The sequence below is a fragment of the Arabidopsis thaliana genome, chromosome 3 (assembly GCF_000001735.4).
Source record: "Arabidopsis thaliana chromosome 3, partial sequence".
In the NCBI taxonomy this organism is placed as follows: domain Eukaryota; kingdom Viridiplantae; phylum Streptophyta; class Magnoliopsida; order Brassicales; family Brassicaceae; genus Arabidopsis; species Arabidopsis thaliana.
Genome location: NC_003074.8, coordinates 11,025,498 through 11,302,374, shown reverse-complemented (window position 1 = coordinate 11,302,374; position 276,877 = coordinate 11,025,498). Strand labels below are relative to the sequence as shown.

The window sequence follows — 276,877 nt, the reverse complement described above, 5'->3', positions numbered from 1 at the left end:
AAATTGAAAATCAATATAATGGAATACTTTTCGATTATATTAATTTACAATTCAATTATATACTCTTAAACATGAATACTTAGGGGGATGTATTGGACTAAACATTTTGTATGATTTAGTGGAATTTAGATTTGGAGGGATTTTAGTAGGCTTTAAGGTAATTCTAGATGATTTAATCCAAAATCCAAAATCTTTGGTTGTTGTAAGTATAGACTTTTATGTAACTACAAAAACAAAGCTCTAGTGATTTGGTGAGATTTATCATTAAACTTTGTCACATTGGTGTTGTGTGTGATTATTTTTCTCTCGTCACCTCCAAAAACTCAAGTCTCGTTCCAGCTTGATCACATGGTTGTCATTATCCCATGACATTAATCTCACATCAATCTCAAGATTCTCCGATACACAATTAAACAACTCTTGAATATTGAGATAAATTATTAGTTCTTTTGTCAAGACTAGTAAAAAGTTTTTGATCAAAGTTTTTGCTTATCACACGAGTACTAACTATTGTAGAAGTATGTAAAAAGCTTCATGCATTAGTGGGATGAAGCATTATGGATTATTGATTCAGAGCAGCACTTATTCTTGAATACAAGTTTGTATAGGTCACGTTGTGCTCTTAATTTCCATCTAATTCATGGCTGAAGCTTTATCTACTTGACCACTATATTGGTAAAATGAATTAAAGATATGTACCCCCATGACATCGTAGTCTCTGCGAAAATTTCACCATGGTTAATATATTCTTCGAAAAATGCCCTAGAGAATTTACAAACTATTGATTTTAGACACACAAAAAAAAGAGAGAACTAATTGTTGAAAACAAAGAAGTACGTAGTCAAAGCCATGGAGAGGAGGAGAAGAAGATACAGGTAGGCTTTTTGTTTAATGCAATTTTTAATATAAACATTATTTTAAAATTTATGTGAAAACTGAAAACTCTCAAATCCCACCTATTTTTTTTTTGGCCTCTATTTTCAACTACAAATGTATCTGAAGTCTCCTAAAATCCTCTTTTAAACCTCTTCTTAAAAAAAACTGGTAATTTTTGAATAACAGTGGATTTGATATGAGTTTTATGAATCACTGATTGAATAACAAGGGATTACAAATGATTTTGAATGATTTTACACAAATTTCATTTTCAATAACATAGGATTTTAAAAGGAATTTAGAAATCATTAGTTGAATAACATGTGATTTGTAGAAAAAACAAAAGTCTTGTAAAATTCCTATTCCAATACACCCCCTTAGTTTGGATGTGTTTAAAGTTCTTAACAGCATAAGATAGATACCTGGGTGACATTAGTTATGCCGTAGAGCAACAGTAAAGAAACAGAGAACCCCCCCAAAAAGGCTACACAACATCCCCAAATAGACCCTAGATAGGAAAAACAGAGTCATAAATTTTCTTTTTAGAATTGGTGTGTTCCACGTCATTATGAAAGGGGTATTGATCGGAAGTACAAAGAGGTCATAAAGTGTTCAGTTGTGTTCATTTGTTTTGTGCACTTTGTTTAGAAACCGAGTGTGTTTAGCAAAGTAATTATTTTTTTTAATATTTTTTTGACGGCATGTAATTAAATATTTAATAATTAATTGTTTGTGGATAATAAACAATAAACATAATACAGCGTCAATATTTCTTCAGTTGAGTCTTCTTCGTCTGTTATTGACAATTTGACATTGTGGTCTTATAGAGAGAAAAGAAACAACACAAAACAAAAATCATATCAAATCCAAAAACTAAAAAAAAAAAAAATCATTTTGAAGAGAGAAAGAGATATTTTCCGGGGAAGTCTGCATTTTTCAATCTTTAAAAGAATTTATTTTTCAATCCATACGTTTCTTCATCTTCTTCACCAATCTCACTCTGAAAAATATCCTCTTGAGTATTTCAATAATAATGCACGATTACATAATTCACCACTAATGTTGCATTACCACTCCCAAAGTCAAATCCTTTCTTTTTATTATTATATTTTAAATTCTTTTCTCGCATATTAAAATCATTTGAGACTATAGATATGGGAAAATTAACTAAACTGAATATACCAAATCAAAATCGAAGAAAAAAAAATTTAATCGAACCAAACAGAAAATTAAAAAATAATTGAATGAATACTAAACTCTAGAATCGAAAGAACCGAAATCGAATCGGTATCAAACCGCAATATTGCGGATAACAATAACTAACCAAAATACAATTATAAATCCAAATATTAGTTATTTTGTATAGACTAAATAATAAAAAAGAAAATATTTGAAAATATATAAAAATAGTTGAAATGCAAAAAACAAATCGAAAATTTATGAAAATACCCAAAATAATCGAAATATCCAAAAATTCAAAGCAAAATAACTGAAATATCTGAAAATCCAAAGCAAAATAATCGAAATATCCAAAAATTTAAAGCAAAATAACCGAATAGATGCTAAATTTTAGAACGAAAACCGAAATTTCAAAATATCAGAATTGATACATCCAAGACTATTAAACTGTCTCATTTTATTTTATCTAACTAATCTTGATAAAAAAAAACACCATTTGTGTTAATTTTTTTGTGCACATGTTTAGAATTCGAGTATGTTTAGCAAAGTAATTAAATTTTTAATAATCCAATACTTAAATAATCAACTGTTTTTGGATAATAAACAATACATATAATACAGCGTCAACAATTTTCTTCCGTTGAATCTTCTTCCTCTGTTCTTGTGGTCTTATAGAGAGAAACAAAACAAACAAAAATCAAACCAAATCCAAAAAAAATCATTTTGAAGAGAGAAAGAGAGATTTGCATTTTTCAATCTTTAAAGAAATTGATTCTTCAATCCATACGTTTCTTCTTCTTCACCAATCTCACTTTCAAAAAGATCTTCTTTTGCTAAGTTCTGAATCCAAAGTCTCAAACTTTCATGTAAAGTTGAAGTCTTTTGTGATTCTTTCTTCTGGGTTTTTGAATGGGTTCAAAGTTTTGAGAATTAGGGTTTAGAGATTTAAGTTTGTTTTGGGGTTTTAAGTTTTTGGATAAGCTTGTTTAGTGATTTGTGTGGAGATGGGAGAGTTTGAGGTAGATGGAGAAGAGAAACTGATTGTTGCTGCTAAGTATCTTGTTAAGGAACTTAGATCTGGTAAGAGTCTTACTAAAAATGCTAAGAATGTTTTAGGCAATCTCTTATTAGAGCTTTCTCGTGTGGTGATAGCTGAGGATACTCAGGATAGAGATGAGGAAGATGAAATAGGTGAGATTGAGGAAAGGCTTAATGTTGTTAGTGAGAAGATTATGACTAGAGAAGTCGATGAATCAATGATTTGGGATTTAGGTTCAGATGAAGGTAATCTGTATTTGGATGCTGTGAATGAGTTGAGAAGTTTGATTGATCGGTTAGACGGAAGTGAGGAGCTTTCTTTAAGAAAAGCTCATGATGTTCTTCAAATAGCTATGGCACGGCTTGAGGATGAGTTTAAGCATCTTCTTGTGGAGAATAGATTGCCTTTTGAGCTTGAACATTCGTCGTTTCGGTCTATTGAAGCGGATCATGGTGTGGAGGAAGAGTCCATGGCTTCTTTTGGTGCTGCTTCTACTGAGGATTTGATTCTTGGAAGTAATAATGATAGTAGGAGAAACTCAGGGGACGTTGTGGTTGATTTGGTGAATCCTGATGTTATATTAGATCTCAAGAACATTGCGAATACTATGATTGCTTCAGGGTATGACCGTGAGTGTATTCAGGTGTGTACAATGGTTAGAAAAGATGCTTTGGATGAGTTTTTGTATAACCATGAGGTTGAGAAGTTGAGTATTGAAGATGTTTTGAGGATGGATTGGGCGACGTTGAATACGAATATCAAGAAATGGGTTCGGGTTATGAGAGATATCGTCCAGGTATATCTCTTGAGTGAGAAGTCTCTGGATAATCAGATCTTTGGAGACTTGAATGAGATCGGTCTAACATGTTTCGTCGATACTGTGAAGGCTCCGATGATGCAGTTGCTTAATTTTGGTGAAGCTGTGTCTCTTGGTCCACGACAACCTGAGAAATTGCTTAGGATTCTTGAAATGTATGAGCTAGCATCTGAGCTTTTACCAGAGATCGATGCTTTGTTCTTGGATCATCCCGGTTCGTCCGTAAGAACCGAATACAGGGAAGTGATGAGGAGACTTGGGGATTGTGCAAGAACAACGTTTCTTGAATTCAAAAGTGCGATTGCAGCGGATGTCTCATCGCATCCTTTCCCTGGAGGCGCGGTTCACCCGCTTACAAACTACGTGATGAATTACCTCATGGCTCTAACAGATTTCAAACACACGCTCGACTCTCTTCTAATGGAACATGATGATGCAGAAGATCTCACAATACCACCATCGCCGGATATTATCAATCCCGTGATGGTCGAAGAAGAGTCTACCTACGAAAACTCCTCTTCACCGGAGAAATTTCTGGCAATGACCCGACATTTCTACTCCATAACCTCTGTCCTCGAAGCCAACCTTCAAGAGAAATCAAAACTATACAAAGATGTCTCTCTACAACACATTTTTCTCCTCAACAACATACACTACATGACCCGGAAAGTGCTAAAGTCCGAGCTGAGACACATCTTCGGCGACAAATGGAACCGAAAACATACATGGAAGTTTCAGCAGCAAGCAACAGAGTACGAACGCGCAACCTGGCTCCCTGTCCTATCGTTCCTCAAGGACGATGGTTCAGGTTCTGGTCCCGGTTCTGGCTCAGGTTCTGGTTCAAAGAATCTACGCCCGAGGGAGCGGTTCCAAGGATTCAACACTGCGTTCGAGGAAGTGTACAAAGCGCAAACCGGATGGCTAATTTCGGACGAGGGGCTAAGAGAAGATGTAAGGACAAAGGCGTCCATGTGGGTGATTCAAGCGTATTGGACATTTTACAGTAGACACAAGAACAGTGTCAGTGAAAGGTATATAAAGTACACTACTGATGATATTGAGAGACTCTTGTTGGATCTCTTTGCTGGTTCTTCTAAATCCTTGAACAATTCTTATAGAAGATGATGATAAATTGTGTTATGATGATAATTTTTTACTGTTACAAGTATAGAAATATATGTAATTTGTTTTGTTTGTATTGAATTTATTTGACCTTGTGTAATCTTTATATTCATCATTTCATGAATATCTATAGTGAAATAAAAGTTTGAGAAGTCTTTGTTGATTTGGTTGGTCTAAAGAATTATCAATTATGGTTGGAAAAGAATTGTAATCAAAATGAAATGAATGAATTTAGGAGTAAGAGACAAGTCAAAAGAAATAGACTTTGACCAAATCACAAGTTTGCAAAGGTCTTTTGTCAACTCCACGACGTTTCATGGAGTCACACCATAACACAACTTGATAATAATTTAACCAATTTGGAATTTTTAGTTGACAAATAGTATTTGTGAAAACTCAACTTGGGATTTTCTTTCTTACTTAAATTAATGGTCAATAATATTTTTATTCATCTGCAAACTGTAATACCATTTTTAAATTAAAATTATGAATTTAATCGCATATGGAATATATGATCTTGACTTGACCAATTGATGTATAAAGATAATGGGAATTGGCAAATATAACCAACAAAAATACTTTAATTGGTAAACTAACACTTCAAACAATAGAAAGAGATATTATGTATAATATATGTAATATTGACAATACTATCCTCTGTTTGTATATCACGCTCTCGTTCTTCTTTTTTCTTCAAAAGACATCCTATTGAATAAATTTTCTTGTCTTTTATCAAGTGTGCTCCTTTCATCTCTCTCTCCCTTTTCTTACTGTGTTTGTACATCTCGCTCTCGTTCTTCTTTCTTCTTCAAAAGACATCCTAGTGAATAAATCTTCTTCTCTTTTATGAAGTGTGCTCCTTTCATCTCTCTCTCCCTTTTCTTACGAATCTTTAGATACAGTGGCGGATCTAGAAAAACATTTAGTTTAGGGCACTATTAATCTACTTATTATATATTATTGTTCTATCAAAATTATTACATATACTGTTCGTTACTAAACTATAAATTTGTGATAAAATATGTAGTTCAACAAATCTGTAATTTGTTTCTCACAATATATATAGGTACCCAAGGAAAAACTATGAAATTGTGTACATATAATTTTGTTATTCATTTTCACATAAAAGTAAATGAATATATATATCAAACATTTTAGAAATATATCAGCAGACATACTATTTAATCAATTAATAAAGAAATTTTCAAAGAAAGTTAAAAGTGAATGTTCATAAATCAAAAGAAGAAATACAAGTAATTAAATTGATAATAGTGGGGGAAGAAAAAAGAAAAGTCAAAAGAAGAAAAAAGTTACTTCAACTAGTTTTGAACTTGTGTAAGGAAGGACAAATATTGAAAACATTTAACCATTTGTGCTGAATCATTTAAACTACTTAAATTTACAAGCTAATATTTATAATTTAGTGTAGGGCACGTGCCCCACCTCCCATACACATAGATCCGCCCCTGTTTAGATACATCACCATCAACTGAACAAAAGTCAAAATTATATATGGATCAATCTTAAATGTCGATAGGATCACTCAAATCTGATTTACTCTATTTTATAACAACACCATTAGCGCAATAATACTCTGACTATATTTATTCTTCGTCAGCCAGAGAATACTAGAAAAATCCGGGGAAATCCTTTCGCCAATTATGTCAAATTAATCTTCACTTTCCCATCGAAGTTCATATGAGAATTTTAATTTGTAAATCCATGGAAAATAAAATTGAGAATTATGAACAGCAAATTGACGATCATGTTATGGATTTCTTAGATCTAGAAGCGATAAAGGGTTTACGATGTTGGAAATTCTAAAGGGAAATAGCCAATAAATCGATTTTGATTTTGGAAGATTTTTGAGAGATACTATTCTATTTTGTGAATATACTATTTACGTATACATTGTACTATATACGTTTTAAAATGAATTGTTTGTTTTGATTAAGGATGTTAAGTGATTTAATCATTGTTTTAGATTAAAACTCTTGGATTCCCTATATATTATCTTAGGGTTTAGTATCCTTCCATCAAAAAATATTTAATTGATTATTATCTTAGGGTTTAGTATCTTTCCAGGAATTGGTTATTTAGCTAATTCACCCTAAAGATAATCTACAAAAAAACAAAAAAAATATATTCACAAGACGTTATTGTTTAGGAAAAAGTACTCAAAGATATTTAGAATTTGTAAGTGATTATTATAGAATCCAAATATAATTGGGAAAAATCCAAAAAAAACTTTCATCTAATTTTTATTTATCCGTTTAATATCATAGAAAATCAATTGTATATAAATAGTAAATATCATACGGTTATATTTAAAACTATAGAAAAGCAATTGTATATAAATCGTAAATACCATACGATTAAGTTTTAACTGCAGTTAAGGATTCTGTTACCACTGTTAATGGCCGTTAACTTGGATATCTGATTTTAGCAAAAAAAAAATTAAAAACAAATGTTTTTAATAGACATAAAAATTAACTTATATATTTTTCGAGCAAATTTAATAATAGAGATATCAAACGGGCAAATTAAAATTAGATCGAGATTTTTTCGGGTTTTTTCCCAAATATAATTATAGGAATGTATAACTAGGAATTGGTTAACCATTATGTATTAATGATAAGAAATACAACAAAACGAGCAGTGCCTTGCAAAACAAGTAGCTAATGTCTTAAATATTTAACTAATAGCCTTAGGCAATGAAGTTCCAAATCAGTAAGAGACCAACATTTCTTTCTATTGTTACAAACACAAATTGACATTTTGTTGCCAGATAAGAAGGTTCTGTAATCTAATACACTGTCACGATCTAGTTGTCAATGGCTCATCAGGATCGTCATCATCGTCTTCATCGTCTCCATATTCCATCAGCTTTATTAACGTATCTGCAAGATTAGGGAGGCACTGATCATTATAAGTCTGGTGCTAGGTTATGCCAAGTTAACGTTATTTGTTGTTGGTGAGTTTTCCAAGGATTGATTATGATTCTAACAAACCTGGAACTGGATTTGGTTTCTTTACACTGATGTGGTTGTCCTGTAATCTTGAACGTTGAGTTGTCAGTGTAAATCGCGGTGGTGGAGGAAGCATGCTTTTTGATGATAGAGGAGACATGGTCTTAGAACGTGGTGGTGGAGGAAGCATGCTTTTTGATGATGGAGGAGACATGGTCTTAGAAGGCGGTGGTGCGATGGTCTTTGGTGGAGGAGGAGGCATTACAGATCTTGGTGAAGGCGGCGACCGCACTCTATTTGCTGATGGAGTAACATCACCTGTCATTGCTAACTCCGATTGCTGCAACATATGATAGAATTAAAACATTCATCGGCATATACACTACAACAGTTAGACGTTTTGGCGGATAAAAGTGACTGCATATATATAAACTATGAACAGATGGTATTCCTAAAAGCCTAGAGAGTAATGTGAACACTTTCAAATCCAAGAAAAATGTACCCGAATGCTAAATCATGGAGACGAGTTTGGTAAATGTAAACATTTACAAGAACATTCATGCCCAAAATTAATTCAAACAAACATTTTCATTCAAACAGTCACAAGCTCACTAATATCCTACAAGATCAGAAGATACATAGCTGCTCGGTACTAACGACAGCCTAAGATATGTTTATACTGGTCAATCAAATGTTAATTATTCTCTCTAACTACATGCATTAAGAGACATGTGACTGCTATATCAAGCACAGAATTCCATCTACGGAAAAGAATGAGGCTATTACACAATGGATAAGGGTAATAGTAGATGTCAGTAATGCCAACTTAAATGCAAGGTACTAAAGTGCAGATACACTAGATTATGCAATGCACACAAGGGACACGACAAGTCGTTAAAAGTCTGAATAAAATTTGATTCTGATCGCCAAGTTGAAGCGAAAATGACTCCAAACCACATGGTGCCTCCAATATCAAAAATACCCTGTGAAAAATGCAAACCAATGGCCCACGGGTCCAGAATCAGCTAGTTAGCTTCTTAGAAGTTCAGAAAAATACCTGGAATAGTAAGGGGAAAAAATCAGCACAAGATAAAATACATGACACGGAAACTGAAAGAAAGTATTAGAAACCATGAATTTTCATGATCCTCATTACAATCTCATGATATATTTTGAATCCCCAGTAAAAATATTTCATAAACAGGTTTAATACTGTTAGACGCAGATGTGCACATATGACATGCTTAAGAAGATGCATGCTAAGCCTAGTGAGGGTAGCAAAAAACTTTACCTTTTCTCATTCTACCCAAAGTATTTAATCATTTGTCTATGAAAAACACTTACCTGACAATACTGGCAAAATTTTATTTCAAACAACCCTAAGCACAAGTTTTCTCATTGTTACTTACTTATGGAAGACCCCAGTTATTTACAAACAACCCTAAGCACAAATTTTTATCATGGTTACTTAGTTAAGGAAGACCCCAGGGTTCAATCCATGTATTTCTTCGTCAAAATCACCGCGGATACAGAATGTTTTTTACCTGTTTGTCTTTTTCTGGAACCTTACAATCAGCTGGAAGTTCCTGAAACTTTCGCTTCCGGGGTGGACGCCTTTCCATTTCATTACTTGCATTATCACTTGGGATCGATAAGGACGTAGCTGTCAACATAGTAGGGGGCACAGTAGAGATAACAGGAGAAATTGATTGCTTAAGGACTTGAGCAACTTGTTGCAATGGTGTGGCTTGAGGGTATATTCCAGCATACCCACTATAGCTAGTTCCTCCAGCCACGGGCTGCGAGGGGCCACCATTTGATATTCCTAGAGATTGCATTACTGGAAACTGAGGATAAAGACTTGTTGCTGGAGTAACTGGAAACGAACTAACAGCGTATGGTGGTGCTGTGATGGGTATCGATGTCATCAAACCATACGTTGAAATCAAATTTTGGTTCTCCTGGTCAGAACCCGGAGCTCCAGAAATCAGTTGCTGTGGTGGTGGTACTGCACCATACACCTTGCTTGAGGAAACCCTGAAACATTTTGTAGCAAAACCAAATACAATTACAGATCAGCAAATGAAATGACAAAGATGTAGGAACATGCTTCTGAATATAATATAGAAGACATAGAAGGAAAAATTAACCTTGAAGCCCCAAATTCTACACTGATTGTATCCATAAGATTCTCAGCTAAACGTTTTGCATCGTCGATGCTCTTTGGGTTGCTGCCGGATAATAATAGATGCAGCGGTAGCTGTGCTTCTACCATAATGCGTTAAAGGGATTTACATTAACAATATCATTCAGATACATCCACCTTGAGGTAAATAACACCTTCATAAGTAGGCAAATAAAAACACAAACGAAGGAAATATTACCATCTCCATGTTGATTCTCAAGGCTTCCTGAACCACGCCCTCTTAATACAACAGTTGCTCCTGTTTCATTCATAATGTGATTTATATACTGATCCTGCATGTACGAAAGCCAACCACCACCAACACAAAAAAAGTTCTCTCCCGATTGCACGGAGATGTCAGAGAGAGCTTCAACATTAGAATCTCTCGAATTCATGGATTGAGACAAATAAAAAAAAGTGCAACTATTAATCAAAGATGAAAACCTAACACCAAATGGCTAACCCTTCTCTTGATTGATATTAGACTGTAGATTCAATTCTTTTGGTGTAAATTAGAAAGAAGCAAGGGGGGAGATATTGAAGGAAGACTCACATTAGGCCCACGAATACGAGCAGCAACATTAGATGATGGGTCAGCTTCGAAACCCAAATATACGCATGTGCTCAGCATCTGGAAATATGGTTTAATTTCTTACTGTTCCAATTTCATAACTACAAAAAAGAAGTGTCACGCAGTATATACCTTGACCGTCTGTAAACCAACTGATCCGATCTGTGAAATTGATTTCTGTTTCATCATCTCCTCAATCATAGCTGCTGCACGATCAACTGCTAAGATACGTTCTGTAGTCTCTTTTAACTGCAACTGCAATAACATACGTAAAAACCAGGCCAACATCTCAAAGCTAGGCGGTCAAATAAAGCTTCTCAAATATGAATATGGGAATTTCTTTAAGCCACAAACGTTTTACTTTCTGCCATATTATAGAGTCTATCCTTTAGGCCAAAAAGGATAACAAACCTGGGCAGCGGCAGATATGTGAAGATATAATGGCTTTTCACCATCAGGAGGTGCATTTGGAGGACGATACTTGCCCCTACAAAAGAAGTTAAACAATTGAATCTAGAAAGATTATTGTAAGACTTTCTTCTCCATGAGTTGGATGTTGTACAAACCTAGTAATCACCACAGCACCGGTAGACCTCTGAATCTGCACGACGAATAGAAGTTAAACTAGAGATAGGAAAAGTGTAACTAATACGCATAGCAAAGTTACACATACATCTTCTTGAGTTGAGCGTTTGGTAAGCCTGTGCCTAAGAGAAGCCTCAGCATCGTTGATAACAATTTCTCGCGCTATGATCACCTCATCCTGGATTTTAGGCTAGATACCACATGCAAGAAAAATTACAACGAATCACCATGTTTGAATTACAGGATAAAAGGAGACAAAAGACGTATCCACGAAAAACAGCTCGTTCAGTATAAAGGCAATAATGTTAAAGTCACAAACACAGTATATTTCGGGTGCTTGTGGAGTCTCATACATGACCAGAGGGAACTGGACCAATACATGGTAAAACTACTAATCATGGGACAACATGATTCAAGTGATGCAACAATTTTAAGAAGGTATTACAATTCACTAAGAACATACATCAAGACACCAAACTAGATGAAAACATGACATATCATCTATACCATAGTACATAATGCAATAGCTAAGTGAGAAAAAGGTTAGACCCGAAAATAAGTATAACAAACACCGCAAGAGCGTAAGAGTCATTTACTTGATTAACTTTTGGAACTGCTAGAGGCACCGAAAGCGTTTGGAGCAATGGTGACATAGAAGGAACATTCATAGTGTTGCCTAAAGGAAGTAACTGAGGAAACGCAACTCCAGCCGCAACAAGTTGCTCCGCTGGCTTATCCCACTTTCTCTTTCTCCTGCCACCCAAATTATAAAATTCTCTATCAGTTAACAACTACAGATGCAAACAGGTTAGGAATTAGAGATGAACATAGCCTAAACATAAGGGACAGAGCCAAAACCAAACAAAGCCACAATCTTTATTCATAATTCATAGAATTTTCTCAGTTAAAAACTAAAGAAGCAAAATTGATTAAGAGACTAGAAAGATGAGCATAGAGCCTTAACATGAGGTTTCAGAGCCAAAAGCAAACAAGCCACAATCTTTATTCACAATTCATAAGATTCTCTATCAGTTCAAAATTGATTAAGAGACTAGAGATTACCATACCATAGCCTAAACATGAGGATTCAGAGACAAAAATCAAAAAAGCCAAAAGCTTTATTCACAAAAGAGATTCCAAAACCAAAATCGAAGTAGTTGAAGTAACAATCCAAAGAAGGGCACGAATCGAATGGTTAAAACTCAATGTCAATTTCACGAAAAAATGTATCAGATTGAAGCTGATAATTGGCTTGGTTAAACAATGAAAGTTGATACCTTTGTCTCGTTCGAGAAGCATCGTTCGTTGTAGACGAGTCGCTGAGAGGAACCCTAGCCTCATCGTTGTCCTCTGTCATCTTACAGACGTGCTCTGAAACGAAAGATTGTTACTTTAGGATTCAAAGACTACGAAGAGAAGAATTCAGAATTCTTGGAAGAGATTAAAGGATTCAAAATCGGACGGTCTAAAAACTTTTCTTTTTTGCCCTTACGAAAATTGAGAAACTTTGGGTCTCATTAGAAATTTTGGGCTCTCTAAACTAAAATTGGGTTAATTTGATAGATAGGAAAGAGTTGGGATTTATTTATAAATAAAAATAATTTTGGAGTTTTATTGAGAAAGTGAAAAATGAGAGGTGCATGTAAAAAAATGTTGAGCATATGGATTATTATTTTAGGAGATAATTAGCTTAAAAATATTTTTAATGTTTTTGGTAATTGGATTTATTTTTAATTATTAAAATAATTTCAGATAATACTTTCTTAATCACTTATCCGGTAGAATGGTCGATAGTAGTTTCCGTGATATCGATCATATTATAAATTTTGTCCGTAAAAAACTATTAAAACTTTCTAGTGGTTCAGTAGTAAATTACTAAAACTAACTCATAACACTTCTAACAAGTTGAACATTTTGTGCACTCGTCAATTAATTTAAGATTTTAGTTAATATGAAATAATACAAGTTTAAAACTATAAGCATGCAAACACATATATAACTATTTGTGCAGCTTTAATAGTGTTTCCTTCCAACACACGAGGCTGAAGTATACTGACACTAGTAGCACCATTGTAGCATATCAACTCCATCATAGTAAAACAACCAGTTGTCATTTGCCCATATATCAGCAATGTGAATCTCATGGAAATGAGCTCATTCAGCTGCAACCTCATTTTTGTTTTCAGCAACTCCTCCTTGAACTCCTTCAACTACAACTTCGTTTTGGTCCTGCCGTCAATATTTATTTTTTTTAATTTTAAAAAGGCTTTTCTTGTTTTTGGACTTAAAATAGAACAAAAATTCGAAATCTAAGATAAAGTTGAAAAATCAAAGAACTAAATGATTTCATTGAAACATAAGTTACGAACAAAGTTATACTTTTGTGATTTGAGTTCTAAAACAGTTGCTAATAATCCTATCTAATTGGTAAATCTACTGTTTATCTATTTCTTGAGAACTTTCCTAAATATGACGTTTTAATCATCTGAATTTACAATCAATTTAATCTATTTTTTTTGTTTTTAATTTACTCATTTGGTTTTGCTTAATTATGAGATAAATAATTTTATGTTTGAATAAAAAACTTTGTAGAAATCGATCCTTAAGTGTTATATTAAGAGAGATTTGAGAGAGTGGTCTTAGATTTAATTTGACATATATCACTGAACCACCAAGAACAGAAATCTGATATGTTTGCTTGATCTCTTATGATTTGGGTATCAGTAAGCGCATATGAAATTTTTTTTTCAACAATAAGGTTAGGTTCTTACTACAAAGTTATGAAGAACAAATGTTTTGAAGATGTATACTCGTTTAAGAAATCGTAGAAGTAAATCATAAAGACGTAATATATTTTCGACCAAAAAAAACAAAGGACAAAATGTATTGAATATTGATATAGAATGGATAAAGAAAAATCAAACACAGTGAACACCGCAATCAAAATTCAGTACACACAATATACAATTATATCATATTCAAATTACAATATCATAATACATAATCAAATCGAATATGAATCCAATCATTATAACTATAAAATACCAAAATCGAATCTAAATTCCACGGAATTTTATTTATGCATCACATATCATAGTCTAAATAATAATAAATATCATAAATAACGTTACATACAATGAACATCGAAAGTGAACATGAATCTTACCAAGATTGTAGAAAACATTATTTTGGAATAAAATTTAAAACAGTGTAATCAAAATCAAATATGAATTATATAAGAATTGTAGAAAACGAAATTATGGAGATTCATACTGGTTTCAAAAAATCGTAGCTTCAAGTCTCAATGTAATATAGTTGGTTGAAATTAGGCTCGTTATTTATTCCTACCAATATTTTCTATAATCATGATAATATCTTTTAAATTAACCTTAAATATTTCTATATCATATCTAATTTATGTTTATCATTTATAAGAACGTAACATATATTATTTTTATTTTCTGAAACATACTCTCTTTTAAAGACAACACAATTTTGTCTTTAATTAAATTTAAGAGTTTACATCATGACTAGACAATTCAAAAACTGTAATTAAATCTACATATACATTTTTGCAGCCATTTTGTAAAATAAATCGTATAGTTGGAACTTATTTACAATGGCATGCCATTGGCATTAAATTCTTAATTATTTGATTTGATTTTTAATTCTTGATTTAAAATATCAATCACGTTATCATTCAAATTTAATCCAAACAAAAAACTTCAAATCAAATTTCTTAAAATTAGCTACACATAATCATTCACAATATTATTAATATTATACTTTATTAAAAGGTAAATATTGTAGTTATTTAATTAAACGTTTATAATATTTATAGGAAAAAATGTTTAGAATATTTATAAAATGAGAAATCTATAAAAATTAAATAACCATTTGAAAGACACCTTTTAAATTGATTTGAATTATAAATCTTTTAATAAAAATATTATTTAAACGAAAAATAAAAAATAATATTTAATTTCACCGAACGGGATTAGATGGCAGGACGGGTTTAGAATATTATAATATATGAACTTTATAACAATTAAATAAGCATTTAAATAAAAAATTTAAATTGATATGAATTATATATTTTTAAAATTAAAGTATTATTAAAACAAAAATAATAAAATAATGTTTAATTTTACTGAACGGGGTTAGATGGTAGGACGGGTTTGGATCGATAGTAATATGAGACAGTATACCACTGGTAAAATCCATTAAATATATTTAATTTCACTGAGGTAAGACGGATTTGGGTTTATAGTAATACGAGACGGTATACAATGGGTGAAATCCTATAACTAACAATTAAAATACAGTTATATAATTTAAAATATATAACAAAACAAACAATTTTAACAAAAACATATATAATTTAAAAATCGACTTATGGTGTATCCCATGATAAAATCAAGGGATTGTACAATATATCAAAATTAAAATTATATATTTATAAAATATAAAACAATATGTTACATATAAATAATTTATAAAAAAATTATATTTTCAATTTTTTTTAATAAAACAAGTAGTCCCGCGGTGTACCGCCGGTTAAAATCTAATTATAATTATTATTCAAGCAATCTTTTTTTGTTTTTTTTATGTCAAAAGAAAGAAGTAAAATAGTTTCGTTGATTGAAATATTCTTTAAATTGCATTTCGTTTTTCGAAACGTGTTGGCCTATAGTTGGGTTTAGAGCCCAAAATATAGTTGGGACTTGGGCATTACTCGACCGATCATAGTGCTCCTCTACCTCTCTTAATTGTCTCTTCTTGGTAATTTTACTCCAAATCTTTTTCTTTCTCCAAATTTTGTTACTCTGATATCTGTTTTCAGATGTTAAAATTTTTTTGCATGTTCATACAAAAGATAATTTCGTTTTTCATAGTTACTGCATGCATTCTCAAATGCTGAATTTTCTTGCAGATCGTAACAAGAGACTTTCTACTTCAGTTTCCCAGAAAACTTATGACTGAAAGAAACTGAAATTTCCCCAAATTTTATAATCATGCTCTTCATAGGTAAATGCCACTGCCTTTTTCTGGATATTGTTATTAGCTATTGTTTGCTTGTTTCTTTAATTTCTCTCAATTTTTTAAAAATTTCTGGAAATGTGTCATTTTTAGACTCTGATATATTTCAGATGTTCATAAGAACTTTATATTTTGTCTTCACAGTATTTGCATGCATTCACTATTTGAGTAACAAAGCATTTTTTTGTATAATGTTTGTTTTTGTTCTGTTTGGAACCATCGAAAGCTACATATATGTATATAAGTAAATCTTCTTTAGCTTGTTTAAAGTTTGGTGACATAAATATATATATATATATATATATATATATATATATATATTTACTTGTAGACTTTCAATTATGTGACAAAATATAGTGTAGAAGATACTGTATCGTTGGAATGATAACAATAAGGATTATGAAATGTTCTTTAGAAGATATTTTCTTTATCTTCCAACTATGTCCGCCAAAATTCTGAAATTGTTGGCCATTTATTGTGTAATGCAGGGTATTCGAAGGCGGAAAATAATCCGAAAATGCAAGGGATATACAATTATACTTGTAAGTCTAACTCTGGACTGACCAAATCAAACACTCTGAACCAAAACATGGTTTTATCAACACGGAAGAAGCGTAAGAGTTCAACCTTTTTACAATCACCATGGCACAAAGTATATCTACAAGGTTCAGAGTTATGTCACAACATCAGGTCATTTCGTCAGACCAATTTAATACCACATTCAAGATGATGATTATGTTATATTGTTTTCGCCATATTTGACGTTTAAACATTTGCTCTCTATAGAATTGCTGAACAAGAATGGAACCTTGCGACAAATACACTAAGTGAGAAGGTTTCAATACTCTTATATTTATCATTAAGTAATTTTCCATGTCGATCTTCACATGGATATTTGATTTTGTTGTTGTTACCGCCTTATGATAACTAAGGTCGATACAAATGAGGCGATATCTCCATCAAAGAGAAGGCTTCTTTCATCTACACATCTTATGCAACAGCTTCTCCAACCAGCACCAACGTTTGTTTTCTTGGGCGACAACGCAGCTCTTAACTACGAAATCGTGCTTTACTATGTGTCGAGAATCAACCTCGCTAATTCATGTTCTCTAAAATGTCGCTCGGATTTGGATAAGAGCATAAAGTGAGTTCCATTATGGTTTTAGTTTGATTTCACTTTCTTAAGCTTTTCTCACTTACCTAAAAAGAGTTTTCGTGCAGTCGTCAAACTTCGAAGACAGCTAGTAATCAAGATCAGCAACATTCTTTACTTGTCAATGCTTTCAATGAGAAAATACAGAAGCTTGAAAGCAACTTCCAAAGGTATGGATGGATCAGTCATAAATTGTTTTTGAGAGATAATGTTTCTTAAGAATACATTTCTCTTTCAAATTGTCTATGCAGTTTAGAGAGGACTACATCAATATTAGACATCATCTTTGAAATCCAAGACCTCGAAAGATTCTCTATGATAAACCATCTCGGCAAGTTTCATAACCGCGCAAAGACCTTTAAAAGACTTATTCCGCATAAATACGCTGTTGCGATACAAATGCCAATGAACCTACCAGAGCCACTACATTGTCTTCCTCTGTGATCATATCAGATTATTTGGGTAAGAAAAGATAGTTTTGATGTGTATATCCATCGGAGAATCTTAAGGGAATCAGAAAAATAAGCTTTAGGATATAGTTTTCACTGTATCTCTGTCACATATCTCCACTATATATTATATGTAAATAACAATAATCTTATGTAACATACTAGATTTTAAATTGTGGTACATCGCGGGACTATAATTTTTTTTTTTTAATGAAATTTTAATTTGTTTAGTAGATTGAAAATATACATGATTTAATTTGTTGTATTTTATAAATGTACAACGTTTATATCTATATATTATTTAGTGTATAATTGCTATATTTGAATTTAACCGTTTAATAATATAGGAACAATAACATACAGTTCATTAAGTTAAAATTTATAAATGTATAAATTTTATGGTTACAAAATATTTGTTTTTTTTATGTGTGAATATCTCGAATCTCAAACCCAAATGCGCTACATCTCCCAGAAAGAAGACCCACAGCAGGTTAAATTTATTTTTTTGAAGAAGAGATTTCTTCCGATGTGCCTCGAAGCTAACACATGTACCTAGAAGATTTACCACTGGGCAACAGCTCGTCTCGGTATAAAAATATTTGTTTTTTATATAACCAAACAATTGAAAAAAGGTAACTAATTAATTTCCGTTGAAATAATTATACTTCATAAAATAAAAAAGAAACTTTACTTTTCCTAATAGTAAAATTGTAACACTGTAAAACCATCAAAATCCTATTAGAAAAAAAAGAATTACCTTACTCGCATCCTCTATAAATACTCTGCTTTGGCCTTTGGGTAACAAATCAACAAATCAACTCTGAAAACAATTTACGAAGAAGAAAGAAACCCTAAAAATATGTTAATGGAAGAAGAGACCTGCTTGGACTGCAAGAGACCAACCATAATGGTGGTTGATCACAGTAGCGGTGACACCATCTGTTCGGAGTGTGGCCTTGTCCTCGAAGCTCACATCATCGAATACTCTCAGGAATGGAGAACTTTCGCATCCGACGACAATCACAGTGACAGAGACCCAAACCGTGTTGGTGCTGCGACAAACCCTTTTCTCAAATCAGGCGATCTTGTCACCATCATCGAGAAACCTAAAGAAACCGCTTCCTCTGTTCTGTCCAAAGATGACATCTCCACTTTGTTCCGTGCACATAATCAAGTCAAGAACCATGAAGAAGACCTAATCAAGCAAGCCTTCGAAGAAATACAGAGAATGACCGATGCACTAGACCTAGATATCGTAATCAACTCTAGGGCTTGTGAGATTGTCTCCAAATATGATGGTCACGCTAACACCAAATTACGTAGAGGGAAGAAGCTAAACGCTATATGTGCAGCCTCTGTTTCAACGGCTTGTCGTGAACTGCAACTCTCGAGGACATTGAAAGAGATCGCTGAGGTTGCCAATGGTGTGGACAAGAAGGATATCCGGAAAGAGAGTCTGGTGATAAAGCGTGTTCTTGAGTCACATCAAACCTCCGTGTCTGCTTCTCAAGCGATTATCAACACCGGAGAACTCGTTCGCCGGTTCTGTTCCAAACTTGATATAAGTCAAAGAGAGATAATGGCGATTCCAGAAGCGGTTGAGAAAGCAGAGAATTTCGATATCCGGAGAAACCCTAAGTCAGTTCTTGCAGCAATTATCTTCATGATCTCTCATATATCTCAGACCAACAGGAAACCTATTAGAGGTAACTGAATTATTCTTCTTTCTTTGCTTCCGCTACAAAGTTAGGGCTTACTGTCTCTTTAGTTGTTAAATCTAAGTAATTGTGCTGAGGACTGTTGTGTTTTGCAGAAATTGGCATCGTTGCGGAAGTTGTGGAGAATACGATCAAGAACTCGGTTAAAGATATGTACCCGTACGCCTTGAAGATTATACCTAACTGGTATGCTTGTGAATCAGACATCATCAAAAGGTTAGATGGTGTCATCACGTCCTGGGATTCTGCAAAATTTTCAGTATAAGGAAGTCACTACCTGTGAAAAGAAGAAGCTTTGGGATTGTTGTAGTCTCGTTTCTGATGCATTACATACATATATGTAAAGTCGTTGGCTTTATGGAAGTATATTTTAGACATCTTATGTAAAATCTTCTTTATGATATACTGCATTTTATGGTATGGGCCGAATAGACATCAAATAAATTCAGAGTAAACAATGTGGGAAAACAAAATCTCTACTGTATCAATGTTCACTGTGAGGAATGTTTTGGTAGCCACTGTTCATTCTCCTCTAAAGTTGTTCGAAGGACAAGGTGGAGATAAAGGTTTCGGTTCTTCCAAACTTTATCTTCGCTTAGCTCTTACAATAAAAAGCTAGACCAAATTCTCAGAATATCGAATGCAGATCTCGCATCCACAAAAACCATAGTTGTTGTTGCTAACATAGTACAAATTATACCAAACCAACCATATGAAAAACGTTACGAAATTAGTAAGAATACACCAAACATTCATTCAAAAGTAAAGAACCAACCCTAAGGGTTTAGATTACTTAGCTTCGATATACAAAATGAGAAACACGAATGACAAGAGAGCTTTCATTACTTACGGTGTTTCAGATTCTTTTTCCGTTTAAGAGTTTTGATCTCATGTGTCATGTGAGCAATCACTTCTCTCAATGTAGCTACTCTTCCTTGTTCGGAATTCCACAGTGTTGGGACTACATGTCGGCCACTTGGGTTAAACTCGTTAACTTCTTCGAGAGCCGTCTTTACTGCGTTCATCACCTCTTCTCCCCACTCTTCTCTGAGATTCTTAAGTTTCTCATCTTCTTCATCCACCACTTCCTGCATAAGATCACCATTCACCAGAAACAAGACTAATCAAATGGGATATAGACGATGAGAAAGAATCTCGATGACATAGATAACAAACCTTCACTATGTTTCCAGTCTCCACCCGTTTGAATGGTTGCCAATGAGGATCCCTGAGGTTTTCTTCCCATTCCGCGTAAACCTCAGTGTCGTTGCCAGTTAATCTCCGCTTACTTGCTTTTACGAAGGGCTCTACATCAAGATGTCCCATCCTCTTTACTCTGATCGTCGTTCTATCATCCGTTAAATCTCTCATTTGCTGCAGCAAAAAAACAGAGTTGTGAAACCCACAAAAAGCAAATCAGTCAAGAACACACTTATCATTTCTATACATACACTGATCAACAGTTTCTGTGCTTCAAGTATCTCATCATTGGCATAGCGTTCTTTCACCAAGAGGGCATTAATCAAACCTTCTCGTTGTTCTAACTCAGAATCCTTATCCTCTAGCTCCTCTTTCATCACCCTCAATCTTTTTTTGAGCTCTTCATTTTCCTGTTTCATGGATCTCCATTTATGCTCTTGTGACTCATTATTCCCCTCCACGAGAATAATCTTCAAACACCAAAAGAAAAACATTACCATATTATACAAAACATACCATAAAAGCTAAATGCAAAAGAGAGCAAATATCTCTACCTCCTTTACAATTTCCTCAGTTATTTCAGATGGCATATTCGGAGAACCAATCGCTGTGCCACTACTCGAAGCGACACCAAGAGATGGCTGTGTTGTAGTAACAGAACTAGTAGCATGAGTAGTGGTTGAAGCAGAAGATGGAAGACCTGAACAACAATATACTTCTTTCATAAGAAAACTCCATAGCTTGAGTCACATCAATCAATATCTCTAAGAGAGCTATGGATTCATGTCATACACTATACTCAGATAATGCAAACCAAAGCATCTAATCCTAATAAATAAGTTCTCTAAATTCATATCCTATACAAAACTTACTGGATGGTGACGAACCGGTGGCTCCAAAGATGGACGGTGAGGATCCGAAAAGGAGGGATGTAGAAGGAGCGGTCGATGGAGACGAAGGAACGGTTCCGAATTCAAATGATGGAGTTGCGGAGGAAGTAGGATTGATTGAAGGAGAAAGCTGGCGAGGACACGATGGCGGGAGGAAAACTTCCACCGGAGTTAGATAGGCCAAACGGAAACTTCCGACATTGCAGGTTATCTCTCTCTCTCACCGGAGTGTTGACACTTCTTCGCCGGCGTTTGAAGTTCTCTCGGCAAATGAAAGGATACAAATAGAAAAAGGAAGATGAAACATGTAAGTTGCAAACCATTTCGGCCCAGCCCAATAATAAGCCCAATAAGTACATACATGGAAACCAAGAGACGACTTTTGTTTTCTGTTTCTTCGTTTCCCAAGACTTTGGAAATGGAGGAGACATTTAAGGACAGAAACAACAATTCGACACTATCATATGTGTATAGGTTAATGATTGGATTCTTTTCTCTCATCATATTGATAACTTTATATGTATAAAATTTCAAATACCAAAATTCTTAAGTATATAGAAACAGTTTCAACGAAATCTTTAATTATGAGTTCCACGAAGGACATCTATAGCCATGTCATAAAATTATAACAAAACTGTGTGATGACTCTCTCTTTTGTTGTGGCTCATGCAATCATTTATGGCGTGATCGAAATAAACAACCGGATTTCAAAAGAAAATGCTTCCTAGTTCCTAGTTAAGAATCTTTTCAGAATTATTCGATAGGGTTATTTGTAAGATTTGTTCCGCAAGACATGACCTTCCCTAATTCTAAGATACTGCCATAGAAATTAGTGTATTTAATGATCCTGAAGAGAAAAAAGATTTTTTAAAAAAATACATGTAGCTTCCATATTTCAAAAATTAAACATGGATCATAATTATTTTGCTTTTCTAATGTTGTGGTTCCAAGAATGAAGAAACTACTTCCTCGCAAGTCTAACTCTGCTTTTTATAGAACTCTTAACTCCGGTTCTATTTTTTTTTTTTTTTTGATAAACCATATCGGTTAATCCGGCAAGTTCCGGTATAAACGCACCAAAGTGCTTCAGATTGGACTTCTCCACGAAAGACCACTATTCTGTCTATTTCGAATTTGTAATAATTTTCAGTTAATGCTACTGGATAGTTAGACCGCCTACAGTTTCGACTAGACTTTTTAGACAAATGTGATTTTTGTTTTTAAAGAGGATCGAATTCGGGTCTAAGAATTTTACCATAAACCAAAGGTTCTCCCACCACTAGACCAGAGATGTTTGGGTATTCCTTTTTATAGAACTCTAAACTCCGGTTCTATTGTTGTTTCACAATTGTGATTAATGGTCCCATTAAAAACAAAAGAATGCAAGAAGATTAACCAAAAAAAAATAAACTTATTAATACTACTGCAGAACACCTAGACTACGTGTGACTAGAACAAAGAAAAGAAAGTTATCAATCATCAATACTTTTTCCTTTAAACCAATACATTAAAGACATGGACAACCTAAAACCATTACGGATCACAATATAATAATTATAAGTTTATAACAAAAAAAAACAGAAAAACCTGAAATAATTTAAATTAAAGAAAATATAAATGAACATTATAAAACAACATCTTTCTTCTGATCAGAAGAGTTATCGTAAATCTCAATCAGTTTCTTCAACACCACGACTTGTGTTCTAAGCTTCACGATATACTCCGCCGTCTCTTGAAACAGCTCCTCCGTCTCTCCACCACCGACATTCACCGGTGGAGGAAGAAGGCTCTTTAACGCAAGAAGCTTCTCCATCACCGTCTTCCCTCCGTCGCTACTACCATTTCCACAGCACGTGTGTAAAACTCTCGTACGTGACGACACATTTGCTCTTCTTCTTCCCCTTGTGGTCTGAGTCTTTAAGGTTCTCATCTTTTTCAAGAAAATGAGAGAGAGAGAGAGAGAGATGGAGATGATGATAATGAAGAAGATGGCAAATAAAGAGAACGGTGTTTAGAGGTTTTAAGTACGATCTATATTACGAAACAACCACCAAAGTTCATATGTATTACGAATGTGCCACTGTGAAGAACTCTTTTTTTCTTTGTCATTGCCACCAATTTGGGGGTATATCCGTATTTTGAAATGATATCTTACTGTCATAGTGTCATTGTGTTTGTGTCGTAAGCTTATTTGGCAAATATATTACATGCAATATCAGAAGAATCATGAGTTGGCTTTTTTTCCTTTCTTACAGAAAAAAACACACGTACGGTAATAAATATTGGTAAAACCAATTTCGGATTATGCTAAACGTTTGTTAAGAAGCTATAGAATAGAATTGTGTCTAATATGTCTAACCATGTACGTTAGGGTTTAGACTAAGTAAGTAGTCAAGATTCTTAAACAAATATTTTGATTACCAAGTACTAACCACTGTCCAAATGTGAACTTTAGAACTTGTTTTCTACCAAAACATAGATTTAGGATGTTATTTATATATTGAATTTTTTGTTATTTTTTTAATATTAAAAATGTCAAGGATTATCCTTAAAGAAGATGGTTTGGAAAATCCATGCATGTGCTGTCGGTAGACTGTGTAGTACGGATCTCTTTGGAGGGACATGTGGGGGAAGTCGTGGTAGAATTATATCAATAATTTGGACAAAAATGTAGACAAATAAATTGAAATTTAGAAAAGCGGGAAGTGCGTGAAGAGTGCACATTTGCTTAAGTTGTATATCACTAACAGCTTATGGGGGCCTTCTGTTACAGGCACATGCATGCCATTGCCAAAGTTTTTTTTGTTAAGCATTTCATCGTTTTTCCATAAGGTTATGGTATTTATATTTTCATAGCTTTTTGTTCGATTTCTATTTGTGAATTTTTATTTGCTTTTTAACTTTCTTCTGTTTATATAGAAATCTAGCTACAGAGATAATACAAATTAGTTTGATTCAATCAAAACGTATAATCTCATTTGAATTTTTTTGAAGTAATTTAATAAGACTTTCTGCTTTTTTTCAATATCATATTTTCGATATAATCCTTTAGTCTTTTTTTTAAGTAATTGGATTGAGTCATATTGTACAAATTAAGTAGTACATCTTCAATTTTGAAGATTTAGGCTGGAGTCTGTGATTCCGTGGTTAACATAAAATTAAACTTATGGATAATCAGAAACTCGCAATAGTTAATCTAAAACTTATGGTCACTATGTCAACTTTATTTTGGCCAAAGGTAGATAGATATTACGTGCCAATCTCTCTACAATACAACAAAGTTACTATATATATATTCTTTTTAAAACACATTAAATGTATCAATAATAATAAAAACTTTGCATAGATACTACAAATAGCTTGAGACGGTACCCTACTAGATTCCAATCAACGGTTACGTACATTGAATCACAAAACAAATTTTTTTATCTAACTCTATGGAAGTAAAGTGTTTTGGTGAAGAGCCGGTTAATTATATTGGTATAACTTAGAGTAAGAGTTGGGATGTAATGAAATTAAGGAAATAGCTGGACAAAGTGGTGCATCGAAGGATGTGTGGTGTCCGTAGATTAGGTTGTGCATGTGAAGATGTTATGGGTCACCTAAGATCTCATTGGACAACAAGGAAACTTGTAATAAATAAACCGAGAATTAAACCGGAAACCGGTTTAGGTGGGAAAGGATAAGAGAGCATGTGAGTGCACATGGGAGAAGTGGAAGGGTAAGGAGACAGAGAAGCAAGCATATGAAAAAGTACAGAGCATGTTCTCCACATTCCCTGCATACACTTCTATCTTCTTCTCTCCATGCACACAATTTAATTCCTCTTTTTAATTTTGATTAATTACCAACAACATCACAAAAGAGGGTTTGGTTTTTTAATTGATTCACATGGATATTTCAGGTTAATATAGGCATGTGTGACATTTATATTTAGCTGTTGCTCCACGTGATTGATTATCGGCTTTCGTTTTCTATATAAATTTAAATTTCATGTTATATCATGATTCATGATGTACTAATTAAAATCTTAGCATCTATATGTATTTTGTTAAAATAATCTACATATATATCATCCTCTCTCATAAAATAAGTGAGAGAATGAAGACTAATAATTGGATGATGCTATAAGCCCATAACCTGGATTGTTTAAGAAAATGCTAGGCGTTAAACATTTAAAACTATGTATATGAAGATAAAACTTAACAAATTTAAATTTGAGTAGTTAAAATTTAGAAAAATATATTGAAACGAAGCATATATAATTTTAGGCGGTCAAAACGTTCGTCTAGGCTTCGCGTGAGAGCGTAGGGCATAGACGACCGCCTAAACTGCTTTTCAGAACACTGCTTTTATGAATATTTATAATTTTATGTAGATACTATCTTTTATTTAACATTATAAAATATGATTATTTTTTAGTGAGAAGTAGATGATAGCTAAATTGACTATTTAAAGATTTTTTTTTTTGGATTAGTAAGTTGTATCATCCCACGATATACACTCGCATCCATTGTAAATTTTAATCCTATATAGAAGATTTAGTGATTCACAAGTCTACCATACAACGTACTCAACACAGAATAGCTTCAATGTATTAAGACAGAAGTTCTAACACATAAAATTTAACAATTTAAGCTTGATGTACATAAACCTTTTTCTTAATTGACTTTTATATACATGCGCCAAATGCCAAAGGAGTACTTAGTAATTAGTATATATATGTTAACGTGTGTGTCTTATAAATATGAGAGAAGGATGACAAAACTTTTTGGTTTCCCTTTGGTTTTGTTTGTTTGGTGAGTGTGCATGTGAAAGACAATATGATGGAAAGGTTCAAATTCCATGTTTTCTTTTCCTTACAAAAGAATTAGGCTGTTGACGAAACATCTTTTCATTCACTTTGTGTTTTCTTTCTTTCCTCGTTATTCAACGTTACAATGATACAAAGCAAAGGTTTGATTGGTAAGGCGGTTGGACATTGAACCATGCACTAGATTATTTAGAATGGTGTATCAATTAAGTGTAATCATCGTAAAGATTGTCAAAAGAGTTCTAGTGGATATTGTTGGTTGTTTGAGTTCTCCACACTTACAAAGAGATAGGAAATGAAGATGTTGAGCTAGTTGTTAAGAAGAAACTATGAGTTACTTAGAAGAATAGTCATAGACTATTGTTGTTGGGCCTAACATTGATGGGCTCGATTGTTTCCTTTGTCTCGATTAAAGTTCACTATTAAAAGAACACTATTGTAGGAACGAGAATTAGGGAGGTGTGTTGAAAAAAGAATTTTGAGTGATTTGAGTTTAAATGAGTTTTGAGATTATTTTGGTGAATTAGGAAATTAATATGAAATGTTTATAACATTCTACCTAAAATCATGGGATTTGGATATTTGAATTCTTAATTAAGAATTTGTCTAACTTATTCCATGCCAATATTTGTCACTCTACACAATGATACCAATATTCTTAATTAAACTAAATATTTGTTTGAATTTTGTAACTAAAAATTTTAAAAATATTTTTATTATTATGATGAAATTAAATAATAGCTTCCAACATAAAAACTCTAGAAACTAAAGTTTTCTAAAATAAAATAAAATAAAATAAAAACATCTAAAAATTCGATTTTGCTTCGTAAGTTTGACCGAAACCCCAATTCGGAGGCGCAACATTAAAGAACGTCATGCTCCTACCATCGCTGGTCCGAACTATAAACGAGAGACTTTGTCCAACCAAATCTAAACCGGTATCCCAAATTTGCCCCCAATTTCTCTTCATAACGATCCAATTACTCTTTTGCCCTCTAATTTCAACGTTACTCACATCTCCTGCCCCTCCAACGTTATAAACCAAAACCATGATATAATAAGGATTGCCCTTAATCTCAAACCTAACACCACCTCTCTTATGACAGGCCACTCGCCGGAACTTCACCGGAACTATCCCTGCTCGGTACTCAGCCACCGTAGTGAAAACATTTTCATTGATAGATCAAAGTGCTTGTTAGGAGGGTTGCACCAATGGTACTGAACCGGTTCTTGATAATTTGGTGGGCAAAAATTAGTGGCTGTGATTTTGATTGAACCAGCGTTTGGTTTGCACCACTTTGAGCTAACACACATGAGCTCGAAACAAGCACCACAAGTCTGGCCATTGTTGAAAAGAGCAGTGCTTAGTGCAGCTGTCTCTAAGCCGTAACCTTGTTTGAATAGATCTCCGTAACCACATGCTCCTTCTGCCACACCAAATATTAAAAACAAAACAAAACTTGTTGTTTCAATAGGTGACATTACGGATCAACCAAATGTTTAAATAAACTAGAAAAATGTAATTTTACTAGTTGTGACTGAATGTTTTTGTTACTTATAAAGTTATAATAAACCGTAACGTGTTTTAGAAGAAGAAAAATATGGCTCGACGTGCGAAAACATCATAAGCATATAGCAATTCTAAATATTACTACTATCACTTGTAAGACACGATTAGTAAAACTCATTATAATCAAATACTCAAAAATACTAACGCATGGTTTCTCCGCCGCTCATGTCACCGTAAAACGTCGCATGTGCGTCGTACCACGAAGGGTCGATATTTGTAAGACCGACATGAGCCAAGCCAAGGTTAGCCACGGAGACAAGAACCGCCAGTAACACAACAAAAGTTATTGATCGGTTCATGCTTTTGTTTTCTCTCCGAGTTAATTAGCAATTTTAGTGAAAAGAAGAATGATTTATTTATAGAAGAATATGGAACGTTGGTGTTATGGTTTTTTGATAGAATTTTTATATTTAAGGTAATTATGAGAATCAGCAGAAATTTTATTTTGCCTTATTAACCCTCGAGATTGATTGCGGAATTTCATTGTCCGGGCATTAACTACATACTCGCTGTATTTATTTACTTCCTTAGTAAGCACCGAGAGAATGATACGTTTCTTATAAAAATTCTCAGTGTAGATATTGAAATCGATGTGAATTTGGAATTCCATGAAATATTTTGGAAACTATAAATTAAATTTACAAAATATTATTGGAATCTCTTTTTGGTCAATATGTGTAGTGTCCAAACACATTCATCAAACCAAAATACATAAGCCTCGTTGATAGAAAAAATGTGTCCTTCTAAGTTAATTTTCTTCTTCTATGGCCTTTGTGCAAAAAGCCGTTCCCATAAAGTGATAAAACTTTAAAGCACGGCTTAGAGAATCATACAATAGTCAACCAAATCTTTGACAAATCCTAATTTTGGGAATCATATAAATTTGGCCGTTTATCTATAGTTTTTTTTACTCTAATATCTTACAATTTTTTTAAAAGTTCAGTAATAATAAAAAATATACTATTATGTTAGTACCTGTGAATGAGCGAGATAATTTTTTCTCCAAGAATAAAATTAAATTATACGAAATATATAATATTGATGTAGTTTAGTGCAAATATTTATCGTTGTAAAACTATTACATTAACATATCTGTATATTTACGAACTAAACTGATTTTAGTTTGATTTATAGATAAAATTAAATATTTAATAACTTAATCGAATGAATTTGTTCTGGCTTCGTATTAATATATTGTAATATCTTATTATATCAATATAAACAAGTTCATGGTAGCTCACATTTTTAATTGAAAGATTTGAAAAAGAGTCACAAACTTTTTCTAATCATCTATACTCGGAAAAAGTTATACAATCAGAAAGTTACACATTTTATATAGCTAGATATATAACTTGAATTTATTGAAATTTAGCTAATCATCTATAATCAGAAAGTTACCTATAAATTTTATAAACTAAATTGAAACCCTTGATTCAGAAATATATAAACTTAGTCTCTTAAATATGCAAATGTATAATCTAACAAAATTTCATATTTAAGTGAGGTGTTGTTCGTTTGTACATCCAGATGTATCAATCAGATAATCTGAGGATTGATGTTCGTTGAACGTACATTTGATACATTAGTTGAATAATGCATCTGGATGTATATTTAAAACTCATCTGAAGTCTTTGCGTTTTTAAAGATGCTTTTATATGCGTTTCGGAGGCGCAGTCATATGCTTCAGAGTGAGCCAAAATTTACAAATGACTAAAACATCCTACTTAAACTAATATATTACATAGCTATACTTAATAATAATTAATCGACACTTTTCTCACATTTCTTAACCCTAGATCCCAAAAAAAAAATTGTGCAATAGATTCAACTCTGGATGGAAGAGACATTCAAAGGAAATGTTAGAAAACAGTCGGTGCAATGAGGCTACAAGACAAAGAATTATAGACAAGTTCTATGAAATAAAACTTGCAAGAAATTGACTCGTAATAGAACTCGTAAAGTTTAAATAGATCCATCGACATGAGTTAAGACTCGTGGAATGGATGTTGTAAGGTATATATCTTCTTATATCAGCTCTTTGAGTGGCCTTTTCATTATATTAGCCTTCTATGCTCTTATATTTATATGTGTTCTTATTCTTTGATTTGAGGAATGACCAAAAGCTACAAAAAGTTAAAGATAACCAGTGGCAAACATGGATTTATTGGAAAAAAGTCTATGGTGCTATTCATGTAAGTCGGGCTGAGGGATGATGTGCTCAACAAGGATTGCAAACACTCTAAATATGAGTTGAGAAAGTGGATGAAACTTTTAACATCAACTATGCCTCGCCATAATTTTATCAAAGATTATATGTCAAGAGGATGCAGATTTTGCACATTAGAATGCAATGGAAGAATATGAACATCATGGTGATGAAGTAGTAGAGAATGGTGAAGTAGAAAAAACTGTTCCAAACATTGATCATGTACCATGACTGATGATAGAGTGATGGAAGTTGTACGTGATTCTATCACTCAAGAGATAGCTAAAGGACATTGACTTCCATGTTAGTGATTAATATAGATAAAAACAATTTACTAAAAACAATGTTTGCTCATGTACTTTTATTTTTGTGTTTACAGGGATGTATTTCTGTTTTATATTTTACTTTGTTTTCTTATGTGGCTTCTTTCAATTTTAATTTATAAATCTTCTAATTTGTACATTTTCTAATTTTAGTTTAGTACAATATTTATTAAGAAAAAAGGTTGGACCTAGCTTCCCTATTTCGATGGCTTGAGAATTGAGAATAGGGTAGTTGACTTTCTTTGTTTCCAAATATTGATGGTTTGGGAATAGGATAGTTGACTTTCCTTAGGAATCTAGTGTTTTTGAAGTTTTGCTACAAGATGAGTTGTCTTCTTTTCCTTAAGAAAGTTATTTTTTGCATACTCTTTTATTCGTTCTCCTGAGTTGCTCTGTTTTTCTTTTTTTTTTGAAATAACCATCGGATTATCCATGCTGAATTGATATTTTCCTTAAACCTAAAGAGAACAATAAATACAATTTATAAAAGACACAACTTTTATCCAAATTTTTTGGGGGCTTTTGTTCAAATAGGCATATTTAAGACAAAAACTAGAAAAAGGGTACATTCATGATGAGTTTATAAGAATAGGTATTTCTCAGCAAATGTTTGACGATTTTACCCCTGGAATATCTCATTGTTTCCTTCTTCTTTCATCTTCTTCCTATTCTTCTCGTTCTAATTTTTCCCAGGAAATTAATATATTTATCCCAAAAAATCAAGTCTTATACAAATACCTATTGATTCAATATAACTAAACCCTAATGATGATAGTATATAGGAAACCCAAGCAAAAAACTCAAATAGACTTTTGATAAAAATTTGATTTTGAGATTTCAAATTTCAAATTTGATTGGTTCGTTTTCTGGGTTTTGAAATTTGTTTGGGGTTTTGCCTAATTTTTCTCCTTTTGAAATTTATATTCGATTTAATTTGTTTGTATGTTGCTGCTGAATTTTGTTGATAATTTATGGATTTTTTATTTATAAAATTCAACATTAATGAGTTAGAAAATCCAAAAGCAGAATAAAAATATCGATTTGAGTTCTATATTCCAAAAGAAAAGATCTGCTACTATAATAAGTTTGAATTTGATATTTGGGAATGGTAGAACAAAAGAGAAAAAATTTGCAGATATGGAGAAGATTTGATGGAATATAAGGGTAAAATGGTAAAATAGAAGTGGGAGAACTACCTAAAGCTATAAGGCATAAAAAAAGGGTTGTTTGATGCAAAAGGATAAGCTTTTAAGTGTCAATCCCATAATTGATCCAAATTTTTTTTATGGTCGTGGTTTTATGTTTATTTTTTAAATCACCACGACATGTGTGTTAGCCCTCGACCAATGAAATTTTACCAACTCAAGCATACCATAATCATAAATACATGTTATTTATTATTTTTTAAAATGAGACTATTTGAACAAACTAATGGGTTTATGCTATCAACCTTAATGTATCTATAATTTATTTGGCTTTCAGTTTTGTTACTTTGTGTCATTCCTCATGATCCCTCATCATTAGTTGTGACATCTGGTAGCTTTTAGTTTTGGTGCTTAATTACTCAACTATTTTCAATTGCCGTGAAAAACACTCCATAAGAAATAATAATCAAAGATAATTCTCTAATTCGTAAGCAATCTCATATTCTTGCTTTTGAAGTTTTGCTACAAGATGAACTCATGTTTTGTGTGCTTCATTTGTTTTTTTTTTTGTTTTTTTTTTCTGTTTTAAACCCTAAAAACACTTTTAATTTTCACTTGTAGACTTAGGCCTGATATTAAAAATTGAATCAGTTTTTCTGTACCGAATCAAACCGGATTTGAGGGTTTCGGTTTGGAATTTGTTAATAATTCGGTTGTTGATGTTCATTGAATCGACCAGTTAACCGTTTATTTTTTAATTTTTCTAACCAACATAAACCAATTTTATGAATATACCAAAATTTTTAAAAGTTCTATCCTAACTTAACCGATCGTCCAAACCAAACTGAGTTTTGTACAGATTTTTAATACATAACCGAGCCGAGTTAACCACTAACCAAACAGATCTAAGCCGAATTTTTTTGGGTACCTTTACTCCATAACCGAACTACCCAAAAAACTAACTACCCGAACCGAAACAAATCATTCGGTCCATAGTCGCAGGCTTACGTAGACACTCTCATGCATGACAGCAAAATCTTTCAAATGCACACAAACGCGTATGGCACTAAAATACAAGGGCTACTATCGTCATTTACACAGTAATTACTCGATTTTTTTATAACCCTCATTTCTTGGAAAGTGAGAATAATAATGCCAGATGTAAAATGTAATGAACAGTGGCTCCACCATCACCGAACCTGCAGGTTCGCTTTTTTTTAAGTCTCTCTCTGGTCGGTCAGGGGCAAAATCGGAAATCTACTTGTTATAAAACGAAACTTTGGTCTTAAGATCATCATCATTGTCCCTCAGACAAATTTCACTCGCTCATCTCTGTCTGAATCTCACAAGGTAATAATCTCGCTAATGCAAATCTCTATCTCTATCGCTAATTTTCTCGTAAATTTATCGTCAATTATCTCCTGATCTTCGTTCTGAATCATCGATCGGTGATTCTCGATCTCAGATCGGCTTTTTCTAAGTTCATAATTCTGATTCAAAACCAATGGATCCGTTATTTATAGTGCTGTTATGAAATGAAGCTAGATTTGTGATTAGATCGTTAATGATATCTTGTTTAGTAATGTTTTGATTTAAGATCTGGCTCTGTTTTGCTTATAATGATTGATTCTTTTTGATCTATGTTTGGTTTTGATTATGAATAATGTTCTTGACTTTATTGATTTATATATGTAGAAGAAGTGAAAGATGGTGAAGATATGTTGTATTGGAGCTGGGTATGTTGGTGGACCAACAATGGCAGTGATTGCATTGAAATGTCCAGACGTTGAAGTAGCGGTTGTTGATATCTCTGTACCACGTATCAACGCTTGGAACAGTGACACGCTTCCGATTTACGAGCCTGGTCTTGATGATGTTGTGAAGCAATGCCGTGGCAAGAACCTTTTCTTTAGTACTGATGTTGAGAAACATGTTAGGGAAGCTGATATTGTGTTTGTTTCTGTCAACACACCGACTAAGACTAGAGGTCTTGGTGCTGGTAAAGCTGCGGATCTTACGTACTGGGAGAGCGCTGCGCGTATGATCGCTGATGTTTCGGTATCGGATAAGATTGTCGTTGAGAAATCGACTGTTCCGGTTAAAACAGCTGAAGCTATTGAGAAGATTTTGACACATAACAGTAAAGGGATTAAGTTTCAGATTCTTTCGAATCCCGAGTTTTTGGCGGAAGGAACCGCGATTAAGGACCTATTTAATCCGGACCGTGTTCTTATCGGAGGGCGGGAAACCCCAGAAGGGTTTAAAGCGGTGCAGACTCTCAAGAATGTGTATGCACACTGGGTTCCTGAAGGCCAAATCATAACAACCAATCTCTGGTCTGCTGAGCTGTCCAAGCTTGCGGCAAACGCTTTCTTGGCTCAAAGGATTTCATCAGTGAATGCTATGTCGGCTCTGTGTGAAGCCACAGGCGCAGATGTCACGCAAGTGTCTTACGCGGTTGGTACAGACTCAAGGATTGGTCCCAAGTTCTTGAACTCGAGTGTTGGATTCGGTGGTTCGTGTTTCCAGAAGGACATTCTGAATCTTGTCTACATCTGTGAGTGCAACGGACTCCCGGAAGTGGCAGAGTACTGGAAGCAAGTCATCAAGATCAATGACTACCAGAAGAGCCGGTTCGTGAACCGTGTTGTTTCCTCCATGTTCAACTCTGTATCAAACAAGAAGATTGCGGTTCTCGGTTTCGCATTCAAGAAAGACACCGGTGACACAAGGGAGACTCCAGCCATCGATGTGTGCAAGGGTCTTTTAGAAGACAAAGCAAGGCTAAGCATTTACGACCCACAAGTGACTGAGGATCAGATCCAGAGGGATTTATCCATGAACAAGTTCGACTGGGACCATCCTCTACATTTGCAGCCAATGAGCCCAACAACAGTGAAACAAGTGACCGTTACTTGGGACGCATACGAAGCAACTAAGGACGCTCACGGTATCTGCATCATGACCGAGTGGGATGAGTTCAAGAACCTTGATTTCCAGAAGATCTTTGACAACATGCAGAAACCAGCTTTCGTGTTCGATGGAAGAAACATTATGAATCTGCAAAAGCTAAGGGAGATTGGTTTCATTGTTTACTCCATTGGTAAGCCTCTCGACGACTGGCTCAAGGACATGCCTGCCGTTGCCTAATGATGTTCATTGCTGACTCTTTCGTCCTCCATCATTTGTGCTTTTCTTCTTCTTGTGGTTTGTCTTTAAGACTTGTTATATTTCTTACAATATGTTTGTTATGTTCTCTGGTGTGTGTTTTGTTTTTTTTGGTATTACTTTCATATTTTTTTGGTCGAAGAGGACTTGTATTCGACAATGTCGCTTCAATTTTGTTGTTTCCTTAGAAACTAAATAAATATTGGTTTATATTGGAGTAAAATGTGTTTGTACTTTGTAGTTAATCGTTGAAAGTTTTGCCACTTATTGAGCTTTGTCTGCGAGAGTTGACTCGGAAGAATATTTGCACATTGTTCATAGAGAATCACATGATATCTCTTCTCTGGTGGATTAGGAACCAAACGCATCTTGTAAAAGTTTCCAGGTTGGAGATTCTGATTTCTGAGTGACACCTAACGATTCCATATTTAAAGCTTTATGTTTTTGTATGTCTCTCATTGCGATTGGTATTTTTTGTTTAAGTAAATATGCATAAATCCATTCGTAGAGGCATTCCTTACAGTACTAGTGACCACATATTAACCTTTTAGGTACGCACACCGAAGTTGGCTACATAACTTGGGTGAGTATTCCAATCTGTAATGTGAATAGTTTACCATATCACATATAGCTCTGATACCATAAAAAACTATATGTGAATAATATTAAAAATCTTATACACAAAATTTTCTTTTAAATGGTTAGTCTAATTGTAATTTAAAAATATCGAAATAATAAGTTGCAATTTTTTTTTTTTTTTTTTGGGTCTTTGAAAAGAAAATATAATGTCAAATACTTTAATTTTTCCAAGTAAATCGAAACATAAGATTGATATTTTTCTTTTATATAAGAAAATTAAATTAGATTTAATATTATTAAATGAGTGTTTCATATTATATTTTTCAGAAAAAGAGTTTTTATTAATTAACCAAATACCAATAATTTACTTAAAAACTTGTATTGAATCCAAATGTTTCCCAAAAAAAAAATATTTAATTGGGATTGACAAAAATAGCACCAACAAAATTTTTTCTTCCAAAAATAACAACTTTTTGAAAAATTTCACAAGTAGCTTTCAAAATTTTAATTAAATATTAAATATAAATAATTAATTTTATTTAAATAAATAAAAATAAAAATTTTCCGCTAAAAATTTTTCGTCAAATTTTCTGCCAAAACAATTCGGTAATAAATTTTCCCGCAAAAAAAATTTTCCGTCAAATTTTTCTTGTAAAAAAACTTGAGGAAGCTAACTACGACATTCGTGAGGATTTCACGGAATTCAGGAAAGATTTTACAAAAAAAATTTTCGTAAAATTCTTCCTGAATTTCGAAAAAGAAAAATTCGGGAATTCAGGAAAAATTCTACAAAATTCAGGAAGGGTTACAAAAGAAAAAAATTATAAATTTCGTGAAACCTTTCCTGAATTGCTTAAAATCTTTCCTATATTTTGTAAAAAAAATTCTGAATTTTTTTTTGTAGGTAAAATGTGGGCGGCGTAATTATTTTTGGTGGAAAAATTTTGACGGAAATTATTTTGTAGAAAAATATTGTTGAAAATTTTTGGTATGAATTTTTGTATTTTTTTAAATGTTAGTTGTAATAATTAAAAATTAAATAATTATTTGAGTGTTATTTATGTTCACAAAACTTTTGAATGGTATTTTTATCAAAAAAAACTTTAAAATTATGTTAATTATGAAAATTCTCTATTTAATTTTTTTCACCCAAATAAATAAATACATAAAAATGTCCAAATATTTGTGTGTTTCTCTTTTAATTATTGTTTCCCATTTAAAGTAAAAAAATCTGGTAGCAGCGTTACAATTCGCGAGAAAGACAAAACACAAGTTTCTTCTTCTTGGGATTGGCTATTTCCAGAAATCCAAGTCAATAATCAAAGTCCAAACAAAAAAATCCTCTCCCAATCTCCGCTTCACTCTTCTCATGGACGCTCTCATTGCTCAGCTTCAGAGACAATTTCGTGATTACACCATTTCTCTCTACCAACAGGTTTCAATTCCACAATTCTTCAAACCCAATTTCATCTCTTTGCTTAGCTAATTTAGCTCATATACACACTAGATTGACTCCTATATGCATAGATTCATGACAAAAGTGAAGAAAGATTGAATCTTTATGTAGATTTTTACAAGTTATGATTTTTAGGGATTTGAGTTGTGTAAAGGTTGGAACTTTAGATTCATGGGTTTGTGTTTTTTTTATGTGAAGGGGTTTTTGGATGATCAATTTACTGAGTTGAAAAAGCTACAAGATGATGGAAGTCCTGATTTTGTGTCTGAAGTGCTTTCACTTTTCTTTGAAGATTGTGTGAAGCTTATCAGTAACATGGCTAGAGCTTTGTAAGTTTTTGATATTCTCTCAGCTAGATCATCATTGCTTGTGTTGTCTTAAAGTGTGATTGTGGCTACTTCTATTTCAGGGACACGACAGGAACTGTAGATTTTAGTCAGGTAGGTGCTAGTGTGCATCAATTGAAGGGTAGTAGCTCAAGGTATGTATCATGTCTCGCTTTATATAAGTAGCAGAAGTTGTGTGTTGTTGATTGATGAAAAGCTTTGTGTTGTTTCTATGTAGTGTTGGTGCCAAGAGGGTCAAAACTTTGTGTGTTAGCTTCAAGGAATGTTGTGAAGCTAAGAACTACGAAGGGTAAGCGAGTTATGGTTTTCTCTTGGGACTCATTGGTTGAGTAATAATAGTCTCATGTTATGTTACAGGTGTGTGAGATGTTTGCAGCAAGTGGATATTGAGTACAAGGCGTTAAAGACAAAGCTTCAAGATATGTTCAATGTGAGTGTGAATAGAATCCATCTCTGTTTTTGGCTCTGCTTTTAATGAATCATTTTGGTTATGAGTAATGAACAAATCATTGACATTGTTGTTGTTGTTGTTGTTTCAGCTTGAGAAACAGATCATTCAAGCTGGTGGTATAGTTCCTCAAGTGGATATTAACTAAAGAGACTAGTCCATAAGAAGAAAAAAGATGATGACTTTCTTTCTTTAGTTTCTCTTCTAAATTATTTTGGATTTGGTGTTTGCTCAAAAACTCAATAAAATATGTGCAAAAAGAAACAAAAACAAGTGATGGTTGTTTATAAATCAGTAGTATGTATTGTTTGATCTCATCCGAGAAAATTGAAACCATTGGACTAATGAATGTGATGATAATATATATTGGTTTGCTTCTGAAAGGTTTGGTTTGAGTAAGATATAGTGATTACTAAGTAAGTCTTGACTAGTGGGTGCTTCTAAAAATTGTGTGTTTAGATCTTTTAGTTTCCCAAATTTGCCCATAATGTTTTCGTAATTATCTGAATTATTTGTCTCGAAGTTGACCTTTACTCAAATTAGTAAAAGTTTGGTAGTGACTTTCCAAATTTTTACAACCTGTCTCCTTATCAGAATATGAATATCGTAAACCCTAAAACCTAAATCTAAACCATTACCCATTCGATATCCGAAATGGACATTCTAAGAAAATATGGTAATTCTTTCAGGATAAATCACAAACCGCTTTCGACGAGATTACGGAGCATGTAGTTAATAAACGGGGAAAATGTCATTTAAATCATCACTTTACCATTTTCGTTGGTTTAAATCATGAACTTTGGATCTGGTGAATTAAATCTTTAATTTTATGTTGACTTTCAAATTAATCACAAATTCTTGTTGACTAAGCAAATTGAGACACAAATTCTTTTTTTCGATGTCGTCAATCGACCTTAAGACGAAATATTACTTTGAATTCGAAAAAGAAGAGAAATTCCAAAGAAGATGAGAGATTCTGAAGAAAAAGAGAGAAAAAATCAAAAATTTTGATTAGAAAGATTTCTAACGATGTGCCTTAATTGGCTTAGTCAACGAATTCGTGATTATATTGAACGTCAACATAAAATTGAGGATTTAAATCACTAGATCGAGATTTTATGCTTCAAAACCAACGGAAATGGTAAAGTGATGATTTAAATGACATTTATCCCGTTAATAAACCAATGAAACCAATAATTGTGGGTTGATATATCTTGAACTATTAATTTGGAGAGATTTGTATATAGAAATTTTATTTTAGGGAGAAAACTAGGTATAGAACTTTAGTTTTAGAGATATATAAAATTATAGATCGGAGTCATACTTTGAACTCTGGTAATAGTTTGGAAATAGACCCTTTTTTTTCCGAAATGGACATTTAAGAAAATGTGATAATCATTTTGGGATACATCACAAACCGGTTTTAGACCAACGTAGATTACCGATATAAAAGATACCAATAAAAAAATTAGAGATTAGGGAGCACGTAGTTAGTTGTAGACGCGAGTGTAGGAGATAACTATCTCTTTGCAAAATAGCCTTCATAGCTTCCGCAACAAGTAACTTTTTTCATCAGTCTCTACGAGTTAAAAGCTGAGCGAGAGCTAGACTCTCTGCAGATCAAGCTCAGCGATTCAGGCCCTGATACCTAAATTCAAGTTAGTGTTTTGCTCTGGTAAGCTGATCAAAGCTCTCATCTTTCTACATTCTTTTGATTCTTCCCCTATTTTCTCGAAAAAAGCTCACGATTTTTTACAATTTCAGTGTTTTCTTCTCACTCTCCTGTGTTTGATTCTTGTGGGTTTAACGTATTTGATGCTGAAACAGGTTCAATCAGATGAAAGTTTTCATCTTGGTGGCAAAATCCATAACCTTCATGTATGTGGTTACCAGAGGATTGATTCTGGTGTTTACTCGGTTTGCTAAGGATTTGGGGGTCTTTGTTCGGTTTCAGTGTCACTAAAAGAAACTTCTTTTATGACTGAGACTATTGTGGAGCATGAGATGGAAGAAGAAGCTGCAATGAGCTTGGTTTTGTTTTCAGAAAAAGTATGGCTTTGAATTGTCTCCTCATGATGATGATTCCATGGATTTAGATGGTGTTGAGTTGTTACTAGACTTGAGGGAAATGGTTTCTCAATCGGGTTTCGAAAAGTCTACTACTTGCAGTGGTGTTATTGCTCTGAGAAGTAATCTGCAGAGTAAATCAAGTCACAAATGCAAAATATGTGGCAAGAGTTTTGAGTGTTATCAAGCTCTAGGTGGTCACCAAAGAATTCACAGACCGATTAAAGAGAAACTAGTGCGTAAAAGGGAGTATACTAAATTTGATAATTCATTGTTTGAGTCCTTAGATGCTATTTCAAAACCATCAAAATTTGAAGTCTCCCAAGAGGAGAAGATGTTAGATTGTGTTTGAGTCGAAACAAGAGTTCAGTGAAGTATATCCTCGGAAGAGTAAGTTGCAGAAAAGACCTGAGAGTAGTAGCTCCTGCTATGAATGCAAAGTATGTGGCAAGATTTTTGGGTGTTATCGAGGTCTAGGTGGCCACACGAAACTTCACAGATCGACTAAGAGGGAATTAGCGAGTACTCAAGATGAGAATTCACTGTTAGACTCATCAGAAGCTAAGAAGATTGTTTCACAACCATCAAGCTTTAAAGTCTCTCAGGAGGAGAAGTTCTTACATTGTGTGGAGTTAAAACAAGACTTCAGTGAACCGCTTTCTCATTCGGGTGCATTACCATCTACTCTGAGAAGTAAATTGCAGACAAAAACTCAGTGGAAATCAAGCTGTCATTGCAAAATATGTGGCAAGAGTTTTGTGTGTTCTCAAGGTTTAGGTAATCACAAAAGAGTTCACAGAGAGATTAGCGGGAAATTAGCGTGTAAAAGGAAGTACACTGAAGACTATAATCCATTCTCTGACTCATTAAAAGCTAAGAAGATTGTTAAAAAACCATCAAGCTTTGAAGTCTCTCAGGAGGAGAAGATCTTACATTGTGTTGAGTTAAAACAAGACTTCGGTGAACTGCTTGCTCACTCGGGTTTCGACAAGTCTATTAGTTGCAGCAAATCGATCAAAGTGAAAAAAGTAGCGCGTAAAAATGAGAAAACTGAAGATAGTACTTCACTGTTTGGCGTGATTGACTCAGAAGCTAGCAAGTTTGCTTCACTACCATCAAGCATTGAAATCTATCATGAGAAGACCTTCCATTGTGTTGAGTCAAAACAAGACTTCAGTGAACTGTTTTCTCGCTAGTCTACTAGTTGAATCTTTTTCTCTTCTAAGTACAGAAGTTGCAGATGTATACTTAACATTTTCCTCTTGCTTGGTTCAAATACAGTTTCTTTGGTTAACTCATGTTTTCAGATACAGAACCAATCCAAAGTTCAAAATTGATTACTTAAACCAATTAATTGGTTTAGCGATTAGGGAGCACCAAGTTTATGATACGCGTGAGTGTAGGATATAACTATCCTCTGTCTTCTTTCTTTTGCATAATAGACTCATTAGCTTCCACAACAAGTAAATTTCTCCATTGTTGTCTGTCAATAGCTTAGATCGAAAGCGATACTACAAACTCTGCGATAAGTAAAAAAAAAGTGTTCTTTAAGGTCTTCAGCTCTTCGGATTAGGTCAAAACGTGTTCTTTCTCTTCCTGAGTCATAAAATCAAGTGAAGATTTTGTTCTGGTAAGCTAATCAAGCTCTCTGCTTTGCGATTATTCTTTCGTTTTCTTCCACATTTTCCCGAGAAAATAAACTGGAAAAAGCTTTAGACTTTTTCAAGTTTCTAGCGAAACATGATCACTCTCTTCTTAGAAATGTCTGATTTTGTGTGTTTCTTCGCGATCTTTGTCTTCTTCTCTGTTTTCTCGAGAAAATCAAACGGAAAAGCTATGAGCTTTGTTTCAATTTTCAGGTTTTTGTCGGCGAAATGTCTCAGAGACTTCATGGTTGCAAAACATGCGGGAGAAAGTTTGGAACTTTAAAAGGTGTGTATGGTCACCAGAGGATGCATTCTGGTAATCACAATAGAATCGAAGATGAGAATGGTTTGGAAAGGATTTGGGGTCTTAAGAAGAAGTCTAGGGTTTGCTCTGTTTCAGCTTTTGATCGATTCAAAGGATCTTCTTTTATGGCTGAGATTGAGAAACATGAGGTGATTGAAGCTGCATTGAACTTGGTTATGTTGTGTCAAGGAGTTTATGACTTTGCTTCTATCAGTAATTTGCCTCTAGGTGATGGTTTCATGGATTTAGAGCTTAAACCTTGTCCTTTGAGAAGGAAACTACAGAAAAAATCTCGCTCCAGTTATAAATGCAGTATATGTGAGAAGAGTTTTGTGTGTTCTCAAGCTCTTGGTAGTCACCAGAGACTTCACAGATGGAAACTAGTGCCTAAACCTGAGTACATTGAAGATGATAGTTCACTGTTAGACTCATCAGAAGCTAAGAAGATTGTTTCAAAACCATCAAGCTTTGAACATGCTCAGGAGGAGAAGATCTTACAATGTGTTGAGCCGAAACTAGAGTTCCACGAACAGCTTGCTCACTCGGGTTTCGACAAGTTTGATACTTGCAGTAAAATCAGGTTCAGTGCATTACCTTCTCCTCCAGAAGCTAAGAAGATTGTTTCACAACCACCAAGCTTTGAAGTCTCTGTGGATGAAAAGATCTTATATCGTGCTGAGCCAAAACTAAACTTCAGCGAACCGCTTGCTCACTCGTGTTTCGACAATTCTAGTAGCTATAGAAGCATAATATGTGGCAAGAGTTTTGTGTGTTCACAAGCATTAGGTGGTCACCAAACACTTCACAGATCGATTAAAGGCCAATTAGCGGGTACTGAAGATGGTAATTCACTCTCTGTGACTGACTCAGAAGCTAGCAAGATTGTTGCACAACCATCAAGCTACAAGTCTCAGGGGATATAAAAATGTCAGTGCTTTGATGTTTCCAAGTCTAACCAAAGGTTTTGAGGTTTCACATTATACCAAATATACTACAGAGAAAGGATAGATATGTGTTCATCTATATAGAATCTTCAGATTAGTTGAATAATAAGGAATGTGTATAGTTGTGACATTTTCCTCTCTATTGTTTCTACTTTATTGCTAGTGTTACAGACATGAAACAGAAGGAAAAAAACCAGGTTTTGTTATTAGTCTGAAACTATCATTGAGCTCAGTCTCAATTCCACCTTCATGTCTGAGATACAGAACCAATCCAAAGTGAAATTGATTATTTATTGGTCCACTTAATCCAAAAGGACAATTTTTTCGATTAAACCGGTCCGACCGGTCTGGTATTTTGTCCAATCCAAAGTGAAATTGATTATTTATTGGTCCACTTAATCCAAAAGGACAGATTTTTTCGATCAAACCGGTCCGACCGGTCTGGTCTTTTGTCCGGTTTTCAATAGAACTGCAAGAACTAAGAAAAGATCAAAACTTTGATTTTGTTTTCCATGGATTACAACAGTCAGTGGCAACAACCGCCGGCACCGGCGATACAGCCACCGGAAATGAATCAGTCGACGGCGGTTGATGCGTATTACGCTTCCTATTATGGTTACTACGCAAATCCAAACCCTAGTTCCATCTCCGATCTCCAAACTTATGAATCCTCAGCTATTGCAATTCCACCACCGCCTGGAGTTGTTGATTCTACGGCGGCTGTGATTGCGACGACATCATATGTGACTGTGGATACGACGCCGTATTATACTTTAGATATGAATGCTCAGCAGAACTCGGCTTGGCCTGTAAGTTGTTTCAGAAATATGAATGCTTTGATGAGGAAGCTATGAATTTTTCTCCGTTAAGTTGTGGGAATGTGGTCAAGATGATGTCTTTTATAGATTTCTCAGTGATTCGTTAGGATCTGTGTGTAAAGTCAGGTCCTTTGCAACAAGTTCTTGATGCATTAGTGAATTTCAGTTGCTTTGTGAGATTGCTCTGTTTTGCTTAGTCATCAAGTTTTAGTCTCTAGTAATTTTTGTTTGCACAAATCTCAATGTTTAGATCCTTCGATCTGTGAAATCAATGATTATTTTATGTATATCTTACCAATTCATTATGATCTGTGTATAAAGTCTAAGAGTCTGTCTTTTATGTATGTCATACAATGTTTGCTTTGTGATTGCTCTGTTTTGCTCTCTTGAGATTGATCTGTTTGCTTCTCTCGGTGTGCAAAGGATCAGTTTATACTTCAAATTTGTTCTAGAAAGGCATCATGTAGACTAGGTTACAAAACTACATAAGATCTGAAGAAATATTTTCGAAATTTTGTTTTCTTATGCAATATTTACTACCTTCCTGGTGTGCTCAATTTGATATTTTCTTGAACTTTTGTAATTGAGGATGAATCAGGATCTTATAGAGCAGTCTCATAGCATATACCCGCCTGATTTCTCTTGGACCGGCCACATAGTTCAAGCTCAACTTCCTGGAACGAAGAAGGGAAAGGTTGTTCGCTCTGCTCACTGTGAAGTTTGTAAGGTTGACTGTAATGGTCTGTTTACTGTCGTCTAACAAGGGTTCCTCTTTGTCTGGACCAACCGTTACAGCCCCTTTAATAGGACCACAAGAAAATCCGTGTACAAGCAAGGCTAGGAAGAGAGGTGCGGATTCAACAACAGAAGATCTAGAATCAAAGAGACGGAGAGTCGTGGAATGCGGGGTGTCAAATGAGTCAATTAGATTGTGTAGAATATGCAACGTAGTTTGTAATAGCGACATTGTTTACAACGATCATTTAGCCGGTCAGAAGCACGCCGCTAAGGCAGCGAAGGCCCTTGTAAATTACATTGACTCGTGAATCTTATTTCTTACGTTCATTGTATTGCATCATTACATGATTTCCTTATTACCTTGATTACATTAGAAACATGGGACGTACAAAAGAGTTCTTAAGGTAGACTTGTCTCAAGGCTCATGGAAGTTCCACTTGCTTAATATTCCATATGTCTTTGGCGTATTCGTGGATCGTCCGGTCACTGCTAAACTTGAATGAACCTGCTGTGTTCATTATTGACATTCTCGTCCATCTCTGTAATCATTTAACAGCAATTTCAAGGTTTGATATTTGAGTAAGTTTCATATTTTAGTCAACATTATTAGCTTGATGTTCAAAGAAAATGCATTAGTACTTACTTTCTGGTCTCGGTATGCCTCGTCGACTTTTTCTTGGCATTCGATGTAACTAGGAAAGTCTTTGCCAACTAGGAAGTAATCCGCTCGTCCAAAGCCTTCGTTTCCTTCCAAAGAGCCGATTAGTTCATCATAGCTATTTGAGCCAAAGACGCCGCTTCCAACGAACTTCTTGACTTCTTCAAAAGTAGGATCGGGAACAAACTGGAATGCCAAGAGCCAGGTCAAAAATCAAATTCTTGTTGATGCTAAAACAGAAGCATGGTAAGGTTAACTCTTCAAATAGTATATACCTTTCCCTCTGCTCTCTCCTTCCTGAGGTTCACAATCTGATCAGCTTTGGCACCAAAGAGGAAGAAATTTTCTTCTCCAACTTCTTCTCTAATCTCGACATTCGCCCCATCCAAGGTTCCAATCAAAACGCAACCGTTCATCGAAAATTTCATGTTGCTTGTCCCACTAGCTTCCATCCCAGCAGTACTGCAGAGAGAAACTCTTAGTCTCCAGCAAAAAGTATGAGTGCCATTGATTATAACCTTTCATAAATGTAACCGAAACATATTGTTCCTTGTGTCAGGATTTGTTTCTAAAGTTCTTATGAAAAAAAGAGAAACTAGTCCAGTTCATGGTTTACCGGTTATCTCAATTTCAATATTTTAACTTCATGGAGTTGTGACCAAAAACTATAATGTGACTAAGCCAAAGAAGTTTTTACCTGATGTGCTGAGAAAGCTCACTTGCTGGAATGAGCAATTCAGCAACACTGACATTGTAATCAGGAACAAAGATAACCTACATGTTTAGTTAACACTTCTAATTAGTAAGTGCCAATCTCCACAGATGCAAAAACCAGATAATTATTGCAGATTTTCCGTTATACGCTTGAGAATACGACTAATACAAGAACGTAAGTAGATATATACCTTAAGGAGGTCACCTATTTCTGGATCATGGTTAATTGTAGACGCAACATCTGTGATAAATTTAACAATTCTCTTAGCTTGCACATATGTGGCAAATGCTTTTCCCCCAAATATGCAAACTCTTGGAACAAATGCTTTCTCTCTCTCACTAGCACTCATTTCCTTCATCTTTTTGTAGCGGTAAACAATTCCCAAGATATTTAGCAGTTGTCGCTTGTACTCATGTATACGCTTGATCTGCAAAAAGTTTTCAATGCAAAAAGAAAAGAATCTACATAAGCTACTCAGAGTTGCGTAAAGGACTTCTCAAACCGAAAAACCCAAGCAAACAACTCATCAATCTAAAAGTAACCAAGATCCATTGGAACTGACCTGAATGTCGAACATTGCATCGGGGCTGACAGTATATCCAGTTCTTTCCTTGATAAGTGATACAACCTTCAACTTGTTCTTCTTCTTTGCTGCCCTCCACTCAGATTGGAGATCTTCATTATCTGCAAACTGGAGAAAGACCAAACAATGATAACCAATGTCGCCCAATAAAGATAACAGCATGTGAAACAACATTGAATCTGATAAAGTACATACCTTTCTTAGTTCCGCAACCTTTTCGGTATTTAAGACCCAGTCTTCTGTGCCTATCCAGTTAGTTATAATATCACTTAAATATGGGTTGCAAAAACGAATCCATCGCCTTGGTGTTACTCCATTTGTTTTGTTCTGAAATTTTTCTGGCCACAACTGCAAAAAATATAGAATATTGAACGATGAGAGTTGTGTTCTTCCCTGTAGAGCATTTTATAGCATCATGCTTCACTAGTTAGAATGTTTACCTGTACGAAATCATTAAACACGTCCTGCTTCACTATTTCACTGTGTATCTCTGCAACGCCATTTACAGCATGACCACCCACAACAGCAAGGTTGGCCATACGGACCATCTTGGGGGGTTCTACTGTTGGTTCTGGGATAACTTCGTCTTCCTCTTCCTCTCCAGCAGTTTTTTCCTCTTCTTGTTCCGTTTTCACGCCATTTTGAGCATCTTTTGCAGTAACTGGTTTGTTCACCGGCTTCACGATCACATCTGCAAAGGCAGAAGGCAACTCGACATTTTCCAAGATCCTCATTGCCTTCAGTTTTTCTTCAAGTAAGTCAGGATCCGCGGTGCCATACTCTGAAACAATTGTGCGAACTAGCTGCAATACATGAAAGTACAAATTAGACCCGATATGAAAAAAATAGAAGAGACATTTGATATGTTGTTCAGGGATGACCTCCTCATCAATCTTTTCGATAATCTCCACATGACGAGGAAGCAATTTCTCCATGAGTTCTAAACTCCACTTCTCCAGTGCCTCAGGCAAGACTGTATGGTTTGTGTATGCCACAGTCCTAAAAAAATTATTAACTTTTGAGAAACACGTTGCAGGTTTCATTCTTGTAAACTATCTTTTATTTGGGACAAGCACCAGAGACTAAATATAGGAACAAATAGACACATATGTAGCATGCCCGACAATTAGTTCAGTCATTTTTAGTACCTTTGTGTGATTTTCCAAGCGTCTTCCCAGCTTAGTCCTTTTAAATCCATTAGAATCCTCATTAGCTCAGGAATGCATAGGGTAGGGTGAGTGTCATTCATCTGCACTGCAACCTTCTCTGGAAATTCTTCCCAGTTGACGTTTCCTCCAGACCTTGTCTCAAAACGTGCTACGATATCTTGTAGCGAGGCTGAGCACAGAGTGTATTGTTGCTTCAGACGAAGAGCCTTTCCTTCAGTTGACTCATCTCCGGGGTAAAGCACGAAGCAAATCTAATTCCATCAGGAGGGAAGGGAAGAAAACAACCACTTTTCAGTATATACACATCAAAAGCTCGTTATATAAACAAGCACAAGTGACGCAAGACTAATCTCTCTGTGATAACATATTCATTTCTGCTGGTTCTCACTCAATTTTAAAGATATATGCACTATTCCAATTACTAGAAGGATCTTGTAAATAGATCATGGTCGAAAAAACAAAATTGTGAAAGCAACTTTAAATGAAACTTAATGAAGATACAAACCTTTTCAGCGTTGAATAGAGCTTCTGCTGCCTCAGTATGCTTCCCAGAGTTATATGAAGATAAATCAAAATCTTCGGAAGGAGCTTTTGTTGACCAGAGCCGCAGATTGATAGTTGTCTTAGTTTTATAACCAGGTATAGGAACATCATAAGCAACAGCAACAATGTCTTCTCCACCAATCCACCGTTTCTTACCATCTGATCCAAAAACCACTTTCCCATAGAACTTAATAGGATATGAGACATCATTTCTGACTATTTCCCAAGGATTGCTTAGCTGAAAGAAACAGGTAAGCCAATAAACATGTCCACTGCTCAGCATTGCTACAAGAGAGTACAAATTAGGAAATACTGTTCAATAGCAAACGCTGTATGAGAAAAGAATAAGAGAATAAGACCTCAAGCCAATCTTCTGCAGCTTCCTCCTGTCCATCTTTTGTAATTCTCTGTTTGAACAAGCCATACTTGTATCTAAGTCCATAACCCCAAGCCGGATAATTCAAAGTTGCCATGGAATCCAAAAAACACGAGGCAAGTCTCCCGAGTCCACCATTCCCAAGTGCAGGATCTGGCTCCTACAAAATGGAAGTGAAGTATCTAGCATCTCAGTACATATAAAGAAGATAACAGCTCTGTAAAACCAAACAATAGACTCGCAAAGACGATCATCTCTAAGACGTCTGTTAGTAATAAACATCGGTTAATGCATAATAATCAACATGGTTAACAACTCACCTGACTAGCCACGCTTTCCAAATCAAAACCAAGCCTCTTCAAAGCATCACCATAAGCGCTATTAAGCCCAAGGTTACCCACGGCATTCGATAAGGCTCTACCCTACAATGTAAAATAGTTAGATAACAACCAAGAACAAAATCACTCAAAGAAATGAGTAAAAACCAAAACCTGCAAAAACTCCATTGACAAATAATACGCTTGTTTCACATTCACTCTGTTGTAATACTCATAAGTTGCATTCCAATTCATGATCAAAGCATCTCTAACACTTTGCGCAGTCGCAAAGAACGCCTTTGGCAACTCAAACTTCTCCGGTGAAAACAATGGCGTAAACTCCGCGTGGTACTTGATACTCGAAGCTACCGAAGCAGCATCTGGCGCAAACGGATTCATCGAGCTAATAAACACTTCTGAAAATCAATCAACACAAAAACAAAATCCCAAGGAATACGAATCAGTTACTTCACAACATTCACTATAAAATTCAAATTCCGTACCCTAATTCTTATTAGAAAGCAAGTATTAGAATGAGACCTTGTTCGGAATCGAGAACTGCGTCGGTTACTTTGGCTTTCGGTTCGCTAGAGATAGATTTCACCGACAAAAAGGATCTTCTCGTCGGCGATGGACGCAAGTCTCTGTTTCTCGCCGGAAACATTCTCGTTCGCCATTTTCCGTCGTCGCAACGACGAGAAACGAGGCTTGATAAGGAATTGCATTGTATTAAAACCTCAGCTCCGGTTGATACACCGGAGATTCGCATCGTATCCATGAATCTCTGTGAGATAGTGGTAGAGTAGAGAACAATGGAGTGTTCAAGCTTTTTTTCAGTTTCACGAAGCAAATCTTATCAGTGAGTGATCAGTTGTAAGTGATCTGTGATTGATTATGCCACGTGACGTTGATATCCACGTGTCATGGTGTTATTGGATGTTGGGAGTGTACTATCCGTGACATTTCTCACTGGGTTTAAGAGGAAGAAGATATTTCTGAGAGAAAGTGACAATAGAAGTTATGAGCACCGTACACGTGTAAGGTTTCTTCATCGTTAATTTAGTGACTCGTTATAATAATACTCAAGAGTTTAGTGCTCACTGGTGAAAATTTAGAATAGTACTTGTTTCGGTTCAATGCGGTGAGATGAAGATATACTATTTTGACTGTGTATCACAGGCCTGGGCATTCGGGTATTCGGGTCAGATTCGTATTGGGTTTTTCGAGTTCGGATATTTCGGATTTGGAAATCTAAGATCCGTTCGGATATTTTAAGACTTTGAGTTCGGTTTGGGTTCGATCGGGTTTTTCGGGTTCGGATTCGGATTTACCCGGAATATTCAAAACTCAAGATTTTGTATCAAAATATATTCAAATTAGTTGAAAATACACAAATTTTTTTTTTGAAAACTTGAATATTTTCTATCCAAATCTATCTAAAAGTAGGTAAAGTACCCAAAAATATACAAAATAATTTAAAATCCAAATATTTTTGACACTTAACTTGTCGTAAATATAATTATTTCTAATAAATTACTTGATATGTTCGAGTTTAAGTTTGGATCGGATTCGGGGTCAGATTTTCGGATTTTGAACTTTAAGATCCATTCGGGTTCGGATCGGGTTTTATTACTATATTAGTTAAAAAAAACATTTGCATAATAACATAAACACATTGCCGTCAAAATCCAAGAACAATCCTTTATGTTACTTAACATTTAACAATGTGACCATATAATGATCTGTACAGATCCCATTGACATTGCTACTCCTAACATAAGTAAAAAGATTCGATTGATGTAACTTCGTGATTACACTAAAGAGTAATGCAAAAAAAAACATAACCTTTTTATTGAGTTTTAAGGAAAGGTACAAGAACAAAAACAAGATTACACTCCAATTGATCTACCTAGTCAAACTGGTTTCTACAGAAACAGAGCAACCATCACTCAAAGAATAGCATTTATCTATGACGAAGACTTGACTCGAAAATGGCCTAGAGAGTAGAGATAAACAGAAACAGAATGATCAAACCAAGAAAACACTCACAATGCAGTTATGTTACAAGTTCTACAACTAAAAAAAGGTTATCTTATTGGGTTCACAGAACATGCCAAAATGCAGGTTTTGGAATTAAACTAGTCTAGTCATAAGCAAAGAACTTTAGAAGACTTGGATTCTTTCATGACTCACTGGTCAAGGCTCCATTTTTAGTGGCAATGGAGGAGAGAACATTAAGCTTCCTTTTTGATGCTGGACCTCCTTTTTAGTAACTCTTTTGTCCCCTTCACTGCCCTCTGAAGAAGAAACTTCATTTTCAGAATCAGTTTCTTTTTCTTCTTCTTCTTCAAAGCTCTCGTTTTCCTTGGGAACGTATTTGATTTCCTCAACCTCATTCACATTCCCTTTCTCTTCTCCATTTCCTTCATTTGATCCGCTTGTCGAGTCATCTTCCTCACTTATAATACTTGACTCTGGCGTATCTCCATAAGCCTTATAGACGTTCCCATTCTCGTCAAAGCTCACAGTTTTCACCACACGGTTTGTTTTTCCTCCACTTCCTTTCACCAAAACCCTGCTCCCAGTTTTCGAACTACGCCTCTTTCCCTCATCCCTACACATCACGAGGGTTTCCTCTCCAACGTCAACTGAATCATCATCCTCTGCACTAGAAGTTAGGTCATGTGTATCTCCATAAACCTTACATACATTCCCATTCTCATCAAAACTCACAGTTTTCACCACCCGAGTTGTCTTCCCTCCACCTCCTTTCACCGAAACCCCGTTCCTAGCTTTCAAACTCTGCTTCCTTCCATTATCCCTGGACATCACAAGGGTTTCCTCGTCACCATCAACTGAATCATCCTCTGCACTCGAAGTTAGATCATGCCTATTTCCATATACCTGACACACATTCCTGTTCTTGTCCAATACAACAAATTTCATAACCGGAGGCTTCACTACATCACCTTCTATCACAACCCCGGTTCTAGACTTAGAACTAGCAACCTTTCTCTTATCAATAGAACTCACTGGAACTTCTTCACTATCATCACTCATGTCTGCATTGTTATCTTCATCCTCACTAGAAGTACCAAAACCCTGAGGCTTTTTGCCATTAAGTTTGATGCCACTACCAGACTTAACAACAAAACCATACCTTTTAACAACACAATCATCAACATATTGCACAAACCTCACCAAATCTCTGCTCAATGATCTCTTACTACTTCTTATCATTGGATCAATCCTACCCTAACAGAGACAAAATGATACTAAATCAAAGATCTGAGAAACTAAATAAACAGAACATTCTAAGGATTCACAAAGAGTTTAATACCTGAATTGAATCCAGTTGAAGAAGCAAGTCTGTAGCTTTCCGAGAAACAACTTTGAAAGGGAAAATGAGTTTCCCCGAAACCGAAGATTTAAGAGACAAGAAGCTAGCTTTTATCATTGCAAGCTCCTTGAGTTGTCTAAAGGATATGGATCTGTGAACAAGGTAAGAGCGGAAATGGGTTTGAATAACACGCGCCGCCGAATCTCTTAGTGTTGAGTGTCGATCTCGACGTTTGTCATAGAAAGATGAAAACTTGTTGAGTGAAGATTCAAGATCATCGATTTTGCGGAGAAGACAAGACAGAACAACTTGGTCGTATTCTCGTGGAACATTCTTATGCTGACGCAAAACACGGTTCTGACTTCTAATAACATTGAAGTTTTGACAAGAAGTCTCGCAGGAGCATTGAGTTTCTTGTTGATGATTTTGGAGGTAAGTAGCGACGAGATGGAGAAGATTATCCTCCGCTGGCGGCGGAGAAGGGTGGTTGGATTTGTTGCAGCAGTTTGGTGACGTGGCGAATTGAGGGGTGTTATTGTGGTGGTTTTGGTGGCGTGAGCACACGTGGTTATGGTTGTGGTGGTGGTGAGAAGCCATGTAATCGACGGCGGAGTCGCGTGACTACTAGATCGAATGTATAAAATGGCTTTGACCAAATCGGTCCCGTGAATAAGAAACCTTTTTAGAAGAAGAAGACAAAGAAACGTCACGTAGTGCTCATTGTTTATTACGACACGGCACGCATTTCGTCTTATTGACTGGTCGAACCAAACCGGATGTGTTCTGCACGAGTGTTATGCTACAAAAAAAATGAAAAATGGCTAAATCAACCCAAGCAAAATGCTTAATGAGGTTTTCATTTTTGGAAATATTAAACTAATTAACTAACAAAAAAATAAAAAAATAATTACAAGAGTTTAGTCAAATTAAAACCGGTTAAAAGCATGAAAGTAAAGCAATTTAAAATTTCAAACAAAGAAAAGCGTAACCACGAGAAAACGGCTAAAATCAATTCAAACATTTTGCTTTTTCACAGCATTGATCCGTGGCTGTTTCCGCTGGGTTTGCAATTTTTTATGGTGCTTGTTGTTCTCCGGTGGTTTGTTGCCTTTGGTGAGTTTGGAATTCGGGCGCGTCCCTTCGATGATGCTCCAGTGGTCGATTTCTGGTAAATCTTCTCTGATGTGCTGGCCTTTTCCTTAAGGTCGATTCATGTAGCTTGGAATCTGGTTCGGGTGACAAGTAGGGTTGGGATTATGCTCAATATGCAAGTTGTGGCTTTGCTAAGTGAAGGCAGAAGTGAGCAAGTTTATCATCTCCGATAGCGGAGGTGTGGTTGTCCCTTCATTTGATGCAGTCGTGGCCTTGTTTGTTCAGGTGGTGTGAGGAGAACCCTTGTTTGGACTGCATGTGATTGAGGACGCCAGAAGCCAGAAGGTGAGTCCATGTCGGTTTTTCTCGTAGCTTAACCAACAAGATAGTTGTTGTAGTTGCGGCGAAAAAGATGGTGAGGGGATTGGTGGGTTTCGTTGCAAGTCACGGTGGTTAACTATAGTACTCTCGGGTACTTAGATGGTGCTCGTGGAGATTGTTTCTCGGAGATGTGGTTGAGCTTCATGACTCCTCGGAAACACTGAAAGTTTAAGCTTCCATCAAACCGAATTGATGGTCTTCTTGCTCCAGGTTCTTAGTGATGGTCGGATCTGGCAGGGAAAGGTTCAAACCCAGTGTGTATGGTTGCTAGGCATGGGACAATACATCGGTAGAGCCATATGTGGTTTATGGTAAAATTAAATTGTTTAATTAAAAACCGAATTAACTCGTATACAAACTTTTAAATTTAAATGTTTGTTATTTAGATGTTTGTTAAGTTAAGCTTCATGCTTATTCGAATTTGGATTCATTTTGATCTTATATAATATAATTTTGAATATATTTTTAAACAGTTTAGCCGATATGAGACGTTGATTACACACTTTTTTTTATTAATTGAGTAATATATGTCTATTGTATACAAAAAAATCACATTTTTCTTGACTTTATGTATCATATGATAATTCAAAACCAAATCGAAACCAAAACTTCTAACTTTTTATATTATTAAATATGAAATATCCACTTCATAATTTTGGATATATTATGATCTGATCCAAAAAGAAATTGTGAAGTATATTTGGTAACGGGTCGGTTACCAAAAATCTAGAATGATATTTTAAGCCATCCTGTACAAAATGTATTTCAAACATACTAGTATTGATGTTTTTTTAGCAGTTTTTATAGATGAAAGTTGATCTTGCAATATTTTTTAACTAATTAATATGAGTGTTATGTGCAATGTGCATAATTAAGGAGTCAACAACAAAGAATTAAACTTCGAACAAACCATAAAGAAAATTTCACAACTAGCTAAAGTTTGTAGCTTTATCCTACTTTTGAGTTATCATTATAATACTAACTTAAGGTGTAAAACAGCTTTTATACCATAAAGGACAGAGAATCAGAACATAGAAAACGACAGATAGAGGAAACTCTGTGAAAACAAGCGTGGCTTTGGTCATCGAGCCATTTGTCCACAAACCAAACACATTCCAAGAACACTCCAAACAAAACATAAATGTTTTAAAGACAAAAAAATCCCCAAAAATTACAATAAACCCTACCACGACGGTGAAGTATACGGCGAACCAGACGAGTTTGATTCACTAGCAGAAGTTTCCACATTTTTTAGTGAAACAGAGCATGCCTTTTCAGGTAGATCCTTCATTGGAGTTAATGTTGGCGTTGAAACTTCGATTATATGATCGTTATCTTCTTCGCCGGAAGAAGAGGATGATGACTCACCGGTCTCAAGACGTGACGGTGAAGACTCAGGGGTTTCAAATGGTGTGGTTGGTTTACTTGTAGCGTCGTTCGAGTACATTGGGTTTGATATGTAGATGAAGTTGTCTACAGAATCGTTAACAATGGTTTCTTGAATCAGATCAAGAGAAGCTTGTAAATATGGTTCATGGTTATAATGGGTTTTGGTTGGAGTTTGAATAACGCCTGTGTAGAGAGGATTAGGAGAAGAAGAATTGATGTTAGATGGTGAAGTGTTGTCGTTGCTTGTTGTGGAGATGGCTTGGTTTAGAGTTGTGGTGGTTCTTGCGGCGGTGGAGACGGTGGTGGTGATGGGGAGGTTGAGGGAGTTGTGGCGGCGGCGGCGGAGTAAGAGAGAGCAGTAGAGTTCAGCTAGTAGGACTAAGACTAAGCTTAAGACCATGACTAAGCTCACTACCATTACCAATGTTGCTGCCATTATCACCTTTGAGGAGCTATTCATCTTTAACTCTTTGTGTGGGGATGTGTGAGCAGAACATAGAGGAGAAGGAGAAGAGTGGTTTAGGTGTAAGAACTAAAGAAGCAGGTTTTGTTTATTGGCGGGAAAATTGGTGCTTTTTCAGAGTATGTGGACCTGTTGCAGAGAGAGAAGGATTGGATACGAGGAACACGAGGTTCTCTGTTTTACGAGCTTTGAAAAAGAGAATTTGCACAATTGATGAGGAGGGTATTATTGTAATTTCAGAGAAGGTTAAGTGAGTGAAGGAATCTCAAAGCATGTAAATGATACTAGCATCTTGTGTTGCATTGAGCAAGAAGGTTACATTAAACTTGGTTACCTTGTGAAGAAAGTAATCATTTGTTTCAAGAACAAAACATAGATAGCGTTTTTGTCTTACATCTATACTATTAATTGGGAAGCATTTTGTGAACTACAACATTGTAAAGGTAATTTAAGACTAACTAAATGAATTTTTACATGGGTAATTTAGTAAATTAACTATTACTAATTAAATGAATTTAGTTTTCATAAAAATTAAGCTATTAATTTCGAAATTGTATATATAGAAACTTATTCAATTTTGGTAATATATTTTTAGATATTTCCGGAAACGAAAAAATCAATTTAATATCATCATATATTTTAGATTTTAATATATTTCCTTAAACTACACTAATAATTTTTAAAACATTTAAAAAGGTACCTTTCAATCTCTTAATGTCCACATAATAAATCTGTGAATTAATAAAAATTTCCTAATTTTAGAGTTAACATATTAAAAATAAATTAATTTATAAGATATTCTAATATTTTTTTCTTATCAATACGACAATACCTAATAAACCAATAATATTCTAACGAATATATATATATATATATATATATATATATATATATATATTATTCATTATTGTAAAAGATAATTAGATCAAATAAAAATAGTACTCAATAGTCATGATCTTCATGTTTAAAATAATAGATTGCTAGATGAAATTGAAAAAAACCAATTCATTGCTTTATATAATTAAAGAATCCTTAATATATCAAACCTAACAAATGCACATATATATATATAGTAAAATCAACACTATTGTAATATATGTCAAAGAATTTAAAATTATTTAAGATAACTCAAATAGTTTTTTCTTTTTTGCAATATCAGTTTTTTGTATCTTACTTTCTTTTAAAGATATATCATTGATGTTTTTTTATCCTTATTTTGAAAATCGTAAATTGCTTATTAACGTTTTTAATAGAAAAGAAAAATTATAATTAATTAATAAACTTGATTTCATAGTCTTTATGGTTTTAGATGAGCAAACTTTTATGAGTATAACTTTTAGAAAAATCTAAACAAAACCTTATCACTCTAATATACTTAACTATAAAACTATTTTTCTCTACTTCTTTCGCAAACTAAAAGATGAACCATATCTCTATATTTACTTTTGTACTCTTCTTCATGTCTTTTCCATTTTCATATAATTTGTTAGTTTCTACTTTTTTTAGAATCTATTGGAAACCTTTTCATTGAGATATCACTCTTTTGCAGATTATGTTCATGTTATACATAAAATCACATAACGGTCTTATCCTATTACACTTTTGCAGATTTCTTGAAATAATTTTTTTTTTCTTTTTGGTTTCTGATGTGATCATTTTACACGTTATTCTTTTCCCATGAAATATTACCTAGGTATTATCAATCTGTATACATGGAAGATTACAAAATTAAGTGTCAGAAAAAAAACTATTGAACCTTCTCTCTCCATCATGAAAATATATTTATACCCCTATATCATATTTGCTCTTGACGTTAAATATTTTGTTACCTTTTAATAATAATGTTATCATCTTTCCATAATTATACGATCTTTGAAATCAAATCGTTGGTTCAATAAGTGGTAATTTGTTTATATCGTCAACTCTATTATTAACATGTTAAGTAGGTTTGTATATTAAGTTTTTTCATCCATATATCAAAACCCCATCCATATTTTGCTAACAATATTATCCTGATAATACGTTATCTGCTAACTATTCTGATGCATGTATTTTTTCTACATGATTATTCAGTCGCAAGTCAATTTTTTTTTGCTCTTCATGCTAAATATTTTGTTACCTTTTAATAATAATGTTATCGTCTTCGCATATATATGTCTTTGAAATCTAAACATTGGTTCAATAACTGGAAATTTGTTTATATCGTCAAATATATTATTAACATATTAAGTTGGTTTGTACTCCATGTCATTTCATCCATACATCAAACCCCATCCATATTTCGCTAACGATATTATCTCGATAATGCATTATGTGCTAACTATCCTGATTTTTATCATATCTCTTTGTAGGGGTATATTTGTCATATAGTTTTTTGTTGAAAAAAATTACCTAAATAAATGATCTTCATGTATAGATTCTTAATTATTTGATAGTGCATGTATAGATTTTTAACTCACTCTTATTACCTTTTTTGTTTTCATAAAAAATAGTTGAAGACGCTTCCATGATATTCACTCAAATTTCAGAAATTGTGAAAACCATTCAAGCGATCATTTTTCGAAGATGTTTTTCTTCTTTGCGAGCACCAATTTAACTGTGTTGTATATTTTTTATTATTAGACTATAGATATTGTACGGTTCACAACATTAGATATTGTGTCATAAATAATATTTTATACTTTTCAATGTACATTATAATTTATACACTACTATATATATCACAAAATAACAAAATAATCTATATTTAATAAAACTTTATTACAATATTTTTTTGAAAATATGAAACTCCGCACGTACGTCCGGGTCATGATAAACTATAATTTTGCATAGAAATTTTACACATTTAAAATCTAATTTTCACAAATATATATTTCTATTATAAGTTTATAACTATTAGACTTCTGAAACTGTTAAAATTATTTTGTTATGCAGCAAAACCAAACTATTTATGATAAATAAAATACTAATAAATGATGCAAAAATTGTTAAATCTTTAAATAACTTAAATTTCTATTCAAGTTTTATAACTAATAAAACATAAAATAAACGTGTGTACCAAAGTAATTCTAAGGACAAAAGAAAAATTTCCAATGAAATGTTACTATTATGATATCTATGCTATTATATAATTCACTAACCCCAAAAAAAATAAAAAATCTTAAATAAAACTTTTTGCCAATTTTTTACATTATCTTCCACACATGATCTTATTTTCAAATATTATGATAAGTGATAAGTTTATGAGATATATACTATTATATAATTCACTAACACAAAAAAAAATACAAACTTTTATCAAAACCATATGATAATACTTACAACCGCGTAATATGCAGATTCACAACATTAGCTATTGTGTTATAAATAACACTATACATTTTTCTGTATACATTATAATTTATATACTATTATATCTTTCACTAAAAATTTATTCCAACACATTTCTTAAAATATGAAACCCCGCACGTATGTGCGGGTCAGAATCTAGTTAATAATATTGGACTACCACTTAAACCAGAAAAATGATGTAAGATGCAAACATTTAACAAGAGATCTATGTTAATACTGTAGACATGTTTTTCCTCAGAAAGAATTTGAAAAATGCAATGAGGTGATTTAATCGAGCTTGGTTTAAACAGTATGGTAACTAACAAGGGTATAATATATAAGTAGATAAAGTCATCTATTTGTGTTCCTATTTAGATATAACTAAACAAGGTGGAAATGATGCATAGTCATGATGATCCGAAAGAGTTTGCAAATAGAGGACTTTTTTAGAACTAGCTAGTCAATCCCACAAGAGAACATAAGTATGCTAAGTAAGGTTATTTTGGAAAATGCTTGTTTCTTTAGTTATTTAGAAAGATAGTTTTTGGTGGTGAAGTATGTGTTTGCCATGGGTAGATGAATTTGCTGATGTTTCTTGCATGAATTAATGGCTATTTTTTTTTTCTTAACAAAAGTGGAATAGTCAAAGAAAGATTTATTGGAGTCATCCATATAAAATGAACTATTTATCTCTAAAGTTTGTCATTGACGATTTTTTGCAAAACATAGATTGAGCATGAAAAAAATGAAGGAACAAGGTTATAATGGAGCAAGTAATATGAAAAGTGGGTTAAAAGGTTAAGATAATTTGTTGTCACATAAAACAGCTCAGCTTAGTATATTCATTATTTTGCCCATCCAGTTAGTTGTGATGATAGAAGTGAAAAATCACTTTTGTGCCACTACAACCAATTAGAATAGATGACCAAAACAATAGATATAATAAACTGAATTATCTTCACTAACAACCAATGATCATAACCCTTTATACTCATTTTTCATAGTACTTGCACTATTATAACTTTTTCTCTCACTGTTTTCAAGTTTAATTTGCAAACAAATTGTTAATGATAATAAAAAACTTCACAAATAAAAAAGACTTCTTTTTTTTTTTTGCATGGGTGACTCCAATAAAATTTCATTTGACAGATTCCACTTTTATCTCCAAATCGAAACATAACAATCATTTGTTCTTTGCTAGAAACATAAACAAACTCATCAACCAACATACCACACACCATGATCAATATCTTTTATGATGGATTGCACTACTTCCTCACCATCATAATTTATAATATCTTTGTAAATCACGAGAAAAACAATCTTGTTATTTTTCGAAGCTTTCTAAAAAAATTATGTTCTCATGTAGATTTCACTAGTTCTAATTTTTTTTTCTGTTAGAAATTCTTTCGACTCATCATAACCGCGAAAAGATATTTTTGTCTGTTCATATAATACTATACTCTAAACAATTGCCATACTTTTTAAACTAAGATGGGTTAAATCACTTCATTGCATTTCTAATTTTTGTCTAAGGAAGAATATGACCATAAAATTAACATAAACTTCTAGTTAAATATTTACGTCTTACCTTATCTCCGATTTGAATAGTGGTCCAATATTGTTGTCCAAGATCCTATAATAAATCATACAAATTATTATCAGGAGTCTGATTTTATTTTATAATATAAAAGTATAATCATAGATTATAAAAACATCTAAATAAAGTCACGATTACCAAAAATACATATATTAGTTACATGGAAAACACCAATCAACCTTCTAATTATCATAGCAGAAAACGATCTGAAGTATTAGAGAATCAAACAAGCATAATTATCGTTTTTGATTTAATTATCATAGTAGAAAACGATCTTGAGTTTCTTTTGACAAATCATAAATCAATGTAGCAACTATGATCATCGATTATTATAAGAAAATCAATGGTCGTTTCATTCTTACAATTGGAAACGAACATGTTCTTCATCAACTTCTAAACAAGAACAGAAACCCTAAACTTGTGCAATTAGCTTAAGAACTTATTTTTTAAAAAGAACTACAAACAAATAAAACTACTGAAAATTATAAGAAAATTTATAGAACTTACCAATTCGTTTGAGTTATAACTTTGCAAACGCATGGTCTTTCTTTTCTCTAATCTTCTGTCACGGCAGAGAAAATGATTCAATAGTCTAAAGTAGGGTTTTAATTAGTTTTATAAGCGATTTGCCCTAATTCTTATTCTCGACAAAGAAAATAAAAACTAACTGGGATTACAAAGTTGTTGGGTTTTGAGTTTAACTAGTTCGGGTTTGGCTAATGATTACAGGTTTGTTAACTCCGTTATCTCTGTTAACGAAAATTTCACGGTATGCATAAAATGTCCCAGTCGACGAAACTTAACCATTTTTTTATAAAGTCAAACCAAAGTTTAGGATTTAAATGACATTTCGAAAGTTCATGTTTTTTTCGTCCCAAATTTGAAAGTTGGCGCTTTTTTCGACATTTTTCTCGTTAATAAATGCATGGAGTCAGAGTTTAGATTGAAAAAGGATGCATGGAAATAGTTAGGGTTGATTTTGACCGTTTTCCCGCATTTCTAGTGTCGAAGGAGTTTTTCTGTTTTCTTTTCAATGAACCTAGTGAAGAAAGCAACTCGCAACTTGCAACGGCATTGGAAACCGATTTGTAAGTCACCAATCAAGGGCGTTGTGTCTATGGTGGAAATGACTTGGTTGATGTTTGTGGTGATGCGGATGTTGAGTAGAGTTCGGCTAGTAGGACTAAGATTATTAAGCTTAAAACCATAACTAAGCTCACTACCACTACCGTTGATGTTGCCATTATCACCTTCGACAAGCTACTCATCTTGTAACTCTCTCCGTGGGGTGGTAGTGTACGCGCAGAACATAAGAGGAAGAGAAGTGTTCTCTGTTTTACGAGCTTGAAGTTAATTAAAGATGAGAAGAGAGGAGGAATCTAAAAGCTAGTTAGGAGGATTAGCATCTGTGTTGCATAAGCCAAGAAGCTTAAATTAAACTTGATTTGCTTGTGACAAAAGTTATCATCTGTTTCTTGAACAAAACATCCTTTCAAAAGAAAGACAGATTCATGTTTTCTTTTACAGTTTTACACTGATTCAGTTCACATTCTGTTTTCTAGTGTTTCAAAATCGCTACTTGAGCGTGCCATGACGGGAGGACAAAATTATCAGCACACAAACCTCACTGCCTGAGAATGAGATCTAGCTTTCTAGTGTAGTGCCGGGGCAGCAGCCTTATATCTATGGATCCAAACATCTGTATCCAATGTTAGAAACTGGGCACGAGCTATGTCATCGCCAAAACCTTTGATCTATGTCCACAACCTCATTTATCAAACAAACATCACCATCACCAGAACATTCATCACAGTGAGTATGCATACAATGCCTAATTACAGACCAATTGTTTTAGTGAATTTTGACTTATGATACTTGGCAGTTGGCAAATGCAAATAAGTATGAGTAGATAACGTACAATTATAACCTTATTTTTGGTGTTTCTTCAAATTCTGTAACATCATAGCTCGGGTTTTGCCATCCGGTTCTAAACCCATCTCTCTCATTTTGACATACAGCTCTTTTGCAAACTTGAACTCGCGTCTCAAACACATCCCATGTATAGCTGCATTGTAAAGCGATACATCGGGTTCCACTTTCTGTTCAAGAAAACAAACAACATTAGACTACCTCTTCCAAACCACCACACATTTGAGTAACAAACATAAAGAAAACTCGTACCTTAAGGATATCTTCAACCTCGTCCCAAAGGGAACCCCAAATACAACTCCTTACAAGCGAAAGATAAGTAAACGTGTTTGGCTTACAATCCCTTTGAGCCATGTGCTCATATACTAGCAATGCAACTTTCGATTTTCTTGATTTTTCGCAAGCGCTTATCACTAGATTATATGATGAAGTTGAAACTGTTAAACCCGAACCTTCCATTTCATACAAAAGCTTCACAGCTTTCTCCCAATAACCAAGCTTTTGGCATGACACCATAGCTGTGTTGTACAAATATTCATTTAGACAACACAGGTTTTCGCTTCTTATCATATCAAACAGCTGAAGAACATCTTCATATCGGTTTGCTTTGTATAAAGCCGTGAGCAGCGCATTCCACGTGTACTCGTCTGGTTTATGCCCCAAGGATTTTAAAACACTGTAAACCTTAAACACCAATCCGACTTTACCCGCCTTTCCCAGCGAGTTTATCAAAGTATTGCAAGCTACAAGATTAGGCTTCATCCCTTTCTTTAACATACTCTGAAATATCTTTAAGGCCAAATCCCATTTTTCCTCCTTTGTACACGCACTTATCATCGCATACATTGCATCCTCTCTCAGAGATATCTTGTTGTTAACCATCTCATCATACACATCAAGGGCCAATTCACTTCTCCCACACCGAACAAAAATGCTAACAAGCAGAGAATATGTAATCTCTGTTCCAATATGACCATCACCTTTCATAACTCTCCATATTCTCTCTGTCTCATACACATTATTTATCCGTCCACATAGAGAAATCGCAGTATTATATAGAACCACATCAAAACAACTCCTACGTTTCGGCTCCCTTTCTAGTTCTCTAAACATTCTTAATGCAGACTCGCAACCCTTAACTTCTGCAACAGCTTTCAACATCAAACTATACGTGTGCCCTGTAACATTCTCCTTTTTCCTCATGAACTCAAAGACGGTAAAAGCTTTCTGAATATCTCCATTCCTCAAGAGGCACGAGAGAAAAGAGTTACAGGCATGAGCATTAGGTTGTAAACCCAAGAATCTCATAGAATCAAACAACTCCAATGCGCTTCTGACTTTATCCAACCTGCTAAGTTTCCGAAGCCTCTTCGATAAAGTTTCTTCGTTCCGCTCCTCTAGAAAATGTATCCTATTCCTATCCCCTGCAGTCTTCTCCTCCAGTTCCAAACCACAAACCACATTTTCACCGTTGAAAGAACTGTCTAATTCACTACTCACCTTCCTGAAACACATGTTTGGTGTTGCCAAAGAAAAAGACTCCATTTTTACACCTAGACGCCTTCGTTTAGGCTTCATGGTCAATGTAAAGTTCAATGAGTGACTCAAAGACCAATGAAAAGTTCTCAAAACACAAGAGCTCTGCTCAATTAAATAACATCCACAAACCAATTGAGAGACATGACTCAACCAGACAGCTCCCATGATAATACAGTGAAGAGCTAAACGCAGCAATCTCTAACACCTCCAATTTCAACACCGAGCAGAGAGAACTTGATCTTTTAGCATAATTCAGACGAAATCTGAGAAACCATTTCCTATTCAACAAAAAGTTGACAACTTTAGTAATACCCACTTCAAGTCTAAGCAAACAACCCCTAAATTTCCTTAAACAAAGAACATAAGCTACGTAAGAACCAGTACCTAAGACACGAAACCAAGCCAAAGCTCTGTTCTTTTCGCAGAAATGATGAATCAAAGCTTGTTCTGTGGCTGAGGAAGGAGAAGAAGATACATCAGAGACAGAGAGTAAACGACGTAGTTTTAAGCTTTGAAAAGAGAAACGACGTCGCTTAAGGATCTTAAAACGTTCTCGATTTTAAGTAGTTGAAAACACCCTAAAGCCGAACACTTTGGTAGTGAATTAAAGAATCGATTTCTCTCTCTCTCAAGCAACAATGGGTAAAAGTTTCTGGCTTTATTTCGAAACTGTTTCTTTTTTGTTGAATGATGTTGTTGTAAAGGAATTGGTGTAATTGCAGATGAAGGAAGAGAAGGAGAGATAGAGAAGAAGAAGAAGAAAGATGAAGAAGGAGAAGTGAAGGAAGGAGTAGCATCAATAGCTTTGTTACCATGTGGGACTATCTCTGGTCATTTCATTCAGATGCCTAGCTCTATCTGTTATGGCCTCCATGGCACTGGTAACTTCAAATCTCTTCTTACTAGGGCAAACCAAAAAAATGTGGTCTTTTCTCTTTGTTGAGTTTGATTCTGTTTTGCAATTAGATGTTTTGTGTTCTTGCTTGGATTTGATAGAAATGTTTGGTTCTCAAGCATGTAAATGATTCAGATTAAAGACTTAATCTTGCACTAGTTACATCTATTGATACTGGAATGATTGATAAAGATCCAATGGCTTAGTTACTGTGGCAATTTTGACATGACATTGCTTGATTTCACTGCAATTTGTTGTATTATTGATGTTGCTTTTCTCTGTTTAAAGAACTAGCTTGTGAGACTGAGTGTAGCCGCGGTGAGGATTATCGGTTGATCAAACTCACTATCATAGACTACAATGTATGATTTTCTCACTTCCTTTTGTGATTCTTAACTCTTAATTTCCAAAACCATGATATTGAGTTTGTTCCTTGGTTTCTTTTGGTGAAAAAGAGAAAGAAGGAACAAACAGTTGTAGTGGAGTGCAAAGGCCATGATGCTGCTCGAATTAATGATGTCGAGCATGCTCACGGGTAAGTTGTCCTTGTTCTCGTATCTGTTATGCTCTTAGCTTTTCGGAGAAAACATTCGAATGAGTTGAATTTGAAAACCTTTTTGTGAGAGTCTTTTACTGTCCTATGTTTAGTGAATATGACTACTTGTCTTTGGAAAGGTGGGAGGAAGATGTGATAGGATTAGTCGAAGAAAAACACGGGAAGAAGAAAGTATCGGTTTCGTTCGAGTGTGAGACATTGAAGGCAGATGAAGCAGCAGAGGACCATATCAGACAGTTTATGCCCAAATTAGCTGGACTTGATGCTGTTAGTAAGTAAAACCAACACTTTATTCTTGTGCCATTCTCATTACATTTATGTTGTCTTGTTTTGTTGAATCAACACACCGGGGTTTTTGCCAGTTAACATTGGACCGATGAAGATTTCCGGGCTTGATTTTGCTGCGGTGGAAGAGGGACACATAAACTAAGACAGCTTAACTCTTTCTTTTTGTGTATACATCATATTTGAATGCTCTTTGAGTCTTTGTTTCATATCGTAGAACACAATTAACGCTTTAAGCTCAAATGATCTAGACTAGAACTCATAGAAAACATAAAAGAGAAATAACCGAACCGAAACCAAACCGAAAAGCCGTACACCCACCCCTAATTTTGGGTGTCATCTTTTGCTTTCTTCTATGGAAATGGGTGGAACAAACAAACAAAAGAAAAAAAAACCCATACAATTTAGTCATTATATATAAGAAAAATCAATGCATTTAGTTACGCAATTCCTAAATAACATTGCATAAACTTTATATACATAAATCTTATTGAGACACTCAAACACTCACAAACAAATCCACAAATACTAATAAGTTTCTGCAAGAGCCCTTACAACACATACGTCCAGCTTCGTAGAGCAACAATGCAATCCAAAACTACATCCATATATAGATAAAGAAGACGGTAATTACGAAATTGTTATACTTACATGACCGATCTTGGGTCTCAGTTGTTGAAGAAAAGTCGTCAAATTAGGAATGGGAAGTTTCTGAACGCATCCTTAGAAAGTTCATGTGACAATCTCTCGAACAAGCCAGTCGAGACAAGGATAAGCGAAGTAGAGGATGAGAAACGACGGTAGAGCCAGCAAGAGAGTGACTAGAATGTACATCGCCAATATGGCTGCACTGGTCGGTATTGCATAGAGTATTATCAGCAGAAATATGACAACTAATGGGAACTTTGCTGTCAACTGGACAAAGAAAACCAGAGACTTCCTCAGTGAAGTTTGTATGTTGTCCCTTGGAATGCGATGATCATTAACAGAACGTGATGGTTCAGGTTGACTGCGATGATGGCGATTGTGGAGACATGGAGATGGAGTTTCCCTTGTATGATCATTGTTTCCATCTGTTTGAGCTCCACCAGGTGAGTTACGTCTCTCTCCATTCATCCTCTCGACCATCCAAAGCACAAAGTAGTTCTTGTGAGGGAATCTGAGTGTTCCTCTGAAGACCAGACGGAAAGACAAAAGGTTGCACCAGGGGCATGAAATGAAGAGAGGAAGCTGAACCGGGTGAGTAGGCAATTTCACAATAGCCCATTGAAGTCCCAAAATGCAGTTTTTACACATCGTATGTCCACACCATAACACATACGGAACGTTTTCAACTATATTAAATGATTCCCAGCATATAGGACACTCGAGACCTTCGTCTTTACTACCTACAGAAGATACATCGTCATCTGAACACTCCGCATGAGCATGGACCGGTCTTCTGATATCGTTTTTCGGTCCAATGTTTCCCGTAAGATAACTCGATGCTAGATTCCACATTCTAGTATCAGGGATGGATAACATGAATACCTTGTTTGTCACTAAGACCTAACCAGTTCTGCTAATACTTAACTCTCTGACCTTCATGAACACCGAACTCGATGCTTCATCGCTTCATAAGCAAAGAGAAAACACATATTAATCCTTCAAAGACAATCCCAACGACACACCGATGCAATTCCAACTAAGAATCAACTAATAAGATTAAGTGCTACATTGAGCAACCATGGTAACACAAATCATTAAGAACCTACTATACAGCAAGATTCAATTTTTATGATCAGAATCGATATTCGAACGCTTTAACTTGTATTAGAGCTCAAAGCTCGACAATTTCATCGATAAAGGGGACTCTTTTATCTTTGAGCCAAGTTTACTCACCGATGCAATTCTAACTAAGAATCAACTAAGATTAAGTGCTACATTGAGCAACCATGGCAACACAAATGATTAAGCAACTACTATATAGCAAGATTCAATTTTTATGATCAGAATCGATTATTCGAACGCTTTAACTTGTATTAGAGCTCAAAGCTCGATCATTTCAGCGATAAAGGGGACTCTTTTATCTTTGAGCTAAATTTACTCACAGATGCAATTCTATATCAGTAGCAACCAACTAATAAGACCAAGATTTAGTGATACATTAAGCAACCATAGCAACACAAATGATTAAGAAAACCCTAAATAGAAAGTTTCAATTTTTATACTCAGAATCGAAATCAGACTCTCAGACTTGTATTAGACCTAAAGCTCAATCATTTTCAGCAATAAAGATGATTCCTTTATCTCAAAGGTTATGACTTTATCCGATACAGAAGATCCCAATATAAGATTAAAGGAAGAAAGAGAAAACCCTAAAATCAAAATCACTAAATGAGATAATTGATCACAGAATTAAGCAGCTAACGAAGTAATCGAACCTAGATAGATAATTGAAAGGACAGAGCAATCAAATGGTTCACAATAACCGAAACTAAATCAGAGTGATTTAGATAAAGATTCGTACCGATTCGACTCTGCTCTGAGCTTTTTGTTTCGTACGTGAAAGAAGAAGATGCTTGATTCGATTTTTCCGGCGAGACCTAAACTTTCTGGGTTTTGTTTTGCTTTCATAAACGACGTCGTTTCAATCGTGTACCCAAGTTTTCCTTCCAAAAGTGTTTTTGATATTTTCTAACGTAAAAACTTGGTTAGTTGTTTTTTTATAAACATAATAACATTACCAACCAAAACATTTACGCTTATTGAAGATTAAGTAAACCTCTGAAAAAATAAAACACAGAGCGGTTAATTTTATTAATATAATTTAATAGAATTTTGTATTATAAGTTATTTATCAATTCAATTTTTTTAATATTTTAAAAAGAATAATAATAAATATATTAAAAAGAAGAAATATGAGAAAAAGAACAATCACGAAAGAAAAATAATAATAAAAGAAACTTTACGTTGTTTTTTTTTTATCTATATGAGTGTATATAGATAAAATGCAAATGGACTTAATATGTAAATATTTCTTTAATTTTTGCAACATTCTTCTCGTCCAGAGTTCATTTGTCATTTATCTCTTTGCGATATCTTTCATGTTGTCTCGTTAAAACTTTTCTAATAAAATCCATTGGTAGAAACCACAGTAAGGTAAAAAAGTATAATCATACAAGCTCTCCCTCGAATGACTATGGACATGGGGTGCAGGATGTTCGACATTTTTTCTTGTTACCATGTAATAATCATTGAATGCTTGAGACGTAAATTCACCAACGTTATCTAATCTAACTCCTTTGATTGGATAATCAGGAAACTCAGCTCTTAGTTTTGATTATCTGAGTTAGAAATCTCGCAAATACCACATTTCAAGATGATAACAAACAAACATGTGACCATCTACTAGACATGTCTATCATTACCATGAAATAATATAATGGTATACATGGTGGGTGTATAGGTTCACAAATGTCGCATTTGACTCGTTCAAGGAATTTTGGTAATTCTTTATCGATTTTGCTTGTCGATGGCCTTATAATCAATTTTCCAAGAGAAAACGTAACACATGTCCTTTTATTTTCTTGATAAAACTCTTAGGGTTTCATTGAATGTCCATGTGAGCTTTTTATAATTTTTTGCATCATCGTGGTGCCTGGGTGACCAAGGCGATCGTGCCACAATGTGAAATCATCATGATCTCTTTTGATAACAAGATGTGATCCTATTGAATTAATGTATGTATGATGCAATCCTGATGGGAGTCTTGGTAATTTTTCCAAAACGTGTCTTTTTCCCAATTTTTCAGAAGTGATATACATGTACTTTTTTTCATTCTCACTTGCACACTGAGTGTCATATCCATGAAGGTATATATCTTTGAAACTCAACAAATTTCTTTTTGAATTTGGTAAAAATAATGCATTATTTATCGAGAACTTTGTCCCGTTAAGTAATGCAAAATTTGTTTTACCGGTCCATTCAATTAAGTCTATGGGACCTGATATTGTGTTAACAATAACTTTTGTTGATTTCAAATGAGAGAATTTTTTTTTTTGTTTTAGAATAGTGTGTGTTGTTCCACTATTCGGTATGCAAATATCTCTAAGGTTTGCCTTGGATACCATTCCATTTGTAATGTGATCCATTTCTGAAATAAACATAATCGATTAAGGTAAGTAGAAAATAAATTTATTAATCAAGCATATAACACCCGATAATTATACATGATAGGTAACACAAGCACACAATAATTACACATGATAGGTAATACAAACACACAAACTTAGGAAATTTCAAGCAAGCGTCGATTTATTTATGACATATTAATTCGAGCCCCACACGATAGAAATTTCAGTTTTCCACAAGGACAACCTCATCGAGATCATTAGCAAAGTCAGAAGCATCAAGGTGGGTTGTACCCTCAGAATGTTCCGCAAGGTTCACTTCCTTTCCTTTTCCCTTAACAGATTTTTTGTACAGAGCACAAAGGTGTGCTGGAGTTCGGCATACCTGATACCGATGTGCCTTAGGGTCACATCTGAAACAAGCACTGTCACATTTTTGAAAAGTATTTGCTTGGATTTCTTTTCCTTTCGATTCATGCTCAGGACGAATCTTTTGGTATGACTTCCTGGTTTGTGGATTAAAGCCTCTTCCACGTCTGTGATAGCTTCGGCGCCCCGTCCCCAAAAAATTTTGTTTTCTCTAAGCGGATTTTTAACATCCAATGCATTAACCTCAGGGAATGCCTTTGATCCGGTAGGTCGGGACATGTGATTCTTGATTAGGAGCTCACTGTTTTTTTCAGCTATTAAGAGTGCCACAATCAAATTTGAGAATTTGGTATATCCACGCAACCTATATTGTTGTTGCAAAGTAATGTGGTTTTTGTGAAACGTGGTGTACGTTTTCTCAAGCATCTGAGATTTAGTGATAGTTTCACCACAATATCTCAGTTTGGCGACAATTCCCAACTTGGCAAAATTGTAGTTCATTACCTTGTCAAAGTCTTGAAACCTTAGACTTTGCCATTCGTCTCGGGCAAGTGGGAGAGTGATGTCCCTTTGGTGATCGAAACGATCTTTCAAATATTTCCGGAATTCTTTAGGATCTCTCATGTGTGCATAGTCATATATGACACTTTCATCCATTTGTCTTATAAGGAAGATCACCGATTTTGTCTTTTCTTGGGCCGTCGAAGAATTATTCTCCTTTATAGTCTCCGTTATCCCAAGGGACTCCAAATGTATCTCAACATTAGTAAAACTATGGTGAATAAAATATTAAATAAAATATGGTGATTAAAATCATCCATGTTAAAACTGTGAAGTAGAGTATTAAATGAAATATGGTGATAAAAATTATCCATAGAAACAATAAGGGGGGTGTATTGAAACTGTGATTTTCAAAAAATTTTGGTTTTATTACTGGTTTTGTCTATCCTTGCGAAAATCCGATATTTTGCTTCACAAGTTTCCAACTACTAGACTTGGGCATGAATACATACAAAATATGTTTGTTGAAGATCGCGATCATTTTCGACATTTGTATCGCATGTATCCAGAAGAATTCCTGAAATTATGCAGTATATTTTAAGTGAAGATGGGTTTAAGAGATACAATGAATGTTTCAGTTGAAGAAATGCTTGCTTCCTTTTTGTTCATCATTGGGCAAAATTTGAGGTATATCCAGGCTCAAGATAGATTCAAGAGGTCGAGATTCTCAATAAGTACGAGCTTTAATACAATTTTGAAGGTGTTAAATGTATTTGCACCAAGCTATATGGCTAAACCTACACTTGTAGTGCCCACGAAAATAAAAGACAACACAAGATTTTATCCTTATTTTAAGGTACGTGGTTATTTTTTTTGTGTTTATTTCTTTTAAGTATTGTAAATTTTAACCATTAAGTTTGTTATTTTCTTAGGATTGTGTGGGCGCTATTGATGGAACACATATCCCTGCAATGATAACAGGAAAAGAAACAGCTAGTTACCGTAATCGAAAAGGACAATTATCACAAAATGTTTTGTTGCATGCAATTTTGATTTAGAATTTATATATGTTCTAAGTGGATGGGAAGGTTCAGCTCAAGACTCAAAGGTATTAGATGATGCCTAAACAAGAAACACAAATAAATTAAAAGTTTCTGAAGGTATCTTGTTTAGAATATGACAAAATAGTTTTTTTTTGTTATTAATTTGTATTTTATCCTACTTATATTTTGTGCTTTAAATTACAGAAATTTTTTTATTTAGTTGACTGTGGATTCGCCAATTGTCGTAATTGTTTTGCTCTATTTCGAAGTACTCGGTATCATCTCCAAGACTTTAGAGGACAAGGAAAAGATCCCAACAATCAAAATGAGTTGTTCAACCATCGGCATTCTAGCTTGCGAAACGTAATAGAGAGGATTTTTGGAATCTTCAAATTAAGATTTCTTATCTTCAAATATGCACCTCCCTTTCCATATAAGACACAAGCAGAGTTAATATTTGCATGTGTTGTTTTACATAATTATCTTCGTAAGGAATGTCGTTCGGATGTGTTTTTCCTAAGAAAGATGTTCTCGAAGAAAATGGCATTGATGAAAGCGGCGATGAGAAAAATAAGCGTATGAAGAGGGTCAAGGTACTCAAGAACAACAAAGAGTACTTGCTAATAATTGGAGAGCAACAATAGCAGAAAACATGTGGACATATGTTATAAATATGGAATCATAATAATAAACATTTTATGTTATATATTTTTAGATTGTTTTTTTTCTTTTTTTATTGGCTTGTTGAGATTTGAGATTTGAAGGTGTTGATTACCAACATATCTGACTGAACGTCACCTATAATTCTAAGAGCTTTCTTTTGCTTTTTGATTGAATTATAATTTCATTTTTTTGGCTTTATTAAGATTATATGAACGTTTCTATGAGTCTTATTAGGCACATAAAATGGAATGTGAAAGGTATGTTATGAGCATTTTGAGTTTAACCCAGTCCAAGAATTATGATCGTTGATTTTCTTTCATTTTGTTGTTGTAAAATCTAACCAAATCAATCTAATAAATCTAACCAAATCACCTATGATTTTTTTTTTTTTAAATAACAACTCTAACCTATCTAACCAAATCACCAATTATTTAATCAAATCTAACCAAATCTCCAAAATATGTAACTTCCACCAAACACCCCCAAATCTTTATTCCAATACACCCCCTAAGTAAATTATGGTGATTAAAATCATCCATATTAACAAGTTAAAACAACAAATAAGATGGTACGTTAAACAAACATATAAAAGCATTATATTAATAAAGGGGCGGCAGAGTCGCGCTCCAATAATAATATAAATCAAGGTGGCAGAGTGATCGTGATGATAACATGTTTTAATTTAATAGAATTTTGTATCGTAACTCATATATCATGAAAAAGAGTAATAATAGAAAGAACTTTTACATTGGTTTTCTATGAGTGGGTTTACAAATGAATGGAAGAACAAATATATAGCACAAAAATAGACAAATATTACTGTAAGTAATAAATGCAAATGGGTTCCATATAATATTTGATACGCAAGTGTTTCTTTGACTTTTGCAACATAAACTCATTTTTTATGTCTTGAATGTATGTTGTGTATTGGACGTTATAAAGAGCGGATCATTTTTTTCCTTCTATTCATACCCATTCATACATAAGTTTTACTTTTTACTCTAGACAAAAGTAAGTGGTGTGAAATATTAAAAAGTAAAAAGAAGGGAATATGTACAAAATAACCATGAAACCGAAAAGAATTGAGTAAATGACTATAGGTAATAATACTTTATCGGAGAGGCAAATAAAATTACTGAAATAATTTTTTTTTCTCGTCTTCTCTCTGTTTTTCTTTTTCTCTATCTCTGTTTTGCCATATTCTCTCCCTCGCCGGATCTATGTCGTCAACTTCTCTTTCCTGTATGGATATTCTCTACCACTACTGACTCTGTAATAATATCACAGTGACCATGATCAAATGCCTAATTATTGTTTCCTTATTTTTATTTAATTCATGTCACTTCTTAAATTTTCATGGTTTTTTCTGAATTTTATGTAATATTTTAGGGGCTTTTTATAGATTTGGGTTCATTTAAGTTAAAAAAAAAAACTCTGAATAAATCGCTTTTTGCTGAGTTTATAGAGATAGACATTTTTTGCTGAGTTTATAGAGATAGACATTTTCTGCTAGACGAAATGACCATTTTGCATTCAATCTCCTTCTTCTTTCCTTTTTCTTTCTTTCTTTCTTCATCGCTTCTTTCTCTTCTTAATATTACCAGAAAAACTCAATTTCTTTTTTGATTTTTTTTTATCACAAACACCCAATATTAAAAAAATCTATACACTAAAGGATAGTACATGGGAACCCAAACAAAATAATTAAACCGATTTGATAAGAATATAAAGAACGCTTAAACAATTTCCAAATTTGATAAAAGTTTGAGATTTTGAGATTTTGGATTTGAAATTTTGTTGGTTCGTTGTATGAGTTTAGAGATTTATTTGGGTTTTGCCTAATCTATTTATTTTTGAAGTTTAAATCAATTTAATTTGTTTGTTTGTTGCTGAATTTTGTTGGAAATTTCTAAATTTTCCTCTATATAGAAAATTATTCAACATGAGTCTTTTTTTCACCTCTACCACACCACAAAAAAAGTCATTTACCAAAATTATCCGACACATAGTTAGTTTCTTTATTATGATGTCAAATTTGGCTACTTCCTAATATTACCCTAAAAAGAACCAAATGTGGTTCAGTTGTGAGTGCATGGTGCGTTAAGATATGGGTGAGCATTTCGGTTCAACTTTAGATTCGGTTTGGGTTCGGTTGGGTTCAGTTTATTTGGGTCTAGTAAAATTTTTAAAAAATGTAATTTAAATATATTCAAATCCATAACATTTTTTGTTTAGCTAGTAATAATTTGTTTTTAGTCTTTTTTGGTGAGTACTAATTTTTAGCTAAATATGTAGTTATAATAATAAAATTTTGTGATAAATCATGAGCGTAATTGAAACAAAAATAGTAAACTAAATCATTTAACTAAAAGTAGTACACCAAGTGATAAAAAAAAAGAAATACAAAGTCGTTAACTAAGACTCTGTTTTCTTGGGGCTTTTACAAGAATTGACACTTTCTATCAAAAAAACTCGAGATTAGGCAATTTTACAATGGTCTTACGGGGCAAGGCACTTTTGTGACTTGGAGTGACGAAAATACCCCTGCGGTTTTACACCATCAAACGCCATCTTTTCCGACGGCTTACACCACTAAAACTTCTTTCCTGTGAACCCAAAATTCAATTAAATATTCTTTTTATAAAAGAACACTAAACCCTATAGGGATAGTATATAAAAAACCCAAGGGATTTAATCTAAAGCAATGATCAATATCAATTTGGAATTTCATAAATCGAGAGAAGATGAAATCCTAATTAAGATTGAGAAATTCAGATTCATTTCAGATAATCGAGAGATCAAGAACTGTCGAGACAAAGATTTTTTTATGTTGTTATCGTGAGATGATCAGAATCATTGCAACCGTCGATTGAACTGATTCACCGATAAGGTACATGGACAGATTCAGAAGAGAAGCTATAGTGGATAACCGCATGCTTCGTCGAGGAACATAAATACATCTATACATAGATCTGATTTGGATTGAATTTTAATAGAAGAGAATCAGCAGTAACCGATGGATAATTGTCTTGCTAGATCCAATCGATTTAGAGAACATATAGAAGAAAGGGTAATTTTGTCTATGTAGAAGAGAAGAAGTACCTAATCTAGTAAAGCATACTAAAAAGCCTAATATTACAAAGGGATGATGTTTTATGTGCCAATCCTATAATTGATCCTTGTTTTTTTCTCCATCAAGATGGGTCATCTATATGGAGATGAAAAATGATGTTTGTTTTTGACAATTTAACATACCATTTGGATGAATCACTTGGATGATTCATCTCAATGACTTTGTAAGTTTAGGCAAATTTTTAAAACTCATTTGGATGGACTTGGTTGGACCATTTGGATGGAGATGGTTTAGTCAAAAAGAATAAATGACAAATATAACCTTTGGAATAATACTAATTTCTATAAAAAATTTATTAATATCTTTTTTTTAAATTACATATTGCACCAAAAAAATTAAAAATTGGAAATCACGGACTATTATTTTACGTCAAAATTGTATATATTTTCCCACCAACACCGTAAAATTATATTTTTCTGCCAACACCGTTAAATCATGTTTTCCTCCAAAACCGCCAAATCATAATTTTCCTAGTAAACCGCAAAATCATATTTTTTCGCTAAAACCGTAAAATCATGTTTTCCACCAAAACCGCAAAATCATATTTTCCCGTCATAACCGCAAAATCATGTTTTCCCGCCAAAACAGCAAAATCATGTTTTCCCGCCAAAACTTCAAAATCATGTTTTTCCGCCAAAACCGTAATATTATGTTTTTTCCGCCAAAATCGTAAAATATTTTTTCCCGCCAAAACCGTAAAATCATGTTTTCCCGCCAAAACTTCAAAATCATGTTTTCACGCCAAAACCGCAAAATCATATTTTCCCGCCAAAACCGCAAAATCATGTTTTCCCGCCAAAACCATAATATCATGTTTTCTCGCTAAAACCGTAAAATATTTTTTATGCCAAAACCATAATATCATGTTTTACCTACTAAAACCGCAAATGCAAAATTATTTGTCATTTGTCAAAATGAAAGCATGGGTATTTTAGTCATTTTTATCTAAATGAGAATGTGGATGAACTACAAAATGAGCAAACAAATAAAGATTCATTTAAATGCATCATTTAGATTAAATATCAAATGATCAAACAAACACTACAAACATCATTCAAATGCATCATTCAAATCATGTAAATGGATAATTTGAACGAAAATGTTAAATAATGAAATAAACAGAACCTAAAATAATAAACTAAGTCATTGGAAAAAAAAACATATCTAACAAGGTAAAAGACCTTTATTACATTTATTTGTGATGTTATCCCGCAAAGCTTCCATCACTCTATCACCGGTCGGCTCATATGCAATATGTTCTTCTTCTTCTCCTCCTTCTTTTCCTTCCTCTTAATTCTTCTTCTTCTTCTTCTTCTTCATTATCATCAACATGAAATTTTTCTTTGTTTTACTATTGTAAGAAATCATGATCTTTCTGATGTGAATCCCTTATGAAGTAGTGTAGTGTCATCGTTGCTATTACAAGCTTAATCCACATAATCAAAGCTTAGCTCTATGCTCATTTATACAGATGTTAAAATCAAACATATGATAAATAGGGCTAATCATTCGTCCTAAAGTTCATTAGAAACCAATCCATTGAATCAAAATCAAAACTATCACAAAAACAGAGAACACAAAAACTAAAAAAGAAAACTGATTCACTTTAACAAATTTGAAGACTTTCTGCAAAGCAACACAAATAAGGATAGATTTATGAATCAATGAGAAGACAAGCTCCATGAATACTTATAGATTCAACGGAAGAAAAAAACCCACCAAGTTGAGAGTAGCTACACAAACTAAGAGAACACAAACAAAAATTTCCAAAATATTCAATAGCTGTGAATAACGAAATTACCTTGCTTTTCTACCTGGATTGGGTGATTCTCCTTCTTTACCTTCTTCTTCTACGAGTCCTCCCCCAAATCTATGTAACTATGAACAACTACAACACAACTACGTTTGGTTAATCATAATGGAAATCAACTAAAACCACATCATTAGACACACGTTGCTTTGAAGCTCTTCAAGGTCACAAAAAATAAAGAGTAGAGAGAAGGCAAACATGATAGGAATAAGTGGGATCGAAGATAAAGATTCAAGAAGAACAAGTGGGGTCGAAGATAACGATTTAAGCAGCGAACTTCAACCAGAGAATTCTTCAAAAACTCTTCAGGATCGAGAAAGGAACTTCAGAAACAAAACCTATTACTTTGAAATCGCAGAGCTTACTTTGAAATCACCGAGCATATCCAAATCGTGTAAAAAAAAAAGAGATTTTAGATTGTGTAAAAGAGAAGAAGAGATAATTTCATATCGCGTGAATGTGTTGGATTTATGGTTAAGTTTTATTGTGATTTCTTAAAGATATTATGGGTAATTAAGTCATTTGTTAAATTAGTCACAACGTTTTAATCTTTGCCGCTCAATTAAATCGGCATTCAAAATTATTCGTCGGATTCCACTGCGTTCGCCGCAGCGTTTTGACGCAAGTAGCTGCAGCACCCAAATGAACATATATCCTTGTGTTTGATGCAATCGCAACTACATGGAACGACAAAACGAACGACCTAAATATAGTAAAGTAAGCAACATGTTCAAATTGTAATTTTAAAATGAAAAATTGAAATTAACCATGAAAATAATTACATATTTAGTTATTTAAAATATAATCAACATAATTTATTAGTTAACTAATTAAATAAAAACATTGGGTTATCGGTTTGGTTTAGCTTTAAAGTGAACTAAACCGACCCATTTGGGTTGAGAAAAAAACACAATTCAATGGTTTGAATCTAAGCTTGGGTTTGGTTTGGATCAGTTTAGGTTCGGTTGATTCGATCGGTTCGGTTCGGTTAAAATGCCCACCAGATGTTTAGCATCTATTCATTTTGGTGTGGTTAAGTACAATTATATTGCTTTTTATTTTTTTCTCAATACAAGAAAAAAAATCAGATAAATAAATTCACAAACTTACACATTTTCTTCAATTTTTAAAAACAATTCTGAAACTTGAAGTATTAAAAATAATTAGCTAATATTCATATAATTATATCCGCATCGCAATTGTAACAATCACACATTATCCAGTGTCATGCGTTTCACACGAACCGCATTTATTCTGCTTCTTCAACAAACGGTATTAAAACTGCACCCAATCCTATTCACAAAAGACATCTTACAAAACGGCGATATTTTTGACCAAAACACATAAACATCTCTTCCTTTTGAACAATTCAGAAGCAGATGCTTTAGCGAAATCTGCTCTCTTGCTTATTAACGTTTCCTCCCCGTGTGGAGTGTAGTTTTTGTTCTTTCTTATTAATCTAAAACGTTTGATAAAAGAAAAAAATATCTCTTCCTTTTAAATAGTGAACATGGCTAACTCCATATAAAGAGGAGAAATATGTAACTACTTCAGAATATATTTTGATATTTTCATACGTTTCTGAAGTTAAAAACCGGTATACTTCTATTTCCGGGTCAAATGTGTTTTAAATACTTTGTCGACTTCCCAGTAAAACTCCATGAAGCCTTATATTGGGCATAAATGGTTGTGCTGTAAAAAGCATTTACAGTATTAAAATTTTCTACAATCCTAAAATGTGTCAATCAAGCTTTAAGTTTTTTTTAAAATCTACAGTTTCAAGGTGATTGGTTGGACTGTAGATATAGAATTTTTGCTGTAGTTGTTTTGCTGTAACTATGTTTGCTGTAAGTATGTTTGCTGTACCTGTAAGTTTTTTTCTATAGGTATTTTGATAGTAATGCCTAATTGGTAAAGATAGTTCAATATTATGAATTTTAAAATTTTGCAATATAAAATATGATTACAAATGAAATATTTAATAATAATAATAAGTTTCATATATTTATTATACAATTTTTGATGAAAATATATATTATAATATTAAATTTTATATTAACTAAATGAAATATATATTATTCTGTCACTTTTTATTTATGTTATTTATATTAATAAAAATATTGTAAATAGAGAATTAAATATTGTTATATAAAAAAAATGTCTACACCTGTTAAAGCACAAAAAAATGTGTTGTAAAAATTTTAAAAGTTACAGCTAAAAAAGCTAAAAAAGTTGTTTTGGGCTGTGAGATTTTTTAGGAAAGCTAAAGTTTGATTGGTTCGAAATTAGAGCTTTAAGTTTTTTTGGAGCTGTATCATAAAGATACAGCCCAACCATTTACTCCTCTAATTTTTTTCTTTTTTAAGCTGTAAAAACAATATTTCTTAAAGTCTTATTATTTTTCCTGTAGAAATTTTAGAAAAAATATTCAGCTTTTTATTTGTTTTCTCATCCAATCATAACATATTATATACTTTTATCTCTATATATATATATATATACACTAACTATTAAATAAATAAATAGATATTTTTCAACAAATAATAATAATAAGCTGAAAACAACAATGACAAATATACACATAACCATCTATATTATATAAAAGAATATATTGGGCATATTAATAAATTTTCTCATTACGTATGTATATTATAAGTAATATTTTTTAATGTTTATATCAATTTTATAATATATATATTCTATCAGAAAAATGAAAATATAACTTTTATTTCTGATTTTAATTTAACTATTTCAAATAATATTTTTAAAAATTATATAATAACTAGATATAACTAATAATTACTAATCATTTTTTCTTAAGTTACATCCAAAATTTTACAACAAAAACCCTACATCTACAGGTTATAGCTAACACATCTGCACCTAAAAATTTACAGCAATTAATTTACAATTACAGTCCAACCAATCACCCACATTATCATATCCTAAAGTTAGAGAATCCATCTTATAATTATTAAGACAATTATATATATGGAGGAAGTTCAACTCTCTCCCATAACTTGACACATCAGCACATGAGAGCTTGCCAGCTAGACTTTTAAAAAAAAGTAAAACATAATTAGTAATTAATTCAACATATGAACCTATCATAAATCAGAATTTCAATCATCATTCTCTATATTTTTTAAATGAAAAATCTGAAAATCTGAAAATTTGCTGTATAACTAAATCCTTTATATAAAGACTGCATAGTAAAAATAGTTGTTATACGTACCACTTACCATCACAAAAAGTTAATTTTAAACGTTTTAAAGTGTCGACAATTATTAGAAATATGTGGACAAAATAGGTCAAACATGCGGCTAAATCGTCTATGTAGCAATATTTTTTTTTAATAGAGTTTACATATAGCAATATCGTATAGTAAAAACAGATGTTACCATGTTTAGATTATAAGAGGTTAACTAACAATAATGATTAGAAATATGCGGCTAAATGGGTCAAACGTGCGACTATAAAAGCCAAAAACAACCCATGTTTTGTTCAACGTCTTCGAATTCAATATATTTTAAATAAAAGAGCCATATAAATTCTTGCATATAAATGTAATTAATTTGATGTTTTTTGGATAACTGAATTCTATTCTTCTATCTTAACTTAAACGTATCCTTCTTCATATTCCACTCACATATCTTTAATGTCCTATGATTAATATAATTCTCAAATTCTTTCACATTTAAACATAAAAGAAACGGTTAGTGCTATGTTAATGCTACAATAAAGGGGGTCTTTTAATTTCCCAAGAAAAACCAAAACATCTTTAGAAACACTATTTCTTACTTTGTATAAATACTTTAGAAACAAATACTCAAACAAAAATTTACCTTCATATCACTTAAAATCACAATGTCTCTCATAAATCTCTCTAATCTAAATTTAGCTACTTATGTTGCATTTAACGATTTGCAACTTGGAACTTACGTCCAACATGTTATTGGCCATATTGTTAGAATGTGGGAAGTTCATACTGAAATACGTACCGCCAACGACCGTGATGTATTCCTTGGAAACTCACTCCTCCTGCTTGATGAAAAGGTATAATTGTCCAATGACTAGCATATATCTCATATCATACTCATCATATATTTATCTTCTCATCTTTCTAAACAGAATTCCTTAATTCGTTGCTTCATTCCTTCATCACTTGTTGAAAAATACAATAGTATTTTCCAAGAAGGAATGATCTTACAAATTCAAGGGTTTGAAGTTAGGCCATGCATCAAACACACCAAAATCACGGACCACCCTTTTGTCAAAAAATTCAACATGGCTAAAGATAAAATAATATATATGGCTAAAGATAGAGAAAGAGAAATTCAAAGTATACAATTACATACTATGTATACATGTTAACATACTATGTATACATGTTAAATTGTCGACTTTGATGTTCAATAAAATAATATATATAGGGTAAGAAATCAAAATATGAACAAATTAAGTAGCAAATATTAGAAAAATAATAGTTATTTTAAAATACAATTTTACAAAATAACAAAGAGGAGAGCAAAACGAATGTTAAAAACAAAATCAAATTTATTAAAATATGCACGAGTAAGCTAAATGATGTTTTTCTATAATCCTTTACAACTTACTAATACTAAACAAAAAGTATATATAATACACCTATAAATTAGGCTCAAATAAAAAGAAGTGGCTAAACTATGGATTAAATGCGGTACAGTTCAAATACTAACAAAAATATATACATACACATATATATATATATATATATATATATATATATGTAATTTCGTTAGTTACTATTCAAAGCACCGGACTATGCGGTTTCATCAACACACTCAAAGCTTTTACCTATGAGTAAAAATTAACAAACAATATGCAGTGCTTAATAAAAAATATATAGTTTTCATCCTTCGTAATACAATCTTTCTTATAAAATAACATTTGTAGAAAAGAATGATAAACTAAATATATTATAAAAAAAAACAAAAAAAAAACAACAACAAAATCCTGCGCGTAGCGCGGACACTCACCTAATATTAATGAAACAAACCCTCAAGTATATGTAAATCCATTTTAAAACCCTCAATTATATAATTAATGAAAAAATTCCTTAACTAAAAGATTTAAGTGACAAAACCTCTTAAGTACTAATCCATCTATTTAAAACCTCTAAACTATAAACAAAATAAAACCAAAAAAGTTTTCGGATATATTTTAGACCCAGCAAGTAAAGATCTCTTAACCAAAAAGTTCATTCGTCTATAATATTGTCAAAATCTTAAATGATGTTATCAAATAAATATTATTGTATTTTGATTTATTAAAAGATGATATGTATATTTTTTTAGACATAAGAGAATATCATGTTTGTTTTAAAATAGCATTAAAAACGTGGTACAGTAGATTGCAAAATTGAAATGATGAATCAATATAATTAAGGTATGATATCATATATTACATTAAAAAATGAAAATAAATAAATTCATGTATACTTTTAGCAACTAAATTAATTTGAAATAAATATAAGCATAATAATAGAAAACGGTCACACAATCTTGAAATTTTTAAATCTACACTAGCAATTTTTATAAATTTATTGAAGGTTTTTTTCATTAGAATTTTTTAGTTGAGAGGTTTTTCTATTAAAAAATAAGTTGAGGATTTTAAAATGGATCAGTCAAAACTTTTTGTCATTAAAATCCCAATTAATTGATGTTCTTTATATACCATAGGATCAAAACACAAATATACTCCTACTGACTATCATTATTTCTAGAAATTTTCAAAATTTTTATAATCTTTTAAAGAATTGTATACAAGAGTGCCTAGCATTAAATGATATTGGTCAAAACTAGCTAAAAGCAATCACGATATCCACATTTCTATCAGTTAACTGTAAGTACGACACATGCCCAACCCAGACGCACTTTAGACATCAAATATATCTATAAAATAATTTAGAGATATTATTTTCCAGACTTTCTTTCTCTCCTAAAGCATTTATAGTATTTTTTTTTTATGAAAATATTATTTTTTTCTATAAATTTGGAAGTTCAACTTCGAAAATTTTTATATCTGTAAGAAGTAAGATTTATATCGGGTTAAATTCATCTTTTGAAAAAAAGATTTCCTTCGGTCAAACTCAATAATTTTATTTTATAAAAAATATTTAGTTGTAAGTTTTATGATGGGATAAGTATTTTTTTTTTTTGCTTTGGGCCGGCCTTACGACAAGTCGATCATTGACGTATCACTTTTTTTTTGTTAAAGTACATTGACATATCACTTTCGGAAGAGTTTGCCATATATAAGCAGTGTCGAAATTATTAGATGTTTTCATGACTTGGTAGTTGCCTCTAGCGTGACAACTGCCTCTAGCGTTGCCTCAAGCGTGACAACTGCCGTGACAGTGACCTCAACAATTGCTGACAGTTTCTCAATTCTCGTAGTTATTTCAGTTCGTGTTTGAATATTATTATTGAAATACGTAAACATAGATGGATCCGTGGAAGGCATGCACATAGATGGATCCGTGGAAGGCATGCAAATGTAATATTGTAGGCTGCTTACAATAACGTAGTTCATTATAGTATCAATAATATTTACTTGTATATAAATATACAGCAGATTAGATAGCAATATCGTAACTATATGTCTATATAACAGGTGAGTATTAAACGTGACAAGTGTTGTTAAACTTGTTTTCGACATGAAAGTAAAGTAAATTTTAGAAACTTGTGATTTCTTTATAATAGAGTAACCAAACATAGCTAGTAAAATGATCGATACCCTAAAATGTATATAATATTGAAAACCATTGAAACGAATTAATGGGCGAGGTACACTCCATACATGAGAGATAAACAAGGCCGTGAAAAGAACTAATTACTATAGCTTAAGAAACCCAAAGTTAGTGTTTCTTATTGTTTGAACAATTGTAGAGGAAGGCTTGCAAGCATTGCAAAATGATAAAGATGAAATAGTTTTTAAATCAAATGGCAAGCAAAGAGAACTTAACACCATCAAAAGCCGATGGAGATCTCGCTAAGGAAGAACTAGGTCATTGCCACTCCTATATCCCGGCACTAGCGGACAGAATCTGTTAACTATATATAGCATCGTTAGTTATAAGCCATGCGAAACTTTTACTTAACCTTATATTTAAAGGTTTTCAATCAAAATAATCTTGAAAAATACTTGGGTTTATCCCTATGGGTAAACTCTTATATTCACTTCTTTTATTTTAAGCAATTAAAATCTGACACCTAATAATAATAAAAAGAATTTAATTTAATTATAAAACCTAATAATTTGCCATTAAAACGAAAATATGTATCGGTTTGTGTTTATTAGAAAAGGTTAGGGTTAAAATTTTATGATTAAACGAGGTTAAATATCGGTTTGGGTTTAGAAAGTACGATTAGGGTTTAGATTTTATAATTAAACGAATTAAATATTGGTTTAGGTTTATAAACAGATTTAGATTTGACAATTAAACGAGGTTAAATGTCGGTTTGGATTTAGAAAATACGATTAGAGTTTAGTTTTTTTTACGATTAAATGAGTTTAGATGGTGGTTTGGGTTTACAAAAGAGAATTAGGGTTTAGATTTTATAATTAAACGAGATTATATATCGGTTTGGATTTATAATTATAGCTTTAATTTATTATGTAATTTAAATAGGATTTAACATGACATGTTTTTATTGGTTAATGCAAAAGGAGGTGAATAAAAGGATTCACCCCTAGGAGTGAACCCAAGTTTCGTTCAATAACCTTTAAAATCGTCATTTTCTACAATTTTACCTTTCATATCTAAAAGTAAAAATTAATTTTATGAAGTAAAAAAATAATAATACGTAATCTAATTGTTTAAATATTTTTATAAGTTTTTAACGATTATATACGTTATACTTTCAAAATTCTAAAGGTAGATTTAAACTCTTCATTGTTTATTGTGAAAGTTTTGTTTTGATATACCAAAAGTTTCAAACGATCATGAGTACTATTTATCAAACTTTTGCAAACTTACTGTGATGATAACATGTTATATTGCATATTATTTTGATTTTGTCTCATTGATTTGTATTTTTTAGCAGAAATTGACAAGTTGGCTTTTTTTTGGCAGAAAACCCTATACTTAATGATCATATTATTATTTTCATGCTTTTGTGCTCTTGTCGACAACAGTATGGTTAGCTGGAGTTTGATTCGACAATGATGTAGTTTGATGGATTGTTAAATCATTAAGATTTGAAAGCATGCATGAGAAAACGATGAAATAATTAAAATGTTAAATCTTGGTTATCTTCGACATTGTATATCCTTTGAAATCCCTCAATAAAGATACATTCAATTTTTAGTGGTGTTTTCATAAGTGAAAATACAACAAAACAATGTCGGGACAAAGGCAAGTGTTTCATCTCTTACAACTTCATTATGCATTCATAATTATTCGTTCATTCATACATACGTTGATTAATATACTTACTTGTCTATTATATATACAGAAGATTGGATGGCAAGATCGTAATTATAACAGGCGGGGCTAGTGGGATCGGAGCTGAAGCAGCGAGGTTGTTCACGGACCATGGAGCTAAAGTTGTCATCGTTGACTTACAAGAGGAGCTTGGTCAAAACGTCGCCGTTTCGATCGGGCTAGACAAAGCAAGTTTTTACCGTTGCGATATAACGGATGAGACGGAAGTTGAGAACGCCGTTAAGTTCACCGTTGAAAAACACGGAAAGCTTGACGTTCTGTTTAGTAACGCCGGGGTCATGGAACCGCATGGAAGCATTCTTGATTTGGATCTTGAGGCGTTTGATCGAACGATGGCCGTCAACGTTCGCGGTGCGGCTGCGTTTATAAAACATGCAGCGCGTTCGATGGTGGCTAGTGGAACTCGTGGCTCCATTGTTTGTACAACGAGTGTGACGGCTGAGATTGGTGGTCCGGGACCTCACAGTTACACAGCGTCGAAACACGCGCTTCTCGGGTTGGTTCGATCAGCGTGTGGCGGGTTGGGGAAGTACGGGATTAGAGTCAACGGTGTTGCACCGTATGGAGTAGCAACGGGGTTAACTAGCTACAACGAGGAAACTGTGAAGATGGTTGAGGATTACTGTTCAGCCACGGCGATTCTCAAAGGTGTTGTACTTAAAGCTCGACATGTGGCAGATGCAGCTTTGTTTTTGGCTTCTGATGATTCGGTTTATATTAGTGGTCAAAACTTGGGGGTTGACGGCGGTTATAGCGTCGTTAAGCTGACATCGAATTAATAAGTTGTTCGATACTTGTGGTTTGTATGTTAGGCTCTTGAGTTAATATGGCCTCTTCTTGGGCCTTTTACATTGAGTTTGAGTTGTGGTTGTACTTTGGTTTGTGTTCTTCTCATTATAATATCTAAACCATGGAATTTCCATGAAGTGTTTTAAATCGTTTTAACCATGGAATGAAGTATTTGGTTGGTGCACAAAAAGAAAAAAAAAATGTTTTCAAATTTCATTGACATCAACAAAAAAATTTCTAAGACTACATGCACAGCTATGTTTCTAATTCTTAATTAAGAATCCAATTTAAGTTGCACACAACCTCAACTTTTTTTTTTTTTTTGATAAATTCTATAGACTGATCTGTTTAACCTCAGTAAAAACGCACCAAAGTGTTTTAGAGTGGACTTCTCTCCGAAGGAACCACATTGTTTGTCTCGAGTTTGAAATGCTTTCCGACTAATACCGAGTGATAGTCAGGCCGATTGCATTTCTGACTACTATGTAAACCAATTGGGCTACGCCCAACAGACAGACTTCCCAAACAAATTATCATACAACACGGTTTTAATTGACTTCTTCGAAAATTTATATGATGAAATGATATCAAAGTATGTACTTCGTTCAAACATGCCAAAACGGATTTTTTGGCCAAATAAATGGCATTGTGAATATCACTGTACATTACCCTTCCCTAGTGGTTCTTACCCAACTCTTGCAGAAATGATTGTAGGCATGTCATCTCTCTTTTTCCCCTCATTGTTAGCAACATACTGAGTTTCACAGCTTCATATAGTTACGATATTCAACAACCTTGAAACCTAACAAATTGTGTTATCAACAAAAGTGTAAATACTAAATATACACGATTTTGTTCGTCATGCTATCAACATTATTTCCATTGTCAGCATCTGTCAATCGAAGAAGCTTTGGTACTTCTTACACGGCTCATGACTCAACTGAGAACTCGCAATGATTGGCGAGTACAAAATCTCAGCAAAATTTCTCAAGGGTTAATTGGCAAGCACTTTCAAAGCGTACGATAAAAAAAATTAAAGTCTTTATTTGTTCAATAACACTTTTTGGCTTTTATTAATTTAAAAGTCATTATAGTCCCTTTTTTTTAGATACTTTGGTTTCAGTTTTTTCTTAAAGACATGTAAACCTAACTTCAAAAATAAAAGGAATATACATCAATAGTTTTTTTTTTCTCTTCTCCAATATATGAAAACTTCCTAACAAATTCACTACTATTTTTTTTTGTTTTTAAACTATCAACTAATTCACAATTTTTTTTCATGTTCTTTTTAGATCCCCTTCTTTATAGAAAAAAGAATCAAATATTAAATTTGATGCGAAAATGGAAAAAACTGAATGTATAAAACCTTCTCATAAGTTATTTGCTGGAATTTCATCATTCTGTTACAATTCTGGTTTATATTCGGTATAATTTATAATTACAACTCTTATGGTCGCACTATCCAGAGTTTTTTTTTTGTAATCAATAAGATTTGAACAGTCAAACAGATTTGAATAATCAATGTCTCTACAGTCAAAGTCTTTACATCAAAAACTAACTGTCGTTACCAATCACCCCCTAAATCTAACAAGCTTTGAGTTCCCTTTTCCAAACAATGTTAAAACAGTACCTAAGTTTATACAGTTTTTTGTTGTTGTTACCAATCTGATATAAATAGTTAAAGTCTCTACAATCAAAGAATATGCCATTAAAGTCTCTATAGCCAAAAGTAATAACCATTACCAACTGACCCCTAAATCTAGCAAGCTTTAAGATCCTAATTCCTAATTGTGTTTAGAAAAAAAATAGAGTAGAAGTCGCCTTATATAAAGATTGAACAACGAAACAAAACGAAACTAAGAGTAATAAGCAAAAGCCAAAAGTGAAAAGCAAATGAAAACAATGGAAACGATCGGAAGACATGAACGACTAGAGAAAGAGATTCCTCTTTTCGCAAGTTGTATTTTTATTATTGATTTCTTTTTACATAGAACAGTGATGATGAGTTTCGCCTTTCGCAGTCGAGTCGTCATTAGAGGAGCAAGCGTAGAGCCTTTGTGTAATATGTGAGTGCCCAAAGACTAAAAATGTTTCTATAGGTTGGATAATGTAGCAGCACATTCATCTTGTAAACTCCTCTAAGTTCCTACAAAATATAGTATATTGATGATCAATTATATTATCGTGAAACTAGATGTCCAAAGCAAAACTAGGTTAACAAGAATCATACCTGTTGTGGAAAATCACCATTCTCCATTTGCGAGTTGATTAAAACTTTCGCAGCACGATGAACTGGTAATGGATCTCTCTCCATCTGACCACTCATTATTAGAACCATCATTGCTTGTCCCGTATTTACCACATTGGTCTTATTCCCCTCCAAAGAAATATACTTCTTGCCGGGACAAGAGAGAAAACTCTCTCCCCAACCACCTTCATCATTTTGTATCTTAAGAAGGAATTGAACCGCTCGACGGATCGGCTCATAGCTTTGGTAAGTCTTGCCCGCAGCAACTAAACCTCGAACAGCAAAGAAGGTCGCGTATATGAAACACACTCCCCAATTTCCATACCACGAACCATCCGCCATTTGCAAACTCTCTATGTATTTTACTGCCTTTGCTATAAATGTTTCTATTTCTTTTGTTCTGTGCCTTGGAAACTGTTTCATGAAGCGAGTCAACACTACTACTGCTGACCCCGTGCATTCTACATACTCATGCTCGAGTATTGTCTCTTCCATAAACTCTATGGGACTAAGCCACTGCATTTGAATATTTGAAATCATATTTTTCATTTATATCCAAATAAAAATGAAACTTGAACAAATGATTACTACCTCTAGCCACTTTTTCCCACTCGCTCTCTCCCATACAGCTTTACCTCCATTTTCGCTCTGTCAATAAGAGAAATGTATGTTTTCTTTTTGGTTGAATGAGAATTGTGTTACTAATCAGCTTGTGGTGTTTAAAATTAATATAAAAAAAAATGAATGATATGTGATAAGAGTTTAGGTGTTTTGGTTTTGGGAGTTTTCCTTTTAATTTTGTTAAGTCGGTTTGTATGAGGAACTATATAAGGTCCTCTTATAATCAATAAGAAACCGAACTTCCAACAATTAACCTAATTTTCTAAGAGAGACTTGGGTTAAGAGGAAGCTTTGCTTTAATCTTCTTCTACTCTCAAACTATAGCTACGGCTCCTATTACTAGATATAAGTCTAAAGTGTTCTCGTAACAATTACCTGCAAATAGAGAAGCATATTGACGGCATCATAAAGCCTCTCCACGTCCATTTTCTCATCAATGAAATTAGAAGGCATGCTCTCAAAGATCAGGCAGCACTGACCACACACGGGAATTAGTAATCAGATCAATATATTGGGATTGAATGATAGAGAAACACACACCTCTAAACTCTCGGAAGTACAATCTGAAGCTGGCCATCCTTGATCTTTGTCTGAAAAACCCCATCCTCCTTTGGATATGTCTCTAAACATTTTGATATAGTAACCAGGAGGATTCTCTATAAGCTGAGACTTCCTCAAGAAAGAGTATCCCTTTATTAGCATTGATCTTATCTCATCATCAATATCAGCAGCTAACATGACTTTTAGCAACAAAACTGTATCCCATATTTGGCTACCAAAACTCTACACATTATGGAAATAATTTGATGTTATCTCGAAAAAATGATTTAGAGTTCAAACTCTATACATTAGTGAATTCGCATTAGTGCCAAATAAAAATGAACTAACCTGGATTTTTAGGCCGTCCTCCGAAATCCATATGAAACCAGAGACACGAGCAAGATGTTTTTTAAAGTAACCACTCTCGGGACCTTCTGCCCAACAAGCAAGCATATGAAACACCTAAAACATTTTTTTTTTAACCATATAACTTATTAGTATAGATATTATAAGATTCAGTATACATAGTTTTGGTATAAATATCTTAGAGAGATCAATCATATATGTCAACTAGATTCTCTAACTCATGTATAAATATGAATCCCTAAGTGATTAATAAAAGTATCGGTTCATAATCTCTCTATATAACTTTTTGGTTTCTCTTTACAATTGTTTTTTAATTCTTTGTATTTTTTTTTATTTTTTTTTCTATTTTTGATTCTTATACCGTTTACCTTTGGCACACCTCCACCGGTAATGTATTGGGTGGCTTCGTCATGGTAATGGATAAGTTCCAAAGCCCTTCGGATAGCTCTTTCTCTTATGAGCTTCTTGAAAGGCCATCGATTTAAGATATTCTCGGAGAACATGTGAACACTTTTCCAAAACAAGTCTTGTACAAATGTTTGTGGATAGTATAGATCTTCCTGCATCATCATGACATTTTTGAATAGCTAAGTAACCTTACTTTTTTCGTAAGCATACAATGCATTATAGTTATATATTTGACTTAAACTTTTACCTTGGCGCATCGATTCCGAGCTTGACTCCATACAATATCAGCATAAGTTTGAGGATAAAGCTCTTGACGAAGCTGTAGAATGAGGGGTGTTGGAGTAGCTACAAATTTCTTACCATACAAATAAGATAGTGCCATGAAAGTATCACGGAAATAAATCCAAACCGTGCCTGCACGCGTATAGGAAAATAATTAAGGAGCTAAACGAAATTATATTATTTCATCCAAGGTTAGGACACTCCAAGTCCAACGGTCAAACCCTGATCAATAGCACCACGTATAATGAAATAATTATATATTCAAAAAGATTAGAAATATAAGATTATTCAAATCCAAACCTCCATTAATAGGAAAATAAGAAGGAAATAACCAAAACTCTGGCGGTATGGGTTTGCAACCAGACCATTCATACACTCCAAGAACCTAATTAGGGCCAATTACTACCAAATTAAGATGACGATCAAGAAAGGTTAACTTTAGCTGATGATTTTATGACATACCGAAAGGCAAGCTTTTCCAAACAATGGTGTATAGGTAGCACCACCTCGGTCAATGATCCATTTACGAGCCCTTGCACAAGCACTTTTTTTACGATCATGATCAGGATCCACTTCCATAATCCGTAGGCAGATGTAGTTGAGGACCGTGCAGAACATTGAACTATGGCTTTCAACGTCTAGTCCCCACCCACCATCATCGTTCTTGATGATAGGATTTCATTGGAAAAGAATTATAAAAAAAAAATATTGAAGTCATTAGGCAAAAACTATGGATAAGATTAAAAGATATAATGAGTTATGTCTGGCTTTTAATTCAAATTGTTTGTGATTATTTTTGTCGAGGGAAATGTTTGTAGTTCTTGTGTGTTGTGTGTACATATAAGAGAAAGTGTTGTGTTTAGAAATCATCCTTGGTCTTCTATTTTCTTTCTCCCAGATCATATAATTTATATTGGAGGGAATATGTCTCTAATGTTTCATAAGAGACATCATCAATCTTACCAAAAAAAAGAAGAGACATAATCAATTTTTTTCAATAACAGTTTCACCCACATAAAAACTATTTTATTAGTTATCTCAAATTTGGATGTTATACTTTCTAATGAAAATTTTAAAGAGAAATTATATAGTAAGGTACCTAATGGTTTTACATATAACGCAACATCTCTTTGCGATGCTCCTGAGAGAAGATTGTATCAAGATGGCCAGTGATATACAAGCATATGACCTGATATTATTTTGCACCGTTAGTGTATTCTTGTTTTTCTTTTTCTTCCTTTTAACTATAATTCTTTTTACAAATGTTAAGGCGGACTATTTGACACAAAAAATTTGTGTCGAAACGCTACATGTTACTTATGTAAACAATTTTCCGCAATTTTGGTTTGTATGAACCCTAAATAATATCTAATGACAAAAAAAAGAGGGTACTTAAGTGTGCAGCTTACAAAGGGAGCGTTGAAGAACATGCAACCAGAGTTTTCAGCAGGCCAATGTCCATCATCAGACTGTAACGCTGCCATATAGTGTATACCTCTTCTCAGTGTGCCATATTTGCTTCTTCATATGTTATTTTCTCGGCATCCTCTATTTTCACCCGCGGAATGTTTTGTTTGAACTTTTTCTCCCTTAGAAACTGTTTAATAAAAAAAACAATAAAGTTATGTCATATGGCTTGACCAATTTAAAGCTCATGTTTTCTTTGTGTTGTCACCTGCATACGCCACAACAGATCCGCACTAGCTTTGTATTGTGACCTATTGTCGGAGAAATTCCGTCGAGCCTTCTCAACCTCAAAGAGTTCTTCCGGAGAGCATGCATTGGTATCAAACTCCCATATCTGCCTTCCAAGGTAGTTGTTGGTGGTGCACAAGTGAGGGTCATCTCCTGCCTTAGCTCCGATCCTCAGCTTCCACTTTTTGTTATCGATTCTGCTAGACAAAACAAGTCAATGTTTTAAGATATATTTTGATGTATATGTATATGTAATCGAATTTATACTATCAAAGTTTTCTGTTCATGCATGCTAAAATCCCAAAAATTATTAACGTAGTTATTTCCAATTATGTTGAAGAATTTGCCGAAAGTTTTGCTTTTTCTTTAACTTAAAACACAATTTTTTTAGAAATGAATCAAACTCCAGATCTCTTACCCTGATGGCTTGGACTAAAGAGCTTCTATGTAACCTTTACGTGAGCACCGTCAATAAGTACGTAACGCACACATATGTATCGATTTCTATACCAAAGATTGCTCTAAATATATGAAGGCTGTCCAGTGGCGGATGTATTCTAGAAGTGAAACCTAAAAAGACACTTTTAAATAAATATACTTTTCATAAATAGCTTCTGTCTTGTGACAAACAAAAAAAAGCTTATGTCTAAGTGTAACCTTTACGTGAGCACCCGTCTATGTGATTATGGAGGAATAAGTAACGCAAATATATCCATTTATGTACCAAAGATTGCTCTAAATATATGCAGAGCCATCCAGTGGCGGATATAATGTAAAAGTTGAGATCTAAAAAGATGAAATCTGTAAAGACACTAATTTTTTTAAATTTTCATAAATATATTTTTCACCTTTAATATAATTTTAAAATTTGAAATCTAAAAAGACACTAAACTTTTTAAATCACTTCTAAATATACTTAGGTACGTACATATATTAATAATATTCAAAATATATATTTTTAATTAGAAAAAGGCACAATTGCAACTCACAATATAAATGTAAACTGTTCATAAAAATAATTTTAAAAATTACATATCTAAATATATATTTAATATTAAAATAGAGAAAATTGGATATACTTTTTTAGTAATAAATTACCCTTAGTAGTGGATAAATAAAATTTAAGAGAGTTTTAAGAAAATAAAAATCAGAAAACATGTTGACAAGTAAAGATGAAGAAGAGTTAAAGAATAAATTTTGTGATTTCGTCGAAAATTGTTAGTTTTTGAGATAGTTGAAATTCCTTCTAAAACATTTAGAATGTGTTTTCTATCTTTAGGGTAAATTCTGAAAACAAATAATATAGAACATGTATTTTACTCATTGTACATGTTCTACACATTTTGGAATTGACATATGTTCTAAAAATTTCAGAATTGAATTTGAAATGTTCTACGGAATTTAGAAATTCTACAGTTTACTCTATTTTTACGAAATTTTTGTATATGTATTATACGGATTACTCTATGATCTATGATTTCTAGATTATATTTTCTACACTTTACCTATGTTCTGCATAAATAAGAATATATGTTCTACTAAAATTAAAAAATACATTCTACAAAATTTTGAATTCCATGAAAATAGGAATCAGCTAAAGAAAAATAAAGAAACTAAATCTAAAAATTAGAAAAATTCTTTATGAGTTACAGAACTAAGAAGTTTTGGACTATGTTCAAAAATTATGGAATTGATCGGGTATAATCGATTTTTGTTTTTAGTTTTATAAAATCTAGTACACCAGAATTTATTAGAAAAGGTATATATTGACATTTTTGATCAAAAAGATATTTTCAATTTCTCCTGAAAATATAATATATTTGAAAATTTTACTGTTAGATATTTTATATGCTAACGACGGTCATGCGTTTCAATTTGATAATATATATATTATTCGAGATGCATGCATACAAAATGCTCTCAGATTTGAGATCTAAAATGCTCTGGAAACTTGACAATGTGATCTTTCTAACAATGTAAAGAAAGTCTTATGGTTCATTATGGTTGGACAGAAAACGGCTTCCTGTACGTACACAAAACCGGACCCAAATATAAAAGAAGAAAGTAGCAGACAGAATGAAGATCTTATTATTGAACTCGACGTTCGACCGTTTACAGAATGTATTTTCACAGCCGAGCCTCGTTTGAGAGATAGAATAAACACAAAACTACACAAGTCGATTGCCGAGCTTATGTCTTTGACTCCGAATGGGAACATTCTTGTACTTTTCCCGTCCGATCTCAAGTGTCCTTTTCTGATATTTTTCTGTCAGTATTTATAGTACTTCAATGATGGTACAAGATACGATTTTCTGAGCGATGTGGGACTCCTATATAAGTCGATTCCTTCTGGAAGGTGGGCTTTTACTCTGCTATGGGCCGCGGCTTCTTCTAACGGGCTGACCTTCACCTCCCTTTACTGATTTTGTTGGTGAATCTTTGTTGGGCTCTGGAATGTTATTTGGGGCGAAGCCCATATCCAACACTTCCGAAGTTGGTCACTATGTAGATTGGATCTGCACGGATACGACTAGGACACACTGTTTTTCTTGTGGTTAGATTTAGATGTCAACCATTTTTCTAGACCGGTTTGAACCCTTCTTTGAATGTTTTACCGTGACTGTCAAACCGTCTCTTTCTTTTTATTTTTTCCTTTTTTCTATCTTACGTTTTCTTAATTTCTCTTATATATATATATATATATATATATATATATATTTTTGTAGAAACTTCATCGATGTCGAGAGTCCTTCACCTTTATATTTACACAAAGTTAAGCTGCAAGTGCACATGTAATCGTAAAACTGAATGTTTAAAGTCATGCATGATACGTTACTTAACTAACGCATGTAACATCGCATCTCGACCAACAACTAAAGCGAATTTGGTCTGTTTGCAAAGCTCTATAACTAAGTGGTGTGTGCTCGTTATGACGCAAGGCTGATATGTAACCTTAGTTCCGAAAATAGGTTTGCACGAATACCACTCCTACCCATTTAGATCAGCAGCTATATCACGAATCTAACTACAATTCATTAAGTGAAAGATGTCCAAGAAGAATTCTTAATAGAAAGTAACCCTAGATCCATCAACTACTCGAATCAATATGATTATTTGTTTTGGTTGATATGGTCAGACATGAACTTTCTTTGTTAAATTATTTAGTTATGCGATTGGTGATAATTCATATAGCTAACCATTAGTTTTATTTATAAACTCAAACCGACATATAATTCTAATATTTATAGTATTGTGTTAATTGTTATATGAATTAGTATTTTACATTAGCATTGTACAGATTACCTAAACTTCTTTCAAAGTGACAAGTATTACTGATGAATGTATAACTCTTTTTATGTATTATCCAAGTATTATTGGTTATGTGTTTTTATTTAATTTGTTTTCTCTCTAAAAAATTTGTTTTTCTTTACGATTGCGCTGTACATATAGCTTTGTACAGACAACGCTGTACAGATAGCACTTGTAACGCCCGTGAACCGGAAAATCGGTTAGGGTTTGTTTTTTAAATCATCCGGTTTAATTGGTTGGGTTAATTGAAAACCCTAGAGTGTGCCTATAAAAGAAGGAAACTCGAAATTAGGGCTTTGGTTAGCCACTTTTCGTTTTATAAAGGAGAAAAAGAGAGAAAAGGAGAAGGAGCAGAATCGTTAGGGTTTGGGAGAAATCAGTTTCGTCATATCAAATCGTGGTTAAAGGTAACGAATTTTGGTATAATTATTCCCAAGTCCTTTATCGTTATCCTCCAGTTTACAGAATTGGATTTGGATTAAAATTGGTTGAGTTATTCGCAGTTTCGTGAAATACGTTTTCTCAGACGCGAATTAGGACCAGCGGAGATTGAAACTGAGATCGTGGTCTCGTCTGTTTTCCGATCGATACGAGATTTGGTGGGCAGCTTTGTGACGTCTGCAGCTAGGATTTCACCGGAACGATTGAATAGTTAACGGTTAGGTTGTATTTTAGGGTTTCATCTTTGAGACGGTTTGTTTCTGGTTTTTCCTGTCCAGTTTGCTTCAAGGTTGCTTTTGGTTGTGGACTTGTTGCAGGACGTTTCTGGACTGTCTCAGACGCAAGGAGAGTCTCTCCTGGGTTTAATTGCTATTAGAATCATTTTGTTAAGGTGAGTGCGTGACCATGAACTTATCTGAGCGATAAGGTTGTGTGATTTGTTTTGTGTGATGATATGTAGGTGTGGTGAATGTGTTTTGGGTGAATTGTTCAATGACTGGTTTGTTTGTATTGTATTCGTGATTATACCTTTTTATTTGCTTGTGTGTATAGCTCGTAGATGGGAGGATCGCCTCACTAAATATTTATGATAATACTTACGCATCTCATTGTTTTGTTGATGCAGGTAAAGATAAAGTGTGATCGTGGAATCATGGCAAGGAAGAGAGGATGATCTAGGAACTCGTTTGTTTTATTTTTGGTGTTTTTGATTATTGGAACCCGGTTAGGATTGTTAGTTATTCTTGGTTTTGTTGGACGAATTATTTATTTATTCATAAAATAGTATTTTTGACTTGCGGTTTAATTAGATATTTATGGGAATATTTAATTATATTTTTTTTTCTAAAAAATGGGTCGGGTTGTTTCAGCACTGTATAGATACAACCGCATAGATTGCTTCGTACTGATTGCGCTGTACAGATTAAGCTGTAAAGATTGTATTTATATCTCTAGTTTCACAATTACAGTAAAATAAAATTTAAAAATTATTAAACAAAATGCATATCAATTGATAGAGAAAAAAACATAGATTTTTATTTATATGATCAATTTTAAAAAAATAAAATTTACAAACAAGTATTTTAGTTCTTAAAATCTTAAGGAATGAAATGTAATAAGAAAGAAAAACAAAAACAAAAAAAAACTATGACCTACTCTTTCTCTCTCTCGCACGTTTTTTCTGTCTCCCTTACATCTCTCTCTCTCACGAAAAAAACGTATCATGACTATATTACATATTATAAATAGTATATGTACTACTTTTCTAATTAAGTTTGCAAAAATACTCTTTTTATTAGGTGGCAAATTCTGGTTAGTTAGATTAAGAAAAAGTGAATAATAGGATTTATCCCTAGAAATGACCCAATAATTTTCAATCAATTAAATAAAAAGTGTGTTCAATGTCTCATATCGTCTAAAATATTTAAAAAATTACTCAAAATTATATTATAAATAAGTTAAAATGAATCCAAATATGAATGAAAAAGAATTTTGACTTATTAAGTATCCAAATTTAAAAGTTCTATATTAAGTTTAATTTTTATCGGATATATTAAGTTTCAATTTTTAAAAATGATTAAATAATATAATATATATATATATATATATATATTTAAAATCAATCAAAAGTTTAAGATATGATTAATATTTATAAACAGTTTAAAATAACATGAGATATGTTATATTGCGGAAACAATTTTTAAATTTGGTAGGTCATGTTTAAACAACATTTATAACATGTTTAAATTATCATTCTATCATTTTGTTAACACTACCAATTTTAGACATATCAAAATGATTTATCTAATTAAGATTGTGTAAAACAAAAATTGTTCCATCAAATCCTAGGATAATTTTCCAAATTTTCACTTAGAAATCAGGTTAATAGAATAACATGCAACGTCAGCTTAAAATACCGCACAATTATGTCATATACTGTATATAGGTTTATTTTATTTATTCTTCTTTTACATGGTATAAGTTTAACTTTAATTTGGTCAATTTATTATTTACTAAATGAGTACCCGCGCTATGCGCGGGTTTTCTTTCATAAGATTTTGTTTGCGGAAACACAAACAAATTCATATTATTCAAGTTTTTCTTTGAATTATGTAGTACATTTAGAAAGTCCAAGATTCATGAGAATGTAGATTGATCCACGAGAGGTTACAATCAGAGTCGCTCCTAATATTTAGTTGGCAACAAAAAGAAAAAAGTTTGGACATGTTTTAATGAGTAGAAATGAAGGGAGAAGGGTTCGAACCCTTGCAAGACATAACATCATGTTTTACACTAGCAACAAAACATATCAAAGAGGATAATTGAGCCCTCACCTAATTTAAGGGATGATCAAAGTTAGTTTAACTACACAATAAAATGACTGTGTGTGTAATTGGTGAGGTGGGTTTTGGTAGTGACATTTTTGCAAATGCGTTTAAATGTTTCATTTGTAACCTCTGCAACATGATCATGTCTACCGTCATTGTTAGAACAATAAGCGAGAGACCAATTATTTTGGTACTACTTCATGAACAAAAGCTTAGCTGAGAACTTACATTACAAGTAGTCTGTTTGGGAGGCTTTCTTATTTCTCTTGAATTTGCAAATTACTGTAAAATTGTTCGGCATTTGAAAGACACTTAAAAGAAAATACTTTAACGCACAAATGTCATCACCAAGCGTGGCTGTTACCTATAAAAAAAAAAAAAAAAAAATGAAAAATCACCTTGTAATTGGACCTTCTCTCCATACATAAATTCAATGATTTAGTTGCATTTTCTCCTCAGCATGATCTATTCCTCGAGAGGCTGAGAGACATCTTAAAATAGTTTAAAAAGTGAATATTTAGTTTGAGATCCTCGTAAGTGGCTAAAGTGATCATAAAATCCAAACATGCTATACATATTTTAAATAATAGAGCCGTAAAAGTTCTTGGACACAAGTGTAAGTTGTTGATTTGTAGAGAATTGAATACACTTCCCATTATTTTTTAAATATATCTTGTTCTCCTACCGTCCTACAGTTCACCATGCATGGATCAATACATGCAAAGAAAATGATATTAGCAGGCCTACCGTTCATATCCTATAGTCCTAATGTTTTGCGTTTTTTCTTTCTGGTACATATTAGCTAATTTTGATTTTAAGTAAGAAAACATTGAGAGGATATAACTGAGGCTTACTTGTTATTTGCATTGGCATCACAATAACCCTTTGAACCCTAAAGACTAAAGTCTTTTTTATGGAATCTGAAAAACAAATCTATACTATTAATTGGGAAGCATGGTGTGAACTACAACATTGTAAGGGTAGTTTAAAACTAACTAAATAAATTTTTACATGGGTAATTTAGTAAATTAACAACTACTACAAATAAATAAATATCTTAAATTTTGTTTATAAAAACAATCGAATTAAATCAATAAATTAATAACTACCCAATATTTTCGGAAATCATTTAAAAACGTTTCCATAACATATCAGGCTATTTTAATTCGAATTGGATATATGCAAACTTATTTATTTTAGTAATATGTTATTAGATAATTCAGAAACTTCAATCTAATTTAATAACAAATTATCATTTAGTTTAGATTTTATACAATTTTCTTAACAAAACTATGTTAATTGCTTCTGATTAGTACACATAAAAAATGATTTTAAATTATGATTTAGCATTTTCAAAAGAGAATTTTTGGATTTTAGATTTGTAATTATCTAGAAAATAGTTTCAGTACAGATTAAAATATTTAACATTTTTAAAAAAAATACATAAGGATAATGCATAAGGATAAGTTTAATTTTAAAAAAAATATTTTCGTCATTCTCAATTTAAAATATGTAATTCAGATTAGTTTTTTTCAGTAAAGCTAAGATTGAATCCAAATTAAAATCTAATTTTGCGTACAATCTATCTATTATAAATGTTATGCATACATTCACATTGCCTCACAATCAATCTAGAATATTAATTCTTTAAAAAAAGAAAAATAGATAGAGATTCATAAGTAACTTACTTCATGTTCTAATGATGTTTATCTACTAATTTTACTATTCATTTATGCATATTTTTATGGATTTTTCTTTTAGGGTCAACACTTGATTAAAAGAAATTAGTCGGGTGTTGATCAATATTATACCACAGATAAAATCATGGAATTAACAATCAAAATATAGTTATACAATCTGAAACAATAAAAAAAAAAAATATAACTTAATTTATTTTTTATTTTTAACTAAAATCAACAAATTTATCAGTTTATAAAAAAAAAATACAAATTAGCTTGTGGTACCCTACGGGTAAATCACTACGATTTCATGAGGTTGCAATATCAATTTATACAAATTTTGACTTTTAAAATATACTTTATACAATTATTGAAAGGTATACACTAAAAATTGGTTTTATATACTACAATATCATAAATTTATAAATCACAAATTATTTTTAAATATATTAATCCAAGATTTACCACAAGTCAATCCCTCGATTTTTTAATATCTTACAATAAGAATATTAAAATAATAAAAATAATATTTAATTTTACGAAATGAAGTTATCTGGTGGAACGAGTTTGGGTTGATATTCATACGGGATGATAATCTACGAGTGAAATCTTAGAATTAACAATTTTAACACAATTATCCAATCTTAAACACTAAACAAAAGAAACAATATTTACAAAACAATTATAACTTAAAATTTGAAATCTTAGTTACAAAAAAATCGACCAATGGTGTACCGCAGAGTAAATTTCACATTATATCATCTAATTGATCAAATTTCAAACAAAAACAATTAATTTGTATATACATCAAACTAACAAAAATACACAGATTTTTCAAATATCTCTATATTTTAAAAGTAATATATATTAAAACTTGCAAATTTTATTTTTATAAAGTATTTTTATTTTACAGTTTATAATTGTTATTAGGTAACGCTATACCACAAATCCATTAGATAATTGTTAAAAAACTGAAGTTTTAATCCTTATTAAAACAGCATATTAATAATATTTTAAAATTTTATAAATATTGATTCAAATACATCCACCATATAACCCAATTCCAAAATAAAACCAAATATAATTTGTTGATTTTAATTGATTACTTTTTTGGAAATTAATAACGTATTTCGTTTTTTTAATTAAATACTAATTTAATTAATTAAAATTTAGATATCAAATCTTATATGTTGATTTTGATTGGTTATTATTTTTGGAAAATAATAATGTATTTCGATTTTTAGTTAAATTTAATTAATTAAATTAGTATTTGACTTTTTAATCTTTAAAGAGATAAATTAATTTACTCTTTAAAATTTTATTTCTAATGGCATATCTATGTAATTACTTACAAAAATTAAAGTTACATTTAAAATGTACTTCCCAAATAATATAGTAGGATTATAAATAATATAAATTAATTAAAACATTTAGCTATTGTATCATAAATAACATTATACACTTTTCTATGCACATTATAATTTATACACTACAATATCTTTCACTAAAAATGTATTCCAGTCATTTCTTAAAATATGAAATCCCGCATATATATGCGGGTCAGAATCTAGTAAACACACACATGAGATAAAAGATGAAGGAGCTTTGCCACACATTTGTAGACTGGATTCAAAAAAATAATTTTTATTATCGGAAAAAGCCAACAACAATATATGTGTTCATGGTGAAAGAATAAACCCAGACTGCAAATTTGGCTTTGCTCGCACCCACAAAAAAAGGAAAACCCGTTTAAGCAACCAACAACAGAACTCCCACCAAATCAGTTAATTAGTGGCTGGCCGATAATCGTCGACTGTACGCATTCAATAGCACAGAAGAGCTATATGAATCGAGACCACTAAGGCCCACAACCACTGGAATTACATGTAGGCGAAGTAGGATGATGGAGGTGAATTTTTAAAAAATATTACAGATTTGAGTTAAATAGATATCAAAATGTGAAGTTGGAAAGATTGGCGAGTAAGATTCCGAGAAAGAAAACGAAGGGGATGAATTGGAATTTGGAAGGAGACGAAAGAGGTAAAACTGAAATGTCATTAATTGATTTATTATGTAAAAGTTGGAGCAAATTATGTTTAATTACTTTTAATGATCTTTTTGTAAATACATGAAAATATATGCTGATGTATCAACTGCTGGAGTGTTGAGGTGTCATGTTGTGGGAGAGAGTTAGGCTTCTTTCATATATATGATTAGATTAGATAACAGATGACCCCTTTTTTCATATTATAATAATAGGTATACGTTAGCGAGGATAACGAGTTCAAATTATAAATGTGATGAAATAGATTATGAGTCATTGTGTCGAATCGCACGATTATTAAATTATAATGCATATTGCATGTATCATTTCAATTATGCAAATTCAACACATCATATCGCATTCGGATCTGTTCCAAGTCATCTAAATTTTAATAGTATAGTGATAAGTTTTTGTTTAAGTATCAATATTATGTTTTTATATTTATGTATATACGTTTTAATCAAACAACATTGTCAACTAAGAGATAAAATATTGGATTAAAGCTTTTGGGGATTTGGTTGAATTTCCCTATTTTAGGTTTTTTTGAGTTATTTATAAATATAGAGCAATCTTCTCTTTTATTTTATTTTTGGACGATATATAAAGTTTTGTTGGAGGTAATTATACTCTATAATTAAAAGTCTAGATTTGTACATCCTTAGGCTAGATATCAAAGCAATTAGTTGAGATATTGCATTTGATTATATATATTCAATTAAGAAAACGACAACAATGTTAATTTGATGGATTTAATTAGTAAGAGCATTAGAAACGCGCGTTGAAGTAAATTAAATGTTAAATGCACAATTCTTGGTTATCTTCAACATTATATATCCGTTGAAATCCCTAAAAAAAGGATACATTCAAATAATAGTGATGTACATGTAAAAGTAAGAATACAACAAAACAATGTCGGGGCTAAGGGAAGTTTTTCATCTCTCACAACTTCATACGTTGATTCATTTTTTTTTTTTTTTAATTTACTTGTCTAATATATATATATAGAAGATTGGATGGCACGATCGTAATTATAACAGGCAGAGCTTGTGGGATTGGAGCTGAAGCGGCTAAGTTGTTCACGGACCATGGAGCTAAAGTGGTCATCGTTGACATACAAGAAGAGATTGGTCAAAACCTCGCTGTTTCGATAGGGCTAGACAGAGCAATTCTTTACCGTTATGATGTAACCGAGGAGACGGATGTTAAGAATGCCGTTAAGTTCACCATTGGAAAGCTTGACATTCTCTTTAGTAACGTTTGATTGTTCTTAACGCTTATTCTAGAGTAGCTAACTAGAAGATGATCTTAGAATAATAAATTTGACATAAAGGTGCACTTATTATTTGAACATCTTATGTGGCATAAGTAGCTATTCTCATACAATAGTGGTTTAGATACTTTTTGTTAAACATATTGAACCTAAACGTTAATGCTTGTTTGATATTAGGAATTTAGAGACGATAATTGGAATTCTAATTATTAGACATAGATAGTCCATACAGACTTGATTATAGTTTTTTTTAATAAGAGTTCTAGAACGGTTCCTTATAATTCCTAACAATATTGCTAAATCTGTAATTATGATATATTCTCAGCACTTCCTGAAGCCTAACGCTTCATCCATCTGAATTTACTTCAATTTAAATTGTTTTTTTTGTCTTATTTTACAACTTTTCTGTTTTACCTTAATTCAAACAACATATAAATCTATTGTAAAATTTGACTCTAAAGTGCTACAACAATTTCTTATTTGAGAAAGGGTCTTTTGGCAATTTGACCCATATCAAAATTCTCTAAGTAAACCTATGTAGAATAAAAAAAATGATTTGAAAACGAATAAGTTTAGGAGAGAAAAAGAGTACCAAAATGTGATGCAGAATAGTTGAATTGCCATGGTATACGTATGGAAATGAGTATAGAAGGTTTTTGAACATTAACTTCATTGATGAGACTCAATGATGAGGGCTAATGGATAAAGTTGTGGGATTTGGTTTGAGTTTGGGATGTTGTGAATATATGCAGACATATGCATGGTGGTACACCTTGATGCAGTCTGTTAAGCATATAGATTCTGATTTGAATGATCAATGAAATGTCTTAGATAGGATGGGAGTTTCTGCGTTTTAAAACTTCTTTCAGGGATTAAATTTTTGTTTTGCTTGAGGGCAAGCAAAAGGTAAGTCTAGAGGAGTTAATATATCATGGTTTTTAACCGTGATATAAGCATTTGTTTGTAGAATCTTTTCTCTCTTTTGTATCTTTTCGAGTCTTTGTAGGTTCAGGTACGCTATTGGCGGACTTTCGAGTATTTGGAGCATTGTAGCTATGAAGAGCACCTCTGGACGTATCAGAGGTGATTTTTTCTATCGACACCCTTGTGGTGTCGTTCGACACGCATTGCGAACACAAGTCTCCCACGTGTTATAACAAGTCTTGAAGAGTTGTATATTTGTCCCAATAAATCTACTATTTGCATTAAAAAGTCTCCGGAAGTATTTTAGACTATATTTAGGATTTTTATGGTTATTGTTTAGAGCTATGCATTATTTTGGAGAAAGATTTTGTACAAAACTTGGAGAGATGAATGAGACTTTATCACAGAAGATCCTTAACTCCTTTACTCTATCTTTGAATCTCTTGATGCAATTTATTCAGATTCTGATTCGTGTTTCATTGATTATGTCTGAGTAATCTACTTGTTAGGTTTATGAATTTTCCAAGGTTTTGAATGAATGGTTAAACTGAACAACCTGTTATCTTCACCAAGATTTGATTTAATTATTTGTTCTAGATTGATCATCCAGAATATTGCCTATATGATAATTAGTTGATACGAGAGTGTAATTGATTCTTCAAATAATCTTAGGTAAGAAAAATAACTAATCGCAAAGAGATATGGTTTAGGAATTTTTTGAACAATCAAACTTGATTGTTAATGCTTGTCTAGCTAATCTATTAAATTTTCAAAGAAATTTGGAATTCTAGTTTAGGCATAAATTATTTCTGCAACGAAAATTGATTAATTTTACAATTTAAGTGTATGGTCTATTAGGTATATTGTTGCACATCGGAAGTTGAATAGGATCTTAAGTGGTATATATAAGATATGGGCATCTCCACCTATCGCCAATTGATTTTAGGTTGGAAGCCAACAATCTAATATGATATCAGAGCCCGATCCGCACATACTCAACCTAATCCACATCGGTCAGGCTCAATATTAGGCCCGCTGATCCATGCCCGAACATATCGAGATCAATGGCTAGAAGAACCATCATCTCGAAGGGGCGTATTAGAGATATTGTCTCACATCGGAAGTTGAATAGGATCTTAAGTAGTATATATAAATATGAGCCTCTCCACCTATCGTCAATTTGTTTTAGGTTTTTAGAAATGTTGCTCTGATACCATATAGAGGCTGAATATTTCTTATATTTGATAGAGTGTGAAACTACACATATATATACAGAAGCGATGAAGTAATTAGGGTATTAGTAAAATAATTACATTTAAAACCCTTATATATCTAAGTACAGTATAACCTCCATAAATTAATACTCGATAAATTAATAACCTCTATAAATTAATAAATTCTTCCGGTCCCGAGTTGGGACCAGTGTAAAAATTGATACAAATCGATAAATTAATAAGATAATAACTTTTTCGAAAATCTTATATAAATATATGGTCCCATCAATATTATAAATTAATAATTATGTAAATTTACCAATATATACATATATATATATATATTAATATTATATGTAAAATATTTATTGAAATATGATTCTAGTATTATTTTTTCTTCAATTTCTATTAATTATTTGTAGAGTTTAATTCTAATATTTTTATTACGTCGAAAAAACTTTTTATTATTTTTGAAACTTAATAATTGTTTTTTCCTTGTAATTAGTTTTAGAAAAAATGATTAATTATAAAGAAAAACTACTTTTATATCAAAGTTTTGTAAAAAAAATACAAAATTTATAAAATCTCTTTATAAATTAATAATTATTAATTTATCGATAAATTAATACCTCTCTAAATTAATAAATTTTTTCGGTCCCAACATTATTAATTTATAGAGGTTTTACTGTATTAACGTATACCTTTATATGGTCCTTAATTAAAACCTATCTGTTGTTTTATTTGCAACTCTGATTTACTGAAAGAATTTCCTTAAGTCTAGCGCCTTCTTCCACAGAACCAATTTAATTACTTTATTATTGTAATTTTAATATTGGAAATTTTTGTTTAGTTTTATTCGAAAGCCAATAATTTGTTGTATGAACTATGTAAAATTTGATTCCTAAATATTACATTCGATCTTTTTTGATTCCTAAATATTACATTCGATCTTTTATTCGAGAGAATATTTCATAGGGATAATTAAAACCCATATCATACATATAGCGTCGTGACAACTACCGTGACAGTGACCTCGACAATTGGTAACAGTTTGATTCTCATAATTAGGGTCAATGACTATCAACCCAATTATTATTCTTCAAACACGTAAGCTTAGCTGGAGCCGTGGAAGGCACGCACAAAAGATATTGTAGATGTTGACAAGAACGTATCAGTACAAATCGTGCCAAGTTTTGTTGAATTTGTTTTCGACATGAAAGTATTGAAATTTGAGAAACTTTTGATATAATTCTTTCTTTTTTAACCAAAAAAGAAAAATTTTGATTTCTTTTAAATAGAGTAACCAAATGTAGCTAGTAAAATGATCGATAAAATTATGTAATTTTGTAACCAATAAGGAAGAAGCAGATCATGGCCACTCGCATATCCCGTCAATAGCGGACATAATATGTTGACTTGACTATATAGCATCGTTAAACCCATGTGAAACTTCTACTTAAACTATTTATGCATTTATACGATCATATTTGTGGGCTCTTGTTTTATAGTAAAACTATATATTATAGATGCTGACAAGTGACAACAATATATAAGGTTTGCTGGACAAGGATATGGAGTTTAATTATTAAGAGCGTGAGGAACGTTGAATTATATTTAAATGGTAAATGCCAAAACTCTTGGTTATATTTAACATTATATATCCTTTGCAATCCCTCAAGAAGGATACATTCAATTTTTGGTGGTCTTTTCAAAAGTGGAAATACAACAAAACAATGTCGGGACTTAGGCAAGTGTTTCATCTCTTACAACTTCATTTTTTGTTTGGCTATGAACTCGTACAACTTCGTTTTTTTAGTCTTATTTTTTGCTATAAACTCTTACAACTTCATTTTTATAGTTTTATGTTTTGCTATAAACTCGTACGACTTCATTTTTTTTAGTTTTATTTTTTGCTATAAACTCGTACGACTTCATTTTTTTTAGTTTTATTTTTTGCTATAAACTCTTACAACTTCATTTTGCATTCATTCATACGTTGATTAATAATATACTTACTTGTCTAATATATATACCGAAGATTGGATGGCAAGATCGCAATTATAACAGGCGGAGCTAGTGGGATTGGAGCTGAAGCGGTTAGGTTGTTCACGGACCATGGAGCTAAAGTGGTCATCGTGGACATACAAGAAGAGCTTGGCCAAAACCTCGCCGTTTCGATAGGGCTAGACAAAGCAAGTTTTTACCGTTGTAATGTAACCGACGAGACGGATGTCGAGAACGCCGTTAAGTTCACCGTTGAAAAACACGGAAAGCTTGACGTTCTGTTTAGTAACGCCGGGGTCTTGGAAGCGTTTGGAAGCGTTCTTGATTTGGATCTTGAGGCGTTTGATCGAACGATGGCGGTTAACGTTCGCGGTGCGGCTGCGTTTATCAAACACGCGGCACGTTCGATGGTGGCTAGTGGTACTCGTGGCTCCATTGTATGTACGACGAGTATTGCGGCAGAGATAGGTGGTCCGGGACCTCATAGTTACACGGCTTCTAAGCACGCGCTTCTCGGGCTGATCCGATCAGCGTGTGCTGGACTGGGGCAGTACGGTATTAGAGTCAACGGTGTTGCACCGTATGGGGTTGCCACGGGGATGACTAGCGCCTACAATGAGGAAGCGGTGAAGATGCTTGAAGAATATGGTGAAGCCCTAGGGAATCTCAAAGGTGTGGTGCTTAAAGCTCGCCACATCGCAGAAGCAGCTTTGTTTTTGGCTTCTGATGATTCGGTTTATATTAGCGGTCAGAATCTGGTGGTTGATGGTGGTTTTAGCGTCGTTAAGCTCATGACCACGTGAGAAACAACTAAAAAATGAGGGCATAGACTCTCTTGACACTTTCATTTTATTTCTTGAATAAAAATTGAATTTATAAGTACTTTCGATCATTGTGTTGTATGTTAGGCTCTTGAGTTTATATAAACCTTGAGTTTAATAGTTTACTTTTTCTTTTAGTTTCTCAATTCTATATATATACTCTTGTTGTTTTAGCTTCTTTTCTTATGATTTAGCTGATATGCACTTTGAATAATGTCCGATTGTGTTTCTCTCATTGTAATCGCTCAACTCCGTAATGACGTATTTGGTGCACAAAAAAATAGGCAGTGTTTTCAAATTTACTTAGACAAAAATAAAAGATATTTATAAGACTATTCAGCCGTCTGAATCTATATTGATGACTCTATTTTTTAACTAAGAAATCCAATTGAAGTTGCACGCAACCTCATACAACACGAAATATTTGTTAGATTTTGACTTTTTGAGATTTTCTTAGTAACCAATATAATCCATCTTCTAAAGTTGATGGACTCGTTACTTGCACAGTACTCGCCTTGAAAAAACAAATACCCGTAATAGACAAGCCGGGTAAAGAGTCACAAAATTTGAAGACTCGCAAGTACAAGGCAAGTATCAAGTACCAAAGTTGTATATGCTTCGTTTGAACATGATAAAACCATTTTTTTGTTTTGACAACCAATGGCATTGTGACTATCATTATACATTACAGTTTAGAAGATGGAGTAATTATTAAGGTTCATATGTTTTTCTTAATCTCCTTGTAATTATTTTTAGGCTATTAAACGAGAAACAAACAAATATAAATTAGTGATGGATGTTTAATACATACAGTACATTGATAAACCATACACATAGTCATACCATAAACCATTAGTGAAATGCAGTACAAAAACAAGGTTTAGATAACAGAGCCCGTTTGAGGCCCAATAAGCCCAAGAACCTCATCCCAAAGACCATGACTTTGGACAGCTGAACCAAGCTCAACAACAGTGGAGCTACAAGCAGCAACAGTCCAATACCCTCCCAAGATCTCTGCTTTTAACTGCTCTTTTTCCCAACCACAATACCCATCAAAGAATCTAAGCTCACTTCTTCCAACCAAATTCCTCTTCACCATCTCTGCAGCCAATCCTACACTCTCTCTCGTTCCATAGTACAATCCTTTCATCACTTGTCTGAATACTCCGCTCTTACCAACCTCGTTGTCTCCACCACTCCTTGGACTCACCAAGAACAACCCTTCTTCCAAAGGTCCACCAAAGAAGAGTCTTTTGTCTGAAAACGTTCCTGCCATGTCTAATATCGTTGACTTGGTCTCCTTAATAGACATCAGAGATGGACGGTTTAGGATGACTCCTATAGGACCTGAGGGTCCAACAGAGAGGAGGAGGATCACCGTCTTTTCGAAGATGTGGACACCGTCTAGCTTCTCTGTGGCGATTAGGAGGCAGCCTGTCTCTGGCTCATGGATCTTGTGTGCCCATTTGCTTCCAATTGTGATCAGTGAGGACGATGATGGCTGATAGTCCACCACCATGTCCGGGTTAGACCACGAGGGCTGATCCTTCTCGGACGTTGCAGCTTGTTCCCCTGCAACAAGCCTTGCCCTGAACTCCCTCCAATCAGCATCTGATGTAGAATTGTTGACACAATCCTTGAAGAGATCAGCATCATCTTCCAGTGGCTTCCATGAATCCGAAAGAGAACCTACTCAAACCAAAATGCTCTCATCAGCTACAATAATTTCACTCAAGACAGGCAAATTCCCAAACCAAGACATGTTATTGCGATACTCAGGCCATTCTTATAGATCAAAATGACCATGAAAGAGATCTTACTTACAATTTACAGAGATCGGAGAAGCAACCTTCCTGGTAACAAATTGGCCAGAATTTCTCTTGGGGCAAGTAAAGATTCTCGCTTTGATGAACGGGACAAGCTCTTTAACACCAGAGATTGATCTTGAGGTAAGAAAACAAGCATCCATGTTACCTTCTCTCTTTCTCTTTTTCTCTGACTCAATTCACTTTAGTTCCTATGAAGAGAAGGTAGAACAGAAAAATAACATCTAAATATAAGAGAGTGGAGAACTGTGAACCACAGGCTGAATGTATTAAGTTCTAAAGGGGTCGTCCTAGTCAGAGGAATGGGCAATGGATATACCGTAACCTTTAAGGTGTTGATGTATTTAAAGATAAACATTTCCATATGCCTTTGGATTTTGGATAAGAGACAAATCTTTTATCACCTTTTTTTTGATGATGTGTAACCCTAGTGGCCACTCAAGGTTTGCCTCTGCAGTTACTTACCCACTCCTGTGGAAAAAAAGCACGTATAATTACTACATCCACCAACTAGATAAACTTCATCCCCATAATCTCTAATCCTCTATCTCTCTTTTTTTTCTTACGTGAATCAGTAAAATTTGGATCATTCATAAAAGGGTCTTAAGAACAAGTGAATGACCATTATAACGGGTTTAGACTTTTTTTTTGGTATGATCAAAGTCATCTATTGTGGATGGAACAAATCAAGGAAGCACTATTGGTGGTCCTCTTTTCTCCATTATTTTATTACTATTTCAATGGGAATATCACTACAAAAAGGAAACTTAAGAGATCAACTCAACATCATTAAGACATTGATTCTTGTAATAAAATAAACCCCACGAGTTTTGTTCTAATTTGACCATCTAAACATCATTCTAAATAACTAGTTGGTTCATCCAAAGGTAACATCACCAGCAATACGTCATCACACTGACGTCCAATGATAATACATCACCGACAATACATCATCAGTGGAATTTTCACGAAGTCACAATATTACTCACAATGAGGTTATGTGGGAGTTTGAATGTCTTTGGTCCTGCCTAGTCTTCTCTTGTTACTGTCATCTTCAAGGTTGGTCACAGAACCTGTTATTGGATTAAGAACCAGAAACCCCATGTCTGGAGACGGGAGTTAGTATTGCAAAATCAAATTGATCTCAAGATTTATAAATTATGCTCTATATACAGTACTCGAACTCGTTACAAGGATAAAACCATCTTTGTGTTCCTTTGGAAAATGAACTACAAATTTTTGGCCTAGGCCACAGTGCTGATGCTCACAGCCTATAATCGATATAATACCTAATGATCTGGACATAAACTAAGCAGTTTATCGAACAGCAACCAGCTCACCAGGATCTGGAGGTTCAATTAAACTACCAAGCATCTGATATATTTGATCAGATTTTGGGTGTGATTTGTCGAACACTGTAAATTCATGTATCCCATCCTCCAATTCAACCGAACTAGCTCCAGATGGTTTCTCTACTCCCATACTCTTCATCTTTGATCTTATGTCAGCAACTCCTTCCCAATCCTCTGCTGCTGCATAAATATTTGACAGAAGCGAATAGTTTCCAGGATCACAAGGGTCTAATTTAACCAGATTATCCAGAACTTCCTTAGCAATATCCACCTCGTTATGCATCCTGCACGCTCCAAGAAGAGCACCCCAAATAACAACATTGGGCTCCATTGGCATTGTTTGGACAACCTTTATCGCTTCCTTTAACCGCCCTACTCGACCTAATAGGTCAACAAGACAACCATAGTGTTCAACTTGTGGAACAAGATCATATACTTTCTCCATTGAGTAGAAGTAATCTATTCCTTCATCAATGAGACCCGCGTGATTACAGGAACACAAAACAGCAATAAACGTGACTTTATCAGGCCGAATCCCTTCCCTTCTCATTCTCGAAAAAAGCTCGATTGCTTCCTTTCCGTGGCCATGAACGCCAAGACCATGAAGCATAGTGTTCCAAGACACGAGATCCTTCTTGGGTATATCGTTAAACACATCAAACGCTTTCTTTAGGTTACCACATTTTGCATACATATCAAGTAGTGCATTCAACACATAAGCATTCGAACCGAGATTAGACCTTTTCAGTATGGAGTGAATCCTCATTCCTAAACTGAGCAAACCAGACTCAGTACAAGCAGCCAAGATACTAATCACAGCCGCAGCATCAAATTTCAATCCTGAAGCCACCATTTGGTCAACTAATCTATCAGCCTCCTTCAAAAGCCCCTTCTCCGCATACCCAGCAATAATTATCGTCCAAGTGACAACATTTTTAGCAGGCAATGGCATTTTATCAAACATAACTCTAGCCATTTCCATATCCCCAGCTTTACTATAACCCATAACCATCGTCGACCAAGACACAGTATTTCTCTCAGGCATCTTCTCAAACAACTCAAACGCTTTACTCATCTCTCTACACCTAGCATAACCATCCAACATAGTATTCCAACTAATCAAATCCCTCTGAGGCATTTCATCGAACAGTCTCCGTGCATCTCTCAATTCCCCAGCTTTCACTAACCCACCAAGCATCGAATTCCAAGACACAGTATCTCTTTCACTCATCTTCTCAAACAACTTCATAGCATCTCTAACACCCAAACCACCACATCTAGAATAACAATCAATGAGAGCATTGGGTACATAAATATCAGAAGAAAGCCCCAATTTTTCTATATGATTATGCATCATCTTCACCACAGGTAACCATGATTGACCAGAACAAGCTTTAAGAAGAAACGGGTAAGTGAAATTATCAGCAAAAAGACCAAATCTTTGCATCTCTGAGAAAACGAAGAAAGCTTGATAAGGCTGAGAGTTCTGGGCATGAGCTCTAATCAGAGAATTGCAAAGATGAACATTTGGTTCTTGAACCTGATTAAAAACCCTAACAGCTAAATTCGTTTGACGACAGAGAGAAAGAGCAGAGATTAGCTTCGGTGCTATGTGTAGATCTTCATGAAGGTTTCGTCGGATTATCTGAGCGTGAAGCTGTTTCACTTGGTTTAGATTAGCGCATTTGGGAAGGTCTTGGAGTCTCTCTTCGAAAATTCTCCGGGAAGAGACCCAGGAAGGAGCTCGAACAGGTAGTGATGACGTCATTGTCAATGTCGGATCCAGTGGAGGTAGTGTGTGGATTAAGATTTGAAGAAGGGAATTAGGGTTCGCATTATGAAGAAGAAGAAACAGAGAAAAAGTGTGATAAGTAAACTTCTGGTTCTGGATATTATCCGCGGCATATGTTCAAACGAATCACAACTTCGGCTACTAATAAGGCCTGCGAATTTGACCCGAACCGAGATTTTTGTTTTGTGGTTCAGTTTCGGGTTTTTACGGCTGAGGGATCGGTATTCTTTTAATTTGGATTCGGTTACCTAAAACTTTTGGTTTGGTTCGATTTGTGTTGAATAAATGGGGTTTTCGGGTAATTTTTTTTAATCTACATATATATTTTTGCAGTAATTTGTGAAATAAATCTTAGAGTTGAAATTTATTTACAAGAAATACCATTAACATTAATTATTATTAATAAACTAATATTTCTAATTACTAGCATTTTCTTATCTAATATATTTTCATAAATTCTAATTACTTCAAAAAAAGAAAATTTAAGACATTATTAATATTATATTTTATTAAAAGATAAAAATTATAGTTATTTATAATTATTAAACATTTAGAATATTTAACGGAAACACGTTTATAATATTTATAATATGTAAAATCTTAAACAATTAAATAATTATTATTAAGAACTTTAAATTGATTTGAATTATAAGTTTTTTAATAAGTGTATTATTAAAAAAAATGTTTTGTTTTACCGAACGGGATAAGATGGTAGGACGGGTTTATAATATTATATCATATGAACTTTATAAAAATTAGATAACCATTTGAAAGAAAACTTTTAAATTGATTTGAATTATATATTTTTTAAATTAAAGTATTATTAAAACAAAAATAACAAAATAATATTTAATTTCACTGAAAAACAATAGCCCCGCGGTGTACCGCGGGTTATAATCTAGTAGTATGAATAAAGCTGCAGCATGTAATATAGCATATGACCTCATATAGAAATCGAGAGTTTTGTTCTCAATGTTAACGGTGTAGCAATAAGTTGCAACCGTTTAATTAATAATTCGGCCATGTCATTTTGTGTATGAACATGAGGGACCGGACGCTCTATATCGATTCCCATCGATACACAATAATCGTTAAAGGCTTGCGAAGTAAATTTCCCAACAATATCAAGTCTGGCTTTCTTTATGGCATAATCAAGAAATTGTATCTTTAACCTGATTATTTGGACAATGAATCTTGCGAAAACCATGTTTCGTGTAGTCAAAAGACATACATGTAACAATCTACTAGATGCGTTAATTAATACCATAAAATATCGAAACAGCCTGCAGGGTGGATGGATTGGCCCATATATATCATCATGAATTCTCGACAAGAATTCAGGTCTTTCATTCCCAATTTTAGTTGGCGATGACCTTATTATGATTTTTTCTTGAGAACATGCTTTACATGAAAACTCACCAGATTTAAATATTTTCTGGTTTTTCAATGGATGACCATTAGAATTTTGTACATTTTTTTGCATCATTACTGAACCACGATGTCCAAGTCTTTCATGTCATATTTTAAATGTACTAGTAAACTCATTCGAGTAATTGTCACTGAAGTTTACTGTGACATTTAATGCGATTATATTTATTTTTATGCAATATAATCTGGAGGATAGCATTGGCAAATTTTCTAATATATATTGCCTCTCGGATTTTATGCCATCTTTATTCATAGTCTCTATATGATATCCATTAATTTGGATATCTTTGAAACTTATCACTATGAGACTTGGGGGAATATAATGCATCATTTACTTTAAAATGAGTTCTCCTTAGCATTGTAAAATTGGGTTCGCCAAAACCTAATATTATCTTTGCATGACTATATATAGTACTCATGCTTCTAGCGGAGTCTTTTTTTCTAGAGAGGAGAAATACTTTTTATTTTTAAAGATAGTGTGCGTAGAAGCAATGTCCGCCAGACATATATCTTTATCCTCAGTCTCGTATTTTGACATTTTTCTAAGATAAAATATTTAATCATTAATACTTTGACATAGATTATTCATATGTCATAATATAATAAAATAAAAACATTATCCCAGAAAACAAAAACATCTATAATACTTGTCATAATTATACATATAGTTATAATATATTACATTAATTTTCTCGTTGTCATGATCAATCAAGAAAATCTGCCATATCAAAATGAGTATCATCATCTTGGCCTTTAAAAGAAGGTCCTGACTCATCACATATGAGATTAGTTTCAACATGTCTTTCTTTCTCCTTTTGCGAAGCTTGATACAGATCGGCTAAATGTTTTGGTATACGACACTTCTGGTACCAGTGTCCTTTCATACCGCATTTGTGGCAAGTGTCTTCAACATGCCTTTTCTTAACTAGGCCAACATCATTCACTTGAATGTTTTTGTTAGTTTCTTTCGTGTTGCAATCATTGGGATGGAAACTTCTTCATTTTCTTCGGCCACGACCACGACCTCAACAACATCTGGGTCCTTGTTAATTATCATCACCGGATGAAGCAACATTCACTTATAAGAGTAGAGCTAATCCAGGTGAACGAGATAAATGATTCACCATCACGAGCTCATTATTTTGCTCAGTATCCAAAAGGACTTGCATCAAATCGGAATAACGAGTATATCCTTTGGCCCGATATTGTTGTTGAAGGATTACATTTCCAGGATGAAAAGTGGAGAGCGTTTTTTCAATCATATCATAATTTCTCACTTTGTCACCACATAATATCATCATGGAGGTGATTCCGAACATGGCGGAATTGTAACCACCAATACTTTTGTAATCCAAAAACCGAAGATTTAGCCATTCATGTTTGGCTTTTGGCAAAATCACATATTTTTGATGATCGAAACGATCTTTAAGTGATTGCCGTAGATCCACATTATCTTCTCTTGTAATGTATTCATTTTTTAAATGGTCGTGGAGATGGTGATGTAGAAATATCATGGCTTTAGCTTTGCTCTCATCTGATATCGTTTCAGATACATCTATGGTTTTAAGAAGCTCATTTGATCTTAGATGCATCTTAACATCAGATGCCCATATCATATAATTCTTGTCAGATACATCAAGGGCAACGACATCGAACTTAGCCAGATTTGACATGATTGTTTATATAAATAATAATCATTCAATTATTAAGCCATTTATTGTATTTTAAATAGGTATAGCAATTATTCAATTAAGGAGGAGACATAATCTCATACTCTGAAAATAACATATATAATTTTATATGAATGAATAAAAATAAATTTAATATAATTTAAATGTTACCTCAAAAAATGCTTGAATAAATATATAATCGGTCGATTAGACAATCACCTGGAGAGACGATCGCGCTGATGACGTGTCGAAAATATAACGCAAAAATAAATAATATTATTTTAATAACAAAGAAAAGTGGACGAGAGAATAATGTAGAGAGCGAGAGAATTATTGCTCTTCTTCTTATATCATATGACTAACAACGAACAACCATATATATACGAACAAAAGACTTGGTGAGGAAGTTTTGAGCTTGGGGAGGAAGACTCTTAATGGCTAAGTCTTATATAAATAAAATCAAAAACTAGATGGATAATCACTGATGATTATATGTTTATAACATAATTAATATTATCAACAATAGTTATCAAACAAAGATTTTATCATGTGTCATGTTTTAATGGGTTTTTTTTTTTTTGGTAAAGATGTTTTAATGGTTTTTATTCAACATTGATCAATCATCTTTATATCTAAAGGGATTTAATCAATGTTGTATATTTTCCATTCAAATAATTTTTAATCAATAATTTTAGTGGTAAAAGAAACAATACAACAGTAAAAATAAATGGGAAAAATGTCGAAAAAAGTTTGAACTTTCAAATTTGGGATGAAAAAGGCATAAACTTTCAAAATACCATAAAAATCCTAAACTTTGCTTTGACTTTTTGATAAATGACCAACTTTCGTTGACTAGGCCATTTCGGGCATGACGTTAATTTTCCGTTAACAGAACGATAACAGAGTTCACTTTCCGTTAACAGGCTTCGTTGAACCAAACGACGTCGTTTTAAATTCACTAAAAAAAAAGAAAACTGAGCACTTTTGGGATCGAACACGTGACCAATTAAAGGATATAACAGACTTGCAACCATTGAGACACGACATGATTATGTTGTAATAGCAAACAATAATTTATATATACAAGTTACCCGAAATAACAAAAGTTAAAAATCTTTTTGTGTATATACAATATAAACAAAAAAAAATCTTTGTTACATATAAATATACACCCAAAAATCTTCATGAAAGATATATACAAAAATATTTATTGTGTATATATTGATATATATATATATATACATATATAAATCTTAAATTATTATTTAAAAAAGTTAATTACATAGACATAAAAGAATATATAAGCAATAAATATTTTTATGCGTATATTTGTAATAAAGATTCTTTTGTGTATATTTATACGTAATAAATATATTTTTATGTATATATTGTATATACACATAAATATTTTTTTAGTTTTGTTATTTTAGGTAATTGTATATATAAATTTCTCTTTGCTATCATAATGAAAATCATGTTGTAGCTCAATGGTTGCAAGTTCAATAAATTCATCATCTGGTCACGGGTTCGATCCCTAAAGTGCTCAGTTTTCTTTCTTTTTTTAGTGAATTCAAAATGACGTCGTTTGGTTTTATGAAGACTATTAACAAAAAGTCAACTCTGCTATTGTTCCGTTAACGGAAAATTAACATCATGCCCAAAACGGCATGTTCAACGAAAGTTGGTCATTTTTCAAAATGTCAAAGTAAAGTTTAGGATTTTTATGGCATTTTGAAAGTTCATGCTTTTTTCGTACCAAATTTGCAAGTTCACGATTTTTTCGACATTTTTTTTTACTTTTGAAAGATAATTTTACTTACAACGTTATTAATTATTATTTTTATTAAATTTTATTTTTGTTATGAAGTCGTCCATCTTTATCTAGTATAAAATTAACAGAGAGTGTATTATGTAACTAAGATTTTTGTTTATGGCAAAAAAATTATTGTATAATTATATATGCAAAAAGTTGACCAAAAAATTAATATATTTAAGAAAATAACATAATCAAACTTTTTATACCAAATTTTGTTTATAATATTTAATGGGTTATATCGTTAATTTACAACTAAAAAAGAAACTAGTTAAAAAGGTTATTTAGAAAAAACAAAAAGAAGAAAATGTGTTAAACTTGTCAACTGCTTGTTTAAATATGATAATTAAATAAAAAATGTAAAAGCTTCTCTATCAATTTCATTATTTATATCTATTAATATTATAAAGTTTTATCGATCCTCCACACCTAGACCATAACAAATTTACTTATTAACTTTAATGGAAAATGCAGATCAAGCGGATAAAGCAGATAAAGCGGATCATGTAGAACAAGTGTGGATCTAGCAGATATGAGAGTTTAAATGATTTGTTGAATGGTGAATGCGTATCAAATATTTCTATAACAAAAAACAAATATTTTACATAATATTTCATTTGTATTTATGCAATTTTAAAATTATTAAATATTTAAAATTATTAAATATTTCAACATACTTATTAAAACATTAAATAGATATTTACTTCAAATACTCAATAAATAATCATCTTTGACTAGGAGTCATTTTGAAACAGTTTTGGGTCTGAAATTTTTTTAAAAAATCAAATATATTTTTCAATTAAACTCTAACTATGTAAAATTTAGAAAAACTCTAACTATTCTAAATCCTTATATTTTATTACACATTTTAATTTTACAAACTCAATCTTATTGATGATTTTTTAATTATAATTAGTAACAAACACACTTATTGTATACTTCATTTATTATTCAGAAGAAAAAAATTATATCTTACATATTCAATTTTGCGATACAATTTAACTATATATTTCATCATAATAAACTCGATTTTAATTCTACATACTTCATCTTAAGTGATAACAATTTTGATATAGTAATACTATGATCTCAACTTGATGAAACTTAAACTTCATGAAAGATCAATAAATAATTATCCCCTGGATAGAGGTTCCGCTCCTAAAAATCAAAGAGTCTTGTTTGGTGGGTATTGCCACATGACTTAATACGACTACTCCCTCGGAAATAAGACGCAATAATAGAACGCACAATATAGAGTACTCCCCTGCTTTTCTCTGGTTTTCAAAGGCCTTTCACTCCTTACTCGGTCGTTCAAAGCTGACAAGAGTCCTCATTTACCATACGTGCACTATTTAGCTAAGCCTACTTAGATCACGTTTTATTTTTCTATTTTATATTGGATGATTCCCAGGTACATAACTGATTTCGGCCAATCCTTACTCGACAACTCCGTCCTTTCTTAGTCTTTTCGTTTGCAATCAAACTCCATAAAACACAATTTCCGCCACACTTTTTTCCCAAAACAAATTATCCTTAAACCGTTTAAACTCGTCATCAATTTCTCCATATTTCAGAATATGTAACACCTTCACTTGGTTCAGAGGCATGAACACATTTCTTTGGTAACCATTCAGATCATGAAGAAGTATCAATCAATAAATATATGTGAAAGATTAACCTCAAATAAATAACAATAACAAAGTATGCTTAATATTAAAAAAAACTAAAAATTATTTTGGAAAACAAATATTGTTTATAATATAGTTTTACTATATGACGTAGTCTCATAAGTTAATCTTACCTCATATTAAACTAATTTGAAATGTGTTAAACTTAATAAATAGAACATAAAAATATAATACTATTCTTATCAAGTATCAGACATTTATTCTTATTAGTCATTTTCCTCAAATATTTGGTGTTTTCACTTATAAATATATGCATTAAACTTCTTAGAATAAACCATAAGTATAACTATAATTATATTCTTATCAAGTATTCAAAAAATTATTCTGATAAGTTAACTACTATTTTCAAATTTTTGTGTTTCCATTTAGTAAATAAAAACACTATTGCTTGTATAATTTCTTAAATTCTTTTTAAAATTTTAAAGAAAAAGTAATTCTTCTTATTTTAGAATTATTGATGCTTTTTTTTTTGTGGTCCCACCACATTCAATAATCTCTATTAAAAATGAACATTTTCTTTTTTATTACCAAAAAAATAAAAGTAAATAATTGAATGACATGTTTTGTATTTTGAATAATTCACTCTAATGCCCTTTTCTCAATGCCCTTTTGCAACTCTACCCTTTTTTCCTATTTTCATTTCTACTCTTTCTAATACTTTTCTCCCCAAATTACCCTTAATGAGCTACCCACAGACCTAATTCATTTCTCCACTCTCTCTCTTCTTCCTCCATCGGAAATTGTGAATGCCGTTGAATCCCATGCCGTCGGAAATAGTGAGTTTACTCGCCGTGAAAACCCATCTTCGCCGTCGTAAGTAGAGCTGTGTGTAGCCGTCGAATCTCTTGCGTTTCCCAGGTTTGATTTTATAATGTTAGCTTAAATCTTCGATTTCGAATTGGTTTATTCGATTTTTGTTGTTGATTATGTGAATTCGTTATTTGAATCCTGATTCAATCGACAGTTTGACATTTGCTTCAGCTTCGAATTTGAATTTTGTTTGAGATTTGATGATTGAATTTGTTTCTAAAATCCTTGTAAATTTGTTAATACCTTTTGAATTCGTTATACTGTTTCGTGATAGATTTGCTTATGTGAATTTGTTATACTATTTCGTAATAGATTTTGGTTATGATTTAGTGTTTACCTCTTTTACATATGCTTTCGTGATAGATTTATGTCACTTACGCTTTAAAACGATTTGTAAACCATGTTAACCACTTTTCAAAGCTTTTAAAATCCCTTGTAAATTATTCTATGCTACTTACTTACGCTTTAAAACGATTTGTAAACCATGTTAACCACTTTTCAAAGCTCTTAAAATCCTTTGTAAATTATTCTATGCTACTTACTTATGCTTTAAAACGATTTGTAAACCATGTTAACCACTTTTCAAAACTTTTAAAATCCCTTGTAAATCCCAGCATTTTCCTTTGATACAGAAAGGAGCCAATATGCACTTGGTTTCTTCCTCTATTATCAGCTTACTGATTTCTTCAGACTGAAACTGAAATCCCTCTTTGTTATCCAAAAACTCCATGTATGACTCATCAATCACATTTAAGAAAGACGATCCAACAAATACAACTGATTTGTTTTTGAATAATTCTGGATTGCTTTCCTTCCTCGTTTTCATCAACTCCAAAGCTGCATCAACATGCTAAACACAACAAAAATAAAAATTATCATATTAGAAAACCCCTTTAAAAACGATTGTAAAAAATGCAAACCCTTTTTAAAATACCTTGTAAATCATTCTACGCCACATACTTATGCTTTTTAACGATTGTAAATCAAATTAAACACTTTTAAAAGCTTTTAAAATCCCTTGTAAATCATTCTATGTCACTAAGTTCTGCTTCTAAAACGATTGTTAATCAATTAAACCCTTTTAATAGCTTTTAAAATCCCTTGTAAATCAATCCTTACCACTTTCTAATCCGTTAAAAACGATTGCAAGTCATGTAAATCCTTTTTAAAATACCTTGTAAATCATTCTTTACCACTTTCTAATCTTTTAAAATTGTTTATAAACCATGTAACCCTTTTTAAAATCCCTTTGTAAACCACTTTGTATCTACAATATTTTCCGCGATTGATAGTGGCCTACAACAACAAAACAGTCAACAATGATGCTTCTTCCATTATTAAAAAAAACTCACTATCTTACTAATAAAACTCACTTGTTTTTCCTTGACTTCTTCCATTCAGGCCAATTTCTCAAGTCTTGTGGCATCAACTTTCGCAAATGGATGCAAAATTGGATGCTTCTTCTTCTCAGTTGTGAAAGGTGCTTGAGTATGAATGGAAGGAACCGTACCCCGCTTACTCTTTCTTTGCGGAGCGGGCTGAAAATCATCATTGTCGCCATCATTATCAGCGTTATCACCATCATTGCCAATAATTTTCCTTTTCTTATTTTGTGCCTATCAAAAAGAATAAAAAAAACAGATGTTTAAAATACCTTATAAACAAAATTTTCAAAATCATAATAAATTAGATACTAACCTCTTTCCTTGTTGGAACATCAACATCAGCACTATCAACTTGTTTCTGCCTCTTTCTCGGCACCTAGAATAGTAAAAAACACCAATTAAAAGTACTTTTAAAATCCCTTGTAAATATCATAACAAGACAATTGACAAATTTTAAAAACAGTACTGTTGCAAATACTAACCTGTTTTCTTGTTTTAAGATTATCCTCAGCATGAACACTTGGTTTAACTCTCTTGTTCTGAAGTTGCATGAAAGATAAACTTTTAAAGATTTGAAAAAAATATTATAAACACTTGGTTAGATAATACAAATTTTTTTAAATGCTAACCTCATTTCTTCCTCTCCTAACTCTCTTCTTATCCTTTTGAACATCCAGACTTTCTTCAGACAAAATATTGAAATTTGGTGTAGAGGATCGTGGAGTAGGAGACTTATCCTTGAAAAGATAACAAAATGTAAAATTATAAAAAGGATACTAATCATTTTTGTAAGACTTTTAGAGATATAAGATTACTGTACTTTTGATGATTCTTCAGCTACTTCAACACCAACATCACGTTGGGCGTTTTCATCATCACCCGGATAGCTCCCATACTGTGTGTTTGGCTCTCGGATTGAATCTTCAAATGATTCATTGTCATTCTGCAACAAAATAAAAACAATAAGTCAATCATTAATATAATTAGTAGACCTTTAAAATAGCTTGTAAAGATTTTCAATTACCTCTACTTTTCTTTCTAGTCCTCCTTCTTCAGCCTGCGAAAAAAAAGAGTACATTGTAAAGGCTTACTACGTATTTAACCTTTAAAATACATTGTAAAATCTTTCCTTTCAAATAGCTTTTAAAGAAACATTTACAATTACCTCTAGTCGTCTTTCTAGTCCTTCATCTTCTTGTTTTCTTTCTTCATCTTCCTCAGATCTCTGATTATTCTTTTCCTCCATTCTAATGTCCAAAATCCTCTCAATCAGCTCGACTCTCATGTTAAGATCTTCAAAGATTGTCAAAATCCTGTCAAGCTTCTCGCTATCAGATATTTTGTTATTGATTTTGTTTTGACCTACTTCTTCAAGGGCAGCACAAACATCAACGCATCTTGTATTCCATTCAGTTTTCTTCAATCTGCAGCCCATATTAACAAGTCCCAAAATATGTTGGAATTCTGTTTCGTCTGTGTGGAAATCAGGAACTAAAGACTTGAATTCTTCTGAGTTTCCAATAATTGTATTCACCTCCATCTGCGAAGATACAATAACATTACAAATCTTGAGAAAGCAGAACTTCAAATCTAAAAACCATTTTAAGAATTCTGTAAATAGACAAAAGCTTACCTCAGAAACATCATTTACAAGGTTTACGACCTTGAAAAACTCTGGAGTAGTAGTGCTTTTCCACTTCAATATCAATGGAGATTCAGATTGGAATTCCTTATCTTTAACTCCATATGTTGCACCAAATGCTGGAACTGCGCTCAACACCCATATTGTTAGCGCGAGTCCAAATCCTCTCAAATCATATTTCTCTTTTGCCCAAGTTTTCTCGTCCATTCTCAGAATTGAATTTGATAGAACACTGAATGCTTCTTTACCCCACGGTTGGGCTGTGTACATCTCAAAATCGGAAGCATGCTGCAATCTTGGCAAAGGTATCTTCTCTTTTCCATATGGTGTCAAAAGAATTCCTTCAGTCAACACTACTGCAGCAAGACACAACTTTTCTTCATCTTCAACAGCAGGTTCACCTTCCTTAGGTTTTAAAAACAATCGATCTTCGAGATCACCAAGAGTATAGGATCCTTTACTAGCCCAAAAGTATGGTTCTTTTACAGGATCCCTTGTAAATCATTATCTGCCACTAACTTATGCTTCTTAAACGATTGTTAATAAAGTAAACCCGTTTTAAAAGCTTTTAAAATCCCTTGTAAATTATCTATGACACTTACTTATGTTTTAAAAACAATTGTAAGCTACGCAAACAGTTATGCAAATGCCTTGTAAATTATTCTACGACAGTTAATTAAGCTTTAAAAATGATTGTAAAACTTTATTACCTGTTGTGAGATAGAACTCTCTCAAGGAGAAATGGATAGGTTGAGAATCAACTCTAAACCAAAGAGTTGATCCTTTTGTTTTCACTCTCTGCTGCATGAGATAGTGAAAGATTTTCCCAGAAAATCTGATTCCCTTCTTAGCCTTCATTTTTGGTCCCAATTCAACTACAGGACCAAGAAACGAACTTCTAATCTTCTGAAATAAACACTCGCCTAAAGCTTCCTCTACTTTACTAACTAAATTCCAATCCGAGTATTGTTGAACGGTTCCCAGTGCAATAGATTCATCACCTTCTCTGTAGATCTGTTCAGGCAATGTAAGGATTTCACTCTCTGAATCCATCTGCAAAACATGTTATGAAACATCGTCAGATCTACTATAAAATCGACTATAAAATCGACTATAAAATCGATTATAAAAACGGTTACCGTCGGATCTATCGATATCTCTGGGGATTGTTTGCGTCGTAGAGAAATGATCTGAATCAATCAGCGAAGAACAGGTTTATCGGAGAGGAAATTCGTCGGCGATTTTGGGGTTTCTCGGAGAGAAAATTCGTTGGCGATTTTGAGTGAAATCGGAGAGGAAATTCGTCGGCGATTTTGAGTGAAATCGGAGAGAAAAATTCGTTGGCCAAAACGAAGAAGTTTGTGCCAAAACGAATTTGATTGTGAAACGAATGTGAAACCTAATCATTCAGTAAGGGTAAGACAGTCATTTGCCATATTAGAAGGGGTAGTTTTAAAAATGGCCTTCAGAAAAGGGCATTTTTACAAAAAGTTATTAGAATAAGGGCAGTTTTGCAAATCTCTCTTGTATTTTTCTATTTATGTGGATGAATACACATCATTTTTTACATGTTCCAAAGTTGAAAATGCATAAGAGATTAGTGAAAGAATCGAAGAAATACATTAAGGTAAATTTACGTCTACTCTTCTTATTCATAGCTTATTTATAAATTCTTACAACTATATATATATATATATATATATATATATGCAATTAATTATATTTTAGTATATCTAATTTGAATAATAGTATGAATATGTTTAATAAAGGAGTAATAATAAGGAAAAATATGAGATTAATTATTATGGGATTAAAATAAAATATAACATGAGTATATGCTTTAACTTGATAATAGAAAACAATTTTGGTTTTAGATAAGTTAGTATTACTTTTTATTTTTGGATTTGTAAGTATGAGCAGATGCTTTATAGATATTTGAATGAATAATTTGTTTAACTTGTTTTTTCACTATAATGTTGTTTTATAGAGTTAAATTACCAAAAATAAAAAAAAAAATATATATATATATATATATATATATATATATATATATATATTATATATCATTATAATTGATATATCGTTAATAGTTAGTAACTCACTTAATCATGACACGTGTAAAAATAATATCAAGATTATAATAAGGCCCGCCTAAATAGACGGGTGTAATATATACATTTAAATTTTAATCGATAGTATTTGAATCTACATATACATTTTTGCAGCTATTTTATGAAATAAATCCTCAAATTGAAACTTATTTACAAGGAATGCCATTGAAATTAATTATTTTCAATTAATTAATATTCTAATTAATAGCATTTCCTTATCTAATATATCTCTATCAATTCTAATTACTTAAAAAAGGAGAAATCTTAGGACATTAATAATACACACATGATTAAAAGATAAAATATTACAGTTAATTAAACATTTAGAATATTTAAAGGAAAAAACGTTTGCAATATTTAAATTAACTGAGGGTTTTGAGGGTTTGAACCGGTCTGAAAATGGTGATTATTTTGGCGATTTTAAAACGGTTACTTTTCTGGCCTCTTGTCACGTTCTCGACGACAGTTCAAAAGGGTTTTCCCGGCGGAGTGGGTCTAATCTTCACCACTTTCTCCCGTGCGGTTATCTCCACGATTGAATCCTTGATTCATCGTGATGCCTCTTCAGCAGTTATGTTGCGACATCTATTTAACGATGGATTTGCAAACAGGATTTACAACACACATCTCTTCCTCATTTCTGCAAATTTCTACCCACACCGCTTTTACAAACCACTCTCTAAAATGGGTGACAACCTCCGACGAGCAGTCCAAGATCTTAATTTGGGAGTCGATGAAATTCCTTTTGCCTTGCCTGAAGCAGTTGTGAATCAAGCACTCGCTGAAAACCAATTCATTCTCTTTGGCCGCCCTGTCATGCCTCGGCGACAAAACCTCTAGTCAATTGTTGCATCAATGCCACGAATTTGGGGCCAAGCTAGCCTAGTCCATGGTCGCATCATTGAAGGTCGTGAATTTCAATTCATTTTCTCTACTGAAGAATCAATGGAGACGGTGCTCCGGCGTGGACCATGGGCCTTCAATGACAGTTTCATCTCGTTTTGGGTCCAAATTAGAGGAATTCCTTTCCAATTCCTGAACCGTGGAGTGGTGGAACCTATTGGGCGTGCTCTTGGTCAAGTCCTGGATGTGGAATTTGATGTAGAGGCTACGGCATGTGTGGACTTTGTGAGAGTTATGCTGCACTGGGACATCTCTCAGCCTTTGCGTTTTCAACGGTACTTTCAATTCACTGCTGGTGTTAATGCCTTGTTACGCTTCTGTTACGAACGTCTCCGTAGGTTTTGCGAAGTGTGTGGTATGATGACACACGATTCATGAGCTTGCCTCATACAGAATGAGGGAGAAGAACAAGGTGATGATGATGATGATGATGATGATGATGATGATGATGATGATGATGATGATGATGATGAGAACCCACCACATGACAGAGTTCGCAACAATGGAGTCGTCATCCGTGAGATTGATGATGTTGAGCACATGGAGATCTGGAATCAAAATGGCGAAAATCAGGCAGTTGATGCTCATGCTAATGGAGTTCCGGAAGAAGATAATGGCGGTGTTAATGCAGAAGATGAAGTTCTGTCAGATATTGATCCTCACCATGATGCTCTTGTTGACTATGAACATTATGATATGTTCATCGGTGAAAAGAATGACAGGGAGCTCTTTAATCCTGTTCCAATATTTGAGAACTCTTGTGGTGATATCCCAGGGAATCCAAGCTACGCAGCTTATTCAGAGCCCATTCACCTTCTTGCTCTTATGGACTCTCAAGTTGTGATCAATCCTGAGGATGAGGTGACCAATGATCGTGGTAAGTGGAAACGAGAAGACATGCTAGAGGTCAATGAGAACCAGGGGAATCAGAAGGTAACCGTCCGTGAGAGAGGTGAAGGAAGTGGCTCATCCTCCATGAGGATACTCTGCTGGAACTGTCAAAGGCTTGGTATAGACTTGACGGTTCGACGCCTTAAGGAGATAAATCAGAAATATCTCTGAGACATAATTTGCATCTCCAAAACAAAACAACGCAATGACTATGTGCGAGGCAAGTGCTGTGAGTTGGGTTTTAGTAACTTTGTAATGGTGCCACCATCAGGTCTAAGTGGTGGTTTAGTTGTACTTTGGAAGTCTTCTGTTAATGTTTCTATTTCTTTCAATTCCCCTAATCTTGTAGATTGTTATGTTCAAAGTAATGAAGTGGGTTTAAATTTGTCTTTTGTCTATGGTCATCCAAACCCAAGTCATCGTAACAATCTCTGGGAACGTCTTGAAAGACTAGCAAACAACAAAAATGGTCAGCCATGGTTCATTCTGGGTGATTTCAATGAACTGTTAGGCAATCATGAGAAAAAAGGAGGTAGAATCAAGCCGAAAGCGTCTATCATGCAAATGAGACAAATGGTTCGTACTTGTGATTTCTCAGACCTTAAATCCACTAGTGATCGTTTCTCATGGGTTGGAAAATAGGGTGATCATCATGTTTTATGCTGCCTAGACCGCACAATGGCAAACAATGCTTGGCATTCGCTTTTTTTCCAATCAGAAACAGAGTTCCTTGAGTTTGGTGAATCGGATCACCGGCCATTAATTACTCACATTGCTGATGAATGTGAAGATCATTGAGGAATTTTCAGATTTGATGGTCGACACATGGATAAGGAAGAATTCCGTGACTCGGTTATTCAAGGTTGGAATACAAAACCCCGCCAAGAGTCACTCTCTCATTGTCTAACGTCCTGTAGACAACAAATCTCTAGATGGAAGAAATACCACATGCACAATTGAGAAGAGAAAATCAGGACTATCTGGTTCGCTTTGGATAGAGCTATCGCTACAGGCAATGCAACAGTGGCAGAAAAAGAACGGCTTAAAAGGGAGCTTAATGCATCCTATTATGAAGAGGAAGTCTTTTGGTAATTAAAAAGCAGAAAAACCTGGTTAGCTACTGGAGATCGCAACACTAAGTACTTTCACACATCAACACAAGCCCGAAGATCCAGAAATAGAATCATCTCAATTATAGATAAAGATGGAGTTTATAGACGAGGAAACTCGCAGATAGCAGCGGCGGCCACAAATTATTTTTACAACCTTTTCACGTCAAAGCCTGCTACAGAGTCAGATTACAGAAACATTTTTCAGGGATTTCAGAAAAGAGTACAATCGGATATGAACAATGATTTAACAAGACCAGTCACCATTGATGAAATAAAAAAAGCTGTTTTTTCTATTGGACCTCACAGAGCCCCTGGCCTAGATGGCTTCACATGCAATTTTTACCATCAGTTTTGGGAAGACATAAATCTTGCAATTATCATGGAGGTAAAAAAGTTCTTTGAATACAACTACTTGGAACAGACACATAATCACACGAACTTATGTTTGATCCTGAAGATCTTTGTCCCGTCAACAATGGCGGATTTTAGACAGATAACTCTTTGTAATGTTAGCTACAAAATCATCTCAAAGATTTTAGTTAACAGACTGAAGCCTCATCTCTCTGGGATCATCTCGGAAAACCAAGCAGCATTCATTCCCGGAAGAATGATAACCGATAATGTTATTATGGCTCATGAAGTGTTCCATTCTCTAAAAGTTAGAAAACGGCAAGCGAACTCTTATATGGCTTTGAAGACAGATATAACAAAAGCATACGACAGGCTTGAATGGAATTTCTTGGAGGAAACTATGCGATACATGGGGTTTGTAGAGACATGGATTTGCTGGATTATGATTTTTGTCACTACAGTGAGTTTCTCAGTCTTAATTAATGGAACAACCCATGGCTACATTCAACCACAACGAGGAATTCGCCAGGGAGATCCCTTATCCTTGTATTTGTTTATTATATGTGCTGAAGTTTTAACACATCTCATGACTCAAGCTATAGAGCAACGACAGATCCAAGGTGTCAAAATAAGCAACAGGAGCCCAGCAATTAGTCATCTGCTATTTGCTGACGACTCACTTTTCTTCATGCTTGCAAATAAACACTAGTCTCAATTTTGGAGGAGCAAGAATGAAGACAGTAAAGGGATGCATTGGTTTGCGTGGAATAGATTAAGCTACTCGAAGAATGAAGGTGGTTTGGTTTCAGAGACCTAGAACACTTCAACTCTGCTCTCCTTGGGAAACAAAGTTGGAGGATCATCCAAAAGCCAAATTGTCTAATGGCTAGAGTTTTAAAAGGTCGGTATTTTCCTGACACTACTATTCTAAATGCTACATAGAGCACACAAGCTTTGTTTGTCTGGAAGTCCATTTTACACGGAAGGAATCTAATAAAACAAGGGGTTCGCTTTGTCATTGGCGATGGAACCATGGCGAGTGCTTGGTTAGATCCATGGCTCCCTCAACACCCTCCATCAGCCCCTAGGAAAAGGAATGCACGCATCCAAGATTTTTTGGTCAGCGAGCTAATCAATGATGCGAGAATAGACTGGAATGAAGCAAAACTCCGAGAAAATGTTCATCCTGAAGACATCACTAAAATTCTGAAACTTAAGCTAACAGCCAATGCAAATGGTGATACATTGGGATAGCACTACACAAAAGAGGGATGTTACACAATCAAATGAGGGTATTGGCTAAGAACTCATTTAAATTATCATGCCGATGTGATACCTACTCCAGGGGATATCAACTTAAAGAAGGAAATATGGCGCCTGCACACAGCTCCGAAGATTAAACATTTTATTTGGAGATTATGCTCTGGGGTCTTAGCAACAGGAGCGGCGTTGACATATCGGCACATTCGCCCCCGTACAACTTGTCACCGTTGCTGTCAAGAGGAAGAAACTACGAAGCATTTCTTTTTTTTATTGTGACTATGCTAAGTCAATTTAGCGCGCTTCCGGTGTCCACAACTACATCATCACTGACACTACTTCCTCTCTAGATGATAAACTACGAGCGATTTTTCAAGTGGCAACCACAACTCAAACACAACAGTTCCATCATTTACCATTATGGATACTTTGGAAAAGTAGGAATGTTTTGTACTTTCAGAACATACATGTTCCCTGGGAGATCAACTTAGGACTGGCTAGATCGGATGTGCAAGAGTGGACTGACGCGGTCACTTCACTAACATACAACAATCATGACTGCGAAAGGCGAGCTTCGGATAATAGCAACGGTTGGAGACGTCCAACAAGGGGTTGGTTGAAATGCAATTTTGATGGCTCCTTCATTAATGTGGATACGTCGGGGAAAACGGGATGCGTCGTAAGAGATCATAATGGGAGCTATCAAATTGCAGGTCTGGCCATCGGCAAGTGTGTTGATAACGCTCTCGAAGGTGAACTACAAGCTCTAATCATAGCTATGCAACATTGCTGGGGTAAAGGTTATAGACAAGTCTGCTTTGAAGGAGACAACAAGGAGATGTTTGAACTGATACAAGGAACAAAGAAACATTTCGGAGTCTACAACTGGATACGGGATATTCAATGGTGGGCAAAGAAGTTTGAGTCGATTCAATTCAAGTGGACAAAAAGGCATAACAACATACCGGCATACATACTTGCCAAAAACTCTCTCCAAGATCAAGTGCTTTTCATCAATCATTTTTGGGTTCCTAATGTAATAAACTATGCACTACACTGTGATTACACTGCTTCTTTATAAACCAATAAGATTATGACTAAATAAATAGAATATTTATAATATGTGAAATCTATACAAAATTAAATAATCATTTGAAAAAAAAAATTAAATTGATTTGAATTATAATTTTTTAATAAAGGTATTATTTAAACAAAACACAAAAGAAAAATTATTTAATTTCACCGAACATGATTAGATGGTAGGACGGGTTTATAATATTTATAAGATATGAACTTTTAAATAATTAAATAATCATTTGAAGTAAGAAATTTAAATTGATTAAATTATATATCTTTTCAATTAAAGTATTACTAAAAAAACAATAACAAAATAATGTTTAATTTCATTGAACGGGGTTAGATGGTAAGACAGGTTTGGGTCGACAGAATATGAGACACTATACCACGGGTGAAATCCATTAGATATGTTTAATTTCACTGAAAGGGATTAGATAATATGACGGGTTTAGGTCGATAGTAATACAAGACGGTATACCATAGGTGAAATCGTAGATATAATTTCAAAATACAATTATATTATCTTAAACACTAAACAAAAAAATAATATTAATAAAACAGATATAATTAAAATTTGAATTATATAGTTATAATCTAGATTTTAGCTTAATGAACTGTATGTTATTCTTCCTATATTTTTAATCAGTAAAAATTAAACATAGTAATTTTACACTAAATAATATGTAGATATAAGAGTTGTACATTTAGAAAATATAAAAAATTAAATCATATATATTTTAAATCTACTAAACAAGTTAAAATAAAAAAATAAAAAAGATATAGCCATGCGGTATACTGCGGGTTAAAATCTAGTTTTGAGTAGTAAAATAGTAATCTATAAATATTTTGATATTTAATTTGATATTTTTTTTTTTTTTAAAAGTCAAAATTACTCAATATGTGGAAGATTAAAATTTGATTTTAAAAAAATTACTAAAGTAGATATAGAAAAAATGTGTTGACTACTATTTAGATATCAAATATCATCATTAAGATAAACTGTAGAATTTAATTTCGGTTTACTATGAAAACATAGATAGTGAAGTGTATAGCAAAATAGAAATTGTAAGATTGAAATCTGATTTAAAACAAATTTATTAAATTAAATATTAAAAAATAAGGATTTCTATTTACTATTTGGAATTCAAATATTATCGGTGAAAATTTATAATTTTTTTTTTTCAAATTTAACTGAATTGTTTAAAAACTTTTATGAAAAGTATTCGGTTAATTTCAGTTTTGAACCAACCAAACCAAAGTTAATTTTTGATAATACCCTTTGAAATAACTCCATTGACAAGTAACCACCAAAAAACTTGATTCGGTTAACTGATGTCATAGGCATAATTAATATTGTGTAATCGGGGAGAGGTGATGTTCCTCATCTTTGTGTATGATTAAGTCCTAAGTGCTAACAAGCAAGAGATCATCCTTAAGGATCCGCTCAACTCTTTTGATCCTTGAGGATGATCACGACCGAATGCTTTGAGGAGAAGAGTGGTTTATTTTTGTTGTATTGACAAAAACTTCTACAATAACTTTGTTTTGCTTTGACATTTCTCACAATTTTTATCTGTCTAGATTCCAAAAGCGATTTTTAAGTGTCCTTGCACCCACTCAAATTCTGATGATTTTCTATCCACCTAATGTGGATTTCACTTTAATTCTCTTTTTCTAATTAAAATAAGCTACTGTATTTTTTTTCCTTAGCTTGAGGACATTTTTAAAGTTTTTTATTTTGAAATCGTCACTTTCTAAAATTTATGATTTGTAGTTTCAACTAAAAGCGGATGACAAAAGAAAATTGTAGTTATTTTCCCAATTTTTTTGAATCCATAGTTAGTTAATTATTTGGGTAATATTACAAAATAATCAAAATTTGAATCAAAATAAAGTAAATAACTATTGTCAGTTTTTTATCGGTAAATGAACATATGACGTCACAATAAAAGACAAAAATGTCCCAACAAGTCGAACCAAAAACAAACACTTCAGAGAAAAAAACATAGATGTGAAAGATTTTAACAAAAGTAACATTTTATAACGTACTTTTTGAAAATTAGCATGTTATATTAAAAATACCATTTCACTTTAAAAAAAGTACAATGTGAAATAAAATAATAACATGATATGTATTATAATAGCGTGTCAAATAAAAAACAAAGCTGATTAATATTAAAAAGTAACATGAAATCTTAAGAAACTATTCATTTTCAACCGTCGATTAGTATTGTAATTAAAAAGTGTGTAAGACTCAAAGAATACTATTGGATCAAATGGTTATGGGCTTCGTTTACGAGAGAGACGTGATGGGTTGAGTCCTTTGTTTTAGCAAAGAAATAAGAAAAATTTCTAAAAATAGCACTAAAACAAGTTTTATGGACAATAATAGCACACATTCCATAGACCTCTAAAAATAGCATTATTTGACTTACTATGAAGTTTTTGTTCTAAAAGTATTATCACTAATTTATTTTTTCAATAATATCACAATTTTTATATAAAACCTATTAAACCAAAATAAATTAGAAATAAATTTAAAATATTATATTTGGGTTCTGTATTTCCAATTTATGGTATATATTTCAACCATTTAAAAGAAATTTTGATCATTTTAATATTACTTTATGGCATTATATTTGGGTTCCCTATTTCTAATTTAGGATATATATTTTCACTGTTTAAAAGAGATTTTTCATTTTAATATTAGTTTGTGGTATTATATTTGAGTTCTCTATTTCCAATTTAGGGTATATATTTCCACTATTTTAAAAAAATGTGATTCAATTTAATATTAGTGTTTGCTCTCATTTTTATTTGGGAGATTGACACAAATGACACTTAAAAACTTTATTATTTAATTAATTTTTAGAAGATTAAAAACTTTATGTGCTATTTTTGAAAGTTTAAAAAAAAAGTGTCATTTTTGGAATAATAAAATTTTTAATGTCATTTGTGTCAATTTCACAAAAATTAAAAACTTTTATACCAACATACAAACGAAGTCATTTTGAGTAGACACCTCATCATGCATGTGTTAGCTGACTCAACAACCTATTAATTACACAAAATTTCAAATCGAAAACTATACTATACAGATTGTATGAGCATAAAAATATTAATTCAAGACGAAGTCATTAAAATATCGAAAACTATACTATACAGATTGTATGAGCATAAAAATATTATATTTTTATCAGAAAGAATTATCTACAGTAAAAACGTATATATAATAGTTTTTATAATCATATATATGAAAGTTGACCAACTCTCTCCATATGATTGATATATCATCACTTTAACATTTGCCATGTGTCCACTGAATAATTAATGTAAGCTCTTCAACTTTTAATTTCTAGATTAATGATGTATTTATTATTTAATTTTACTAATACATAATTTATTTTGTTATTATATGTTCTTCAATAAAATTATTTTATTGGTTTTCTCATATTCGAAGAATTTTTTCTGTAATCTTAACTCAAATTATGAGTGTATAGTAGTCATGGATTAGTTAATAGTTTGAATAGTTTGCATATTGTTATATATCTATATAGTAAATCGCCAAGGGTGAAGAGTATGTAAGAAGTTTAATCATCAAATTCTTAGGTTTCGAGAATTTCAATATTACCTTCTATTTAATTAGTTTAAGACGAACATTGTTTAGGAATTGTGTGTATAATGCATTGTTGAAAATGTTGTTAGGAAAAAATATTTTAATACTAAAAATAATTACTTATTACATAAGTAAATGATTATATAATTAAAAATTATATTTAAATTAAACGATACAAAAAATTTGAAAATATCCCAGCGTAGCGCGGGTGATTACCTAGTTTGTAATAAATAATAATTCAAGACGTTAGAAAAAGAGAGGATAATTCACTGCTCTTCTATACACTATTTGTTCATATTTAAATTCTTTATTCTTTTCATATCATTGGTAGTTTATATATATATTATGTAGTTATTTAATCCTTGTTTGATTGTTTCTATGTATCGACCAAAAAAATATACAAAGTTGAATCTTAAAATATTGTTTTCATATTAATATTCTAAACTTTGGTAAAGTTGTAAGTTATAAAACAACTTGAACATAAAAATAATGATTGAAATTAATGAGAGAACACAAAATAGAAAAAAAAAGGTCATGAGAACAGAACAGAAACACTTTTGTGGCTTTCGTGGGCTAAAGACGTGCACGCAGACACAACCCTACACATCTCTCCCTCTCTCACCAACTCTTTCTCTTTACCCACTGCACCTACCCCCAAACAATCCCTTTTAACATCTCTCATTCCTCTGCTCATGATTCTTTGTCTCTTCCTCTGATTTCTCAATCCTCTGTTTTCTCCGTCTCCTCTGTTTTTTTCACATCAATGGAAGCGTCATTGTTGATGAGATCGTCTTGTTGCTCCTCTGCGATTGGTGGGTTCTTCGACCATCGACGTGAATTATCAACCTCAACACCCATTTCCACTCTTCTTCCTCTTCCATCAACCAAATCTTCTTTCTCTGTTCGTTGTTCTCTTCCTCAGCCATCAAAGCCACGCTCTGGAACCAGCTCTGTTCACGCCGTTATGACACTCGCTGGGTACGAAAGTCTCAATCTTTAGATTCTATTGAGAAATTGAGATTACCCTTTTTGTTACCTTTCATGATTTGTAGATTCCCATTGTGAAATTAACATAACCCTTTGTGATTTTGTAGCTTAAATTAGAAACCTTTATGTTCTTCTTAGATGAATTTGAAGCAAAGTTTTGTTTTTGTTTGTTGTTGTTGTTGATATAGATCGTTGACAGGGAAGAAACGAGTGGATGAGAGTGAGAGTTTGACTCTTGAAGGTATTAGAAACTCTTTGATCCGTCAAGAGGACAGCATTATATTTGGGCTATTGGAGAGAGCCAAGTACTGTTACAATGCTGATACTTATGATCCTACTGCTTTTGACATGGATGGTTTCAATGGTTCTTTGGTTGAGTACATGGTTAAAGGCACTGAGAAGCTTCACGCTAAGGTAACAAACACATGCTCTTTATTAACATACCCTCAAGATTGAAACTTGACTTTGTTATGGAACTTGATTAGGTTGGTAGGTTTAAGAGTCCTGATGAACATCCTTTCTTCCCTGATGATCTACCAGAGCCTATGTTGCCTCCTCTTCAGTACCCAAAGGTACTCAATATACATGTTTCACATGAAAAAAGATCGTCTCTTTTATGTTTTCTTGCATCTTACCGATATGGTTTCTTGATGTTCGGTGAAGCAATGTGTAATCTTGTTTGAGATGTGTTTTCAACTTCTGTACTTTGGTGCTGAGGATTCAAGTTTCTTTCTTATTGTATAGGTGTTGCATTTTGCTGCTGATTCGATAAACATAAACAAGAAGATATGGAACATGTACTTCAGAGACCTTGTTCCAAGACTTGTGAAGAAAGGCGATGATGGTAACTACGGCTCAACAGCTGTCTGTGACGCTATCTGCCTTCAGGTTTGTTCCTTTTTTTCCTTTTGTTAGGTATCAGAAACAAGCTTGGATATTTGTTTAAAAACTTGTCACCTCTTTTCTAAGTCGATTAACGTCTCATGTAGTTTTTGATGTCCATTGCAGTGTCTCTCAAAGAGAATCCATTACGGTAAATTTGTTGCAGAAGCTAAATTTCAAGCCTCACCCGAAGCATACGAGTCCGCCATCAAAGCACAAGTATTTATCTACTTCTCTAAAGCTCTCACATACACACAAAAACTCGAAGTTTATGCATTACTTACCTTTTGACATGGCAACATACGCATTGCAGGATAAGGATGCACTGATGGATATGCTGACATTCCCGACTGTGGAAGATGCGATAAAGAAGAGAGTTGAGATGAAAACCCGAACATACGGGCAAGAAGTGAAAGTTGGGATGGAGGAGAAAGAAGAAGAAGAAGAAGAAGGGAATGAATCTCATGTTTACAAAATCAGTCCGATCTTAGTTGGTGACTTATATGGAGATTGGATCATGCCTTTAACAAAAGAGGTTCAAGTGGAGTACTTGCTCAGAAGACTGGACTGAGGCAACAACAAAATAAACAATATGGCTTTGGTAGTAGAGTAGAAAGGTTTTTGAATGTTCTTTGGTTTTTTTTTTTACTTTACAATATTTCTAAACGTTGTTACACTATTATTCCACTGTACAAAGCGTGCATGGTCAGTGGTATTGAAGAAGGGTAATTAGCCGTTACTCAAACGGTGTCGTTTATGTACATACTCTCAATTGTGGAAACCTGTATATGAGTTTTAGTCGCTCTTATTTGTTTTGGAGATGTATTTTTTTGTGTGTTAGTGCCTGTAGAATGATAATTGGCTGCTTAGTGTAGTGGTCACCACTGGTTATATGGAGTTTGACTCGTCTCACATGGAGTCCGACTCCATCCATTGTAAAAGTGGAAATGGGTCACTAGGAGAGAGCCTTCTCGTCATCCTCCTGTGTTAACTTACAAGGAAAGAGCCTTCTAGTCATCCTCCTGTGTAAAGGAGAGAACCTTTACGTATTTTGTTCGGGTATGTTAACCTTCTTCCTCTGCCTCATTACCAAAATTCCTTATGTGAGGGCCAGAAGAGATCTATTTTTCCATCCTCCTTTTCGATGGGGAGAATTTGCCCACCATTATTTTAGGTCTCTATATTGTGATGTTGCTGAGTTGTAATATCATACGCAATTGTATTAGCAATCTTGTTTTAGTGGAATTGTTTCTAGTCTAGGTCCTGAGGATGTAGGTTGTTACCAAACCCCGTTAACAAATCTCTGCTTTTATGCTCTTATACTCATTACACTCTCATATCGTTCAAACACATATATCTAACACACACTTAGTAACTTTACAAAAGTCCAGCAATTAGTGCTCATCGTTTTCATCATCTTCTTCCATTATGGAGAGAACTATTCCACCAATCTTCTCCTTAATGAGAAGTGTTTTAAAAAGCTTAGCCTTTAAAGCATCACGAGCTCAATGTGTTGTTCCAGTGGCGGACCTACGTGTTCTCCATTCGTGTAGAAACGAACTCCGTGGCGAAGAGATTTTGTATCTTCATTCGTAATTAATTTTTATTTGCGCTATTAGCGGGACACTGATCGATGTAACGGACAACGTTTGTATACTATAATCAATTGAGTGCATCAGTTACACTCTACTACAAAAAAAAATTAAAAAAATCATATCAGTTTGTAGTGAACATATTATATAAAATATAACAAGGACCGATATTGTGGCCTATAAATTTGATAATTAATATGCATTCTATATCATTTGTAGTGAACATGGAAGTCATATCAATTTTCGGGCCAAAACATGGATCTCTAATCTCTCTTCATTCTTCTTACAACCTATTTAAAGTAAGTAAAGTCACTCGCTTTCGCCGGACATTATTTCCCAGTAACCATGCAAAGGTTTTTCGTTTCAAGGCTCTGACTTGTGATAATCAAGAAAGCAATAATATGTTCAAGGAACTGCCAACTTCTGAATGGACTCATCACTTCCACTCTATTCAAGTCGATGTCTCGGTAAGTTCATATAAATATAACCCGGCCCGACTCTATGCATGTGCGGAAGGTGCTCATGCACATGGTCCATCTTTTTTTGGTAACTAAATTTATTAAAAGTAGGGTCCAAATTTTATTTTACAAATAAAACATAACATAGAAAATAAGCCCAAGCATTTGTGGTCCAGTGGTAGGAGAAGATTTGGGGAAGGGTGAAACTTTCATAGTTCGATCCTCCCTGAAAACAAAAAAAAAAAATCACATTTGAAAGCATTCCAAACTCGGGACAGACAGTGTGGTGGTCTTTCGGGGAGAAGTCCACTTTAAAGTATTTTGGTGCGTTTCTACCGAAATTGACTGGATCAGCGGATAGGGTTTATCAAAAAAAATTTAAAAAAATAAAAAAAAATAAGGGCCAATTATTTTTTTCAAGCTCGTGGTCCTTAATTTTTTTGAGCCGCCCTACATATAACGTTTGTGATATAGTCATATAGATGTAGAGAAAGTTAAAGCATGTGTTCATATATTGATATATATCTTACTTTCAGGAAATGGATGCCATCAGGATAGAGATTGATGCACTAAAGCCGAAAGTGAAGAACATACTTATGTCTTTCCAAGGCATTGACTCGACAAAGAAGAGAATCCTTATGATATATATGCTGATAAGCCTTGGCCTTGCATGTCAATTTGAGGAAGAGATCTATGAGACTTTAAAAGAGGGTTTCGGAAAAATAGAGGAGATGATGGCCAATGAAGAAGATTTGTACACAGTTTCTATCATCTTTTGGGTTTTCAGGAGATATGGTCACTACATATCTTCAGGTAAATGAGTCCTCTACTTAGGCTTTTTGTGACTTGTCTTGGCACTTGTGTTTTTCTTTTATATACACGTGGGACAGTTAGGGTTTCTCTCGGGTTTAACTCGTTAAAGAACTCCGTTCAGGCCTCGCGGTTTAATTCAAAACGCGGGTCGTTACACTTTTTATCATCATTGATGTTTAACTCTAATATGTTGTATAACATGTTGCGTTTTGGTCAATAGATTTCTTTAGGAGATTCAAAGGGAACGACGGAAACTTCAAAAAATCTCTTATTGGAGATGCCAAGGGTATGTTGAGCTTTTATGAAGCTGCCAATATGGCGACGACGAAAGATTATATACTGGACGAAGCATTGAGCTTCACATCGAGCCACTTGGAGTCACTAGCTGCAAATGGGGCGTGCCCGCCTCATATGTCAAGGCGTATACGAAATGCTCTCAATGCATCTCAGCATTGGAACATGGAGATGCTAGTCGCTGTGGAATATATATCATTCTACGAAAAAGAAAAAGACCACAACGAGATGCTACTCAAGTTTTCTAAGCTCAATTTCAAGTTTCTACAACTCCAATACCTTCAAGAACTCAAAGTTCTTACAAAGTATGTAACATCTTCTCAATTACTTAGCTACGATTCTTTGTTAAGAGTTATTCTAACCATCTATGTTTGGATGGAAGGTGGTACAAGGAGGTAGATTTTGTATCTAAGTTGCCACCTTACTTCAGAGACAGAATCGTCGAAAACCATTTCTTTATACAAACGTTGTTTGTGGAGTCACAACACTCACGTGCAAGGATTATGATGGCTAAGTACTTCATTCTTTTAGTAATTCAAGATGACACCTTGGACAGATATGCGTCCCTTCCTGAGGCTGAAAGCCTCGTAAACAGCTTGAATAGGTACACTTTATATATTAACATTCCAGATAAAGAATGATCATGATGGTGGTGGTGGTGATGGTGATGATAATGGATGATTTAGTCGATGATGATGTACAGGTGGGCTCCTGATCATGCCATGGATAAACAACCTGATTATTTGAAATTCGTGTTTAAATTTATATTGGATACATTTGAAGAGTTCGAAAAAGAACTTAGGCCAGAAGGAGGATCTTTCGGTGTGTGTGCCACAATAGAAGAGGTAATCAATCAAACTCTTTTTAGTAACTTGTATATGTCTATATGGTTAAGTCGTTGACATATATATACTACGTGTATGTATATACACATAGTATATGTATATATAACTCAAGGTTGTATATTTTCCCGTGGCTTTTGAATGTTTTATGAAAAATAATTTTCTGCCGGGATTAGTGTTCTAAAAAGTAGTTTGGACGGTCGTCTAGACTCCGACTAAGCGCTAAGCGCTCACACGATGCCTACACAACCGTTTCGACCGCTTAATATTATATTTGTTTAATTTTAGTATATTTTTCTAATTTCTAAAAACATAAATTTAAATTTCTAAGTTTCGTCTTTATATTCATATGTTGTTTGATATGAATTAAATGAACATTTTTTCTAATTTTTGCTCATGATTTAATAGTTATATATTTCTTATTTATGTGTTTTGTATAATATTTTATGTTGTAAACATTTTAACCGTATAAAATCGCTTAAGCCCCAGCTCGGCAATTTAGGTCTTTGGCATTCGGTCATCGCCTAATTAGCGCCTAGCGCTTTTTTGGTAGAGTAACGGGAGATAAATCTAACAGAAATTAAAAAATAAAGAAAAGTGAAACTACATCCGAACATATGTAGAGGTTTAATTGTATGATCAATCATCAAACCAATAAAAGAGAGAGAATATATATATATATATATATATATATGTATATATATATATATATATATATGAAATGGCTTGACAACCCAAAAAAAAAGATAAAAGAAAAAGAGGAGGGATAATGTATATTACACAAGTGAACCGAGTTTATTCTGTCAATTTAACAGAGAGGGAAAATGAATGTTGAAAAAATTAACCGAGTTTCTTATGATAATTTGTAACAGAGATCCTTAATAGAAATTAAACTCCCATAAATTTGTTCTGTTAGTCGATTTAACGATATGATTGTTTTCGGAAAACCAACAATAATTAGATATGAAATCGGATAGTAAACAAAATACACTATATATCTCATTGCAGAATAAATTGGGGATTTAAATCAACCAACTTTGAAAATTGGACATCTAATAGGTATTTTTTCCCATGACTTTTGAAAAAACAACATTTTGAATAGTCCTAACGATTTTATAAATTTGAGCTTGTAGTTCAAGTCACTTGTGAAAGCCAACTTAGAGGCTGAAAAATGGGCACTAGCGGATAACATGCCTAGCTTTGAGGAGTATATAGAGGTTACTGGGGTGGGGATCACAGCAATGACGACTTTAATGGGTGCTATGATGTGTATGGGAAAGATAGTTCCGAAGGAAGATTATAAGTGGCTCAAATCCAGACCAAAAATTATCCAAGCTTTAGCTATCAAAGGTCGTCTAATGAATGATATGAAAGGTTACAAGGTACGAATTCGCTTAAATCATTTCTTCACATCCGGTTTTTGTCTACTATATTTTTGTCCCTATACCTTACAAACTTACACTGTTACTTACACATACATTTATCAGGAAGATATGAGTAGAGGATATGCGGCGAATGCGGTCACCTGTTATATGAAACAATATAGAGTTACGGAACAAGAAGCTTTAAAGGAGTTTGAAAAAATGGTTGCGGTTGCAAATAAGACAGTAAATGAAGAGTTTTTGACGACAATGGGAGTGTCACGCTTGGTTCTTAAGCTAGCAATGGGCGTTGGACTCATGATCTCTATCACGTACAGTGAAGACGAAGGATACACCCATCCCGAAGGAAAAATCAAGGAGAAGATGACTACACTGTTCGTTGATCAGATCCCTCTTTGAAGTCTTGAAAAAATGTTTTGGCAACCCCATATATGTTCAAGCCTTTGTTCTTGGTTTCTTTTACAACACCATGTTTTTGCTTTCTACGGTCTAATTAATTAGATCAGACCACCTTAAATTCACAAGAAGCTGTGTATGTTTTCTAATTAATGTGGGTTAGATCAGACCACCTTAAATTAAGATCCTATAATATTTGGTCAAAAACAAGAAGTTAAAAAGCTATACACATGAAATCGGTTCAAATCCTTGCAATTTAAATGGTCTTGTTTCTCCCTATATTTCTACGTTTTCCCTTTATTTTGGTTTAACTACCGGCATAACCTTGGTGATTTATAAAGTTTTCAAAAATAAAAAGTAGTTTAGGTAAGATTCTTTAGAAAATTAATAACTTTATTTTTATTACAATATTCGTTATTTCATAATAAAAAAGTGTACATGATTTCATGGATAATATAGAAAAATGGGTTTCTGCGAAAAGTGGATTTCATGGATAATGTGGTCTACAACAACAGTCCAATATCAGGTTTTTATTAATAGATAACCTAGAGGCTTGATAGTACCGGGGAGAGATTAAAGACAAGGAAATCCGCTATCTTCTTACATATTTATTCTATGTACGGAGGTGCTTATTGCGAATATTCGAAAAGCTGAACAACGAAAATTGATTACTGGTATGAAAGTAGATACGGCAAGCTCCTCTGTAACTCATTTGTTATTTGCAGATGATAGTTTATTCTTTTGCAAAGCTAGCAAAGAGCAGTGTGGAGTAATCTTGGAAATTTTAAAGCAATACGAAGCGGTTTCAGGACAACAAATAAATTTTTCAAAGTCCTCGATACAGTTTGGTCATAAGGTAGATGATTCACTTAAGGCAGAAATAAAATCAACAGGGAATCACTAATCTTGGTGGTATGGGCTCCTGTCTTGGTTTACCAGAAAGTCTAGGTGGATCTAAAACAAAAATGTTCTCTTTTGTTAGAGATAGATTACAAAATAGGATAAATGGATGGTCAGCTAAGTTTTTATCGAAAGGAGGAAAAGAGGTGATGATTAAATTGGTAGCTACGGCATTACCAACTTATGTTATGTCTTGCTTTACACTACCGAAAACAATCACATCGAAGCTCACGAGTGCAATCCCAAAATTCTGGTGGAGTTCAAATGGTGAATCTAGAGGTATGCATTGGATGGCATGGGATAAGGTGTGTTATAGTAAATCGGAAGGGGGTTTGGGTTTTCGTAGTGTAGACAATTTTAATTCGGCTCTTCTAGCTAAACAATTATGGCGTTTAATCACGGTTCCAAATTCACTCTTTGCGCGGGTTTTTAAAGGACGTTATTTTCGGAAATCCAACCCTTTGAATAATATAATTCATACTCTCCATCCTATAGATGGAGAAATATTTGTTCAGGTAGATCTCTAGTTAATAAAGGACTTATTAAAAGAGTAGGTTCTGGAGAAAGTTATGTCTAGATCTAGTTGTTAACGATCCCACAAGTCACATATACAAGTAACGAGTAATATGACAAATATCAAAATGAGGCAAATAACGAAGCAACTATCAAAAATATTATGATACTTGACTTGGACTTGCAAGTAATAAAATTAACCGACTTGTTATTCGACTTGCCTATAACGGATACTTGAATTTTCAAGGCTAGTTATTGTCAAAATCTAAACAGACATTGGTTTTACTCGATTTACAATCTAAACCGAACAACAAACCACATAAGTTCTATATGAAACCAAATTAAAACCCGACTTGACCCACTCGTAATAATACGACCCATAGATGATCTTCCTTGATATATTAATCTTCGTCTTCACCCAATTCTTCCAGCAAAAGAAAAAAAAACTTTTTGTTGAAATTTGATATCAAAATTACCAAAGCTTATTTCTGCTGCTTCGCTCCCTCGTTCAATAATTTTTTCCTAACAATTCTATTTTCTGGCTAATTAATTGTCTATAAATTCTATTAAATATTTCAAATAAGCTCTACAAAATTCGGGTTCAGTTTAAATCCGGTTCGGTTTAATTCAGATTTGGTTCCGATTTCCGACATTTCGATATAACTTCAAATCCGGTCCGGTTTTATTGCCAGTGTCGTTTGTAGATAAGATACATTCACAAAGACAAAATCACTCACTCGCTCAAGAGCTCCTCCATGGCTGCTGCTACTTCCTTCACTTGCTCACTTCCTTTTACTCCACTATCCAAATCCCTTAAACCCATTCGTTCCCCAATTCTACGCTCAGACTATGGAACCAGCAGAAGCTTTGTTATAAGATCCATGACGGTTCAAGAAGATGACAAGAGAACAAGCGATGAATCAATGAGTATTGACAATTTACGAGGATTCGTCGATCTTAATGTCGGAAAATGGACTGGCTCCTTTCATGTATAGTCACCCATAAACCCTAAAGTTTGCTCCTTTTTGTTAGATTTATGCTAAAGACTCTCTCTTTTTGTTTTTGTTTTTGCAGCAATTTGATGGTAATGGGAATTTGTTACATAAGATTGATACACGTCTTTCAGCTAGTTCTTATGGAGAAGATGAGCTCCTTAGTCTTAATCAATCGTATGTTTCTGAGAATCTGTGTTTCTGCTTCAATGGGAATAACTGTTTTTGGAACATGGATTGTGTGTAATTTAGGATTCAATTATCTTTAGGAATCAGTTGATGGAGAATTTGGCAATAGGAAGTATATAAAGTCTTGAACTTTATATGATTATTCTATGAATTTGGAGCAAATTTGAAGTTTATCTTGTTTACTATTTGGAACAAATGGATATCATTTAGCATACCTGAAGATTTTTCTTGTACACTATATGTTGATTTTGTGTGAAGCAATGGTTTTTGCTCTGTACAACTAGTTTACTAATCTGTATTGTGTTTGTACTATAGAAAAGTTTGTGAATTTTCAATGATGTGTAAGAAATTGTGTGTCCTCACGAAGTTTATTCATATATTTATTGATGCTCATTGGTATTGTTGTTTCCTATATAATGTATCCAGAAGCAATGGTTTTTGCTCTGCATTACCAGTCTTTGTGTTTGTATTGTTTAGGTTATATATAAAGCAGCCTACATCAGCTACTTCAGTTTCCGAAGAGGAGGAAGAGGAACCGGAATGGGTAGAGTACAAAATTAAAGAAACCAATATGTTCACTGTGGACAAGTATCAGCAGGTGAGAGTAGCTCTGTTTATCTCTATTAGTCAAGATACTAAGTTTGAGTTTTGTGATTTGTCTCTTAAGTATTTGATGACTATCTTGATATCCATCATCAGTAGTCTGCAGATTGGATTTTTCCCAAAGGAGAGAGCGTTTTCGCTGAGGTACCAAACCGCTGGAATGTTGGATACGACGTTAAGGCAGGGCGTGCTCGGGGAGGATGACACGGGAGAAGAATCACCAAGGTTGGTTTCTCATGTCTATTGGCTCCTTCTTATGTATAAACATTTTAATGCTCCATGAAGCTTATAACAATTTGTTTTCAGAAATCTTAAACTTCCATCTCGGCGTCCGTCTTTAGTATGTGAGAACTGTTTGTATTCTAAGGAGATAGATAGAAGGGCTAGAGCCTTTCACATCATGGATCCTAAAGGTGTTCTTGAAATGCTTATTGTTTTCCTCGAGGAAAGAGGGTTAGAGAATCTCGCTCATCCAGTCCTCGATAACGCTCAGGTAGTTTGTTGTTATTGATTCATGCTCATAAAGCATTTTACTGCCATACCAATATATGTTCCCCTTTGTTACAGAACGATGCAGAAAGGATAAACCCATTTCTCGGTACTTGGAAAGGTCGTTCGGTAACAAAACGAAGCGGTGTCTATGGAGCAACACTATCAGAAGCCGATACTGTTGCTGTTCTTGAAATGAATGACAAAGGTCAAGTAGTCCAGGTATATAATACTGTTCAACAATCCCACATAGCCTTTTATTAACTTCTGTTTATATGAGAATGCCTCTGAACTCGATGTGAATCAGGATATTTCGTCGACATCGGATGAGAAAAAAGTAACAACAAATGTGCACTGGGAAGGGAAAATGTCGAAAGACTTGGTTACATTCGCGGAAGGATACCAAATGACTCTGTTACCCGGAGGTATGTACATGGGATGTCCTTGCGACGTATCAAAGTGTGTTGCTGATTTAAAGTCTTTCCACTTAGAATTCTGCTGGCTTGAATCGCCGAGCTCAAGACAAAGACTCATCCGCACATATGACCATGAAGGTTTAGCTGTCTCATCAACTTATTTTACTGAGACAAAAATGTGAGCTTCTTCTCATTTATGTTCTTGTAAAATGTTCATACCTTTGTAATGTTGCAAATCTACTTTTGCTCTCACATTATTTGACTTGAAATTTAGTTAAGATACAATTCATGAATCATCGACTATGTAATGTTTTGCTGATTAATTACATTTCACTAAAGTTAACTAATGAACACAGATCACCAATTATATGATTCTTTCGAGTTTAAACTGTTTGTGATCTTGTTCTAAATAAATATATCTTCACTGCATATCAATCGTTTTCAGATTGATGAACTTTTTGCAATGTATTGAATGATTGATACCAGAACAATAAATAACCGAGATTTAACCACATATAACCGGAAATAACCAAATCTTGGCACAACAATACGAACACCCGCGAACCGGTAAAACAAAATTAACCAAAAACTAATTACCATTTTCAGATTGATGAACTCTTTGCAATGTATTGAATGATTGATACCAGAACAATAAATAACCGATATTTAACCACAGATAACCGGAAATAACCAAATCTTGGCACAACGATACGAACAACGACGATTACCAAAAACAAAATTAACCAAAACCTAATCACCATTTTAAAAATCTAAGAATATTTTGAACCAAAGAAAGGTTATCGAAGATCAATATAACATATTGCGAATTAGTGTCTCAATAAAAGACTAATCATCAACATCAAAAGACTCGTAAAAGAACCAAAAATAATCTGAAGAATTCAAAACCAAAGATTGAGATCGAAAAACAAAAAATGTAGGGCAAAGAACGTCTCTGCTTTGACAGCCTAAAGCTTAAAGGAAACAGCAAAGCAGAGAAAGAGCCCTGATTCTCTGATATGCGCCTACGCACCCCTTAGGGTACGCCACAGTAATCCCTTCTCGTGGTATACCACGCCACCCCTCACTAAAGAGGGAAGCGCTCGGCCTCAGGCACTAATTTGTTTTTTCTTCTTCTAGGGTTTCTTGGTTTTATATACACCTTCTTCTTTCCCTTATTTCTGAATCCACCCCTTTATTTATCTGTTTTTACATTTTGAGCCATGTATTTATCTCTTCTTTCGTTATTCACCCCTACACAGTTACAATGTTTCAATGTTCAATCTGGACATCTCCGGCCCCAAGTTTCAGTTTGCTTTTTAAAAACATTTTGGTCTTTTCAGATGTTTCTTAGTTTGGGCTTTTATATCTAATTTTTTTTATTAAATAAAATAAATAAGGCATTTTCTACGTTATTCTTGGTATAATATGCGAATCCGAACTAGATCCGAAAAACCTGATGCAAAACCCAAACAAGAAATTTTAATATATCCGAACGAGTTCTATAATTTCAAATCCAAAAATTCGAATCTGAATCTGATCTGAATCGTATTTGAACGGATATATGAACATACCCATAAGTTAAGTACATAATAATAATATATTATTAATATTTATATTTGTAATAATTTTAGTTTCAAAAAATATTAGGATTTTTTGGATATTTTAGATATTTTTGGGTATTTAATCTATTTTTGAGTAAATTTGGGTAGTAAATGTTCAAGGTTTTTAGATATTTTGTGTACTTTGAGTATTTTGGATAGATTTGGTTATTTTTGAATTTCGGGTAATCCGAATCATAAACCAAAATATCTGATCCGAGTCGGTAAAATTATCTGAACGGGTTGTATACCTTTAAATCCGAAAAACCAAGAATCCGAAATACTCGATCTGAACCCAAACGTCCATCCCTACCCCTAGTCGCATTAAAGATCATTTGTGGGAGAATTATATGTGTATAATTGTATCATAAATATATATTTTTAATTAATGTTATGTAATGTGATTTTCTTTATAATAATGTACTCTAAATAAAATTGTTGGACTATTTGCTATTTATTAAACAAATGGGTTAAAGTTCATAAGTTTAGAAAGTAAAGGGTATATCAATAATTAATAATAAAATAGAGATAGAATATACTTTAGAATAAATTTTTTTAAAGTGCAAAATGAATGAAACCATTGGAAAAGGCTTGCTTCATTTTTACCTTCAAATTTAAAGAAATTTTGATTTTGAAGAAATATTTGAAGATAACCATTGGAGATGCCCTTATAGTGGAATGAGACTACTTCAGAATGAGTTCCTAAGTAACCAAACCGGCAAGACACGATACATATAACATGATCCTAATCTACATATACATTTTTTCAGTCATTTTATGAAATAAATCTTGTAGTTTGGATTTATTTACAAAGAATGCCACTAACATTTATTATTTAGTTTTACAAAATTTAAAAAAGATATTAACCAAACAATATCTTGCCTAATTTGTTTCTAAAAATATTTACACAATCTTTCCATATATCTTCAAAATAAAATCTGTGAATTTTACTCCACAAAATATGCATAAATCCAATTTATAGCAAATATTTCTATTAACATTTTGTATAGCAACAAAAATACTAATTTATAAGAATTAAAATATTCACAGAAAAGTCATATATCCATACAAGAAAAAAACTAAATCTATCATCATTTAAGCCGTTTCTTTATTCAAATAAAAAACACAAAAACTTGAAATCATATACTTTTTATGATAAATTTAAAATATGTATTAGTAGTATAAATTTAAAATCATTCAAGGGACCGTCTACCACGAGTGAGATCCTAAAATTATTGGATTTATAATAATAAGAATTTATTTTCTTGGATTTTATAACACTAATAATTTAGCTAACGAGATAATATAGACGAATTTATATGGAATGACGGGTTTTGATCGATATTAATAAAGAAAGGTATATCACGGATGAAATCCTAAAATTAACAATCAAAATACAATTATACAACCTTAAACACAAAAAAACATTCAATATTAACAAAACAAATATAACTTCAAATTTAAAAACTTTAGTTATAAAAAATCGGTCCACAGTATATTATGGATAAAATATTTGAAATTTTAAATGTATAAAAAAATATATTTTGTCGTATCTATACTTCAAAAATTGAAACCTAAACAATAGTAATCATATACTAAATAATACAAAGATAGATATCTACATTTAAAAATACAAATTAATATGATATATTTTCAGTTAATCTTTAAAAAACATAATATTACATTAAAAAATATATATTACATTTTAAAGAAAAATATAGCCGCGCTATCGTGGGTTAAATTCTAGTGCATTTAAAAAGCCTAAAACATACCAAAAACATATACAAATATCTATCTTTCTTTTTCTTAATCCATCATAAATTTGATTAATGAAAACTCAAAATTACTAGAAAAAAAAAAATCTAGAAATGTATATATGGTTGGGTAAAAAAATGATATCTATATGAGAATTGAATTTTAATGCCTAAAGCATTAAAGTTGTTCCTTACCAAATTATATATATTAAGCTGATTCTTTTAACACTTAAAAAATGTTAGAAATTAGAAATTATATACCTGAGTAAATTCCAAAAAAAAAAAAAAAAACTGAAAATCCGAAACATTCAATAATTTAAACCGTACTTGTCAAAAACAACAAATAATATAAACAAATGATATTTCAGCACATTCATAAATAACACACGATATAATTGAGGTAACAGAGTTGCAAGTTACAACAAATGGCAAACTCAAGAAGATGACTTCAAGTGTTTTGCAATATGACCATTATATAAGTTATGGTATACATATATATTTAGATAGATGTACATAATATAGAAAATATACAACATTGTTTTGATGAAATAATGGCGAGACGGAAAATTTCTGATTTGCTTTTTGTCTTCCGGATTGGTTTACACTTGAGTTTCCCCATCCTCCGGGATCAAAAGCATTGGGATCTGACCGTGGTCTACGAAGTCAATCTTGCTCAGCCTCAGACAGCATAGGACTTGTTCCGGCAGCTCTTCCGGTTTTTGAGCCTGTTTCATGTTCCAAATTCATGATCTTTATCTTCTTCAAGAACAAAGGATCTAGTCCGGTTTGCATATAGACTTTGTATCAAGTTACCTGGATGGTTAAGCCGAGATCAAGAGTTCCGTTTTTTAGTCGATCTCTGAATGCTTCAAGTCCTTTTCGAGATATGTAGCTGAATCGATGTACATCCAGATCAATCTCGAAGTAGTTTGGACCCTGTGGAGAGAGGTAAAAGTAAATTTTAATTAGGTGACTTCTGTTGTGTGTTTAAGAGGTAGTGATGGTGTGCTCAAACCTTAAAGAAGTTGTGTTGAGGACGAGAGAGGACAGGTTTTTCATTGTAAGCCTGTACAAGCTTCTTTTCAGTCGAGCTTAGAGCTAGATCTTCGGGGTTAACAAGTCCAGCTACTATCTTAAGCCTTTCACGGAAAGCAACGTTGCTGTCTTTAGCAAACCCTTTTACCTTCTCCATCTCATCATTGACAAGTTTCTGTTTTGAAACCGAAAACAAAAAGAACTCGGTAAGCATTTAGATCAGTCATGGGATGTGATGAATGTCATAAAGGAATGGCTTTTCAAGCTACCTTGATGCTCTCCTGATATTGCTGAGAGGTTTCTTTTTCGTGATTGTCTCGTAATTTAAAATAAAGTACAATGCTCATGCCTTCTCCATCACTGTCCCCAAGGAACATTGCAGCAGGATAGGTTGGTAACTGCCAGTGAGGTACAAAGGTCAAGATCATTTACACATATATGTATATCAAACGCTAATAAAGCTTCTGATGAAAAACACAAGCAAAAGTTAGTCCACAAACAAAGATTACGAAGCGGTTAATGTTGAGTGGTGGTTACCTGAATGTTGACAACAAGAAGAGCAGGGAGCTTTGCCTCGGCTTTGATGTTTGGAAGCTCGATGTGTTGGGCGATATGATCAATCTTCCTTGGACAGACAAACAAGTCAACACCTATAGGAGTGTATGGACACTGATTTGGAGCTGGGGATTTCTTTTTGTCTCTGTAAACATCATTCTTCAAGAGTTACGGACAAAGCAGTATATAGTAAAGATACATAAAACAGAGTGGTGATAGGTTTACTTGAAATAGGTTTCTCCACGGAGTTTAAAAGTTGAAGGCGGTATCTCAGACCAACTTCCGCTAGACTGCTTTTCTCTGCCCGAGGAAGGAATTGTGAATCCCGCTTTTGGACGGTACAACAACTTACGTTGCTCAGTAACTTCCTCACCATCACACGACCTCCTTTTGAAAGAAAGCCGATAAACAGCGGATTTTCGTTTCTGAGATGTGGGTGAGTTTAGAGTCTTGTCATTAAAACTGACTGTTGGCATCAACCGGCTCAGGCTGGTTCTCAGGGTTTTCTCTTGAGAGTTACGTTTTGGATCCTTCAAGCCTTTAAAGCTTGCATGGTCCATCAGTTTCTTCTTGTTGTTTCCAGTAAGAACAGAGAGACCACTCGGATCCTTGTACATCCCTTTTGACACAAACTTCTCGGCTTTACTCCCGTCTATCTTCAAGTAAGTCTCATGGTATTCTTCGTACTTTCCTTTACCATCCACGAAGCACGAAGAAGATTCAAACTGAACTACTTGACCATTTGGTATATTGTTACCAGTCGCACCACCCGCTGATGGCGTTGATGGTACGTTTTCTGCTAGGAGAGATTGTAAAAGAGATTCACATCCACATCAACATTACCAAAATTGTTCCTCTTATTGTATATGACTTCAAATGATCTTTTAAACTCCATGAATACTGAAAAGAATGTAGATTAACATTTACCTTCAGGTAAGCTGATAAAGTCCTCATCCTCATCCGAATCAAGAACACTGACAGAGTCAAACCATGCATCATCTTGCGAGATAGCTGCAACAAAACAACTTATAAAGGTAAAAAATCTACTCTAATCATCAACAGAATCACCATTATATGATCTACCATAAGCCATTACAGAAACACTCACCAAAAGAAACTCGGCTCCCAACGTCACTAGGCCTTCTAATATTAGCATGAGGAACAATATCAGACACTTTAGAAAAGTGTTTGGAAGATCTACGACGGCCTTTCCTCCTAGGCCTAATCGCTTTTGAATGGGTTGACACACATCCACCCATTGTTCTATACTTTTATTTAGATCCTGTTCAACAAAAACATGTAATGTAAGTATAAGAATAAGAAATCTGCAACATATAAACACAGCTTTCAAATAAAGATAGTTAAGACCCACATAGAGAAACTAGTTGTTTCATTCTGTCTTATTACTAACATTGGGACCAAGTTTTGAAGAATCAACAACCAAGTCAAATACAATAAAACAATCTCTCAACTATAAAATAATGTAGCCAGCTCAAAAAGTGTACCCAATTAAAAGAGTAAGTGGGACACAATAACATGTAACAACAACAACAACAACAACAACAACAAATCTCAATATTAAAAACTATACTCATAAGAAAAATCTCAAACAGAGAATTCTCAAATAACAAAACCAACACTAATTGGTAAAATTCAATCACTTTCAGATACAAATCTTAAACATAAAAATATGACTTCATAACGTCAACATCATCAATGAGAAAAAAACGTTGAAAACAGGAAACAGAATCATCAAATAAAAATCAAAACTTTATTCAAATAATCAGACACTACCAAAAAAAAAAGACTCAAACTTTACGAATCTATGACGATCATGTTTCATACGTAGCGGAATTAGAATAGATCCGAACACAATGTGGAGGAATTTAAAGAAGAATCTTGATTAGGTACCTGAGAATTTTAGGCATGATAAAGGGCAGTGCCCTTTTAATGAAATTGAATTTTGGGAAGAACCCAGGAAGAAGAAGAAGAGAGAAGATAAGAGGAATTAGATTTTGAAAACCCGATTATTTCGGATCCGGGTCACGGATTTAGCTTTCCCTTTGTCTCTCTCTCTGCTTTCTCTGTAAAGGAAGAGAGAAAGAGAGAGGAAACGAGAGTCAGGGGAGAGAAGATTATCTTTGGGTTTTATTAATTGCAAAATTACCAAAACGATTTTTTTTTAAAAAAGCGTAATTTATTATTTGATAATTATATGAGTAAATTAATAATTGCCTAATTACAGTCATAGCAGTAAGTTCGGTAAAACTGGACGAAAAAAAAAAATGTAAAACTGATGTATATAAGGTTTTTTGAATTTTCCAACCTAAATTATTTATAAACTGATGTATATTCTTCGTGAAATACAATCATCAACTTTAATATTTCTGAAACAAATATTGTATATTTTTGGATTCATCCGAGAAAATATGCCTCCAATTAAACTAGTTATTAAAGCGGGTTTAACCACAAAATCGCGTTTACTGTTCCACAATTACGATTACCCACATAAGTAATCATGATTCTTCTTGAAACGACGTCGTTTCACCTTTGTTTTGTTTTCCCAAAAAAAACCAAACCCAATCGATTGTTCGATCGATTGAAAAATTAGGGTTCTAGAGAGAAAGGGGGATTTTTGAGATTTATGGGTTTTCTTTGAAATTATGTCATTCTGGTATGGGGCTTCGTCGAGTTATGAACACGAGGAAGATTTAGTGTATCAGAGCGATCCAGATGATCCTGATTTTGAGGGTCCGGAGAGTGGAATGAGGTCGAAACGGCGGACAGTGAAAGTGAAAGCGGCGATGAGGGAGACGGCGATAGTGACAATGATGGAGGAGACGACTCCGACAATGAAAGTAAGGGTGAGAAAGATGGAGATGAAAGCCGAAGGAACAGGAAACGACATGAAGGCGAGAAGGACGATGTTGATTCTGAAGTAAGGCAAAGAGAGAAGAAATCGGGGAGAAAAGAGACGAAAGATCTGTGTGAAGAAGACATAATGGAGAGGTTCGAGTTCGAGATAGAGGAAGCCGTGGCAAATTGGTTTGATGAGTTTCAGATTCGGCGTGATGAAATACCAGAGAGTTGTGATGCAGATTAGGATCCCGTGGTCACTAAAGATAGGAAAATTAGGTTGGCATCAGGTGATAAGTTAGTTATAGGTAAAACATTTTTCACTGGGTTTGAGTTCAAAGAGGTTATGTTACATTATGCTATGAAGAATAGGCTAAACATTAAGCAAAATAGGTGGGAGAAGGATAAAATAAGTTTTAGGTGTGCTCAAAAGAAGGGTTGTGACTGGTATGTCTACTGATCATATAATTCGGATCTGCAGATGTGGGTTTTGAAGACCATATGTCTTGATCATAGTTGTATTCCTAATGGACAATGTAGTCTACTAAAGAGCCGAGTGAGCCTTTGTAATGTAAGCTACAAGGTTATTTCAAAAGTATTAAGTTGCTGTCTCAAGAAATTCTTCCGGATTTAATATTCGAGACTCAATCAGCCTTTGTGGCAGGGAGACTTATCACAGATAATATTTTTATAGCCCAAGAAAACTTCCATGCTCTACGGACCAATCCGGCATGCAGAAATAAGTTTATGGGTATAAAGACTGATATGAGTAAAGCTTATGACTGAGTGGAGTGGTCATTTTTACGTGCACTCATGTTAAAGATGGGGTTTGTGCAGAAATGGGTAAACATGATAATTTTTTGCATCTCCTAAGTTTCGTATAGAGTCCTCCTAAATGGGGCACCAAGGGGTTTCATTAAACCAACGAGGGAAATCCGACAAGGCGATCCTATTTCCCCTTTCCTATTTATCTTATGTACGGAAGTTTTAGTAGCAAACCTTAAAGATGCAGAGTGGAATGGGCGGATTCAAGGCCTTCAAATATCTCGTGCAAGTCCATCTACATCCCATTTACTGTTTGCAGATGATAGTCCTTTTTTCTACAAAGTAGATCCATCTCAGGGTCAAGAGATTATCAATATTCTCAGCATTTATGGCGAGGCTTCAAGACAACAGCTCAATGCTGCTAAGTCATCTGTAATGTTTGGCCATGACGTGGACAATACTGTCAGGTATGGGGACTTACTTGGGTTTACCTCAGAAAATTCATGGTTCTAAAACTTAAGTGTAATCATTTGTACGAGATAGACTTCAAAAACGGCTAAATACATGGTCAGCCAAATTCTTGTCTTAAGTGGCAAAGAGATCCTCATAAATTTTGTAGTGCGAGCTCTTTCGACATATGTTATGTCGTATTTTTTACTTCCTAAAGCTATCCGTTCCAAGCTGAGTAGTGCCATTGCTAATTTCTGGTGGAAAATTAATGAAAATAGTAATGGCATTCGTTGGATAGCATGAGAAAAATTTTGTACCCCACACTCTGAAGGTGGTCTTGGTTTTAGAACACTTGAAGAATTTAATCTAGCCTTACTAGCTAAGCAACTCTGGCGACTAATCCGATTCCCGAACTCTCTTCTAAGTAGGGTGTTGAGGGAAGATATTTTCGTTATAGCGACTCTTTGCATGTAGGAGCATCAAATCGACCGTCTTTTGAATGGAGGAGTATAATGGTAGCTAAACCGCTTCTTGTCTCGAGGCTTCGGAGGACTATAGGATCTGGAATGCTGACTCGAGTTTGGAAAGATCCATGGATTCTCACAATTTCTGCACGGCCAGCTAAGAGCATTCTTGACATAAGAGATCCTCTACTCTACGTCAATACTCTATGTCAATGATTTAATCGACCAAACACACAAAGATGTGGAAACTGGACCGTCTCCAAGCCTTGATCGATCCCTTTGATATTCTACTCATTTTATGGATTCGCCCAAGTCGTACCTACTTGAGTGATGGTTTTAGCTAGTCTCACACTAAATTCGGTAATTATACTGTTAAGTCAGGATATTGGGTCACGAGAGATCTATCTCGTCCTACTTGTGACCCTCCTTTTCAGGGACCAGGTGTTTCGGTACTTCAGGCACAAGTATGTAAGCTTAAAACTACGCGGAAGCTTATGCATTTCGCCTGGCAATGTATTTTTGGTTGTCTAGCCACTTGTCAAAATTTGACTTATCGTCATATGGGTACGAATAGAGGGTGCCCTCGTTACGGAGAAACAGAAGAGACAATCAACCATCTCCTTTTTCATTGTCCATCTTCCTGACATATTTGGGCATTATCGCCTATTCTTTCCTCAGGGAATATCTTCCCTAGAAATTCCATCTTCTATAATTTTGACTTTCTTTTTCTGGCGCGGCCGAGAATTTGGAATCGGAGAGGAGGTGTTGGAACTCTTTCCACGGATACTTTGGTATATCTGGAAAAGTAGAAATCGTTTTATTTTTAAGAACTTCAGGGAACCTCCCCCTGAAACTTTGGCTTTGGCACTTCAAGAGGCAACTGTTTGGAAACAAGCAACTCTAAAAGAAGATGTACCTATACCATAATCCCTTTCCTAGGTTCTTCTCAGACCCCGCTCACCCTGCTCCCTGAATGTCAACTTGATGCCTCCTGGCATGCCGATGACCCTTTAAGCGGGCATGGATGGGATCTTGTTCGACAAGACTTAGTCCTCCATCTTGGTCTCAAGAGTGCTCGTCGAAGCTTATCACCGCTTCATGCGAAATTTGACTCTTTGTTATGGACTATGGGATGCATGATCTCTATTGGCGATACCTCTTGTACTTTTGCTTCAGATTGTTCAGACCTGATTTTTATCATTGACAACCAAGATGATTGGCCGACATTCGCAGCGGAATTGGCTTCCTATCGATCTTTAGTTTGTTTTTTTCCTTCTTTTCATATTAGATTTCTTCCTCGTAGTTCTAATACTTGAGCACATTGTCTAGCTAAAAAAGCTCAGGCTCGAAATAGTCTTTTTCCCATGTAAGCACATCGGTTCCTGAATGGCTTTCTCTAGCGGAGACTCTCTTCCCGATAATTTAATATAAATGGTGTTTGCGAAAAAAAAGAAAAGAAGAGTCGAGTGATTGGAAGATTGTTTATGGACAAGCTGAGGTTGCAGCCTAATTACATGTCTCTTAACATTCAAAGGCATATCAAAGAATAGTGGAAGTTGGTGAGTAGTATAGGACAAGTTCAGACAGGGAGATGTCTGGCTCTGAAGTGGCTGAAAGACGAATATGAGCAACAATTTGCTCATCTTCGAGGGTATGTTGCTGAAATCATGAGCTCAAATAAGGGATCAACTGCAATTGTTGATACAATTACTGATGCCAAAGGGAATCATGTATTCAACCGGATCTACGTATGTCTTGGAGCAATGAAGAATGCATTCTACCTTTGTAGGCCACTCATAGGGATAGATGGAACCTTCTTGAAGCATGCAGTTAAAGGTTGCCTTTTTACTGCTATTGGTCATGATGCAAACAACCAAATATACCCTGTGGCGTGGGCAACTGTTCAATCCGAGAATGCAGAAAATTGGCTTTGGTTCTTGAATCAGGTGAAGCAAGACTTGAACCTGAAAGATGGCAGTGACTATGAGGTTATATCAGATAGGTGCAAGGTACGTGTTAGTTAAAGTGTCTTTTGAATTGGAATATGTTATTATAGTGCTTGTTAGTACGTGTTAGACTTGAACCTGAGTTTTTTTGTGGCTTTTTTTGTAGGGAATTATAAGTTTTGTCAAGAATGTATTACCAAATGAACACAGACCTTGTGTCAAGCATATAGTTAAGAACCTTAAAAAGCGGCATCCAAATAAAGACGAGTTGAAGAAGCATGTGTGGCACTTAGTTTGGAGTTACAGTGAGGCTGAATATCGAGCAAACTTGAATCATCAGAGAGCTTATGATCTGCCTTTGTATGAAGATGTCATGCGTGAGGAACCAAAGAATTGGTGTAGAGCTTGGTTTATGCACGAGAGTTTTTGTGAGAATGTGGACAACAATGCAACTGAATCGTTTAATGCCACAATTGTCAAAGCTAGGGCCAAGGCATTGGTTCCAATGATGGAAACAATAAGAAGAAAATCTATGACACATATAAGTAAGAGAAAGGAAAAGATTAGAAGATGGAAGAAATCTGTCTCTAAGTATGTATCAGATATTCTGGCCAAGGAAGAAGAGGATGCTATGAGGTGTGAAGTTACAAAAGAACACATGGCAAGTATGAGGTTTGGGTTGATGGTAGTTCTAACCATGTGAACTTGACGACTGAGCAATCTCATGGGATTGCTCATGCTGCAAGTGGCCAATCACAGGCATTCCATCTGAACATGCTTATGCAGCAGTCATGTATGAGAAGAAGAATGTTGAAGATTATGTTATACCATTGTTTTGTACGTTTATTTGGAAAGAGCAGTATGATACAACGCCTGAACCTGTTAGAGACCAAATGTACTGGCCTACTGGCTATGCTCTGATAACCGTACCAGAAGCACCTATTCCACCTGGCAGAAAGAAAGGTGAGAAGAAGAATTTCGACCGGGTCAAAGGTAAACATGAATCACCAAAGAAGAAGAAGTCGGGTGAACTAGAAGTACGCAAGCTAAGCAGGAAAGCGGCGACAATTCATTGCAAATCATGTAAGGAGGCTGGACACAATGCAGCAAGATGTAAGAAGTTCCCTAAAGAGAAGAAGGGTGAGAAGAATGGTAACGGTAAAAAGACAAATAATCAAGAAGAAATTGGTGTAGAGGTATGTATATTTTCTAATATTATTGATGTCTTACTTTCTCATTGTAAATGTCATATGTTTATCTTTCTCCTTCTATTGTAGGCTGCTGGATCTTCTCAAATCACCTCTCAAGAAAACGACGTTGTTTTTGGGTAATTTTGGGAATAAAACCAATGAAGGAAACGACGTCATATCGAAACGGGTCGTGGGTAATTATGTGGATAATCGTAACGCGAATTTGTGGTTTGACACGGTTTAGTGAGAAATTTGTTTTTTCAGAAATATTAAAGTTGATGGTTGTTTTTTCAGAGGAAAAAAGTATGGGGGAACGATGAGTTTTAAATAGTTAGGTTGGAAAATTCAGGAAACCCATGTATATAAAACAATGGTTCTTTTCATTGAGCACCCTCTACATTATTTTCTCTCTCTTCCACATCTTTTTCTCTCTCTTCCACATAATAATTCAATATTCATTCAAAGTTTATACCTTTAGAATAGTTTGTTTAATAAAATTCAACACCCTACCCCACCATTTTTATTTTATTATTTTTCTTTTCTTTTATGTTTTAAATTTGTGATAACATATTAAGATTAATTACCGATTGAAAATAAATTAAAATAATTACGAGTTAAATTATTTTTTGTTTTACTTTTTATTTTATATTATTAATTAAAAATGAAAAATAAAGACGAAATAGAGATAGTCATTATCAAAACAAATAAAATTACAAAACTTTATAGTGAAAATAGATGTATTTTTTTTTGTGTCCAAATCAAATGAAACAAGTCTTTATTTATAGAGTTTGAAAAATGATAAATTTTAGTGTTAAAATAATTTAAAACAAATAAATATTTTATAAGATAATTGATCTCTAATAATTCAAAAAAAAATATATCAAAAATTTCAGTAACAAATAAAAGAATAACACATGTCCTATCTATATTTAACTCTCTCCACAATTTCTGTCTCCAATTATTTAATGACAAGTGGCAATGAGGGATTCATTGTTAACAATTCAACAGAATCGGTTCAACACCATTAAATCTAGTTAGAATTCATTTCTTTATTCAATATCCCATTGTAAGCATTTAACTATTGAATTAATTTTTTCAATAGGCCATTATAAATAGTCTAATTCAGTTCAGAATTTTTGGTTTGGGTCTGATTTAGTTTAGTTTTAGAGAAAAAAATATATAAAAAAATAAAATTGGTGGGCATGGAAAGTCAACCAAAAGTAAAAAGAAGTCAATGAGGTTCGGTCCATCGCATAAAAGAGCAAAGATGGGCCTATCTTCTAGAAGGAGATGAGCATAGCCTCCTTAAAGAGAGATCTTACATTGATCGAGAATAAGACCTAGACTCATCACATTATACTATAAATAAAGGTAGAATGGTGTCAATAAAGGATATCTGATAATTGAGAGTGTAATCAAGCTCGGCATTCCGACTTATTTTGGTATAATTTAGTTTTTAGCAATTTGTAAGCTCGGCAAATTTTTGTAACGGTCGAATGTTGAGTTGTTGAATAAAGATCTTTTGTTTTCAATCTTTTTTTTTATATATCTGGAAGTTCAAATTTAAAAGCCCTACATTTTTCAGAGGTAGGACACAAACCAGATTAAATTCATCTTCTTTGGAGAAGAAATCCCTTCCAACGTGCCTCGAACACAACACCTCCACTTGAGAGATTTATCACTAGGCCAATAGCTCGTTGGTTTTGTTTTCAATCTTGTTTTATTGTTTTTGTTAAGTTCGGCTCTCGATACTAACAATAATAAATAAAGATTTCTTTCTTTCGTCCATTTGGATGAAGAGAACAATGAGCATAAACATCAATTAACCACTAAACATGAGAAATTAAATTATATTTAACCCTAGAAGATCTATATATCTAAGAGAGATCAAGTCAAATTTAGCTATGGGTACACTTTAAAAATGAGAAATTAATAGTTAGCTATAAGCATCAAGAATCAACCATTAAACATCCTATTTTATGATTTTATCTAACCTATTACCAACTAAAGAAACTAATCACACATAATGGATGAACAAGCATGAATGAAAAATAAGCAAAACTCATGAAGTGTTTCAAATGTTTTCTTAAAAAACCAACGAATAAAAGCATAAACGCCAAATCAAGGTTTAAAAGTTGCTAAAAAAAAGTATTCACATGAAAAGTTGGCCAAATCAGATTGGACTAACTAATATGACAAATTGGATATTGACCAGCCTGCCAAAAAAAGCTTCAAGGGTGGTCATTCAAACTAATTTATCCCTGACACCTTTCGCTGATATATTAATCAGTCGTTTAGTTGGGTTGGATGGGACCAGTCGTTTTCGTTTGGGATTACTTCACGGATTAAATCTCTCTTCAACCAACAACTAAATCCCTCTATAATGATGTAGCTGGTCTGAGATTCTTGTAGCTCAATATAACCTTCAAATTCACATACATTCTTTCCATGACCACTTCCAATCTCCCATACTTTATAATGAGTGGCCAATCATTGGATGAGATCTTGGTCGGCATCGTGCTTCCATTCACTCTTCTTTCAATTCTACGCATCTATCTCGGTCCAATGCACTTTCACACCTAAAAATGACTAAAGTTATACTTTCTCGCCATGAAACATAAGATGTACAAAGGCTAAATGAATGTAAATAAAAGGGAAAAAAAAACACAAGAAGAAACCAAACAAGAGCAATAGATTCAAAGCGATAAAAAATGATAACATCAATGTAATTACCCAAACTATTAATTTTTAATGAATTTTAGTTAATAATTAAATTTCACAAAATTTGAGCTAGATTTGCATTAGGCCAAAATTCAGTTTAGATAGTTTTCTATTGAAAAAACCTATGTACATTCAGATTATTACAAAATTTGATTTGAATATAAACTTTGGTTCATCGTAGGCATGCCGTTTACTCGATTGTACCAACCCGAACCAAACCGAGTTTTTTAGTTATCGGTAGAAATTGGTTTGACATTCCGTTCAATTAGGAAAGATTGAGATTTATGTTCAAAAAACCGACAAAATTTACCAATTGGTTATCCGAATTATTTTTTTTTAGACAAAATTTTTACCGAAATTAACCAAAATTAAACTGATTTTAACCGAGTATAATTGGTTTTAGCCCGAGAAACCCAAAAAATTGGTTCAGTTCGGCAGAAATTCAAAAACTGAAATAAACCAAAATCTGATCCGACCCAATTATTTGTTTGGTTTATTTCAAATGAATTTTTGATATTAAATCACCCGATTACCAGGGAAACACGATTATTTAATCAGTTTATTTTGGATGAATTTTTGATAACTGAATTACCTATAAAATCGTTGGGTTCTCAGTTTTTCCTACTATTTTTTTTGTCACTGATGTTTCAGTATTATTAATAAGCCAAAGAAACCATACAATGTTTGGTTATGAGTAAACCAAAACAAACATGGGCCATTATTTTCTACTGGATCTGAAAATGAAAACCAAACCCAACAAGGAAAACCCTTAAGTAAAGGAACAACAAATAAAAGCCCAATGCCTAAATGTAAATCCTTAGCGTGAAGGAAAGGTAGTGTAGACACACGTGACAAGTGAAAAACAGAATGGATGACACGTGCGAAGTTGAAGATGAGGGAGTCTCCGATCACCGGAAAGTTGCAGTGACGTTGGAAGCTTCCTTTCAAGCCGAAATTGTTGGGAAGGTCATTCATCTTCTTCGCCCAAAGAAACAAGGCGAAATTTCAATTGAGTTTTGATGGATTATGACTCCACTTGATGTAGACCTGTAAATCTTCTTCATCTTCTTCTTCTTCTTCTTCAGTTAAAAGCTTTTCAATCGATAAGGAAAATTAGATATTTGGGATTTGCTTTCATCAAACCTGAGAATAAAAATTCAATCATCCAAAGCATCAGTCCAGAAATTAAGCCTAATTACTTCCAAAAAAACCAAAGATACTAAACGTGACTTTGCTCTGCAACTTCAATTTGTTCTTAATTGATTAAAACCAAGAAGTTTGAAGAACAAAATAAACCCTTTAAGCAAAGGAGGAGCAAAGAACTACACACCCATATGTAAGGATCTAATTAAAGTAATGAAACTTAAGAAAACTGAAGTTAAAGAGAGACAAAGGAAAGAAAAACAAAAAACAAATTCAGAAAATAGCCGACGTTGCTAAGAAAGCCAACGACGCTAGAGTAAAGCTGACCAACACCACTAAAAAAGCTGGCCGTTGCCGGAGCCAAAGTGGAACATCGGAGAAGACTTCCTCTCTCTCAAAGATTAAAATAGAAAAGAGAAAGGCATTGTTAGCCGGAATTAGGATTGTATTTTCTGCCCTAGTTGCAGTATCAATCATGAACAACAGACCACTACATGTGCTCTCTGTTCCCAACAGATCACTATATGTGCTCTCTGTTCCCCAAGGCGTCGTTTCATCTCATATGCTCTATGGTTGTCAAGGTTCATGGACTCCAAGATATCGTTTATTGCTTGAGTTGTATGTTCGCCTGTATCTATCTTGTAATTTTCTGTTGTTATGGTTTTCGCTTGGCTTTTGTAGCAGCGAATTGCTTAGCCTTCATGGCTTGGTTTTCTTCCCTTGTAATCAAGACCTCCTTTATTGGAGTGTAGCAGTTTCTATATAAATTATGCATGACAAAAAAAAAAAAAAAAAGGCATTGGTCCTTCCAGTTTTCTCTACTCTAAGAAAACTTTTTTTTCTTTTTTGAAAGAATGGGGTTTTAAAATTCATAAATTAATACAGGGCTCAAATATAAATTTAGTAAACGTATAGGATTTAATCAGTAAATTATCAAACCCAAAACGCGTCGTTACGGATGAAGAAGAAGTGAAGAACCATTTTCGTCAAAGTAGATCCGAATCCTAGTTCGATCTTGATCTTCCCGGCGGAGTAACCAAAATTCCGGTGAGTTCCTCCGCAAGCCCTCTCTCTCTTATTACTCATAGTTGTATCAGATTATTAGTCGTCGTTCTGATTAGTAATTAATTTGGAATCGGTTTGGTTTTGCGTGGGAATTTTCGTTCCTGATTGATTCTAGTTTTAGATACAGATTCGAACTTATGGTGTTTATGATCCATCTATGTGTTGTGTTGTGGTTTTGCTGATTAGTAAATGGCGTCAAGGAGAAGTGTACGGTATGCACAGCTTCCAGGAGATGAAGATGATGAAGGCTATGGAAATGGTGTTGGTGAAAGGAGAGATTTCGATCCTCGGTTCGATTATTCACCGAAAGCATTTGATAGAGTTCCATGGAAATCTATAGCATTAGCTGTGTTTCTTTTGTTTCTTGGTTGCTTGCTTCTTCTTTTGTCGTTTTTTATCTTCATTGGTCACATGGAAGGAGATAGCTCTCAAGGTTATGCGTTACTTGTTCTTGGGATCCTTACTTTTCTCCCTGGTAAGAGTTCGAATTCTTCGTCTTTTTTATTTATTTTGCTTATTGTGTTCCTCGTGTCGTTGGATATGTAAATGGCTAAATGCATGATGTTGTTTTGAAAGACCTTGTGGAATCTGTTGTTTAGTGTGGAGATTGAGTGATTTAGATCAACTAGAGACACATATTGTGTTCTTTGTCTGTTGAAATTGTGTTCTCGTTAGGTATTTATACCTCTTGAGTTTCTTCAGTTGTTGTTCTGAGTGTATTATGTTTAATTCATAAACCCTTGTGGAATCTGTTGTTTGATGTGGAAACTGAGCGAGTTAGATCAAGTAGACAGTGCTTGAGTTGAAACTATCTATTCTTTCTTCATACTTAATGTTAATGCTTATTGTTTGATTTGAAAGCCTTGTGGAATCTGTTGGTAGATGTGGATTGTGGAGATTGAGTGTTGCATGCCTCTGAATTTCTTCAGTTGTTGTACTGAGTGTATTATGTTTGATTCAAAAACCCTTGTGGAATCTGTTTTTTTGATGTGGAAACTGAGCGAGTTAGATCAAGTAGACAATGCTTGAGTTGAAACTATCTATTCTTTCTTCATACTTAATGTCAATGCTTATTGTTTGATTTGAAAGCCTTGTGGAATCTGTTGGTAGATGTGGATTGTAGAGATTGAGTGTTGGATCAACTAGACATTGATTGTGTTCTTTGTTAAGTTGAAATTATGTTCTCTTTAGCTATTTATGCTTCTAAGTTCCTCCATGTTGCTGGATGCATGATTCGAAAACAGAATCTTGTTGTTTCATGTAGACATTGAGTGAGTTGGATCAAGTAGACACAGCTTGTGTTCTTTGCCTTTTGAAATCATCGTTTCTTTTTTTGTTCTCTTTACCTATGTATGCTGTGAGTAAAGCAGTGATTTTCATGGCCTTGACACATTTCACTATTGTGGCTACAGGTTTCTACGAGACCCGAATTGCTTACTACTCATGGAGAGGAGCTGAAGGGTACCGTTTTGCAGCCATTCCCTCTTACTGAACTCAAGTAACTGGAGAAGTAAAGAATATTGTGCATAGAAAAAGTTTTAGAGATTGTAATCCAAAAAGTACTACTATACTTAAGCTGTTTGATGAATCTACTGTGTAGAATCTCCTCTAGTTGAGTTTAGACAGATAAAAGCTTGGATTATAGAGATACAGATACTACATAGATTGTTATATTTTGTGAATCTTGTTGAATCTCTTTTGTTATCAAATTATGTTAGCCCTTTGGAACTGGGGTTTTCGAAAAACAATTTAATAAGTTCATAACAAAAACATTTGTGGTGATATAAGAATTTAGAGAAACAATTAGGAAAAACAATTTATCGATTTGTGTCACTTTTTACACTGGTTCCTACTCCAAGTAGGAACCGGAAATTTTTTTATTAATTTATAGAGGTTATTAATTTATAGAGTATTAATTTATAGAGGTTATACTGTATATACATTTTTTGAGGGGTAAAATGTCGTTTAATACATGAACTTTCAAAAAAGTGGTTATTAAATACGTGAATTTCGAATATGACTATTTAATACATGTAAAAATCGTTGACCGAGATTTTACACAAATTTAATCGTTTTTTTTTTGTCATCCGTTTTTAATTAGAGCTCAAAAGAGTCATTTATGTGGAACGTTGTTGACTTAATCGTTGACTAGGCCAAAATCCATTTGACGTTATCTGGCGTAACAGACTCGATAACAGCCGTTAACTAGTCTCCGTTAGTTCCCAATACGACATCGTTTTACCGTAACCAAAACGGGAAATATGTCATTCAATACTCTAATTTTCAAATTATGACCGTTTTATACATCAACTTCACATGTAGTCATTTTATACATACCGCTATTTAACAAAACTTGTAGAAAAAGGATGTCATTGAATAGAAAAACCTCTAACTCTACCCCAGAATCTGAAAATTTATTTACCTCTTCACTAGCTATCTTCATAAGTAGCTTGCTTTATCGAGTTCAAAATATAATAACACAAATCACATAAAGTTTAAATAATTGATCGAATGATTTTAAGAGCTAATTAGTTAGACTATAAATTGGTGCTTTGAGATTTCGAACAGAAAAACCAAAGTCGAGCTTATTATATAGCTGGTAAGAACTTTGAACAACATTCTAAATCCCCTATATATTAATTGAGAAATACTTTTTAGAAATAACCTTATTTTCATGTGTAATTAAAGAAAATGTCATGCTAACATGTCGTTCTCACATAGCTTCTCAATCCATTTAATTATACACCTAACATTTATTAGAATATTTACAGATTTGCATTAGTTTACTTATATATATATTTTTCAAATTAATTTATGATTTTTCTACTCAATTATTCAAATGAAATTTCAATCAAAATATGCAATTAAGAGATACAAATCTATACAAGATAAAGTATATAGAAATATGCAATTAAGACATACAAACCTACATATATTAGAGCGAGACCGACCCGGTCCATAAAACTTCTAATCCTATATTTTAAAGCCCAATTTGACCATAATAGGGCTACATGACTTTTCCGGGCTTTTTATTTCGAATAAACAAACTTATAATTTATAATATCTCTGAAAAAGAAAGAACATATGTATGACATGAGTCAATCAAAATTTAAATAACCACTAAAACTAAGTTAATTTAAAATAAAAGTTTTGTTGAACCAAAAAAAAAGGAAAGAAAAAGTTTAAAAACAAAGAAATAATCCAATAAATTGTTTAAACTTATACTAAATAAAAATATAAAATCAGAATACTTCAAAGATGTAAGGCACAATTAGAAAACTAGATTTAGGTTTTTCAATTCAAATTTTTTTGTAAAACAATTTTCATATTAACAAAAATATTTAACAAAACAAATATCAAAATATTTATGTAGGACTTTTTGTCCGATCCGATCCTAGCCGGACTAAGCTCCAAAAACATTTAGTCTAAAAGAGCAAATTTTTCAAGACATATATATATTTAACCCGAATTCGCTGTTTTTAGAGTAAGGCCAGGCCAGCATACGAGCATTATCTCTAGTTGACATGCCTAACTATTAGGCTCAACTTTCCACATACATTTATAAAACACTAGTGTTCTAAAATACGGCTTATACGGTGTATCTATACTGTACAGTTGGAAGCAGTACTGTATTATGGTTATACAGTTGTTAAATACAATGAAAGCTATATACGAGTATATACAATGAATTCTGTGTAAAAGGTGTATTAAAAAAAATGCTCAAAAACAAAAACTATGGTATTTTATTGGCAGGAAATTTATTTGGAATATTTTAGGCAAAAAACAATTTCCAAATAAGGGTAAAATAGTCATTAAAAATTTACTGAAAGTAGAAATGAAAATGTCAAATATGAAAGGGTATAACTGAAAAAGGTAGTGTGAAAAGGGCATTCTCAGCAATTATTCTACATTTGAACTATCTATTTTATCTTAATAAACTGTTTTAATTCTATAGACTACATCCATCTTATTGATGATATTTAAATTTTAAATAATAATTCATATACTTTTCAGTATTTAATTTAGTATTTCCTTAAACCAAATTTCAATCTTACATATTCAATTTTGCAATACAATTTAAATATCTATTTTATTATATAAAAATACAATTTAATTCGATTCCATACAATTCATATACAATTTGATTTTGCAATACAAATACAATTTTATTCTATACACTCCATCTTATTGTGTTAGTTTTCCTTCTTAGTTAAGAAAATTTTAAGTTAAATTTTTCGATATAGAAATATAAATTGGTATATGTATTTGTTTTTGTTAAATTTCCTATTTCTTTTAGAAAAAATATTTAAAAAATCTCGATTTTGCAATACAATTTAAATATCTATTTTATTATATAAAAATACAATTTAATTCGATTCCATACAATTCATATACAATTTGATTTTGCAATACAAATATAATTTTATTCTATACACTCCATCTTATTGTGTTAGTTTTCCTTCTTAGTTAAGAAAATTTTAAGTTAAATTTTTTAGATATAGAAATATAAATTGGTGTATGTATTTTTATTGGTTAAATTTCCTATTTCTTTTAGAAAAAATATTTAAAAAATCTCGATTATGCAATACAATTTAAATATCTATTTTATTATAATACAAATACAATTAAATTTGATTGTATACATTTCAAATACAATTCGATTTTGCAATACAAATACAATTTAATTCTATACACTCCATCTTATTGTTAGTTTCCCTTCTTAGTTAAGTAAACTATAACTTATTTTTTTTAGATATAGACATATAAATTAGTATATGTAAATATTTGTTTTTGTTAAATTGCCTATTTCTTTTAGGAAAAAAGTAAAAAAAAATCCGACACAATATCAACATATGAACGATTGACTTGTTACGTGTCACGATCAGTTGAGTTATTAACTTTAAAAACTCTACTTTATATAATAAAATGCGTCTGAAACTTCTTAATTTATCCGCTTTATCATTAGCACGCTTTTATATATAGAAAACTAGATTTTAACCCGCGGTATACCGCGGAGACAATTTATTTTTTAAAGTTACTATATATAAAAATTTGCAAATTATATTTATCTATAAAATATTTTTATTTTATAGTTTACGATTGTTATTAAGTAACGTCCTGTCAAACCCGTCCCGCCAATCCGTCCCGTAAAAAAAATTCACTGATTTTATTTATGATATGTTTATGAATCATTGTCTAAATATTTTTTAATTTTGTAGTAATTAAATGCTATCTAATATCTCTGCGGTTTGATGATTATAATCGAATTATTATAGTCATGTAGAAAAACAATATCAAAAATGATAATTTTGTAGTAATTAAATGATATTAAATATTTCGGAAGTTTTATTTTAGTAACTAATCGTGTAGTTAATGTGGAAAGATTTTGGGAAGATTGTCAAATATTTAATTTAAAGATTTTCTTTCTAATTATCAAAAACAATTATTAAATGCGAGTGGCAGCCACTGTAAATAAACTCCAACTCTAGGATTTATTTCACAAAGTGGCTGCAAAAATGTATATATAGATCATAAAAACAGTAATATAAAAATTTTAAACCTTAAAAAACTAGTTTTTCAAACAAAAACAGAAAATGGGCAAAAAGGCCCTAATTTAAGGGCTTGCAAATGGCAATAAATGTTTATCTGGGTTTTGTGGTTTCTTGATTCGTCATTACCAATTTTCACCATGAAGACTTAAAAAAACCTGACTCAGCTCTGCGTCACCTACGAGTTGGAAATCTGACTTCCCCAAGAATTTCTTCAGATTACATCGTAATTTACAATTCTGCCCTATTTATACCCATCAATCTGATTCTCCTTGTTTCTGTATATTTCTTCGCTCTTTGTTTGAACAATTTATCTGGGTTTTTGATTCTCGGATCTACTCCAAGACGGTTTTCGAAATTAACAAGCTTTTCAGGTAAATTGACTTTTTTTTCTTTGTAAAGGTTTATCAATTTTGTCTTCTAAACTCAAACTTGTGAGTCTCTTGTTTGGTTTCAGACCAAAACCACCATTACAAAGTAGTTATGTCGGTGGTTCTTGTCAGTTTTCTTACAAGCTTATGGTTGGTTTAGATTAGATTTGATGAAATGAAAATTGAGTTGAAGAATGTTTTTTTTTATTTGAGCAAGTTAATATGTTTACTGATGTTTTTCTATAGAGAAGTTGCTAAGAGAGCTTACTTATGAGTTTGATGTTGAATTGGGACACAGGAAATGGATCATTCATCAAATAGATTTGGCAATAATGGAGTGGAATCGATTTTACCGAATTACAAGCTTGGTAAAACTCTTGGAATTGGGTCTTTTGGGAAGGTGAAAATAGCAGAGCATGTTGTCACAGGGCATAAGGTTGCTATCAAAATCCTTAATCGTCGTAAGATCAAGAACATGGAGATGGAAGAGAAAGGTATATACAAGCACCGTTACTTTTAGCTTTAGTGGTTTCTAGAACAAAAGCTTTGATAATCAAATGTTTCTGCTTATTAGGTTTTAGTATGTATTTTTATCTTAATGTATGTATATTTCTTCTTTACAGTGAGGAGGGAGATTAAGATTCTACGGTTGTTTATGCATCCTCATATTATTCGGCAGTATGAGGTAATAGAGACCACGAGTGACATTTATGTTGTGATGGAGTATGTCAAGTCTGGAGAGCTCTTTGATTATATTGTTGAGAAAGGCAGATTACAAGAAGATGAGGCTCGTAACTTTTTCCAGCAGGTTTGTTTTCTCTTTACCATAACCAGTGTGTTTGTAGCGTATCATGTCATCTTTGAGTTTGAGTGTTGTTTGTGTTTGACTCATATCCGAATAGATAATATCTGGTGTAGAGTACTGCCATCGTAATATGGTTGTCCATAGAGACCTGAAGCCTGAGAATTTACTATTGGATTCGAGGTGTAATATTAAGATTGCAGACTTTGGGTTGAGTAATGTTATGCGGGATGGTCATTTTCTAAAGACGAGTTGTGGAAGCCCCAACTACGCTGCTCCCGAGGTATATAGTTTAGTAAAGTTACTGAATTGTTTTTCACCTATGTGACTATGTCTCGTTTCTCTTATGAGTGTCTTATCTCTTACTTCTTGTTGTAGGTTATATCAGGTAAATTATATGCTGGACCTGAAGTAGATGTATGGAGTTGCGGAGTTATATTGTACGCTCTATTATGCGGTACTCTTCCTTTTGATGATGAAAACATTCCCAACCTTTTCAAGAAAATTAAGGTACTGTACGTTATACTTTGATTCAGCTAAAAGACTCTTCTTAAATGGATTCATATGTATGTGAAGTAACTTATCAAGGTGTTTTTTTTCTCTTTAGGGTGGGATTTACACTCTTCCAAGTCATTTATCATCTGAGGCTAGAGACCTGATCCCAAGGATGCTTATAGTTGACCCGGTGAAACGAATCACCATTCCTGAGATCCGTCAACACCGTTGGTTCCAGACTCATCTCCCTCGTTATCTTGCTGTCTCTCCACCGGATACAGTAGAGCAGGCTAAAAAGGTTGGTTTCAGTGCCATTTGGAGATTAATAGAGTTCACTTGCTGTGATAGTAACAATATCTCTTATGTTTTGCAGATCAATGAGGAGATAGTTCAAGAAGTGGTTAACATGGGATTTGATAGAAACCAGGTTTTGGAATCTCTACGCAACAGAACACAAAACGATGTATGTAGTTTCCTGTCTCTAATGCTTTTAATCCCCGAAACTAGTTTCCAATAGTCACTGAAATGCCATTTGCTCCTTGTACCAGGCTACTGTTACATACTACCTGTTATTGGATAACCGGTTCCGTGTTCCAAGTGGCTATCTAGAATCCGAGTTTCAGGAGACAACAGTATGTGTTTTTCTTTCCTCTCAGTAGATAGCTTTCCAACATTTTTGACTAACATGTTCACCTTTTCAACGTTACTCATCTAGGACAGTGGTTCCAATCCTATGCGCACACCTGAAGCGGGCGCTTCACCTGTAGGCCACTGGATTCCTGCACATGTGGATCACTACGGGTTGGGAGCAAGATCACAAGTCCCTGTTGATCGAAAATGGGCTCTTGGACTTCAGGTTTGTTCCTGATTACTGATTCTTTTTGTTCCTCACCATAAAGTCTTCTGAATGCAACACACAATCAGATATCTGTACTCTTTGCCTCTACATAGCCAAATCGATAATCATTCTGTTACCTTGTTGTTTTGAACAGTCTCATGCGCATCCTCGTGAAATCATGAATGAAGTTTTGAAAGCTCTTCAAGAACTCAATGTGTGTTGGAAGAAGATTGGTCACTACAACATGAAATGTCGATGGGTTCCTGGTTTAGCTGATGGTCAGAATACTATGGTCAACAATCAGCTGCACTTCAGAGATGAATCCAGCATCATTGAGGATGACTGTGCCATGACTTCACCCACTGTCATCAAATTTGAACTTCAGGTAACTATAAACTCACACATACATTTGTATCAACAACATTCCTTGGAGAAAATAAACAACTGCCTAGTTCGGTTTGTTAGGGATATGAATCGATCAACGGGGTTTACATTCGTAGAATTGTGCTGGAGCAAAGACTAAGATCCTGATGTTGTTTTATCCCACTAGTAGTAGTTCAACAAAACTAAACCAGCTAGGACATAGACTAAAACCTTCTTTAGAACTTGAACCAACTGTTTTCGAAGAACAATTATACACTTTCTGAGTTCACTTTTGATTTTGAAACAGCTATACAAAGCCCGGGAAGAGAAGTACTTGCTGGATATACAGAGAGTTAACGGTCCGCAGTTTCTCTTCTTGGATCTATGCGCCGCCTTTCTTACAGAGCTTCGTGTGATCTGAATGTTTTAACCATTTGTTGAGACATTTTTTTTCTTTCATGTTCAATGGTTTGTAATAGTAGAGAACATAATATAATATGTGGGTGCAGTGTTTACTTTGCCGGGTTACTTTTATATACCTGGATTCTAAGTTAAACTCTACTGTAATAGTAACTATCCTTTCTTCTTTTTGATGGTTTTTAAGGTTTGATCATGTGTACATAACTTAGCTGTTTCATTCTAACTATTGTATTTCTCCTCTGATGCCAATTTTATACAACGTTTATATCAGACACATTATACATGTCATACCTAAAAACATTGCACGCAGAGTCCATCAAAATTCCATTTCACAAAATTCGGCTACCCAACTTAAGTCCTTAGCATCAATACAAGATGTGGAACACGATATTAATACAGAACATTGGAGAGCTACTTTGTGTGGACAATGCTTCTTGCAAAAGGAGTAAATAGGTCGCCGTCGGACAATAATATATCGGGCTTCAAGGATAAGTCCACCCCAAACATACATTGAATGTGTAGGGTAACACTACAGTACTCATCACACATAAAACCGCTCCTTCGGATTTATTTTGCTGATTTTTCATCATCAGTCGGTTCGGACCGCAAACTTCACACCAATACATCGTTGTACTTATCTCATCCCCATAAGAAAGAGTGAACATATGTTTATCATGCTTATACATTACCTTATGAGGTAATGTAGCACATTTGAAACACAAAGAAAAGTAGTCACACTCAATGCAATTGAATGTTTCCTTTCTGGAATAATGTCCTAGCTCTTTGCAAACTGAAAAATGTCTTCGCTTCTCTCCCGGTTTGGTTGTTAGGAATAAAGGATGCAAATGACTTGGATGGACTAGTGGCTCAGAAATCTTGGCGCATTGCATGTGTAGCAGAAAACAACATCATTCTTTACTACATTCATAGAAGAAACCAGCTTTACACAACCAAGGACAAGCAAAACATGTATCCTTATGATAGTCCATAACACCGTCATAAATTTCTGCCACCTTCGCAGAAAAAGTGTGTATAGCCTTCTTCTCCTGGTTGCCTAAATTTCTGCCAATTTAAGGAAAAACACTTCCACTTGTTATTCGTGGGCCGCAAGACTTCTCCAATCACATGGATTATTCCTTCTTTAAAAGTTACTTGTGCTTGAGGGCAAACTGAAATAAGTTTCTTCAACTTTGAATTTTTGAGATGACGAGGGAGAATATATTGGGCCTATGGGCTTAGTCGGTTTTGATATTTAGAATAGGTTAACTTTATGCTCAAGTTGTAACCTATATATAAACCAAGCAATGTAACCTAAAACCCTAAGAGATTCAGTTTATACAAACAAGAGTTTCTTGACATGGTATCAGAGCAAAACCTAAACTACTCAAGGGTTTGTTCGATTCTATGATCTAAACTTCCGCTAAAACAACTCTGTTTCTTATTTTCTGTTTTTTAAAACTATCTCACAAAGGAGAAAATCATGGCCACGAATTCTGCTACGTCGTCGGCTCTGATAACCTCCACCACCAATCGCCGTACAATATCTCCATACGATTTAACTTCCGGTGAGAACCCCGGAACCGTGATCTCCAAGCCTTTGTTGCGTGGTCCAAACTACGACGAATGGGCCAACAACATATGCTTGGCTTTGAAAGCTAGAAAGAAGTTCGGTTTTGTCGACGGTTCTATACCTCAACCACCAGACGACGATCCCGACTTTGAAGACTGGATTGCTAACAACGCGCTTCTTGTCTCTTGGATCAAACTCACGATTGAAGAAAAGCTCTCTTCGTCCCTATCTCACATCAATGACTCTCATGAACTCTGGACTCATATTCAAAAGAGATTTGGAGTGAAAAACGGCCAGAGAGTTCAAAGATTGAAAACTGAATTGGCAAATTGCAGACAAAGAGGTCTTGCTATCGAAGCATATTACGGCAAACTAACTCAGCTGTGGGGGAGTCTTGCCGATTACCAAAACGCAAAAACAATGGAGGAGGTTCGAAAAGAGCGAGAAGAGGACAAATTGCATCAGTTTTTAATGGGTCTAGATGATACCATCTACGGAGCCGTTAAATCAAATTTGCTTTCACGTGTTCCTTTACCAAGCCTAGAAGACGCTTACAACGCTTTAACTCTGGACGAGGAATCCAAAAATCTAAGTCGCACTCATGAAGAAAGATCAGATGGCGTCAGTTTTGCTGTTCAAACCAATTCTTCTAGGAATTTTTCTGACAACAGAGGAAGCTCTGTTTCATGTACCATCTGTGGACGCACCGATCACATTGCCGACAACTGCTTCAAGAAAATAGGCTATCTAGATTGGTGGGAGCACAATCCGAAGTCAAATTCCAGAAATAAAAATGGAAACAATTCAAATAAGGGAAATTCAACTTCGGGTGGTGTTGGCCGTGGAACAACAACCTCTTCGGTGGGCTCAATGACGGGCAAAAGCTTCGGGACTGGTCAAGTTAATCATGAAACCACTTCAAACCAGAATCAGTTGCAAAGTTTTGGTGTCAACACAGCCTTATCTGCGTCAACGTCCTCTCTCACATCCGCAGATCGCGTCGGGATAATTGGTTTGAGTAACGACGAATGGGACTCACTAGTGCAAACACTTGCAAACAGGAAACTCAACTCAAAAGAAAAATCAGGTATATCTTTTCTTGAGTCATGGATTATTGATACAGGAGCTTCTAATCACATGACAGGCACTCTTGAATTTTTAATCGATGTTCGCGATATGGCTCCTGTACTCATCAAACTTCCAGATGGCCGTTTCACCATGGCTACTAAACAGGGTCGAGTTGTTTTTGGTTCTGCGCTGTGTATTCAAGATGTGTTTTTTGTTGATGGGCTGCAATGTCACCTTATTTCAGTATCACAGTTAACTAGAGAACGTAGTTGTGTATTTCAGATTACTGATCGGCTATGTCTCATTCAGGACCGCATCACCAAGACCCTGATTGGAGCAGGTGAACAGGAGAATGGTCTTTATTTTTTGAGAGGAGTAGGAGTAGCTGCAGCCGTTCATTCAATGGATTCATCATCTATGGAAGTATGGCATTCGCGGTTGGGACATCCTTCTTCTAAAGCTATGGATATGTTAAAGTTTTTGGATTTTAGTACTAAGTTTGATACTAAGGCGTGTGAAGTTTGTATCCGCGCTAAACAAACGAGAGAGTCTTTTCCTTTGAGTTATAATAAGACAAATGTTGCTTTTGAACTGATTCACTGCGATCTTTGGGTCCTTATCGTACATCTTCCATTTGTGGCTCTAAATACTTTCTCACCATACTTGACGACTATTCGAGAGCAGTCTGGATTTACTTGTTACATTCCAAACAAGAAGCTCCTACACAGCTTAAGAATTTTGTTGCTTTAGTTGAACGTCAATTTTCTACTAAGGTGAAAACAATTCGAAGTGACAACGGATGCGAATTCATCTGTCTAAGAGATTACTTTAATCAACACGGGATCATACATGAAACATCCTGCGTTGGCACTCCGCAGCAAAATGGCCGTGTTGAACGAAAGCATAGGCATATATTGAATGTTGCCCGAGGTCTACTTTTCCAAGCTAATCTTCCCATTGAGTTTTGGGGTTATTGCGCTTTGACAGCCGGGTACCTCATCAATCGTACTCCTACTGAAATACTTGGTGGAAAGACTCCTTTCGAACTCATTTATAATCGACCTCCACCAATGAATCACATTCGTGTTTTTGGGTGTTTGTGCTATGTTCACAACCAAAAACATGGAGGTGATAAATTTGCAGCCAGGAGTACTTAGGCAATCTTTGTTGGTTATCCATTTGGCAAAAAGGGATGGCGTGTTTATAACCTTGAAACCAGAGCAGTTACGGTCTCTCGAGATGTAATCTTTCAAGAATCTGTTTTACCTTATACAATTGAGCTCCCAAATCAACCATCTCTCTCGTCAAGCTTAAGTAATGAAGAAGAAGCTATCGGTTTGACCAACGGTTTTGATGATAATGAACCGGAATCTTCTCACTCTCCAACCGAACCGGATCCTCCTCAATCTCCAACCGAACCAGAGTCTTCTCCGCCTCTAACTGAACCGGAATAACCTCAACCTCAAACCGATCCGGTTGATTCTACTACGCATACAGAACCAAACCCGCAGACACATCCGGTTGATTCACCTTCATCGTCTCCAAAATCTATATCTCGTCCTGACCAATCAGAAGATATCAATGAAGCGTATGACAATTCTCTGGCCGATCATGATTCTGCCATTGATGACGTCACTGATAATTCCACTTCTTCGTCTTCAACGGATACAAACAGTAACTCTGAACCAGAACAACTCGGCTTTGGATTCAGGAAAAAGAAACCTCCAACAAAACTCGCTGACTATGTCACTTCTCTCCTTCATAATCCACATCCATCATCAACGCCATATCCAATTGACAATTTCATATCCAGCTCACAATTTTCAGATAAATATCAACATTTTTTGTTGGCTATTACTTCAGGAGTTGAACCAAAGTCTTATCAAGAAGCAATTGAAGATGAAAATTGGAGATATGCAGTCAAAGATGAAATTGATGCGTTGGAAGAGAATGGAACTTGGACTGTTGAAACCCTTCCTGCAGGTAAAAAGCCCATTGGTTGCAAATGGGTTTTTCGTCTAAAATTCAATTCTGATGGTACGTTAGAACGACACAAAGCTCGTCTTGTTGTTCTTGGAAATAATCAAAAAGAAGGTATCGACTACTCCGAAACATTTGCACCAGTCGCTAAGATGATCACCGTGAGAACATTTTTGCAACAGGCTGCATCTTTAGATTGGGAAGTTCATCAAATGGATGTTCACAACGCATTTCTACATGGTGATCTTGATGAGGAGGTTTACATGAAATTTCCTCCGGGTTTTCGCACAGATGATAACACTAAAGTCTGTCGTCTTCACAAGTCGCTTTACGGTCTGAAACAAGCTCCTCGGTGTTGGTTCGCGAAACTTGGTTCAGCTTTGAAACAATATGGTTTTGAGCAAGACTATTCTGATTATTCTCTCTTCGTCCTCGCGACCGGTATTACAAGGCTTCACGTGTTGGTCTATGTCGATGACTTGATTATTACGGGAACCTCGATTCATATTGTTAACGAATTCAAACATTATTTGAGTTCTTGTTTTCATATGAAGAATTTGGGACCTCTGCGCTATTTCTTGGGCATCGAAGTGGCTCGTAGCCCCATAGGGATGTATCTATGCCAACGTAAGTATGCTTTGGATATTAGTTCAGAAACATGTCTCATGGGAGTCAAACCAACAACGTTTCCTTTGGAACAAAATCACAAGTTGTCTCTTGCGCAAGATGGTTCTTTTTCAGACCCTACAAGGTATAGACGTCTTGTTGGTCGGCTTATTTACTTGGGCAACACACGACCCGAGCTGTCCTATGTCATTCATATTTTGTCTCAGTTTATGAATGATCCACAAAACGCTCATTGGAACGCTGCTCTCCGTGTTGTTCGCTATGACAAAAACAGTCCTGGTCAGGGCATTCTACTTCGTGCTAACACGCCCTTAACATTGACTGCTTGGTGTGACTCGGATCATGGTGCTTGTCCGATCACTAGTCGTTCTCTTACCGGTTGGTTTATACAGTTTGGCGACTCACCGTTATCTTGGAAAACTAAAAAGCATGATGTTGTCTCTCGTTCTTCGGCTGAAGCTGAATATCGCGCCATGGCAGATACCGTGAGTGAAATTCTTTGGCTTTGTGAGTTATTACCAACTCTTGGCATTAAGGTTAACACACCAATCACTCTTCACTCCGATAGCTTATCCGCCATTATGCTTGCTGCTATCCGGTGTTTCATGCTCGCACCAAACATGTCAGACGTGATGTTCATTTCGTTCGTGATGAGATTATTCGTGTGGTCATAGCAACCAAACACGTTTCGACTACGACTCAATTGGCAGACATTATGACGAAGGCTTTGGGACGTCAACAATTTGAAGATTTTCTTGTCAAGCTGGGTATTTGTAACCTCCATACTCCAGCTTGAGGGGGGATATTGGGCCTATGGGCTTAGTCGGTTTTGATATTTAGAATAGGTTAACTTTATGCTCAAGTTGTAACCTATATATAAACCAAACAATGTAACCTAAAACCCTAAGAGATTCAGTTTATACAAACAAGAGTTTCTTGACAGAATATTTTACGAACGAGTGTTACCAGCTTCGTCTTGGGCTCGAGATTCATTGTTTCTGCAACAAGAAACATGAGCTCCATCTCCGGCTGGAGACTCCCTGCTTCAACAACGAGGTCCATGAACATGTATTGATCCGGCTCCAAGTGTGTATATAGCGTTGGTATGAGAGAGATATTTTCGAGAAATGAGTGATATATATAAGCTTCCTTAGCGGTCTAGGCTGAGAATTCAAATCTAAAGAGTTGAAGACACATGTTGTTTGAGTAATGAGTGACATCAGCTCAGATTGTGGCTTCGGCTCCGAATCCAAATCCATTGAGGTGGCCAAGTAGATTATTTGAATAATACATGATGATAACTTTGAAACCGAATCCGGGTTCGAATTTGAATCTTGACACCAATCTTCACTGAGAGTATAGACTTGGCAAGTGAGTGATATGAGTTTCGACTCCGGCTCCAACCCCGAGTCCATAGAGTTGTGGGCGAGATTATTTGATGAGAGGTTTTAAGAATCACTAAGTATAATGCAAGCAAAATAGTCGTGAAAACATCTCAGAACATATAGAGCATATATGTTCACACATTTTTCTTTGTTTGAGTTCTATAGTATCCCGTATTAGTAACTCAGCTCAAAACGACAACACTTCGCAGTTGGGCCTAAAGCTACAGAAGCCCAACACGATCCAGAACACAACAAAGCCTTGTCGTCCTCAACGGTTATCTGCAGAACAAGACAAAAGTAGAGGATTAGCAGAACAGTCCTGCAGTACGGAGGTAGCGACAATGAACATATTTGAAATGCTTGGAGCGTGCGATGATTAAGACAAACTGATAAGTTTGGAGGAAACCTTAGTAGTATAATAGTTTCTCTCAATTATATTCATTAGCCAAAAGGCTTATTTATACAAGAATATTACTTGCATAACAAGTTCTTTAGATTTATGATAATAGTAAATCTACCTATTTAATAACAAGAATATATTTTACAATATTAACTTTCCTTTCAAGTCGATCTCGTAATTCCCGAGATCTCCTAATACCCTCCCGCAAGCTCATATGTGGTAACACATATGAGATTGGACAATCATCAAATCATCTTCATGGTCTTCATACCCACTATAGGGTCATCAATGACATTTATATCATCAATTCGATAGAAAATACTTTAGTAGTTGTATCTCCATCGATTTTAGATCACAAGTCTTGGTTGCTCTTCGAACTTTCGTGTTCATGAAGAAACTTGTGTAGTAGTCATGGTTGAATTCAAATTAATTACCGCCGGATCAGCATCATATCCGTCAGTCATCTTCGTGGCTTTTATCTTTTCGTAGTGTAAACAAAAACCACATAAAGACCGGTTAAAAAATACCAAACATAACCATATGGTTTTGTTGGTCATCATCCTTATCCAAGTAAATCGTTGGTTCAGGTCACTTTTGTAGTGCGTGACAATAAACAACGTCTTCTTCGTCAGTATATCTTCTTCTTCAAATAACTAGCAAGTTTTGCTAGCAAATAAAAAATCTACCGTGGCCAAAAAAAAAAAAAAAAATTGACCGAATCAAGAAGATGATCACGTCTCTCCTCTTCTCTTTTTTTTTTTTTGTTTTTTTTTTTTTTCTATAATCTAAAGAATTTGCTATGCAAGTAATATTCTTGTATAAATAAGCCTTTTGGCTAATGAATATAATTGAGAGAAACTATTATACTACTAAGGTTACTCTCATCAAATTTATCATGCTATCAGAGCCTTCGATCCTAATTCCTATGGATTAAAGGCTTTTTTTGCTTCCGCAACTATGAAAAAAAATAAAAATGTTGATTTGAGATTCGTCTCTTTGATTTACTACTTTTCATCTTTGGAATATCAAACATGCTCTTTTGATTTCCTTTTCCATTTATTTTTATTGTTAAAAAAAAAAAAAAAAAAAAAAAGAGAAAAGAAAGCGGAGACGACGTGATATGGTTACGTAGCATTTAAAGACAGCTAAGCAAGACAAGGAGACACTAGGTTAAAGAATAGAAACTCTATAAAACCAATGTATCTTTGTCATTGAAACTTAAGCTAAATAAAATCAAAACATCAAAGTTTACAGTTTTGGCTTCTTTCCTTTATGGTATCAGAGCCATGGATAGATCCATGGAAATTTATTCATGTCCGTCGTTAGACATCTCAAATTGCGTTACCGTAAAGCTTACAGATCGCAACTATTTACTATGGAAATCTCAGTTCGAATCGTTTCTCTCTGGCCAAGGCCTTCTCGGGTTCGTCACTAGCGCAATCTCGGTTCCAGCAAGCACCATTCCGGTTCCTCACATTGAAGGTCACACGGATACAGCTGCAAATCCAGATTTCCAGGCGTGGCACCGTTCAGATCAAGTCGTCAAGTCATGGCTTCTGGGTTCGCTTACTGAAGACATTCTTAGTGTGGTTGTCGGTTCCAAAACGTCTCAAGAGGTATGGCTAAACCTCGCAAGTCATTTTAACCGTATTTCTGCATCTCGTGTCTTTGAGCTTCAGCGTCGTCTCCATGGTTTGTCAAAAGAAGGAAAAACCATGGATGAGTATTTGCGTTGTCTAAAGAATATTTGCGATCAGCTTGCTTCAGTAGGAAGTCCTGTTACAGAAAAGATGAAGATTTTTGCAATGGTTCATGGTCTAACTCGTGAATATGAGCCACTGATTACTTCACTTGAAAACACCTTGGATGTTCTCCTGGTCCATCCTATACTGAAATCATGTTTCGTCTAAAAAGCTATGATGATAGGCTTCAAGGATACACTGCAGCAGATGTATCACCACACCTAGCATTTGGTACATTCAACAACTCCTCTCGAGGTCGAGGTAAAGGATCTAGAGGAAGAGGACGCGGAAACTACTCAACTAGAGGTCGAGGTTTTCAGCAACAGTTTCTTTCTTTAAGTTCTCAGTCGTCCGGTGAAAGACCAACATGTCAGATCTGTGGTAAAAGAGGACACCCTGCTATTCAATGTTGGCATCGTTTTGATGAAAGCTATCAGTACTCTGAAGCTGCTGCTGCTGCATTCTCTGCTTTGCATATTACTGATGTTACGGATGATGGTGCTTGGGTTCCTGACTCTGCAGCAACTGCTCACATCACCAACAATGGTCAGAGACTGCAACAAAGTCAGCCCTATTATGGTAATGACACAATAATGGCGAGTGATGGTAATTTCTTACCCATAACTCACATTGGTTCTGCTAGTCTACCATCAACGTCAGGTAATCTGCCATTAAAAGATGTATTAGTTTGTCCTGATATAGCTAAATCTCTGTTGTCAGTATCAAAGTTAACAAAAGATTATCCATGCTCTTTTACGTTTGATGCTAATGGTGTTCTTGTAAAGGACAAAGCAACAAGCAAAGTTTTGACAATGGGAAGCAGCACTAGTGATGGTCTCTATAAGTTGGAGAATCCAAAGTTTCAGATGTTCTACTCAACCAGACAAGTCAAGGCATCTGATGCAGTGTGGCATATGAGATTGGGACATCCGAATCCTCAAGTCCTCCAGCTTTTATCTTTAAGTAAGGCGATCAAAATCAATAAAAGTACCAATGCGGCGTGTGAATCCTGTCGACTTGGGAAGAGTTCAAGATTGCCATTTTCTTCTTCTGAATTTATTGCTTCAAGACCTCTAGAGAGAGTTCACTGTGATCTCTGGGGTCCAGCTCCTGTTTCTTCTGTTCAAGGTTTCCAGTACTATGTAATCTTTATTGATAATCTATCAAGATTTAGTTGGTTCTATCCATTAAAGAGGAAATCAGATTTCTGCTCAATATTCATCAAGTTTCAGAGTTCTGTTGAGAATCTTTTACAAACGAAAATTGGAACTTTTCAGAGTGATGGAGGAGGAGAATTTATTAGTCAAAGGTTTTTCAAGCAGTTACAAGATTCAGGCATACAACGTTATATGTCATGTCCTCACACACCTCAACAAAATGGCATGGCTGAAAGAAAACATAGACAGTTGACAGAGATGGGACTCACTCTAATGTTTCAAAGCAAGACACCACAGAAATATTGGGTTGAAGCTTTCTTTACATCAAACTTTCTCAGCAACCTTCTACCAACAATAGCTCTAGCAACCAAGATTAGTCCATATGAAGCTTTGTTTGGAAAAGTTCCAAACTACTCGGCTTTAAGGACTTTCGGTTGTGCATGCTTTCCAACACTTCGAGACTATGCTCGCACAAAGTTTGATCCGTGATCTCTGAAATGTATCTTTCTAGGATACACTGATAAATACAAAGGCTATCGATGTTTCTATCCACCAACAGGCAGAGTTTATCTGAGTCGTCATGTCTTGTTTGCTGAAGAATCTTTCCCATTCGCAGACACTTACATCAATCAGCAGACTGCATCTCCAACTCCATTGTTTGCAGCTTGGCTTCAAGGTTTTTCCACTACTTCGTCATCAGAAACCAATACGCAAGAAAATGGAACAACTGCTTCTACAGAGAATCATCAACAAGAGTCCATGTCAGAAAATCAACCAATTTTTGGAAATGGTTTGAGTGAGGAGAACTCTGAAAATATGCAACTAACGATTGCAGATCCAATAAGTGCTATACCGTTACAAACAGTTCTTCAGCAAGATAATGAAACAACACCGGAGCAAAGGTCTAGAAGTGATGGAAAACGTCCTGAGTGTACGGCTAGCTTAGATCTTGATCCTATAGGCAACATCGTTTCTCCGTTACCTTCTAGACTAGAGCAACTTGCATCAAGAACAACTACAGCTACAGAATCAACTCATCCTATGGTAACAAGATCCAAGGCAGGTATTAGCAAACCAAATAAAAGGTATGCCATGCTTGCTCATAAAGTCTCTCATCCAATGCCCAAAACAGTAACTGAAGCTTTAAAAGATGAAAAGTGGACTGCTGCAATGAATGTGTTAGGTTCCAAGTGGGTTTTCAGAGTAAAGCTTCTAGCTGATGGATCTTTAGACAAGTATAAAGCTAGATTAGTAGCTCAAGGCTTTAATCAAGAAGAGGGAATAGATTACCTTGAGACCTACAGTCCTGTGGTTAGATCAGCAACTGTGAGAGCAGTCTTGCATCTTGCCACCATCATGAATTGGGAACTGAAGCAAATGGACGTAAAGAACGCATATCTTCACGGAGATCTTACAGAAACTGTGTACATGAAGCAACCAGCTGGATTTGTAAAAAAGGCATTACCAAATCATGTGTGCCTGCTACACAAGTCTCTCTATGGACTAAAACAGTCCCCACGAGCATGGTTTGACAAATTCAGTAACTTCTTACTCTCTTTTGGTTTTGTATGCAGTTTTTCAGATCCATCTCTCTTTGTCTGCGTAAAGAACTCGGATGTTATCATGTTGCTTCTCAACGTTGATGATATGGTCATCACTGGGGACAGCTCAAAGCTACTGTCAAATCTCCTCAACGAACTCAACAAACAATTCAAGATGAAAGATCTAGGCAAACTCAACTATTTTTTGGGAATTCAGGCTCAATTTCATCAAAAGGGTCTCTTCTTATCTGAACCAAAATATGCTGAAGATCTCCTTTTCACAGCTGGCATGAAAGACTGTGCTCCAGTGGCAACACCATTACCAATTCAGCCAGACAATGCTCCTCATCAGTCACAACTCTTTGATAATCCAACATATTTTCGCAGTCTCGCGGGAAAATTGCAGTATCTGACACTCACAAGGCCAGACATTCAATTCTCTGTGAACTATGTCTGTCAGAAGATGCACGCTCCTACGCTATCAGATTTCCACCTACTGAAACGCATTTTAAGATATATCAAAGGTACCACTACAATGGGAATTTCTTTCAACAAAAACACAGACTGTAAATTGAGGGCTTATAGTGATAGTGATCATGCTGGATGTCATGCTTCACGGAGATCCACTGGAGGTTTCTGTACCTTTCTAGGTAACAATCTCATATCGTGGTCATCAAGAAAACAACCAACGGTAGCAAAGAGCTCCACTGAAGCTGAATACAGGGCAATGTCAGAGACGGCTTCAGAAATCACCTGGATTGTCAATCTTCTCAAAGATCTAGGAGTTCCTTAGTTGCAGAAACCAGAACTATTCTGTGACAATCTTTCTGCAGTTTGCCTCACTGCAAATCCATCATTCCATCCGAGAACAAAACACTTCGCAACTCACTATCATTATGTGCGTGAACAAGTCGCGTTTAGGGAGCTCATCGTCAATCACATCCCAGGGTATCTTCAACTAGCTGACATCTTCACAAAATCTCTTCCAGCAGCTCCGTTCACAACTCTAAGATTCAAACTTGGCGTCGATTTGCCACCAACTCCAAGTTTGAGGGGGAGTATTAGTAACTCAGCTCAAAACGACAACACTTCGCAGTTGGGCCTAAAGCTACAGAAGCCCAACACGATCCATAACACAACAAAGCCCTGTCGTCCTCAACGGTTATCTGCAGAACAAGACAAAAGCAGAGGATTAGCAGAACAGTCCTGCAGTACGGAGGTAGCGACAATGAACAGATTTGAAATGCTTGGAGCGTGCGATGATTAAGTCAAACACATAGCATTCAAAGACAACTAAGCAAGACAAGGAGACACTAGGTTAAAGAATAGAAACTCTATAAAACCAATGTATCTTTGTCATTGAAACTTAAGCTAAATAAAATCAAAACATCAAAGTTTACAGTTTTGGCTTCTTTACTTTATCCCGCAGCTTGTGGTTCTTGTCTTGGTATATATGCATATTTTAAGATAATTATAATAGTAATCACGAGATCGTCTCAAGTTTACAGGTTGTTTGAACACAAAGTCAATGATGGGTTTAGAGATTCGAGATCTATATTCATTAATATTAAAATTTGTTTACATTCTTTGATCCTCAGTCGATTAACTCACATGATTCAACATCAATAAACAGAAAGGACTACACCGATTTAACGAGTTCCCGCAATCAAACGGTACATCTCGCGCCAGGACAACAGTTGACAAACATCCACTAATAATTTGTTAAAGAGATTTTAAGTGTTTAAAGGAAGAGTGCTAATTCTCTCAGAACCAACTAGAAGACTACAAAAGAAGAAGATCACAGAAAAAACTTTATATGTCTTGTTCTGTTTTGTTTAGAGTGGCAAAAACTTTACAATAATCAAGTGTTGTTAGCTCAACTGGTAAAGACCTCTAAGCTCAACTGGTAAAGATCCTAGGCGAAGTTTAGAGGTCGTCGGTTTGAGTGACGTTTGAGACTAAACAAATACATGATGTGATTTTGGGCCTTGAGGGATTACGAAATTTGGCTCAAAACTACTGGTATTAAAAAAAAAAAACTTTACAAGAGCCGCAAACGCAACTGAATTTAAATTGTATTCAAAATTAGGTGATTCAGTTTGGTTCGGGTAAACCTTAAAACTCATATGGTTTGCATCTTTTAGACATCTTTCAGTTTTGGTTAAGTTTGGCTAAGACCGAATGTTCGGAATGAACTGATTTTTGTAATCTTCCTATTTGGATGAGGCTTACTTCTTCTTCTTTTGTTTATCAAGTTTTCACAAAACTTTATATAATAAGTACACATGAAATTTATAATTAAATGTTAAAAAGAGTAAAATATTGTAGTTGTATAATCAAGATACTATACTACAAAATTTAGGGAGATATATATTATTTTCTAAAAATCTCTAAAATTATAAATCAAAATATCCCTAAAATAGAAAACAGAATCTTAGATAAATACCAATTTCTTTATATATCCAGTAATAATTAAAAATGTTAACCAAAATTCAGATTTAACTACGTGCATGGTATCAATATTCAATCATGAATATATAATTTGCTAACTTATTTAATATTTCAGAAAATGGTATTTAATAGCTAAACATACTTATATTTGAGACTCTTCAAATCTTTTGTGCACTGCATATTAAATTCATAAATAAAATGTCAAAGTGGACTTCCAAAAATAAGACGTGTAAATTCAAATTCATTGACTAGATAGAGTGCAAAACCAATTTATTTACTTTTCTAGTTATTTAGGCAACCTATTAATATGTAAATTAAAAAAATATCAACAAATTAATGTCACATAAACATGATATGCATTTAAGTTTAGTTAATAATGAGATAAGATATATTTATTGACTCTAGATCACACGATGGAACCATATAAAACTCCATATCTCCAACTACATTTATAATATAACTCTCACCATCGATAAATAAAAAACAAACAAAACCCAAATCTCAATTATTCTTAAAACCAAAAAAAAAAAAACCAATTTGTAAGACATGAAGTTTACAACATTGACACTGCTCGTGCTGGTGACAGTAATCCAATTGTCTCCAACTTTGATCAGAGCCACAATGGTTGAAGGTCCGACCGGAGATGTGACATGCAATCCAATGGATGTTATTGTACCATGTTTGCTACCGTTGACCAACTCTAAAATTCTACCGACTCCACATTGCTGTCAAGTAATGGTAGAACACCAAACGTGTTTGTGTCAATTCATAAAAGGCGTGTGGTACGTACAAGCACTTTTTAATTCTCCAAATGGTCAAAAAACTTGCAAAGCTTGTAATATTCCTTTTCCTACTTGTTGATCCTCAGGATATTTGTAAAATTATTATTATTTTTTTAATAATTAATGACTGAGTTTATTATGTTATAGTTTATGATGATGCAACATATAACCATCAATATTAGAAAAGTTTTTATAGTCTCAAGCGAGACGGTTGCTATGGTCTCTAGATCTGCGATGGTTCTTTTGAGAGGCAATCTCGCAATTGGCGGATTGTGAAGTGATTGAGAGATTTTGGTCATCAATGTTTATCGGTTTAGGTTGATATGAAGATCTGAATTCATTAATATTATAAGGGAAAATTAGAAATGAAGGAAGTTTTCTAAAGTTTTTGTCCTTATATGTATGTAGATTAAAGATTGGTAACATATAAATTAATATAAGTCAATTGCTGTCAAAAAAAAAAAAATTAATATAAGTCAAATATTATACTTTCAATTTCCAAAAAGAAAACAACCATCCAAAATTATTGATTTTTTTCTTCTGAAAACCAAGCTGATGATTTTTTTATTTTTTTTTAAATAATACTTTTTGGATAGAAAATAAAACTCGACATTATTTTACTTCGTCCTCTTGTTCCGCCGTTAAATTTTTCTGCAGCCTAAATCTCTTTTTTTCTTCAAACCTCATCCACAATCTCTTCTTATTTTTTCAAATCATACCCTCAATCGAAACGACAAATCCGAGAGTAAGGAAGCAAAGATTCATTAAGGTTTGGCGGAAGTTACTTGTGTGTTGTGTTATTGTATGAAATTCTGGTCAATTTTTTGTTTGAGTTAGTTCTAGAAGCAATTATATTCACTTTCCTTCCTTAAGAAATTCTAAATTAAAAATAATTTGTTTTCTAATTTTTGTAGAATATAAGGGTGATATTTTCGAACAAACATAGAAGGTAAAGTAAAAGTTAGACAATGTTTTCTATTTTTTTAGAACATAAAGTGTAATATATAATACATATTCTAAATTTCGTAGAAATAAGAATTCCAAAAGTCGTAGTACGTAAATGACTTCTAAATTTTGTACATCATGTAGAGCGTATAGATCACAATCTAAATTTCATAGAACATGCACGGTGTATAGAATATATAATATAAACCCTATTTTTTTGTCAAATACTTTCTTTCATTCATTCAAAGGAACAAATACAAAGAAAAAGATATATGTGATCCAAATTTAAAGCAATACAAAATAAGACATTCCCAAATGTCATAAAGATATAGATAAGATTCAACGATTTTAAAACAAAGAGAGTTGTGAGGCAATAGCAAGGGAGCGTATTGAGACATGTGAGGTCATGGTTAATCGAGAGATCATTTTCGAAAGATTCGAAAGACGACAGATAAGTCATGGCCACAGGAATTTGTGACGTTGATGAAAGAATCAATGCGTTGATTCTCACCGGAGCAAGATGAACTACCCAAAGTAGCACGAGGACAAAGATTCGGGAGACTATGGTGATGTAATCGATTGAGGATTGCTTTAGAACCAAAGCATAAGGTTTAGATCTCTTCGAGAATTTTCAGAATATACTTTGAAGCATAAGATCCATATGATGGGAGCAGGTGAAGCAGAAGCCAAAATTCGGATATGGATAGATGTAAAACTGGAACGAAATAAGTGGATCCTCTCTCACATGAATACCTCGTACATGGAGATTAAGCATCCCACACAAAGCTTGTTTTAGGTTTGACATATGAAGAATTAAAACATACCAGAATAGGATCCAGGCCTTCGAGGTCATTCAAAAAAGGGTATTGATGACAGTTTACATAGAATGCATATATAGTAATTATTTTTAAGTAACCTCTTTTACTTCCAACTAGATATTGACCCGCGGTACACCGCGGATAAATATGTTTATTTAAAAGTTATATAAATCTTTTTTATAAAAATTATTGTTTGTATATGAATGATATATTCTTGACACCTAGTTTTTATTTATGTTAAACTTGGGTAATTCATGTTTTATGTTCTGATATTTGTTGTATATTAATTTAATATTAAAATTCATTATTTTTCTTTGTGGTTAGAGTTTTGTAGAGGTAATAATAATTTAAAACTTGTATTATCTAGATATTGACCCGCGGTATACCGCATGTTAATATTTTTGTTAGAAAATTAGAGATTTTTATTTTATTTAATATTTTATATATATATATATATATATATATATATAAATAACATATTCAAGAGGTACATCATAAGCTTATATTTTTATTAAATAAAAAATTAAATTTTTGTTTTTAAGATGAACTATAGATACATTCTATTGTTTTTTTAATGTATGATATTATGATACACCTCAAGACGATTTTATTAACTAATTTTTTTTGTTGAAATTTTAAGTTATATATTTGTTTCGTTAATATTTTTTTTAGTGTTTAAAATTGTATAATTGTATTTTGATTGTTAATTCTAGGATTTCATCTATAGTGTACCATCCCGTATTAATTTCAATCCAAACCCGTCCCACCATATAACCTCGTCCCATGAAATTATTCATCATTTTGTCATTTTCTTATAAAGTTCGAATATTTATAATATTAGAAACTTCAAAAAAGTTTAAATATCGATCCAAACTTCATAATTTCATTTTGATTATTACATATAGGATTTCACCCGTAGTATATCGCCCGTATTAATATCTTTTTAATATTTATATGTTTAAACTTCTTATAAAATTCAAATATTTACAAAATTTAAAACTTCAAAAAATTAAAAATTGTTAATATTTAAAACTTTTTATGGTCTTAAAAATTGTACTACTTGAATTTTAATAAAGTTTTAATATATTTAATATTTTAAAACTTTTAAGTTTTTAATAATTTAAAATAAAGAACCGGAGTAAACCGAATAACACTTTTAATTTTGGATGTTTGATATATTAAGGTTCCCGCTCATTCATATCCAAAATTATTTTGGTCTTTTTTATAGTATGACTCTAAACGATTTATTAATTTTAAGCAATGTGGGATCTTGTACACTTATTGTTTTCATTGATTGAGTATTATATTATATGTCTGTTTTTAAATTTTGAATTACAGTAGATGTAGAAAACTTAAATATTTTATTAACTATATGTATTATATATATAAAGTCAAAATAAATTATATATAAGACAAATATAGTGACAGAAAATTATATATTGATCTTTAATGTCGATATAGAGATTTTAGGAAATTAGCCTTATTCGAATATAGTTCAATAAAGAAAAATTAAAGTATAGGATAAAAATTTAATTGAAATATTTAATGAAAGTTGACAATTTGTAAGTTTTTAGACATAGAATATTTGGTTATGATTAAATTTTTAAGGACTAATATTGACAATAGTAAAAAAGTGAGGCATTTTTGGTCAAAAACCTTACCAAAAATGTATATGTATATTTTCCCTTATTACAATTTCTATTAGAATTAGCTTGATATTAAGTGATTAAAAAGGAAAGGAACTCAAGATTATGTACATATGTTCAATCTTTTGTTGATTCTCGATATAAACTTCAATTCCACATTCAGAGGGCATTAAGTTTTGATTTAATACTATGACAGGAAAAAAATGAAGCCTTGTGTGGATAAGGAGAGACGCAACTCGCTCCCATAGTTCCTGGGATCACTCGCGACATACTATAGAGACTTATTGTTCAGAGGTTCGGCTATCCCTTTGCTCTGATCTTCCCTCCCATCTCCTTCCTCTGTTTCTTGTTTCTTAATTCTTATTTCCATCTTCAGTTGCCCTTTTCAATTAGTTGACATTTAAGTTAAGTTATGATGGAAATAGCAATAAATTTGCATGTTTGTTCTGTCTTTTTCCGGGTTAAGTAGCTCTACTATTTTCAGTAGTTGAACTATTCTCTCTTAGTTTTATGTTTCAGCAATGCAGAGTAGACATTATCCAATTCTTATTGCTACAATTGAACTTTTTTGCAGATGTGCAAAAGAGTTTCAGAGAGTGGAAGTAGATAGTGATGCGCAAATATATTGTAGCTCTAGAGTCCAAAGTTTTGTTTGTTTGTTTTAGATACATGCACTTATGCACAGACCATTGAATGAGAAAATTGATGAAAGAGTGATATGGTAATGATTTCTTCTCTCTTGTTCACATGTTATATGAGGATTGTCACTCCATCTTAGTGACATTGTTATCTTCCTTTTGAAATTTTGTGAGGTTTTAACAGAGATGGTACTGACCTGTCCTTAGAAAACTTGAGTCTAGTAATCAGAAAGCATGTCAAGGTTATAAGAGGGATACATGAATGTGAATTTCCAGCTAGATGATAGTATAAAGCTTTGAATTCCCGGTTATTGCGGATTTTCCCAAAAAAAAACCAATTCGAGATAAGTTGCGGTTTAAAAAATGGAACCGGAACAAAATAGTGACCGGGTCCAGGATTACCACATCTGGTCTTATATATGAAAAAGTACAATTGACTAGGGCTGGAAAAAAAACCGAAACCGATTACCCGAACCGAAACCGACCCGAAAAATTGGACCCGAAACCGAACCCGAACCGAAAGATTTACCCTATTGGAAAACAACTCACGACTGCATCATTCTCGGTAGAAGTGAATTACCGAAGATTGGCATTACACTGCCGGCCGCTACGCAACTCCACCGTTGTTTTCCCCGGAAGCACTCACGGTGACCGAGAATGATGCAGTCGTGAGTATTCCTATTTATCTCTATTCCTCTTTATCAGAATTCGAAGGTTTATGGTCTCTGAATTAAGACTAGGGTTGTGTTCTTACGTTTTTTTACTGATGCATGAACGAACGAACGAACGATTAAAGTATGTACAACATTGGAACATCAATGACAAGTGTCCAATTCCATTGTGATTTCTTAACCAATCCTATATTCTCCTTGTTGCTATAATTGTCAGATGCAGTATAATAAACACTAGAAGAGATCGTCAATCGAAGAAGAAGAAGAAGTGTAATACATGACTGTTGTGGGATCAAAAGATTCCCTCAGATCTCCTGCAGGAGATACTGTCCCGTCTTGAGTTAAGAGCCAACATACAAGCTTCCGCTGTCTGCAAGTCATGGTGTGAAGCAGCTGCTTCTGTCAGGAAGTTACAGCCTCGTCCTTGGCTGCTTTATCCACTAAAACGCTCATCTCGCGGATTTACTGATCCCAACACTCCTTGTGAAACCTACATTCTTTTTGACCCATTACGAAATCAATCATATAAGCAAGAGTTTCCAGGGTTAGGGTGCCATAAATTCCTTAGTTATAAAAATGGTTGGCTGCTTGTGTCAAAATATGATTACCCCGGGGCATTATTCTTTCTTAACCCTTTTACCCGTGAGCGCGTCTACTTACCGCTGTTGGTACCCTGTTGCGGGGCTTTCTCAGCCGCTCCTACATCAACTAGTTGTTTGGTTGCTTGTGTCAACTACTATTTTGAGATCATGACTTGGCGTCTTGGTGAAACCGTTTGGACCACCAATTGCTTCGGGAACCACATACGCGGTCGCAAATGGGACAAATGTGTTTTTTCGAATGGTATGTTCTTTTGTCTCAGTACCTGCGGCTACCTCAGGGTTTTCGACCCGCACAGAGCAACCTGGAATATTCTTCCTGTGAAACCTTGTATTCTTCCTCTGGAACCTTGTTTAGCTTTTCGTCAGCCAAGTTTGATGGGTATGCGAGTGTTGATGATGGAGCATGAAGGAGACGTTTATGTTATCTCCACTTTCAGTAACTACAACAACCAAGCCTCAGTGTTTAAACTTAACCTTAAACGCGAGGTATGGGAAGAGAAGAAAGAACTTGGTGGCTTGACAGTATTTGCCGGTTACCATACCTCTCTTACAAGAGCTAGTCTCTTGGCCCTGGATAGGAATAACATGTATACATCACATGCTGCGCGATCTTTTGTGTACTACTCCCTCGCTGGTAACAAATTTAGCCGGTGTCCCCCTGGATGTAACTATTTGTCTGACCGCTTCGCTTGGGTGGATCCACCCCACAACCAAGTTAATTTGTCACCTTATCATGATGTTTTTGACTAATGAATTTTTATTTTTTAAAGCTTTTAAAGTTTCAATTTGAATTATTTGCTATTCTTTTCACATTGTAGCTCGGATACTCTCTGAAAAATATGATTTGGATCATATAGATATTAGATACCTTCTCTTCTTTACCATTTTATAACTTTGATAATTGGACTTTACAATTTATTCTCTCATCTCCTTCCTTTGTTTCTTCATTCTTGTTTTCAAAACAGAGGAGCTTGATTAAGGGAATGAGTTTTATATTCACTGTTCTTAAACTATATCCGGACAGGCCGGTTCCAACCACGACCCGGCAAGGTCAGATTACATCTTCGACTGTAATTGTAGCAGAGAGCACGAGGGTCACCCTTGGTCTATCTCGGCTTTGTAACATAGCATCCATGTGAATCGGTGGATCTCAAGGACTATATCTTCTTACAAGATTGATCTGAAAGCTTTGCTCTTTCACAGATCAAAATGGTGTAACCTGAATTATCTTTTGATCTACTTCCTTTTAAAATCGAATCATCACAATCAGAAAAAGACATACTTATGATTTGCACTTAAAGATTCGGAATTTGGACTCTCCTTAGTTATATAAATTGAGACAAAATAATTTGATAAACAACATTTTGCAGATAGAAAATTACTAGATAAACAAATAATAATATATCTTTAGAAAAAAGAAGTTAAGCATATAATAATTCAGGAAAAATGGTCATTTTCAACCCGAACAATTTTCAAAAGTGTGTTTTCCAATCCGAACAAACGATCAGTGCTAATTTATATCCTAACTCTTGAAAAATTCAGTTTACATACCGAAACTCGTATTTTAGTGTATAATTACGAGTCAACATTAATATAAATTAGTCAACACAACGGTTTTGGAATCCAATGATACGTGTGGGTCGAAATGGCATGTTGTTTAAACAAAAAGGTGTTAATTTTGCAATTTGGATTCAAATGTTTTTAAAAAATACAAAATCGGAGACCGAATATGCAACCTTAGCTGATTTAATGAGACTAATATGAGGTCGCATCAACTATATAAAATATAATTTATACTTGGCATAATCATAAATTAATATGATTTAAATAAATTGTTTAAAATATAATTTATACTTAGCATTATCATTCAGGTGCAACTACTAATTGGTGGTGTGTTGGCATCATTCTGTTGGGAATGTCACCCTTCAATGCGGAATATCCTCAGGTCAGGACTACTCATTGCTTTGTTTCTTGTTTATGCTTTGATAGAGAAACATATGTTTTCTCAAAATCTGGGTACTAAAATTCATGGCGCTTTTATAGAAATAACCCAAATATTTGAAAATAAACATTTTTTATTTAGGTTTATGTAGATGGGCATTTTTATTTGATGATTTGACTATTTTACTATTGAATCATCATCTCATCATCTTCTTTCTCTTAGCTGCTTTCTCAATCCAATGTTTTTGCAAAAAAATCAAATCTTTTATCCCAAAATCTCTTTCTAATCACAAAACTCGATTGATTTAAGATAACTAAACCCTAATGATGATACCATATAAGGAACCCAAGCGATAATATAAACGATCATTTAATCAAATTTTTTGGATGTGTAATTGACTAATTAGGTTGTTTCTTATCTGGATTTCGAAAGAGAAATAGTCTGGCAAAAATATCTTAGCTCCATTGTAGCAAACGTCGGCATCGGTGGCTTCTGCGTTTCCAAATTAATTTTTATTTCACTTATAAGATCTTGCTAAAACCTCTTTTGTACAAAAATCAGTTTCAAAGAAGAAAAAAAAAACAAAGGTCAAATTAGTCTTTTAGAGAAAGTAAAAGAGAAATTTGCAAAACTAACGCAAAAAAAAAAACTTAAATTAAGAAACTATCACTTGACAAAAAGGAAGATAATATTTTATGTATTTTATGTATATATGACAATTTTGCCCTCACACATTTCTTCCATTTCTTTTGTTTTTCTCTTCTTTTTTTATATTATTTTTTGTCTACGTTGGCTTCCGCTCCGCCATGTCCAGAAACGGAAGCCTTGCAGCAACCCAACTCGAACCCTCGATCTCCTCATCACTCTTACCATCACCACTCTTTTTTCAACTCCTTCCTCCACAGAAACTTCAAATCCTACCGCCGGAGCTCGCCGTAATCCATTTTGGAGATGTCGATGGGGTTGTAGATCACTAGATCCATCTTGGGTATGTCGTTGCTCTTCTTCAATTCCAGATTCTGATCATCCTCAACATCAAAATCCATAAGAGAGAGCTGCATGAGAAGCACGGCGGCTTGCTCTTCCTCTCCAAACATTAGTAATTTATTCGCTACTATGTCCATTCATAACTTCGTAATCCCCACATTCGTCAGCCCATGTTTCAATAATTCACTCAATTTAGGATCAACTTTGAGAACTTGATTTTTTTGGTTTCTTATTATTGTCTGTTTCAAATCTCCACTCATGGCAGCAATACTATACTATTTCAATATTTTTTAGTCCTTTGTTTTTATTGAATTTGATATTTTCTTATAAATGTTACCTTCTTATTCTTGGTTCAATAATTCAGCTTGAGTTATTGAAACTGCCGAACTCTCTAATTTCATGTTTATTATATAGAACACAAAATCATTAGTAGTTTGAGGATAAAAGAATTAGAGTTTAATTGATTGGATCATGTCTAAAATTAGTTTCTTTGGATTTTCTAAATTCTCTTAGGGTTTAGATTTCTTCCATCAAAACTCTAGTTTAATTCAATCAAAACATACTATAATGTATGTTTTTGGTTATATTTTTTATCGTCCAATTTATTTTTTACAATACTTCATGAATTTGTTATGAACAATTAAAGTGTATAATATGATATACTTTTATGTATAATAGTCCATTTATATTTTTTATACAGCTAAACACTAAAATTGTCTTTTCCATTGTCTCTCATGCTAGTTTATTAATTGTTACAATTATGCTGCTATATTCTTAATTCATTTATTAAATATGGCTATTCTTGCAAATCACCAAAAGTAAAAATACTCATCTACATAAACACTAAAAAAATGGGATCAATTACGAATAAAGCACTTAAAATTCTATGTCGTTGTCGATACAGGCACAAAATGCATGTGCTTATAGAATTAAGTACTTCTATCTCTTGATATTGACGATTTTACCCTTCGTCACCCAGACAAACCTAATAATTTCCTCTTCTCTCTTTTTTAATTTTTTTTAGTTGGATTATCTCTCACCCACACAACCATAAGGAATCCAAAACCCAGGTTCGAAACACACACAAACCATACAGAAGAATACTCGTAATTGCTATTGTTCAATGACTACCATAATTATTCATCTCTTTGTCTCTTTAAATCTATCATTTTTTTTCTTTTTGCCCCAAAATACGACCATAAAAGTTATATTTATCTGATTTCCAATCTCCAATTTGAGATTTGAAAATTGCAGTTTGAAGGCCTAATCGACCAGCCTTTGACTGCCTGCTTTCAAGATCTCATGTTACAAACCGTGATGGGAAGCTTCGTCGACACTAGCAACTAAATTTGGTTTAGAATGAATTGATTTAATTTGTGTCTAAAATTAGAATCCGTGGATTCCCTAGACATTATCCCCATAGAGTTTAGATTCTTTGCATCAACACTCTTTTAAGTAGATCTATCGGATTTTAACGGAGGAGGTTGGTGAAGAAAATGTTGTATGAGTTGTCAGAGGTGAAGGAACGATTTTGTTGGACCTGAAAATTATGATTTTGATAGAGTGTTGAGTCGGCGGTGAGAAGCAGAAGATTGTTGGTCGGAAAAATCAGGCGCACGACAGAGAGACAAGGGAATTGAGGGCAATATTGTCATTTCACAGATCAAAAAGTTCTTAAACTTATAAGCTCAAGTCAAATGTGTCTCTTTTCTAATTTTTGGGCCAAAATATGCCTATATCTATAAAAGCCCCAAAAAAGTTCCTAACTTCACAATACCCCATACATTATTATGGTTTTTTCATATGGTCCTAAAATTCATACTTGGACTGGTCTTCAAATGTCATGTTTTTTTTTTTTTTTTTTTTTTCTGGTATTGGCTTCCCAACTTCTGTAACTTTTTATTTGAAATCAGTACGTTGCTATAAAGTATTCAGTGCGTCTACTTTCATAGTGGCTATACATGTTGCTTTATACCCCAAAAGCAGGCCCATCAACCATTTAATTCTTCATAGATCTCGGCCTTTTAAGAAAATTAACACTCTCTTTGTCTCTTTACGTACAAAACTGTAAATTAAAGCTTTTATAATCGAAAAATGTCGAAGTCCGACATTACCGAATCAAGTCTCATCCACAAGGTCTGCTGATTCTGTAATTTTAACGTTTTCTAATTCGTTTGATCTGTACTCAATATTACCATTTGCCTCTTTGTGATCTTGATTCAGTTGTTTCAAATTACGTTTGCTTTAGATCTCTTGAAGAAATTCTCGAAAAGGTGATTTCGTTTTGGTAGTTGAGGATTTTGAATCTCTAACTCTAATGCTTTCTGGGTAATGTAGAATGTTCAATTTTAGGTTGATATGTATGAGAAAGTTCGAGTCTTTGAGTACGAGGTTTTTTTATGTTAGTTCTGTCTGATTTAAGACATTACTTTCGCTTTTATGTTCTTTGTCATATATTTTGAATCTCTGACTCTAATGCTTTCTGGCTAATGTGGAATGTTCAAGTTTAGGTTGATATGTATGAGAAAGTTCGAGTCTTTGAGTACGAGTTTTGGTTCTGTCTGATTTAAGACATTACTTTGGCTGTTATGTTCTTTGTCATTTAGGTTGAAGAACCCCATTAGAGCAGGTTCATAAGAAGTGTCAGATGGAAGAAACCATAAGAGCAGCTTCACAAGAAGTGTCTAACGAATTCAAAACTCTTGTTAAAGTAGAAGATTTGAATTCTCTTAGACATTTGCAGCATCTCATGTATGTAAGCTTTTGAAGTTTCTCATTTTTGTCCTAAAATTGGTATCAATTAGTAATCTTGGTCTAAGACTCTCTCAAGCTTAATCTAGTTAGATAAAGTGATAACAATTGATGAAAAACTGGTGGAATCTAATCTAGCGTCTTAACATTGATCACACTAGACTCCACCGATGTGAGTTCGTTATATGCGGTTGCGGTTAATGGTTACGGTGTTTATAGGTGGTGACAAGTCTTTTGTTTGAATCTTTTTCATCTTTTTATATCTTGGTGACTTGGTTTATGTGAAGAACTTGATATGTTGCGCCTCTGTCTTAGATTGGGGAGGCTACAGGATAGCAATGCAGTTCTCTCCCATTACAACGAATTTGCAGAGAATTGCTTTAGTGATGTATCATTGGAATTCGCTAGAAGTACCCGTCTTTTGAAGTCGATGAAAGCAGACCTCGATTACATCTTCTTGAAACTAAGGTATGCTATTCCCTTTCTGACTCTAAGCTCTTTAGGTTCGTCTTATGTGGCTCATGATTTGTTCCATGCTTCAGGAGCATTAAAAGTAAGATTCTGGCTACGTATCCAGACGCATTTCCAGATGATTCTACTAGTGATGCTTTTGATCGACGGCCCGATCTCGAGTTGCCTCAATAAGCATTCAGAACACTCAGATGTGTATGCTTCTCGACCATAGAAACCTCAATGATAATCTGGAGGCTTTTTTTTGTTTGCTTCACTTGACAGAGAAATATTAGTTTTTTTTCCTTTCCTAGATAGGTTTCATTTCAAGTTTCATCATGTGTATTACTTGATGTGTTCTTACTTCTTACATATCGTCTATATATTAAGAGATTTGTTGGAGAAGGATATATTAACAAGTTGTATAGTGGTTAAGGGTTTGATTGTTTAACACCGTATGCTTAGAGTTGAAAATTTTGACCGTAGAATTATATGTACTGCCCATGTTTATTAGCTTTTTTGAAAAAATCATTCGGAAAATTGTTAATATTTTACTTTGTTCCCGATCATGCCTTCTCACAATCTTTTTGTGTTCATAAAACCCGTTTTCGGAATTTTTTTGCAAACAGAAAAAAAGTATTGGCCAATTTTGTAAATCTTTAAAATTTAAAAGACAAGTAAAATCAAATTGTCATGTAAGTTTTGCTCCACAATAATCCATAATCTCCAAATTAGTTTCATACACACATTAATCGGAAAAAGATTAAAAATACTCTAAAAATAACAAAAAAAAACTCTAAAAGCAATACTTATATCATAGGTTAAAAACCATCCTATATCAACTACTACAGCCTTAGTTTTTGTTTACCCTCACGCAAAAACAAAAACCGAACCATGATGACTTAATCTTTTTCAACACATTTTTTTTTGGTAAAGTTGTGCTTGTATCATAGGAAAAATATCTTCAACATTATTCCAATCTTTTGTGTGATTATTTCATAAAGAGAGTAAAATATGGGATAAATCCCTTTACTCAACAGGAAATCATCTCAATCTTTTTTTATATATATTGAATAAGGGAGATGAGTACCATCACTTTTCACATTGGCTCTTTTATCATGTATGAATGACGAGTCAAATTCTTTAAATACTAACTATATTGATGAGGTAAAAGGAAGAGCGCATAAATTAGTCCAGACCTTTATGGATTATGTTGGAAACATGGTCATCCTTTGGTCTATCAGTTAGCCGTCTAGATTTTTCATTAGTCAGATTTGAATGAATTTGTAGCATTACTCAACCATTCAATAATCTAGAGAAAAAGATCATAATTTCCAACAAAAATTTATGACTCAAAAAACGAATCAAAAGAAAAATAATGACTCTCTAAAAGAAGAAAAGAAAATAGTCAGTAACTTTCTCTCCTAGACTTAAACGTTACTATCTCGAGGCTTGGTTTATTAATAGCACGGTTGGTAAAAAAAATTCCTAATTAACAAAAGAAAATTGATTGTCGACGATTGATTGGATGGGTGTCACCTAATATGGGTTGGTACAAACTCAACACTGATTGTGCATTTCGAGGAAATCCGGACCTAGCATGTGCAGGTGGCGTGTTGAGAAATAGTGATGGGGAATGGTGTGGTGGTTTTACCGTTAATATTGGGTGATGTTCAGCACCACTAGCCGCTGAGATGTAGAAGGTCTCCTAGATCTAGAAAAGGAGTCAGAGATGGTGACTGGGTTTCTGAAGACAAGGTAGTTCTTGGTGCATTAGTGTCATGGTTTTCTTGTAAAGGATTATACAGTCCGGATTTCTCACGTGTATAGGAAGGCTAAACGTCTAGCGGATGGGTTAGCAAACTATGTGTTTTCTATACTTTTAGGATTTCATGTTTTTGTTTCTGATTCCCATTTGTTGAAACGAATATAAGGGATGACGTTAATGGTACTACGTGTCCAAGACGAATCCATTTGTAATTTGTTTTCTATTTTGATTAATAAATTTTGCGAGTTTTTCGGAATACTTACCTTTTATTTTGTAATTTTGGTGCTTTTTGTATGTTTTTTCAATTAAATATTTGTTATACCAACATAACATAACTAAGGAAAATATGAGATTATAATGGTGCAGCAAAGGCATGGGGTTCTTCACAACTGAATAATACAGTCTCTCCTTTGATAGCTGAAACTAAAGCTCTATCAGTAGCAATGCAACAAGCTTGGTGTCGTGTTTCTCAAATGTAATATTCGAGGGAGATTGTGAAGTTCTCATCAACACTATAAGAGATGCACATCAAAGAAGGGAGATCACTAATTTGTTACAGGACATCCAATTATGGACAACAAAATTTTCCTCGGTTCTCTTTGTTTTTATTAAACGATCTTGTAATAGCATAGCATTATTTAGGAAAATTAAATAATTCTCAAGATTCTTTCTTCTCTGCTTCTGTAAATCCGCCATTATGGCTAAATGAACTGTTGTATAAAGACCTTTCAAATTAATATAAGTGATGTTTGACAGAGAGAAAAACAACAACCATGTCTCTATTATGTAATGGGCACTTAGATAGATCAATTGATTGTAAATTTAAATTGTACCACACGGTAAAATTTTCTATGAAGAAAATGCTTATATTAAAGGAAAATATATTAGAAGCATCTTCTAAAGCGGTATAAAGTCTTGTTGAACAAAAAAGTAGAATATAGGTGTTAAGAAAGGAAAAAATAACAAAACTAGAACAATTTTTCTAATTTATTTTCAAATCTACCACATTTACCTTCACCTTTTCATCTATACCGCATTTGGCTTGTATATTGTCTATTTTATCCTCACTGTCTCTTTCTTTTTTCTATCTCTCTTTCTCTCTTTTTTTTTGTTTACTTCTTTATTTCATTCACAATCCAATTTTTTTTGTCTCTTTCTTGTTTCATATGATTTTTTCAAAACACAAAATCTAAATTTGATTTACTGAAAATGTTTTTTCTCTCACGTCATGTCCATGTTCCTAACTAGATTCCAAATTTAATCCTTGATTCATTGTTTCTACTACTACTTCTCTCTTGATTTTTTGAAAACTAGTGATTATCTATTTCGATTTTTGTTGTTGTTCCTAGAAGTGTCAATTGGGCTGTCCAAAGCCCAATGGTCATGTCCACTTGGACCATCATCTTTCATGGGTTTTTATGGTTGGTCTTTAATGGACATGGTCTGAAAATTTGTCCAAGACCATTAAGGACCATTGTCCAATGGTCAGCCCATGGTCAGCCCATGATTTTTCAACTACACTTAAAGAAGTTTATTTTGACGTGGCACAACTTGCATTTCGTCTCTGCGTTACTGTTTGGAGCTTTGTTTGTGTCTTACATGGTTCTATTTTTCCTTGTTTCTTAAGCAAAAACCTTTGTTTATGAGAAACAAAGAAAAGAAAAAACGATTACATAAGCTTCTAAGTCACAGACTGAGAATAATAAACACATAACCATAGGCTCAGAGTTTAAGAGAACAGCCATGTACCTGTTTCTTCCCAGTCTTGAAACGTTCATGCAAGGATGGTGTTTGTGTCCTCTTGACCTTGGATCTCATCAGTTTCTACAATAAGAAAAACCGAGCTATTAATCTAAAAGCTGCAGTCCAAAAGCCATATAAGTTTACTATTATAAACGAGTTCAAGATGTGAATATTACCAACTTCTTGAAATCCACGAAACCAGTTTCTAGTACATAGGAGGGCTTGCACATTAGTAGGTAAAAGGCAGCTTCTATATTTGTTAAGCACACGACTACCTATACTAAAAGCTGATTCCGATGCCACGGTAGTGATCGGAATGCTTAAGATATCACATGCCATTGATGACAATTCTTTAAAACGCGAGACATTGTTTTTCCAATATGCAATAACATCCATATCTCTAAAAGAGACCATATCTAACACAGGCTCTTCCAAGTACATATCTAATGGTGATTTTCCAGTTCCATTTCTTTGAGAAAAGTAAGAGTAAAACCCCTGAAATATGACCAACAAAAGAAAATATGACCAACCGTATAGTTCAATACTGTAAACACACAAAATTAGCAACTTACATCATATCCAAATGGGATATCCTTTCGTGAAGATTGAGAAGTGCTTGCTGCAATGTTGCATGTGGTTCTTTTATAAGCTCCAAATAGTTGAACCATCTTATCACGCACATGAGTCAAGTTTTCCTTACTGGTCAATCGATTCAGAATATTATATTTGAACCAAGTTTTGAGTATCCAATTCCATATTTCTGAAACAAATAAAGACATACACACGTTTAGCAGTGATAAACAAATAAAGACATACACACAAAAAAAGAGAATGAGAGAAAGAGAACAGATATAATCCAACAAGAAGCAAATTAAACTAAAGCAACAAGAACTTGAATTCTAAGCTTAATAATGCTGCTAAAAGAGAACAAGTATAATCCAACAAACAAATTATCAAGACACAAGTAATAAACAATTCAGCTAAGATTCACAAGGAAAACAGAAACTTGATCTCTAAATATGCAATACGAGAATGTATTCTCTAAAGCTGCAGCTAAGTTTTGAAATTTGAGATTCCTAAAGTCGAAACTAGTTCATAGATTCTAACCACATAGACTTTGTTCCTAAAGGGTTCAAAAGAAGGAGAAAGGTTCAAATTTACATTACCATGAAAAAGGAGTTGGGAGACTGAACAAGACGTTTGAGCTTGTGTTTTCTCTTCTCAAGCTCAGCTGGAGCCTACAAACAAATCAGATTGTCAAACAACGTTTGGTCAAACAAGTGATGGATTGTGGTGAGAAACGATTACTTAATTACAAGCTCTAAACGTTCATTAACATTAGCAAACACACACTAAACGTTCATACACTTAGCTCCATACATAAACACCAAGCTTTACACAAGTAATTACAAGCTCTACCAAAACAAAACTCTACATATTCTGTGAGGCATTCCATCAAACACATGGTTGGCATCAAAGGAAGGGAGAGAGAGAATAACAAAGAATAGCAAACAAGTGAAATTTGGACAAACCCACAAGCTGAAATCAAAGAAAGCATATGCAGAATCACAATTAAGGAATAGAAAAGAACAAAGCGATGAAATTGCATAAGGACTTAGAGAACAAAATCTATGAGACTATCATATGAACGCATATTTCAGAGAGAACTTATTCTAATCAACGGATTCATATTCTAGTAGAACTAACCGGAGTAGGAGTTGAGAGAGAGGTCGAAGCGAGAAAGAGAGAGAGAGGGAGCTTCGTCGCCGAGGGAGAGAGAAGAGAAGAAAATTGATGTGTTGAGAAACTTGATGGGCCAACCATAGACCGTGTGGGCTAGCCCATTAAACCCGTGGACATAATTGGTCTTTAGACCATTTAACCCGTTTTCTTTACGGGCCGACCATGGACTGTCCATAATGTTGTGGACTGGGCTTAGCCCATGGTCAGATGCCCAATTGACGGTTCTAGTTGTTCCCAGTTTTTGTGTTTCTTTTCTTCTAAAATTAGTATTTGGAAACCAAGTTTATGATTATGTCTTTACCTAGATCTACTTTTAAAATTGTTTTTACCTTACTAATTTTAGAGAAAAAATTGTTCTCCAATGTAATAAAAGTTATCCCTGAATATAACAATAAGATCATGGATAAGATCTGGATGGAAAAGAGAATTAGAAGATAGGGAACAAGATCCGCTTCACTTTCTCTCTCCAACATTACCTTTATTTTGACACAACTCTACAACGCTCAACGGAGATAACATTATGCATATGACTACGACAATCCATTATAATGTGGTACAAATGAAAATGAATTTTGAAATGTAGTAGAATTAGAAAATAATTCTTAAAATATGGTATTCTTGACCAAATTCCCGTTAAGAAAAATCATTTTTCTTAGTGATTTTGGTAGGTTACTAGGTGCCTCTTTTCTTAGTAATTGTGTTACTCAACGAGACATTATAAATTAAGAAAAATGATTTTTGGTCAATGAAAAATCAGTTGGAACTCGTAGCCTTAAAAAGGTCAAACAGAGGCGGATACAAGAACAATAAATTAAAAACATAAAAAGTGGAAACAATTTGGAACGAATCGATCTAGAACAGACTGGACTAAATTCTATGTGAAATAGATCGAGGAAGTTCAGTATCTGTTATGGCGAGAGAAACATGTACGTGTTATGGTTTAGAATTCACAGGCCCGTACCCGTACATATGTTCGGTAAAGATGGCAACGTGAGTAGTACATTAGTTTTTGCACTTCCATCTTTATCCATTTGAAAAATAAAGTTCACTATAATTTAGAAGCACCTAATAGGCCTTGACACGATAAACGATACAAAATAACACAAGGAAAATAATCCAAATCGGGAAAAACTAACAGTCCAGTTGTCATAAATCTGTTGAGTTGTCATAAAGCATAAAAAAGTTTCTCAGTATGAGAAGAGTGGGCACTTGTTTTGATGTTTCTAAACACTAGCAAGGCGAAAGATACTTGGCTAAATGTTTGTAAACCCAGAAAGGAAGGTGGCTTGGGATTAATTTATCCGAACTGAACACTTATATTGAAACTTATATGGAGACTTGTTTATGCTAAGGACTCACTTTGGGTCTATTGGATCCGCACAAACTTGCTCTGGAATATGTCAATAAGTTCGCCTCCTCGTACTAGTAATTCAGGTTTGTGGACGTGGAAGAAAAACTTAGAATAAGAATATAAGGCCAAATAAATATTAATAAATGTCATCAAATAGTAGTATGAAAATTGAAAACTATCCAATGTTTACCGATAAGCTATTGGTCCAGTGGTAAATCTTTTAGGTAGAGATGTTAGGTTCGAAACATGTTATGAGGCATTTGAAGGAGATGAATTTAACCTAGTATAGATCCCTGAGAAATATAAAACCTTTAAACTCGAATTTCCAAATAATTAAAAAAAAACCAAAACAATCCAAGGTATCCCTCTTGTCTTTTAATAATAAAGATTCTGTGAAAAGTCTTACAATTGAAGAATATGATTCCTGACAACGAAAGTATAAAAACAGTCATTATCTTACTAAACAAACAATTTGTTTGGTAGGTAGGTGCCTTGTTTTAGTTTTAAGGAATCAAACTTTACCCACGAGATATTTTAAATTTGAGGTTGTCTAATTGATTTTTTTAATATGTGAAACAACCTTAAACAATACTAATAATGCATCGGAAGGATTAGTATATATATTTATATATACTACTAACCGCTAAGAGTTAATGCAGGCAAAAAACAAAACAAAAAAATTGCATGCCTACTTAAACTAGAAAGAATATTTAACACTTGAGTGAAAACCATTTGAATACTCGATCTACCTTTTGAATATATATTTAAATATGTGACATAATTTACAGTTTCTGCAAAATAATCTTTAAAGTTGTCAAATCTTTCATTTCTAAAAAATATGCAAATTAATCCTGTAAAGTGAAAGTTTATGCAATATCAGCTTTGAATATTGCTGAACCGCATAGTGCAGTACAATTTCAACAGTAACAATTTTTTTTACATATATATGTGTATATATCTTTGTTACTATTAAAACCGCGAATTTCATCAACTAAATTATTATGTGAATTTGTGTGCAGTAAAGCTCCGTAATGTATACATCTTAAGTTCAAATTCTAGATAAAGAAACCAATCCATATTATACATTTACGTGAAAGAAAGTATTCTCTTGTGTCTCATGAGCTCCAATCATTTCTACATATAAAAGGGATAATTTAAATTATGAATCAAATAACTCAAAAACGAGTTATATAGTATTTATAGTTTATGAAGTGTAGAAGAAAACAGAAATATTTTGGCGTGATAATTTTGTGAAAAAGAGATATTTCACATTTGTGGCTGAGCTCCAAAAAAGCTTTAATTTCATAGTTATGTTCTTTTTAACAAAAATGAATTGAGTTTTCGTTTGGTTGAAATAGTTTTTCAGTAATACATATCTACTTAACTAAAAGTCTAAGGATCCGATTGGTAACCACCTTTTTAGGAAAGGAATGGGCAGGAACATGTTGTTCCTCTTTTTTTTTACCATTTACCAGTAATCTTTTTTCTAAATTGTAACATGTGAACCCACACTATTCATAATCATTCCTTATATATTGAGGAATCGTAGAAGAAAATTGTTCCTTCCCAAATTTGACGAGGAACAAACAGGAAAACAAATTAAACATTTATTAATTAAAAAGTTTAATTACACCCATGTTCGTTTAATATTTAATTTAAAAAATAATTTACTTTTTGTTACTATTTGTTCTATGTTTTGGTTATCATTTACAGTAACATGTGTTCTATTTTTCCTCTACACTCATTCCTCTTCATTCATATTTTATCATTTTTTTTTCTGTTTGTTCTTTCTTAATCATGTTCCTCTTCATTCCTTGTATTCCTTTGTAGGTCATCAATCGGACCCTAAAACTATCAGAATCACCCTGGAAAATAAGAAACAATTAAAACCAAAATGATAAAATATTTTATACAAATTAATGTGTACTAAAATTGAAGCCGAATTAAACCAATTTACATAATAGCTATGATTGGTAACACACATAAGCATAATGACACTATGGCGTTTTCTAATGCGATTATGAAGAAAATTTATCAATCCAGAAAATCTACATAATTGCATTAGAAAACGAAAAAAACGTAGAATTTTTATTTTTGCCTAAAATTATAAGTAAAAAGTAAAAGTTCATTATATAAAAAAGTGAGTATATATTTGTTTATTTGCATAATAGACTGTTTTATTCTATACATACTAAATATTAGCATTTGTAAAAGAAAAAAAAAAAATTTACACAAAAATTATATCATTAATTAATAATACAAAAAAACATTTTCACAACTTTTAGTTATTTTTAATAATCTTACATTCTTTAGTATCAAATATTACTCAAAATATGTTAAATCTTTTTTAAAACATTATTTTATTTATTAAGTATAAACATTATTTTTATTAAGTATAAAAGTATATAATTATATATATATATATATTGTTAATATAATATTTATTTTGTCATACTACAAAGTGTATCCTTTTTTTTTTTTTTTTGGCCACATCTACAAAGTATATCCAATCAACATAATTTTTTTTAAAAATTCATTCTATGGTTTTTTATTATACAAGTTTTCATTTTGCCAATTTTTATTTTGCAACTTCTGTCATTATGCTATTATGCAATGTTATCAATCGTAGCCAATATTGTCAAATCAAAAACAGAAATACAAACCTAATAGAAATTATGTGAATAGAACCATTGTAGCTCTCTCTCAAAGAGAATCCAGCTCTTTCCGATTATTTAATAAAACTGATGGACGGAAACAAAAAAACGAATAGAACTATTGCAAAATTCCAAGTGACTATATCGGTCTTCACGAATGAATATGTGACTAATTGTAAATTTCAGGTTCAAAATATTTCAGGTCCTAAAAACTTTTGCGACAAAAATTGATTTAAATATGGTGATACGCGTTATTTAAGAGATTAATTTGTTGTGATCGAAATCAGTGAAACTTTAAATCATGGAAATATAAAATCCGGAATGGTGGACTGCTATATGACTAGTAAAATATTTACAAATGGATGAAGATAGTGCATGAAGCTCCTTTACCAACCAAACAAACGAAGTGCTAAAATAATTTACTTATAACTTAATGAGAAATATATAAAACTAATGGTGGGCTAGCTGCTTTATGACTCGAGTAAATAATTACAAATGGATGACGATAGTGCATGAATGGTGGGCTGCTTTATGACTCGAGTAAATAATTACAAATGGATGAAGATAGTGCATGAAGCTACTTAACCAATGTTGTTTAATTATAAAATATTTTAAATATGTATGCAAGTATTTATTCGTAAGTATCTTTTAATTGTTGTATTTTGTAAAAATATTGACGGTTATTTTTTTTGGTTATTGTTTTATCGTAAATTTTCGTTAATATGTTGATGATTATTTTTTTCGTTCAAGTGTTCTCGTCGTAATTTTTCATTAACTATTGATGATTATTTTTTCATTATTATTTTTCTATAGTAACTTTTTATTTGTGCATTTTCATCATAACTTTTCGTTAATAGCAACGGTTATTTGTTTTTTTAGTTTCTTTTATTGCTATCTTTCCTTCAAATATTGACAGTTATTTTTTTTGGTTATTTCTTTACCGCAACTTTCTGTTATAATATTGACGCTTATTTTTTGGTTATATCTTTTTATCGTAACTTTTTACTAAAATATTGATGGTTCTCATTTTTGTTTGTGTTTTTCATCGAAACTGTCTTTTACATCGACGGTTTTTAATCTGTTTGTGTCGTTGATCACAATTTTTCATAGAAATATTGACGGTTATTTTTCTTGGTTGTCTCTTTATTGCAACTTTATGTTATAATATTGACGATTATTTTATTTTTATCGCAATTTTCCATTAAAATTTTCATTGTTACTTTTTCGTGTTTTTCATCGTAATTTTTTCTTAATATTACCGTTTTTTTCCGTTTGTGTTTTTATCGCAATTTTTTATAAAATATTGACCGTTATTTTTCCTCGGTTGTGTCTCTTCATTGCAACTTTCCGTTATAATATTGACGGTTATTTTTTTTTGTTGAATTTTTTTATTGCAATAAAATATTAATAGTTACTTTTTTGTTCCTGTATTTTTGTCGTTACTTTCTCTTAACATATCGACGGTTATTTAATTCAGTTGTTTTTAGCATCTTTCTATCAAAATATTGATGATTACTTTTTATCGTAACTTTTCATTAACATTGGCGGTTAATTTTCTCCGTTGTGTCTTTTATCGCAAACTTCCGTCAAAATATTTAAGGTTATTTTTTCGGGTTAGTTTTATATATACTCTTAAATAACTACTAAAATTTATAATAAAAATCATTTTGAGTTTGATTTGTTTAAAAGAAATTAATATGTAAATAAATTTATAATATTTTCCCCCTCAATATCGCGTGGGTTTTGAGTCCTAGTTTATGTAATAAAAATTTTAAAAAAAAATTAGGAAATTGTTTTTCGTAAATGTCAATAACATTTTCTACACTGATATTTATTCAAATCATACAATATCAAAATATATAACTTATTTAATATCATGAATTTATTTGTTTTTTTCAACTATGATAATAATTTTATTCAGTAATTGTGAGCATTTGAGGTAAAATAAACATTATTAGTGATAAAAATGAAAATTTACAATGATATTCAAATTTTAGTCTAAGTTGTGGATATAATCTTACACATAACCTAAAGTATTTTCCAAATTATTTGTAAATAACAAATTGAATACATTTCCTATAAAATCATATGAAGTGCAATCAAAAGCTTTTTAAAAAATCCCAAAGATTACTTTCATTGTTTAATATCTTCTTATATGCCCCTTTATTTAGGTTATATTATTGCCATCAAGATTATATTATACATATGTAATTTGAATTAAAAATAAATATAAAACAAAAAGCAAAGAAGAAATAAAATTTAAAAGAATGTAATATATATATATATATTAAATAAAGTATATAATATATATTAAATAAAGTATATAATCAAACTCTTCCAATGATTCTTAATTGAGTTTTCAACCCATGTAAGAACACAAACAAAACAAATAAAATATTTAGGATTTGAGACATGGTGGAAGAGGATGTGAGAATGATTATTTATAGGAAAAGAAGTGATGAAAGTTACATTTATGAAATATATATATATATTTTTGTAGTCATTTTGTGAAATAAATCCTGTAGTTGGGACTTATTTACAATGGCTGCCATTGGATTTTAATGTTTGTTTTTGATAATTAGAAAAAAAATCTTCAAATTAAATATTTGATATTTAACAATCTTCCCTAAACCTCTCCACATTAACTACACGTTTAGTTACTAAAATTAAACTTCCAAAATATTTAATATCATTTAATTACTACAAAATTATCATTTTTGATATTGTTTTTCTCCATGACTATAACAATTCGATTATAATCATCAAACCGCAAAGATATTTGATAGCATTTAATTACTACAAAATTACAAAATATTTAGATAATAATTCATAAAAATATCATAAATAAGATCAATATTAATAAAATAAATAGTTTTTTTACGGGACGGGTTGGCAGGACGGGTTTGGCAGGACGTTACTTAATAACAATTGTAAACTATAAAATAAAAATATTTTATAAATAGATACAATTTGCAAACTTTTATGTATACTAACTTTAAAAAATAAATTGTTCACACGGTGTACCACGGGTTAAAATCTAGTAATTAGATTATAGGAGTTACAATTATAATTATAGTGTGTTTAAATGACAGTGAATAGAGAAAAAAATAGTCAATTTAGAAATATGCAATTTTCAGGTAAAGTGTGGATTTAAAAGTATGGCTTAATGTGGTGACCCGCCGTTGACCCGCCGTCGTAATAGCACTGTGGGCGGAAGTTATTATGTGATTATGTGTTATATTTTAAGTTTAATTGAAAAAACTATTTTAAAAAATAAATTGTTAAGGATAAAGTAAAACCTTTTTTTTTATATGTAAGACTAGGTGAGTACCAGGCGTAGCGTGGGTTGTTGTTTTGAAAATTGTTTAAAAATAATTATGTTTAACTATTTTTATTGGTAATTTATGCTATTTTCGTGTATGTTATTATGTAGTTAATAAAGTTATATTCATTTTATGTAATTATATTTGTATAGTTAGATTCATTTTTGATTCAAATATCAATGAATTTTTTTTTCATGTATAAATCTTCTTATCTATATACCAAAGATTCTAATCTTTTTAACTATCATGAAATATTTACATTAACAATATATGATACAATGGTATGGAATTATGTTACTTATTTGGTTTGAAAGTTGTCTAACTTGAATCTAAGCAAACACTTTCTTGTTCCATGTATTCTCTCATGATCTAGTATTCCAATCACATCATGATAGACACATTGCTAAATATTGGATTGACATAATTTGAATAACAAATGTATAACTAACTACTCATTTGTTTTAAAAGTTTTCACATGAAAAAGAAAAAAAAAGCAAGAATTAAATAGTCTTCTAAGTCAACAATTTTATGTTTCTCTCTTTGCATTTGCATATAGTCATATTGGAGATAGTGTCGTATATTTAATTTTTTGGTATATCTAACATCTGAAAAGACCATTACTTTAAAAAAACATGCATGTCATTATTAATGTTATCAATTTATCATAAAGCACAAAAAGACAATCATGTAGACCAAAAAATGTAAGAAAAAAGTAAGTTAAAATTACTAAACTAAAAAAGGTTAAGTAGCAAACAACTAAGTTGCAATACACGAAACTTTCTAGTCGTTATCAAGTAATGACTATTAAAAAATAGCAAAATAAGAAAAGTAAAATGAAAGTAGTGTTTGATACATTAACATGATTTTTTGTATTTTTTCTTTTAAATGAAGATATTTAGTTAAGAGTAGGATTAATGGATGATTCAATGCAATGTAAAACTTTTCATTTTTATCACTAAATTTTGTTATTTTTAATGATAATAATTTAGAATGACATGTGGCATTCACTGGTGTGATGATGTGTCACTTATGTAGAAAATTTGCATCTATCTATGTAGAAAATTTCATATATATGATTTGCATCTATCTATGTAGAAAATTTTGAATCATGGTTTGATAAATTCGTGTATTATAATCTGCAACCAACAAAAAATAAAAATTTTCTATTTTTTTTCACAGAGAAAAATCGCACCGGATTGATCTCACTCGCGGACAATTTTCTCTTTTAAATTTTCTTTTTTCTTAGCATAAATTCTTGCACCGTCGATGAGATTTCTCTGTCGATTCCATCAACGATGAGACCCCGTGGCTTGTGGTATTTCAATCATGATCCCATGCAACAACTTGGCGAGATTTTTCTGATCAAAATCAATGGAGCAATGGAGGTGAAACAATACCATGAGACTTTGTGATATAGTGTTCTAGAAGGTCAGCTGGCACGTGGGAAGTTTGGGTTAAGAAGATAAGCACGTGCGCATTGGTGAGCTGGCAATCAACTTGAGAGTTACGACGTTGGATGGTGACTGAAGACGTTGTTAACGTGGTTAACGTTTACTTCATGCTTTACACAACGAATATATGATTGTAATCTCTCTAGAATTCTCTAGACTCTTCCTCATTGTTTGCCGGATGTTCTCACGTCGAGACTCTTGCAAGTGAAAATTGGTATCGCATTTTTAGGAACGTTATATCAAGTCAATCGGATTATTCAGCTTTTACTCTGTTTTGTGTTACTCTGTTTTCAACGTATTGTTTTGTTATCACTTTGACGATAAGAGCTTTACCGGCGGAGTTGCGATGCAGTGTGGAAGATGGAGACTTCACGGCAACGAACGAAAGAGGGTCATAGTTAGGTTTGGGGTCTGGCGACACATAAGGTCTCACAGGGCAGTCAGTGACGGGAGAGATCGTATGTGGTCCGACGATGCTATGCCACCGTTGATGGTTTCCTTATCTACTCCCTACCGCTTTTTTCTCTCTCACAACTAAGACTGAAGCCTCTTCAACAAACTCAAGCTCGGTTATCTTCTTCCTCCTCCAAAGCGGTTTTACAGTGGCGGGATGGCGACAGATCTTGTGTCACTATCTACGTACGGGTTACATCTTCCTAGATCGTTGGAGGTTATTTTTCCGTTGAGTATTTGCAGTCTCAATGTGGCGGCTTCGGATGGGTTCTCTATTCGAATATTAAGGTTTCTCAAAACCGGTTTGTTTTGTTTTATATAACATTGACAAATATTAAAGGATAGACTTTACAATATTTTTAGATATTATATTCTTAGATTTTAATATATATAGTAGATAATCTTTATCTCAAAAATTAACTATAAAGTTAACTAATATCATTTCGATTTTAGTTTGTTATTTTCTCTAATTTTCGAATTTAATTTTGATTTACTACAAATACAGCTTTTAATTTAAATGAATTTTTTAATATATTGCATTACAAAATTAATAAGAAAAAGAGTACTTTTCAAATGAAAACTCATAAATAGGATAGTTGTCAAAATAATATATTTGTTTTTGTTTTATATAATTTTGACCCCAATTAAATTTCATCCTACTTTCGTCACAGGCATGAATGAAATGACATGAAGTACAAACCAACTTAATATGTTAATAATATATTTGACGATATAAACAAATTTGCAGTTATTGAACCAATGTTTAGATTTCAAAGACACATATATATGCGAAGACGATAACATTATTATTAAAAGGTAACAAAATATTTAGCATGAAGAGCAAAAAAAGTTGACTTGCGACTGAATAATCATGTAGAGAAAATACATGCATCAGAATAGTTAGCAGATAACGTATTATCAGGATAGAACGAAACTTAGGAGGGGTGAACCCCTTTGTTCACCTCTTTTTGCATTAAGCAATAAAAATATATCATGTCAAATCCTACTTAAATTACATAATAAATTAAAGTTATAATTATAATCCAAACCGATATATAATCTCGTTTAATTACAAAATCTAAACCTTAATTCTTCTTTGTAAACCCAAACCGCGATTTAAACTCATTTAATCGTAAAAAAAACTAACCCTAAATGTATTTTCTAAATTCAAAGCGACATTTAACCTCGTTTAATTGTAAAATCTAAATCTGTTTATAAACCTAAACGAATATTTAACCCGTTTAATCATAAAATCTAAATCCTAATCGTACTTTCTAAATCCAAACCGATATTTAACTTCGTTTAATCATAAAAACTAAATACTAATCGTATTTTCTAAACCCAAACCGATATTTAACCTCGTTTAATTGTAAAATCTAAATCTGTTTATAAACTTAAACCAATATTTAACCCGTTTAATCATAAAATCTAAACTCTAATCGTACTTTCTCAACCCAAACCGATATTTAACCTCGTTTAATCATAAAATCTAAACCCTTACCTTTTCAAATAAACCCAAACCGATACATAATTTTGTTTTTTTGACAAATTAGATTTTATAATTAAATTAAATTATTTTTTTTATTATTAGGTGTCAGATTTTAATTGGCTAAAATAAAGGGGGTGAATAGAAGAGTTTACCCCTACGGGTGAACCCAAGTATTTTTCATCAGGATAATATTGTTAGCGAAATATGGATGAAAAATATTTGACATGTTAATACTACAGTTAACGATATAAACAAATTACAAGCTATTGAACCAACGATTTGATTTCAAAGATTGTATAATTGTGGCAAGATGATAACATTATTATTAAAAGGTAACAAAATATTTAACATCAAGAGCAAATATGATATAGGGTTATAAATGTATTTTCATGAGGCTCAACAGTAGTTTTTTCTGACACTTAATTTCGTAATCTTCTATGTATATTCATAATACCCTTTTTAAAACTGTATATAAAAATTGCAAACTGAGGAAGGATTTTTTGTTTTCTTTTTGTCAAACAGTTTTCATATTTATGACTTTTTAGGAGCATATATGGGGTACAGACACATTGGGCGAAGCCCTTACAAATTGGTAACAGAAAAATTTAAACAAACAAGGCTAGTTGAAGAAGTTTATGGCAGACACAAAAAAAAATTGTACTACCAAATTTAATATAGGGACTTGATCTTTTTTAATATATTTGGTGATGCTTTGGTGTTTCGGTGGGATCACATTACAGTAATGCCTATAAATTTGGTCGTGGAAATCAATTTGATATCATTGGTGGTCCAAAACATGGAAACAATAACTGTTTTTGGTCCAAAACATGGATCTCCGCTCTCTCTTCCTTCTCGAACTAACATGTGTTGGGAAATGAAACCCTCTCGCTTTCCACTTACGTCAGTTCGCGGTAAGCCAGCAAAACAGGTTGGTTTGAAGGTAAGTGCTTCTTGTGATCGTCCAATCTCAAAGTTGCCACCTTCTAAATGGACTAATTACTTCCACTCTGTTTTGGTCGATGTCTCGGTGAGTCTAGTATAACACACACACACACACACATGTATATTTGTACAGGAACTAAATGCTGTACATGTTTACATAACAATTTAGGAAATGGATGTTCTTGAAAGAGAAATAGAGGCACTAAAGCCGAACGTGAGAGAGATGCTCATGTCTTCTAAAGGCTATGACTCGGTGAAGAAGAGAAGCCTTATGATCTATTTGCTAGTGAGCCTTGGTCTCGCGTATCACTTTGAAGAGGAGATCGAGAAGAGTCTAAAAGATGGTTTCGAGAAGATAGATGAGATTATTGCCGGTGAAGATGATTTGTACACAATTTCCACCATCTTTTGGGTTTTCAGAACATATGGTTACAACATGTCTTCCGGTAATGCGATCCTTATATATATGCTTGTGTGCATTTCTTTTTTTATTGGAATCATATATATATATTTAAATATCTAGAAGTTCAAGCCCTAAAGCCCTATATTTTTCTTAAATATGATCCATTTTTTCTTATAGATGTATTCAGGAGATTTAAAGAGGAAAATGGGAAGTTTAAGGAAAGTCTTATCGAGGATGCGAGGGGTATGTTGAGCTTGTATGAGGCCGCTCACTTAGGGACGACGACAGATTATATATTGGATGAAGCGTTGGACTTTGCATCAAACAACTTGGTGTCCTTAGCTGAAGACGGGATGTGCCCGTCTCATCTCTCAACGCATATACGAAATGCTCTTAGTATATCTCAGCATTGGAACATGGAGATAATAGTTGCAGTGCAATATATCCGGTTCTATGAACAAGAAGTTGGTCATGACGAGATGCTACTAAAGTTTGCCAAGCTCAACTTCAATTTAGTCCAGCGTCTTTACCTTCAAGAAGTCAAAATCCTTACAAAGTATGTAAAAATCTCCATTATACAACCTTTGAATAAATATAGTCTCATCATCTATATATGTTTTTAATGTAAGGTGGTATAAGGATCAGGACATACACTCTAAATTGCCGCCTTACTACAGACCGGTGGTCACCGAAATGCACTTCTTTTCAACAGCAACGTTCTTCGAGCCACAGTTCTCACATGCGAGGATTTTGCAGACTAAGTTGTTTATGGCTGAATTGCTGGTTGATGACACATGTGACAGATATGCTACTTTTTCTGAGGTCGAAAGCCTCATCAATAGTTTGCAAAGGTATACTACTTGTTGAAAAATTTCAAAAAAAGAGTCGATGGTCATGATGATGATATAAATATGATCATATACAGGTGGGCTCCGGATGATGCCATGGATACACACCCTGACTATTTGAAAGTCGTGTTTAAATTTATATTGAATGCCTTTGAGGAATGTGAGAAAGAGTTGAGACCACAAGGAAGATCTTACAGTCTAGAGCAAACAAAAGAAGAGGTAATCAACCAAACACTTATTTAGATCTCTTTTTATTTCATATATAAGATTTTATACAATAGTATTGTATCTAATAGTTTAAAGGTTGTGTGCAAGTGCAACTTATTGATGTGTTAAACGAATTATTTAAAATTCGGGGCTCGATTTTTACGCATTTTTATTTGAACCAAAAAAGATGTAAATAGTGTTCTAGTTGTAAAAAAGAATGTGTTCGACTGATTTAATAGCACATAATAAAATACAACCTTTGTATTTAAAATACTTTTCTCGAGATGATGGCTTTTATAACTTTTTCCATGAAAATCATACTTAAGACTATTTTATTGAGCTTAATAATTTGTGCTCCATATTCCTTTCGTTTCATAATAAATGATATTTTAGGCAAAAAAAATTATTTTATCCAAAGTGATGTTTTACATTTTCAATCCAAAATTATTTTTTTTTTGTTTTCATGTTCTATCAATATTTGTATTATATATGTAGTTTGAGTTATTATTGGTTGACTGATGTAAAGGTAGATAATAAATTGTTTCGATTGAGAACAAATAAAGATGTAAATAATTTCTTAATCTATGTATAAAAACTTTAAGAATTGTTTTGCTTTAAACATGTTAAATTTCATTGCATTCGAGCTAACAGTCAGCAGCTAATTAAAGAATGGTCTCATGTCTTATATTATTCTTAAAAAATTTTGTTCTAGATGCGAAATTCATATATACATTGGTGTTACATTTGTTAAACATTTGTTTGCAGTACAAGAGATTCGCTAAATCCAATCTTGACTTGGCCAAATTGGCACAAGCGGGTAACGTGCCGAGCTTTGAGGAGTACATGGAGGTTGGTAAAGATGAGATTGGGGCGTTTGTGATTGTAGCAGGCTCTTTGATGGGTATGGATAATATCGATGCAGTGGAAGCTTATGACTTTTTGAAATCCAGATCTAAATTCAGTCAATCTTCAGCTGAAATTGTGCGTTATTTGAATGACCTGGCTGGTTTCGAGGTACGTAGACATGGATACAATATTTTAAATCAAAATATCGTGAGGCATTGTATTATAATACCTTTCCATTTTTAATAGATAGAGAAAATGAATTAAAAAATGTGTAAGAATTTATGTAGAATTTAAAAGTAGATATTCTGTTTGAGGAATTAAGTCTCACTTACAGTCTTAACTTTTCTTAAAGCTTTGATTACGTACCAGTCTGACTTACAGCTTTAACTTTTCTTAAAGCTTTGATTACGTACCAATCATGTTGTAGCTTTACAGCCCAATTTTTTTTTTTTAAAAGGCTGTAGTAGAATAAATTTTCAAATTTCTATTTTCTTGGCTGTAGAAATTTTAATTCACTAGATTTATTTTATCAAGAATTCATAGGATTTTTTTATTTTTATATCATCATAATATATTTATTTAAATCAGTAATGCAAGGCATTTTCATTTACTACAAAAAAAAATTTTACGACTATTATATTTACTAATTCATTTTTTATAATTATTTAAAGTCAAAAACTTACAGCAATAATTTTACAACAATAAGAGTTACAGCTGTAGCCAACACAGATACAACAAAATCTCTACAACTAAAATTCTACAGTTACATTCCAACCAATTACCCACTTAATTCTTGTAGTCAATAAGATTCTAAATAAGATATTTTAGTTCATCACCAACTAGAAATAATTATTTGAAAAGAATAAGGAAAATTAAGAACATTATAACACAATATCTAGGAGTATATCAAAAAAAATATTTAGATAATTTTATTCTGTTCTAGAACTCTTTTCTCTATTCGATACCTTTGTTAATCTTGGTAACAAATGATGGTATAGAAAAAGTTAACAAGTGTTGGCTCACCATTCATTAAGATATAATTTAATATGATTACTAACTTATGTTTACCTTGACTAGGATGACATGAGAAGAGGATGTGTCTCTACTGGATTGAATTGTTATATGAATCAATATGGGGTTACTGAAACTGAAGTCTTTCGTGAATTCCGAAAAATGGTTATGAACACCTGTAAGATAATGAACGAAGAATTCTTGAAGACAACTGATGTGCCACTTCGAGTTCTGAAAACAAACTTTTCATGTGTACGCTCGGGCTTCGTTGGCTATAATGAAGGGGAAGGAGTGACCTATCCGGAAGGTAAAATCACAAAATACCTCACCTCGTTATATGTCGATCAGATATAATTTTGAAGAATTGGAATATTGTTATGTTTTCAGTTCACTAGTTGAAATGAGTGTGGCTTTTGTTCTTAATTTGTTTTTTTCATAGAGTGAGTTGATTCTTTTCTTTTTCTTTTTGTTTTGTTTTGGTTCATGGAATAAATTGAATACAATTGCTATTTTATTTTATTTTAATATATTGCCGCATTATTAATAGTATATATTTACATAATCATAGCGTTATTAGGAAAACAAATATTTCCATAGTAAGGATAATATGTTCTTATTCATCTAATCAATGAATAGAAATTAAATTAAATTAATTTGTATTAAGTATTACTCCTTTCATTTATATTTCTTTTTCTCTTGAGCAACCTTTAAAATCTAACCTAAATGCATAACACAACTAGATTTTGTTTTTATCATAATTCATAAGCAAACTGTGATCTACGAAAACATTACATGGAATCAACATGCTTCATGACATAGGGATGAGTTCTCCATATTATCATAGTTCTTATAAAAAAATTGTATCATCAATAATTACTTTAAATATTTTAATATTTAGGACATCAACAAGTATGATAAGGAATACCACAAAATTCTAAGATTGAGCGAGCTTGCAGGGATGTAACGTATTTATTAAAAACTGGGTTCTTAATGAAATCACAAAAACATGGTTCTTGTGCTTTCATTTTAGTTTATTGATTGGAAAAAAAAAGTTTTGTTATAATAAGTTATTTTTAGTCATTTAGTTTTTGTTATAATAAGTTAATTTGTATATAATTTTGTCAAATATAGAAGAGGAAGAAGGTTACTTGAATGGATGATGTGAGTATTGGTCTAGGTTACGTCTGACATCAACAAGTAGGATAAGGAATACCACAACATTTTAAGATTGCGCGAGCTTGCGGGGATGTGACATATTTATTAAAAACTGGGTTCTTAATGAAATAAAAAAAACATGGTTCTTGTGCTTTCATTTTCTCACAACATTGTGTTGTTGGTTTATCTCCGTAAAGTATCGCTGGTACACATCCCGTGATCTCAATTTTGTTACAAGCTTGATTCACTGAATTGATTGGAGCCATAAATGAAACGAGGACTACAATAAATGTGATGCAAACTAATGTTGTAAACTTCATGTCTTGACTTTTTCTTCAATTCCAATTTTTTTCTTCTCAGGTTTATAGAGTTTGTTTAAGATTTTAATTTACTATTTTTAGTGAGAGTGAAATTATTAAATATAGACGATGATCTGAACTTTTAATTGAATAGTGTGAGATTTTGTAATGAATGTGTGAATTTTTTTTTTTTGGTTTTTTTCGTGAAGGTGTGGATTCTATCTCAATACTTTTTTCAATCAATAACCTTTTTCGATTTTTGTTTCTTTTTTTTAGTCGTTTAGATTTTTGTGATAATACAGTTAGGTTTGTTTTTGTTAAAAATACTAGTTTATTTGAATATTTGATATGAAAAGGAGATATGATATTTTGCATAAATTAAATATTTGTATATAATATTAAATTTTTGATATGGAAAATAATAATTGTACCCTATCCCTAAACCACAAATCTTAAATCCTAAACCCTAAACACATTTTGTTATAAAAAATATTTTTTTTTGTCAACCAAAATTAAATGTAAAGGATATCTACAAAATAAATTGTCCATCTATTCCTTTTTTTTGTAGATTAGTCAAATAGGTTTTCTTAAGATTTTATAACCCAATTTACCCTTAATTTTTCGAAATCAAATTAACAAAAAATTAAAAATATATGTCTTAATATATTTACAAATTCTGATATATTTTCCTATTTTGAAACCCTTTGTTTAAAATAGAAGTTTTCAATAAATCTCCACTCTTTTTTCATCAACAATAAATCTCCACTTCTTGTTATCATACAATCTCCACATACCACTCCTCACATAGATATGCATAATGAAAAATAGAACACGAGATGGAAAAGGAAGAACGTGAAGAAGAAGAGATCAATAATAGGACACAAATCGACTAGGGCACAAATCGTTTGTTTATAATTTATTTTTGGGTGTTTTTTTTTGTATTCTAAAAAAATTAGAATTTGTTTTCTAAATCCAGTAAAAAATCGTAATCTTAACAGAAAATATACTATTAAAACATAATATTTAATAAATATTTACTTTACTTTTTCAAAGATTCACTTTCTATATCTAGGAATTCTAAATAGTTTAGTAAAAAAATTCTAAATTTGATTAGAATATAAATTGTAAAAGTGAAAATTTCTTAGAAAACGTTTTCTACTGTTTTCAGAAACTATAAAAAAATTTAGAATACAATTTAACACATAGTTTAGAACATGAAAGAAATTTTAGAATACATATTCTACGATATTTAGACTATTTTTATTTCTAACAATCTTAGAAAATAGGATATTCAATATCTAAAAATTGTAGAATATGTATTCTAAAAATTGTAGAATATGTACAAAATATTAGAACAGAAATTCTAAACAAAGTAGATCACTAGAAATCGTTTTCTAAGAAATTTAGACAAAACTTTATCTATAAAAAAATCAACTTTTTCAACTAAATAACAATTTTTTTTTTTACAAATCAACTATATTTATGTAGATCTACATGTTATCAATGTTAAACTTTTTCAAAAATGCTTAAAATATAGAGTATGGGTATTTTGGTCCAAGTTGGCATTCTCCAAAAAAAGGTGTATATGGACAAAAAAAATTGTAGAACTCCTTTAAATTTAATTTTCCCATATTAATTAGATAAAGCTCAAAACAATTATATCTAACGAATGTTGTTTACATACATGATATGATGTTTTTCGGTATAGACTTTTCATGCCAAATTGTCCACTTTTACATTTGAATTACGAGAGATTAAAGATAAAGAAAAGCTAGTGAACTCTCCCTTGTCGTTCTGTAATTCCTCCAAATATGCTGAAAATGCCGGTCATTCGGTTGAACAGTTTGTTAAGAAAACTACATCTTGGTTGTCGACGTCAATCATGCACTTTATAGCTCAAAAAGGACTTCCACATCTACGTGTATTGGAGACAAACTCCTTAGATTCACAGCTCCCATGGTTGGTGGCTCTCCATTTGATGATCTACAATACCATCATGTTCTAGAAAACTTGTCACTTTCTTTCCATAAACCATCCACATAGCAGCGGTATCCTGATTAAGTGATATCATAAGTGATATCATGTGAGATATTTCTTACTCGAGTTCTAGTGTAAATTTAAGTAACCATAAATTTTAGTATGAAACTGAAAAACACTTTTTGTTCATTGCTTTCTAAACATCCAAATTATTCGTGACAGAACATATATTTACAAAGACTCATAAAAGTAGCGATAGTTAAGTAAATTATCTAAACTATTATTTAATAATTTAAAAAATTTATAACGTTAAGAGTTTAAAACAAAATAATTTCGAAATGATCAATAAACGTAAAATATATTTAGTTGAAATTCTAAGATACCCTTAATTTTAATTTGTCGTTGATGTTAAAAAGTTTGGTAAACCTATCCCAGAAGACAAAAAAACCGTTGTTATGGTAAGAAGAAATTTGGCTTCAGACATTTTTTTTTTCCGATTAAAAGGCAAGACCATAATTATGTTTACAAAAAGAGTTTACTCTAGTACAAAAACCCATAAACCCCAAAGAAGAATCTAGATGAACCTAATGGAAATGTAGTAAATTCCAACTGGTAGTAGCCAACTCATTTGAGAATTATAAAGCGATGCAGTCTTCAACGAATTTCTGATTCAGTAGAGGGACATCCAGTGTTGCATGATTTCACTTGTCACACCATATGGTTATTGGAAATTCCTACAATTATGAGTATTGTTAGAGTTTGGATGACCGTGGATGTTACTAGGAGTACATTTATTTGTGAATTATAATTTCTTTTATGGTTGCATGATTATACACTTATATAGTAGAAATTACATAAATTAATACTTGATAAATTAATAAATACGATAAAATTAATAAAATTTTGCTGGTCCCAAGTCGGGCTAATGTAAAAATTAACTAAAATCGATAAGATAACAAGATAATAATTTTTTTGAAATCTTTGTGTAAAAATATGGTCCCAATAATATTATAAATTAATAATCATAAAGCATATATTTGAAAACTAATTTTATGTGAAACTTTTCTGCAAGCCATAATTGCAACTCTTTTAGAGTACAGTTGATATGATATTTTTTGTACTCACATAATGTTTTGCTTTGATCTGTCATATTTGATTTTGTAACATTTTTTATATGAGAAACCATTGTTAAGATTTATGTAAGGAAAAATTAGATTAAGCATCACGTTAACGTCGTAGATATACGGACACAATATCTTACAAAAAAAAAATTACAAAAAGAAAAAAAATAAATTCTAATATAATTGAATATACGAACAACAAAACATAAGAAAAACTAAAATAAAAAAAAAATTTAAAAAGAATTTAATATTAAATTTTATGTAAATACTAAATATCTATAAATTAATATTTATAAAAATTATTAATTTATAGAATTTCTATTCCTCAACTTTCTTTTGAATAAGTTGCAAGTTTTTTATTTTTTGTCAAACCTAAATTTTATATATTTTCTTTTAGTGCAACAATTAAAATAACTAAAATAAAAATCTCTAATTTTCACTGCTCCGTAATTACATTCGCCGGATCTCCCCGTCATCCACATTCCGTTATCGCCGGCGTTCATCTTCTCTACAGATCGATTCGGATCTTGTAAGATTCTTTTCCCTTCGTCTATCCTAATCTTTCTTTCTTCCACTTTGTCTTTAACATGTTTAATCTCCCCTAATTTCGCCGATGTTAATTTTCTCTTCCCCTTTAAATTTATACGTGTTTATGCGTTCTAGGTTGTTTTAGAGATCAAATTATTTACTGATTTTTTGTTGTAATTGATTCTGCAGGATTATTTTTTAGCAAGTAGTGGTTTCTGGGAACGATGAGTCAAGGTTTCGAAAGATATGAGAGACAATACTGTGAGATTTCTGCAAATCTCTCAAAGAAATGTACTTCAGCTATTGCTCTTGATGGAGGTATTTTCAATTTCCTTAGTGTGTGTACTTCAGCTAATGCTCTTGATGGAAGATTCAAATAACCTAAGATATATGGTGCTTGCTTTAGTTTCATAGGTCGCGGACTCGCTGATGATGGATCACCGATGAAAACACGAAACTTTTCTTAGTGTACTTGAAGATTTCAGAGATAGTGATTGAAGATTCAGTTAACCTAGTTATTTAGCTTATGAATGTGACTATGAGAATGCAGAAGCTTTCACTATAGGGTTCAGAGATTAGTTTTCTAACTTGTACAAGTCTCTGTCTCCTTCATGCATTGTAAGGAAATAATATGGTGCTTGCTTTAGTTTCATAGGTTGCAGTTGATAGATCACTAGTATGAATAGATCATCACTATAGACCGCTTACTTATGCCAAGATTTTTTCCCTTTTTCATCATAAGCTTGGACTTTACCAATTTTCAGAACAAAAGAAGCAGAATCTATCTGAAATAAAATCTGGGGTTGAGGAAGCAGAAGCTTTGGTATGTGATCTTGCGTTTGCTCTAATGGAATATGGAAGTTTCACCGTTGTCCTGTATGCGGTCGATGGTTACTTTCTATCTACCTTTTGTTCTTTCCAGGTTAAGAAAATGGACCTCGAGGCAAGAAACCTTCCACCCAATGTTAAATCCAGTCTCCTTGTCAAATTAAGGGAATACAAATCTGATCTTAACAATTTCAAGACGGAAGTGAAGAGAATCACATCTGGAAACTTAAACGCTACTGCTCGAGATGAGTTACTAGAAGCTGGTATGGCTGACACATTGACGGTATGTAGAGACTCAATCTTGATCGTGTTCTTAAAACATATTTTGATCTCTCTGACTGATGATACAAATGGGTGTTAGGCTTCAGCTGATCAAAGATCAAGATTGATGATGTCAACAGACCATTTAGGCCGAACCACAGACAGAATCAAGGACAGTAGGAGAACGATACTGGAGACAGAAGAGCTTGGTGTTTCAATCCTTCAGGATTTGCACGGGCAGAGACAGTCTCTCTTACGGGCCCATGAAACGCTTCATGGAGTCGATGATAACGTCGGAAAGAGCAAGAAAATATTGACAACAATGACTAGGAGAATGAATAGAAACAAATGGACCATCGGTGCGATAATCACAGTCCTTGTCCTCGCCATTATCTTTATCTTGTACTTCAAACTCACCAGGTGAAGCCTTTTTCTCTTCACCTGCCTGACCAATTTCTAACTGAACAACTTTCTATTGCTATGGTCGCAATTTTGTTTATGATAGATCTGAGAATCTAATATTGATCTTCTATGCTATTTTAACCTGTTCTGTGTGAAGCTCTTGTTAATCTTCTGCTTGATGTTCTTCACCAAACCTATCAAAATCTGTAAAAGCAAATCAAGAAGATAGTTACATCTAAATTCTAGTGTTGTAGAAACTTGAAGTTTTAGTTGGGTGGGAAAAAAATTGGGGCATTCCGAGAATTGAACTCGGGACCTCTCGCACCCTAAGCGAGAATCATACCACTAGACCAAATGCCCATTTTTATATAATCTTATTTACACAAAAAAATAACCAAAACATTTTACCAATTTAGTTAAACAAGAAGAAACTATGAAGTGTATAATCATAGTTTCTATAGAAGATCCTTTTGTAGTGCACTTATTGACTTGGACAAAAGATAATCCAAAGTTTGATACTAGGGTTGTTTACAATAGGTTCTTCATGATCCTTTGTTATTCTAGGCCTCACCATGGCAGTTACAACATTTTTTTTCAGTACTCTAAGCCGAATATGGTGTTTTCACACCCATTCTTAGACACAACCAAGGCCGGTCCTGTTCAGGATCTACAAAACTATGATGCACAAAGTGTCCAGCTTCGTCATCCATCAGTTCTCTCGACCACGGAACACGTTCAGACGAACAGCTACCCGGACCAAAGCACCTACCATTTTACATCCAAAAGAATATCAAAAAACTGTTTCGTGATTACCACTTGTTGCAGTTAAGAGATGTCATATGATGTACCTATACTCATAAAAGCAAGCACTTCTCTCGTTCTCTGCGTTTCCCCAGTTATGCCAACCCACATTTCTGATACACGCGTCCATGTAAGTGTAAGCAAGGACTACCCTCCCAAATGGTCCCCATGGCCTTCCGAGATACATATACCCGCTCTGACCATTACCCGTGATCACACATCTGCAAACAAGTTAGTAGAAACTCAGTTTCCTTGGAAGAATGTAGAAGTTGTAAGTAATCCTTGTGAAGCAGACCTTAAGAATACATAACCAGTAGATTCCTGAGACGATTTTCGGCTTTGTGCTGTTATAAACCCCTGAGATTTGCAGTGGATATGGCAGTGTTCCAAGAGAGCGGTACTGTTTCCAAATATGAAATCCACACTTCCCTCGATGTAACAGTCTTTCAAATATTGTTTCCCATGATGTAAATACAATGTATCCTGCATTTCACATTTTGCAAATAAGCTATAACAAGATTGGATCAACCTACTTGCAATATACCACATCTAAACTATGAACAACCAACACAAAGTTTCCACAAGTTTACACAAATCATTTGAATCAAAGGACTGATAAACGAACCTGCCAACCGAGAAATCGACAATTATAAAAGGCGCAACGGTCTGCAGTGACTCGTATCGCCACAGCTTGCCCTGATCCCTATATACAAAGTGGTCAAATAACATAACTAGGATAAAAAATCACCATAGACAACTCTTAATTCTAATCTCAGCAGAAGAAATTTCCAAACTTTGAATCTGAACATTAATAAGAACATACAAAGGAAGAGACTTTATAGATCCCTAAACTAATTTGAGTAAAATTTCTAAACTTTGTGTAGTAATAAAGGAAGAGACTTTATATGATTACCTCAGGAGCAGAGTTCTCAAAAGTAATGTTCTCTGCAATAAAATCTTCACCTTCAACAATAACACTACCACAACCAAACGTACCAGTCCCAATGACTCTAGACGCCTGCAAAACAAAACAACCAAATCAGAGCCGTACACGTACCAAAAACACTAAGAACATAGCAAACGTTACCTGGTGATGCTCAATCTTGGAAGCTGTATTGTTCCAAGTCAAAACCGTGATCTCCGGTGAGATTCCGGCGAAGGTAATGAAATTCTTCCTCTTGGGTACATACACAGGTTGCCGATAAATCCCAGGTGAGAGACGAATCACAGTTCTGCAAGTGTTACCTAAAGGCACCGAATCAATTGCGTCTTGAACAGAGCAGTAATCTCCCGAACCATCTTGCGAAACCCTAACCATTCGAGTCGTTGCCATAGTTGTAAAACCCTAGTGAGAGTGTCTAGGAATCGAAACAGAGGTTTTTGGGTAACGATGAATTGCGTCGAATTGTGGTACAGAGGTTTAGGTGTCGGTATTGTTCGATCACCATCTGTGTGACGTTCTTTAGTTTTGTAATATTTAGTGATCAGGATACTTATTTTTAAAAATTCGTGAAACCTCCCTTTATTTATGTTTATTTGTAAATTCACCCCAAATTTCGTGAAGGAGCAATTCTAACCAGTCCAAGTCCAGCCGCAGGAATTGTTAAAGAATTTTTTGTTGAGACGAAAACTGTATTCCCTGAAAGAGAAGAAGTATAAATTCTTCTGATTTCTTTAAATTCTTGTTTTTCTATCCATGCACTAGTCACAACATATATCTTTTAATGGTGGATGAATTCTTTTGTATTTCTCAATAGTCATTTCCCATGTATTATATACTATTGAACTAATGTTATTGATTCATTTTTGTAAGGATAATCTATTTTATTTTCTACAGCACATATTTCAAACCATGCAAAAAATAGAATATGTACTTCATATCTTTATACCATAATTCTCTTTAAAAAAAAAATTCTTTGAAGGTGTCAAAGTACCATTTTTCTTTATTTTTAACTTTATTGGATAAAAATTCTCCTTTAAGATATTTTTTTCTCTAATTTAAATTTGATATTCTTTGTCTATTTCAAATCTGAAACTTTTGGAGAAGTAGGAAAACTAGGTGATACGACTTCTATCAAATCACCTAGGTGAAATTTGATAGGTTTATTCTCTTTTTTTTGTGAATATTTTTTCTGTATTTTTTTCCGAGTTAGTAATAGTTTGGCTAGACCTATAATCGGAGAAAAAAAAATGTGCATAAAATGAATTTATTCCAAAAGAGGGTGAATTTCTAAAGGATCTAAATTTTAATAATACTTTTCATCATATTGTTTGGTTCTACGTGTAACAGTTCTTTGTTCAAAGTTTGTTGGTGTTTGAGTAAAATCGATTTTCCATTGGTCTAAATTGTAATTTGTGTTCATTTTAACCGTTTATGTGTATACGTAGAGGGTAGACTATTTTACCATGTACAACTGATATTGTTGTTTGTCCTTTATCATCTAGGAATAAACAGATTAAAAAGAGATGTAGATTGCTTAAAATAAATTTGATACACCAACAAAATAGCCATGTTTTTCTTGTTGAAACTTATTTCAATCAGGTGTATATTTTTTAAACATTTATTAAATATTGTAGAATCATGTAATATTACTTAAAAGTTTGGAGTACTATTAAAATATATAGCTCCATTACATAAGTTTGATTGTATAATTCCTAGTAAAGAGTCGTCAAATTTAAAAGATATTTATCTCGCAGTAACATAAGTATCAGAAAATTAGTCTCTCATTGTAGACAATTTTTATTGTTATTTGTATTAGGCCAAAATGAATATTTTAAATTTCTCTCATTTATAATTTCTAAAGCCACATATGAGAGAAACTTGTTGTATTCAAATTCCTTATGTAAATATAGAGTTTGTTCATGTTCTTTTATTGAATACTAGATCATGACCCGCACATACATGTAGGTATTTTTGTTTAATTAATTTTGTTAAAACTTTTTTGTTAAAATAAAACGTGTACTTATTTTGTGATATTAAATTTTATATTAGTATATATATTTTACGTAAATATTATACATTTAATTGTTTGGTATTTTTAATGTTGGTAAACTGAATTTTATTTAATGTCTGATCTATTACAAATGTAGAGAATAATGTTAATTTATACAATTCATTATGATTTAATTGAAAAGTTTGGTTGTGTTTTTTGGATAACTGAAAGTTGATTTAGTTAACAAAAAACAATGTTCTTACAGAATATATTCCTATTGTAATAGTTAGAATAAAAAAGTTTTATTAGTAAATAAATTCTATTTCTTATATTTGTAAAATAATAACTACTATCAAATTCTTCACCACTCTCCATATCTGATGAACCTGTGTAGCTTGTTCACTTTTCTTTAGTTGACTTTCAATTGCATTCTTCACCATATATTTATAGTAATCTAGTTCGTGAATTGTTTGATATAGGGTTTAGGAAAGTACAACCTAGAATAATATTTGTGTATAATGTTAGTTAAGATATATACTTGATATATTCGGGTATTTAATTTTATTAATTGTTCAATGACAATCAATTGAATCGAATATATAGATTTAGTCGAATTTGAAGATCTGTTTTTTGATTTGAATTTATAAATTACGTTGTTTAAGGAATATATCAAACGTTTTCGAAACAAATTTATTTGGTGGAGGTTGTAGATATTTTTTTCGAGGTCAATTTACCTTAAATTATGGAATCGAATAGTTATACTATATTCTCTATTTATTTTAAGCATTGTGATGTATGGTATTGAGGTGATATGAATATATAACTTGCTAAATAGTTTTTTTGTCTGGTATTGTGTGTTCTTTTTTCTTTTTTCTCTCTGTCCCAGTTCCCAATGCAGAACCGCTGGTTCTCGAATGGTCGTGCTTCCGCCTTGAATCCAATGCTTCCCACCGCTGGTGGTAACCAGATCCCTCCTCCGCCTCTCCCTCCTGACCCCCTGATCCCTCTTCCCCTATTTTATCCCTGTCCCAGTTCCCTTCCCTGTCCTCCAGTTCCTCCAAGACCCCAAAGCTTTCATTGCAAACTGCTCGTGTTCTTGAGCCTGTAGTGGTAGGCTCTGTGTTGGTCGTTGCTTCTGATCCAACTACTACTGATGTAGAGATGCATCTTGTTGAGACTCCTATTTCTGTTTGTCCAGATGCGGTTTCAAATTCTTCTAGATCTGGAATTACTGCTACAATACAAGATAAGGTAGCTGAAACTTTCACTATACTTAAACCAAAATCAACCTCTCTCTTGCTCACAAACAAGGCTTCTATTTCTCTTACCAAATCAAAACCTCCAATCCTATATTACCCTCTGCCCCTATCCCCTCTAATCCCTCCCCTGAAGATTCTGACAATCCTCCTTTGTCCACCACTTCTGGTCAACCTCCTATCACTCCTGGTGGTCCGACCTCATCTACTGATGCTGCTGCTGCTGCTGCTCCTTCTGCAGGGCAATCTCCTCTTATAAGAGCCCCTTCTTCAAGTAGGCCTCCGTCTGCCTCTGTTCCAAGGACCCTGGCGGAAAAACTGAGAAAATCTGTAAACCGTTCTTTGAAACGCCTAGCTCCTATAAAATTCTCTGAATTTGGAAGACCTACTACTCACATTCCTGATACAGTGTTTCAAAGAGGGGCTGAGTTCCATAAAGATTTCATCATATGCTACTTTAATGGTAGACCTCCTCTATATAACCAAATTCAAAGTGTGCTGAATCATATGTGGGGGAAGGGGTGCCGCCTTGAAATTCATGTCAATCACTTGTCTGGCACAATGCTTGTCAGAATTCCAAATGATTTCATTCGTGAGAAAGTGCTAGAAAAAGGTATTTGGTACATCGGTGATTCTATGTTTCACACTGCACCTTGGGCTTCTCACAGTGCTTCTGATTCCCCAGCTTTTGATTTCATTCCCATATGGATTCATATGTTTAATATTCCGCTAGATCTGCGAACCAAAGAAGGTATCAGTTTAGTCTCTGGACTAGTTGGTGAGCCAAAGGAAACTGATGATTTCACCGTAAACCTTGTGAGCCTAAAAGTGTCACATGCTAAAGTCCTGCTGGATTTAACCAAACCCTTACCTGATGTTGTGGATTTTACAAGAGATAATGGACAAGTTGTTGAAGTGAAAGTGTATTATCCTTGGTTGCCCCCTACTTGCTCTCACTGTAAGGAGCTTGGCCATATTGTCAAGAATTGCTTGCAGCTTCCACCCCCTGTTGGTCCTCCACCGAAGTCTTCAGTTCCTAAAACTAAGAAAAGTAAAGGCTCAGCAGCTACTACTAACAAAGGCAAAGATAATTCTGAGATCCCAACTTCTTCTGCTGTCTCGACTGCTAAAGACCCTCTTGGTAATGATACTGCCTTGGTAGCCCATCCCCCTCCTTCCTTGAAAACCCCTATTCTGTCACCTGCTACCTCAGCATTAACCCCTACCTCTAACACCTTCGCTTGTTTATCCTCCCATCCCTCTGTTACCCCAGCTTTAACCCCCATCATTCCCCTCATCCCTGTTTCTACCACCTCTGCCTCCCCTCCCCCCCCTATCTACTAAACCACAAAGAACCCTCCCTAACCCTGTGCTAAAAAATACTGTTGATTTGCCTATGATAGTTGGCTTTCCTGCGTCTATTACCCCCGCTGGCCTGCCGTATCCTTATACCCCTCCCCAATCCCTAAAAAGATCTCGTTCCCATCCTTCTTTAATAACCTCTAGCTTTTCACCAAATCCCTTTGGAGCCTTTTTGCCTCTCCCACCTGTCCTTCCTTTTGTTGCAGGCTCGAGTTTTTTGTCACCATCTGTCATAGATAGTGATCATCAAGTGGTTTGTCCTCTTCCTAGTATGGAAGAGTCCCCTGTTCTTCATTAATGTGTACAAACCACTTCTTTTGGAATATCTGAGGTTTAAATGACTCGGGTAAGCATCAGCCCTTTTGTAATTGGCTTAGAAGACATCAACCTCTTTTTGGAGCAATTTTGGAAACACACATTAAAGATCTTAACTTTAACCAGATAATGGCTAAAGTCTGCCCTGGATGGAAATTTACTTCTAATCACCTGTCGGATGATGATGGACGCATTGTCATTATTTGGAAGGATCCTACTTCTGTTAGAGTTTTGAATCAGTCTAGGCAAACTATCACCTGTGAGGTCAACATTGCAAACAAGGCTCAGTTTGTGTTCACTGCTGTGTATGCATCTAATGTTAGAGAAGAAAAAACTGACATGTGGGTGGAGTTATTGCAGCTTCAACAGACTCTTGCTCTGGATTCCTCCCCTTGGCTCATTGGAGGTGATTTCAATCAGATTATCCACTATGAAGAGCACTATTCTCCTACTGTGAACTCGCTAACTCCTCCAATGACTGATTTCAAAGATACACTGGATCAATTGGAAATGTTCGATTTGAAGTTCCAAGGTCCCCTCTTCACATGGAGTAATAATCAGCCAGCTTCCCCCCTAGCAAAGAAACTGGACCGGGTTCTTGTTAACAGCTACTGGCTCTCTCTTTTCCCAAGCAGCTTCACCACGTTCCTCCCCCCTTTGCCTCCTGATCACTCGCCAAGCTTAGTTGACCTTGATTTCCCACTCCCTAGCTCTGGAACAAAACCTTTTAAGTTCTTCAACTACCTAACCAAACACCCTACCTTCCTTCAGCTGGTGAATGAAGTTTGGATTCAGGCCGGAAGCTTTGCTTTCAATCTCACTGATCTCTGTTGGAAGCAAAAGACCATTAAGCGAGACCTCAAAAAACTGAACAGAGAGAATTTTTCACAAATACAAGAGAGAGTGAGAGAGACTAACAGTTTGTTAATGGATGTGCAGGTACAAGCTTTGCAGAATCCTTCTACTATAACGTTCCAGCTTGAGAGAGACCTTCATCATAAATGGAATTTCCTTAGGGAGATAGAGGAGAGTTATTTTAAGCAAAAATCAAGGATCAACTGGCTGAAGGAGGGTGACCTTAATACTTCTTACTTTCAGAAAATCTGCCGGTCTAGAGCAAATTTCAACACTATCAGGTCCTTCCTTCTCCCTTCTGGAGCTCTCATTGTTGACCATTTCGCTATGAGCCATCACGCAATTTCCCATTTTATGTCTATCTTGGCCCCTGATTATTCAGCTTCGCCTACTGTTTGGTCTTCAAGTGATTGGTTCGGCTCCCTGAATTCATTTAGATGCTCTCTATCTCAGTCTCAAGCTATGATAGCTCCTCCAAGTGCTTCAGATATTACTGCAGTTCTGCTCAAACTAAACCCTAGCAAGGCGCCTGGTCCGGATGGGCTAACTTCCGGGTTCTACAAACAGCATGGAGCTCTCTTGGTCCTGAGGTTACTACTTCCATAAGCCAGTTTTTTCCGTGATTCCTTTCTGCCCTCCTCAACAAATGCCACCATTCTCACTCTTGTGCCAAAGCATCCTGGAGCATCTCAAATTGTTGACTACCGCCAATCTCCTGCCTCAACACTCTCTACAAAGTGATCTCAAAGCTCCTTGTCTCAAAGCTCAAGCCTCTCCTTCCTACGCTTATCCTGCCAAATCAAACTGTTTTTGTTAAGGATAGGCTTTTACTAGAAAACACTATTCTTGCTTGGGAAATTGTCAATGGCTACCATAAAGCTCAGGGTCCTAAGCGTATTGTCATCAAGGTGGACATTGCTAAGGCTTTTGATACTCTCTCCTGGGACTTCCTGTTCAATTGTTTGAAAAGTCTTGATCTCCCTGATCAATATTTGCGGTGGCTCCAAGCTTGTATCTGCACTACTAATTTCACAATTGGGTATAATGGTATGGTTCATGGCTATTTTAAAGGTAAAAGAGGTCTGAGACAGGGCAACCCTCTTTCTCCTTACCTTTTTATCATTCCAATGAACAATCTCTCTCTAATGTTGAATAAAGCGACTGAAGAAGGAAAGTTCAATTACCATCATCACTGTGACGTTGCAAAGCTTACTCACTTGTGTTTCGCTGATGACCTGCTTATTTTCATGGATGGCTCTCTCTCTTAAGTCCAAAACGTTCTCCAGGTGCTGAAGGAGTTTGAGGAGCGTTCTGGTCTTGCTATAAGCCTATAAAAATCTTCGTTCTTTGCTGGAGGGCTCTCTGAGGGTGAGACTGAAACTATCCGATCCACTACTGGTTTAACTCTTGGCCTTCTCCCTGTTCGTTATCTTGGCGTTCCCCTGTGTACGAAAAAGCTAACCTTTCAGGATTGTGAGCCATTACTGATGCAGGTTAAAGGGAAAATAAATAACTGGTGTGCGAAATCCTTATCTTTTGCTGGTAGGCTGGTGCTCATCAACACTGTCATTGCTGGAATCTCAAACTTCTGGTGCTCCACTTTCGTCCTTCCAAAGTTGTGCATTCGTAAAATCCACTCCATCTGTAGTGCTTTTCTGTGGAAAGGAAAACTGGAAGGTCATCATAGTGCTAGAGTTTCCTGGGAATTGGTAACAAAACCAAAAGATCAAGGTGGGCTGGGAATAAGAGATCTTTCTTACTGGAATAGAGCTTGTACTATCAAGCTGATTTGGCTGCTGTTTTTCCAATCCCGTTCGGTGTGGGTGGCTTGGTTCAAAGTGCACTTCCTGCGTGGATCTCTCAACAATTCTGGATCATGAAACCGAGACCTGCTTACTCTTGGCTGGCAAACAAGTTGCTGAAAATTAGAGGGGATGCGTTTAAGTGGGTTAAATTGAGAGTGGGAAATGGCCTTACTTGTAGATTTTGGTCAGATAATTGGTCTCCTTTTGGCAGGATCTCTTGTTTTCTCAAGGACCAGAGATTGGGAGTTAGACAAGACGCCACTCTTCTTCAGCTACATGAGCATGGACGTTGGGCTCTCCCTAATCCTAGATCAGATCAGCAGGTCTCTTTACACATATTTCTCACTAATTTGACTCTCTCGGATCATGCTGATTATTATGAATGAGAAGTGAATGGGAAGATTTATCAACGCTACTCAACTGGGCTTGTGTATCATCTTCTCCATGAGGACTCTCCACTAGTCCCTTGGCGTACTGCGGTGTGGACCTATGGAGGCATCCCTAAACATAGCTTCTTCACTTGGCTACTAGTTCTGAACCGGTGTCCAACACGAGATCGGATACTTGGATGGGGTCTTCAAACGGATCCAGCTTGCTTACTCTGCAACTTCTCTCAGGAAAGTCGTGATCACCTCTTCTTCAATTGCAATTTGTCTTGGACAGTTTGGTCTTCAATTGCTCTGAGATGTCAACTTCAACCTTTGCGTTCTTGGTCTGCAACTGTCACTCAGATGCAAGCCATTCAAGGTCCGAAAGATAAGAGAAGACTCTCTCTTCTAGCTTGGCAATGCTCGATGTACTTCCTCTGGGGAGAAAGGAACAATCGGCTTCATCGCAACACCTTCAGATCTGCTGACTCTCTGCTTCGCCTAATTGATTCTACCGTCCGAAACAGAATCTCGACCTTCAGAGACCAGAATCCGCGTTTATCATCGTCGATGCTACAGCTATGGTTCTCTTCCTCTTGATCTTCTCCAGGTGAACTCTCACTATTCCATCGGCTACCTTCACCTACAGTCTAGGTTCAACCCTAAGATCTATGTTTCAATGTGTGTTTCTAATTGTTATTGGGGTATGCTCTTTCTCTATTGGTTTCGACCAAACAAACACTAAAGTCGGGCTGGGCTTTTGTAATTTTTATTTCCTTATGCATTTCAATAGAAAGCCTTTTTCAAAAAAAAAATATATAACTTGCTATGATTAAAACACAACTATACGTTTATATATTTGCTTGTTAAGGTAATGGAAGTTTATTTTGGGATCTAATATTTATGGATTCAATTAATGCATGCTGTATATATAATAACTGGGAGTAGAAAACCAATCCGAGCCGCAAATTCGAAGAAGGGTTTATGCATGCCTGATTATTGATTGCGGGTTACAGTAGTCAGTAGATATATTCTTTAGCTTAAGGTACTAGTTTTAATTTTACATTAGTAGTTACACACGAATTTGGTGGTTGTTACATATGAGTTTAAAGACAATTTAATTATAGATAAATTATGATACACATGAATGAAGTTATATTATTTTATTAACCATTACTATATTTTTCTGGCGACACATCACACATAATTTAAAGGAAATGTATTGGAAAAAAATACACATAAATTAAATGTTAATAATTTTCTGTTTATTTTTAAAAATGAATTGCCAAGTAGACCAATAAAATATTTTTTATATATAATTGGTTTTATGAAGAGTATTGAATCTTCTATATAAATGAGGTAGCTTGTAACTATTTACTATATCCAACTTTGCTCTTTATGCAGATTGTCTGCAGCGTCGTCAAATTTGGCCTTATAGATTCTTCTTAAATATATCCCATCTTCTCTAGCTCTCCAATCCCATAAGCCAGAATTTTTAAATGCTCTAAAGCTCTGACTGTGACTAAATCCAGGTCCTTGTTTTAAGGTACACATAAAACGCGTCGTACCAAATAAATTATGAAAGAAATAATCTGTAAATTGTCCTCCATTTGGTATTATTGTTGGACCAAGTACGTCATTTTTGGAATAACACCTCATCCAAAGGGTTTTCTTATTTTTGAGTTCGTTCACGATTCTGATTCCGGCGCCGGATACATGACCAAGCATGCAAAGACTAAAAACAAATAGAAAAATTGTGAAATATTTCATTTTTTGTAGAGATATTTTGATCTTCTTTTGTCGTGTTGACTTGTTTTTTGTGTGTGTGTATTTATAACAACATCTATGTTGCTATTTTTGAATTTACAGTTTCTTGTTTCTCTGTTAACATAAATTTTCTATTAAATTTTGTCCAAAAAAAAGTTTTCTATTAATAGTTGTTAAAACAAATCATTGGAGACTTTCAATATATGTTGGACAGAAATAAGTGTATGAACTTCTAAGTACCAGCCTAGCATAGGTTATCTCATCCATTTGCATTATATCTTTTGTGGCGAACAATATGTTCACCAAAATAAAATCTCAGATAAGTTGCTAATATTAACCTTCATTATCTATTACTTATAATGTACATTATATTAGTATAAACAAAAAATGCAAATGTCGGAATTAATCGATCAACTATATCTTAATAAACTATTTCTTTTACAAGTACTTCAAAACAATCCTATAGATTTTAGAGTCCACTTTTTGTATACTAGATCTTTTTTTGGTCAAAATTTGTATACAACATCTATCTACTTATTGTGACATCTACTACAAATTATGAAATAAAGTAGTAGTTTTTTTTGTCTTTTATTATTTCCAATAAAACTTATAGTAACTAGGCAACAAAGCGTTATGAAAATAGATTCCATCATCCCTAAATAACCAATTATACGATGATCTATCTTTAACGAACAAAGCTTGCGCTTGATATGCAGTAAAACCTATAAAATGCTTATCACTAGATCTTTTATATATATCGCTCCAAAATCATGTGGTTCTACAAACATTTGTCTTGAAGCTTAATGACATAACTTCTCCAATTTTGATATATTTTATACCAATATTATTGTTTTTTATTTACAATGCAATTGATGATTTTCTTGCTTTTGCGACTAAATTCGTTCTTGACCGTAAACATAGATTTTTTCCGTATACATCACCAATATGCAAAGACCAATTAGAAATAGAAAGATTGAGAGGTCTCAATTATTGTTATAAAATTCTTTTGGTAAATTTATTTATAGGTAACTTAGAGAGTCTTCTCATTGAAGTGTTATTTATACACACATGCTAGTATTTTAGCATTTACATTTCTCTCTTTTCTTGTAAATTTTTTATTAATAATTGAGGTAGCAACTCAATACAAAACTAATGATTGATAGTTGACAAAGGATCTATGTATTGGATTTTTTTTGTAATTAATAATAGATATAAGTCATTTTCGCTTAAAATAAAAATGTTATTGTTTGTACTTACTTTCTTATCGTTTTATGTATTTTGAGTAATATGTTTTTGTAAAATAAAATTATTGTTAAGAATGCACTTCCAAGGCTACTCCTTTTTAATTTTACCCCTTCCATTTTCATTATACAGCCTGAATTAATTAAATTCATAAATATTTCACAAACACCTTCATATATTTGCCAGTCAAGGTAATAATAGTTTAATTTTGGAATCTAATATTTTTAGATTCAATTAATGCATGCTGTAGACATGGAGGCCAGGTAAATTTATCTTCCAGGCCATCTTGACGCGACCCTGTAAGCTTGGTTTGTTAAAGTACTTTCTTAAAGTACGTTGGTAGATTTGCAAAATTAACCTTTTTTTACTACCCTTTTGCAACAATACTCTTTGTAACGCCCGTGAACCGGAAAATCGGTTAGGATTTGTTTTTTAAATCATCCGGTTTAATTGGTTGGGTTAATTGGAAACCCTAGAGTGTGCCTATAAAAGAAGGAAACTCGAGATTAGGGCTTTGGTTAGCCACTTTTCGTTTTATAAAGGAGAAAAAGAGAGAAAAGGAGAAGGAGCAGAATCGTTAGGGTTTGGGAGAAATCAGTTTCGTCATATCAAATCGTGGTAAAAGGTAACGAAATTTGGTAGAGTTATTCCCAAGTCCTTTATCGTTATTCTCCAGTTTACAGAATTGGATTTGGATTAAAATTGGTTGAGTTATTCGCAGTTTCGTGAGACACGTTTTCTCATACGCGAATTAGGACCAGCGGAGATTGAAACTGAGATCGTGGTCTCGTCTGTTTTCCGATCGGCACGAGATTTTGTGGGCAGCTTTGTGACGTCTGCAGCTAGGATTTCACCGGAGCGATTGAATAGTTAACGGACGTTTCTGGACTGTTTCAGACGCAAGGAAAGTCTCTCCTGGGTTTAATTGCTATTAGAATCAATTTGTTAAGGTGAGTGCGTGACCATGAGCTTATCTGAACGATTGGGTTGTGTGATTTGTTTTGTGTGATGATATGTAGGTGTGGTGAATGTGTTTTGGGTGAATTGTTCAATGACTGGTTTGTTTGTATTGTATTCGTGATTATACCTTTTTATTTGCTTGTGTGTATAGCTCGTAGATGAGAGGATCGCCTCACTAAGTATTTATGATAATACTTACGCATCTCATTGTGTTGTTGATGCAGGTAAAGATAAAGTGTGATTGTGGAATCATGGCAAGGAAGAGAGGATGATCTAGGAACTCGTTTGTTTTATGTTTGGTGTTTTTGGTTATTGGAACCCGGTTAGGATTGTCAGTTATTCTTGGTTTTGTTGATCGAATTATTTATTTATTCATAAAATAGTATTTCTGACTTACGGTTTAATTATTATGTTATTGGTTGGTTTAATTAGATATTTATGGAAATATTTAATTATATTTTTTTACAAAAAAATGGGTCGGGTTGTTTCAATTTGGTATCAGAGCAATTACGGTTCTAGGATGTGTAAAAAAAAATAATTGATGAATTATTTTCCTGTTGATTGATGTGGGATGAGCTAGGGTGTTAGCATATTGAGGAATGATTATGGAGTGTTTAGTCAATTGTGTGTTGTTGGAGTCCTACCATCATCTTCTCCGAGCCTTAAATGAGATTCCACGGTAAGTTGTTTGTGATATATTCGTTTGTTTTATATTCTTAGCCATTTGTTCTTGAGTAGCACAGATGGTTAGAGGAGCTGGAGTTCGTGGTCGTGGTCGCGGTAGGGGACGAGTCCTCGAGAGTACCGGCGAGAGTGATGGCCACAGTGCCACAGTTGAGCAGAGTGTGGGTTCGCAGCCTGAGTTTGTGGAGCTCGGGGTTAGGAACGGTCTTGGTGCCGATATAGCTGGTGCAGCCGGAATGGGGGCTGGTGGAGCTGGTGTCGGTACCGGTGTGCATGCCGTTGGTGCTGAGGGCCCAGGAGTGATGGGTGCCGCAGCCGGAGGAGCCCAGGTTCCAGAAGTTGGTTTTGCGGGCCTGTTGAGGCAGTTGTTGGAGCGGTTACCAGGTGTGGTACCAGTGGAGGCTCCAGTTGCGCCACGAGTGGCGGAGGTACAGCAGCGGGCTGCGGTTGTTGAGGAGGTTCCATCTTATTTGAGGATGATGGAGCAGTTGCAGAGGATTGGCACCGGTTATTTTTCTGGTGGTACTAGTCCTGAGGAGGCCGACAGTTGGAGGTCGCGGGTTGAGCGGAACTTCGGTTCGAGCAGATGCCGGGCGGAGTATCGGGTAGATCTAGCAGTGCATTTTCTAGAGGGGGATGCACATTTGTGGTGGCGGAGTGTGACTGCCAGGAGGAGGCAGGCGGATATGTCTTGGGCAGATTTCGTGGCTGAGTTTAATGCAAAGTACTTTCCGCAGGAGGCGCTCGACCGTATGGAGACGCGTTTTCTTGAGCTGACACAGGGTGAGCGGTCGGTTCGGGAGTATGACCGGGAGTTTAACCGACTCTTGGTGTATGCGGGTCGGAGCATGGAGGATGATCAGGCCCAGATGAGGAGGTTCTTGAGGGGACTTCGACCGGATTTGAGGGTGCGGTGTAGAGTATCGCAGTACGCCACGAAGGCGGCACTTGTGGAGACGGCTGCTGAGGTAGAGGAGGATCTTCAGAGGCAAGAGGTGGGAGTGAGCCCAGCGGTACAACCGAAGAAGACTCAACAGCAGGTGGCACCTAGCAAGGGCAGCAAGCCTGCGCAGGGGCAGAAGAGGAAGTGGGATCATCCTTCCAGAGCTGGACAGGGTGGTCGTGCAGGATGTTTTTCTTGTGGGAGCCTTGACCACAAGGTGGCGGATTGCACGCAGCGAGCTGAGACGAGTGAGTGCTACCACTGCAGGGAGAGGCGACATCTCAGACCGAATTGTCCTAAGCTGCAGCGGATAGCAGTGACAGTGGTACAGCCGGCGGTGCAGCACGGAGTGCAGGTGCAGCAGGGAGTGCAGCAGTTGGCACATATTGCAGCGGCACCGCAGAGTTACACTACGCGTGAGATAGGCGATACCAGCAACAGAGCGATTACTGGTATGATTTCTGAGACTCAGACTTTGTGAATTATTTCTGTTGTTTTGGATATCATTGTTTTGTGATGAATGTTAGGGTTCTTAGCATATGAGGTTTGTGTAGGGACCTTATTAGTGGGCGGTGTAGAAGCCCATGTGTTGTTTGACTCTGGAGCATCGCATTGCTTCATTACCCCGGAGAGTGCCTCGCGCGGCAACATCCGTGGGGATCCTGGTGAGCAGTTTGGAGCCGTCAAGGTTGCTGGAGGGCAGTTTCTAGCGGTTCTGGGGAACGCGAAGGGTGTGGATATTCAGATTGCAGGAGAGTCAATGCCAACAGATTTGATTATCAGCCCTTTAGAGTTGTATGATGTTATTCTGGGAATGGATTGGTTGGATCATTATAGAGTACATTTTGACTGCCACCGTGGGAGAGTTTCTTTTGAGCGGCCAGAGGGAAGGTTGGTTTATCAGGGAGTGAGACCTACCTCAAGGAGTCTCGTCATCTCAGCAGTGCAGACAGAGAAAATGATCGAGAAGGGATGCGAGGCTTACCTGGTGACGATATCTATGCCGGAGTCTGTGGGGCAGGTAGCAGTGAGCGACATTCGGGTTATTCAGGAGTTCGAGGATGTGTTTCAATCGTTGCAGGGATTACCACCATCACGGTCTGATCCTTTCACGATTGAGTTGGAACCAGGGACAGCGCCGTTGTCTAAGGCACCCTACAGGATGGCTCCAGCAGAGATGGCAGAGCTAAAGAAGCAGGTAGAGGATTTGTTGGGTAAGGGATTCATTCGTCCTAGTACTTCACCTTGGGGAGCGCCGGTGTTATTTGTGAAGAAGAATGACGGGAGTTTCCTCTTATGTATTGACTACCGGGGGTTAAACCGGGTCACTATGAAGAACAAGTACCCTTTGCCAAGGATCGATGAGTTGTTGGACTAGTTGAGGGGTGCTACTTGTTTCTCCAAAATTGATTTGACGTCGGGTTATCACCAGATCCCGATAGCGGAGGCAGATGTTCGCAAGACTGCTTTCAGGACGAGATATTGACATTTTGAGTTCGTGGTGATGCCTTTCGGGTTGACTAATACACCTGCAGCGTTCATAAGGTTGATGAACAGCGTGTTCCAGGAGTTTTTGGATGAGTTTGTGATCATCTTTATTGATGACATTCTGGTGTATTCTAAGAGTCCTGAGGAGCATGAGGTACATCTGAGGAGAGTGATGGAGAAGCTACGGGAGCAGAAGTTGTTCGCTAAGTTGAGTAAGTGCAGTTTCTGGCAGAGAGAGATGGGTTTTCTGGGTCACATTGTTTCTGCAGAGGGAGTTTCAGTGGATCTAGAGAAGATTGAGGCTATCAGAGATTGGCCTAGACCGACGAATGCCACTGAGATCAGGAGTATTCTTGGGTTGGCAGGGTATTACAGGAGGTTCGTCAAAGGGTTTGCGAGTATGGCACAGCCGATGACTAAGCTGACAGGGAAGGATGTTCCTTTTGTGTGGTCACCGGAGTGCGAGGAGGGTTTCGTGAGCCTGAAGGAGATGTTGACGAGTACACCAGTGTTAGCATTGCCAGAGCATGGAGAGCCTTACATGGTGTATACTGATGCCTCGGGAGTTGGTTTGGGTTGTGTTCTAATGCAGCGTGGGAAGGTTATTGCCTATGCATCACGACAGTTGAGGAAGCATGTGGGCAACTATCCTACTCACGATTTGGAGATGGCTGCAGTAATCTTTGCCTTGAAAATTTGGAGGTCTTATCTTTATGGCGGGAAAGTGCAGGTGTTCACGGATCATAAGAGTTTAAAGTATATCTTCACTCAGCCAGAGCTGAACCTGAGGCAGAGGCGATGGATGGAGTTGATGACTGATTATGATCTGGAGATAGCTTACCATCCTGGTAAGGCTAATTAGGTTGCAGACGCGTTGAGCCGTAAGCGCGTGGGCGCGGCTCCAGGGCAGAGTGTTGAGGCCTTGGTGAGTGAGATTGGTGCTTTGCGGTTGTGTGCTGTGGCACGAGAGCCATTGGGATTGGAAGTTGTGGATCGAGCAGATCTTCTGACTAGAGTTCGGTTGGCTCAGGAGAAGGATGAGGGGTTAATTGCGGCTTCTAAGGTAGAGGGCTCTGAGTATCAGTTTGCAGCTAATGGGACTATCCTTGTGCATGGGCGAGTTTGTGTGCCTAAGGATGAGGAGTTGCGACGGGAGATCTTGAGTGAGGCTCATGCGAGCATGTTTTCCATTCATCCAGAAGCGACTAAGATGTACCGAGACCTCAAGCGGTACTATCAGTGGGTCGGGATGAAGAGGGATGTAGCTAATTGGGTTGAAGAGTGCGATGTTTGCCAGTTAGTTAAGGCTGAGCATCAGGTGCCAGGTGGCATGTTGCAGAGTTTACCCATTCCTGAGTGGAAGTGGGATTTTATCACGATGGATTTTGTGGTTGGGTTGCCTGTGTCGCGAACCAAAGATGCTATTTGGGTGATCGTGGACCGTCTGACTAAGTCAGCACATTTTCTGGCCATCAGAAAAACCGATGGAGCGGCGGTGTTGGCTAAGAAATATGTGAGCGAGATCGTGAAGTTGCATGGAGTACCTGTGAGTATTGTGTCAGACAGGGATTCCAAGTTTACTTCTGCATTTTGGAGAGCCTTTCAGGCAGAGATGGGTACTAAGGTGCAGATGAGCACGGCTTATCATCCACAGACAGATGGGCAATCTGAGAGGACTATTCAGACGCTTGAGGATATGTTGCGGATGTGTGTCTTGGATTGGGGAGGTCATTGGGCGGATCACTTGAGTCTGGTAGAGTTTGCTTATAACAATAGCTATCAGGCGAGTATTGGGATGGCTCCTTTTGAAGCGTTGTACGGGAGGCCATGCAGGACACCGTTATGCTGGACCCAAGTGGGGGAGAGGAGCATATATGGTGCAGATTATGTTCAGGAGACCACGGAGAGGATCCGGGTTCTTAAGCTGAACATGAAGGAAGCTCAGGATCGACAGCGGAGTTATGCTGACAAGAGGAGGAGAGAGCTTGAATTTGAGGTTGGGGACAAAGTGTATCTTAAGATGGCCATGTTGCGAGGTCCGAACAAGTCTATCTCAGAGACTAAATTGAGTCTGAGGTACATGGGTCCGTTCAGGATTGTTGAGAGGGTGGGACCAGTGGCATACATGTTAGAGTTGCCTGATGTTATGCGTGCGTTTCACAAGGTGTTTCATGTGTCGATGCTGAGGAAGTGTCTTCACAAGGATGATGAGGTGTTGGCTAAGATTCCAGAGGATCTTCAGCCCAACATGACTTTGGAGGCGAGACCAGTGAGGGTTCTCGAGAGGAGGATCAAGGAACTTCGGCGGAAGAAGATTCCTTTGATCAAAGTCCTGTGGTACTGCGATAGTGTGACAGAGGAGACTTGGGAGCCAGAGGCGAGGATGAAGGCAAGGTTCAAGAAGTGGTTCGAGAAGCAGGTTGCTGCATGAGTTTGCCTTTCCTTGGTTTCCAGTTTCAGTGTTGTTGAGTTTTTGAGCTTTTGAGTTGTTGTTGTTATTTCTCTTTCATTTGTATATTCGTTTGGAGTTGTAACGATCATGACAGTTGATGATTAATAAGATGAGTATTTTTTTTCTTGGATTTGACTTGAGTTGTCTTATTTAAGAATGTGTTGTGCGGTTTCCAAAAATGGAAAGTTTCCTAGAAAGGACTTGTCTATTTTTGGAAAGTTTGAGTAAACAACCTAAGAGAAAGGTGTGTTTACGAGATGGCTGGGAGTTGGTCATAAGGATGTTCTCGAGGGGATATGATGGATGGTGAGGCATAGAGGTGTCTTACGCGATATTGTTGCTCGGAAGCGTCTAGAGATATGCTCGGAAGCGTTTAGTATTGTTGCTCGAGGGACATGAGGGTCCCAACGACTCGTGAGGAGCGGGGTATGCTCCTGAGGTACCGGTAACTCGAGGGACATGGTGTCTTTAGAGTACGAGGGGTACCGTGGCTTCGGGTGACGATCCGAGAGCACGCTTTAGGGTGACGACCCGAGAGCGAGTTTTGTGGTATTATTTTCTCCAAGTGTCGTAACTCGATGACTTTGTGGCTGAGAGTGAGCCGACACAACTCAGGGTTTGACTTTGAGTGGGGAAGATAATATGTGTGATACCCGAGATACCGTAGGCCGAGGCCTGAGAGTGACGGTTTATGCTCAAAGATTGCAGTCTGAGAGTGGAGAGTGAGTTGTGAGCAACAATGACTAGTAAATCGTGAGTATATCGACTGGATAGAGAGACCTAGAGGGGGTCTGGTTGGAAGGAGTGCGGAAATACTATTTTATGAATAAATAAATAATTCGATCAACAAAACCAAGAATAACTGACAATCCTAACCGGGTTCCAATAACCAAAAACACCAAACATAAAACAAACGAGTTCCTAGATCATCCTCTCTTCCTTGCCATGATTCCACAATCACACTTTATCTTTACCTGCATCAACAACACAATGAGATGCGTAAGTATTATCATAAATACTTAGTGAGGCGATCCTCCCATCTACGAGCTATACACACAAGCAAATAAAAAGGTATAATCACGAATACAATACAAACAAACCAGTCATTGAACAATTCACCCAAAACACATTCACCACACCTACATATCATCACACAAAACAAATCACACAACCCAATCGCTCAGATAAGCTCATGGTCACGCACTCACCTTAACAAATTGATTCTAATAGCAATTAAACCCAGGAGAGACTCTCCTTACGTCTGAAACAGTCCAGAAACGTCCGTTAACTATTCAATCGCTCTGGTGAAATCCTAGCTGCAGACATCACAAAGCTGCCCACAAAATCTCGTGCCGATCGGAAAACAGACGAGACCACGATCTCAGTTTCAATCTCCGCTGGTCCTAATTCGCGTATGAGAAAACGTGTCTCACGAAACTGCGAATAACTCAACCAATTTTAATCCAAATCCAATTCTGTAAACTGGAGAATAACGATAAAGGACTTGGGAATAACTCTACCAAATTTCGTTACCTTTTACCACGATTTGATATGACGAAACTGATTTCTCCCAAACCCTAACGATTCTGCTCCTTCTCCTTTTCTCTCTTTTTCTCCTTTATAAAACGAAAAGTGGCTAACCAAAGCCCTAATTTCGAGTTTCCTTCTTTTATAGGCACACTTTAGGGTTTCCAATTAACCCAACCAATTAAACCGGATGATTTAAAAAACAAACCCTAACCGATTTTCCGGTTCACGGGCGTTACACTCTTTTATGTTGTCCATTTTTAAAAATACCCATTCTCTTGAACAGAATGACCAAATTACCCTCATCTAATAGGAACATGTAATTGGAAACTGAAATATTCCCGCCCATTTTTTGGCGCCGAAATTTATTTTTCCCGCCAAAAAAAAAATTCCGCCAAAAAAAAAAATTCCCAACCAAATTTTTTTTCGTAACAAATTTTTTCTCAACAAAAAAAAACCTTTTAAAAATCCTTGTAAATTCTTTTTGGTGGGAAATAGATTTACAAGGGATTTTAAAAGGATTTTAAAATATTTACAAGGGATTTTAAAAGGGTTTAAAAAGATTTACAAGAGTTTTTAAAGGGTCTTCTTGTAAACTCTTTAAAAATCTTTTAAAAACCCTTGTACGTCTTTTAAAATACTTTTAAACCTTTTTTTTTTGTCAAACAAACTTTCATTAGATTAAAAGTTATGGGAATACAAAGCTAAAGCTTCCTTAGCTAAAGAATCAGCTAGAACATTTGCTGATCTCGGGATATGGATACACTTAAAGGAAATACAACGCTTAGTCGCCTCAAAAATATCTAGAAGAGGACCATGGATTTCCACTAGAGGGGTCTTCAAGTTAATCGCCTTTAAAATCCTTAAAAAATATTTAAAAAAACGTTTATAAATCTTTTAAAACCCTTTAAAATCCCTTGCAAGTATTTTAAAACCCTTTTAAAATCCCTTGTAAATCTTTTAAAACACTTTAATAAACCCTTTAAAAATCTTTAAAAAACCATTGTAAATCTTTTAAAACCCTTTAAAATCTCTTGTAAATATTTTAACGATAACCGGATAAGCTTGATAGATGAACATAATGCATGAATCTCTTTCTCTAACATCTGTCTGCTTCTTTTTTAAGCAACGATGGATTTCAGGAGGTACGATTTTCATGGAAAGAAAGACAATGATCAAGGTAAATCAGAGAGGATAGGAGGAACAGATCGTCGAATGTCGTTCTAATTGATCAAGAGATCCACTTTTTTCTCATCAGATATGATAACATAAAAATAATAATTCCATTTATTTATTTATTCTTAACGATAGATTTTAATATTTATTTTTTCCATCCAATGGTTTATATTAAAAACTACATAACTAAACTAGTTTGTTTTTCTATTGTTTGGTAGAAAAAAGTTGATGACATCCATCCGGTTAGTTAATGTTTCTCTGGTAAGGGGTATAAAGGTCTAATTTTCCTTCAAAAAATGGTAAAATGCATACTGCTTGGAAAGTGCCTCAATTGAATAAATTTTTGTTTAAAGTGCCATATAGTGCAACCGTAAACAATTGAAATTTGTTTTCAACATGTCCAATGCAAGTATATGTAATCTCATGATAAAATGTAAACTAACTTATCTTATCGATGACTAACGATGCAGTGGTTTACCTACAGACTTATAGCTTTCAGGACTTATAGCTTGAAACATCTATGCTATCGACATATTTGACAATGTTATAGTAGATTGTATTTCATGAACTTGGCATGGGTAGCTTTAGTCTAAACATAAACTTGTATCCTGTATTTATAAGAATATTTTCTTATGTCAAAAAATATGCGCAAAATATTTTTTCGTGGAATTCAAGTTTAGTGAATAAGATGAATCTCATAATTATAGGAGAATGTTTAGCTTTTACCGTAAAAGTAGTTATTTAAAAATGAGGATCGTATTTAAAATGTATGATAATTCAAAATAAAACTACAAAATCTAACGGCTAATAACAATTCAATTTAATGGCCAGGATTAGACGCGAGTATCCGACTTTTAAAAATCGGATAAAAAGGATCCGCGTGCTTCTAAACAGATTTTTTCATGAAATAATTTTTTTAACCAAATAACAAAGTTGTTATTTCATCTAATTTCATGCACACCTCATTAAACGTACTTCTCAAATAATAGTATTGATGAGTTTGATATTGTATTTAACTATTTAAGATATATCATGAACCAACCACGATAACTATGTAACTTTCAAATATAGTGAAATTCTTAATAAAGTAATCAAATAGTAGATATTTTATTAATAATCAAATCAAATAGCATCATTTAATCTGTGCTATTACCTTGTTTTCTTTTAATTCTATCTCCCAGCCAATATACTCTTTTTAAGTTTGGATTCAATAAACATTACTTTTGACTTAGACAATAAAGATAAAAGCCACGTGTCACCCCTTGACTTTTCGTACGTAGTAGTCGCCATGTAAACAGAGGAAGCTCACAATCTTCATTTCTTGAGAGATCCAAAAAAAGAATCAGAAAGAAGAAGAAGAAGACTCCAAAAACGATGCCGTATTACACCAACGACGACAATGACGTCGACGATTTCACCGAATACGATCCGATGCCTTATAGTGGAGGCTACGACATCACCGTGACATACGGCCGTTCAATTCCACCGTCCGACGAGACTTGTTACCCTCTCTCCTCTCTCTCCGGCGACGCCTTTGAGTATCAGCGACCTAATTTCTCTTCTAACCACGATTCTTCTGCTTATGACGACCAAGCTCTTAAAACCGAGTACAGTAGCTATGCACGACCCGGACCCGTTGGATCTGGATCTGATTTTGGCCGGAAACCTAATTCTGGATATGGAGGGAGAACGGAGGTTGAGTATGGCCGGAAAACTGAATCGGAGCATGGATCTGGCTATGGTGGAAGAATTGAGAGCGATTACGTGAAGCCTAGCTATGGCGGTCACGAGGATGATGGTGACGATGGTCACAAAAAACATGTAAGTTTGAGAAATTTTAAATTGAAACTGAAACTTAGGTTTTGTTGAATTGAAATGGTTTTGGATGAGTTTTGAAGAAATGGTGGTTTAAATGTTGTAGAGTGGTAAGGATTATGATGATGGAGATGAGAAGAGTAAGAAGAAGGAGAAGGAGAAGAAGAAGGATAAGAAGAAAGATGGTAATAACTCTGAAGATGATGAGTTTAAGAAGAAGAAGAAGAAAGAGCAGTACAAGGAGCATCATGATGATGATGATTATGATGAGAAGAAGAAGAAGAAGAAAGACTATAATGATGATGATGAGAAGAAGAAGAAGAAGCATTATAATGATGATGATGATGAGAAGAAGAAGAAGCATAATTACAATGATGATGATGATGAGAAGAAGAAGAAGAAGGAGTATCATGATGATGAGGATAAGAAGAAGAAGAAGCACTATGATAATGATGATGATGAGAAGAAGAAGAAGAAGGATCATCGTGATGATGATGATGAGAAGAAGAAGAAGAAGGATAAGCACCACAAGGGACATGACTAAAAAAGCTTTATGATTTGGGATTTGCATTCTTATGACTAAATAAGTAACAATAACAACCTAAGCACACTGCTCTCTACGTTTATGTCAATTGTTGTTTTGTTTTTGCTTTGTGTTTTTGCTTCGTGTTTTTGCTAACTTTAGTGAGATCTTCATAAGTCATATATGTTAAGTGTGTCTTCTAGTGATGTCCTTTGGTTTAACGAATCCGCCTACTACTTTATGACCCGTAAATGACCTACGGGTTTGGCGGGGTTTACTCAGCCGTTTGAATTCACGGGTTAAGTTTTCTACGGGAACAGCTCATAAACGGTCCAAAATACAGAGAACAAAACTTGCTATTTTATATATGATCTTGAGTTTGGTCTAAAGCAAAATTTGCTATTTAAGTTTCTCAAAATTCAAGATGAAGACTATTGATTGGTTAAGTAAGTATAAGAAGCTAAACAGAAAACATCAAAATCTGTTAAATGTAACCGCAGCAACAAGCTTGATCAGAGGAGCTTCTTCCTCTCCAAGAATGACTTGAGGTGCCGTAGTTGTAAACCCGCGACCGACATTGTTACCACGAACGACAGTAAACTGAGAGCTGCCATTCTTGAATTCGTTGATCGGTTTAACTCTTGCATTTCCCTTTCCCTGTTACAATTTCAAATTACCCGTTTTAAACATCGAATTGCTTTTCTATTACTAAGTTTGATTAAATTGTACCTCTCTATGAGCTGAAACATTTCTTCATGTATAGTTTCTGTCACGTCGAGTAGTTTCCTCACCTCCACCTCTAGCATCTGAGAATAAACATACCACATTATAGACTAGAACTAAGTTATACATATAGATAATACGGTTTAGAGATATAGTATGTGTTTTATGATATGCAAAAAAATAACTATAGTTAGGTAACATATAATTTTTACGGTTATTTGGCCTCTCTTGGCTATAGTGGTCCAATCTTTAGCCTCTACACCGCTTTTCCACTCGAAATCAACCGCGAATTTTGCGGTAGGTCTATAACCTGGAGCCACAAAACACGTCATGTAATCGCCGGTTTCTTCTGCCGTGAACACGAATTTCCCGGACTCTACATTCTCTGCATGATGATGGCTTTTCCCTTTAGGAGATGACACCTATAAAGAGAAGTACATAAAATGTGATACTCAACCAAACGATTCATAGATTATTTGTCATAGATTCATAGTTAATGCTTACAGTGACGAAGAGTTTGTGAGAAGGAGGAAGATGGTGGCCTTCGTTGGGATTGACGATGGAATAAGTCCCAACGGTCATGTAATTTGTTTTGATGTCATCGGAGATACATTTTGTGTTACCTGATTCCATATCTAATCTCATTGATTCTCCTCTTCTCATCACCATCATCATCATCATCGTCATCATTGTTAAGATCCATCTTAACTTTGTCTTGTGAATCTTATATCTTGATGGTAGCAAATCCATCTTCTAGTTTCAGCAACAACAAACAACAAGGAAAAAGTTGGGATTTGTTAAAAGAAAAAAGACAAAATAATATTAAGTCTTGTTTTTGGTTTTGTTTTACATGCTTCCGTGTAAGAAGGAACTGATGAGTTTAAGTTTAGTTTGCTAAAAAGGTCAAAGAGATTACCACTTACACTTGTGGTTATAAAATCTAAAAAAAGACTTGATGCCCTAAAAAGGAGAGAAGAAAATCCTCGTCCACGGATTTTGAGTATATTTGAGACAAGTAATGCAACGATTTAAATTAGGTTTTGTGCCAAAAAAAACTTTGAAAGTAGACTATTTTTATAATTTTATCCGTCAAAAAAATGCAAAATTATTATACGAATTCCAAAATAATATGCAATATAATCCATTTTTACAATTTTATATATATTATAAATATTTTCACGATCACATATATTTGTTTTTGAAAATTTTAAAGATATTTTTGAACTCCTCATCTCGAGGGCTTCGATTTGATTTATCAAAATTTTAAAATTTGACAATAACAAAAAAAAGGCTATATTGAGTATTATTTTCGACTTCATATGATTATGTAACATTTTTTGGAGGTAAATGATAAAATTACAAAAATGGATGAGTTTGAGTTTTTTTGCACAAAATCCATTTAAATTTATGACTATTTTAGGTCCAACCATCCATCCGTATCCTAAAATGAAAATAATGAACGATTCAATAATTGAATAACAATCTATTAAATGACGAACACATGTATCATCTATAGTCTGTAACAATTGTATAACTATTCGAATTCAAACACACATAATATATGTTTTTCAAAAGAATTAGACCGCCATAGTTTTGTTTTGTTTTTTAAAGCAGATATAGAAATATTTGGCGTTTGGAAATGCATATAAATACTATTTTCATATTTGTCCTTAGCATGCGTGCACAGCTATTTTCATCAACGCTTTAATATATAACGCGTTATCGGGACTTTAATGTGTTGTTCATGTCAATTTAAATTTCATAACTATATTATGAAAGACATGAAAATAAAGTAGTTCCCATATTCTTTTAATAGTATGAATTTTGAAAATGTATAGTTGCATACGTTTATGGCACCAGATCATGAATTTTTTAACACTAGACTTATGGATATATGGATTTACAAGTTTATATTGCAATCCATTATGATTCGTATTTCCCTAAATCCACTTAATGTAGATGGATACAAAAAGACAAAGATCCGAATTTAGTATTTTTTTCCGTTTATATATATGTTACAAGATTTGTTTTGTTTTGTTTTTCCTATTATTTGCATGAGATTTTTTATATGAAAGGAAAATGCATTCGTATTCAACCGCATTTTATTACATATATAAACAATATTTCTGTGCTGGATCATTTGAGTTAATCTAATAAAGATGTCGACAAAAATAAAAAATGAAAATGCACAAAATAGCTCTATTTTTCTTTTATTTCTCGTTATAATTTTCTTTCTACCAAATAAATAAATCTTGATACACACACATACATATATAGTCTTTGATTACCAGAAAAAGAAACTTGATCCAGCTCTTACGAACCAAAATAAAAAACAATAATCCAAAACCAAAATTCAAAAGACTAGAGATTACAAAGGAGAAACATAGGATTTTCTTTGTTCTTGTGTTCTTGCTAGATTTTCCCGGGAAACTCCAATCTTTCCGGGGAAAAAAAGAATTCAGATCCGTAGAGAAAATATGAAGTTTGGAAGAGAATTTGAAACGCAGATGATCCAAGAATGGAAAGAAGCCTACATGGATTATCGTTCTCTTAAATCAATAGTCAAACAGATCCTTCGTTATCGCCTACAAAAACAACAACGTCCTCCTCCTCCTCCTCCTCCTCCTTCAACCGGAGACACCGTACCTCTTAAAACAGACGGTGGAGAAGGCGGAGGAGGCGGAGGCGGAGGCGGACCAGGATTATCGAGAAGAATCTCTCTTTACCGCGCATTTAGCGGTTTAACAAACCGAGCTTCTCGTTCTCCTAAGAAATCACATAAACATCATAATCCTTTAAGCAGCAAACGCCATCATCATCATCATAATCATCATCATTATCATCTCTTTGACGACGACGAGGAACAAATCATTTTGATTAATGAAGACGAGACAGCGAGTTATACGACGACGTTTCTTAACTCAGCTGAGGAAGGAGGGGAGATGGAGGTTCAGTTTTTCAGGCGACTCGACGGTGAATTCAACAAGGTTTTGAGATTTTATAAGCAAAAAGTTGAAAATGTTATGGAGGAAGCTGATGAGCTTAGTAGACAATTAAATGTTTTGATTGCTCTTAGAGTTAAAGTTGAGAATCCTCACGTTCATCTTCCTCCTGACCTTAATAGCGTCGCGAGTGCTCCTTCTTCTCCTCATTCAACAATGAGGACTCCAGGTTTAGCTCCATTTTACTTAATCCTAAACGTTAAGCTTCTTACAAAGGTTGATGTGAATGTTTTTATAATGTAGCCCCTTCACCAATGGATGTGATTAGAGAAATGGAAAAGACCGAAGATAAGAAAGTATTTAAACCTGCTCCAGTAGAAATGTTGGATCATGTAAAGCTCAAAATCGATCCCGAAACTCCGTTGTTAACTCTCAAAATGATGATTCTTGGTCTCCCAAGTGAGCAAACCTTCAGCAAACCCGAGCTTAGGAGAGCCGAAGAGCTTATGAACCGCGCTTTTGTTGAGTTTTATCAAAAACTTAGGTTCTTAAAGAGTTATTGGTAAGAATGTTTTTATAAAGATCCTCTGGTTTCTCGAAAACTCTGTTTCTCATCATCTCTCTTTGCAGCTTCTTGAATCAATTGGCGTTTGCAAAGATACTAAAGAAGTATGACAAGGTTTGTAATCTCTTAACTAATTAAGTACAAGGTTTATGTATATGTTCTTGCGATGATATATATCTATGTATTGCTTGCGCAGACTACTTCGAGGAATGCATCAAAGCCTTATCTAAATACAGTAGATCACTCGTATTTGGGTAGCTGTGATGAGGTTAATAGTACCATCTATTTTCACATCATCTTTTCTTTGATGTTACAAGCTAAACTTATCATTTACATTTTCAGGTCTCAAGGCTCATGTCGAGAGTGGAAGCGACGTTTATTAAGCATTTCGCTAATGGAAATCACCGAGAAGGAATGAAATGTTTAAGGCCTAAAACTAAGAGGGAGAAACACAGAATCACTTACTTTCTTGGTACCCAATTAATCTATTTAAGCTCTGTTATGAGTACTCTTTCTCATAGACTAAAACTTCATCTTCATATATATATAGGCTTCTTTTCCGGTTGCGCTGTCGCTCTCGCCATTGCGATAACGGTTCTTGTACATATTAGAGGCTTAACAAAAAGTGAGGGCAGGCATCAGTACATGGAGAACATTTTTCCTCTTTACAGGTCCGTTGTAAAGTTACATTCATCCCCGCTGAACCGAGGATAAAAAAAATCCTACATCGGTTAAATCACTCATTGACACTTAGTTTTGAGATGGAACCACAAGAAACTTACTGAATCCTACGATTTTCTAACACTTTTTTCTGCAGCTTGTTCGGGTTTGTTGCGGTTCATTTGTTTATGTATGCGGCAGACATATATTTTTGGAGTCGATACCGAGTAAATTACCCGTTTATCTTCGGGTTTGAGCAAGGAAATGATCTTGGTTATAGAGAAGTTCTTCTGGTAGGCTCTGGTCTAGCAGTTTTAACATTTGGAGGAGTCATCTCAAATCTCGACATGGAAATGGATCCAAGAACCAAAAGTTTCAGTGTCATCACCGAGCTCGTTCCTTTAGCTCTTCTAGTCGTACGTTCTTGAAATTAGACATTGATATTAATCTTTAACAATACATCAACATTGTTAGTTTTTTGAGACATCTTTTACTTATGATTGCAGTGCTTGATGATGGTACTGTTCTGTCCATTCAATATAATATATCGCTCGAGCCGATATTTCTTCGTTGGAAGCGTCTTTCGCTGTCTTTTAAGTCCTCTCTACAAGGTAACGTTCAAACCAAGTAATAAAACCTGAAAACGATGTTACATATAGTTCATGAGTATGTTTTTCTTTCCCAGGTTATTCTCCCGGACTTCTTCCTCGCAGATCAATTGACAAGTCAGGTACAACAAGCTGCTTGGTTTAGCATCTCGTTAATCTATCGGTTTTCTTCTTGACAAATCATTAATTAGGTTTTGGTTCCACAGGTCCAAACATTCAGAAGCTTATTGTTTTATGTTTGCTACTATGGTTGGGGAGGAGATTTTAAGAGACGAACACACACATGTTATGATAGTGAGATTTACAAAGAACTCTACCTTGTTGTTGCCATCATTCCTTACTGGTTCCGCTTCGCTCAGGTACTTAGAAAAAATTATCCTAGTTTACGTCGTAAACCGTATCATTTACTGTTTCATAACATTTTCAAAATGTTCAAAACTTTGTTTGTTTTTTTTTCTTTCTTTCAGTCTATTAGGAGGTTGGTCGAGGAGAAAGACAAAATGCATGGCCTTAACGCACTAAAGTATCTATCGACTATATTGGCGGTTGCGGCTAGGACAATTTTTGAGATGAAGAGAGGGACGTACTGGCTCACGGTGGCAGTAACCACTTCGAGCATTGCCACGTTGTTCAATACTTATTGGGACATTTTCAGGGACTGGGGTCTGATGAACCGCAACTCCAAGAACCCGTGGCTTCGTGACAAACTCTTAGTACCTTACAAAAGCATCTACTTCATTGTCATGGTAAACCAAAAAAATAAAGAAATTAAAGACACTTTTTCGGGTTTGAATTGTTGCGTTTTCGCGGGTTTTTTAATAACTAGAGTGGTGATTTGAAATAAAGGTGGCGAATGTGGTGCTGAGGCTGGCATGGATGCAGACTGTTCTTGGGATTAAAGAAGCTCCATTTTTACACAAAAGAGCTTTGGTTGCTGTTGTTGCAAGTTTAGAGATTGTTCGTCGTGGCATTTGGAACTTTTTCAGGTTCGAGTCTAACTTAAAACTCGATTTCAGGTTATTATTATCGAAAATAAAGATCGGATGATGAATTTTAATGATCTTTGTTTTTTTGTAATCAGGTTGGAGAATGAGCATTTGAACAACGTGGGGAAATACAGAGCCTTCAAGTCTGTACCTTTGCCTTTTCAAGAACTTGGAGGAAGTAAGAGCGTGTAAATAAAATTTTAACATCTCCAAAAACAAATACAAAAAAAACAGCTAAATTTGGATTAATTTCATAACTACATCATATGAAAATTGACTATTTTCAATTTTTTCAACAAATTAAATTAATCTCTTGGTGTTTAATCTTTGTGAATGTAGCAAATTAATGATGAATACACCAAATGTATATTGGGTTTCATACTTTGAACAGTTTATTCAATACTTATCTTATTCACATATAATTTCAAAACTATAGAAATGATAATAGTTACATCGCAATAACCAAGGAATGGTGTATGGCAAAGATGAACCAAAACTAGAGCATCTCTAATGGTGCTTCAAATTTTGTTCCAAACTTTATTTTGGTGTAAAATCATCTCTAATGATATTATTTAAAGAAATAAATAGTGTTGCTCCAAACTAAACTTATTGGATCCTAACTTATAAGGAATTTTGATGACTTTAATCAAATCATTAAAAGTAAATAAATGAAAAATTCCAAACTTTTGCTAGAGAGTTTTTTTATAATTTTGTTGATTAGTTTTTCATAATCTTGTAAAGTTTCTCAAACAATCTCTCTATTTTGATAATATTTTTCGTGACTTTCGATGACTTTATTTTGTGAAGAAAAGTGTAGAAAGTCATGAACCAATAACATAATAATTTAATTCATTACAATCAGAGATTCTTTTGTTTTAATTACATAACACAAAACTTTTACTGACTTTATAAAAATATGAATCCAATAACTCTAGATTTATGAAGATTTTAGATTACTTTTTACAAATCTTAAATGAATAACATAAAAATTTAACATACTTTTAAAATTTTTTGATTGAATAACAATGGATTGTACATGACACTTTAAGTCACTAAACTCTTTTAAAATCATAAACCAATAACACCCCCAAATTTCCGTTCCTTCCAAATGTGTTTTAAAAAAAAGAACAATCGCTTGTTACTATAATAAAGGATCGATGAAATGAGATTCTAATGTTAAGCATTTCAAAATGTTACGAAACCGTACAAACAATTTATGTGATTAGCGTCAAATGCATAAAATTGCAAACGCAAAAACTAGCGGTTAAATATTACACACTCATGAAAGGTCTTAAAAGCTTAATTAGTTCCCATTACCAAAGAAAAAAATAAAAGCTTAGTTAGTTCTTACAAAAATAAAACAAAGCTTAAAGTAAAAGATATAATTGTGATACGCTGCATCATAATGTCCATGAGTGAACGAGTCTTTCCATGTCTTCCTCATCGTTCACATCGTCCACACCATCTTGGTCATTCACGTCGTCTTCGTTGGTGGTGTCATAAACAAAGATCATATGATATTTTCTAAGAAAAGGCATTCCAAAAATACTGTAGATAAATAAATAAAAAGCAAATAATGTTACTAATAGTTTATTTATATAATATATAAAAAAATATACAACTAAACATATAAATATCCGGGAATTTCATGTGGAAAATACACAGGTCCAAAAATACTCGAGGATCCGTAAACGTATCCAACTTGGATGATATACTATATTTTTATATATTTAAATGTGCATTAGAATAGAAAATTGATATATACATTTAATTGATAAGTAATTTACGAAACAAAACGTACTTGACATGACGAGATGAAGAGATAATCCTCCGCAGTGAAATAAAAATGTACATCGGGCAAATAATTTGCTACCGCCGCTGCCACTTCGTTATTTGTAAATATCATCCTTTGCATAAGGGGTGCCTATGATTAGAAAAGAGAAAAAAAAAAAAAGATAAAGTGTTACGTTAACATAAAACAACAAATAACAATAAAATGTTGTAAATAAAACTTACATGTCACAAATTTGAGAATTAATTTCTCGGATAATGAGCTACATATATAAATAGAAATGATAAATTGCATTAGTAAAGAGTATTTGATACATAATAAAAATAAAACAAAATTAAATCCTTTACTAACCGGAGGACCGTATATATGCAGACATTATGTATAGATTAAAGCTTTATGGGTGAGTGATCCTAGAAAAAAAAGAGTAAAAAAGAAGTAAATCTCATGTACTAAAAACACACATATATAGATACACTCATTCTTGTAATTAATTATTACCATGATATCCGTCGACTTGGCTGGAAGGCATCCATTTGATCCATCTATTACCTTCAATGAGGTTGAAGTATATATGCTCATCGACAAAGTGATTCTGATCAACATCCCCAAAGATTATTTCTCCTCTCAAATTATAGTCGTCACCACAGTAGCCTTGTTCATAGTAATTTTGTAGCCACATTGAGAATATATTTCAATGTAAGAGCCTATGATCCATCATATATCTCCTAAAATTAATTAAAATAAAACATAATTATATTTCATATTTTTTATTTGTTATCTAAACTTATGATTAAGGAGGTGTTATCAGTTCCTAGTTTACAAGGAATTTTGATACCCTCAATCAAATCCTAAAAAGTAAATAAATGAAAGATTCTAAAGTATTATTAGAGAGTTTTTTATAATCTTGTTGATTAGTTTTTCATAATCTTGTAAAGTTTTTCAAATAATCTCTTTATTTCGATAATACTTTTCATGATTTTCTATGTCTTTATTTTATGAAGAAAAATGTAAAAAGTCATGAACCAATAACATAATGGCTCCAAATGGATGACATATAGTTGAATGATTGGAAAATTTTGAGTTGAACAAAACAAAGTTGAACATTATTTAACTCATTCCTCTGCAAAATAGTAGACGAAAGGGTTGAACAATTTTCCTTTAAAATTTGTTTATTTTTTCAATTTTTTTTACTCGAATGGGTTGAATCAATTTTCCAACCTAATCATTTCAAATGGAAAAAAATGAGATGAATAGTCATTCAACATTTTAAACTTCTCATTTTAATACAATCATTTGCACCCAATAATTTAAATCATTAACAATCAAAGTTTGTTTTGTTTTAATTGAATAACACAAAACTTTTACTAACTTTATAAGAGTATCAATCCAATAACCCCAAATTTATGAAGATTTTAGATTACTTTTTACAAATCTTAAATGAATAACACAAAACATTAACATTCTTTTAACAAAATCTTGATTGAATAACAACAGATTCTACATGACACTTTAAGTCATTAAAACTCTTTTGAAATCATAAACGAATAACACCCCCTATAGTATTATTAGTGTTTAGTTCATGTTTTTCACCAAATTATAATATGATATTGTATGTTTTTCTATTGTTTGAGGGCCATTTAAAATTATTACATCTCTGAAAAGTGTTAGATTCCAAAATAATTTTGACTCATGGCTATATTCTTAATTATTTTTGAGCCAAATGTTAGTTACTAAATTAACCTATATATATAGATGACCAAAAAAAAGCTTTACCACTAGAATGAAGTTAAAACAATGGTGGTGTTTATGAAAAAGTTAGTTTGCTTGGTGACAACATATGAGACAATCCATTTGTTTATATAGAGGTGACTATTTACAATCCTTTTTCTTATACGATTAATAAGTGATTGTATAATGTCATTAGTCCTTTTTATTGTAAATTTAGTAACTTATAAATTCAGAATTATTTTATAATTTTGATTTTTGTGGTTACATATAATTTCCTTATATATGTATAGTTTCTTTATAATAATCTTTTTATATTTTTAAAATTATGTTTATAATTTTGTTATAAGTATCTTTTCACTAATTTTTATTTTTCATCCATACATTAATTAAAAACTCACTCCTTGATTAATGGTAGCCCAATTAGGAGGATCTTTTCACAAATTTTAAGTTGTTAAAAACACAAAGTTTGTTTGCCAAAAGGCAAGATCTCTTATGGAAATATAGGTATAATTTCTTATAATTATCTTGACGACCTAGTAAACAAAATGTCCACATCTATTACACAAAAAGAGTTCTTTTGAAATTCTTACAATAGTTCTTTTCTAGGTGGGTTTTTCCATATGCAACTATATTTAACCAATATGGTCATCACCTTACAATCGTGCGATTGAAAGAGTTTGAACTCAGTCATACCTTTGAACTTTTACTTTTTCTTTCGCCCTCTTTTGTCGCCGCAAATACCAACTTCTCTCTCTTTTTCATTACAAACTCTCTATATATACACATTTCTATTAAAAACTAATCGAATTTCGTATGACCAAAAATTGTAAACTAAATATATATAACTTTTTAAAAAATCCCTTTGAATATCCTACATAAACACTTAGTACAAAAAATTCCAAAACAATGTCTTCATTCTGTTTATCAAAACACCTCATTTTAGTTCCTATCTTGGTCATGATGGCACAACTGCTCCTTATCCGAAACGTTTTGTCCTTGAACATGAACAATCCGTACTTGTACCATAAATGCTCAGCCAATCAAGGGGAGTACAAGCTAGGAAGCCTCTACAAAAAATCCCTCGATTCTGGCATCCAACAATTGTCGAAAGATAATGAAGTTTTTCGTGGCGGTTTCGTCTATATGGACCACACCGATCCTAATGGAACTCGTTTTAAAGAATCAGAGAAGAGAGAAGATGAAAGAGATTTCTGTGTATTTCATTGAGAATCGATTACAAACATATATACCTCTCAAAGGCGTAATGACCAAGACACGAACATAATTACAACAGATTCGGAGAGAATATACAGTGAAGATTAAGGTAACTAAATACTCCAATTTGCTAAACTCACGGGATATGATTCGAAGGTGAATAATATCCCAATACGTTTTGAGCCTGAAGTAAGGGTCTACATCACCTTTCAATGCCGTGGAGACATTTACGGGTCCCACTGTCGCTCTTGCTTTGCCACTGCCCGGGCTGAGGTAACTACCAGCGCACACACACGCACGTCATTTTTTTTGTATCATCTTCAAGATGAACGTATAATAGACAAGAAAAATTATCTTAATTATATGCAAATTAGTCTATACAATGTTGATATTGATTGTGACATTGAAATGCAAAATGTATATGACAGCTTTTTAAGAGATGTCCGAGAGATAAGGCGGCAATAATATGGTACGATCAATGTTTTCTCGAGTTTTCTTCGATCAGTACTGGAGGGAAGATCAATTACGATGACAATATCTGTATTGATACCGCAAGGGCAAGGCCGAATGCGAAAACTCATACCGGTGATGATTCAGTTTTGGAGTTTTTGAGACTCTTCGAAAATCTGACAAATATAGCCGTCACTAAAAGAAATAACTTCGTAAAAGATGTGGAGAAACCGGCACTATATGCGGCAGGAGAGAAAAGGTTCGGAAATAAGAAGATCTATGTAATGGTTCAGTGTACGCATGACTTAACTCCTAGGGCTTGTGTGGAGTGTGTGAATCATAATGTCCGGCAATTTCAAGATTGCTATGAAGATAAACCAGTAGGTTTGAAAAAAGGTGCTAGAGTTTTGGGTAGGAGCTGTAACTTTAGGTTTGAGCGTTACCCTTTTGTTAACGCCAAGACCAGTCCTAACTATTTGAAGTTCTAAAGCAAGCTTGCTTCAGACTTTTTTGTGTAATCTCTAACTTTTATTTTACATGAATTATTGTATTATTTAGAAAAATCCAACGATGTAGTTTTAATCAAATTTTATTTTAAATATTTAAAGGAGATTATAAAATGTAAGTTTTTTTAAAGTATTTTTTGTTGGGAATTTTTTTTTTTTAAATCAATTAGAGAATCATTGTAGAAGAGTATTCAATAGTCATGTTTCAATAGAAAAGATTGAATGATATGTTCTTATGAAAGCTCATTTAGGGCAGTTGCAGCTGAAACCGTAGTCTGCAAGTAATGCTAGTCTATACATAAAAATTTCATCTGTTTTTGAATTAAGAAAACAAAAAAAAAAAAAACTATCTTTTTGTTATATAATAATGTGTTAAACATATTTATATATGACTTAAGCATAAGATTTATGATTTTATAGTTCCTTAGGACATTACTTCTAACAAGTTTGGATTAAGATGGCACAGTGAAGATATGAAATTATGAATAGTACGTTGATCTAAATGGATAGAGAGGTTACTCGACAGGTATAAGGAATATATGATGATTAAGATGACCTTTTAATTTAGTTATCAAAACTTGAGGATGATAAATGTAAGACGTTATATAGTGAAGTGTATCAATGTTGTGGGCTGATTACGTTTTTGCATGCGTAAGATATTCATAAATGGTTATTTCACTTAGAATTAACAGCTCAACAATATTATGGCTATTCTTCTGATCCTCCCACAAAATTACATCATCCAAAAAAAAAAAAAATTAACAACTCAGCCTCATTTCAACAATGTTATTTTTCTATCCACTATCATCTATAATTGATCATTGAACAGGATCATGATGAAATTGACAATTACATAAAAGCTATATATATATATATATATATATAAAACAACATAAAACATATACGACGTAAATAATTGTTTGAAGAAGTCTCCATACCATACTATTTTTGCTGAGTGTTTTCTATCTCTTTAAGAAAAGAGAAAATCAAACAAGTAAACTTGAGAGGTCCGGTAGAGAGAAATGGAGCTCTCATGCATCTAAAAGTCTTTTACCTCCTAAGAAAAGGGTAAAGCTCATATCTTAAGCTACAACTCCTACTCAAAACTCTCGTTCCTTGTCTACGGTCAAAGTAGAAGCTATCATACCTGCCTATAATCCATTCTAGACACACATAGCATCCATTCGTCGTTAAGTCTAGTGCACACTGCATCATTGCATACATCTTATTTCTTCCTATCCTCGTCTCCCCCACTGCGTACGCATCATTGCTGTCGCTTACATCCTTGGTGGCTCCCAACAATAGCTTGTGGAAGAGATCCTTCCTTTTATTTTTAAACTGCTCCGCATTGCTGCTCACATTCTTCACGTTGGTCATATTGAAAAAACTATCGTAACGAATCCTCCCCTTGGTATTCACGGAAGAAATCTCCAAAACACATTGGTCGTACCATATTATTGCTCCTTTGTTTCCCCGACATCTCTCACGAAGCTAGTCATATATATATACAATTATATACACACCGATCATGCATGGAATAATCTACATATAACATATAGCTTTCTTTTCTACTTGCGTTAAGATGTATATCAGTTGTATCAATGAAATCAAATTAATATAGTTATCTCTCAAACTTAACTATGATTAGACGTGTGTATATGTTCATATATGGAAATATGTGACTTATATTGAAGTGAAGTTACCCCAGAGAAGGCTGTGTGGAGGCAGGAGTGGCACTTGGACCCGTAAGAGTCACCACGACACTGGAGCAAAACGAAGACAATGTTGGGATCTTTACTAACTTCGTAAGCCTCAACATTGGAGTTGTAGGTGTAACCGTAGCGAAGATGGAGGTGAGAGATGTTACGGATGACTTGGTTGAGATTCTTCTCAAACGTACTACCCCGCGTGTATGTCCCTTGTGTGTTGTTGCATTGGTGGTTCAAATACTCATTCGTAACGTTTTGGGAAGAAACTATGCGTATAAGGAGGAGTTGCATGGCCACCATGGCCAATATATTTGAAGACATTGTTTGGGTTTTCTTTCCTTTTTTTTTTATAACCTTTTTATGAGATGAATTGTCAGGAGTTCGAATGTTTATATAGGAGAGTTGATGATGAGGGATTTGGATCTTAAGTGGAGCTGATACTTTTTTAATAATTTGATAACTATTAGTATACAAATTCGATTGATCATTTCATTACTATATATAACACATATTCTATATTAGTCTGTCTGTGAGAGAGAAGAGAGAAGTTGGACGTTGAGACTTGGTATTTGCGCCGAGAAGAGAGGGCCGATAAAATGGTCACACGACACGAACGGTGTCAACCTGAAATGAAGGTAGTCTTAGTATATTATGTAATAACAAGAATTCTTTTTTCCTCAAAATAGGTAGATTGAAGATATTGTCTCACATTGGAACAGTGCCCTGCTGAGATTTCGGGCAAAAAAAAATATGTTCCAATTTGTCTAGTTAAATAATTAAATAATAAATTAAAGAAAACTAAATTATATATACATATATAAGAAGAAATTTTAAAATATAAAAATAAAGCATAACAAAAACAATACAAAACCAAATGTTCAAATTATATATTGGAATAAATGTCACTAAAATAGATTGAATTTGAAGCATAAAGAATATTTGAGTCAGCTCAAACCAACCAAAGTAACACAATTTTCTTGGAATTGTGGCCTAAAAAAATGGTTTATGGTTAGTGGCCGGCACGGCTTTGCATGGAAGTTGAGTACGATTTGCACTGGAAGTTGAGTACAATTTTAAAAAGTATATATAAGAGATGGATTTCTCTATTTATTGCCAATTAGTTTTGAGTTGGAAGCCTACAATCTAATAAAATATCATACCACGATCTGCACATGCTCAACCCAATCCACATCAGCTCAATCAGTAGTTGACCCGCTGATCAATGTCTGAACATATCGAGATGAATGGCCAGAAGAACCATTATCTCGAAGAGACGTATTAGAGATATTGTCCCACATTGAAAATTGAGTAGAATCTTAAATAGTATATATAAGATATGAGTCTCTCCACTCAATTTGATTTCAAGTTGGAAATCCACAGATTAATAATAATTTTCACCGGAAATAAAAACTTATTTAAATCTCAAAATTGACTTGGGAAATATGCTTTGTTGATAAGAGTGGGTTGATACCATTACATATAAACTACTCAAACTAGTAATAATTTCTGTAGAGTAGGAGACTTTGGAGTTGAGATTAATTGCTCCTATTAAATATATATATATATATATATATATATATATATATATATATATATATATATATATGAATACAATTTTTTATATTGAAAGCTTGAAGGCAATTGGCATAAGAAAAAGAGGTTTTGACCCTCTATTATTGAGAGTTATTGAGATTACAATTCGAGAAATGGTATTTATCCGTGTCTTCCCTTAGAAATGTCTTTTGGCAATTATCATAAAGAGATAGACTTGGAATTATAATTGTATAGCAAATCAAAAATGACTAGGATATACAAAGATGACTAAATTATATATTCGAAAATGTGAATGATTGATTTGCTTATGAAATGAGTAAGTTCTTCTCGGGATTGTGAATGAAAAAACAAAGCCCATTTTGACATATAATAAAAGCCCATTAATATTTAGGTCAAAAAAGCCCAAAATATCAACAAACACATGATTAGGGTTTTACTAGTTTATATATAAGCTTGTTTATCACACCGATAGTTTCTAAAAGACAATACACACTTATGTTCTTCCGCCGTTTCTATCTTCTTCGTTATTTTCGTTTTTTTTTTTTGTGAGTATCAAAGGCTGTTTATGATTGCACAAGTACTGGGACATCCCTGTAAAAACAATTGGGGAATCTGTCTAATAATTTTATGTGCATATATCAAAATTAGGGATCCGCTTTGCAGCTTATGACCCGACCCGAATCAGTTTCGGTTTTTTTTTCGTGTCTCTGCTGCCAGTAATCTCCTGAAATTCACTTTTCATCATGAAGCCTTATTGTTTCACTTGTTTAGTTTTTATTCTGTTTATCAGAAGTTTTATTAAGATCTCAGTTTTTTTCAACTTAATATTTTCTACTTGAGACAACCATTTGCAGCCTTTTGATTTTGATTAAGAACCCAAAATGTAACAAGTAAAATTTGGTAAACTAGTCATATTTTTAATCTAATATTATCTACTTAGGTATGTTACAATCATTAATTACAAACAGGGAAATAATGAGAATATGCAAACACAATTCAGCATGACAATTTATGAACACCTTAAATATGCAAACACAATGGATTTCAAATGGCAAGAGAGTATTCACTACAATGATTTTTTTTTACAAAATGTTATAAGAATCTATTAGTGTCATCTTTGTATATCCTAGAATCTAAAGCTAACACATAACGCATATATACACTGTTTTTAAAAACCCTATATACCCCCTAGTTAACATCCAAATTTTCGATTTTCCAAATTCAGAATTTCCAAACGCAATCAAGATTCACTGGACCAGTGGAACCATAAGAATTGTGACCTTGCCAAGAACTCGCTGTTAGTTCACTCTCTGATGAACCTGAATTGTGAAGATTCTTCTTAAATTGGGTTTCTTCATTGTCAAGCAACATCTTCAGTACTGAAGAATTGTTTTGTAGAAACAGAGGATCGAAGTCTAGTAGAGAACCTATGTTTGGTAAAAAGTTAGTCGATCCGGAACCAAACATGGTAGTTTTAAAATCGGCCACAAGACTCTTGTCATCGGTTGTTTGGTCGGAGAAGTAGGTAACGTGAGACAACAACCCACCAAGGGTGGTCCCGGCTAAAGAGTCTTGTCCTCTACTCTTTAGATATGGAGAAGAATCCATCAGCGGAGGTAAACCAACGGACATATGCTCCTTCGTACCATCAGTCCGTGTATGAAAAACACGACTAATAACACATTCGTTCTGCATCCACAAACAACACAAGAAAACATTATAAATCAATATACATATTACCTTTGGCTTTGCATAAAAAAAACATCATGTCACAACAAAAACAGAGAAGAACTATGATATATATTAATATATTAATGTTACCTTAGCGGTTTTAGAGAGATTATCGATAGCGAATTTGCCTTCTAATCGATACTCATGCATGACCCAATTTGTTTTTACTCCTTTAGGAGCTCTTCCTTTGTAGAAAACCAATGTTTTCTTCATACCAACAAGAGATTTCCCTTTGAAGATCTCTTTATCTTTCCCTGTAGCTTTCCAATAACCGGCTTTAGTAGCACGATTCGTTCTTAAACCAGTCGGGTATTTTCGGTCTCTTACGCAAAAGAAGTACCACTCTTTTTCCCCAAGCTTAGCCTTCCCTAAAAAAAAACAGTGTTTAGAAGTAACAAAACATAGAAGGTTTTTAAAAACCTAGAAAATAAATGACCTATAACTTACAAGGCAAGTCCCAAGGCTCGACTTTGTTGAGATCAACTTCACCAATAGCTATAGCAGAGAAAAAAGAGTTTACAACCTTTGGTCTTAGATAGTGTGTTATAAGTTCTTCATCAGTTGGGTGAAATCTGAAACCAGGTGGTAAATCAATCTTTTCTGAATCTTCTACTTCTCCTTCTACTATCTCCCCACTTCTTGATACCTTGTAATCCATTTCAGCGATTAGATATAATCAAAACTTTTTCAACTTGTAGTGGCCAAATTTTTTGTTTAATGGTTGTAAAGATATCGAAAAAGTTTTTTGATGTTAAAGATAAAGAAAAAAAGTTGAGTTTCTTTTCAGAGAGAAGAGAAAATGGTTTGAGCAACCAAGCTCTTATACTAGTTTGTATAAGATGAAGAACAAATATTATTATAGTTTTTATTCACCAATAATTGGTCACTGTTTGGTATCAAAATATTATTTTCTAAAATGTATTTTAATTAGATTATCCGAAGGAAAATATAATAATATGTCAGTTTTATAATTAAGTATATATATACAATCTGATGTAGACCTGAACCAACCATAATGTATCAAGGTTCCAAAAAAATATTATAAATTTTGATTTGGTTTATTTTGTATTTGGTTTCTATTACAAAGATGCGTAACTCAATAGGATACTTATTAAGATGTTATTATGAAGATATTTTCTTATGATATAATTATTTTTTATTTTTATTTAAAAAGATTTGATATAATTATTAAATCTTTCTGTTTCAAAAACTTTAATATTCTCCAAGTTTCAATTTGACCAGAAACATTTCACTTGTGGTTTCCCATCCATTCTGTTGATGCGATAAGACGATCTTATCACATCACTGATGACGCTTTTGTCCATTCCTTAAACTAATTATTTAGAATTTCATAAGAAGAAAATATAAAGCTTTTTATATGACTTTATCCATTGAAACCATTTTTAGTTCTATATTGGGCAATGGGCAAGAGCTTGAGCTTTCAAGCAATTGAGGTTTCTAACTTAAGAAAAGTACTATAACTATAACTAGAGCAACACATTGTGGCTTAGCTCCTGACTTGTCCAGATATAATTCTACGTCTAGAGTTTAAACTCTATATCATGTATGTTCAAGATTGTTATAATTGTCGATCAATCTATAACACATCGATAGAAGAAAGAGTAGAATTTTACGTCTAGATTGTTGTAACGTAGTAGTAAACACGATTTTTATAATTACAAGAATCTCATCTAATCTATTTATTTTAGTAAAAATTGTGTGGATTTACATGCATAAATTAATTGTTCTCTCTTCTATATTACTACTTATATTGAAATATAGTGGTGTATAAGGAAAATTTAAATAAATTGATTTGGTCATATATGTTATTAAAATGCACTATTTTTTTTTTTTGATTAAAAATCTAAAGAAAACTCTAAAGTTAAGCGCATTTAAAGTAAAGCAAACTTATGATGGGTGATTAACCGTGAATCGATTGTTAGTTCGTATGAGTGAAAACAAACACAAGAAAAAGATTATATGGTGAATTATAGAATCAGTAAACAAATATTTAAGCTTCCAGAAAAATGAACTGTCAGACGAGATTGGCCCATATACCGAGAAAAAACGTTTGGTCCATGAAAAGTGGTGGTCGTCGTCTCGTTACAGTTACGATGGATGATTTCTATGGATCTGAATGGTCACCGCGGTTTTTAGTGTACGGAGAAAGTATTATGACCGTGCAGTACGAATTAACTGCGGTAAGTGCGTGAAAAATATATTTGTGGGACAATTGTGGTTTGTACAAAATAAGCAGTACGGAATAATGTTTGATTGGTGAAAAATCTATTTGTGGTGCGGATTATAGATTATATATATATAAATATATATATTAATCATTATTTATTTTTTGTGTTAATAAATAAACAATAACATATATTTATAAACCATATACACAAATAAATCAAAATATACATTTTAAAGTTTAACATACATATTATTAAATCCGTTGAATAGTTTCATTATGGAAAATTAAAAAAAAAATCATTTTTACAAGTAATTTTTTTACAAGTAAATTGATTATAGAACGTATATAAGCTTATAGTAGATAATAATTGTCAAAATTTCTAAAAGCATTGTTATGTTTCTATTTCCTGTAATTGCATTTTCATAGTTTTTAATTAAATAAAACAAACTAGCTAAGACTGGTCTTTATCTCTTTCTTTGTACCCGGTTTATCCGGTTTAGTTTCCTCTATTATTGAAATCAACATTGGCACAAAAATAATAATATAAACAGCTGTTAAAAAATTAATTGATCTCTTTGTTGGAATGCACTTTTACTTAAAACCGCTAGGTAAAGAGTTTTTCTTCTTTTGGAAAGCGTTCCAATGTATTGTTCATTTGACAAATTAAATCGCAAACTTTTTTTTTTTCGAAAAACACAAATCAGTTAAAAGTATTGTGATTGGTACGGTATTGTGGTTTTAATCAAAAAAACACAGAAAAAAACGCCTTTTGTAAGTTTTCCAATTAGTCTATGTGTCAAGGTACATCTTTTATTTTTATTTTTTAAAGGTACATCTTTATATCTATAAGGGGTTCAGTTTTCTTGCATGCGTTATTCGTACTCCTATAAAACTCCATCATAGGTAAGTAAACAAAACTAAGAAAAGATCTAAGCTCTAAGCTCTGCGTACTTTCCTTCGCTTTATCTTGCCAGTAGCACTAGGCATTTGAAACTATGGAATAAAGCCGTTTTGATCCAACTTAGCAGCAACCAAATTGCAAACGAATAGAAAGAATGGTCAGAAACAAGATTGGTAGGTGGATCCAAGATAGCAAAAATATCTCTTCCTACTCAAGATGCAACAGATAAAAACAAACTTTTGAACCAAGAAAAGTCAATATTATACATTTATTAAGAAATCGAAGAGCAAGAATGCATCTCATTCTCATCCTTTGTGATGTTCTTGGAGTGCACAAGCATTTATTGGGCCAAAACTCCTACGCACATGATAACATGTCTTAGTAGATTTCTTATTGATAATACATGATAACATATCTTATTGTTAATAATATTAATTTAATTCACTGACCTGTTAAAATTTAGACAGAATGGCAATAACTTATATAGTGATAATTATTATTTTTTTATTTTATTTTTTAGACTAACATTATATAAGTGTAAACATGATACATCATATCTAAACTTCAACTCTCACCATTTGCTTTTTTATAACAAAATAGTAATTAAATTAATAATCTTGGATCTATACCGACCACTTACTCTTCTATAAGGAGTTGACTTTTCTGTCTATCAAAAGGCCTCAAAGCAATCCCCAAAAGACCACATTTTTGTCTCCATCATTAACTTATAATTACAAAATCACAACCAAACCAACATCATAAAATCATAATCAGAATCTCTTCATTCATCAAAGAATCTTAAAAATGGTGAGAGAAAGAAGAAAGACGGAGAAAGTAGAAGAGAAACGAGAACAAGAAGTTGTAGATCAAGAAGAGAAGGTGAAGCCGAGGCAAAGAAGCGTGAGCAGAAGAAACATGCAATCTCTGGTCATCGGACTCGTTGGAGGTGCGTTAACCCTCGGTGCTTATTCTCAGACATATGTTGATCCGGGCAAGTCTATTGGCGCTGGCCTCTTTGTCCTCTTCTTTGGCTTGCTTGTCAGTGAAGGTTTCATCTCTCTTTAAATAACAATATTTCTGTATAAGCAAATCAAACCTTCTTCTTTTGTTTATGTATATGACAAATATACATATCTATGAGCATCTTGTTTCATTTATATTTTATTTCACTTGTTGGATCTTGGACTTTTGATTAAAGTGACGAACACTATATTGTTTTTACGGATTATTGTTTATTTTTGGCTTGTAAGAATATGTTTTGATCTTTGATACAAATTTGAAAGAAAAGGATGCAACAATGTAATTTTGATCCTTGATAATATGTATGTCACGCAAGTAATATGAACGGAATGATACTCTTCAACATATTGGGCTAAAGTTGACTTTCTTTGGGGTACAAAAAGTTGACTTTGACTTGGTACATGTCTTAGCTGTAAATTAAGGAAAAGAAACTAAATTTGATGTAAAACATGTAATAAAATAAATCATGATAGTCATATACATATTGAACAAATCAACGCTATCTAAAATGTATACTTAAAATATTTCACATATTACCACAAAGAATATATATAATTACAAATATTATTTCTGCAGTAACTTAACTAAATAAAAACGATCATCACCTATCTTTCTATTTATTTTTATATAATATAATTAGATACTTAGCAACGTTACGTGTATAGTATTTAATAAATCATTACCACCTTCGACTACATTATCAAAATGAAACACCATTACACAACGACGATCGTGAGGAAATGTCCGGGCCGTATATAATTTTGCGTTAGATTCGTTATTGGGTCGCTTTAATTTGACTTCTTATGTGTTTTTTATTTTATGATAAATATTTTTTTAAAATTTCCATCAGACACTTGACTTTGTAAATATACACAATTTCTTTATGTATACAATATATATGCTAATGCCATCAGTCTCATAACATAAGGACTTAGGAAACATCATTTTCATATGCTGTGTTTGAACTTAAAAACATGATTGACTATCATTCTATCAAATTAAGAAAAGCATTATACATTTATTGGATGAAGAACGTAACAAAGCTAAAGCGGAGCTTAAAGATCAAGATGGTGATCATAGAAAAAGAGAAATTACGTATAATTTGTGTGTATTGGTTTGTTTCGTGTACATTGTACTTGTGTGTATATATATGAATTAGTTTAGCTTAATCAACCGTATACAATTATTAACTAACGTAGTTTACCTTTAGCTTCATAAAATGGTACGTTCACTTGTTTGTTTGTGTGTGTGTTGTTTGTTTGAAATTCAGAAAACAGAAGTGGTGTTGTTTGATTGATAGAGGACTATCACTCTAGTTTTCTCTTGGTTAGTATAAACCGCATAAAAATTAAGTATAATTTTTTTGTATACTTATCATCTTACCAAGAGTGTCTTATTTTTACAAACTCTCCCAAGCCCGAATATCGAGAAACACTCGTTAATCATGTTTTCTGGCATTGGTAAAGCCTCAGCTCACCGGCGTCGGAACTTGTCTCTTCTTTTGCCTTTTTTCGCATTATCTATTCCGCTTTAACCTTGCTTCTGCTCTTTTCTCAATCTTTTCAAAACTTTCATCAATTTTCTCGAACCTCTTTTCAATCCACAAGTTTCAACGAGTGCTCAATTGATAGTGGCAGAAAACATAGGAGTTTTGTGGTGAGCCTCTTCCAGATTCAGGCTCTACCCATTCCTGTGGCGAAGCCTTAACTCCCAGATCCACCTCAAAGCTTGAGATCCGAATTAATTCGAAGGCTGAATTTGTCTACCATCAATCCATTTCCGCCATAACAACTTCGTGTAACATGTCTACTCCGCCTCTTTCAATCTCGACGACAAGTGTCTCTACTCCAATCCTATGGTCATCTCAGCGTAACCGCCGCATCATCACCATTGGTGGTAGCGTGGAGTCCTAGACCAGCCAAAACAGGGTCAAAAGCTACAACATAGATTAAAATTGACAGAATTATCTCGTAACCGGATATGGGCAAATACGATATATAACCATAGTCACACCGTCGATCAAGAGCCAGCAAGTTTAGGCATTCACAAAGCATAGCCAGAGATGAATATTGCGACCAGATTGTAGGGTGACAATAGAATGGTTTGATAGCTATCATGGCTGAAGTCAGATGGAAAGTTTATTACAAACCCTAACTGAGCCTTCTATTCCAAGTCAGTACCAATTGCCCAAGAGTGGAGAAGAATGGCATTATGACCCCGTCTCAATGGAGCGGTGGTTACCATAGATTCTTCAACTCTCTATCTTCTTATCCGGTAATTATCGAGCTCATTCAAGTAATCATCAAATATTTGAATAATTTGCAAACTTGTGAAAGCTTGGAAACGAGCGACATTATGACACTGTCCTTAGGAGGTCATTACCGCGTCTTCTCCAACCTTCTATATCCGACAGTCTTTCATGTGGAACATCTTTCTAAAAATTCGTATGCGTTATCCGCGCTAGCCGTCAATGACCACACGTTTGTCAAGGATTTTGTGAAGCTCGTTTTTATGGTTGAATCCGCAAAGACCTCTAACAGATTTTTCAGACTTTGTAAAAAAAATTGAAAGTGAACATGTCTTTAGAAAAATCACATTTTTATTTCTTTTATATCATTTTAGTTTCAGTTTGTATAGTTTTCCTCATTTAAAGTTTAAATAATAAAATTCTGTTTGACAAAAAAATATAAACACCATAAATAGCAAAAAAACGCACAAGTTTTCTTTTATGACTTGAAGATTGGTTTTAGGTGTTGGTGTACGATATATTATATACATTAGTTTAATTAGAAGGTAAATCTAAATAAGTTATAGTGATATGGAACATTTTTTTTAATCACCGACACAATTAGCTGAAATAGCGTCATGTCAAAGTCAATATTTTCCAACCACCATACTTCATGCATGTGAGAATGGGTACTAGTGTTCTACCAAATTTGAGTATGGATTAAGACTTCATTCGGAAATATGATAAAACGTGCAAAAACATTTGACAAAACGTACATGCTAATAGTTAATCAATTTATAAAAAATAATATATGTGTGTATCCATATATATTTTGTAACTAATTAGTAACAGATTTATAACTTTAATAAAATTTTCCGTTTATTAACTATCTTACAAAGTTCCTAATGCAAGCGCCAATATATTTTCATGAATTTGTTTTGTCAACTATACTTCATAGACTATATCACACTTTTCCAATCGAAAGAGGTACAGATTTGGTAACTAAATAATTCTTAAACCCATAACACTGATTCAACTCTTTCCAAACAAGTAATTTACGCAAAGAAACGAGATGTTGAAATCACATGTTCTTAGATAAATGGGTCCATTAATTGACCATTTGATATCTTTAAGATATGTTATATACTAAAAATGTTTATATTGTCTATGATATGGCCTAACTATATTAGAGAAAGATAAATTTCGTCGAAGGACGGTTCAAACGCAAAATAATTCAAAAACAATTTATATTTATTACTTTCTCAATATACACATGTTTGATAATAAGGGTAAATGGCCTATTTCAACTCTGACTATTTGTACGGTACTTCTTCCTACCTATACAATTAGATGGTGTTTATTTCAACTTTAACCTTTAACAAATTCAAATTACCAACCTAAACTCTTATTATAAGTGTCAAAATATGCATTGACTAACTTTGACGTTAATCAACTGTTAAAACCCGCTGACGAGGTATGACGGAGGCCGACTTGGCATGACACGCTATCTTTTACTAAAACGACGTCGTTTTTATTAGTTGAAAAATCACAAAATTTATTATTCACACCAGTACAAGCTCTGTGACCAGTTGAGCTTCGAGAACTTTTCAATTATTCACACCAACAAATCAATTTATTATCATTTTCCATTTTTTTGGTTACCTTCCAAAAATGTTTGACAAAAAAAACTTCCGAAATTATGCTGAAAATTTACAAAGAGAAATTTGTTTATTACCTTTAATAAATTTTGTAATTAATAAATTGGTACAAACTATTATAAAAACTGATCTGTATTAATTATGATATATTCCTGATTAAAAGAGAAATTTGTTTATTACCTTTCGTAATTAATAAATTAGTACAAACTATTACAAAAACTGATCTGTATTAATTAAGATATATTCCTGATTAATATATTTCGTAATAGTTTCTCTATATATTAATATATACATGTATTAATACGTTTGTATATATAAGTTATACAAGTTGAAGTTGTTTATCTATATCAAAAACAAATATAAACAAGAAATAAATATACAATTCAATTAATTTATTATTATATAAAAAAAATTATGCTCGAAATTCAATAATTTTTCAACGAATCTAACAATATGATTTGTTTATTAGTAACCCTAATAATTGTTTTGCCTAAATCACATAATTTCCAATAATAATATAACGGAATAATACGAATATATACATATGTTGGTACGAATAATCAAAAAGATCTCTTTGTATTGGTTACAGCGGTTTCTTTTCTTCGTCGATGTCACATGTTCGAGTCTTGTTGGAAATTTTTTGAATGTTTTTAAATCAATTAAACGACGTCGTTTTAATAAAAGACAACGTGTCATGCCAAATCAGCATTCGTCATGCCTTGTCAGCGGATTTTAACAATTGACTAACGTCAAAGTTAGTCAATGCAGGTTTTGACACTTATAATAAGAGTTTAAGTTCTTAATTTGAATTTTGTTAAGAGTTATAATTGAAATAGGCACCGTTTTATTGTATAGGTAGAAAGAAGTACCGTGCAAATAGTCAGAGTTGAAATATACATAACAAAATGTTAAATTGGCAACTGATAAATGTTTACGATCAATGGACAAAAGCCGATTAGCCTAGTCCAAATCCTCAAATAGATCACGTATGACTACTACTAGTAC

General features: G+C 33.7%; 43 protein-coding genes, 4 long non-coding RNA genes, 4 other non-coding genes and 18 pseudogenes across 101 annotated transcripts; 36 read left to right on the top strand and 33 right to left on the bottom strand.

Moving 5' to 3' along the window:
* The first annotated feature begins 2,679 nt into the window (after window positions 1–2,679).
* EXO70E1 (exocyst subunit exo70 family protein E1) lies at window positions 2,680–5,195 on the top strand. Its single transcript, NM_113866.3, has one exon. It carries the CDS (start codon window positions 3,060–3,062, stop codon window positions 5,034–5,036), a length of 1,977 nt encoding a protein of 658 aa, NP_189586.1. The 5' UTR covers window positions 2,680–3,059; the 3' UTR covers window positions 5,037–5,195.
* A 2,405-nt stretch (window positions 5,196–7,600) lies between these two features.
* On the bottom strand, window positions 7,601–12,880 carry RIK (RS2-interacting KH protein). Of its 2 annotated transcripts, NM_113865.4 has the most exons (12): window positions 12,621–12,762; window positions 11,940–12,096; window positions 11,432–11,533; window positions 11,325–11,359; window positions 11,170–11,245; window positions 10,891–11,013; window positions 10,741–10,818; window positions 10,387–10,480; window positions 10,153–10,270; window positions 9,547–10,039; window positions 8,045–8,342; window positions 7,601–7,933 (listed from the first exon to the last, which is right to left on the bottom strand). In NM_113865.4, exons 1-12 carry the CDS (start codon window positions 12,698–12,700, stop codon window positions 7,851–7,853), a joined length of 1,737 nt encoding a protein of 578 aa, NP_566850.3. In that variant the 5' UTR covers window positions 12,701–12,762; the 3' UTR covers window positions 7,601–7,850. The 2 variants fall into 2 exon arrangements, with proteins under 2 accessions (NP_566850.3, NP_001326115.1); NM_001339023.1 differs by having other exon boundaries at window positions 8,045–10,039; window positions 12,621–12,880.
* A 4,092-nt stretch (window positions 12,881–16,972) lies between these two features.
* On the top strand, window positions 16,973–17,980 carry AT3G29385 (dentin sialophosphoprotein-like protein; the record flags this gene model as incomplete). The annotated part of the gene is made up of 5 exons (NM_148764.1): window positions 16,973–17,073; window positions 17,170–17,218; window positions 17,316–17,527; window positions 17,605–17,706; window positions 17,788–17,980. 5 exons carry the CDS (start codon window positions 16,973–16,975, stop codon window positions 17,978–17,980), a joined length of 657 nt encoding a protein of 218 aa, NP_683606.1.
* Window positions 17,981–18,850: 870 nt separating this feature from the next.
* On the top strand, window positions 18,851–19,968 carry pBRP2 (Cyclin-like family protein; the record flags this gene model as incomplete). The annotated part of the gene is made up of 2 exons (NM_113864.1): window positions 18,851–19,691; window positions 19,799–19,968. The coding sequence occupies 2 exons, from the start codon at window positions 18,851–18,853 to the stop codon at window positions 19,966–19,968; spliced, it is 1,011 nt and encodes a 336-aa protein (NP_189584.1).
* Window positions 19,969–20,216: 248 nt separating this feature from the next.
* On the bottom strand, window positions 20,217–22,224 carry AT3G29375 (XH domain-containing protein; the record flags this gene model as incomplete). Of its 3 annotated transcripts, NM_113863.2 has the most annotated exons (6): window positions 20,481–20,791; window positions 20,880–21,077; window positions 21,155–21,373; window positions 21,458–21,603; window positions 21,776–21,923; window positions 22,114–22,224. In NM_113863.2, the coding sequence occupies 6 exons, from the start codon at window positions 22,222–22,224 to the stop codon at window positions 20,546–20,548; spliced, it is 1,068 nt and encodes a 355-aa protein (NP_566849.2). In that variant the 3' UTR covers window positions 20,481–20,545. The 3 variants fall into 3 exon arrangements, with proteins under 3 accessions (NP_001326584.1, NP_566849.2, NP_001190001.1); NM_001339022.1 differs by lacking the exon at window positions 22,114–22,224 and having other exon boundaries at window positions 20,217–20,791; window positions 21,776–22,056; NM_001203072.2 differs by lacking the exon at window positions 22,114–22,224 and having other exon boundaries at window positions 20,481–21,077; window positions 21,776–22,050.
* A 936-nt stretch (window positions 22,225–23,160) lies between these two features.
* Window positions 23,161–24,000, bottom strand: P1R3 (uncharacterized protein). The gene has a single exon (NM_113862.3). It carries the CDS (start codon window positions 23,721–23,723, stop codon window positions 23,418–23,420), a length of 306 nt encoding a protein of 101 aa, NP_566848.1. The 5' UTR covers window positions 23,724–24,000; the 3' UTR covers window positions 23,161–23,417.
* Window positions 24,001–27,407: 3,407 nt separating this feature from the next.
* EXPA19 lies at window positions 27,408–28,248 on the bottom strand (annotated as a pseudogene). The gene has a single exon.
* A 4,770-nt stretch (window positions 28,249–33,018) lies between these two features.
* On the top strand, window positions 33,019–35,368 carry UGD2 (UDP-glucose 6-dehydrogenase family protein). 2 transcript variants are annotated; one of them, NM_113861.4, is made up of 2 exons: window positions 33,019–33,200; window positions 33,546–35,368. In NM_113861.4, the coding sequence occupies exon 2, from the start codon at window positions 33,558–33,560 to the stop codon at window positions 34,998–35,000; it is 1,443 nt and encodes a 480-aa protein (NP_189582.1). In that variant the 5' UTR covers window positions 33,019–33,200; window positions 33,546–33,557; the 3' UTR covers window positions 35,001–35,368. The 2 variants fall into 2 exon arrangements, with proteins under 2 accessions (NP_189582.1, NP_001030792.1); NM_001035715.1 differs by having other exon boundaries at window positions 33,147–33,200; window positions 33,549–35,284.
* Window positions 35,369–36,812: 1,444 nt separating this feature from the next.
* Window positions 36,813–38,249, top strand: AHP2 (histidine-containing phosphotransmitter 2). Of its 2 annotated transcripts, NM_113860.4 has the most exons (6): window positions 36,813–37,032; window positions 37,252–37,382; window positions 37,463–37,534; window positions 37,618–37,689; window positions 37,758–37,830; window positions 37,940–38,249. In NM_113860.4, the coding sequence occupies exons 1-6, from the start codon at window positions 36,967–36,969 to the stop codon at window positions 37,994–37,996; spliced, it is 471 nt and encodes a 156-aa protein (NP_189581.1). In that variant the 5' UTR covers window positions 36,813–36,966; the 3' UTR covers window positions 37,997–38,249. The 2 variants fall into 2 exon arrangements, with proteins under 2 accessions (NP_189581.1, NP_850649.1); NM_180318.2 differs by lacking the exons at window positions 37,758–37,830; window positions 37,940–38,249 and having other exon boundaries at window positions 36,843–37,032; window positions 37,618–37,744.
* Window positions 38,250–39,934: 1,685 nt separating this feature from the next.
* AT3G29340 (zinc finger (C2H2 type) family protein) lies at window positions 39,935–42,811 on the top strand (the record flags this gene model as incomplete). The annotated part of the gene is made up of 3 exons (NM_113859.2): window positions 39,935–40,150; window positions 40,269–40,991; window positions 41,775–42,811. The coding sequence occupies 3 exons, from the start codon at window positions 39,935–39,937 to the stop codon at window positions 42,786–42,788; spliced, it is 1,953 nt and encodes a 650-aa protein (NP_189580.1). The 3' UTR covers window positions 42,789–42,811.
* A 489-nt stretch (window positions 42,812–43,300) lies between these two features.
* AT3G29330 (zinc finger RNA-binding-like protein) lies at window positions 43,301–44,691 on the top strand. Of its 2 annotated transcripts, NM_113858.2 has the most exons (3): window positions 43,320–43,618; window positions 44,226–44,321; window positions 44,423–44,691. In NM_113858.2, exons 1-3 carry the CDS (start codon window positions 43,322–43,324, stop codon window positions 44,429–44,431), a joined length of 402 nt encoding a protein of 133 aa, NP_189579.2. In that variant the 5' UTR covers window positions 43,320–43,321; the 3' UTR covers window positions 44,432–44,691. The 2 variants fall into 2 exon arrangements, with proteins under 2 accessions (NP_001190000.1, NP_189579.2); NM_001203071.2 differs by having other exon boundaries at window positions 43,301–43,618; window positions 44,226–44,691.
* PHS1 (Glycosyl transferase, family 35) lies at window positions 44,561–49,568 on the bottom strand. Its single transcript, NM_113857.3, has 15 exons — window positions 49,267–49,568; window positions 48,901–49,142; window positions 48,730–48,831; window positions 48,393–48,569; window positions 47,996–48,271; window positions 47,470–47,741; window positions 47,203–47,320; window positions 46,762–47,124; window positions 46,517–46,669; window positions 46,301–46,429; window positions 45,929–46,165; window positions 45,721–45,797; window positions 45,299–45,485; window positions 45,009–45,209; window positions 44,561–44,904 (listed from the first exon to the last, which is right to left on the bottom strand). Exons 1-15 carry the CDS (start codon window positions 49,502–49,504, stop codon window positions 44,788–44,790), a joined length of 2,889 nt encoding a protein of 962 aa, NP_189578.1. The 5' UTR covers window positions 49,505–49,568; the 3' UTR covers window positions 44,561–44,787.
* A 985-nt stretch (window positions 49,569–50,553) lies between these two features.
* On the bottom strand, window positions 50,554–52,817 carry AT3G29310 (calmodulin-binding protein-like protein). The gene is made up of 2 exons (NM_113856.4): window positions 52,067–52,817; window positions 50,554–51,981 (listed from the first exon to the last, which is right to left on the bottom strand). The coding sequence occupies exons 1-2, from the start codon at window positions 52,661–52,663 to the stop codon at window positions 50,923–50,925; spliced, it is 1,656 nt and encodes a 551-aa protein (NP_189577.2). The 5' UTR covers window positions 52,664–52,817; the 3' UTR covers window positions 50,554–50,922.
* A 66-nt stretch (window positions 52,818–52,883) lies between these two features.
* AT3G29305 (uncharacterized protein) lies at window positions 52,884–53,703 on the top strand (the record flags this gene model as incomplete). The annotated part of the gene is made up of 5 exons (NM_148763.1): window positions 52,884–52,918; window positions 53,103–53,234; window positions 53,313–53,365; window positions 53,454–53,513; window positions 53,603–53,703. The coding sequence occupies 5 exons, from the start codon at window positions 52,884–52,886 to the stop codon at window positions 53,701–53,703; spliced, it is 381 nt and encodes a 126-aa protein (NP_683605.1).
* A 798-nt stretch (window positions 53,704–54,501) lies between these two features.
* On the bottom strand, window positions 54,502–55,625 carry AT3G29300 (uncharacterized protein; the record flags this gene model as incomplete). 2 transcript variants are annotated; one of them, NM_001339021.1, is made up of 1 exon in its annotated part: window positions 54,502–55,625. In NM_001339021.1, one exon carries the CDS (start codon window positions 55,386–55,388, stop codon window positions 54,723–54,725), a length of 666 nt encoding a protein of 221 aa, NP_001327785.1. In that variant the 3' UTR covers window positions 54,502–54,722. The 2 variants fall into 2 exon arrangements, with proteins under 2 accessions (NP_001327785.1, NP_189576.1); NM_113855.2 differs by having other exon boundaries at window positions 54,530–55,364.
* A 6,103-nt stretch (window positions 55,626–61,728) lies between these two features.
* emb2076 (Pentatricopeptide repeat (PPR) superfamily protein) lies at window positions 61,729–64,364 on the bottom strand. 5 transcript variants are annotated; one of them, NM_001339019.1, is made up of 3 exons: window positions 62,503–64,264; window positions 62,249–62,420; window positions 61,729–62,152 (listed from the first exon to the last, which is right to left on the bottom strand). In NM_001339019.1, exons 1-2 carry the CDS (start codon window positions 63,952–63,954, stop codon window positions 62,250–62,252), a joined length of 1,623 nt encoding a protein of 540 aa, NP_001325601.1. In that variant the 5' UTR covers window positions 63,955–64,264; the 3' UTR covers window positions 61,729–62,152; window position 62,249. The 5 variants fall into 5 exon arrangements, with proteins under 5 accessions (NP_001325601.1, NP_001325599.1, NP_001325600.1 ...); NM_001339017.1 differs by having other exon boundaries at window positions 61,750–62,152; window positions 62,240–62,420; window positions 62,503–64,364; NM_001339018.1 differs by having other exon boundaries at window positions 61,750–62,420; window positions 62,503–64,067; window positions 64,174–64,364.
* Window positions 64,332–65,799, top strand: AT3G29280 (uncharacterized protein). 2 transcript variants are annotated; one of them, NM_113853.4, is made up of 6 exons: window positions 64,332–64,431; window positions 64,512–64,670; window positions 64,973–65,046; window positions 65,140–65,219; window positions 65,360–65,511; window positions 65,603–65,794. In NM_113853.4, the coding sequence occupies exons 1-6, from the start codon at window positions 64,428–64,430 to the stop codon at window positions 65,668–65,670; spliced, it is 537 nt and encodes a 178-aa protein (NP_189574.2). In that variant the 5' UTR covers window positions 64,332–64,427; the 3' UTR covers window positions 65,671–65,794. The 2 variants fall into 2 exon arrangements, with proteins under 2 accessions (NP_189574.2, NP_001326832.1); NM_001339016.1 differs by having other exon boundaries at window positions 64,379–64,431; window positions 65,333–65,511; window positions 65,603–65,799.
* A 117-nt stretch (window positions 65,800–65,916) lies between these two features.
* AT3G29270 (RING/U-box superfamily protein) lies at window positions 65,917–68,202 on the bottom strand. 2 transcript variants are annotated; one of them, NM_113852.4, is made up of 2 exons: window positions 68,035–68,202; window positions 65,917–67,137 (listed from the first exon to the last, which is right to left on the bottom strand). In NM_113852.4, the coding sequence occupies exon 2, from the start codon at window positions 67,047–67,049 to the stop codon at window positions 66,258–66,260; it is 792 nt and encodes a 263-aa protein (NP_189573.1). In that variant the 5' UTR covers window positions 67,050–67,137; window positions 68,035–68,202; the 3' UTR covers window positions 65,917–66,257. The 2 variants fall into 2 exon arrangements, with proteins under 2 accessions (NP_189573.1, NP_974376.1); NM_202647.1 differs by having other exon boundaries at window positions 65,943–68,061.
* Window positions 68,203–69,952: 1,750 nt separating this feature from the next.
* AT3G29265 lies at window positions 69,953–70,663 on the bottom strand (annotated as a pseudogene; the record flags this gene model as incomplete). The annotated part of the gene is made up of 1 exon: window positions 69,953–70,663.
* A 14,845-nt stretch (window positions 70,664–85,508) lies between these two features.
* On the top strand, window positions 85,509–86,423 carry AT3G29260 (NAD(P)-binding Rossmann-fold superfamily protein; the record flags this gene model as incomplete). The annotated part of the gene is made up of 2 exons (NM_113850.1): window positions 85,509–85,554; window positions 85,658–86,423. Exons 1-2 carry the CDS (start codon window positions 85,541–85,543, stop codon window positions 86,421–86,423), a joined length of 780 nt encoding a protein of 259 aa, NP_189571.1. The 5' UTR covers window positions 85,509–85,540.
* A 2,042-nt stretch (window positions 86,424–88,465) lies between these two features.
* On the bottom strand, window positions 88,466–92,789 carry AT3G29255 (Putative pentacyclic triterpene synthase 7; the record flags this gene model as incomplete). The annotated part of the gene is made up of 13 exons (NM_001161181.1): window positions 88,466–88,579; window positions 88,664–89,197; window positions 89,273–89,329; window positions 89,678–89,776; window positions 89,843–90,085; window positions 90,191–90,304; window positions 90,577–90,768; window positions 90,864–91,030; window positions 91,199–91,283; window positions 91,361–91,561; window positions 92,308–92,375; window positions 92,457–92,495; window positions 92,582–92,789. Coding segments are annotated over 13 exons (2,121 nt in total), but the record flags the coding sequence as incomplete, so codon positions are not given.
* Window positions 92,790–103,383: 10,594 nt separating this feature from the next.
* On the top strand, window positions 103,384–103,848 carry AT3G29252 (annotated as a pseudogene). Its single transcript has one exon.
* A 3,355-nt stretch (window positions 103,849–107,203) lies between these two features.
* On the top strand, window positions 107,204–108,986 carry SDR4 (NAD(P)-binding Rossmann-fold superfamily protein). Of its 3 annotated transcripts, none has more exons than NM_001339015.1 (2): window positions 107,204–107,548; window positions 107,840–108,986. In NM_001339015.1, exons 1-2 carry the CDS (start codon window positions 107,427–107,429, stop codon window positions 108,606–108,608), a joined length of 891 nt encoding a protein of 296 aa, NP_001326150.1. In that variant the 5' UTR covers window positions 107,204–107,426; the 3' UTR covers window positions 108,609–108,986. The 3 variants fall into 3 exon arrangements, with proteins under 3 accessions (NP_001326150.1, NP_189570.3, NP_001118737.1); NM_113849.3 differs by having other exon boundaries at window positions 107,382–107,554; window positions 107,840–108,716; NM_001125265.2 differs by having other exon boundaries at window positions 107,478–107,548; window positions 107,840–108,715.
* Window positions 108,987–109,330: 344 nt separating this feature from the next.
* Window positions 109,331–111,112, bottom strand: AT3G29240 (PPR containing protein (DUF179)). 2 transcript variants are annotated; one of them, NM_113848.2, is made up of 3 exons: window positions 110,772–110,884; window positions 110,451–110,643; window positions 109,389–110,315 (listed from the first exon to the last, which is right to left on the bottom strand). In NM_113848.2, exons 2-3 carry the CDS (start codon window positions 110,593–110,595, stop codon window positions 109,507–109,509), a joined length of 954 nt encoding a protein of 317 aa, NP_566847.1. In that variant the 5' UTR covers window positions 110,596–110,643; window positions 110,772–110,884; the 3' UTR covers window positions 109,389–109,506. The 2 variants fall into 2 exon arrangements, with proteins under 2 accessions (NP_850648.1, NP_566847.1); NM_180317.3 differs by having other exon boundaries at window positions 109,331–110,315; window positions 110,451–111,112.
* Window positions 111,113–111,179: 67 nt separating this feature from the next.
* Window positions 111,180–113,805, bottom strand: AT3G29230 (Tetratricopeptide repeat (TPR)-like superfamily protein). The gene has a single exon (NM_113847.2). It carries the CDS (start codon window positions 113,570–113,572, stop codon window positions 111,770–111,772), a length of 1,803 nt encoding a protein of 600 aa, NP_189568.1. The 5' UTR covers window positions 113,573–113,805; the 3' UTR covers window positions 111,180–111,769.
* Window positions 113,806–114,372: 567 nt separating this feature from the next.
* On the bottom strand, window positions 114,373–115,550 carry AT3G29225 (annotated as a pseudogene; the record flags this gene model as incomplete). The annotated part of the gene is made up of 1 exon: window positions 114,373–115,550.
* A 553-nt stretch (window positions 115,551–116,103) lies between these two features.
* AT3G29220 lies at window positions 116,104–116,697 on the bottom strand (annotated as a pseudogene; the record flags this gene model as incomplete). Its single annotated transcript has 1 exon — window positions 116,104–116,697.
* Window positions 116,698–122,402: 5,705 nt separating this feature from the next.
* AT3G29210 lies at window positions 122,403–125,085 on the bottom strand (annotated as a pseudogene; the record flags this gene model as incomplete). Its single annotated transcript has 9 exons — window positions 122,403–122,621; window positions 122,704–122,766; window positions 122,873–122,929; window positions 123,020–123,127; window positions 123,211–123,333; window positions 123,415–123,447; window positions 123,556–123,930; window positions 124,024–124,487; window positions 124,743–125,085.
* Window positions 125,086–126,827: 1,742 nt separating this feature from the next.
* Window positions 126,828–131,729, top strand: AT3G29205 (annotated as a pseudogene; the record flags this gene model as incomplete). Its single annotated transcript has 1 exon — window positions 126,828–131,729.
* Window positions 131,730–135,916: 4,187 nt separating this feature from the next.
* Window positions 135,917–138,536, top strand: CM1 (chorismate mutase 1). The gene is made up of 6 exons (NM_113844.4): window positions 135,917–136,331; window positions 136,529–136,754; window positions 136,826–136,912; window positions 137,085–137,228; window positions 137,349–137,441; window positions 137,536–138,536. Exons 1-6 carry the CDS (start codon window positions 136,117–136,119, stop codon window positions 137,791–137,793), a joined length of 1,023 nt encoding a protein of 340 aa, NP_566846.1. The 5' UTR covers window positions 135,917–136,116; the 3' UTR covers window positions 137,794–138,536.
* A 502-nt stretch (window positions 138,537–139,038) lies between these two features.
* Window positions 139,039–143,183, top strand: AT3G29190 (Terpenoid cyclases/Protein prenyltransferases superfamily protein; the record flags this gene model as incomplete). The annotated part of the gene is made up of 7 exons (NM_113843.3): window positions 139,039–139,281; window positions 139,809–140,085; window positions 140,306–140,684; window positions 140,762–140,983; window positions 141,083–141,224; window positions 142,355–142,603; window positions 142,709–143,183. The coding sequence occupies 7 exons, from the start codon at window positions 139,039–139,041 to the stop codon at window positions 143,000–143,002; spliced, it is 1,806 nt and encodes a 601-aa protein (NP_189564.2). The 3' UTR covers window positions 143,003–143,183.
* Window positions 143,184–143,458: 275 nt separating this feature from the next.
* Window positions 143,459–144,465, top strand: AT3G29187 (annotated as a pseudogene; the record flags this gene model as incomplete). The annotated part of the gene is made up of 1 exon: window positions 143,459–144,465.
* A 616-nt stretch (window positions 144,466–145,081) lies between these two features.
* Window positions 145,082–147,472, top strand: AT3G29185 (glutamate NMDA receptor subunit epsilon-1, putative (DUF3598)). Of its 2 annotated transcripts, NM_113842.4 has the most exons (7): window positions 145,082–145,401; window positions 145,487–145,581; window positions 146,071–146,191; window positions 146,303–146,421; window positions 146,503–146,689; window positions 146,764–146,907; window positions 146,993–147,457. In NM_113842.4, exons 1-7 carry the CDS (start codon window positions 145,168–145,170, stop codon window positions 147,281–147,283), a joined length of 1,191 nt encoding a protein of 396 aa, NP_189563.2. In that variant the 5' UTR covers window positions 145,082–145,167; the 3' UTR covers window positions 147,284–147,457. The 2 variants fall into 2 exon arrangements, with proteins under 2 accessions (NP_189563.2, NP_001319666.1); NM_001339014.1 differs by having other exon boundaries at window positions 145,100–145,401; window positions 145,487–146,191; window positions 146,993–147,472.
* A 559-nt stretch (window positions 147,473–148,031) lies between these two features.
* Window positions 148,032–148,132, bottom strand: AT3G05715. Its single transcript, NR_141195.1, has one exon. It is a non-coding gene; the product is annotated as an other RNA (small nucleolar RNA).
* Window positions 148,133–150,741: 2,609 nt separating this feature from the next.
* On the bottom strand, window positions 150,742–154,208 carry AT3G29180 (DUF1336 family protein (DUF1336)). 3 transcript variants are annotated; one of them, NM_113841.3, is made up of 9 exons: window positions 153,955–154,208; window positions 153,152–153,325; window positions 152,971–153,054; window positions 152,269–152,839; window positions 152,026–152,188; window positions 151,758–151,886; window positions 151,469–151,663; window positions 151,267–151,389; window positions 150,742–151,178 (listed from the first exon to the last, which is right to left on the bottom strand). In NM_113841.3, the coding sequence occupies exons 2-9, from the start codon at window positions 153,300–153,302 to the stop codon at window positions 151,053–151,055; spliced, it is 1,542 nt and encodes a 513-aa protein (NP_566845.1). In that variant the 5' UTR covers window positions 153,303–153,325; window positions 153,955–154,208; the 3' UTR covers window positions 150,742–151,052. The 3 variants fall into 3 exon arrangements, with proteins under 3 accessions (NP_566845.1, NP_001189999.1, NP_001327869.1); NM_001203070.1 differs by lacking the exon at window positions 153,955–154,208 and adding an exon at window positions 153,416–153,440 and having other exon boundaries at window positions 150,815–151,178; NM_001339013.1 differs by lacking the exon at window positions 153,955–154,208 and having other exon boundaries at window positions 150,815–151,178; window positions 153,152–153,403.
* Window positions 154,209–154,706: 498 nt separating this feature from the next.
* On the top strand, window positions 154,707–159,855 carry AT3G29175 (annotated as a pseudogene; the record flags this gene model as incomplete). Its single annotated transcript has 1 exon — window positions 154,707–159,855.
* Window positions 159,856–163,196: 3,341 nt separating this feature from the next.
* On the bottom strand, window positions 163,197–163,971 carry AT3G29173 (uncharacterized protein; the record flags this gene model as incomplete). Its single annotated transcript, NM_001339012.1, has 2 exons — window positions 163,197–163,527; window positions 163,906–163,971. Coding segments are annotated over 2 exons (153 nt in total), but the record flags the coding sequence as incomplete, so codon positions are not given.
* Window positions 163,972–164,364: 393 nt separating this feature from the next.
* On the top strand, window positions 164,365–166,424 carry AT3G29170 (transmembrane protein (DUF872)). 2 transcript variants are annotated; one of them, NM_113840.3, is made up of 3 exons: window positions 164,365–164,625; window positions 164,830–165,118; window positions 166,056–166,424. In NM_113840.3, exons 2-3 carry the CDS (start codon window positions 164,833–164,835, stop codon window positions 166,133–166,135), a joined length of 366 nt encoding a protein of 121 aa, NP_566844.1. In that variant the 5' UTR covers window positions 164,365–164,625; window positions 164,830–164,832; the 3' UTR covers window positions 166,136–166,424. The 2 variants fall into 2 exon arrangements, with proteins under 2 accessions (NP_566844.1, NP_001326507.1); NM_001339011.1 differs by lacking the exon at window positions 164,365–164,625 and having other exon boundaries at window positions 164,771–165,118; window positions 166,056–166,389.
* A 3,845-nt stretch (window positions 166,425–170,269) lies between these two features.
* On the top strand, window positions 170,270–173,755 carry KIN11 (SNF1 kinase homolog 11). Of its 3 annotated transcripts, none has more exons than NM_202645.3 (11): window positions 170,270–170,418; window positions 170,862–171,057; window positions 171,187–171,371; window positions 171,466–171,648; window positions 171,744–171,875; window positions 171,973–172,158; window positions 172,234–172,323; window positions 172,409–172,492; window positions 172,576–172,716; window positions 172,853–173,083; window positions 173,369–173,755. In NM_202645.3, exons 2-11 carry the CDS (start codon window positions 170,865–170,867, stop codon window positions 173,480–173,482), a joined length of 1,539 nt encoding a protein of 512 aa, NP_974374.1. In that variant the 5' UTR covers window positions 170,270–170,418; window positions 170,862–170,864; the 3' UTR covers window positions 173,483–173,755. The 3 variants fall into 3 exon arrangements, with proteins under 3 accessions (NP_974374.1, NP_566843.1, NP_974375.1); NM_113839.4 differs by having other exon boundaries at window positions 170,270–170,566; NM_202646.1 differs by lacking the exon at window positions 170,270–170,418 and adding an exon at window positions 170,492–170,566 and having other exon boundaries at window positions 172,581–172,716; window positions 173,369–173,669.
* A 1,027-nt stretch (window positions 173,756–174,782) lies between these two features.
* On the top strand, window positions 174,783–179,507 carry AT3G29156 (annotated as a pseudogene; the record flags this gene model as incomplete). The annotated part of the gene is made up of 1 exon: window positions 174,783–179,507.
* Window positions 179,508–181,797: 2,290 nt separating this feature from the next.
* Window positions 181,798–186,298, top strand: AT3G29153 (annotated as a pseudogene; the record flags this gene model as incomplete). The annotated part of the gene is made up of 1 exon: window positions 181,798–186,298.
* A 1,585-nt stretch (window positions 186,299–187,883) lies between these two features.
* On the top strand, window positions 187,884–188,323 carry AT3G29152 (Bifunctional inhibitor/lipid-transfer protein/seed storage 2S albumin superfamily protein). The gene has a single exon (NM_001084752.1). It carries the CDS (start codon window positions 187,949–187,951, stop codon window positions 188,261–188,263), a length of 315 nt encoding a protein of 104 aa, NP_001078221.1. The 5' UTR covers window positions 187,884–187,948; the 3' UTR covers window positions 188,264–188,323.
* A 4,857-nt stretch (window positions 188,324–193,180) lies between these two features.
* On the top strand, window positions 193,181–194,062 carry AT3G29150 (annotated as a pseudogene). Its single transcript has one exon.
* A 480-nt stretch (window positions 194,063–194,542) lies between these two features.
* On the bottom strand, window positions 194,543–194,747 carry AT3G05705. Its single transcript, NR_141194.1, has one exon. It is a non-coding gene; the product is annotated as an other RNA (long non-coding RNA).
* A 1,483-nt stretch (window positions 194,748–196,230) lies between these two features.
* On the bottom strand, window positions 196,231–196,629 carry AT3G29140 (uncharacterized protein; the record flags this gene model as incomplete). The annotated part of the gene is made up of 2 exons (NM_113837.2): window positions 196,368–196,629; window positions 196,231–196,324 (listed from the first exon to the last, which is right to left on the bottom strand). Exons 1-2 carry the CDS (start codon window positions 196,568–196,570, stop codon window positions 196,231–196,233), a joined length of 297 nt encoding a protein of 98 aa, NP_189558.1. The 5' UTR covers window positions 196,571–196,629.
* Window positions 196,630–197,113: 484 nt separating this feature from the next.
* Window positions 197,114–197,765, bottom strand: AT3G00560. The gene has a single exon (NR_143832.1). It is a non-coding gene; the product is annotated as an uncharacterized misc_RNA (transcript).
* Window positions 197,766–198,301: 536 nt separating this feature from the next.
* On the top strand, window positions 198,302–202,772 carry AT3G29130 (kxDL motif protein). Of its 6 annotated transcripts, NM_001203069.1 has the most exons (6): window positions 198,469–198,569; window positions 198,786–198,824; window positions 198,944–198,975; window positions 199,047–199,184; window positions 199,500–199,652; window positions 199,727–200,103. In NM_001203069.1, exons 1-6 carry the CDS (start codon window positions 198,528–198,530, stop codon window positions 199,827–199,829), a joined length of 507 nt encoding a protein of 168 aa, NP_001189998.1. In that variant the 5' UTR covers window positions 198,469–198,527; the 3' UTR covers window positions 199,830–200,103. The 6 variants fall into 6 exon arrangements, with proteins under 6 accessions (NP_001326300.1, NP_001189998.1, NP_001326298.1 ...); NM_001339010.1 differs by lacking the exon at window positions 198,786–198,824 and having other exon boundaries at window positions 198,495–198,785; window positions 198,944–199,184; NM_113836.2 differs by lacking the exons at window positions 198,786–198,824; window positions 198,944–198,975 and having other exon boundaries at window positions 198,523–198,569; window positions 199,040–199,184; window positions 199,727–200,085.
* Window positions 202,773–203,176: 404 nt separating this feature from the next.
* AT3G29120 lies at window positions 203,177–203,870 on the bottom strand (annotated as a pseudogene; the record flags this gene model as incomplete). The annotated part of the gene is made up of 1 exon: window positions 203,177–203,870.
* A 10,169-nt stretch (window positions 203,871–214,039) lies between these two features.
* On the bottom strand, window positions 214,040–214,381 carry AT3G05695. The gene has a single exon (NR_141193.1). It is a non-coding gene; the product is annotated as an other RNA (long non-coding RNA).
* Window positions 214,382–216,371: 1,990 nt separating this feature from the next.
* AT3G29110 (Terpenoid cyclases/Protein prenyltransferases superfamily protein) lies at window positions 216,372–220,223 on the top strand. Its single transcript, NM_113834.2, has 7 exons — window positions 216,372–216,636; window positions 216,721–216,997; window positions 217,132–217,510; window positions 217,584–217,805; window positions 217,880–218,021; window positions 218,775–219,023; window positions 219,933–220,223. The coding sequence occupies exons 1-7, from the start codon at window positions 216,406–216,408 to the stop codon at window positions 220,218–220,220; spliced, it is 1,788 nt and encodes a 595-aa protein (NP_189555.2). The 5' UTR covers window positions 216,372–216,405; the 3' UTR covers window positions 220,221–220,223.
* A 606-nt stretch (window positions 220,224–220,829) lies between these two features.
* Window positions 220,830–221,365, bottom strand: AT3G29105 (annotated as a pseudogene). Its single transcript has one exon.
* A 3,437-nt stretch (window positions 221,366–224,802) lies between these two features.
* Window positions 224,803–226,724, top strand: VTI13 (vesicle transport V-snare 13). 5 transcript variants are annotated; one of them, NM_001203068.2, is made up of 6 exons: window positions 224,803–224,947; window positions 225,136–225,264; window positions 225,353–225,564; window positions 225,711–225,769; window positions 225,869–226,057; window positions 226,136–226,724. In NM_001203068.2, the coding sequence occupies exons 5-6, from the start codon at window positions 225,878–225,880 to the stop codon at window positions 226,457–226,459; spliced, it is 504 nt and encodes a 167-aa protein (NP_001189997.1). In that variant the 5' UTR covers window positions 224,803–224,947; window positions 225,136–225,264; window positions 225,353–225,564; window positions 225,711–225,769; window positions 225,869–225,877; the 3' UTR covers window positions 226,460–226,724. The 5 variants fall into 5 exon arrangements, with proteins under 5 accessions (NP_001189997.1, NP_001327544.1, NP_189554.2 ...); NM_001339004.1 differs by lacking the exon at window positions 225,353–225,564 and having other exon boundaries at window positions 224,835–224,947; window positions 226,136–226,663; NM_113833.4 differs by having other exon boundaries at window positions 224,835–224,947; window positions 225,353–226,057.
* Window position 226,725: 1 nt separating this feature from the next.
* AT3G29095 lies at window positions 226,726–226,797 on the bottom strand. The gene has a single exon. It is a non-coding gene; the product is annotated as a tRNA-Pro (tRNA).
* Window positions 226,798–226,896: 99 nt separating this feature from the next.
* Window positions 226,897–228,729, bottom strand: PME31 (pectin methylesterase 31). Its single transcript, NM_113832.4, has 6 exons — window positions 228,326–228,729; window positions 228,152–228,256; window positions 227,864–227,941; window positions 227,534–227,721; window positions 227,286–227,459; window positions 226,897–227,202 (listed from the first exon to the last, which is right to left on the bottom strand). The coding sequence occupies exons 1-6, from the start codon at window positions 228,569–228,571 to the stop codon at window positions 227,040–227,042; spliced, it is 954 nt and encodes a 317-aa protein (NP_566842.1). The 5' UTR covers window positions 228,572–228,729; the 3' UTR covers window positions 226,897–227,039.
* A 2,269-nt stretch (window positions 228,730–230,998) lies between these two features.
* Window positions 230,999–233,023, bottom strand: AT3G29080 (uncharacterized protein; the record flags this gene model as incomplete). Its single annotated transcript, NM_113831.1, has 7 exons — window positions 230,999–231,460; window positions 231,511–231,557; window positions 231,603–231,733; window positions 231,813–231,901; window positions 232,171–232,273; window positions 232,385–232,746; window positions 232,880–233,023. The coding sequence occupies 7 exons, from the start codon at window positions 233,021–233,023 to the stop codon at window positions 230,999–231,001; spliced, it is 1,338 nt and encodes a 445-aa protein (NP_189552.1).
* A 63-nt stretch (window positions 233,024–233,086) lies between these two features.
* Window positions 233,087–236,732, top strand: AT3G29078 (annotated as a pseudogene; the record flags this gene model as incomplete). Its single annotated transcript has 1 exon — window positions 233,087–236,732.
* Window positions 236,733–237,546: 814 nt separating this feature from the next.
* AT3G05665 lies at window positions 237,547–237,767 on the top strand. The gene has a single exon (NR_141192.1). It is a non-coding gene; the product is annotated as an other RNA (long non-coding RNA).
* A 723-nt stretch (window positions 237,768–238,490) lies between these two features.
* On the bottom strand, window positions 238,491–238,882 carry AT3G29077 (annotated as a pseudogene). Its single transcript has one exon.
* A 1,962-nt stretch (window positions 238,883–240,844) lies between these two features.
* AT3G29076 lies at window positions 240,845–245,751 on the top strand (annotated as a pseudogene; the record flags this gene model as incomplete). Its single annotated transcript has 1 exon — window positions 240,845–245,751.
* A 3,867-nt stretch (window positions 245,752–249,618) lies between these two features.
* On the top strand, window positions 249,619–251,168 carry AT3G29075 (glycine-rich protein). The gene is made up of 2 exons (NM_113830.3): window positions 249,619–250,192; window positions 250,293–251,168. Exons 1-2 carry the CDS (start codon window positions 249,746–249,748, stop codon window positions 250,728–250,730), a joined length of 885 nt encoding a protein of 294 aa, NP_189551.1. The 5' UTR covers window positions 249,619–249,745; the 3' UTR covers window positions 250,731–251,168.
* Window positions 251,169–251,221: 53 nt separating this feature from the next.
* Window positions 251,222–252,294, bottom strand: AT3G29070 (emp24/gp25L/p24 family/GOLD family protein; the record flags this gene model as incomplete). The annotated part of the gene is made up of 4 exons (NM_113829.3): window positions 251,937–252,294; window positions 251,645–251,854; window positions 251,439–251,515; window positions 251,222–251,366 (listed from the first exon to the last, which is right to left on the bottom strand). Exons 1-4 carry the CDS (start codon window positions 252,180–252,182, stop codon window positions 251,222–251,224), a joined length of 678 nt encoding a protein of 225 aa, NP_189550.2. The 5' UTR covers window positions 252,183–252,294.
* Window positions 252,295–253,697: 1,403 nt separating this feature from the next.
* On the top strand, window positions 253,698–257,644 carry AT3G29060 (EXS (ERD1/XPR1/SYG1) family protein). Its single transcript, NM_113828.3, has 13 exons — window positions 253,698–254,603; window positions 254,678–254,936; window positions 255,005–255,053; window positions 255,136–255,207; window positions 255,282–255,411; window positions 255,490–255,610; window positions 255,757–256,015; window positions 256,106–256,210; window positions 256,285–256,329; window positions 256,414–256,566; window positions 256,675–256,953; window positions 257,054–257,193; window positions 257,289–257,644. Exons 1-13 carry the CDS (start codon window positions 253,910–253,912, stop codon window positions 257,383–257,385), a joined length of 2,403 nt encoding a protein of 800 aa, NP_189549.2. The 5' UTR covers window positions 253,698–253,909; the 3' UTR covers window positions 257,386–257,644.
* Window positions 257,645–261,619: 3,975 nt separating this feature from the next.
* AT3G29050 (receptor-like protein kinase-like protein) lies at window positions 261,620–263,020 on the top strand (the record flags this gene model as incomplete). 2 transcript variants are annotated; one of them, NM_001339003.1, is made up of 3 exons in its annotated part: window positions 261,620–261,884; window positions 262,119–262,201; window positions 262,357–262,866. In NM_001339003.1, 3 exons carry the CDS (start codon window positions 261,620–261,622, stop codon window positions 262,864–262,866), a joined length of 858 nt encoding a protein of 285 aa, NP_001326980.1. The 2 variants fall into 2 exon arrangements, with proteins under 2 accessions (NP_001326980.1, NP_189548.1); NM_113827.2 differs by having other exon boundaries at window positions 261,674–261,884; window positions 262,123–262,201; window positions 262,434–263,020.
* A 608-nt stretch (window positions 263,021–263,628) lies between these two features.
* On the bottom strand, window positions 263,629–265,074 carry AT3G29040 (cysteine-rich repeat secretory protein, putative (DUF26)). The gene is made up of 2 exons (NM_113826.3): window positions 264,588–265,074; window positions 263,629–264,375 (listed from the first exon to the last, which is right to left on the bottom strand). The coding sequence occupies exons 1-2, from the start codon at window positions 264,912–264,914 to the stop codon at window positions 263,935–263,937; spliced, it is 768 nt and encodes a 255-aa protein (NP_189547.2). The 5' UTR covers window positions 264,915–265,074; the 3' UTR covers window positions 263,629–263,934.
* A 1,577-nt stretch (window positions 265,075–266,651) lies between these two features.
* AT3G05655 lies at window positions 266,652–266,865 on the top strand. Its single transcript, NR_141191.1, has one exon. It is a non-coding gene; the product is annotated as an other RNA (long non-coding RNA).
* A 201-nt stretch (window positions 266,866–267,066) lies between these two features.
* On the bottom strand, window positions 267,067–268,710 carry NAC3 (NAC domain containing protein 3). Its single transcript, NM_113825.4, has 3 exons — window positions 268,326–268,710; window positions 267,969–268,246; window positions 267,067–267,836 (listed from the first exon to the last, which is right to left on the bottom strand). Exons 1-3 carry the CDS (start codon window positions 268,534–268,536, stop codon window positions 267,369–267,371), a joined length of 957 nt encoding a protein of 318 aa, NP_189546.1. The 5' UTR covers window positions 268,537–268,710; the 3' UTR covers window positions 267,067–267,368.
* A 2,441-nt stretch (window positions 268,711–271,151) lies between these two features.
* Window positions 271,152–271,630, bottom strand: AT3G00550. Its single transcript, NR_143831.1, has 2 exons — window positions 271,608–271,630; window positions 271,152–271,324 (listed from the first exon to the last, which is right to left on the bottom strand). It is a non-coding gene; the product is annotated as an uncharacterized misc_RNA (transcript).
* Window positions 271,469–272,340, top strand: AT3G29034 (uncharacterized protein). Its single transcript, NM_180315.3, has one exon. It carries the CDS (start codon window positions 271,772–271,774, stop codon window positions 272,030–272,032), a length of 261 nt encoding a protein of 86 aa, NP_850646.1. The 5' UTR covers window positions 271,469–271,771; the 3' UTR covers window positions 272,033–272,340.
* Window positions 272,341–274,177: 1,837 nt separating this feature from the next.
* AT3G29037 lies at window positions 274,178–274,580 on the top strand (annotated as a pseudogene). The gene has a single exon.
* The last annotated feature ends 2,297 nt before the right edge of the window (window positions 274,581–276,877 follow it).

Bases quoted from the DNA above. Each gene is read 5' to 3' on its own strand.
- EXO70E1 (NM_113866.3), top strand. From the start codon at position 3,060: ATGGGAGAGTTTGAGGTAGATGGAGAAGAGAAACTGATTGTTGCTGCT.
- RIK (NM_113865.4), bottom strand. From the start codon at position 12,700: ATGACAGAGGACAACGATGAGGCTAGGGTTCCTCTCAGCGACTCGTCT. The intron at 10,481-10,740 runs GTGAGTCTTCCT...TCGTACATGCAG, and splicing joins CTCGTATTCGTGGGCCTAAT to GATCAGTATATAAATCACAT. The intron at 7,934-8,044 runs GTTTGTTAGAAT...CTAATCTTGCAG, and splicing joins GAAACCAAATCCAGTTCCAG to ATACGTTAATAAAGCTGATG.
- P1R3 (NM_113862.3), bottom strand. From the start codon at position 23,723: ATGAGAACCTTAAAGACTCAGACCACAAGGGGAAGAAGAAGAGCAAAT.
- UGD2 (NM_113861.4), top strand. From the start codon at position 33,558: ATGGTGAAGATATGTTGTATTGGAGCTGGGTATGTTGGTGGACCAACA.
- AHP2 (NM_113860.4), top strand. From the start codon at position 36,967: ATGGACGCTCTCATTGCTCAGCTTCAGAGACAATTTCGTGATTACACC. The intron at 37,033-37,251 runs GTTTCAATTCCA...TTTTATGTGAAG, and splicing joins CCATTTCTCTCTACCAACAG to GGGTTTTTGGATGATCAATT. The intron at 37,535-37,617 runs GTATGTATCATG...GTTTCTATGTAG, and splicing joins TTGAAGGGTAGTAGCTCAAG to TGTTGGTGCCAAGAGGGTCA.
- AT3G29330 (NM_001203071.2), top strand. From the start codon at position 43,322: ATGGATTACAACAGTCAGTGGCAACAACCGCCGGCACCGGCGATACAG. The intron at 43,619-44,225 runs GTAAGTTGTTTC...AGGATGAATCAG, and splicing joins AGCAGAACTCGGCTTGGCCT to GATCTTATAGAGCAGTCTCA.
- PHS1 (NM_113857.3), bottom strand. From the start codon at position 49,504: ATGGATACGATGCGAATCTCCGGTGTATCAACCGGAGCTGAGGTTTTA. The intron at 48,272-48,392 runs GTCTTATTCTCT...TGTTTCTTTCAG, and splicing joins CTGCAGAAGATTGGCTTGAG to CTAAGCAATCCTTGGGAAAT. The intron at 47,321-47,469 runs GTACTAAAAATG...TAATTTTTTTAG, and splicing joins GCTTGGAAAATCACACAAAG to GACTGTGGCATACACAAACC.
- AT3G29310 (NM_113856.4), bottom strand. From the start codon at position 52,663: ATGGCTTCTCACCACCACCACAACCATAACCACGTGTGCTCACGCCAC. The intron at 51,982-52,066 runs GTATTAAACTCT...TGTCTCTGTTAG, and splicing joins TTCAACTGGATTCAATTCAG to GGTAGGATTGATCCAATGAT.
- emb2076 (NM_113854.5), bottom strand. From the start codon at position 63,954: ATGGGAGCTGTCTGGTTGAGTCATGTCTCTCAATTGGTTTGTGGATGT. The intron at 62,421-62,502 runs GTACGAGTTTTC...TTTCTTGAACAG, and splicing joins AGGTTGAAGATATCCTTAAG to AAAGTGGAACCCGATGTATC.
- AT3G29280 (NM_001339016.1), top strand. The intron at 65,220-65,332 runs GTAAGTTGTCCT...TCCTATGTTTAG, and splicing joins GATGTCGAGCATGCTCACGG to TGAATATGACTACTTGTCTT. The intron at 65,512-65,602 runs GTAAGTAAAACC...GGTTTTTGCCAG, and splicing joins AGCTGGACTTGATGCTGTTA to TTAACATTGGACCGATGAAG.
- AT3G29270 (NM_113852.4), bottom strand. From the start codon at position 67,049: ATGTTATCCATCCCTGATACTAGAATGTGGAATCTAGCATCGAGTTAT.
- SDR4 (NM_113849.3), top strand. From the start codon at position 107,427: ATGCCAAAACTCTTGGTTATATTTAACATTATATATCCTTTGCAATCC. The intron at 107,555-107,839 runs GTTTCATCTCTT...TATATACCGAAG, and splicing joins ATGTCGGGACTTAGGCAAGT to ATTGGATGGCAAGATCGCAA.
- AT3G29240 (NM_180317.3), bottom strand. From the start codon at position 110,595: ATGGATGCTTGTTTTCTTACCTCAAGATCAATCTCTGGTGTTAAAGAG. The intron at 110,316-110,450 runs GTAAGTAAGATC...TGGTTTGAGTAG, and splicing joins TTCTCCGATCTCTGTAAATT to GTTCTCTTTCGGATTCATGG.
- AT3G29230 (NM_113847.2), bottom strand. From the start codon at position 113,572: ATGACGTCATCACTACCTGTTCGAGCTCCTTCCTGGGTCTCTTCCCGG.
- CM1 (NM_113844.4), top strand. From the start codon at position 136,117: ATGGAAGCGTCATTGTTGATGAGATCGTCTTGTTGCTCCTCTGCGATT. The intron at 136,332-136,528 runs GTACGAAAGTCT...TTGTTGATATAG, and splicing joins GCCGTTATGACACTCGCTGG to ATCGTTGACAGGGAAGAAAC. The intron at 136,913-137,084 runs GTACTCAATATA...CTTATTGTATAG, and splicing joins CTCCTCTTCAGTACCCAAAG to GTGTTGCATTTTGCTGCTGA.
- AT3G29185 (NM_113842.4), top strand. From the start codon at position 145,168: ATGGCTGCTGCTACTTCCTTCACTTGCTCACTTCCTTTTACTCCACTA. The intron at 145,402-145,486 runs GTATAGTCACCC...TTGTTTTTGCAG, and splicing joins AATGGACTGGCTCCTTTCAT to CAATTTGATGGTAATGGGAA. The intron at 146,908-146,992 runs GTATATAATACT...GATGTGAATCAG, and splicing joins ACAAAGGTCAAGTAGTCCAG to GATATTTCGTCGACATCGGA.
- AT3G29180 (NM_113841.3), bottom strand. From the start codon at position 153,302: ATGGGTGGATGTGTGTCAACCCATTCAAAAGCGATTAGGCCTAGGAGG. The intron at 152,189-152,268 runs GTAAACCTATCA...TGATGTTTACAG, and splicing joins CGTGGAGAAACCTATTTCAA to AGACAAAAAGAAATCCCCAG. The intron at 151,664-151,757 runs GTAGCTTGAAAA...GTTTCAAAACAG, and splicing joins AATATCAGGAGAGCATCAAG to AAACTTGTCAATGATGAGAT.
- AT3G29170 (NM_113840.3), top strand. From the start codon at position 164,833: ATGGCGTCAAGGAGAAGTGTACGGTATGCACAGCTTCCAGGAGATGAA. The intron at 165,119-166,055 runs GTAAGAGTTCGA...TTGTGGCTACAG, and splicing joins GATCCTTACTTTTCTCCCTG to GTTTCTACGAGACCCGAATT.
- KIN11 (NM_202645.3), top strand. From the start codon at position 170,865: ATGGATCATTCATCAAATAGATTTGGCAATAATGGAGTGGAATCGATT. The intron at 171,372-171,465 runs GTTTGTTTTCTC...ATATCCGAATAG, and splicing joins CTCGTAACTTTTTCCAGCAG to ATAATATCTGGTGTAGAGTA. The intron at 171,876-171,972 runs GTACTGTACGTT...TTTTCTCTTTAG, and splicing joins ACCTTTTCAAGAAAATTAAG to GGTGGGATTTACACTCTTCC.
- AT3G29152 (NM_001084752.1), top strand. From the start codon at position 187,949: ATGAAGTTTACAACATTGACACTGCTCGTGCTGGTGACAGTAATCCAA.
- AT3G29130 (NM_001203069.1), top strand. From the start codon at position 198,528: ATGTCGAAGTCCGACATTACCGAATCAAGTCTCATCCACAAG. The intron at 199,185-199,499 runs GTATGTAAGCTT...CCTCTGTCTTAG, and splicing joins AGACATTTGCAGCATCTCAT to ATTGGGGAGGCTACAGGATA. The intron at 199,653-199,726 runs GTATGCTATTCC...TCCATGCTTCAG, and splicing joins TACATCTTCTTGAAACTAAG to GAGCATTAAAAGTAAGATTC.
- AT3G29110 (NM_113834.2), top strand. From the start codon at position 216,406: ATGGAAACAATAACTGTTTTTGGTCCAAAACATGGATCTCCGCTCTCT. The intron at 216,637-216,720 runs GTGAGTCTAGTA...ATAACAATTTAG, and splicing joins CTGTTTTGGTCGATGTCTCG to GAAATGGATGTTCTTGAAAG. The intron at 217,806-217,879 runs GTATACTACTTG...GATCATATACAG, and splicing joins CTCATCAATAGTTTGCAAAG to GTGGGCTCCGGATGATGCCA.
- VTI13 (NM_001339004.1), top strand. From the start codon at position 225,171: ATGAGTCAAGGTTTCGAAAGATATGAGAGACAATACTGTGAGATTTCT. The intron at 225,265-225,710 runs GTATTTTCAATT...ACCAATTTTCAG, and splicing joins AGCTATTGCTCTTGATGGAG to AACAAAAGAAGCAGAATCTA. The intron at 226,058-226,135 runs GTATGTAGAGAC...AATGGGTGTTAG, and splicing joins GTATGGCTGACACATTGACG to GCTTCAGCTGATCAAAGATC.
- PME31 (NM_113832.4), bottom strand. From the start codon at position 228,571: ATGGCAACGACTCGAATGGTTAGGGTTTCGCAAGATGGTTCGGGAGAT. The intron at 228,257-228,325 runs GTAACGTTTGCT...TTTGTTTTGCAG, and splicing joins CCAAGATTGAGCATCACCAG to GCGTCTAGAGTCATTGGGAC. The intron at 227,460-227,533 runs GTCTGCTTCACA...ACTTGTTTGCAG, and splicing joins ACTGGTTATGTATTCTTAAG to ATGTGTGATCACGGGTAATG.
- AT3G29075 (NM_113830.3), top strand. From the start codon at position 249,746: ATGCCGTATTACACCAACGACGACAATGACGTCGACGATTTCACCGAA. The intron at 250,193-250,292 runs GTAAGTTTGAGA...TAAATGTTGTAG, and splicing joins ACGATGGTCACAAAAAACAT to AGTGGTAAGGATTATGATGA.
- AT3G29060 (NM_113828.3), top strand. From the start codon at position 253,910: ATGAAGTTTGGAAGAGAATTTGAAACGCAGATGATCCAAGAATGGAAA. The intron at 256,330-256,413 runs GTACAACAAGCT...TTGGTTCCACAG, and splicing joins CAGATCAATTGACAAGTCAG to GTCCAAACATTCAGAAGCTT. The intron at 257,194-257,288 runs GTTCGAGTCTAA...TTTTGTAATCAG, and splicing joins GGCATTTGGAACTTTTTCAG to GTTGGAGAATGAGCATTTGA.
- AT3G29040 (NM_113826.3), bottom strand. From the start codon at position 264,914: ATGTCTTCAAATATATTGGCCATGGTGGCCATGCAACTCCTCCTTATA. The intron at 264,376-264,587 runs GTAACTTCACTT...ATATATGACTAG, and splicing joins TCCACACAGCCTTCTCTGGG to CTTCGTGAGAGATGTCGGGG.
- NAC3 (NM_113825.4), bottom strand. From the start codon at position 268,536: ATGGATTACAAGGTATCAAGAAGTGGGGAGATAGTAGAAGGAGAAGTA. The intron at 268,247-268,325 runs GTAAGTTATAGG...GTTTTTTTTTAG, and splicing joins CGAGCCTTGGGACTTGCCTT to GGAAGGCTAAGCTTGGGGAA. The intron at 267,837-267,968 runs GTAACATTAATA...TTGTGGATGCAG, and splicing joins ATCTCTCTAAAACCGCTAAG to AACGAATGTGTTATTAGTCG.
- AT3G29034 (NM_180315.3), top strand. From the start codon at position 271,772: ATGGTGAGAGAAAGAAGAAAGACGGAGAAAGTAGAAGAGAAACGAGAA.